The sequence below is a fragment of the Megalobrama amblycephala genome, linkage group LG11, assembly GCF_018812025.1.
Source record: "Megalobrama amblycephala isolate DHTTF-2021 linkage group LG11, ASM1881202v1, whole genome shotgun sequence".
Taxonomy (NCBI): domain Eukaryota; kingdom Metazoa; phylum Chordata; class Actinopteri; order Cypriniformes; family Xenocyprididae; genus Megalobrama; species Megalobrama amblycephala.
In genome coordinates, this window is record NC_063054.1 from 40179422 (window position 1) to 40467779 (window position 288358).

A 288358-nucleotide genomic window follows, 5' to 3' on the forward strand; every position below is an offset into this window, starting at 1 on the left:
ATAAATTACATTTTACAAATATATTAAAACAGTTATATTAAATTAATTATATTTCACAATATTAATGTTTTTCCGTATGACTGTTTTTTGCATCTTGGTGAGCATAAAATACTTTTTTTACACACAAAAAAGGGGTGGAAAAAGAAAAAACGTTCTAACCCCAAACTTTTGAACAAAATTATCATTGTTTATATTCTTGTATTTGTTTTATTTTAATATGGGAAATTTTTATATATATATATATATATATATATATATATATATATATATATATATATATATATATATATATATAAACAACCCAAGTTGGGTTGAAAATGGACAAACCCATGTCACAGAACCCTTGTTTCCCTGGACTTCATTTCCCAAGATCCTCCTGTTCTCCACACCTGCACTCACTTCCCTCGTCAGTTCCTCATCAGCACTCATCACCTGCACCTGGACTCTATTGTCTGCTCTCCTATATATTGCACTCACTCCCTGCACTCCTTGTCCGTTCTCTGTTTATGTTAAGGTTATGTTTGGTGTTTCCTTGCCTTTGTTTGATTAAAGCTCTATGTTATTGTGGAAATCCGTATCTGCCTCATCTCTACACCACCATACCGTAACAACCCAGTGATTGGGTTGTTTTTACCCAGCAGTTGGGTTAAATGTTTGCCCAACCTGCTGGGTCGTTTTTATTGAACTCAACTATTGTTTAAAAATTACTGTATTGCTTGCTTAAAATGAACCCAAAGTATGTTGGAAATTAACATTTATTAATGTTTAATAATTAAACAATAAACATTTATTAAATTGCTCATTAATAAATGTTCACCTTTTGATTATTATTATTATTGCCTCTAGTAATTTTTTTAATCAGATTTTTAATTTTCAACATATTTGGCTTCATTTTAAGCCAGACATAGTCATGGGTTAAATAAAACTACCCAGTATGTTGGTCAAACATTTAACCCAACCACTGGGTTTGTCCATATTCAACCAAACTTGGGTTGTTTTTAACCCAGCATTTTTTTTAGAGAGAGAGAGAGAGAGAGAGAGAGAGTGTGTGTGTGTGTGTGTGTGTGTGTATATATCTATATATATATATATATATATATATATATATACAGTCATAACTTTGTTTTATATTTTTCAAAACCCTAAAACTGTTTATTTCCAGATTATTATTATTATTTTTAATCTAGATTTCCAATGAAGTTTCAGACCTTTTTGTACCACTTTATGTGAATCATATGAATGACATTGACTGACTGATGTAAATCTTCATTGCATCACTTTGACTGCTGGGACACAGACAGGAACATACTGGAACTCAATGCAATTTATTTTGCATTTTAGCTTATTGATCATAAAACACTGGTTCACTGATCTGAGCCATTATTGAGCTTCTTATTGGCTCAAGTCATCTCGGAGTAGAGAGCTTCAACACCCTCATTCTGACCGAGATGTTTGCAACTGGACTGTTACATCTCACATTACCAGACATGCCTGAGCTAACAAGAGTTAAGCTCTGAATAAGTGAGAAAGAAGAAGCTCAAGACGGGACAGATAAGGTTCGCTCCGATCAAAGCATTCTGCTAACAGGAGCTGGATGATAAAAAGTTTACCCACGGTTATAATGACCATCTTTTTCCAGGATATAGTTGTTTTCAGGGTGTGCCTTGTTTTATTTGATATCTCTGTGTAAATATAGCATTGCAAGTGATGCATATGCTTATATCTACATGCATGGTGTTGAAATCTGCAATTAAACGTTTGGATATTCTTGTACACATATTTGAGTCTGTGTTTATTTTATTTAACAGTGCATATTAACTCGAATAATGTGATCTACACCTCACCCTTTAACAAATGTTCAAATGACTTAATTTAGCTTTAATTATGAATCCAAGCAGTTGCCTTGTCCTAAAAGTAAACCAGATGTTCAACACATTTCAGTGTAACTTCATCTGACAGACACGAGTATCAAACAGTTTCACTAATAATAATAATTAAAAGACATCGCGGGATTTTGAAGTGCTGGATTCAGTTTAGCAAAAACGCTAAAAAATCGCTAAAACGTCAAAAGCAAATCCTCAATTTTTGGTTTTCATATTATAGCCTAATTATAATTATCATTAATGTTATTTAAAAAGAAAGAAAAGAAAATCGAACAACTACACTTAAAAAAAAAATGCTGGGTTGAAAACAAACCAAGTTGGGTTGAAAATGGACAAACCCAGTGATTGGGTTGTTTTAACCCAGCGGTTGGGTTAAATGTTTTCCTAACCTGCTGGGTAATTTTATTTAACTCAGCTATTGTTTAAAAATGACTGTATTCCTTGCTTAAAATGAACCTAAAATATGTTAGAAATATAACATTTATTAAAAGTATAATAATTATAAGATAAACACTTACTAATTTGCTTATTAATAAATTTACACCTAATTATGTGTCTGATTTTTAATTTCAACCTATTTTGGGTTCATTTTAAGCCAGACATGTAGTCATTTTTAATCGATAGTTGGGTTAAATAAAACTGGCCAGCAGGTCAAACATTTAACCCAACCGCTGGGTTAAAACCAACCCAATCGCTGGGTTTATCCATTTTCAACCCAACTTGGGTTGTATTTAACCCAGCATTTTTTAGAGAGTAACAAGTAGAAAGCTGAAATTACATGCTGAATGAATAAAATTATAAATTAACACCAATAAAACAATGTAGTATAGCAAATCGAAGTAAATTTGAGTTTTTTAGGTTTTTATTTTCAATAAAATTCAAGACCATTAACAATAAGGTTAAAATTGTACAAAACAAATACAACAATTTCACAAATATTCCGTATACCTGTCAGGAAAAATGGATGCATTTTCGTTTATTCTCCTTCGTTCTTTCAAATTTTGATCTATTATTTAATAGTTGTTAACCCTACTATATTTTCATTTGTTTTGTGTATTTATTTAGCATAGATATGCATTCGTTTGCATTCGTTACTCGCTAAAAACTGCTATTTTTATAAAGTAATTTAGTAGTGACATTATTCATATATGCATCTTTAACATTTAATGTCACCTAAATGGACCTGTGACGACAGTTTGAGCATCGTCTATCTGTTTATTCGGTTTTTAGTCACGTGAACAAACATTGACAGCGAAATCCCACATAATCTCTCTGTAAACATGTTATCTGTGACTGTTGAGTAGAAATCATCCATAGAATAGAAAGACAGTTCACTTTTGACATGCCTTTATTAAGCAGAAATGAATTTATAAAAATAGATATATGTACCAACTCAATAGGTCATTCAATATCATACAGACACGAAAATGCAATGACACGGACAGTTTCATTTCAGTTCCATATGGCGAATGACTCTAACAATATTGCTTTATAACTAGAAAAATCGCAGTCCATTTATAACAACAGCCTGACGCTAAATTTATTTGCACCAACGAACAAGAAAAAAAAATCTACTGCAAATATTGCAGAAATCCTCTGTGGCTTCTCTCCACAGCTTCAGATCCCACTTTTCCATAATGGTGTGAAACATTCAGGAGTGTTTTATCCAGAAGAGTGTTTGATGAAGAGATGAGCTGTTTTCTCTGATTATGACTCTGAGAGTCCATGAACGGCGCTCAGACTCTCGTGCTGGTGTTTGCTCACTGGACTCTTTCTTCCTACAGCTGGAGCCAAAAGACACGAGTGTTTATGAAGCAAACATGTAAATGAGCCTTTCAGCTGAGTAACTTCCTTTACAATGTCACTGTGACCTACACTGTCATTTTTTGGGGGGTAAAATATGGCAGCTGATGTATGCATTCAAACTGGCGACATGAAAACAGAAAGAAACACGCTCAGAGTAACACAGGAATTAATGCATTAAACTATGCATTCAACTGAATTGCATTAAAATGCATTAAACTAAATGGCATAAAATGCAATATAAAACACTTCAGTACACATATAAATAATAAAATTGTTAATAAAATATAAACAAATATAATGGTTTACGTTGAAAATTCATGCCACAACTGATTATGTTTTACACTCTAAAAATATTCAGCTATGACATATATATGACAAAAATATTGCTAGGTTAAAAACAAAGTTGGGTTGGAAATTGGCAGTTGGCTTGTTTTAACCCAGCGATTGGGTTAAATGTTTGCCCAATGTGCTGGGCAGTTTTATTTAACTCAACTATTGTTTAAAAATGACTATATGACTGGCTTAAAATAAACCTAAAATAGGTTGGAAATTAAAAATCAGACACATAATTACTAGAGACAACAATAATAAGGTGAACATTTATTAATAAGCAATTTAATTGTTTAATTATTATTCATTAAACTTATTAATAAATGCTAATTTATTAAACCTATTAATTTCCAACATATTTTGGGTTAAATCAAATAAAACTACCCAGCAGGTTGGGCAAACATTTAACCCAACCGCTGGGTTAAAACAACCCAATCATTTGTTTGTCCATTTTCAATCCAACTTGAGTTGTTTTTAGAGTGTACTAGCTAAAAGCATATCAGCATGATTTCCTAACAATATAGACTTACTCTAATATTTAAAAATTCATTTTTTTTTTATTGTATAGTACATGTATTGTTTTTATATAGTATCTATTATAGGCGCATTAAAATAATATAGTCTCATTTGATGAAGTTTGCATAATTAATTCTCTTATATTGTGAAGCTGCTTAGAAACAATTTCTATTTCTACACTAAAGGACTTCTATTGCACAAGTTATGTTTACAAAAAAAAAAAAAAAAAAATACTGCAGCGTTTTTACATTCTTAATTCTTTTCAGTTTAAGTTGCTGTTTTGTAGGTTATTGCATACTTTCGCAATTCTTCTAAACATTTGTTTTGGTAACACTTCACATCATAACATTAGTTAATGTATTAACCAAACTAACAATGAGCAATACATACAGTGTTTAGTAATCTTTGTTAATACAGTCATTCATTGTTTGTACATGTTAGTTCAGATTAACTAATGTTAACAGATACAACCTGGTTTTAATAATGTATGAGTAATTGTTGACGTAAATATTCACTAAGTATTGCTCATTCTTAATTCGTGTTAACTGATTAAATTTTTCCAGTTATTTCTTGTTTTTGTTTTTGTTTTCATTTCAACAGGTTTTAGTATTCAGGTGTGATCTTACCTTCTCGAGGCGTGTTTTTGAAGGATATGGCGCTGTGCAGGTTCGGGCTCTGTATCATGGACCCGCTGTTGGGATGGGTGAGGCTCGCGCCCTGAGACTGCCAGTGCCCGTAGTTACCCGCGTGCCCACCGTAAACTCCGTACTGATTAGTGGCGGAGTACGCGCACGCAGGAACATACCCCGATAAATTTGATGAAGCCTGAAAATTAAATTAAATGTATAATTCATCATCTTGATAGATCATTTATAACTTTTATTTTATAACTATGCACCAAAAAGAACGTCAAAGAAGAGGTTAATTAAACAAAACAAACAGAAAATTAAATTAAATAACATGCTAGATGAGATCTAAATAATACCGCATTTTTTAATTTGACAAAGCAATTTTAAAAAAAGAGATTATGAAAATTAAAAGCAACAAGATCTCGCCACTTTTATAAATAAAGGTTCTTTATTGGCATCTATGGTTCCATGAAGAACGAAAAGGTTCTTTATAGTGCTTCTTTAAATGGTTCTGAAAGGTTCTTTGTGGAACCCAAAATGGTTCTTTTATGACATCACTGAAAAGAAAACTTTTATTTTTTGTGAGCGCCTGCTTATATTGTGAACAAAAACGGAAATTAAACATGTGATTGTGTAAATGATGCACATAAATAAACCAATAAATTAAAAGTTCACCTGCGTGTACTTGATGTCACTTTCTATAGGAGGTTTCTCGATCCCGTTGACTCCGTGCACGGAAGGAAATGAAGGTCTGTTAACACCCGTCCAGTCCTCCATTTTCGGCTGATAACTCTCTGTTCCAGCAATGGCTGTAAAATAATTCATTCAACACGCATTTAAATATTTTCAGCTGCATCACATTAACAACAACAGCAATAAAAGATTATGATTTCACGATGATGCATTTTGAGATAGAGCTGAATAGAATTGAATTACGATAAACAATTGAACTTTTTGGCTCAGACTGAAAAATGATGGTCTTCTCGTTATAATGCAAACAACATTCGTCAGATTTAGAAACCCAATAAATCCATTGTCAGAGTATTGTAAGAGCGGTTGATTTTTCTTTAGTCTGCGCATCATTTAAACGCCAAATTCAGCTCAGCAGAAGCTCACCGTGATGCCAGGAAAAACTTATGCTTTAAGAAGAACTTAAACACTGATCTAAAGAAGCTATAATATTATATTAGAAGCTGATCTGAGTGCATCCGGTACATAAATTATTTCCAGAAAACACATTATCTCACACCACTTCATCCATCTTCAAAAATGTCATAAAAACACGCTGTCAGTCCCTGACAATATTTCGCCAAATACAAGAACTTTTGTTGGATGACAGTTGGACAAAAATAGCTGATAAATGAACATGAATAGGCCTATTCTAATCAATCGAATCAGAATCATGCATTGCGCGTAAAATTGTACCAAACTTTTACGCGGCGTCGATAAGAAGGTGCGATTACCTGAGGGGTCCATGAAAGCCCGTATTCCTAATATGTTGCTGACGGTGTGCACTGAGGGCCAGGCCCGGGACAGGCTGACAGACACCGCCGGAGGACTGCCCAGTTTGGACCCGGTGGGAGACATGGCGTTCGGGTATGGGTATGAATACACGGGATTATATGAGATCTGCGGTGGAGAGGGTTTGCTGTCGTACTGACTCGGCTGAGACAGGTTCCCGATCTTGTTTCTTAAAATGCGACTGATGGAGCTCACAGACGGAACATTATATTTGTCACACACTCCGTCCGCCAGCAGTCTGTCGCGTATTTCCCAAGCAAATATTCCAGGATCGCCCTGTTTATAATCCCTTATGCTCTTCACCACGTTTGGCGTCGTGACCCGGGGTTTACTCCCACCGATAGCACCGGGTAAAATGGAGCCGGTCTCGTTGTATCTGGCTAGGATTTTGCTCACGCAGCCATGAGAGACACGGAGCTGGCGACTTATGTCACACGGCCTGATTCCGAGCTGCGCCAGTTCGACGATTCGGATCCGGATCGCATTGGGAAGAGGCCGACCGTTGACAAACACACCGCCGAGCTGGTTCACCTCCCCGTACGTCTGATCTGCAACAACAATGAATGCTGTGTATTCATCATATACATCATATACACTCTGAAAAACATGAAGCTTCTTTATTGGCTTCGATGGTTCCATGAAGAACTTTCAACATCCATGGAATCTTTACATTCTTTTTAAGGTTCTTTAGATTTTTAAAAAGTTCTTCACTCTAAGAAAAAAAGAACTGATCGAAGGTTCTTTGGGGAACCGATAATGCTTCTTCTATGGGATCGCTGTGAAAACCCCCTTTTTGAGCCTTTATTTTTAAAACTGTACAGTTTAGTTTTTATAGCCTACCATCATTTTTTCTATATTCTACAATTTTATCTTGCATTGCGGCGTTTGCCTAAATTAAAAGATCAAAATAATAATAATAAATAAAATAAATAAATTCTCCATGATTTAACAAAGAATCTTTTATAATCTATTATTATATTATGAACTATTTTACTGAATGGTTTCTTTAAAATTAAAGGCTGTTCTTCTCTTTAAAAACAACAGGGAATTGGGGAACAAATGAAATATACGGACAAAGACTTGTTGACAAAAAGATTAAGATTTAGGCTATTTTTAAGGCCTAGGCCTACTTATCTAATTTATTTAATATTTAGATGTCTAAGAGGTGAATTCAGGCTGATTGGGACACTTTTTGGCATTGAGATGACTGGGAAAAAGTGTCCCAACCTGAATTCACCCCTCTATGAAAAGTGCACGCATCTACAATCATTTGATCGGTGTGGATGCATCGAATTATTATTATTAATTATATTTTCTATTCCTGACTATGCAGTAACAGATCAAGAGGAACTTACCCATTTGCATAGTGATATTTCCCTACAGTGGTTGTGCTCCTTTAACCTTTAACTGCGCTGCTGTGGTCTCGTGCAGCATTGGAGAGGTTTCCCGTGTCTCCCGTTAGGACTGCCCTCTTCTTCTTCTTCTTTTTTTATGGCTGAAGTGTCTGAGTTTAGGACTGAGCAGGTTTTTACAGTAATCTTTGATCCACTTGAGAAACTATACGTCCGTCCAGCAGACTGGCTCGTGCGCTCAATTCGACGCGTCACAAGCGTCAATCACACGAGACAGCGCGTGACTCCGCCCCGATCCTCATCATCTGCCCCTTCACGGATATGTTCAGCTTAAAAATGCACTTTTTTAGAAGTGACTGTATGCAAGGCTAACTGAAAAGTGTGCTGTTTTAATATAATCAAATTTTAAAATGTAAGTGCGAAGTTATCTCAAGAACAGACTGTAAAGATCTAAAAGTTTAAATTCTATAAACTTAATAAATAAGCTTTGTATTAAAGCATATGTAAACTTTAGGACTTATACAATTATCCTGATGATATCTTCAAATTAACAATAAAACTGTATAATATAATTGTATAAAATAATATATATAATAAACTTTTATATTGTCAAAACAGGCGCACTGTATAAAAGTTTTGTTGATTTTTTTTTTTTTAAACATTTTTAAAGTGGTGAAAGAGGAAGAAGAAAAAAACGTGTGGTGCCAAAGTTACAACCTGCAATTATAAGTTTATTGCACCTTTCCCACTATATAGGCTACTTTGAATTTAATTGCAAAGTTGGAACTCTGAAAACAAATAGCCTAAGCCATATAATCGAATAACAGGCTTCAGATATGCCTATAGTTATTAATGCAATGTCAGTGGAGGGAAACTAAGATGTGATGTTATTTACACGAAAAAATGACTGCATTAATTGTCACAAACGCAGTGGGAATTTAGTCTCGACTTCTTAAGTATGGCAGCACCGCCATCTTATGGTTAATTCAGGAATTACACGCATTAAGAGAAAATTAATCTGCCTTTTGTTTTTGTTTAATATAATTTATTTATTTAAATAAAGGGGGCTCAAAAATTCATTACACGTCGTTTTATTGGGTGTATTTGTCTGCATTTCGCAGAAAATACTAAATTAATTGTACTGTAATTAAACATTATTTTTTGTATATTGTATAAACATATATTGTTTTGTTAAGTAAACACGTGAAATTGTGGTTTAACAAACATCCGATATGGATTTTTTAAAAAATATAAACGTTGAATCGGTACAGGGACAAAACATTGTCTACTTGTACGAGACATGTAAAGGCCAATTGTGACATAGGTCACCGCAAGGAATATATATTATATATTTATATAGTTTCAAAAGAGGTTTAGGCCTATTTATTTTGACTGACTTACTGACGAGAAAATAATAGCCTACAATGAATTAAGGAATAAACGAAAATGCTTAGCTTATTACGTTAAAAAAGAGAGAACGTGTGAGCAGCACTCATGACCGGCAGTGGCGTAATTTATCCAGTAGGTGGAGTGCTGATAAAAGTTGTTTTCTTGACAGCATATCAACTCAACCATTGCTCTTACTATTCTTCTACTTTCATTTACTTTTTTCTTTGCTGAACCTTTATTTCAGACCTTTATATCACACACACACACACACACACACACACACACACACACACACACACACACACACACACACACACACCTTCAGTACTGTCATTCATTGACTCACAGCACAGTTTTATATCTAAATACCAGAGGCGCCAAACTGAAGGTTTTTAAAGGCCTCTGAGTTGAACCGCCCATCTCATTAATTAACCCAACCTATGTCATTTAAAGGTGCCCTAGAGTTAAAAATTGAATTTATCTTGGCATAGTTAAATAACAAGAGTTCAGTACATGGAAATGACATACAGTGAGTGTCAAACTCAATTGTTTCCTCCTTCTTATATAAATCTCATTTGTTTAAAAGACCTCCGGAAAACAGGCGAATCTCAACATAACACCGACTGTTACGTAACAGTCAGGATCATTAATATGTACGCCCCCAATATTTGCATATGCCAGCCCATGTTCAAGGCATTAGACAAGGGCAGCCAGTATTAATGTCTGGATCTGTGCACAGCTGAATCATTAGACTAGGTAAGCAAGCAAGGACAATAGCGAAAAATGGCAGATGGAGCAATAATAACTGACATGATCCATGATATCATGATATTTTTAGTGATATTTGTAAACTGTCTTTCTAAATGTTTCGTTAGCATGTTGCTAATGTACTGTTAAATGTGGTTAAAGTTACCATCGTTTATTACTGTATTCACGGAGACAAGAGCCGTCGCTATTTTCATTATTAAACACTTGCAGTCTGTATAATTCATAAACACAACTTCATTCTTTATAAATCTCTCCAACAGTGTAGCATTAGCCGCTAGCCACGGAGCACTATCAAACTCATTTAGAATCAAATGTAAACATCCAAACAAATACAATACTCACATAATCCGATGTATGCATGCAGCATGCATGACGAACACTTTGTAAAGATCCATTTTGAGGGTAAAATTAGCTGTGTGAACTTTGTTTATGCAATGATAGAGTCGAGAGCTCGGGAGGGGGCGGAGAGCGTGAGCAATTAAAGGGGCCGCAGCCTGAATCGGTGCATTTTTAATTATGCCCCAAAATAGGCAGTTAAAAAAATTTATTAAAAAAATCTATGGGGTATTTTGAACTGAAACTTCACAGACACATTCAGGGGACACCTTAGACTTATATTACATCTTGTGAAAACTGGTTCTAGGGCACCTTTAACCCATTAGTGGATTGTACATACCAGACTGCGCCAGAAGAGGGAGAACATGAGAAAGAAAGAGTTTGCATTCCACAAAAGTATCAAAACAGAAAAATAGCCTACCAGTCAAATTAGGCTGTTGTCGCTGTAAGCAATACAGAAAAGAAACCCTAAATGTGGAAACCGAAACAAAACTAGCCCATATTCTTTTCACTTAAAAGACAATAGGCTAACTAAATTTCATTTTAAAGGATTAGTTCACTACTGAATTAAAATTTCCTGTTAATTTACTCACCCCCATGTCATCCAAGATGTTTATGTCTTTCTTTCTTTCTTCAGTCAAAAAGAAATTAAGGTTTTTGAGGAAAATATTTCTCCATATAGTGGACTTCACTGGGGTTCAACGGGTTGAAGGTCCAAATGTCAGTTTCAGTGCAGCTTCAAAGAGCTCTACACGATCCCAGACGAGGAATAAGGGTCTTAAAAAGTATAAGTAAAAAAAAAGTATACTTTTTAACCACAAATGCTCGTCTTGCACTGCTCTGTGATGTGCCACGCATTTCGTAATCATGTTGGAAAGGTCACGAGTGACGTAGGCGAAAGTACCAAGCAAGTGTTTACAAAGTGAACATGCAAAGACTAATGGCCTTTACAAAAAAAAAAAGATAAAAAAAATGTCGGATGATTTTGAAGTTGGAGGAGAAAATGAGATGGAGTTTTTCGCCCTACCGCGGCACTTCTGCCTACGTCACGCTTGACCTTTCCAACGTGATAACGTCATGCGTGGCACATCGCAGAGCAGTGCAAGATGAGCATTTGTGGTTAAAAAGTATATACATTTTTTTTTTTTTTTTTAGAAAATGACCGATCGTTTCGCTAGATTAGACCCTTATTCCTCATCTGGGATCATGTAGACAGAGAGACATAAGACATGGATGACATGGGGGTGAGTAAATTATCAGGAAATTTTAATTCTGAAGTGAACTAATCCTTTAATTTTCACTTACATCATGGGTCAGGAAGATCTCATATGAAAAATGTGAGAGTAACAAAATATTCAGTCGATGTCTCTGGAAAATTAAAGTCACATAGTTATTCCTTACTGCTTTTATTTGTTACTGATTATCACTGCATTGTTTAACTCAAGTTAAGTAATGTCTTTATGGTGCTAATTAACTACCTAAACAAATTTATAAGAATATTAACAACGGCACAAATAACAAAAGTATATCAAAAGCTAACATGCTGGCTACATGGATAAAGGTTACAAACAGAATTTAAAATGATTTTACATTTACAGTCTGATGCCATAGGACAGGGGTGTCCAGTCCTGCTCCTGGAGGGCTCCAAATTGCCTCAACACACCTGTCTGGAAGTTTCTAGTATGCCTAGTAAGACATTGATTAGCACCTTCATTTGTGTTTAATTGGGACTGGAGCTAAACTCTGCAGGACGGTGGCCCTTCAGGAGCACGATTGGACACCCCTGCCATAGGTGAACATTTTTTCCCTTTTCTTTCAGAGTAGTTCTAAGCATCATATTAAGCCACTAGATGGCGCTCTCACACAATACAACCAATCATCGACAGTCTTTGATACAACTCTACATGAAGGACGAGCACAAATCTACTTTTAATTTTTCGATTTTATATTTAGCAATGGTACTTTGTCATAATACCACTACGAAAAATATGCAAATCCGTAGCACGTTTTGACATCTAACTATCAGTTCAGGAACGTTTTGTAGCTCTAAACCCGCATCAGAAACGAACACCACTTCTGTCCAGCTGCACACAAATGTAAACATGTATATTGTGGTATAGGACTGTATTTTTAAAATGATTTTTCCTATTTCGCCCGTTCTTGCATTTCAGAGGACACTTATTTGTTCAACTTTAAAGCTTGTATAAAAACATCCTTGACATTTGTTTCATGAAGTTTTCATAAGAGCTTGATCTGTATGCATTAAGCTCTCAGAGCTTCATTCTCACTGTATTATTCATTACAGCAGAGATCTGACACCAGACAATTCACTGTCAGCTCGTTAGTGATGTAAAACCCCATGCATGAACGCAGAAAATTATATTTAAAGCTAAAAAACTCTCAAATATTTCGCTATGAATGTCTAATTTGGTTTTTATAAGACAGCTCTAAACATGAATGAAGGAATCGTTCTTTGAGGCCAGTTGAATACCATGACAACAAGGAGCGCGCTCACTTTTATTTTACCAGTTTGGGTGTATTGTGCGAGGGCGTCAATCAACCATTATTTCTGCGCCCCAAATAAATGCAAAACCTGATCTAGCACAAAAACTTCCAGAGGGAGCCTTTCATTGGCCTATTGTCCAGAGCTTAGCTGTTGGTTTGTAGATGTGTTTGCACAGTCCGACCACCCATGACGCGCGCAGAGCGCACTGAACATTCACATCACATATACTGTCAAAAAGAGGAGCCAGAGACACCCAAATCATTTCAGATGATAGAACTGGAGAAAAATAAGTCAATGAGGCGTTCAGAGTCACAAAAAGACAGTTATCTGGACAAAATGATAATCAGAAAATCGTTCATATCGATTGAAGCTTGCAATTTTTTTCTTTGCACATAAAAAATACAACACGATCTCCTAGTAGGCTACTGCGTATATAGCACGAGTTTAGCGTGCTATTTATACGCTGAAATTATTTTATGATGCGCAATTGGCAGCCTACTTAGCCTAACCTAAGGTAGGATTAGTGGTGTGGGGTAGGGGCGTATTATATGCACGCCAACAATTTGCGTATCATATGCACGCAAAATGTGCGTATCATTTGCACGCCGTAAATTGCGTATCATATGCACGCGAAAAGTGCGTATTATATGCATGCCAATGGTAATTATGGCGTATCAATAGCACGCTAAATATAAACAGAAAATCGTGCTATTGACACGCACTTTCATGAGATCGGGCTCAAAAAAGAACGCTTGAATGAAAGTAAAAAGAGCTTGTGCAAAGCAGTTTTTCTCGAAAGACACACAAATAAAAATAAAAATAATAGAAAAAAAGCAAGAAAACAAAAAATAAACCACTAATAAAGAGCAAATCAAACACTAACTTTTATACTAAAAACTATAATACTTTATTGAACTAAAAACCTGCAACACCTGCAACAGATTCAGAACTCTTTTGTAAAATATTGCGTAAATATAATTACGTATTTCGGTCTAAAAATAAACGCTTTGTGATCATTCTAAAGCAAGTATGCAGTGAAGTATGTCGATTTAGCGTGCAGTGCTTCAAACATCTGAACGCATCATCAACCAAAAGCTTTTAAGCACCAGAGTAAGAATGAATGACCTACAGCATACAGCATGAATTCTGAAGGAGGTCAGTAACAGGATTCTGCTCTTGTCGTCAAATATGGGTCGGTGGCTTGATGAATTTGGTACTTGACTTAAGCTCTAAGCAAAATATTGACCCAGAAGGTTTCCATAATTTGGCCATTTGCCATTTTAAACAATCCCATTTCAACACGCACAGCTCATCATCCACAACATACAATGTTTTCCGACCAATCACACCCTACAATGTAGTTAAAATGCGTGCGTTTTTAAAGATAATTAGCCTATAACGGAGGGTTTCCATTTGTGCCACGGACGCTTCTGATATGTAAATGAGTTTGGGGGGGAAGGATCTCTCCCATTTTAGTCGTGTCACCTCATCCCACTCATGCATTTCTGCTGTTCCGCTGATAGAAGCTCGACTCACTATTTCACACCCGCACTTGACTCCAGAGATCCGCCCTCGATCGTCAAGGCCTTTTTGGGACGCTTTTCTGCAGGTCCAACACTCACCTGCGACCTTAAATGGACCAGACTAATGGATTGGTTGGGTCAAGCACTGTAGCATCCGAAGAGCATCTGTGATCTGGGTCCGTGCGCGCGCTGCCCAATCCGACGGATCTTCTCTTCGTTTATAACTTAGCAGAACGCTTTTGGAGAGACTTGTCACGGTATATTGGTTTGGAAAATGTCCCAAAAGAATTCCAAGGCAGGATTCTCTGTCCGTGATATTTTAGAGCTCTCGGACACGAACGATGAAGGATCAGTGACTGAAGACACTGAAGATGAGGCGGATGAAGGACTCTCTGGAAATCAGCAGCGCGCGTCCTCCAGAGATGCACTCTGGCTCGGATCTCCATGTGGCCACAAATATCCAAGTACGTTTATGCATTTTAGAGAAATGCTTCAAGCTGCTGTTGTCCTATTTCAGTATCTTAAAACTTATTTTATAGACTCAAATCAAATAAAATAAAAAATAAAAATGCACGGAATTCAAAGAAATGCATTCATAGTGGTCATGGTTTTACGCATTTACGCAATTATATTCTTAAAAAAAAAAAAAATCGGTAGCACTTTATTTTACAGTCCTTTTCCCCATACTTTGTACTTATTTTAATTACAATAACTGAGTAATATGCTACCCCTAAACCTAACTTTAACCCAGGTACTTACCACACACAACATTGATGTCAAATCAACTTAAATATTTAATGTAGTTCAGATAACATAATATTTTGAGTTTATGTTTATTAAACCAATCGCCTTCTTTTTAATTTCAATAAACTCAAAATTTTAAGGCAAGCAGGTAACTTACTTTTTTTTTTAAGTTAAACTAACAATTCTTTTGTACAGTGTACTTCCTTAAGTAAGTAAATAAAGTGCAACCAAAAAAACCTTATGGTTCCATATAGAACCTTTAACATTTAAATATTCTTCACACTAAGACAAAAGGGTTCTTTTAAGAATTGTTTACTGAAAAGTTCTTCTGTATCGCTACGAACCCCGCGTTTGGATCTTTATTTTTTATGGACTATCAATATTGATTATTTATTTTATCTAATTCGATGACGCATAAAGTTTGTTAATTTACATTAATGATGGTATTTAATTATTTTCAGCAGTGCCATCAGCATCTCCAGAGGACTTGAATCCAGAACTGTCCGCGGATGAGTCTGTTGATCGGGACAGGGAGAGTTCGGAGGACTCGGGGAAAAAGCGCAAACGGAGAATCCTGTTTTCAAAGACGCAAACGTTTGAATTGGAGAGACGCTTCAGGCAACAGAGATACCTATCCGCCCCTGAGAGAGAACATCTAGCTAAGGTCTTACATTTGACCCCAACGCAAGTGAAGATTTGGTTCCAGAACCATCGGTACAAAGTGAAAAGAGCCCGGGCTGAGAAAGGAATGGACCCATATCTGCTCTCTCCACGGCGGGTTTCTTTCCCGGTTCTGGTGAGAGACGGCAGACCGTGTCATGTTCTCAGTCCTCAGGACGTCACTGCAGCGGCACCATTTTCTGCTTTTAACATCAAGCAATTCCCGCAAATTCATCACAGTCAAAACATCTGCCCCAGCTTCATGATGACACATCTGACACCTGTCAGTCACCTGCAGCCGTGGTCCTGGTGAAGAGACGGAACTTTGAAAATATAAAGTTGTTTTCGTCACATGTCGCCTCATTAATTTTATTTCTGCAATGTGGAAATGTCTTTTTTTATGAGTTTTGATGTTCTAATGTTTTCCTCCCGTTGGTTTGTTTAATTTTCGTTGAAACTGAAATACTTACACAATGGGACATCATCATCATCATCATCATCATCATCATCAGTCGTGCTGTTTGTAGATATATTTATGTTGGCAATTTTACATTGATGAGTACATTTCATTTATATTCAACAGTCAAATGTTACTTTTCGTTACATTTAGAAAGAGTACGATAAGTATAGGTTGGTTACTGACAATTTGATAACGTTTAAGAAATTAATTGGAAATGTTTCTGTGGTTCTCTATTTTATTTTGTATTATGACTAACCTGTAATAAACTTTTTGTCTTCTGAACACCGCGCTAAAGCGATATTATTGATTTTGTTGTGTTGTGACAAGATTGAACGCTGATATATAATGCAGTAGTTATAAAAAATATACAAATATATATGTATGTAAATAACCACGCCTGTCCTCACTATTCTTTTGTGACTAAATGTGCATTTTGTTTGCAAAAAAAATCATTTAAAAACTTTTTGAATGTTGTGAAAGTTCAGGGGGGAAAAAAATAGAACAACGTACGTATAATCATTCATACAGTCAGTGTCAGAAAGTAACTTTTCACTAATGTACTTGACACCCAGACACCCATTTTCAGTGTATTTTTCTAACCGCTTCAAAAATGTTAATTAACAAAAATGTAAATTCGAATGTTTTCAGAGCTGATTTGCTGCTTCACAAACAGATATCCGGCACTACAGGGGCGTCTAAACCACTAAACAAACAACGAAATAGACAGAAAAGACACATGATGGAATATTTTGAAGTATATTTAAACGTGAAATCTATATGAGTCCATTTTTGTTTCCACACATTAAATGTGGGGTATTTTATTAAGTTGGTTTTATTGTGCCATGTAGCCAAACATGATATCGAAAGAAAAAGAGGTCAGTAAAAAGTCACTTTTTGACGAATATGATCTGTAGCTGACAAGCTGGTAAATGTGCATATTACGAGGCGCGCACGCGCTGCCTTCTCTTCAATGACCACTTGGTGGCAGCATTGTATTATTATAACGATTTAAATGAGGAACACTGGGTAACACTGTTATTAGTGCATCTAGAGAAAGGGTGTCCTTCTGGAGGGCCACTGTCCTGCAGTGATCACATGATTCCCGATTAAACACACCTGAACAACTAATCAAGGTCCAGACAGGTGTGTCGAGGCTAAACTCTGCAGGACAGCGGCCCTCCAGGACCAAGTTTGAACACTCATGATCTAAAACAAATAATAAAAATCCTGGATCAATATCTGCTTGCATCTCTCAGATTTCAACTCAATTTCTCCCCGAACAGTTTCTCCTGAAAACCACACCTGATTATTCTGCCCATACTAACAGAAAAGTAAACAACTTTTTCTCACACAAACTGAGGCCTATTGCAGTGGTTCCCAAAGCTGTCCTGGAGGACCCCCAGCCCTGCACAGTATGTCTCCCTCATCTGTTACACCTGATTCATTGCATGTGCTCATTAGTACAGACAGCAAGACCTGAAATGGGTGTGACAGATATAGGGAGACATACACAAAATGTGCAGGGCTGGGGGGTTCTCCAGGACAGCTTTGGGAACCACTGGCCTATTGCAACTTTTCAATGTATTTGATCATGCTAATAAGTGCACTGGACTCTCTTGCTGTTGGGAATAGAGACACATCGATTATAGATCAAAGTTCCCCTTCTGGACTAAATTAATAAAAAAGATTATCAATTTGATGGAATTTGAAGCATCTTTAAATGTACAGTGTAATCTTACATATTTGAATTCAAAGATGGCGTTTGCAAAGTTTCTATGGGAAAGTTCTACTTTTAAATTAAAACTTCAAAGACTTCAGGTTCAGATTTTTAAAGTGAGATCCCAGAGAACTGACTGAACTCAGCTGAGCTCTCCATGTGCGCATGTTTGTGATGCATGTTTTTTCATCTCGACCATTTTCATCCTGTCATCACACACAGATATCCTCTGGATTCATAATTCATTATTTGCGTTTGTTTGTATTTTAAAAGAGCTCAAGGTTTTGGAATTATGGGAATATTATGACGTCACGACACTAAGATTCCTTTATGGAGAAACAATTTTTTAAAAATCCATGTATTTAGATGTTTTCCTATAGTGTATCTATGATATTGTATGACTACAATAGTAGTTTCTGTGTCTCTGGTGTTGGTTGTTAAATGTTTTCTTTATTTCTTTCTATTTCTGTTATTCTTAATAATTATTGATATGTTCTAATTTTGTTGTACCATACTGTAAACCGAATGCTCAAATGCAAAAAATGCATTTATTTTCAAAAAGTTTTTTGTATAACTTTTATCCCATTGTAATGCCATCCTTAAGGTTTGCTTTTCCTTTCTCCTTTCTTTTTCTTTAATTTTGTTTAATATTTTTTTAACTATACTACATTTTTTGTAAGATGTGTTAATTATGAGGAATGTGTTAATTATGTTTTGTGTATTTGTATGTAATCCCTTGGCAATATTCTTTATGTAATTGTTATTTATGCATTAATAATAAAAATACAACATTTCCTGTCCAAAATAGATACCTTAGGTTTAAAAAAAAATCGTTTAAATTATAAAGTTTCTTTGAAAGTAATTGGAATGTTGAAGATTATTAAACGTTCTAAACGCTCTTTGGCCTGGAGGTGGCGACATTCCAGAACAGATCCTCAGTTTTGTGTTCACAGTGATCCAAACTGAGAGAGAACATCGTTTGAAACGTTGAATCAACTTTAAGTTCTTTATCGCGTCCAAAAATCCGTTCAGGCGTGTCTCTTTTTATCTTAAAATTGGTTATAGTTGCTCTTTAATCACAGGGTACAATAATATGAATGTATAGATTTTATATTCTACTGAACATCTGACGTTAAACTCAGATCTCACATGAGACGTTTTTGGCTGGTTCCCCTTTCTGAGTCATGTGTTTTGAAGTGATTTCAGTGGGAGAGATGTTGTAATTCTGCTGATCCAGAACGTCTTTCTGTGTGGTTGTGTTCTGAACCTGAACGTCTCCACGTAAAGTCAGATGTCATTTAGTTGTGTGTGGACGCACCTGAGCGCTCTAAGCTTTCTCGAGGGCTCTTCTGTAGACAAACATCTTCACAAAACATCTGCTTACCTCAGCAATATTACGAAAGAAGCGAATTTAACTTCGTCCTGACATCCTTTAAAGGGTTAGTACACCCAAAAATAAAAATTATGTTATTAATTACTCACCCTCGTGCTGTTCCACACCCGTAAGACCTTCAGAACACGAATGAAGATATTTTTCATGAAATCCGATATATGACGCGTCCATAGGCAGCAATATAATCACCACTTTCAAGGTCCAGAAAGGCACTAAAGACATCGTTAAAACAGTCCAGTTGACTGCAGTGGTTCAACCTTAATTTTATGAAGCAAAAACAAAACAAAAATAATGACTTTATTCAACAATATCTTCTCTTCTGTGTAATTCTCATACATTGTTTATGTTCAGCGCTTCCAGGTTCTACATCAGAACACAGACTCATTATTGATTATTTGATTGACAATGACAATTTGACAATTTGATTGATAATGCCGAAACCGCCATTTTGTCGGACAAAAGTTTTGTAGATTAACGTCAACAGACTTGAACTTGAAAAAATGGTTGAAACAACAAAACTTCTGATGTTAATGCATGTTTATTTGATGCTATAAATGAGATGTTCGGTTCATGAGCCGCTTGAGCTGAGGAGCTACAGCAATCTGACACGACACATTAAAGGTGCAATATGTAAGATTTTTGCAGTAAAATATCCAAAAACCACTACATCAGTGTTATATATTTTGTTCACTTGAGTAGCCTACTTACAATATCCCAAATGTTTCCAACTATTTGTAAATCGTGAGAAAATTGCAATTTTAACCAAGGCTTGTATGACGTTTTATTTTGTAAAAAACATGGAAACATCAAAGATGCTTTAATATATTACATTTTTTAATAGACAAGGGAACAACTGTTTGATTACATTTATAGACAGAAAACTAATCATTGTTATATAGCTCAACACGTTTAGTTTTATTGTTTAAATCTAATTTTCTTGAGTACCATGCTTTACCATGCCTCAGAGAAAAAACACTGTTTTGTGAAGTATAACATAGCATAATCAGACGCACTTTTATTTTTAGTAATAGTAATACAGCATTTTCTCCATCATACGTTTTAAAATTAATTGCATGCCATTTATCAACACAAGCCATCCAGCATTTATTAATATGATATTCTAAAATCGATCTATCTTACTGCAGTGTGCAACAGTGTCTCACAGCAGCAACCGAGTGAACACACAATGTTATAACATTATAACATTTTCAACACTCTCAAATGTATCTAATATGATAAACAGAGCTGTGTTACCTCATACTCATGACCGGAAAAGCGGAAGCGGCGCCGGCGACTGTGGCATAATAAGTCCCGCTGCTCGTGAGGCGTGTGTTGATCAATCGCTCCAGCTCCTCGTTCAGCTCCCACAACACTCGGTCCTGCTCTGCTTCATACTACAGTAACGTTAACAATCGCATCCATGAACATGATTTCTTCCCGAGTCCTATCCCAATTGTTTCCACCGGCTGTGATGTGAAGACCACATGTCCCAAGATTCCACGCTCACTGCATTCTTTCGTGTCAGAAAATATTTAATTGCATTTTAAACAGTATGTTTCCTCATAACGCATATGGTGTATCCTGAATGTTTGTGTTTTACTACGTCACTGTGGATATTATTAAAAATAAATAATTAGGCTAATTTGTAAAGATATATTGGTAATGTCGAGATGTCGGTTATATTAAACATGTAAACTTTATTTTTATATAAGTTGTACATATTATAATATGTAATTAACCTAAATATAACATATTTAAGATTTATGTATATTTTATAAGGAAAGAAAAACAGGAACAAACGTAATAAACATGCATTGTGCACATGCACAAGCAAATCTTTGGAGTTTTGTAGCAAAATAAAATCGATCTTCTTTTAAATTTCCTTTAGTTTTTGGAAAGACACGCAGTAAATATAGCCTACATTTAGCGATAAAAGGAAAAAAAGAATAAAATAAAATAAAAAGAATATTTACATGAGAACTTGCCGTCATCAAGCTACGCCTTTGTTTTGAATAGGCCTCTAGCGACCTCTAGCGGACAGAAATGTTACATATTTAAAGAGCCACAAATTAACATTAAAAGTAACCTGCTCTGTCTTGTCTGTTGACGCGTTGTCAGTGTCCACTTTGCTCTGCGATGTATTTTTCAATGATTTTCGCGTGAGATCGGCATGGCTTGTGGCACATAGCAACAGTAACTAAAGGGGGCGGGTCTTTGCGAATGGTCAGTTACGCAGAAGAGAAGATATTGTTGGATAAGGTTGTTATTTATTTTTTATTTTTTTTGCACAAAAATGTATTATAGTTGCTCCAGAAATTTAAGGTTGAACCACGGTAGACAACACATGGACTATTTTAACAATGTCTTTAGGCTAATACCTTTCTGGACATTGAAAGTGGTGGTTAAATTGCTAATTTGTGTTCTGAAGATGAACGAAGGTCTTACGGGTGTGGAACGATATGAGGGTGAGTAATTAATGACATTCTTTTCAATTTTGGATGAACTAACCCTTTAATTGCAGTGGAGTGTTGACATAGATGCATAAATAGGCCTTATCATTAAAAACGGCCAGTTATGCAAAAATTGAAATAAAAATATAACCCAAATGAAGCAAATAACTTATGAAGTGAAATAAATGTTAGCTGCATCTATCTATTTATTTATCTATCTATCTATTGGATTAGGATCTGGGGAATTTGGAGGCCAGGGCAACACCTTGAACTCTTCATCATGTTCCTCAAACCATTCCTGATCAATGTGTGCAGTGTGACAGGGTGCATTATCCTGCTGAAAGAGTCCACTTCCACCAGGAACACCGTTGTCATGAAGGGCTGTACCTGGTCTGCAACAATGTTAGGTGGCACGTGTCAAATATACGTCCACATGGATGGCCGGACCCAGAGTTTCCCAGCAGAACATTGTCCAGAGGCTGGCTTGTTGTCATCCCAACTGATCCTGGCACCATCACTTCCCCAGGTAAACGGCACACACGTACACTGCCGTCCATGTGAAGTAAAAGAAAATGGGACTCATGCTCGTGTGCCCATTGTAGGTGCTTTCGACGGTGGACAAGGGACGGGTCATCATAGGCATTCTGATTGGTCTACAGCACTACAGCCCCATACGCAGCAGATACACTGTGTGTTTGTGACACATTCCTCCCATAAACATCATTAAAATTTGTTGGCTCAGTCCAGACGGGATAGTCTTCACTTCCCTTGTGCATCGATGAGTCTTGGTCGCCGGTTTGTGGTTTGTCCCTCATTGGACACTGTTGGTATATTCTCAACACTGCTGACCGGCAGAAACACACATGCGTTGCCGTTTCAGAGATACTCTGGCACCTTGCCATAACAATTTGGCCCTTGTCATGGTTTATTTACCATCTAATCTATCCAGACCTTAATATGTGGCCTTGTTAGGGGATGATCAGTGATATTCACTTCACCTGCTGGTCATAATGTTTTGGCTCATCAGTGTACATATACACTAATTCATTAGCATACAAAATTTCTAAACATAAACACTGTAGACTATAGCTATCTAAATGAGGACATGCAATAGACATCCACTGTTTTTAATTCAATTTAATATGGATTAAAGTAAACCCAGACAGCAAACTTTAAAAAGGGGACTGGTTTGATGGGGTGATATGGGTCCGCTGTGGGGAAGCCAGGTGGTCTGAACCAAGTCTTTAAAGTGGGCAGAGTGGGTCGCCTCTTCAAACGCTGCAGGAGCTCAGCTGCCTGGCCTACTGCTCTTCTCATTTAAACCCAAGAGAGAGAGAAAGAGAGATTTGCTGCTTTAGGTGAGGGGGAAGAGGCAGGACAAAGAGAGAGAGAGAGAGAGAGAAGGTGGGTAGGTATGTGAGAAAGAACCGATGGAAAGCTCAGCTGAAGAGGGGGAGGAGATTAGAGGTCAGATGTGAATTCAACAGAGAACATGGCCTAAAAACCCCATGTTTTGTCTTGGATATATTTGGACTGGGGGAAAAATGTGTGCTACTGTGAATAATTTATAGTATATATATTCTATATATATTGGCAGACAAGAAAAGATGAACATATATATGTTCATAATACATGCTATATATATTGGACAACAACCTTATAGCTCAATTTACTTTGACAAAATACAATTATTTGACATAAAATACACATTGCTACAATGCAGAGAAATACAATACAATGAAAGCGTTGTAAAAATCACGATTATCACAAATGAATTCATCAGCACAATGATTCTTTTTTTTCTTTTTTATATGAAAACCTGCAAATCGTGTTTTTGGTGTTGTTTATAGTGTTTCGATGTGCAGGTAACTTGATACCTTCTGGCACAGAAAAAGGTTTCATGAAATGTTCATTTCTAATTCACGTGACAAGCTTAAAGGGGCAATGATCACAGCTTTTTTTTTTTTTTTTTTACTGAAAAAGCTAATAATCATCCAAAAATCATGTATTATTTGATTGAAACATAAATACATATAATATATATGTTACAGTGCTTAAAAAACTATATATATATGGCTCAGGTTTTTATGCATTCTTTCGTGTCAGAAAATATTTAATTGCTATGCATTTTAAAAAGTATGTTGCCTCATAACGCATATGGTGTATTTTGAGTGTTTGTGTTTTACTACGTAACTGTGGATATTATTAAAAATAAATAATTAGGCTAATTTGTAAAGATATATTGGTAATGTCGAGATGTCGAGAAAAAAAAAAAACGTTCAGGGGATATATTTGGTTATATTAAACATGTAAACTTTATTTTTATATAAGTTGTACATATTGTAATTTATAATATGTAATTAACCTATATATTACATATTTAAGATTTACATATTTTTTATAAGGAAAGAAAAACACGAATAAACGTAATAAACTGTGCACATGCAAAAGCAAATTAAATTTCCTTTAGTTTTTGGAAAGACACGCAGTAAATATAGCCTACATTTAGCGATAAAGGGAAAAAAGAATAAAATAAAATAAAAAGAATATTTACATGAGAACTTTGGCCTCTTCCCCAAACTGAAGCTGAAATTGATAGGATAAAAGTCCTCTATTGTCTTGACATATTTTTGATTCCCATTCACTTCAGATAAAATAATAGAAAAGAGAAGTTTGATATATTGTTTTTCATTTCTATTTCGTTAGATTTTTGTTTGAAAGCGTTTGAGTCATTTAATTTTTTTACATAAGCATGTTTACGCAAATGATGATGAACAGTTTAGAAATAAAAATAAGTATCTTTAAAGTATATACATTTTTATAATTAATAAGACATGAAAAATAAAATAAGCATAGGCCTATACAATTCAGTTCGAATCTTTATTAAGTCAAATCTGTTCGTGGAGCTCATGAAGAAATATGTAAAGGTATTAAAACAGTTAGGCTAATGATTTTTATCATCATTCATTCAGACCTCACCTCATTTCACATCACTGCAGGGAATTATCTTTTTAACTTACACATTTTCATAAACGCAATTCCATTCAAATGCAACGGCAAACTGATTAGATGCATGTATTTCCACACAGCCAGAGGCTTTCTGTCTAACTATTAGCATCATTTCAGTCCTTCAATAACATTAATTGCGGGAGACTGCAGAAGAAAGGCTGTTTAAGTGCTCTGTCACTTGCGTTGGACCTTTCACCTCATCACAGGCTGGAATGCGTCCTCGAGAGCGCCACGGTGCCACATGTACACCTGGAGATTCACCAGGACAAAATAAAGAAGATTAAACAAAGAAGGTCTCGTGGTTGCGTGCTTTCCGATTGGACCTCTGAGCCACAAACATCCAACAACTGTTTAATGAGTTCATGAAACCTTTAATACAGGTGGTTTGACATATTTGAAATACTAAAACTTATCAACATAAACAAAGTAATAATATAGGCAATAAAATAATGTCTGCATGCTTGTATTTTACGCAATCGATTAAAATCTGTTCTTTGTTGTTTTGGAAGGCCTGCTAAATTCCAGTTCGCTTTTTCACACCAAAGTCATCTAAAATGTAACTCGCTGTATCCCTGTGCTGCACAAGTTTAAATGTAGAAACTCGTATGATTTATTTGCATCATTGCATTGCACTGCGCGCCACGCGCTCCTCTCACCCGTTCCAAATGTTTCATGACATTTTTTTTTGGAAATAATGCAACTGTTTCAAGACTTGTATTTTCAGTGGCGTTATAAACATGAATTGTTTTGCATTTTCCCTCCCTGTGGACGACTAAATAAAAATATCCCCTTCAGTTCTATATCTTGCCTGACGCGGCCAGAGAAAAATCAGGAATATTCGTCCGTTTTCAAAAAAACGTTTTCAGTGTTTAATTGTCTCTTCCATATGGACTCATTTGAATCACAAGAACGCGCCAAAGTTAAGACCTTATCAAACAAAAACAGCCGGAATTTAAATGATCAAGAAGGAACTCGAATAAACGCATTTGTGGATCCAGTAAAACATGCTTTGATTTTATGATTTCACAGACAATTTCTTATTTAATTATAAAACACTAAACTAGCACATATCGATTGATTACCTGGCATATTTTGTGCGCTTTCATTTCCAACTTCTGCCTTTGACTCCTCAGGCAAAAAAAATGCAGGAAATATAGGAATAATTTAGAAACTTTCCTTCACTCGCTCTTTTTTAACACAAAAACACAAATTGCACGTTTCTCTCTGCGGACTGTGGAGCTGGAAACACACGGCTGTGTTTTGTGCTGTTGGCCATGCCCTCTGACTTCATATTCTACAGGGGTAAGGGGTCCTCAATTTGCATACTGAAAAATACCACACTTATAGGCACGAATTTGAAATATACGATGATATCTTCTTGTAAGTAACGCAAATAGGCCTACGCGTAAGCAATAATTTACTAAACCGGTAGTTTCAGATTAGTTTTAAGAGTTTATAAAGTTTTATACTTGTGTATAGATTAAAAAGAAACAATTTAGACTTTTTCCATTTAAACTAAACGCCAATTCGGTTTTGCTTCGGTTTAATTAGAACGCACAGAGTTGCAGTTTATATTGATGGTTTTAATTATTTCAAACCAAATGAATATCACATTCTTCTGATTTTTAGCACAGACCGTGAAAGTGCAAATGTAGAATAAGCTTTGACATCATACATGTCAAACTGAGCTCTCAAGTTTGTATAAAGAGAAATCTCCGATCATGTTTGGAGGAGAATTCAGATTGTGAGCGCCACTTATCATAATGCGAAAGCTCGGATAGATTGATGTAAAAAAGCTGACGCCACTTGGAAGCTCAAAATGATACAAATTTGCTTTATGCTGGCATTCTTTGTGTATCTTTTGCTCCGCGAGTATTTTCTTCAATTACTAGGATGTCAATGGCTCGTTTGGCTCGTTGCTCCGCCCCTCGCGTTTGTCGTAAAGCAGCAGTCTGACGGGAATAAGGCAGAAATAAGAGCGTCCAGGACTCGCCTCTTTCTCCAGGGCGCACACTCGGACCTCAGAGAACGCGGTTACGCACGGAGGACACTTGGCGTCTGGCGGTTGCGCGCACATCCACGGGCTTGTGGCAGCTTCAGCAAACTCGCTCGCGGGCTGAACCATGTCCTTTAGCCCCAAACATTCAACTCCTTTCTCAGTGAGCGATATTTTGAGCCCGATCGAGGAGACCTTCAAGAAGTTTGCAGCTATGGAGAGCAGCGCGAGCCTGGCGTCTCCTCTGTACAGACAGACTCAGGTGTCTCAGGCGAACCTGCAGCAGCACAGCATGAGCCATAACACCTACCACATGCCGCACTCTCAGTTCTCGCACAGCGCCATGGGAGGATACTGCAACGGGACTATCGGCGCCATGGGAGACCTGCCGTCCTACCAGGAGAGCATGAGGAACGGCGCGACGGCGACGGCTTGGTACGGCTCGAACCCGGAGCCGAGATACCCGACAAGTGAGTCAGATGAAAAGGATAATTCATTCTGTACCTTAACTGATGAAATGGACTATTTATTCTGTAAATCTTAACTGGTAAATATCAATGAAAAACAGGCATGTTTTTAAGGTTTTTGCCGTTTACAATTAGCACCTCTTTAATTCTCAAAGAGAAAAAAAAAAAAAAACATTATTTGTTTACATTCTGTCAAGCTGTCAGATTAATGAGGCTTATGGAAATGGCTTGTATTTCATATATATATAATATATAATTATATATAATGCATTGCATGCAGAAACCATGAAATAAACATAGATAGATAGATAGACAGATAGTAAACATGATATTTCGGAGCTGTGACTATTATTAAGAGTAGGAAATAATATTTCACGTTTAATTCTAGCCGTTTCTTTCTAATAATTTGTGGAATTTAGAGCCATTTCTGAGTAAAAAAAAAAAAAAAAAAAAAGAAGTAAATCCTACAGCATTTTTTCCAATGTAAATAGATAGAAATACATATACAATTTCCTTTAATTAATTTCTCTTTTCGGCTTTGCACTTTTAAATCTCTTTGTTTAATTCTAATTTTTATTTCCATTCTGTTGATTTAATTTATAATAGGCCTACATATGTGGACGTATATTTCCCGTAAAACACTCATTGCTAGGCCTATATGCTATAGAATATAATGATTTATTTTTATAGCCTATCAATGAATTAAAATAGCCTGATTTTAGTTTCATAGTAAATAATAGGCGTTTATGAGTTGTCTACGCGTCAATACTAATATTAATCTGCTTCTTCTCTCAAGTCTCCAGGTTTATGGGTCCCTCAGCGGGCATGAACATGGGAACATTATCGGGCATGGATGCAAGTAAATCTATGGTGACTTTACACGCGGCGCCGCGGAGGAAACGGCGCGTGCTCTTCTCTCAAGCGCAGGTGTACGAGCTGGAGCGGCGGTTTAAGCAGCAGAAATATCTCTCGGCACCGGAGAGGGAACATTTGGCCAGCATGATTCACCTGACCCCGACCCAGGTCAAGATCTGGTTCCAGAATCACAGATATAAAATGAAGCGCCAGGCGAAGGATAAAGCGTCCCATCAGCCGGACACCGGAAACCTGTGCGCGCAACAGTCGCCGAGGCGCGTGGCAGTGCCCGTGCTCGTTAAGGACGGTAAACCGTGTCAGAACGGGTCCAGCACGCCGACGCCCGTCCATCAGCAGGTGCAGAACGTGATGGGCAGTGAGACTTTAGCTTCAGCCGAGGATCTGGAGGAAATGTCGCCCAGTCCTCCTCTGATGAACAGCCTCTCTCAGACTGACGCCGCGCTCATCGAGTACACGAGCAGCATGGTGAGCTCCAACCTGCTGTACGGCAGAACATGGTGACATCTCACCTCACCAGAGAAACGGATCAATATGTGAATTTCCACAGACCTTTTTTTTTTTAAAAATAATTTTTAAACAGCACTCGTCTGATGCAGGACCCTCATGTGAATTGTATGGATTGTAACTCTAAATCATTATTGAATGAAAAGCTTCACGCGGATGAGTGCGCGCGCGTGTGTGTGTGTGATGAAGACTAGTTTAGTGTGATGCCATTAATCCGACATCGTTTTTGTTGCTTTGTAAAATACAAGCTGTAGATGAAATGTTTTGTGTAAATATCTAACACTGGACAAAGAATGCTTTCTTGAAGTCTTTTGTAAGTTTAAAAGGAAAACAATAAATATGAGTGCTGCAAATATGAAAGAAATCACTGGAAGTGTAAAACCTTTTATTTTGGTTCCTCAAAAAGCAAATCAAGAGACAATTGTCCGCGTTATTTTTATTTAAAATACTAGTTAAAAAAACCCTGATAACATTTGTTGTAAATTAGACCAATGAAATCTCATTGATTACACTAAATATAACTGCAGAAATAAGATTTAGATTTAAAATACACATTTTTAATACATTAACATGAATTCGCATTTTAGTTTGCTATCAATCTTGCGACATCAAAATAATTTCTCAATCTACAGCAAGATTTTTTTACCGTTCATTTTATTAAACATTTAAGAAACAAAGTACATAAAATTAAAATAGTTTTAAATTGTATATTGACCTTTGTGTTTTGCGTTGCTAAATCAAATCTGATTTTTCTCGATCCAAAAGAAATTATAATCGAACAGGTCAAAAATTAAAACAGAAAGTGCAGCTTTTTATTAAAATAGGAGCAGATTTACTCGTCATTGTCATATAGTCCATTTGACTCGGTTGTATTCATGTTTAATCAATTAATTCAATTTAAACAGACTCTCAAAATGTCGATCTGCATCTATAACTGCCAAGAGATGAGCTATGAATATTAATTTAAAGATTAAAATGCTCTACAAAAACTGACTCTGCTCACCACAGATATGAATTAGGAGTTTATAAATAGAGCTACATTAAAATAAAAATTAAAATTGAGAATCTAATGAATGCCTAATAAAACACACATATACACACACACACACACACACACACACACACACACACACACACAAAACAGATCAAACTCAGCAGTCTTGTCTCTTATGTGTATTTCACAAGTTTTACAGGCATATTCTTAAAAATCAGTACATAAGAACATTTTGTCAGTAAAACAAGAAAAAAAAAACAAAACGAGAAAACCTTTACAAATCAACAGCCCAAAAAAGACAATGTTTGCTTGGAATAGAAAATAAGAATTTTTTTTCCCCCTCATATAAGACAGAGTTCAGTTCCAGGTGTAGCGGTTTGGTGGTAGAGGAAACGCATTACCCCGTCCAGAATTATACCCCTGAAAGACAAGCAGAGGTTTCCATGAGCATGGAGACCAATTTATGAGGTTTTATTTTATCATCAAGTGATCAGGAGTTGTTCAGACCTGCCGTTGTTGTCCACCTCTCCAGCCGCCTCCTCCTCCTCCTCCTCCTCCTCCTCCTCCTCGTCCTCTCTGCTGGTTCTGCTGGTACGCAGTGCCCTGAGACTGCATGGACTGATCCCAACTCCTATCCTGGAACCTGTGGAGGACAAACAATGGGCACATTAAACACTCACAGAAGAAATGAAAATAAAATACACTAGAATAAAAACTACAACCTGAGGAGTAATAATAAAAAAAAACAACAACAACAAAAAAACCAAAAAACAAAACGAAACACCCTGATAAATTAATACAGGTATTAAGTTATTAATAAAGGTAAAGGTAAATAAAAGGTACATTACTGTTCAAAAGTTTGTTTTTTTTGTAAAAGAAATTAACACTTATTCAGCAAGGATGCATGAAACTGATTAAAGTGACAGTAATTATAATTACTCAACATTATAATGTTACTAGTGCTGTCAAATGATTAATCATCCAAAATAAAAGTTTGTTTAAATAATGCGTGTACTGTGTATATTTACTATGTATATATTTAACAAAACACAAAATAATTATATATTTATGAGTAAACAATATATATATATATATATATATATATATATATATATATATATATATATATATATATATACAGTACACACACATTTAAATTAGGGATGCACAATATATCGGTATTGGCCGATATATGTTCATTTTTTAATATCTTTATCGGCCCGATAAGAAAATTTGTCCGATATATTAAAGCTGATAAATAATGGATTATTTCCTTCAGCTGAGACGCTTCAGATGCTCACGGTTCACCATGATTGTTTTTGAATTGCTTGAAATATGATTGAAAATTACTGTGCAACATGTGCAGCGCAAGTCTGTCATATAGGCTGCATAAACTTGTAATGAGAACATTATAATTGTGTGCTTGGGACATGGCTTTTAATGGTGAAACTTTTTTTGTAAATCAGGCTCTCAAAAATTATATAAAAATTTGGATCGAGTTTTATCTGCAAATATCGGTTATCGGCTTTCAAATGTAAAGAATTATCGGTATCACATGAAAATTTCATTTTGGTGCATTCCTCATTTAAAACTTATTTTGGATGCGATTAATCGTTTGACAGCACTAAAAAAAAACCTTCAAATAAATGCTGTTCTTTTTAACTTTCTATTAAAATCAAAGAATCCTGAAAAATAAAATGCATAATTTCCACAAAATATGAAGCAGCACAACTGTTTAACATTGATAATAATCAGAAATGTTTCTTGAACAGCAAAATCAGCATATTAGAATGATTTCTGAAGGATCATGTGACACTGAAGAAACTGATGCTGAATGATGATGAAATTTCAGCTTTGATCACAGGAATAAATTACATTTTACAATATATTCAAACAGAAAACAGTTCTTTTAAATCGCTATTTCACAAAATTTTTGATCAAATAAATGCAGGCTTGGTGAGCAGAAGAGACTTAGAAAGTCTCCAAATATTGAAAGATAGTGTACTAGTTTAACTATATTATAGATATTTCTACAGTTTTCTTAAAGGCTCGGATAATCAAATTTTTAACATTCACTTATATTTTCTGTGTTTTTCCCCTCTAGACATGAGAAAAACCTAATCTTTCATTGTATCATTTGAAAATACAAAAAGCTCAAGCAGTACAAATAAAGAGATTTCAGCTCAGGGCGTTCAAGCAGCATTTTGAAATGCAAAGTCCAGTTCATTCTTTGATTTCCACTTCACTCCTCCGCATCAAAACTAAAGTCTCCTGAACGCTACGAATAACACGGCAGTAACCAGCGCTCGACCACAAAACCGGCTCACCTACCCACGCCTCCCAAACATCTATCGGTCTCTAAAGCAGCGATCGGGAAAGACCAGCATCCCTCATTACTGACGCAGGTCACAATCTTCCTGAGGAATCCATAATCCCTCCTCCAGGTTCATTCGGCTCCGTCCCGGACGGTTAAAGAAACTCTGCTCTAATAACTACTGACCTAAGGTGACACAGGGCCACAATGGGCTGCCGGGCCTAAAAAGTTGAACCAAAAGAAGCTGATTAGTCCCTGAAGTGGTCTGGAGCCAGAATCAATGGCGGCTCTGTGCGGCCCCTGCGCACAAGAGACAGAGAACTGCAACCGCATTAGTGCAGCCTCATTAAGCCCTGCAAACCTCTTTACGAGAACATTTGTTTAGTGCGCAGAGAAACTAATTCCAATCCGGCCCCCCCAGGAAGAACATCAATAACTCGTATCCTACACAGGAAGGGAGGAAGAGGTAACCGGAGTCCGTTTGTTGTTTCGGATTCTTGTATTCATGAAGACACGTATAACGCAGACTGTCACAGGTGCATTGTGGGAACACCTTGCAATAACCTTCAGGACTGAATATATGTGGCCATGAGTAAAGAGAAAACATCTTACCTGTTATGCATTGTGGTCATCGCTGGAGGCTGTCTGGAATCTGTGAAGATGAAAACAGGTGATCAGAGTTTTATTTGTGGCAGTCCCAGTACAGAACATGTGCGCATCTGCGATCCAGACATGAAGCATTCCTCAAATCATGCGTCTTGAGGTGTGGTTTTACTTTTTCAAATGGTCAGACAATTTTCACCCCAGATTTTTAGGACACAGCCTACAGAACCCCATAGCAACCACTAGAATACCTTAGCAACTGCACAGCACCTTAGAAACACCCTGGCAACCACATGGAACACCCCAACAACCAATAGAATACCTTAGCAACTGCATAGCAATGCTAAAAAAAACACTGAAAAACACAGTAATACTTTACAACAAGGTTCTATTAGTTAACATTAATGCATTAACTAACAATGAGCAATACATTTAAAAGTATTTATCTCAATTAATATAACAAACAATGAACAGTTTTAGTGTTAATGTTTGCGCAGATCCATTAAACAAAGTTTAAGGAACACCCTGGCAAGCAACCAATAGAACACCTCAGTAAAAGCATAACAAAAAACACCTTAGCAACACCCTAGTAACCACTATAAAACTCTGCTAAATGAAAGAAGCATTCACTAACAACCACTGACACACCTTAGTAACCCCTAAGCAAGCACTAAAATATCATAGCTATTACATAGCAGCACCAACAACCACTGAAACACCTTAGTAACACCCTAGCAACCACTAAAATACCATAGCTATCACATAGCAGCACCAACAACCACTGAAACACCTTAGTAAGGCCCTAACAACCACTAAAACACCATAGCTTCCACAGAGCAGCACCAACAACCACCGAAACACCTTAGTAACACCCTAGCAACCACTAAGCAGCACTAACAACCACTGAAACACCTGAGAAACCACTATAAAGCACTGCTAAATAAGAATTCACCAACAACCACTAAAAAACCTTAGTAATGCCCTAGCAACCACTAATATACCATAGCTACCACAGAGCAGCACTAAAGACCACTGAAACACCTTAGTAAGGCCCTAGCAATCACTAAAATACCATAGCAGCACTAACCACTGAAATACCTTAGTTATGCCCCAGACCCACTATAAAACTCTGCTAAATAAAATAAGCATTCACCAACAACCACTGAAACACCTTAGTAATGCCCTAGCAACCACTAAAATACCATTGCTATCACATAGAAGCACTAACAACCACTGAAACACCTTAGTTACGCCCTAGCAACCACTAAAATACCATAGCTATCACATAGCAGCACCAACAACCACTGAAACACCATAGTAAGGCCCTAGCAACAACTAAAACACCATAGTTACCACAGAGCAGCGCCAACAACCACCGAAACACCTTAGTAACGCCCTAGCAACCACTAAAATACCATAGCTATCACACAGCAGCACCAACAACCACTGAAACACCTGAGAAACCACTATAAAGCACTGCTAAATAAGCATTCACCAACAACCACTAAAACACCTTAGTAATGCCCTAGCAACCACTAAAATACCATAGCTACCACAGAGCAGCACTAAAGACCACTGAAACACCTTAGTAATGCCCTAGCAACCACTAAAATACCATAGCTACCACAGAGCAGCACTAAAGACCACTGAAACACCTTAGTAATGCCCTAGCAACCACTAAAATACCATAGCTACCACAGAGCAGCACTAAAGACCACTGAAACACCTTAGTGAATGCTTATTTTAACACAGCTTTATAGTGGTTTCTATGGTGTTTCCGTGGTTGTTAGTGAATGCTTAATTAGCACAGTTTTATTGTGGTTTCTAAGGCTTTACTAACAACCACTGAAACACCTTAGTAACACCCTAGCAACCACTAAAATACCATAGCTATCACATAGCAGCACCAACAACCACTGAAACACCATAGTAAGGCCCTAGCAACAACTAAAACACCATAGTTACCACAGAGCAGCGCCAACAACCACCGAAACACCTTAGTAACGCCCTAGCAACCACTAAAATACCATAGCTATCACACAGCAGCACCAACAACCACTGAAACACCTGAGAAACCACTATAAAGCACTGCTAAATAAGCATTCACCAACAACCACTAAAACACCTTAGTAATGCCCTAGCAACCACTAAAATACCATAGCTACCACAGAGCAGCACTAAAGACCACTGAAACACCTTAGTGAATGCTTATTTTATTTAACAGTTTTATAGTGGTTTCTATGGCGTTTCCGTGGTTGTTAGTGAATGCTTAATTAGCACAGTTTTATTGTGGTTTCTAAGGCTTTACTAACAACCACTGAAACACCTTAGTAATGCCCTAGCAACCACTAAAATACCATAGCTACCACAGAGCAGCACTAAAGACCACTGAAACACCTTAGTGAATGCTTATTTTAACACAGCTTTATAGTGGTTTCTATGGTGTTTCCGTGGTTGTTAGTGAATGCTTAATTAGCACAGTTTTATTGTGGTTTCTAAGGCTTTACTAACAACCACTGAAACACCTTAGTAACACCCTAGCAACCACTAAAACACCATAGCTATCACACTGCAGCACTAACAACCACTGACACAACCTAGCAACCACTAGCATACCATAGAAACCACTTAACAGCACTCAAAACCCCTTAGAAACATCCTGGCAACCAACTGGAACACCTTAGAAACCACAAAGCGGCACTAAAACACATTAGGACACCCTGTTAAGCACCCATAAAACCCTAACATTCTTGTATCAATTTTGGATGGGCAAGCACCACTCACAATATAATAAATGTAGTTTCAATTCAATTTGTGCGCTTTAATGTGGAACCTTGAATCGAAAACTACAATGATTTTCTGAAGGAGGTGCCACAACTGGCTAAACAGGATAATATTTCAAATGCTACATAAAAACACTTTTGAATGGGAAGTTATTAAAATGAAATTGATCAAATTCACTGACATTAAGCAGCATTTTCAGGAAGGAAAACAAACCAAAACAACTACCACTAAAAACCAAGCTACAGTGAACAAATAAATGAACTGAATAGAATTCATTAACCTAATTTGTATCAGCTTCTAACTTCAGGGGAAACAGTTTCAGAGATGAAGTGAATCGTGTTGTTCAGTAATATGAACAAGATTTAGTGTTGGGGGGTGGGGGACGTCAAAAGTGGCACATTTGCATTTCTTCCCGTGCTAAATGAAATAAGCATTCATCAGCCGGCGCTGCGGCGAGCTCAAGTGCTCTAGTTCCAGCGCTGCAGGTCCTTCACAAAGACAGACTTTAAAAAAAGTAGCAAGCAGCTTCTTTCCTGATCCGCCGTTGCCAAGGCGATCACCAGCTGCGGGGCTCCGAGCTGTTTGTTTTATAGGGGCAGGAGCAGAGATGAGTGTGAGTGTGAGTGTGTGTGTGTGTGTGAGTGTGTGTGTGTGTGTGTGTGTGTGTGTGTGTATATATAAGAGAGAGGGACAAAGACAAGAACTTCAGCCCAAAAGAAAAAGCTGTCATTTACAAATGTAGGCTTGAAGGTGGAGCAAAGACGGAAAGAAAAAAAAATGATTCCCCGTTTGGAAGCCAACAGGATTTTACGGCTTTAAAAATAATGACCTAGGTGAATGACCTGGAATATAACAACTGCATTTATAGTAAATGTACTTACAATTACTAGCTATGGATGTGGCAAGCACAGAGAGGGCTTTAAAGGGTCGTGAAACCCTAAAACATTTGAGATGTTAACAGATATGTACAGGTTTGCACATCAATTAAAACAATAGCATTTGTTGTTTATTTTTCAGCGCCATTTCGTTCTTCTGAAAAGTGTGTGTGTGTGTTATTTCGGAGTGGTGACTGCCTGCCGTGGCTGGAGAGCACGCGTCTACGTCATCAGTTTCTGAGCTTTTATTCATGAGGATGAACTCTTATAATCAGGGCTTGGCATTATCTTTTTTGCTTAGTCACTGTGGCTAGTGGTTTTCCAAAGTTACTAGCCACTCAGCACTTTCACTGGCTACAATTTTGACAGATACCATGGAGAAAAACTGCCGTATAGATATTTTTAATCTCTCATAATTTGGCAGCATGTATATTAGGCTGCTGTCACTTTAAGGCCTGATGCACGGATCCATTATACTGTTACACATGTGTTTTCTTTTCTCTAATCTTTACATTCATTTAAAGCGACTGACTGTGTTTACGTGAATACTCGCCAAGTTTTTGACATTATTTTGTGTGTATTTGGCAGTTTAAGTGCAATAAGCACCAAAAAATAACTATTTAGTATTGAGAGGCGGCCTTATGTGTGCGTACTTTGGGTGTGAGAACAAAATCTGTGGGAATGAGTAAAATTATGCACAACATGCGCAATCCCAGGCTGAAATTCAAGCCCTGTAACACCAACAATATTAATCCGAAGCAAATGAAAGGAGTGAGTGAGGGGAGGCGGGTCTGTGTGTCAACTCTGTCGGTGAGATGACAGACAGAAAGAGTAGCTGGTATCATGTATGTATTCTGCGGAAAATGAGTATTGGAAGTGTTTCAGATATTTCAGTATCGATATGTACTGAGAAAAAACAAACAAACAAACAAAAAAAAAAACCCACAATATTTTTGACACTACATTGCACGTTTTTTTAAAATTTATTTCAGATGCCTTTTTAAAAGACAATTGAAAAATGTATATATATTATATATAAAATTCAACCCACCAAAGTGTCTAGTAGGAGTGACTGCGTTACACGCCACTGCTGAAACACACCCGCATTTTGAGGGTTGGCGGGTGTTAATGTCAAGCCCTGCTTATAATCCAATCACTGTGCTGTATTAGGCATGAGATTGCATTGCAGCAGAGAATTCAAATGTCACAAAAGACTGTTTCAGCACTGTTCGTTCAGATACATGCGTCATAAGTGTATGTTTCCTCAGTACAGTAGCATAAAAGTGTTGTTTGCATTTTCTCCATGATGCTGTCAGAGCTGGAGTTTGACTACCAAGAGTTTACTACTAGTAGTTTGACTACTAAGAGTTTAACAACACTTGTAACACGCATCACAGTTCATATCTGGACTTGAGCAAGCGTGTTTCAAGTTGTGGACATATTTCTTATACTCTAGTGCTCCAAACAAGAACTAGCACAGTGTATGTGCACATATTTCATTAAGTCTCCTTCAAATGAAGTGTGCAAATAAAACCACTGATAAAGAGGTACATCTGATCACAAAAGCGACGACACAAATTATTCTGATACTCACAAGACAATGGTGCTCTCCAAGGTTTTTGGGAGTTTGTTGTCATAGGGTTATATTTTTAAAATAAAAGGTGCCCCCAACTAGATTTGTTTTGTTTTTTCCCCTCTGCTCATATTTTAATATTCATTTGTCTGTATAATGAGCGTGTTGTAGATCTGTGTTTTATTGGTTGTTGTCTCCTCTCTTCCCACCATCTACACACCCACAGCTTTCCACAGTCAATTCTGGAGGTCTTTTTCAAATCTGAGGTGTAAACGACCAGTGCTAAAATGGGGGTTTCGTGAAACTTTAAAAGCAGTTATATGTTTAAGTTGTATAAATCATCATTTGAGTAAGTAAACTTTATTAACCCCCTGGAGTCGTATGGATTACTTTAATGATGGATGGATGCACTTTTTTGGATTCCAAAATCAGGATCGCCATTCACTACCATTATAAAGCTGGAAGAGCAAGGATATTTTTTTTTAAAAGGTGCCCTAGAACCAGTTTTTACAAGATGTAATACAAGTCTAAGGTGTCCCCTGAATGTGTCTGTGAAGTTTCAGCTCAAAATACCCCATAGATTTTTTTAAAATAATTTTTTTAACTGCCTATTTTGGGGCATCATTAACTATGCACCGATTCAGGCTGCGGCCCCTTTAAATCACGCGCTCACAGTACAAGTGCTTGAATTGGTCGTAATGGAGATGTAAAGTTGGAAATGACTTCACAGAGAATGTTACCAAACGTTTATAAATGACATAAGTCTTAAATTACCATAATATTGTTTTACTTTTGCATATTTCAGCTGCAATGTCTTGCCCCATTGACACCTACTGTATATGCATTTCTATAAAAAACAGGACGAGACCAAAATTTTCTGTGGTGATCAACAACATGCAACAGATGCTGTCAGATGTCCTAGACATTTAATTTGGCAGGCAATAAACACCTCCAAAAATCCAGTGTGAGATCTAATGACCAAAGAGAGAGAGAGAGAGAGAGAAGCCAGACCACCCACTTACACCTCCATTATCAAGCACTAATTCATCCCAGCTCATCTCACAACCAGTCAAACGAAAGACAAAATTACAGCCAATTCATCCTGCTCTCAATAAACACTGACTGCAGTCCACACACTGAATGTTGGGAAGTTAAAGCCAGTTGACACAAAGCCCAAATAGGATTACGCATTAAAAACACAACAGTAAACGGTGTTCTCATTAACTTAACACAGGGATTACATCGTCCCAGAGCGCAGACGTACACACAGATGGACCCTGATCTCTGTAATGAGCCTGTAATGAACCTCTACAATACAGCTTATCAATATCCATAGAATGAAGACCACAGGACTGTAATACACTAGTTGGTCCTTTAGCACCAGCTGTTTTGATTAGGGTTAACAAAAGGCTTCGGCGCGTCTCGGGAACTCTGCATTGAGCCGACACCGCAGGAGGGAGAGGGAGAAGGACAGCGAGCTGGGAAAAGTTAACGAGGATTTGCGCTCTGGCAGACAGACACACTCCACTAGAGAAACAAATCACCAGCAATGCGACTACCCGACTGACAAAAGTGTTAAATTTCAGAAAACTCATTTTTAGGTGGAACACAAAAGGAGATGTTTGGGGAAATGCTCATGCTGCTCTATTCAATGAAAGTGAATAGAGACTGTGGCTGTTTTAGCTCCAAGGACAAATTAAAGCACCATACATAGGGCCCTATAATTTCCGCGATCACGGAATCGCGGAATCCAGTCACAAAAACGGAATTTACTATATAACGCGGAATGTCACGGAATTTGTCAAATTTTTGATGAATGAATTAAAAGCAGGTCAGTACACGTAAATTAAATCGCAATATAGACTAGTGTTTGAATATTAAACTGCAAAAAAGACTATTTAAACATGAATCCTGCATGCCTGTGTGACTCTGAAATGAATGATGCGGAAGCGCAGTTTCATTTACCTCATACACAATCGTGCGGGCGCACGCACGCTGAAGCACGTGTGACGCTCGCGGTGTTTTCGTCCTCTGTCGCCTCACTATATGAACGCACAAATTCATCTCAGAGCTGCTCTGAAAGTCACTTCATCAGCATTTAACCACTTCGTTTGAGAAAACTACCATCATAAACACAAAGGTCAAAGAAACTCAAAGCTCTAGGCAAACCGTCAAAATAAAAGCTCGATTTAACTTGACAAACATTACTGTTGTACAGTAGAATTTAGATAATTTAATAATAAATTATTAAAATATATTTTTAAACAATCTCAGTGTTTCTTCCATGTTTTAATTTTAACAGTAAAGCTCTGTTGTGCAGCACATTGTTTGACAAAAAAAGTTTAATTTCATGATTAAAAGATAAATTAAATGGTATGCGTTCATTTGATTGCCAGAAAAATTTAAATACACAACAGAACTTCTGAAGAAGAAAAAACAAACAAACAAAAAAACAAAAAAACAAAAAACAAAAATAATTAATTAATATTGTTGTTTTTAAAAATTCAATTAATTAGACATGCTTTTTGATTATTAAAATGGAATTAAACCAATAAAATGGAATCCAGAAAACAGAATTTGGTAAAAATAAAATTTGAGGGGAAAGAATAAAAAGTTTATCATAGGGCCCTAAAAAAAAAAAAAAAAAAAAAAAAAAAAGTAATTTTTTTGTTAAACTTTTATTAAATTGTTGGCAAATTGGACAAGATTCATTATTTCAATAAATTAGACATGCTTTTTGATTACTAAAATTTAATTTAACCATTAAAATGGAGTCAAAAAATAAATAAAACGGAAAAAAAACGGAATCCAGAAAAATTAAAACGGAAAAAACGGAATTTGGGAAAAAATAAAACAGAATTTGGGAAACAATAAAACGGATTTTATAGGGCCCTACATACAAACTATACTTAAACATAAAAGCTAAACTTGACTTGTATACTACATACTGAAGTTGTATGGCTGCTCAACTATAGCAAATATCATAATAGATTATTTTTGGTCAATATTGAAATCACGATTATTTAATACGATTTTTGTTGGGTGATATGATCAAAGTCTGATCGTACATGATACGAGTCATTTTAAGTAGTGAAATGTAACAATTAGGCCGCGTGTTCTCTAAAGCGTTTTTAGCCAGCTGAAAATGCCTAGCTATGGCCGCTTGAGAGCGCTTTGGCAGCACAGCATTTTTTTTTTTCAGTTAAGACGCTTTGCTTGCTATGATACGAAATATCAGTGAAAGTGTTACTAGGATCTAATTTCACAGATAGTTTGTTCCTGTATAAAAAAAGTCGATACAATGTAAAGTATTTGCTCTGGCTCTTGTTTTAAAGGTGCCATCGAATTGAAAATTTAATTTACCTCGGCATAGTTAAATAACAAGAGTTCAGTACATGGAAATGACATACAGTGAGTCTCAAACTCCATTTTTTCCCCCTTCTTATATAAATCTCATTTGTTTAAAAGACCTCCGAAGAACAGGCGAATCTCAACATAACACCGACTGTTACATAACAGTCGGGATCATTAATATGTACGCCCCCAATATTTGCATATGCCAGCCAATGTTCAAGGCATTAGACAAGGGCAGCCAGTGTTAACGTCTGGATCTGTGCACAGCTGAATCATCAGACTAGGTAAGCAAGCAAGAACAATAGCGAAAAATGGCAGATGGAGCAATAATAACTGACATGATCCATGATAACATGATATTTTTAGTGATATTTGTAAATTGTCTTTCTAAATGTTTCATTAGCATGTTGCTAATGTACTGTTAAATGAGGTTAAAGTTACCATCGTTTCTTACTGTATTCACGGAGACAAGAGCCGTCGCTATTTTCATTATTAAACACTTGCAGTCTGTATAATTCATAAACACAACTTCATTCTTTATAAATCTCTCCAACAGTGTAGCATTAGCCGTTAGCCATGGAGCACCATCAAACTCATTCAGAATCAAATGTAAACATCCAAATAAATACCATACTTACGCAATTAGACATGCTGCATGACGAACACTTTGTAAAGATCCATTTTGAGGGTTATATTAGCTGTGTGAACTTTGTTTATGCAATGATAGAGTCGAGAGCTCGGGAGGGGGGGAGAGCACGAGCAATTAAAGGGGCCGCAGCCTGAATCGGCGCATTTCTAATTATGCCTCAAAATAGGCAGTTAAAAAAAATTAATTAAAAAAAATCATCTATGGGGTATTTTGAGCTGCAACTTCACAGATACATTCAGGGGACACCTTAGACTTATATTACATCTTGTAAAAAAACGTTCGATGGCACCTTTAAGTTCATTTGTTCAGTTATTATGCTTGTTGTCATCCGTTGATGTTGTGCAAGCAGAATGTGGCGGTCATTCGGTGTTGCATTTGTCCCGCCCCTACTCCACTGTGATTGGACAGCTGGCTGTGACAGTGATGGGTGCAGCATTTTACCCAAAGTTGAACCTTCTTCAACTCTCAGCAACCGGTAAAAAAAATGCCAAGCGCTTCAGCGTGAAATAGACGCTCAGCACCTCGTTACACTCCTGGCAATTGGAAAAATAAGCTAGCAGCAGGAAAAACGCTTTGGTGGACCTTATCGAACAGAACAAAATTACAAATTAAAGAAAATCGTAGTGTTTTAAGTTTTTCAGGAAGGTGTACTAATGGTGGTTTTCAAAAAAGTAACCTACAACAAAAAATTGAATAATCAAATGTAAGATAACACTGCATAGTCTTACTGTACGTATTAAATATAGATAAATCCTTATTAAAGCCACTTAAGTTATTCTGTCAAGATCAGTGAGTGAGATTTGTTGTTTGATTATCATTAATGACAGACTACAGCAGGTTTATTATTAGGTGCAAGGATCCAATATACTGGTACACACATTTTCTTTCTCAAGTGTGCACATATGGATTTGGAGCAACATAAGAACAGTTCACCCATAAATTCACACTCTCACTACTAAATTCACTAACAAAAAAAAAGAAAAGGAAAAGAAAAGGCCGAATTAAATATCAAAAACAAAAACAGAAGATGCAGGCAAAAATCCTGAATCTTTACTAGTCAGGTGCACACTGTATGATTTATAAAAGTCTAGTTGTCAGACTGTACGAACATGATCCTCATGTCACACTGTGGGATCTCAGTTGCCATTCATGTCAGACTGAACGGCAGTCAAGACGCATTAAACAGATGCAGGAAAGAAGACTCGTCTGGAGTTTTACCTCATAAATCTGTGACATGTTCTGTGACTGAGCTGCATTACATGCGGGATAGAAATGGTGGCTAGCCAGCAAAAACGATGTGTGTCGAGCAAGTGATGGTTTGTTTTTGTCTCACTAATTGCGTCATCAGGTTCGGCACTCCTATTGGTTTCTGATTTGACGGTTGTCATAGGAGAAGCCACACTGCAGGACTGTGTGTTAAATTTTCTGAGACCGGGAGAATTTTGTCTGAGGCAAAATTTGATTGCAATGGTCATTAATCAGCTGTCGGTGAACAAGTCAAACTAACGATGAAAGACTTCAGATTTTGGCCTAGGATCAGAAGAATCATTTAGGATTCTCAACATTCATCTCAGATGGCCAAATTGCACAGCGTGAACCCAGCTTTACCCATAGAAACATGAATGGCATACAGGACGGTTAATGTGCAGTATGTTTAACTGAAGGGTTTTGCATCAGGGCTGGAGTCCACAGGCCACTGAAGAGCAGCAGTGATCAGCAAAAACCCCCGAACCTCTATTTGCATCAAGTGGCGGCAGGGCGGCTTCCATTCGCCCACAGATGCGATTATTCATCAGCTTGCAAATTGGCACATCAAAGTGACGGCGGAGGAGAGCAGCACAGGAGCTGCTCACGAGCACAGGTCACTGTACACATCAAGAGCGACTCCTGTCCCCTGGTGTCAGCAAACTACTGTATTAAATGCTGCTCAGACACAAAGGCCTGTTTCTGGACCATTGAAACAAAAGTGGACTGTATGATAAAGCCTTATATCATAGTATGAGAAATTGCGTATAGTATTAAGTTAAATTTGATCTTGGTTGAAACGTGTGCAAAAAGAGGGAACTACATGCTCATGTTGCCATGATGATCCAAAAAATTAAGCTTAGCGGTACATCAGCAATTATTATATAATTATAGCCATCAGTTTTTGGGAAATATTTTCTAATTTGTGGTAATTTTTCAATTATCTAAAAAGATGATTTTACTCTAGGAAAGTTTAAACTCACACTGGCTTTGAGGGTAATGGTCTCTCTGGGGTGGACGGTAGTTTCCTTGGTGATAGTTTCTGGGGGGCGGGGCACTGCTGTACTGACCGCCCCTATGCTGACCCTCGACAGGAGGGCCGTGGCCAAAATGACCCGCCCCTTGACTTCTGCCCACATGGTGACTGAAAAGAGAAGAAAAAAATATGTTGATATTCAGGGTTTTTAGCCTCTGGAGGGGTACTGTAAGGATTTCAAAATTTTGTATAATTTAATATTATATTTTTCAAAATTTATTTCTAAACGTCCATAGTTGGTTGGCTGTCCCCAAGTTGGCTGAGGGGGGTCTTTTGGTTAGTGTTGCCATCGTTAAGTATAACAAAGTATTAAAAATGGTTTATGTTAAGTGAAATAAAGCAAAAAAAAAGGAAATAACTTTCCATATAAATAGCTATATAAATGTATGAACTAATTATATATATATATATATATATATATATATATATGAGATGAAAAACTAAAAATGAAATGTTGCCTTGGGAAATAACTGAAATTAGTACTAAAATTACTAAAACTGAAATAAAAGCTAAAATGAAATATTTCAAAACAACAAAAACTAATAAAAATGGGGGGAGGAGCACCTAATAAGATTACCAAAACTTAAATATAAATAGCATATAAATACATAATACTGCTTTGGGTGGGAAAAATTGATAAGCCCTGATCTAAAATATGTAACTATCCCTTAAATGCCAAATATTCTGACAAAGAAACAAGGATTGAAAAATAGAGGTTTCAAAGTGTAAACTATTGCAGAACTACTTAAAGTCCAAGAACACCTGTCTGCACCATCCAATCAAACCCAAAAACAGCTTTCATTAAGAAATTAAGTCTTTGGTGGGCTTTCATCTGCATACATCTCCCCTAAACACCATGCATAATTCATCTCTTGTCATTGAAGCCTGAATTGACCAGATGTTTAATTAGCCCATTTTATACAAACTATTGCACTAATTTTTTATTTTTTTTTATACAACGCCACTTAAAAACATTAAAAGGCAAGAATTCAACCAAATAAACTGATGGATTCTGTGGGATTTTCATGACTTACTTGAGCTTTCTGAAACCCGATTGGTCCAGATGGGCTTGTTGGCGGTTTGGGTTAAATCCCAACTGAGGTCTCCATGGGCCGCGGTTACTCTGTTCCCAATCACCTGGTTTCAGAACCTTGTTAGGGATCCTGGAGAGAGAAATTGTAATACATAAATATAAAATATTCAAACATCAATGCATCACTGAAAAGGCCATCCATTTTGTGCGGATATTCAATAGGTCTTTATTTATGCATTTTCATTAAAAAGTGCAGCACTTACTTTGCTCCTGATAGGACAACAGCCTTGAACACAAAACCATCACCAAACTGCGGATCCTTGAATTTGATTCTGCCAACCAGAAACAATCAGTATTAAAGTACAAAATTTAAGTGGATATACCATATTCCAGAGCCATTCAGATGAACGGCATCAGTCCAGAGTTTGGAGGAGCTTCATATAAAGTTTTTGTTTAACGTCTGTGGGTTTTATGCAGTGTCTGACCTCTAGAGGAACCAGTAAATATCGGCAGGACAAGGCCAATGTTTCAATGCCTGACACTACAATTCTACAACCATGCTTCTTTGAGATGGTCACGTCTGTCTCTGGAAGGACACAAATACGAGTCCTTGTGTAGCCAATGGCTTAAAAATATCAGACTGATAACATGAACTAATAAACCAAATCAAAATAGCAAGGGGTTGAAAGATGCAAACGATTAGCAATAAATAAATAAATAAATAAATAAATAAAGTTCAGGCCTATGAATCAGATAATATTTGATGCGCATTAGTAGATAATTGGTTGAGGCATAAAACAAACTCTTACCCAATAGCGCAGCTGCTGCGGATGTCTCTCAGCGTTGGGATGGGCGACTCCACTGGTCTGAGGAAAACAAAAATGATGTTTCACAGGATTTGCAAAGCTTTAGTCTCAAGTGTCTCAACAGACTTTGCCCAGGAAATGACACAACAAAGCATCAAGAAACAAGATAAATGTGTTGTCTCCTTACTTATCTGGTAGAATAGGGTCTTCATCTAGATTTAATGTACCTTGGATTCCATGGCAAAACTCTGCAGGGATCTCAGTGCCCTTGAAGAGAGAGGATTGGAAATTACAGACTGAGACAACAAACTAAGGATCATTCACACTAAAGATTTTGGTTAAGATTGATTGCTTTTAATATAGGGATGTTCTATAATGGCAAAAATCATAATCACAATTATTTAGGTCAACACTGAGATCATGATCATTTAAAAATTACTCATTTCATGCTTTTATTGAACCTATTTAAAAAAAAAAAAAAGTGGATTTCCTTGAACTTTAAATATAATTAAACTGAAAAACAAAAATAATAAAATAAATAAGACCATTATTAAATAAATAAAATAAATACAAAAATCTCTTTATTCCTCTTCTGCAGTCACACATTTGATATATTATGCTTAACATTTAGTTAAGATGTACTAATAAAAATGTGTTAATCTTTAAACTAATACATTATTTAAATCAAAATGTATCCGTCTAATTAATGGACAAATGTGAACTAACAATGAACAGCTTTATTTTCATTAACAATGATTAAAAAGTACTGTACTAAAGGTATTGCTCATTGTTAATGTTAATTAATGTTAACAAATGGAACCGTACTGTAAAGTGTTACCATTATCATTCATATATTATAGTTTGTTTATTTGTTGGTGCTTTTAGGGAGCGGTAAAAGCACACAACTAAAGAAAATCAGCATGCTGGATTAATGATACTACACAAAATGAGAACATTTTCATTTTACCTCATTTTATCACAATCACTGGCAGCCAAAATCATGATTAACTGATCAAAAACTTTAAATTACGGCTGGATGAGTAGTTTGGGTTAAGATTACAGGAAGACCAGTACCTCATGAGATTCTGCACGGTAGAGCTCCAGGATGAAATCACACAGGGGGTGGGACTTCCCAACAAACAAGACATCACTTCCCAGACTGTTCCTTCTCACTGAAAACAACCATCAGATGGTACAGTCAGATTAAAAACACCACTTCAAAGCAAAAAATTATTTTAAGGACAGAACATAATGCAACAGAATTGGCAAGTATTGTTGCTCAACTTCATTTAGACATTCAGTAATATACTGCTTATTGGCTATGAAGGTATATGCCTTACTCTCATCTGGGGTCAAATCAGAGTAGACCTCTGCTAACGCTGCCCGTAACCTCCGCTCGTCCACAAACGGTAACAAAGCAACACCTGTCGTGAGGAAAAGAGCAAAATCACAATGACTGAAAACAACACAGCACTCGTTGTTACTATTCAGAGCTCAAAATGAAGCGCTGACCCTGCCAGGCGTACTTCTTCCCATTCAAATCAATGGCAAAGTCATCGGGGTAGAAATCAATGATTGAGGATTCCTGTTAGAGACAGATGAAGACAATTACAAAGAGAAAGAAAATCTCAAAATGAATACCATTTACACTCTCAAATGTCCCTGGTGTTACTTTGCATGACTATGGATTGCTAGGCATCAAAACAAATAAAATAATTTTATTAATTTTTAAGAGATACTTATTAAAGCTACTAAAATTATTCAAATCAAGAGCAGCGAGTGATTGTTTTTCTTTTGTTTTTTGATTCATATTAACAGCATGCATGCAGCAGTAGGTACAGTATATTATGTTTTTTAACACAGATCTAATAGACAAATGCAATTTCTTTTCCTGCCGTTTGCGTTCACAGACAAAACCCGATTGTGTTTGTGAACTTATGTTTTTGACATAATATTGTGCGTCTTTGACAGTTTAAGCACAATAAGATGTGATTGAGAACTTCGTTTGATACTCACAGGACGTGCCGTCTGACAGCCAGCTTTCTGTGCGTATGCTTTAGATGTGTGCGCACAGAAAACCATATATCAGAAATTTAGACTGATGTCACTTTAAAACGCATGCAGATTATAAACTTTCATGGTGACGAAGAACTGTAATGTCACGTGAGCGTGGTCGCGATAGAGATGATTGCCAAAAACTAACAAAATATCTGTTTGGTTTTCGATGAGTATCCGAGGCATGAGCTGTACAGGCACAGCCCTCTTCTGGAAAACAGGGCGGGGAGCAGCAGCTCATTTGCATTTAAAAGACACATACACGAAAACAGCATGTTTTTCCTTTCATTCAAAAGTGGGCATTTACAAAACGGTATAATAAATAATCTGTGAGGTATTTTGAGCTGAAACTTCACAGACCTATACTGGGGACACCAGAGACTTGTATTACATCTTGTAAAAAAAAAAAAGGGCATATTTTATTAAATAAATAAATAAATGAATACGTTTGGGTACATTTGAATAAATCTGCTTATCAATGCCTCTTTCAAATCAAATTCCCAACAGACAAAATCAAATATAGTTTGACTTGAAAATTCACTGCAAAAAATGATTGGAGTACGTTTTACAAGAAAATACCGTTTCAGTCTTTCTACTTCAAAATTTCCTGTTTATTATAATGCGTTACCTGCTATTTCTTTGTAATTATTTGTGAAATTTAATAGCAATTTGAGTGAAACTTTTTCCTAAGCATTGTGAATGCAGTTTCATGTATAAAGGCCAGAACACACCAAGCCGACGCCGACGAACTAGTGGCAACGAAAGGAGACTGCAGGGTTGGCTAATGTTGGCAGCGTCTGTGTCCAAAGTTGCCCTGACACACCAAACCGACGCTAAACAGCCGACGGCCAGGTGGCACGTCAGTTCTGCGCCTGCGTGAGATGAAATGCCTTTCCGTACCAGCAGGTGGCAGTATCTGAACAGCCAATCAGAATGATCAGATGGCCCGACGAGCTCCGACGGCGATTCAACATTTCGAATCGGCCGAAAAAAAAGCAGACGAGGACCAACTTCACCCGACGGTGCGGAACACACTGAGAAAACTTAGTCGGCCGGCGAAGAAAAACTGCCCGATGGCCAACCGTCAGCTTGGTGTGTTTCTGCCTTAAGTCAGAGGTAAATCTCCCACTCACTGGGTCCGTCATCAGGGCTCTCCATGTCGTCGGCAGGAAGTTTCCACTGGCAGCAGGAAATACACTCATGAGCTGCTCCAGAGGTTTGAACTGCAGATGAAGAATTATTATGACATTGAGTAAATCAATAGTCAACACATCAGGAACAACACCGAGTCAAAACAAATCACGCATAACAGAGTTTGTGTGCCAATGCAATGAGTTTCAAATTACCGGTTTGGTCCCTTTCTCGAAATCACTGAACATGCCCTTGATGTCTTTGAAGTCGGAGGCAAACGGAGCATAATGAAAGGGAAAATACCACTTCCAGGATGCGCAGCCCTGTCACACACACACACAAAAAAAAAAAACACTTGACTGTCATACCACACAAAAACAAGTTAAATACATCTTCAATTACTTCAAACAGAAATCCTCGATTTTGAAAGACCTTCAATCCAAGTCATTTTTAAGACGTCTTCCATTAGCCCGTCACACTTACACTGTCAATGGGAGACCTTGATACACCAAATTTACAGCTCAATTAACACTCAGGAGGGCATTTAGACCAGACAGTTTAAGAGAAAGCCAAAAGGGCTTCAACAAAAGACACACACACTCATGAAAACAGCAAAATTTGTGGATTTAGTCCATGTCTATAACCTTTCATGCTAGCATACTCAAACATTTACAATTATTATTTTTTTAAAAAGATACACTTTTAAAATGTACAAACCCCAAAACGGATCCAAATACAACCAGAAAAATGCATTAAAGAGAGATAATTTTGTCAGTGTCAGACTCCTGCATTTTTTTTTTTACTGAGGTTTACAGTCAATTCATTTCTGAAAATAATTATTTTTTCAAATGGTACATTACAATGAATCTGCTCTAAAGATTCAAGGATTCATTTGAGTCATCACTCAGTGTCCGTGTTTGGCATTTTACATTCTGTAAAACAACATGTAGGTAAATATTATTATTAATTCAATTTTACTTGTATAGAGCTTCTCACAAAACAGTTTCAAAAGCAGCTTTATAGAAAATATGTTTTTAACAGCTTAATATCTTCGTGCCTTTGTCTCATTTAGCAGATTAGAGATGGATGTTAATGTAGTTTACATTTTGTGATGATATAAAATCAAGCAGTTGAGATTTGCTATATAGTATATACTTTATATGTGCAGATAAAACAAAACATTACAGAAGCTTCGGATTTGAGTGAGAACATCTGACAATCTCTTCGGCGCTCCAGTAATGGCAGAGGCAGCTTCCTGCTTTATAGAGTCAACCAATCTATTAATTTCCCCTATTTAAACTGACATTTTGTCAAGTGGCAAAAAGCAAAAAGGTGCAAGAAAATCCGTGCAATAGAAATTATACTTGTGACCCCTCAAATGAAAAAATAGACACCCTAATGTGGGTAAATAAAAGCCATGTTGAGATCTGCCCCTGAACATCTACCATTTGGCAGCGTCTGTGTGTATCCGTGTGTGTGCGCAAATCAGCGAATATGTGGCAGAAGGGAGCAAACGCATCTCACACAGCAGCGAGACTCCATAACGAATCTGTTCAGCGGTTCCCGTGGGATGGCTCTCATCCGCCGAGCACATGGAGTAAGTGCAGGCCGCGCATATATATAGAGCTCCAATTACTGTGGACAAATCCCTGCACACAGAACTCTAATCAACCGGAGATCTACTGGAGAGAACGGAGCTCTAATGACTGAATTTAAAGCTAAAGATCAAGACCCTGCATTAAAACTCAACTAGATAACACTAACTGGCTCAAGGAGCAGCGCAAACACAGCACAAAGCTGTTTGATCCTAGATTTGATGAACAAACAGATGAAGCAGAGGATATTCTGTAACATTTCCTGGATCTGCTTTAAAACAGAATGTGGAAACTGTTCATTTCTGACTTGTAAGTGAAAAGGATAAAAGAATAAAGGGTAGGAAATAAGTAATGCACCAATCATGAATTTTCATTGCTGATTCATTGCCCCCCCCCCCAAGCGAATTGGCCAGTTCCGATAGCGATAGATAAATCCCGTTTTTAAATCCCAGCTAGCGCGCTTCCCATAATGTTTATACGTTAGGTCAGTAGGTGGAGAGTAGGCGGTCTTTTGTGGCTGTTCGAACACATTTGATCACATGGGCTGCAACAACTATTCGATAAAAGCGTTATTAATCGATAATGAAAATCACGAACAATGATTCTCATTATCGATTAGTTGCGCCTGACCACCGTGCACTGAAAACATGACAGTTGCATCAAATTACAGCACTGAATTACGCATCTAAAAATATTGAAGGAAGCAGAGTGAGCTGCTGCAGGAAAGGTACGTGATCCAAACTGCCCAAAACATGAGAATTCTTTACTTTAAGCTTCAAGCTAATGCATTAGTGTAATGGCTTGCCCGTCAGGCGCTTTGATAGATGCATGCATTTCCTCAGCGCAAAACGTTCATTCTACTGCTGTATCCTTATCTATAAAATGTTACAAATTCATGCGAACATTTCCATTTTGCATAAAGGCTCGTCCTGACAGTCTGTGTTAAACTTCAAACTTTACCGAATGAGCGCCTGCGCGCAGACCTGCATCAGACAGCGGTAGAGAGGGAGACAATATTCAGTGCAAAAAATATTAATTTTGCTGAAATATCTGTTGTTTAAAGTTAAATTTAGATTTAAAAATCAACATGTCATTCAAGTATCTTATGAGAGTAGTAACTGTAAAGGGATAACAACATGTAATTTAAATGCAAGACGTTTCTTACATTTACAGGAAAAAGAAGTGACAGTAAGAGGTGATTGTGTCCGGAGTGAATGTGTGTGCTCCTGCAGAACATTTATCTTGCCTGTTTGTTAACACCGAGTGTGTTTTTTTAAAATTATCTTTATTACTATATTAATTTGTTTTATTAATTTTCTTTGAAGTACATTGGGCAGGACGTGCAATGTGTTTTTTGTACCAAAAAAAAAAAAAAAGAAAAAAAAAAAAAAAAAGGGGTTTTTATCCGATTCATTGAAATTTGATAATTAGTTGCAGCTCTAGCGTTTATACTACGAAAGCAATCAGCTTATGGTTCACAATTGCATGAACACTGTGCCTCTTTTTATTTGAATCCATTTTTACACAAAAATTAATTTTACAGTGTTTGAAGGAGAACATGAAGCGGAATATCCAATTAATGGAAGAAATAATGAGATGATGTTATAATAACTGGTCAGTTTTAAAGGCTATAAACCTTCAGGTTCAGGTGTGTACCAGTGACTTACCTGATAGTAGTATCTGAGCACCCAGCAAAGGCCCTCCACGTACGACTTCACCACTTTCTTACGAAACTCATCGTCGGTCGCATCCACATCAAATTTGGTTTTATAGTAACGCTGTTTCCAGCCGTCCTCCCATAACCTGCGAAACACATTTATAACACCATCACAGACACATAAACCTCTCACAGTTTGTCATCTTCTCCAAAGAAAGGCCTGAATTCATTAAACCCAAACCAGCCTCTCCTGTGCCAAATCGAGCGGGTTCACTTTTATGCATATGCACGCCTATGAGAATTTCCCACTTTGACGGGCTCCATTAAGGGGCGATGGGAAACTTGTTTTCCACCTTAGCGCTGGTCAGGATATTTTGACATGCTCTGGAAATGCAGCTCACATAATCAAGGATGAGCTGCATCTGTCTAGTGTAACCTCTACAGCGTCCCACCGGGGACGCAGAAAACCTCCATGAATACCAATTGAACTCAATCGATTTAGAATGCGTTAGAAAGCTAATCACTGAAACAGTCGCTGTATTATTCACTGGCGGTACGGACACGCATCAGCGACAGACTCCTGCATGACTCAGGCAGACATTTGTGTGTGCAACTAGTCGACTAGTTTGTGGAAGTCGTCACCTTTATTTCTCATAGAGCTTTATAAAATGGATTGTTACGAGGCAGCTTCACAGTAATAAACAGGAAAATAACAGAATGGATACAAACTTCATCAAATATGAGAAATTCAAATTTTGCAGTTCTAAAAAGACAATAGTGTCATTAATGATTGGTCAAAAAAAGCAGTCTTAAGGAAGGCTGGTATAATTAAGTTGGCCTTTACATGATACGCTCTTGTATTTTAAAACAGAAAAACAAAGAGCAATGAAACAGCATTAAAAAGGACTTGAGATGCATGCTAGAAAGAAGGACTATTTCTAACTTGATGTCGAATTGAATTCCTAGAGTTGTGTTGTTACCTGACATTATCTTCCGGTTCTGGTTCGCTGTCACTGTCTTCTGCTTTACGTTTCACACCACGAGTCTCCATGTTGTCACTGGCTCCAGCAGCACCCTGAGAGGAAGGACGGTGATGCTGTTATACACTATATCAATGACAGTCATGTTCTGAGGTCATAGACTTTGTCAAAGCTAAGCCTTTTCAAAAATTTGTACAAAGAGCAGGAGTGACAGAAAAAGATACATGCCTTTCCATTTTTGATCATGGCTCTCAAGGACTGAGCTGCTTCCTGAAAAAACAGAAACGGCCGATTCAACCAAGATGACAAAATAAGCATGAGCAATAAGCAAGTTATGTGACCAAAACTTTATGAAATCGTATCTAATAGCCGGAAAACACCCAAAATCCAACACTAATTGAACATCTCAGGAATTCATGGCAAAAGAGCGCAAAAACCTTATATACTTATGCGCAAAAGTCTGGGGTTGTTCAGATTTTTGATGTTTTTAAAAGCTCACCAAGGCTGCATTTATTTGATGCAAAAATGAAAAACCACAGTAAATAGTCATATTATGATATATTATTACAATTTAAAATAACTTTTCTATTAAATTACATTTTAAAATGTAATTTATTCCTGTGATCAAAGCTGAATTTTCAGCATCATTACTCCAGTCATCAGTGTCACATGATCCTTCAGAAATCATTCTAATAAGCTGATTTACTGCTTTTGGTGGAAACCATGATACATTTTGTCCTGGATTATTTGATGAATAGAAACAACAAAAAACAAAACAAAAAACAAAAACAGCATTTATTTGAAATGGCAATCTTTTCGTAACATTATAAATGTTTTTACTGTCACTTTTGATCAATTTGAAGAGTTAGTTCACCCAAAAACTAACTTTGTCATTAATTACTCACCCTCATGTCGTTCCACACCCGTAAGACCTTCGTTCATCTCCGGAACACAAATTAAGATATTTTTGATCAAATTCGTGAAGTATCCAAATCCTCCAGAGACTGCATTTTAACCACCACTTTCAAGGTCCAGAAAGGTACTAAAGACATTGTTAAAATGGTCGACAAAACAAGAAAACTTTGTGCAAAAAAAAAAAGAAAAAGACTTTGAACCAATGTAGTCAACATGGACTATTTTAACAATGACTTTAGTACCTTTCTGGACCTCAGAGGGTGCAATGACATTGCTGCCTATGTGCGTTTCAGAAACCCTTGGATTTCATGAATAATATCTTAAGTTGCACTCAGAAGATGAACGAAGGTCTTCCGGGTTTGGAACGACATGAGGGTGAGTAATTAATGACAGAAGTTTCATTTTTGGGTGAACTAACCCTTTAAGCTACTGAAGCCCTTATTGACAATCTTGCAGACCTGATTGCGCTGGTTGCCCTGCATCCTCATTTCATATGCGGAATGTCTGGCGTTCTGCACTACCATGGGTCCGTCTCTGCCGCCCAGGGCCCGAGGGGCAAACTGACCACCAGGGATAAATGATGGACCTTGCTGCGACTAGGAAGAGAGCAATTCAATTCATTAGGTAGTCGTGGCCTAATGGTTACAGAGTCAGACTGGTAACCCAAAGGTTGCTGGTTGGATTCTCAATACTGGCAGGAAATAAAAAATGACTGCCCACTGTTCTGGGTGTGTGTCCATGGTTTGTAGTGTGTGTGTGTGTGTGTGTGTGTGTGTGTGTGTGTGTGTGTGTGTGTGTGTGTGTGTGTGTGTGTGTGTGTGTGTGTGTGTGTTCACTACTCACTTCTCCTAATGGGTGTACACTAACTTGGATGGGTTAAACGCAGAGAACAAATTCTGAGTGGGTTACCATACTTGGCCTTCACATGTCACTTTCACTTTCAATTACCAAGAAATTGATGATTTAGATACTTCTGCATAGTCTGAATAATAAATATACACAAACATAATTAAGATTTTGCTGGGAAAATGAAATTAAATGAAAGTAAAATCATGATTTTTAAGCAACTTAATGTGAAATATGTTGGTATATATTGCTGGTTATTATAATATTTTATGTTTTGATATATTGGCGCATAAAAATTATTGGTAACACTTTACAATAATTTGTTTACATTAGTTAACATGAAGTAACAGTGAACAATACTTGTACAGCATTTATTAATCTCAATGATGTTAATCTTACTAATACATTTTTTTAAATCAGAAGTTGTATCTGTTAACATTAGTTAATGCATTGCGAACTAACAAGAACATTTTATTAACTAACATTAACAAAGATTAATAAGTGCTATAAGAATATATTATTCTTAGTTTGTTCATGTTAACCAATGCATTAACTAATGTCAACAAACGAGACCTTATTGTAAAGCATTTCCAAATTGTTTTATAAAAAAAAAAAAAAAAAAAAAAAAAAAACAACTATTAAAAACAGTCCTACTGATCACTGCCATAACAATCTGTTATTTGTATGATATAAATGCAAATTGAATGTGAGTGAATGCATGATTTTGCAGGGTCAAGATACAAACTATTCAGGCAGTCAGCTGAATTAAATGACCTTGTGAATGGATTCAACTCACTGGCTTTCAAAGGAACTGTGGGTGTATGCATGTTAACATTGCACAAGGAATTATTGCAAAACCTCTCAACATTTTTTTAATTACAACAAAACTTTAGAATGAAGAGCACATTTTCACTCACTTTCATCCGCTTCTTCTTTTCCTTCATTCTCCGCTTAAAACTCTCCTGCAGGTTATAAAAGCCCATGATGAGCCAATGAAGAGCACATTTCTGTATTATAATCATTAGTGTAATGGGTCAGAGGTCACAAGCCCTCTGTTGCACAGTGTTGACAGCAAACAACATTTATCGAGTGGTCTCACATCGTCGTCTTTGCGCTTTTTGAAGATGTTGTCCTCGGCCACCCCTACGGCTTGCATTATGAGCTCCACACGCTCGAGATTGACAAAGCCGTTTTCTGTTAAGTAGCCCTATAGAGAGAGAAAGAGAGAGAGAAGGGGAAAAAAAAACATTCATATAGTGTATTTATACATGTCTCTCTTCAATCAGTTCCAGATGAATAATAATCAAGGTCACACCATTGTGTATAATATTAAATGAATGCAATTTCATGTTGCCTTCAAGCACGGGATATATGGACATGGAAATACTCACCCCGGTCCTATGAACAACATCTTTGTAGATGCCAACCAGACGATCGATGGCGCCCTCTCTGTTTGAACACAAACTAGAGTCAGAACTCACTGCTGAGCACAACGAAACAAAAAGTGGTTTCTGTGAGCGCACCTGATCTCAAGAGACGGTAAGTGGGGCAAGAAGTCATTTCCCACAAAGAAACACATGAACACCCAGTCATCGACGCTCCGTTCAAAGTCAAACGGGAACGGCAGGCTGGCCATCGTTAACTCCCTCTCCAGATACTGCGGAGCAAAAAACACATTATATACAGATAAACCTGTTTAAATAAACATACATGATCTGTTTTTCTGCCAATTTGGTTTTCCCAAACATCTTAGTATCCATTCACAATTCCCAAGCTACACGGCAACAAATTTTGCATTTGCAAACACATCACATTTTCCTTATAAAGCATGAAACCAATAGCAAACCACAACCATTCAATCAATCCCCAAAGAACAAAATCAAGTCCCACCCTACATTTGTTCTTGTTCCAGAAGCCCTTTGACTCAGATATACGTCACAATAAGGAAGAAGTTTCATGCAGACTTTAAATTAGCAAAATAATTTAATAATCTGACAAATTTAAACAATGTTAAAAGCATAAAACACTTTCAAAAACAGAACAAACCTCTCGTAACACAGCCAGACGGATGAATATAAACTCCTGTTCTGATGCTGGAATAGTGTCTGCAAATTCATCATGCTTAAAGAGAAAACAAAACAAGTTCACACAAAGTTGAGGTAAAGTTCTGGGCAGATGGATGGAGAGGATGAGTCTGTTACCTCGCCCTGTTTTTCTCGGGGCAGTCCCTGGCAGTCTTTGATCTCGTGGCCGATCTGACCACACAGGGCGCAGGGTCTGGGTTTGTTGGGTTTGAACTCTTCTCTTATAATGGTAAAGTTGGGTTCATGTGTCGCCAAACCCAACATTATCAAATCAGCTGGACAGAAAAAAAAAGAAAATGAAACACGTAATTATAAAGTTTACAAAGAGAATTCTTCTAAAATGTTTTATTACAGACAGTTCATAATCCTTTTCAGTCAGAAAACTTTCAGAGAATGACAAACCCAGATAGTACGAAGACAAAATTGTTAAATAACAGAAACATGCAGTCGATGTTCTTCATAAAAATGTTAATAAGGCCAGCTTTCAGCCAGATTGATGTTTTGAAGTATCTTCTCTCCAGACTAATCAGATGCAATATAGGTTTCCTCATTCGTCCGCTTAGTGCATTAATACTACAGACATAATGTTTTGCATCAAGTCCCTTTATACATACTAATAAAAGCAGACGGATTTAATAAACCCTCTCATGATCTCAATCATGTTTTGTAGCTTAAAAGTCAGCATGAAACAGAAGTTACTTACTACCGTATTTTTCTAAACTTAATTTTTTTTCCATGCAGTAATTTTATCCACTGGCTGTTGACTGCATCATGAAAATGAGCACTGTATACTGGAATGAAGGCAGATCTGAACGTGACTCGCTAACTGTAGTACGGAGGTCTATGATGTTAAGTGAGCATATCACAGGAAGAGCAAGTTAGTGCATGGATGAATTTACAATTTCATGCAGATGTTACAATAGACATGTTTCCATCCAAAGTTCCAAATTTAACTTGTGTGCAAATTTGGAATATTGCACAAAACATTTGCGAATAAAGCACTGTTTCCATCCAGTCCAAGAGAACAAATCTTCACTTCCTGATAAACTGGTGCTAAATATCATTAAGAAAATTGGAAGTTGCTGCAGTAGAAGGCACTACATATATAATAATTTTCACATATAATAAATTATTGCACATCAAAGTGTGCAGATAAAACGCAATTTAAGCTGTCATGTTATCTTGCATGCAGATGCCTGGTGTTTGTGAACACAATCATGTGATGCACTTCTGGGAGGGATCAGTACGCTGGTTGGTCCAGTTATACGGTCGCATAGCAAAGTCACGTCTTTAATGCGCATGAAGGAATTTATTCAGTAAAAATGTTTCCATCGTATGCACGTTTGTTTTCGTATTGCATAAATTTATCCGACACAGTTGAGCGCATGTGTTTTTAGAATTTATGTGCATCTTGGCATTTCCATCCAGCATTTTTTTAATGCAATTTCTCAAAATGCGCATATAATTAGGTGGATGGAAACAGCAAGTACTTAAGGACTCACTTTCAGAATTTTGCTCACTAAAGTCTAAACTACATGGCCAAATTCACTTTAACATTGCTGAAAGGAAAAAACAAACAAACAAACAAAAAAAAAAACAGTTTACCATCAGCTCCACAGAGACAGTGATGCGTGTTTGGGTCATGATTTGGCTGAGCTGGAAAAGAAAATGACCCAAATGACATATTAGATAAGTGAAGCTCTTTGCAAACCACATTTTAGACATTTTTAGGCTTATTCTAAAGCATTTGTGGGATAGGAAAATGTTCATTTGTTTATTTAAAACAGAACACCAGATGAAAATGCTTCAACTAACAGAATCATACCACAAATCAATATTTCAAGAAGCTCTACCTCTCTGTCTCCTGATGAAATCCATAATTTTATGTTCTCCTTCACCAGGAACACTGGCATCTGACAAGAAAACCTGCAGGACAAAGTATTTATTTATTGATTATATCCCACAACAACATAAAAACTCAATAAAAGGATTAATTACATTTCATTTTAGGAGTCGTATGACTTACTGTGATATTGCGCCATCCAGGATCATTGGTGAGTCTGTCTGCGACGTAATATCGCAAACATTTGGCCAAATTATCCATGAATTCGGTTCCCTAAACGCAACACAATAAAACTACTAATTACATTTGACAAGAACATAAAATCACGTATTGAGATTCTCAAATCCTTAAATTGTGAACGTAAAGTAATCAGAATGACATGCTGTTTGGCCGGTACATAATCATAGGAAACAACATTAAACCATCCAAAAAGTATGACCACTTACAGGTGTGATACAATTACTGTCAAAACGTTCTTTAATTCCCTCAGGTGGAAGGTAACCACCTAAAAAGAGAAGCATGAATCAAACAGGGAAACAGAAATGCATCATAAACAACAAGTAAGAATTTAGTGCTCATCTACTGCAACTTGAACATATTAGTGCAGGAATTCCCAAACTGTTTGTCAGCCAAAACTCAGACATGGTGTAATGTCTCTCACCTCTCTCAATAACTTCTTCTCTCATCTTCTGTTTCTCCTCTGCAAGCTCCACTCCTTCCTTAGATGCCCTGAAGCGTCTTGATCTCTGCTGGTTCATTTTGGCACGAGGAGCCTACAAATAATACCGAAAAGCAGCACAAGAAATGCTTACTGAAGTTGTTGACCACAGTGTGCATAATTCATGGATGCACTGATATTTTATTTTCAGTGCATTAAAGAAATTATGGACGGTCACTTTGTTTACCCCACTCTTAAACTTTTTTTAGTTTTGGAAAACTCAGTAAGAATGAGTTGACCAACTACATATTAATATTTTTAACTGAACGTCATTTTCTTATTAGTTTGTGCATTTGTTTCGTCATGCCAACTTCTATATTTATTTTCCATCATCTTCCAGCAAAAAGTTTATGAATTTATAGCTGTCATGGAATCACATTATAGCTGTATAATTTCCAGCTAGTTTAAAGAAACTTCACATTTAATGAAAAATATTCATTTCTAACACTTAAAAATGTAATTGATTTCACCACAAAGTTTGTAATAATTCCCAGTGGCTCACTTCTGAATTTATGTGCATTATTAAAGGAAACATTCAATACAATGACTTTATTTTGCAGCAGAAATACTGAAAGCAAAACATGCTGTCATAGCTTTACTGGTGCATGTAGTGTCAAACTGGCCTAATAGAGAAGATATGAAGATGATTATGAAGGATGATACATACCACACCATCAATTGCCATGTACAGAACCCGTCTCGGTCGAACAATGTTAAAGAGACGGTCAATGTATTCGAAAATGGCAACCATCATTTCATCCTCATTCTTAGGTGCTGGCCTGCGAATGGTTAAAATAATGTTTTAATAAATAAGTCACTTAAAGGGTTAGTTCACCCAAAAATGAATATAATGTCATTAATTACTCACCCTCATGCTGTTCCACACCCGTAAGACCTTCGTTCATCTTCGGAACACAAATTAAGATATTTTTGTTGAAATCCGATGGCTCAGTGAGGCCTGCATAGCCATCTTCCTCTCTCAAGATCCATAAAGGTACTAAAAACATATCTAAATCAGTTCATGTGAGTACAGTGGTTCAAAATTAATATTATAAAGCAACGAGAATATTTTTGGTGTGCCAAAAAAACAAAATAACGACTTATTTAGTGATGGCCGATTTCAAAACACTGCTTCAGGAAGCTTCAGAGCATAATGAATCAGCGTATCAAATCATGATTTGGATCGCGTGTCAAACTGCCAAACTTCTGAAGTCAAGTGACTTTGGCGCTCCGAACTGCTGATTCAACACAAAAGATTCAAAAGATTCAAGATTCACTCCGAAGCTTCATGAAGCAGTGTTTTGAAATCGGCCATCACTAAATAAGTTAGTTTTTTGGTGCACAAAAAATATTTTCGTCGCTTTATAATATTAATATTGAACCACTGTACTCACATGAACTGATTTAAATATGTTTTTAGTACATTAATGGATCTTGGAGAGGAAATGTCATTGCTGGCTATGCAGGCCTCACGGAGCCATCGGATTTCAACTAAAATATCTTAATTTGTGTTCTGAAGATTAACGAAGGTCTTACGGGTGTGGAACGATGTGAGGGTGAGTAATAAATGACATTAACTAACCATTTAAATACATCAAAACAACATGAGAGAATCTCACTTGTCCTCAGGATGTGTGCATGGATGAATAATTCCATTCATGTCTAGATACAGGTTGTCAAACTCCACTTCATTTGGGTTTGGTTTGCTGGTATCAACTGGGATTTTAATGCCATTGTACTCCTTGGCCTGAAAATAAAAAATGTAGACATTATATATATATATATATATATATATATATATATATATATATATATATATATATATATATATATATATATACACATATATACATATATACACACACACACACACATACATACATACATATATAAACCTAATATATACCTAGCAGACATCACAGTCTAAAAACCTAGAAAACTGTCAATCTATATTCATTAACATGGCATCAGAGCTGCGTTCTGAAGCGAAAAGTGGGTACTTGAAGCACGATCGGCTGAAAATTTGCATACTTCTCTGTGATTGGTTGGTCGTTCGAGCGGTCTCACGCATCTAAGCACCCTAACATGCGGACTAGATAATAACCATTCTAGGTGTTTGAGACACAACCAGACAGTCGGATCTACAATTCAACTACGGTGAACTTCTATTCAGCCAAAAAAAATTAAAGTCGCATAAACTCAAACAGACACAAAAACAAACTGAAACGAACACAACCACATGTGAGCGTCAGGACTGCAAATCATGTGTCATTATAACAATTTTAAGCATAACTAAATGATTAATTACATAATTAATTAAATAATCATTCAGATGGTATTGTGTCTCACCTTCTCCTCCAGACAATGTACTATTATCGACGGATACTTCCGACTCAGCCAGCGGAAAAAAGCGGGGACTCCCATCTCCCGTAAAATACAGCACTTTAAATCAAAGAGCAACTTTAAAAACGGTTAAAAACAGCTAAACACGCAGAAGGATGAAAACAGTCACCAAACACAGCGCACGCAGTTGATTTACCCCAGCACACTGTGAGTAATTTCCGGGTCATCAGGAAATGATGCAGGAGGCGCCACGCGCTGGCTAAAAGGAGAATTGCACCTCCAAATCAACAATCAAAACCAGCAATAAAGGCGTACAAATAAGAAATTTTAACAAATAAATAATAACAAAACGAAAAAGACTTATTATATATATTAATTTTTTTATAAAGTCCTCAAGCTACAAAGTGTTTTAAAAAAAACTGTTTTAACCACTGATCTATATAAATGATCATTAATTAAAATAATATTATAATACTATGTATGTATGTATATATATACACTCTAAAAAATGCTGGGTTAAAAACAACCCAAGTTGGGTTGAAAATGGACAAACCCAGCAATTGGGTTGTTTTAACCCAGCAGTTGGGTTAAATGTTTGTCCAACCTTCTGGGTAATTTTATTTAACTCAATTATTGTTTAAAAATTACTGTATTGCTTGCTTAAAATGAATCCAAAGTATGTTAGAAATGAACCTTTATTAATATGTTTAATAAATAATAATTAAACAATAAACATTTTTTAAATTGCTTATTAATGCATGTTCATTTTTTATTATTATTATTATTGTTGTCTCTAGTAAATATATGTCTGATTTTTAATTTCCAACCTATTTTAGGTTCATTTTAATCCAAACATATAGTCATTTTTAAACAATAGTTGAGTTAAATAAAACTATACCCAGCAGGTTGGGCGAGACACCCCAGGTGAATAGGTTAAAAAAATTAACTAATAGATATCACCATACTTCCCCAGCTGATTGATTACATTAAAAATGGCAAACATTTTTTGTTTTACAAGTTTTCTTATGTTTAAATATGCAAATGAGGCGTTATCTAATTAAATATGTGCTAATTTGCATAAATTTCTAGAACAAAAATCTGAATATTGGATGACGTCAGGTTCAAAATTCTCGTTAATTTTTTTTAACATGTTAAATTCAAAGGTTTTTACAGACGGAATTTTGGATATCTCCTTTTATTACTCCATAAATCAGAAAATACTATCAACAGCCAGAAAAAAATAATTTTCATCATTTTTTAGGAATAAAATTTATAAAATCAGGCAAATTATCAACAAATCCCTCCGTAAAAAACTTCAGAATATAGATAGGCCTTTAAAGATATTTACTGTAATTGAAATCTATAGATGCAAAAAGATAAAGTGCTATAAAACATACACTTAAAAGTGTATTTTGGATGTTTTTTTTCCACCAGTCTGAAAAAACACTTTATGAAAAGCCAAAAAGTGCAAAATCTCAAAATTGACAGGTGCCTGAAAAAACAGTGTTTTTGCCCTTAACCCAACTGCTGGGTTAAAACAACCCAGTCACTGGGTTTTTCCATTTTCAACCCAACTTGGGTTGTTTTTAACCCAGCATTTTTTTTAGAGATTATCAGGGCTGGGCTGAGGCTAAAATTCGGCCCTGGACAAACCCAGCCCATGCGGCCCACGAGTTCCCCTGTGAATGTTTTTGCTGGGGTTAGGGCCTGAAATTGGAGTAAATAAATGAATAAATAAAACAATGACAGTGACAAATAATGATGAATATTATTGAATTTACTACAAATGCAGTTAACAAATTTAATATTACACTTTTGTCACATAGAAATTCACTTTGGCAGTAAAGCACTGATTTTCATGCCATTAAGTAAATTTAATGCTATTAAATCCTGTCATCATTTACTCACTCTCATGTCGTTCCAAACCTGTATGACTTTCTCTCTTCTGTAAAACACAAAAGAAGATATTCTGAAGAATGTTGTCAACCAAACCATTTTGGTTAAGCTACCCTTGACTTCAATTATTTTCTTTTTTATGTTACACAGAAAGAAAGTAATTCATGTTTGTAATGACATTAGGGTGAGTAAATGATGACATTTTGGGTTAAACTACTCCTTTAAAACAATAACATTTTTAAAGAGTTATAATTTATGTAAGACACTGATATCTATCTTTCATGATGCTCTCATTTACTTCAATTAAAATTCATAAGAACTATTAAAAATGTCATAAAACATATTTAAAGAAATAAAAACTAAAGCTTTGCCCTTATTCCATGGGATACAGGCTTTAAAGCTGTTTTGTTAAATTATCCTTTAATTGCCCTGATGAAATTTACTATGGTTTAACTGTAAGATCATGGTAGACAGAGCACAGGTAAAACCATGCTTCTTATTACCTTGGGTATATGGTTTCTAAAATAAATAATAAACTATAGATTGTGTAATAAAATATTGTAAGCATAGAAAATACGAAAACAGTCTTTATGAAAGAAAGTGATTTATATTCTGCAATAGGCCCTATTAAACATAAGTAGGCCTAATAATAGCAGCATTTTTAATAAATACATTTCTGCCAAAACACCATTTTTCTTCACTGTTAATAGCTGCATGGTAAATTGCTATAAAGGTGGTGGTGTTGGATTGACAAGCTTGTAGTTGTGTGTATTGGCGTTTTCCAATTTACCTCGTCATGTCTTTACACAGTCCAGCCCTGGAGATTATATATATATAATTAAAATTAATCAAATAATCATTAAATCATTTATCATTTATCAGAAAAGTAAACGACAAAGACTTGTTGTAATACTAAAGTGATTTTAAATGTTTGCATTGACAACTCATAATGATATAAACATAACTTTGTATCAGTATCTGTTTATGTCTTTAAATTGCATTTATTTTTACTACACAGTGGCAGATTTCTGTAGCTCCTTTCCAATGCAAATGAGCATCATATGACAATCTATGGAGACTTGAAGTATTCAGCTGATTTCTGTGAAGAGCTGTTTGATCTTTGGTGATGCAAATTCAGTAGTTTGTCCTTGTCTTCATTTGCTCTTGAGTCTTCACATTATGTCCACGAATCCAGCGGCTCGATCATTGATGAAGCCTCTTGTCACACAAACATAGACACACACACACACACACACACACACACATTTATGCAATTGCTCATATAGTACGGCCCTCCATAAACCAGAGTAATAAGCAGACGTTTACTTACACCAAAAAACACATTAAATGTACATGCATTGGATCTCTTGAAAAAAATGGACACATTGCAGTGCAATCTTGAAGTAGCCATGATGATGTCAATCAAATCATGTTTACCGTCTCTGTAACTACATATTTCATGCAGAAAACAGACAATGTTTCCTATAGAAAAATCCATCAGCTCCTCATCAGCTCTTCAGAAAGCAAATAACCATCATATAAGTCATTTTAGTCTGAGCTAGATGTGGCATGTTTACTTTCAATCATATAATTCTCCAGAAACATAAACCAAATCATGTTGTCTTGAAATTGTCTAATCTGTATGGAAAACATCCATTTTGTAGAACGCAATGCTTGAAGCTTAATATCTCAGCAATCCAATAGGCTATACATTTTTTCATAAATCAAATGTAAATTTATGTCCCAGTTACACTTAATGTTGTCACATATTTCTGGTTCAATAAACATTACATCAAAAAACGGGGAAAAGGAAACCAAATACAATTCTATTTTGAGTTTTTCTATTAACATTGTGATTAATGTTTGATTTATTAAAACCAAAATCTCATCAAGTTTTTAAGCAGTTTTACATTTATTCAAAAATAATATCTAATAATTTAAACATTTGTCAACTGATGTTTCAGATCATCAAGCTCCGTAAACACTTGTCACAGACATGAAGACCTTTAAAGTGTTAGTTCACCCAAAAATGAAAATAATGTCATTAATTACTCACCCTCATGTTGTTCCACACCCGTAAGACTTTCGTTCATCTTCAAAACACAAATTAAGATATTTTTGTTGAAATCCGATGGCTCAGTGAGGTCTCTTTGGACAGCAATGCCATTGAAAATTTACTAAAAATACATTTAAAACAGTTCATGTGAGTTCAGTGGTTCTATCTTAATATTATAAAGTGACGAGAATACTTTTTGTGTCACGTGATTTCAGCAGTTTAGCCGTTTGATAGGAGATCCGAATAACAGATTTGATTCGTAAAGCTCCGAAGCAGTGTTTTGAAATAAGCCATCACAATATTGTTGAAAAGTCGGCATTTTGTTTTTTTGGCGCACAAAATGTATTCTTGTTGCTTTATAATATTAAGATAGAACCGCTGAACTCACATGAACTGTTTTAAATGTGTTTTTAGTACATTAAAGGGTTAGTTCACCCCAAAATGAAAATTCTGTTATTTATTACCTTATATATAGACCTTCGTTAATCTTCGGAACACAAATTAAGACATTTTAGTTGAAATCCGATGGCTCCGTGAGGCCTTAATAGGGAGCAATGACACTTCCTCTCTCAAGATCCATAAAGGTACTAAAACATATTTAAATCAGTTCATGTGAGTACAGTGGTTCTATCTTAATATTATAAAGCGACGAGAATATTTTTGGTGCGCCAAAAAAAACAAAATAACGACTTATTTAGTGATGGCCGATTTCAAAACACTGCTTCAGGAAGATTCGGAGCACAAATGAATCAGTGTATCGAATCATGATTCAGAACGCGTGTCAAACTGCCAACGGCTAAAATCACGTGACTTTGGCGCTCAGAACAGCAGATTCGATACACTGATTCATTTATGCTCCGAATCTACCTGAAGCAGTGTTTTGAAATCGGCCATCACTAAATAAGCCGTTATTTTGTTTTTTTGGCGCTCCAAAAATATTCTCGTCGCTTTATAATATTAATATTGAACCACTGTACTCACATGAACCGATTTAAATATGTTTTTAGTAGGCCTACCTTTATGGATCTTGAGAGAGGAAGTGTCATTGCTCCCTATGGAGGCCTCACGGAGCCATCGGATTTCAACTAAAATATCTTAATTTGTGTTTTGAAGATGAACGAAAGTCTTACAGGTGTGGAACGACATGAGGGTGAGTAATTAATGACATTATTTTCATTTTTGGTTGAACTAACCCTTTAAAGCAGGATTCTGATTGGCTGTCAATGTTTTTATCGTTCATCAGCTGAAAAAAGTGATTCCTTTTAACTTTCAGTTCTGAATGTGATTCCAGCCATAGGCTATCTTTTCTCTGTGCTGTTATTGTTATAGCTGTGGTGTGGACTCTGCTATTCTTATATATTTAAAACGATTTGGTGCGAACAGGCATTATAAATCTCGCTGCAATGGCAGTTAAACGTATCAAAAGCAAATTATATAAAGTAGTGTATTCTTATTTTCATCTAATTAAACAGACATTCCTGATATAAACCTCTCCTACACATGTTTTGTGTTGAAGTTCCTGCATTGCCTTTCGTAGTCTTACTGCTCCCTTGTGGTGGATTGTGGTACTTCAGATGCCTTTCGGTTGTTGTTGAGACTCTTTACTCAATATTGGTAACACTTTACAATAAAGCCTCATGTGTTGACATTAGTTAATGCATTAACTAACAGAAACTAACAATGACCAATACATTTTTACAGCATTTATTAACCTATTAATTAATTTTCTAAAAATTATTATTAGGGCCTGTACTGACTGATCATTTGCTACACTTATCATTTGCAGAAATTGTATTGCATGAAAAGTTACTCTTCTAAGAAAAAAAAGGAAGAAAAGAAAAGTAGGACGTGAATTTACTTGCTATGAACACATGAAAAGGGGAAAACCAGTTATGTTAAGCTGTTCTCCAGCTGACAAGTGCACCAAATCCCTGTAAAACCAGCAAACCAAACATGTTTTAGGTTTAATTTAGTTTTTCTGCAAGGTTTTCTTGAGGAGGGACCTGAATATTTTTCTGTATTCACTCTCTATTTCAATAATTTTTATAACAAATAATCAATACAATGGCAACGTAAAGAAATAGTAAAACACATAAAATATATAAAAACATATTAAAATAAATAATATGTTCACTATAATCATATGTTGTCAGTTCTGACTCAAGATGTGTGGTGATTTGAAGAGCTAAATATTACACCTTGAAGAACAGCGTCCTCTGCTGGACAGCACTTTTCTTTACTTGATTTGATGTCCTATGTAAAGTTTGTTGGTATATGTTTGCTCATGTGTTTGTGTGCCTATTTATGTCTAATGTATTTTTATTGCATATATTTGTCCATGTATTGTTTTTTGCCAGTGTCAAAGACAAAATTCCATTCTATGACAATAGACAAACCATATGTAACCCTGTAATAGATCACAACATTTGTTCTATGTTTGATCAAGCCCATGTATAGCAATAAAAAGTAAATAAACCAAACAAAACAAATTTAGAATGTATATAGAGGAAACTGTGAACACAATATTTTCTGAATTCAAATTCAAGTCATTTAACTCTGCAAAATGTCCCACATTTGGATTTACAATAGTTTAAGAGTGCTTTTCCATTTCCGTTGAACATCAAATTACAATTCTTTGTACCAATGAAATACAATAAAATATGTCAATGGCAAATGTGCAAACAGTTGCTCTTTAGTGGAGGACCCAGTAAATTATTCCTCATGTTTTATTGGCATTATTCCCATTATTATCATTCAGGGCATGCAAAGTGTTTTGGCCTTTCAGTGTAGTAGCGGGTTTGACCAATACAATTCACCCGCTCATCTCATTCTGGATTCATAACATGAACCCTGACAACAATACATCTCTCAAAGGCTCCTGAATGGACAGCCTTAACACTCACATAAACAACCACAGACCAATTACTTAATGAACACATAATGAGGTTCCTTACATACGAGCATATAGATGCGTTTAGGCAGGAGCAATTGCACAAATGTGTTTCTCTGGTTTAGAAATAGAAAATCATTACATTATAAAATAACTTTTTGATCAATTCAACATGTATACCTTTAAAGGTGCCCTAGAATTAAATATTGAATTTATATTGGCATAGTTGAATAACAAGAGTTCAGTGCATGGAAAAGACATACACTGAGTTTCAAACTCCATTGTTTCCTCCTTCTTATATAAATCTCATTTGTTTAAAAGACCTCTGAAGAACAGGCGAATCTCAACATAGCACCGACTGTTACGTAAAAGTCGGGATCATTAATATGTACGCCCCCAATATTTGCATATGCCAGCCCATGATCGAGGCATTACACAAGGGCAGCCAGTATTAACGTCTGGATCTGTGCACAGCTGAATCATCAGACTAGGTAAGCAAGCAAGAACAATAGCGAAAAATGGCAGATGGAGCAATAATAACTGACATGATCCATGATAACATGATATTTTTAGTGATATTTGTGAATTGTCTTTCTAAATGTTTCATTAGCATGTTGCTAATGTACTGTTAAATGTGGTTAAAGTTACCTTCGTTTCTTACTGTATTCACGGAGACAAGAGAGTCGTCGCTATTTTCATTTTTAAACACTTGCAGTCTGTATAATGCATAAACACAACTTCATTCTTTATAAATCTCTCCAACAGTGTGTAATGTTAGCTTTAGCCTAATAATTAATTAATGATGCCCCAAAATAGGCAGTTAAAAAATCTATGGGGTATTTTGAGCTGAAACTTCACAGACACATTCAGGGGACACCTTAGACTTATATTACATCTTTTAAAAATAATAATAATTGCAAAAAAATGTCATGCAAAATATTATTTAATATTTCATTATTTGATTTTGGAGTGAAATATCCCTTGTAACTGGTAGAAATTACATAATTGCAATAAACAAACACAGTTTAAGTGAGTGAGAATGACTTCTTATTTCGCAAAATATCCTCTTTTTTTCCACATTTACAAGTTGGAATGCAAACACATGAAAAGCTCAATCTCAATTCACATGCCACAAAGGATCATTTTACACACCCAAGGCTGAGAGCGGGCCTTGAACCGCAGGTCTTGTTCAGAATGCCTCAGAAAAGAAGCCCACTCAAGATGGTTTTGTTTAAAAAAGGAACCGAAACAAAAAGCAATCCTACCCAACACCCAACTGACATTCATATTCCATCACAATTAGCATCCTCTAACAGGATTTTGCTTTAGTACAATACATGTTAAATTAATGAGGAATGATCAGTTAACAGAAAAAAAACTTTGCAATTGTAACTTCTCCAAAAGAGCAAAATGTCCAAAAATCTAATAATCTCATAATTTTCCAACAAATCTGACCTAAATTTCAAGCATCTACTAATGGACTTCTAAGGAAAAACATACAAAAATAGCAGCAACATTTTTGGCTTAATTGCCAGACTAAAGGAAATTTCTTATTTATTTATAAAAGTGGTCAGTTTGACCCACGCCAATTAAAGCATACTTTTCTGTTCATAATTTTCAGCCAAAAAATATTTTTGATATAATCATCATGGAAGTTCAGTGGAGTACAGTTACAGACATAAACGGCAACAGCATATGCAAACTCTTAATCAAGGTATGTACCTCCATTTTTATCTGTACTGAGATTAAAGCCAATCAGGATGTGTTAATTAAAGCCAAGAGGACCTTTGGGCAAATAAAATGATCCAAATTATGTGAATTTGGCAAGACAGTGGATAGTGTTTTGCTGTAAACATTTGCTCTAATATGTATTTGCTAACTTTTTAAACTTTGTTTAAAGGTGCTAAAGAGGATGTTTTGTTTTATACATCTTTGCAATATTACTTGAAACTGTCTTTACTAACTGATAAAAGACTATTTATTAGGTGCACTGAAAGGAATAATTCTGTGCACGAGATAGGGCCTTAAAAACATCAGCCAATCGTTTACGCGATGATCGCGTAAACGATTGGCCCTCTGGCTTGTCAATCACTGCCGTGACGTTCCTTGTGAGAGACATGCGCAGCTGCGCGCTCCAGTAACTTTCCACACTCCACAGGCGCCGCATGCAATGTTTTTGTCCGGAGACAGGAGTAACAACTGCAGATTATGAGTTACCTGCGGTGAGTCCGACATAATGAATCCACTAACACGACACAGCGAATGCCGGTGGTAAACACTCGTGTTCCAATACAAGTTCCAAGTTTTGGGAGGCGTTCCTTCGAAGGAGGGGGGTTGTTCTTACGCATGCGCTCATTTCAAAAACTTAGTAACAGTCTTTGGTTTCTCAGTCGACGAAAAGATCCTCTTTAGCACCTTTAATGTTCAAACTCCTAAAACAAAGAGAAGATGTGACAAGTAAACTTTATCACCAATTATCATTCAAACTAAGAATCTGCATATATTTTATTAAGTAAAAATAACACATATTACATAAGCTAAAAAAAATAAAATTCAGCTAGTCATTGTTGTAAAACAAAATAGGCCTAGGACAGTGCAAAGGGTCACTAAATTATCCTGCTAGTACCATAGACTGTATAAACGCTAGTACATGTCAGATAGATAGATAGATGGATGGATGGATGGATGGATGAAAGTCTTTTAAAAGTCTGTTTTCTTCAGTTGATGAGAACAGGTGTCTTTCCTGCATTGACATATTTCCTATTGAAACAGGATGTTTGGGCCTGTTTCCCTCCCTTTTTCAAATCGCTTGATTTGCTAAATGTTAGCTAGAGAATATTTGATTGGACAAAAATATTTTAGGTACAGGATGAGTCACTAATATTTTTTGATCTGTTGTTCGTAAGAGAAAGTATAAATTTGATCAAGTTTTTAATTTTTTTTTATGAATAGTCAGTTTAGAAGTACACTAGATAACGATTTCATCAATGTGATGCTTTGAAAGTTTCAGCAGTGTTTCAGCAATTGGTTATTCATGTTATGATTGTGTTGATTGTCTTTAGCCAATGGTGCATATAATGTTAATGTTTTTCAAGTATGCAATAGTGTGACTTAAAGCATTGAATGCTGACTCTTTTTTTAGTGCGCCGACCTCGAGGTAGGGTATTGAACATAAAGTAGGCACAGAAACGGCAGTGCATTTCAATGCATCAGTGAAACCTGGATCTTTATCTTTTAGCTTAATTGAAAAGAGTGGGTTTGTAACGGGGCTCTAAAATGCTCTTCGTGCAGGCAGAGCGCTTTAATTGGGCTAAATTGATGAGAATTGAAAGCACTCAGTTGAAAGCAAGACACCGCATTGGCAGGCGGCCTGTTGTGCCCAGTAACACAAAAGCACAAGGGCTCTTACCTGCGCATTAGCATAGAGATGCCAAGGGTGAGGATCCGCCCGTACACGATTTTAATAATAAACACATTTTCCCGTTAGCCTCCAGCACAAGAGGGAGTCAAACATTTTCAGAGGCCGTTTGTCATGCATAGACTACTTCAGCTCATTTTAGCTGTAATCCTGAACTAAAACACAGTTTTAATCATTATGGCTTCAGCATGAACCCGATCAAAACTGAGTGTTGGTCGTGCAAGATTTCATGCTAGATATAAAGACTCAAACCATGAACAGGGTCACCCAGAATTCATTAATATAACACATTGTTAGGTATAGTTGTCACTCTTTAGCTTTCCAGTGACAAATAATAATAGCATTCGTTGTTAAAAAGTTTAGGGGCTGTTAAACAGAAGTCTGCCTTGCTTTGCACGGTTGTGTTCTTAGAGCCTGAAGGCCACTACAAAGATGAGATATTATTCAAGGATTTAGGATGAAGTTCCTACTCATCTGAATGAGATTCTGAGCTGCAGTCGAGTCAAGCTCTGTCATTTAAAGCGGAAACAGATGTGGATCACACGCTTAACGGCTGCCATTGCTATGTAAATATTTTAAAGAACTTTGTCCTCATTGCATTTCTATCCATTATGTCGTTTTGCACTATTGAATGGATTAGATCTCTCTGATCTTGTCCAGCTGAGCTCTGGTGCTGTAATAATGTCTCTGTCCTTCAGTAGTCCCGGTGTCTTGTGTCTCTACCTGCCGACCTTCAGTAACAGTGGTCACATCCGAAACATTCTTACCTCCTCAACCAGAGCAAATGTGTTGACCTTGTGTGGTTAGCATTTCTCATTCATTATTGTTCATCATATTTTTCCCATATTTAGAGCCTGAGTACCAGTGGTGCGAGGACCCTCTTGGAATTGCTCCTTTGGGTCATTCTGTATCAAATCAACCACATTTCGTATACTTCCCGGCTCAAATTTTAGATTTCGTTAATATTTTTTCTGTTGAAAGACAAACATAAATAGTGATGAAAGGCAAGATATTAAATGTCACAGATGTATATTTACAGAGTAATACACTGTTTTGTGGAGGGGGGTCAAAGTGACCGTTTTCATCTTAGATTTGGAGCCAAATTAGAGGGGTGTAAAAATGACATTAGAAATATGGCAGTGTCATAATTTTATTTTTACACAGAGATTGGTAGATCTATTAGTAAAATCTGTTGACTTTAGCAATATTTGTGGCATTATATGCCAACGGTGACCGTTCAAAAATGACAAAAAGCACTTCTTGTGTTTTTTTGCCTCAAGTTTGCATGCCTGTAACTCAAAAAATATTAAAGATATCTTAATATCTTTTTAGATTCTGGTTCATAACTAACTGTCATTTTAAAGGCCCTTGATTGTTCAATCCCAGAGATATGGAGATCTTAATGTGGCTCCATGAGTAAATTGGTAAATTGTACACATTTTCAGTGATAAAAAACAAACAAATGTGGGTCACTTTGCATACAGCTGATACATTTTCTTTTAAAGAGGAATATCTAAAGACCAAATAATGTTGAAACTAGAAATGTATAATTTTTTTCTGTTTTCAAAATTATGACATTAGCTATGTTTCCATCTACCTGTTTTTATGTGCATTTTGGGATATCGCATGAAAAAACGCTGGATGGAAATGCCAAGATGAACATAAATTCTAAAAATACACATTGAAACTAGTGTGATCAATTGAGGCAGATCAATTTTTTATCCGATATAAAGACATGCACATAAACTAAGATGGAAACATTTACAGTATAAATCCCTCGATGCACAACAAAAAAACTCATGTGATTTTGCCTCAACAGTGGATGTGATTCAAGTTCAAGTTCAAGTTTGGTTTATTTCTAGAGCAAATTTTAAAGGTGCCCTTGATTCAAAAATTGAATTTACCTTGGCATAGTTAAATAACAAGAGTTCAGTACATGGAAATGACATACAGTGAGTCTCAAACCCCATTGTTTCCTCCTTCTTATATAAATCTCATTTGTTTAAACGACCTCCGAAGAACAGGCGAATCTCAACATAACACCGACTGTTACGTAACAGTCGGGGTGTACGCCCCAATATTTGCATAATGCCAGCCCATGATGTTCCCAACATTATAAAAGGCATTAGACAAGGGCAGCCAGTTAACGTCTGGAGCTGCACACAGCCGAATCATCAGACTAGGTAAGCAAGAACAACAGCGAAAAATGGCAGATGGAGCAATAATAACTGACATAATCCATGATAGCATGATATTTTTACTGATATTTGTAAATTGTCTTTCTAAAAGTTTCGTTAGCATGTTGCTAATGTACTGTTAAATGAGGTTAAAGTTACCATCGTTTCTTACTGTATTCACGGAGACAGAGCCGTCGCTATTTTCATTTTTTAAACACTTGCAGTCTGTATAATTCATAAACACAACTTCATTCTTTGTAAATCTCTCCAACAGTGTAGCAATAGCCGTTAGCCACGGAGGACAGCCTCAAATTCACTCAGAATAAAACTTTAACGTCCAAATAAATACTTTACTCACATAATTCGAAGCATGCATGCAGCATGCATGACGAACATCTTGTAAAGATCCATTTGAGGGTTATATTAGCTGTGTGAACTTTGTAAATGTAAATAAACTTTGTAATATAGTCGACAGCTGGTGTGGCAGGGAGCACGCGATTTAAGGGGGCGGCGCTGAGTGTAAATCAGTGCATTGTTAATGATGCCCCAAAATAGGCAGTTAAAAAAATTAATTAAAAAAATCAATGGGGGTATTTTGAGCTGAAACTTCACAGACACATTCAGGAGACACCTTAGACTTATATTACATCTTGTGAAAGAACGTTCTTGGGCACCTTTAAAAACGGCCACAGGCCGACCAAAGTGCTGTACAACAATAAAAAAAAAGATATACATAAATTATGCAAGAAACAGTAAAAAACAACAAAAAGCAGAGAAATATACACACTGTATATACATATATATACACATACATATATATACATACATACACACACACACAATTTGGTTGGATAAATGGACTAAACAGGGGTGACCAATCGCATCGCACAGCATCTCAAATGTTGGTTTGATCATTCTGAAATGCTTCAGCCAAAGTCTGTCATCGGTTCAAGGGGGCGGTGTAGAGCCTTGCCCGCCACGCCCGTGTACCAGCTTTGGCCCGGCCCGAATGGCCGACGATTCTGACGTGTATGCAAATTTTCTAGAGTTGTTGAGCATATTAAGGACACCAAAAGCCCCCGAAACCTTGATGAAAAATGAGAAATATAGCTGCAAGCAGCGATGATGGGCCCAAGCCCTGGCGCCATTTTGGTTTAATTCCCTCCCAGAAGCATCTGACACGATTGCATTCCCAAACATCAGGCATGAGTGCAAGATAAAATAACAGCGTTTATTGTGTTTCGTCTGTGCGTTCTGAGACGCAAGTCATTTATGATGTAGGAAAAAAGCCACAGTGGCTTCCCCGATTGCAGCAAATTTTTAATACAGATATTTTCCACCAATTTCCCAGGAAGTGATGATTTTGTTCTCTTGAACACATGAAGTGGAAACAATGCTTTATTCACAAATGTTTTATGAGATATTCCAATTTTGCGCACAAGTTAAATGTGCAACTTTGTTTGGATGAAACATAGCTAATGTTGCATGTTTTTTTTTTTTATTGCAGAATTGAAGGTCAAAAGTTGGGACATGGCAATAACACCATACCTTTGCACTGTATGCTTCCTTCATTCATTTATGTTGAGTAACAATTTATCTGACATATCTGATAATTCTCTTTCCATAGAACATTGGTTTTGTATTGGATTTTGTAGATCGTTACCAGGGTGTTGCTATAGGGTGTTGTGGGTGGATGTTTACTAAATATATTTAGCTGATAATAGTAGGCTGCTTTTTGTCTTGTTGTTGGTTTGATCTCAAGGGCTGTCACATTGTTTTGCTTTGAAAATTAATGCAATCATAATATGTTTGAGAAGTGTTCTTGAGAGGAAGATAAGTACATCTAAATGCTGCAGAGGTGGGCGAATCGCTGTTTCTCTTCATGGTCATAATTCTCTCCTACGCTTCATGATCTGGCCACTGATTACAGTTTTGATAGACAGCTGGTCTATGAAGAAACGGTCCATTACATCAAAAATATTTGGACACTGAAGCCACACTTAGTAATGTCTAATGTCAAGTGTCTGTATCTGCCTGTCTCTAATGCTGCAGGATTTTTTCTTCATCGCTTTTGAAGTCTCAATGTCTTTTAATCAACTGGTGTTTGGTGATGTTTAGTGGATTTATGAAGTCAGTTCTCCTCAAGTTCACACAGGTGTCGTTCATGGATTACTCACCGAAAAATTTAAATCCTGCTACCATTTTCTCACCCTTTCTCACCCTCTTTCCAGACCTGTATGCATTTCATTTTTCTGTCTTTTTTTTCTTCCAAACAATGAAAGTCAATGAAGTGGAAGCATGTTTCAAATTTCTTCTTCTAAATGGTGACAGAGTTTTCATTTTTGGGTGAATTTGCACCATCCCTTTGCCACGTTCAACTAATGTTTGACAAGCACAAAGTGGCACAATACTTTTTGTCTTGATTTGTTAGAAATTGAGCTTGTGCTGTCTTTCTTTAAAATAATGTCATTTGGATGCACTCAGTAATTTAGTTATTAATTATTATAGCCCTATGAGCCCTCTGGAGGCATCTGTAGTTATTTGTTGTCAACTTCTGTCAATTGATTGTATTATTGTTTGTCTATTGGTTGTATTAATTTTGTGAAGCGACCTTGGGTTCTTGAAATGCGATAAAAAATATACATTATTATTATTATTGTCGTGTGCATATATCATCGAAACACCAATGAAAGAAGGTGCCCACCTGATGACCCTAATGAAGCTATGTATCTCCCTCCCTCTTTCCCTATCACCACCATATTGCTCCATATTTGTTCCCCACCATCTCAGGATGGTGCAATAATAGCAAAGGATATTACCATCTAGTCCTAAAATGTAACCATCAAAGCTGATTGTGAGTAATGCATTTCCATGATGGTGTCAGTAACTGAAAACCTTGGCTTTTGTGTGATGCTGCATCCACTCTAGGTGTCAGTACAAACAAAATGTCTTGTTTAACATGCACAATATAATTAAAAAAATTACTGAGTTTGCTACAGTAAGTGACTTAAAGGGATAGTTCAGCCAAAAGTGAAAATTCTGTCATTAATTACTCACCCTCATGTTGTTCCAAACCCGAAAGACATTCGTTAATCTCAGGAACATGGATGAATGATTTTTTAATTAAATCAGAGAGCTTTCTGTCCCTCCACTGACAGCCTATGCAACTAACCACTTTCAAGCCCCAGAAAAGTAGTAAAAACATCATTAAAGTAATCCATGTGACTCCAGTTGTTTTAACTTCAATTTTATGAAGCGACACGAGTGCTTTGTTTGTGCAAAAAAACGCAAACATAATTTAACACTTTATTTACAAAATATTAATCTCTGTCTAAAACTCTGATGCTCTTGTACAGAAGAGGATTAGGGCCAAGCAATAATAAAAAAATAAAACCATCTCGAGATTAAAGTTGTTAAATTTCGAGAAAAAAGTAGAGATAAAATGTTGAGAATAAACATTAAATTACGAGAAAAAACTCGAGATAAAATGTTGAGAATAAAGTCATTAAATTACGAGAAAAAACTTGTTCAAGTCTCGTAATTTAACGACTTTTTTCTCGTAATTTAATGACTTTATTCTCAACATTTTATCTCGACTTTTTTTCTCGAAATGTAACTACTTTTTTTCTCATCATTTAACGAATTTGTTCTCATAATCTAACGATTTTTTTCTTGCAATTTAATGGCTTTATTCTCAACATTTTATCTCAACTTTTTTCTCAAAATTTAACGAGTTTTTTCTCGTAATTTAATGTTTATTCTAAACATTTTATCTCGACTTTTTTCTCGAAATTTAATGTTTATTCTCAACATTTTATCTCGACTTTTTTCTCGAAATTTAACGAGTTTATTCTCAACATTTTATCTAGACTTTTTTCTCGAAATTTAACAATTTTTTTCTCGTAATTTAACGAGTTTATTTTCAACATTTTATCTCGACTTTTTTCTCGAAATTTAACGAGTTTTTTTTCAAAATTTAACAACTCTCGAGATGGTTTTATTTTTTTATTATTGCTTTGCCCTAATCCTCTTCCATACTCTTGTGAGTGCGCATTGGAGATAAAGTAAATAAAGTGGTAAATTGTAATCTAAGCACTCGCGTCACATTATAATATTGAAGTTAAACCACTGGAGTCACATGGATTACTTCTTTAATAATGTCTTTACTAACTTTCTGGGGCTTGAAAGTGGTAGTTGCGTAAACTGTCACTGGAGAGACAGAAAGCTCTCAGATTTCATTAAAAAGATTTTTATTTGTGTCCTGAAGATGAATGAAAGTCTTACGGGTTTGGAACAACATGAGGGTGAGTAAATTTTTTGGGTGAAGTATCTAAATACTTTTATATGTTCGTTCTGTTTGCTTCTGCTCAGAATAACTAGATCATTGCAGGGTAAATCTAACAAAAGTGCTGTCAATGACTCAATTCAGACCATGTTATATACTTTACATATCTCTAAATACCCCTTTCTTCTAAATAAAATGAGGCAACATAACTCAATTACAGCAGAATCTCCATGAACAATAGATCTAATCATTCTCCATCTTTTCTGTTTTTGTCTCACATACATATTCTTAATTCTTGGATTGGCACGTAATGCATTCAGCACACAAATGACGCATTTATGGGACACAATAGCGCAGGTAGACCTCATTAGAGCGGCATGCATGTGAGATGGAGCCCGATCCATCAGACCGGGGCTAATGGAGCTGTTCAGAAATCCTCTAAAGTGTTTAGCGCTCTTGCCTGCGTGCTCTCTATTGTACGGGTCAAGTTCTGTCTGTCTGTTCTCTCGGTAAGGACCAACAGTGGGCTCGTTTTATGTTCTCTCTCCAACCACGAAAAAAAAATATAGTGACATAAAATTGGTGCAGCAGAAATTGGATTGAGCAAAATATTGACTAAACTTTTATCTATTGTAATGCCCAGATATGGACCACATATACTAGTAAAACATTTCTGTATGTGCATTTGTTGTAACAAAAAATGCATGAATGACTTCATTAGATGATAAATCATCAAACCAAGTGGCATTTATTTTAAAGAATAATGACATTTTTGGCATATCTCCCACCTCTACCTTGAATGCAATGTAAATTGCTTTGGGTAAAGCATCAGACAAATGCATAAATGGAAATGTTGATGGTTTTGAAATGATACTAACAATAGATGCAGTGTTGAAAATGAAGACAGTATCGTTTGAGCTGTTTGTTGGTGTTGATAGTGAATCTGTGTGAACTTGAGAAGAATTGGCTTATTACATTCACTAAAAATGACCAGAGACATTGAGACTTCAAAAATGTTTAAGAAAAGTGATGTTAGTGAAGAGATGCAGCAGCATTCGAGAGCAGATGCTATTTTCTTTATTATTTTTTTATCTAATGCAGCAACATTCAATATGTCTTAAGTGTCCAAATACATTTTAAGGCCACCGTTATACATATCATCAAAAATAATGACAGTGAAAATGACAAGCAAGCAAGTAAACAGACAAGCAAGTAAACACAAATCACTCTTCTACTCTATCAAAATGTCTCACTGAGAAAATAGCCACATGTAGAAGTAATCTGTCCGATAACTGCACATATGAGCATCAGCAGATTCATTATGTTGGTTGGAGGATATCACACATAATGATTGTTTTGTCACACGTAGAAGAGACAGAAGTTATTACCAGAATCATTACGTGAGAGAGAGAGAGAGATGGAGAGAGATCACTGGAGTTGCAGTGCTTGAAATAATTATGCATGCAATTTTTCCAACACACACACACTCATGACAATTCATAACTATTTTACATTTTGGTGGATTAGTGGCTATGAATTTGTACACTTTTCCACAATCTGCCTACAACATTTATGTATGTTTTTTCTAAAAATTGTACATTTCCATACAAATCACATGCAAAATGGCAAACCCATGAAATAGTTAGATTTTCTCATGCGATTGGGTTGAATTTATCTCTCTTTATTAATGTAGAAAGTAGTTCATCATCTGTTCATGCAGTTAACATACTCTATGCGAGTGTGAACACAAATGCTTCTTTGCATTTTGTAATGTGTCACAAGGCAGTTCATGCATTCTCAGCATAGCAGACAGTAGTGTAAACTCTTCTACTGCGGTCAATTTTCTCTTCAGGTCAGCAACTGGCATGGCAGAGGAAAAGTTTGAGGAAAATCCGGCTAGTTAAAGTTGGTTAAGTTAAAGGGATAGATCATCCAAAACTGAAATGTACTTCTTTCTGTTGAACACAAAAGTATTTTGAATAATGTCTGTGTTTTTTGTATGTACAATGAAAGTCAACAATGTTCAGTCCCAGTGCTGTTTGGACTCCAATGTTCTTCAAAATATCATCTTTTGTGTTCTTCAAAAGAAAGAAATGCATAGAGATTTGTAACGATGATAGAATTTCCAGTTTTTGGGAGAACTATCACTTTAAGGGTAACTCAATTTACCCTTAAAGGGGAAGATTATCAGTTGATGGCTACAAAAATGTTACATTATTTTATTTTTTAAAGATCATCCTTTGTGTTTTTCAAAAGAATGAAATGCATAGAGATTTATAACAATGACAGAATTTTCATTTTATGGGTGAACTATCACTTTAACCTTCTGGTGCTCATGCGGTGGTCAAAAATGACAGTTATTAATGTACTATATTTTAGTTCAATAATGTTTTCTATTTATTATTTTGTATTTTTAGGGGCTTTTATGGTACCACATTATATTTATGGTGTAGTTATGATCCATTTATTACTGTCACTTTTTGAGCATAGACCTAAAAATGAAATTTCCAACTTAAACTCTCATAAATCTTGAATGCTTTGGAGCACAGACTTAAGTTTGGTATCTTTTTAAGGTGAAACTAAAAAAGTTATAGAAGTTCAAGTTTATTGTATTATTGTATGTTTATTAAGTTTTTTTTTAAATGCATAAACACCATTTTAAAATTTTATAATGAAATATATATTTTCCAACATGTTTTACTCTAAAACTGTGAGAAAATCAAATAAATAAATCTAAACAATTTATGTTCCAAATTTGAGGTTGATATCTCAAAAAAATGAGCTTTCAAGTAAGATTTTGTTTGGTTGCAGTTCCAAACGTGTCCACTAGATGAAATTCGCTTCCCATTCGTTTCCAATGCGCTCATTTATGACCGTGAATAGTACAAGTGTGACTATTTTTTTCAGGACCTTTTAACCTTTTTAAATCATGTTCATGATTTTTTTTTTTTTTATGTTTACATGTGCCAAAACCTTTACCAAGTGTCGTACCATTTTAATGAAGTATAAAATTCCAAAAAACCTAAAAATTTTCGGACAAAAAAATAAGGTATAACAATAAGGGTATAGTAAACAGTAAGGTTAGACTCAAGTTTTGACAGAGGCGAAGATTATCAGTGAATGGCTAAAATTGTACATTACTGCAAACACACACACTCCATCTCTTGTCATGAACACACATCACTCTCCTCTTGAAATGGCATTCAGAACCAAAACCAAATACCTGTGGACGTTTGTGCACAGCGCCTCTCACCCCAGCCGGTGAGTGTGTGCCCTCTCATTTATCACAATAGATCCCTCTGAGCCGTGTGCGAGTGTAAAACCGTCCCCAGGGGGCCATGACAGGGCAGACCACCAACACTCCCGGCCGGCAGACAGGGTAAACAAACCCAAACAAAAGCGCAAAGGCACCCGAAGAGGAGTCTTTGTACCATCCGACTCGAGGGATTTCCATTTAGCCCAGCAGCATTAGTCTGTTTCCTGTTGGCCTTCTTCCACAAACCCAGAGCTGCCCCCTTAACAAGACACTGGGCTCATTAGAGATAGATACCCTCACCCCTGAGCCCCCGTGTGCTGGGGTTATTGTGTGTCGCAGGGCTGCATGTGAAAACATATGTTTGAAGACGGACAGTAATGGAGGGCAGGTGCTGAGGGGGTGCCGATGGTTTCTATAGTGGTGTTGAGCTCATCCGTAAACCCACTGAAAGAAACCAGCTGTGGGAGAGACACACATTAAAGGACACTTTTCTGTTTAATGATGCATTGCTGTACTTTACATCTGGTGTTATTAAAAACCAATTTAATTAGCGGCCAAATTGCTGCTGCTCATACTTGGGTTTAGCAATGTAATCAAACCTCTAACACTAAATATTAAACTTTGAGTCAGGGTTAGGACTGTTCTGCACTGTTTTGCTATAGGATGGACATGAATGAAACTTGAAATCCATAAAAAATGCCACCAAAAATGCCATTAATTGTCTGATCATGGTTATTCTATCTAGTCACAATTATGAGATAACTGCAATAATTGTGTACCTAAAATTTCAGTCACATTTTGCCATCAAATAAGGGAAATTTTATGAAATGTAAGAAATTTCATTAAATGCACAATATTGTGGCTCCTTTCCCTGTGTTGATTGAAAGCTTGTGCAGGTTTAATCAAACTGCATTTATATTATATTATATTACTAAATATTAATTATCAAAGCATTAAAGTAAATCATATGGGCTAATAATATAATATAATATAATATAATATAATATAATATAATATAATATAATATAATATAATATAATATAATATATACTAGGCTTAATTACAGAGATTACAGAACAGAATTCCAACCCGAATTCCGGAAATGTTGGGGCATTTTTTATGAATAAAATGAAAACTAAAAGATAGAATATAGAATATATATAACATGTTTAACAAATGTTTAAACTAAGAAATTTTACGGGGGCAATAAATGGCTGAAAAAAGAAATTTTGAAAATATTCAGCTGGGAGAACATCTAGCAACTAATTAAGATAATTGATATCTGGTCTGTAACATGATTAGCTATAAAAGGGATCGATGTCTTAGAGAGGCAGAGTCTCTCAGAAGTAAAGATGAGCAGAGGCTCTCCAATCTGTGAAAGAGTGCGTAAAAAGATTGTGGAATACTTTAAAAACAAAGTTTCTCAACGTCAAATTGCAAAGGCTTTGCAAATCTCATCATCTACAGTGCATAACATCATCAAAAGATTCAGAGAAACTGGAGAAATCTCTGTGCGTAAGTGACAAGGCTGAAGACCTTTATTGGATGCCTGTGGTCTTTGGGCCCTCAGACGACACAATGCATCGCTCATCAGCATGACTGTGTCAATGACATTACTAAATGGGCCCAGGAATACTTCCAAAAACTACTATCGGTAAACACAATCCGCCGTGCCATCTGCAGATGCCAACTAAAGCTCAATCATCCAAAAAGGAAGCCATGTCTGAACATGGTCCAGAAGCGCCGTTGTGTCCTGTGGGCCAAGGCTCATTTAATATGCACTGTTTCAAAGTGGAAAAGTGTTCTATGGTCAGACGAGTCCAAATTTGACATTCTTGTTGGAAATCACGGACGCAGTGTCCTCCAGGCTAAAGAGGAGGGAGACCTTCCAGCGTGTTATCAGCGTTCAGTTCAAAAGCCAGTATCTCTGATGGTATGGGGGTGCATAAGTGCATACGGTATGGGCAGCTTGCATGTTTTGGAAGGCACTATGAATGCTGAAAGGTATATAAAGGTTTTAGAGCAACATATGCTCCCCTCCAGACGACGTCTATTTCAGGGAAGGCCTTGTGTATTTCAGCAGGACAATGCAAAACCACATAATGCAGCTATTACAATAGTATGGCTTCATCGTAGAAGAGTCCAGGTGCTGATTTGGCCTGCCTGCAGTCCAGATCTTTCACCTATAGAGAAAAATACATCAAAGACGACCATGAACTCTTCATCAGCTGGAAACCTCTATCAGGCAAGAATGTGAATGAATTTCAACACCAAAACTCCAGAAACTCATAACCTTGATGCCCAGACGTCTTCAAACGGTTTTGAAAAGAAGAGGAGATGCTACACCATGGTAAACATGCCCCCGTCCCAACTATTTGAAATTGGCATCAAATTTGAAATGAGCTCATTTTGTGCATAAAATTGTAAAATTTCTCAGTTTAAACATTTATGTTATCTATGTTCTATTGTAAATAAAATATTGATTCATGTCATTTGAAAATCTTTTAGTTTTCATTTTATTCAAATTTAAAAAACGTCCCAACATTTCTGGAATACGGGTTGTAAATCAATCACAATTAATCATCAGCATAAAATTCATGATCACTGCAGCTCTGCATAAGCATCACATGAAAGTCTTGTTGATTAATGATATTTAAGTTGTGAAGTGTTAATGCAAAAAAATAGCTTTTTTTATAGTACAGATAAATTATAAATGACAAAAAAAATATTTTAATGAATTAATTGTTTTGGCTTTATTTTTGCCGTCCTTGTAATGATTTGTAATGCCCTGTCAGCATTTGTATGTGCAGTCACTTTCACAAACCATTCTGTATTAAATTAAGTGAAACAATCTTAAAAAAAAAAAAATTCATCCAGCCTGAAAAAGGCACTATAAGGACTACTTCTGGTTGTCTGTCCAAGTACATGGGTAAATTATGACGAAATGCATTGAATGCATATTGATCATATGTCTTTAGAATTCTCAGTCAATTGCTTGTTTTCTATGGTGCATTATCTTGGGATTGTGTTCATTTCCGGTCACATTGTCAGCAGCGCTCAGCCCAGTATAGTTCCACATGCCCAAAGCTTTTTCTGCCCCTCAAAAGATCATTACTAAAACTATTAATAAGTAAAAACATGTCACCCATTCCTCTTGTAATGGAGTTGTGCATCCTCTCACACGGCCGTGGGCTCCTGCACACCATGAACAGATGGCCAACATTGGAAAAAAAAAATCAATATTAAAAGATGTGTGCAATCTTAATTAGGGAGTTAGTTCAGATACAGTTGGTAAAAGCCTTTTATTTACTAAAAATGTTTGCAATCAAGCAGGTATTTATCAGGATAAATGTAATGCACATAATAAGCCGGGTAATCGAGTCTTTCTGTATCTTCTAGACATCTAGAGTATGTATTATAATATGTGTTTATACTGATCTCAGAGCAGTTTGTGAATTGCCGGACGGTGCCAGAAGTAATGATCGTCTACTCAAAGAATGTTATGCATGTAATATAGTAATAAGGAAATCTTTAGTAGATAATATTTTCTTTAATATCCTTAGACTTAAATGTTTTGGGTTGACGTGATGTTCTTTACCTTGAAATCTTACCATATATTTACCTTAACATTATGAGTTGTAATATGTTCCCCATGTTAGAATTAGTGCTGTCAAATCATAAACGTTTGTAAATATATATATATATACACACACACAGCAGCAAAAACATTTTATTGATTTTTTTATTAGTTGGAAAATGTATATGTTGTCTGCCTGTGTAAAACTCACTGTTGCAATGTTGGTGTGTTCTAGTTGGTTGCAAGTGCGTTGCTATTTCAATCCTAAAATGTTGCATTTGATTGTTGCTGTGCGGTTGCTAGGGTGTTCTGGGTGGTTGCTAGGTGTTTTTTGGTAGTCCCTCCTCAAGTCCCTGTGATATTCTTGTCTCCAGTATCTGTCAGTGAAAAAAGAAACAAACAGGGTAGGCATTTTTACAACATAATTGTGATGACCAGCTAGCAAATATAATGCAGAAAATGCCACAGTTCTCACATAATAAGTAACAACAGCAACTGTAACAGTAGAAAGCCTAAAATAGACTGAAGCATGAAGAGAGATACACACACACAGAGTGAGAGAGAAATGTGTGTATGTGAGATGGATGGATAGATGGACAACGAGTGAGTGTGTGTGTGTGTGTGTGTGTGTGAGAGAGAGAGCTTCACTGTTGTGTCCTGTAAGTGTTCAGGTGTAAGTGATGCTAGAGCTTATTTTAATGGCCACTTATAGGGTTTGCTCTTTTCCACACACCTGTAAATGCATCTCTAGTGCTGTGTGTGTGTGTGTGTGTGTGTGTGTGTTTTGTCCAGCATGCTGCTCACAGAAACAGGCTTTAGAAAGGAATGTGATGTTTAATGCATACTGCAGTATACTGTATCATGTGAAAGTTTAAATAGTCATGAGTTGAAAGATATGGTCAATATCAGTATTACTAATTGGACACATAATGTTTAAGTTTTGTTGTGGCTAAGTGTGAATCATTTTAATATAGATTTTTTTTTTTTTTTTTAAATGTTTACTTCAGTGCTGTACAGATTCTGTTTTTTTTTTTTTTAAACTGAGATAATAGTTCAAGTTAGTCAGTCAGTAGATGTCGCTAAGTTGGCAACACAGACTAATGATATTAAAAAACACTGGTTGTATCTAACTTGAAATATTCCTTTATTAACCTGCATTTCACTTCATTCTTCGACATCTGTTTCAGCCAATCAGAAGACGCTCCTCTGCTGAGGTCATGACTGAATCTTTAAGAGTTTCCTATTGTTGAGAGGGACATTGAAAGGTCAGGACCAGTAAATGAGGGTTTAACTAAACATCTATTATAGTGTAACCCGGGACAGCGTTCCTGCTCAAACAGGGAAATGTAATTGGCATTGTTGCAGCAAGCTGTTTAGTTGTCTGCTGTCAGGTGGAAGTGCTAGTTTGTCTTTATTAGAGTATCACATCTTGCCTGTTTTTAAATAAGAAAGAAAGTGTCAGTTCAGCCAGTGTGGATGTAACAGATGTGAGGGCTGAACCCAAAGAAATAATTCTAACCACTCTTAGGGTAGGATTAATATATAAAACATGTATAAATGAGCTAGATGTCATGAAAACAATTGTGAATATTTGTATAGACTACAATATTGCTCTGAACACTCTCAAAAATAAAGGGGCCAAAAGGTTTTTGCTTTTTACCATTTTTGGATCCTCAAAGAACCTTTCAGGGAACAGTTCTTAAAATAACCTTTTACCTTAGTGTGATTGAAAACTATGAAAAACATTCTCCACTATAAAAAACAACAACTTTTGTGCAATCAAAGGTTTCCATGGATGTTTCTTGAGATGAACTCTGTGGCTTTGTGGAGATTAAAGTTCTTGATGTTTATTGAATTTCTTCATATCAGTGTTTTGGTTTCTGGATTCTTTAAAGCAGCAGTACAAGATGGTTTTCTAAAGATCTACAGATTAGAAGATTCTTTGTGGAACTGAATGGATAACCAGGACACCATAGTAACCACCTTGCAACGTTCCAGAAACTACCCAAAACTCCCTATAGTAGTTTCCACCTAGCAACCTTCTAACAATGTTTTAGTAACCACCAAGAACACCATAGTAACCACCTAGCAACCTAGTATCCACCTAGCAACCTTCTAGCAACATTTTAGCAATCACCCAGATCACCATAAGTAACCACCTAGCAACCTAGTACCCACCTAGCAACCTTCTAGCAACGTTTTAGCAATCACCCAGATCACCAAAAGTAACTACCTAGCAACCTAGTACCCACCTAGCAACCTTCTAGCAACGTTTTAGCAACCACACAGAACACCCTAGTAACCACCTAGCAACCTTCTAGCAACGTTATAGCAACCATCCAGAACACCATTGTAACCACATAGTATCCCCCTAGCAACCAACAATGTTCTAACAGCCATCCAGAACACCCTAGTAACCACCTAGCAAAATAGAATCCACCTAGCAACCTTCTAGCAATGTTTTAGTAACCACCCAGAACACCATAGTAACCATCTAGCAACCTAGTATCCACCTAACAACCTTCTAGTAATGTTTTAGCAACCATCCAGGATACTAATCACCTAGCAACGTTCCAGAAACCACCCAAAACTCCCTATAGTAGTTTCCACCTAGCAACCTTCTAACATTGTTCTAACAGCCACCCAGAACACCTTAGTAACCACCTAGCAACCTAGAATCCACCTAGCAACCTTCTAGCAATGTTTAGCAACCACCCAGGATACCATAGTAACCATAGTAACCAAAACTCCCTATAGTAGTTTCACCTAGCAACCTTCTAACAACGTTCTAACAGCCACCCAGAACACCCTAGCAACCTAGTATCTACCTATCAACCTTCTAGCAGCGTTTTAGTAACCACCCAGAACACCCTAGTAACCACCTTGCAACCTTGTATCCACCTAGCAACCGTCTAGCAACGTTCTAGCAACCACCCAGAACACCCTAGTAACCACCTAGCAACCTAGTATTCACCTAACAACCTTCTAGCAATGTTCTAGAAACCACTCAGAATGCCTTAGTAACCACCTAGCAAAGTTTTAGCTATGTTCTATCCACCCAGAACAACCTAGTAACTACCTAGAAACGTTCTAGGAATCGGAACACCCTAGCAACCTTCTAGCAACTCGAGCAATCACCCGGAACACCATAGTAACCACCTGGCCATGTTCAGAGCACCCTGGTAACCACCTAGACATCTAGCAACGTTCCAGCATTGTGGCAGTGACTCACATTTTCTTCAGATTGTTTAGACAGATAAATTAATACGAGTATTGAACGAGACTCACAGTTGTGCTTTCAAAAGGCGTTCATTCATTAGAAGTGCTCTGTGTTTAAATGTACACAGGAGCCGTGTGTGTGTGTGTGTGTGTGTGTGTGTGAGCGTGTGAATATCTCGTTGAACGTAAATGGCAGACAGGGTCTCGTGTTTTGTTTTGTGTGCAGCGGCTCGTTGCATTGATTCATCACGTCACTCGTCTTTTTCATGTGCCACTCATTCTCTGCCTGTCCTTTATGAGCCCTCCCCCTCAATGAGTGCGTTTCTTATCTCGTCTCCATCTGTAGCGCTGGTTTCACAGAGCACTCTGAGAGCTGAAAGACCCACGGACACCTGGAGGTTACAGCATGGGTGTCTTTTTAGGCCTGAGAATCTCAAATGAGGGACAGCTGCGTCTTTATGAGAGGCTTTAGCTCACCTTAAACCTGGAGGCAGAATCTCTCGCTCTCCTACCAAAAAATGCCATTTCTGTCATTTATTCACCTTCATGTTGTTTCGAACCTGAATGCATTTCTTCTATTTTTGAAAAATATCCTGAACTGTGTTTTCTATGTAATGAATGTGCATTTGGGACTGGGGCTGTCAAGGTCCAGAATGAAAAGAAAAAAAAAAGTGGCATAGAAGTAAGGCATTTATACAGAGTGCCAATAGTAAGTTTTTTTTAGGCTGTTTTCAGTAACTCACAATTTCTTAAGCTTATTTTACCAGATAAATTACTTTTTAAAAGTTGCGGCCATTAAGATTTTTAATGTTTTTGAAAGAAGTGTGTTATGCTCACAAATATATTTATTTTTATTCATTTATTTGATAAAAATAGAGTAAAAAAGGTCATTTCTTTCCACAGCAAGTGTCATTCTCACCCTGTCCAAAGCATCTCAACAATAATATTGTGAAATATAAGTGTTTTGAATATATTGTAAACTGTAATTCATTCCTGTGATCAAAGCTGAATTTTCAGCATCATTACTCCAGTCTTCAGTGTCACATGATCCTTCAGAAATCATTCTAATATGCTGATATGCTGTTCAAGAAACATTAATTATTATCATCAATGTTTTTCGCTGCTTAATAATTTTGTGATGCATTTTTATCATGATTCTTTAATGAATAGAAATTAAAAAGGACAGCATTTATTTTGAAGAAGAAATCTTTGGTAACATTATAAACATACAATCGCTTTTGATGAATTTAATGCATCCTTTCTTTAAAAAAATCCCATACAAACGATAAACGGTGTATACAAATATCATATTACTTCTGTTCACAATTTGGGTGACTCTTTCTATTCAGTGCAAACTCTATAGATATTTATGTTCCCAGGTGAAAAAAGTACATTTCTATAATATACTTAAAGTATTCTATTTTCATGCACTAATTTTGTACTTAATATACTAAAAATTCTTCTTTAGTACTTCTTAAGATAATCTTAAGAACATCTAAGTGTACTCAACTGTGCTATTTTGAGACAGCATGAAATATGAACTAAAATGTGATTTTAATATACTATCTCTGTATTTAAAAAATGTATTTAGATACTACTTATAGTACATTTGAACCCATAGTGTAAATACAGACACTGTTTTTTAAATACAGAGATAGTATATTAAAAGCACATTTTAGTTCATATTTCATGCTGTCTCAAAATAGCACAGTTGAGTACACTTATGCTCATATGATTATCTTAAGAAGTACTAAAGAAGAATTTTTAGTATATTAAGTACAAAATTAGTGCGCGGAAATAGAGCACTTTAAGTACATTATAGAAGTGTACTTTTTTTTCACCTGGGTTGCGTAAATATTTATATGTCTTCTGATGCTGTATGATAAATTTGTGTGGCAGACTTAATTTAAATCATTATGCCCGGGTTTCGCAGACAAGGCTTAAGCTAGTCCTCGACTAAAATGCACATTTGAGTTGTTTTAACTGAAAGCAACTTGTACTAACATATCTTAAAATATATATATATATATATATTTTTTTTTTTTCTTTTCTCAAGATGCACACCAGTAATGTTTTTTTCTAGGGTACATTAATAAAAGCTACTTAAATACCCTAATTGAACTAAGGCCTAATCCTGGCTTAGTCTAAGCCCTGTCTGTGAAACCGGCCCTATATATTTAAGTCATTATGTAAGTTTGAATATGCATATGTGTAAAGTTCAGATTTTCAGTGAATGACATAGTTTACTTAAACATTACAGATATAAGCCATCATGTTATCTGAAACACTGAAATAAGCAAAATAACATCAAAACTATTTTTTGTAGCTATATAACTTAAATAAATGAGTATGGAGGGCAAATGAAAACAAATATCTAAAGTCCAGCAAAATCTGTGTTGGTCCAATGAAAACGTCTTTTATAAGATCCAGTGAAGCCTCCAAAACAGCGTTTCAGTCAGTTAACCTCAACGATTAAAATAAGAACAACAATAATGCTGATACTAATTTGAATAATAAACAGGCTGTATACAGAGTGCTTGAATGGATATGCGTGGTTTCGGTTCAGCATAACACTACTTGAATAAAACACACAGGATTAGACTGAATGATCCTTTATGCGATGGATTTTTTATTTATTTATTTTGCGCTGATAACACAAAAGATCTTAACCCGGCAGTGAGATGTTTCCACAGAGTTCAGCTGCTGACGCGCTGATCTCTGCCTGCTTTAAAAACACAGAATTCATCATCATTTGCTGAAGAGCCTCTCCTTCATTGTTTCCATCTCATCAAACCCGAAATCCCTGTAAAACCCACAAACACTTGTATTCCAGCGAAACCGGCCGAAACGGACAGATTTCCTGTGCTGTGAATTTGAGGAGCGTGTCAAGTGTGCTTCTGGTTAGGCGCAGGGTCATTAGGGGCAAATTAATTTAGCCTCATTAAGGTGTCAATTATTCAAACATTTGGCTGACACATGCTGAGATAACGTGGATTTCCGTTAGATTTGTGAAGATGTGGCCACACTTTTGATTGCATTCGATGCAGACATGATTTGTTGAGACTGAAGATGAGGCTCATGAGAATCAGTCAGAGGGAAGTGTCTGTAAAGTATTTTATGCTCATTAACTCTGATGTCCACCTTCACGTCGAAAGGAAACCCACACGAAAATAAAGCAAAGCTTTCATCCCACATATATAGTCAACTATATATAATTACTTGCTTTGATTTAGGAATGTGTAATTCAATTATAGACAAAACTTTTCATTATTTAGTATTTTACAAATAATTAATGAATGCCTGACGTAATAAAATGTTGCATTATATAAATAAATAAATATATGATTCAATATCTATACCAGTATTTTTTCGGGTGTGAAAGGTATTTCTTTTTATTGTTTACAAATCATAAATTATGCAAAACACTAATCAGAATGTTATTTATAAATAATAATATTAATGATTGCCCTTGTTGTTTTTGTTATTTTGAATTTAAATTTTGTATTATAAATGTATATGCTATAATTCAAATGTATTATTTATATAATTTTATAATATAATTTTATCATTATGATAATTGCTCATTTTTTTATTTTAAATGAATTTTTCTTTTATACTTTATAAAATCTTAAATTATAATTAATGACATAATTATTTAATTATTTGGTTTTAGTTCATATATTCATTATTACTTATACTTTTTTGAGTGGAAGTTTGATGCCTCCTAGTGGTCACTATTAATTTAGCTCTTTTGAAAATATTTCAGAAGTAATGTTTTTCATTTACAGTGAAAGCCAAATGTAAGACTGATGAGTTTAAACAATTCGTTGTGTATTTCACCTGGACATTGATCTTTAAAATCTCTTTAAAGTGCAATAACATGACCAAAATGTATATTTTCTCTTTCTTTATATTTGTTTTTTTTTTTTAGAAAAAGGAATGGCCGTGTAAATAAGGTTCCAGAATTTCAGAATGCTCATAAATACACTGAACTGAGCTGAAATATTTTTTGTTCTTATGTCGTTCTGCCTCCATTTGAGATTCTTTTAGAAAGAGCTTGACCTTCATTGCTCCTGAATCACAAAACTGATGCCCGAGCCGTTTATTCCTGACCTCTGTAACCTTCTGCCATTCACTGTTAATCAAAACCCTCCTCCGCTTTCACACACAGTGAGGGAAAACCTTTTGAAATATATTGTCATCCTTCAGTATGTTATTTTCAGTGACCTTAGAGCGTAACCCTGAGCAGCCAGGGCTGGAAAGATTATTTCTCTTTCGGATGAGATTGAAGCAACTATTGACTTTTGTTGCACAGATGGACCGTCTTTTTGCAAGATATTATTCCTGAAAAAGTTCAGTTCGATATTATTTACAACATCTTAACACAAATTCTTCAAAATTATTTGCTTTATTGTAATAAAGGTGATGAGAATTATGCTATATAATGAAAATATGAAAAATAGAAAAATATTGCATCAAATATTTAAGATGTCACAGAGCTAGTGATGTATTGATAAACAGTTTTATAGCAAGTGATATGATGTCAACTAAAATCAAAACCAAAAGTGACAGAAATCTTTTGTAAAATTATAAATGTATTTAATCCATTTCAAATAAATGCTTTTGAACTTTCCATTAATCAAAGAAACCTGAAAAAAAGGATCACAGTTGGGTTTCCACAAAAATATGAAGCACTGATAAATAATCAGAAATGTTTCTTGAGCAGCAAATCAGCATATTAGAATGATTTCTGAAGGATCATGTGACACTGAAGACTGGAGAAATGATGTTGAAAATTCTAAAAAAGAAATAATATTTTATAATATATTACAATAGAATATTTTAAATTTGAACAGTTAAGTTGTAATAATATTTCAGAATATTGCTGTTTTTACTGTATGTTTTACAACCCGAATTCTGGAAATGTTGGGATGTTTTTTTTAAATTTGAATAAAATGAAAACTAAAAGACTTTCAAATGACATGAGCCAATATTTTATTCACAATAGAACATAGATAACATAAATGTTTAAACTGAGAAACTTTACACTTTTATCCAGTAAATAAACTCATTTTAAAATTGATGTCTGCTACAGGTCTCAAAAATTTGGGACTGGGGCAACAAATGGCTAAAAAAAAGAAATTTTAAAAAGATTCAGCTGGGAGAACATATAGCAAATAATTAAGTTAATTGATATCAGATCTGTAACATGATTAGCTATAAAAGGGATGTCTAAAGCCTGGGATACACTGCACGATTTTTGGCTGTCCCAGACGAAAGATTGCCATCGTGAAACAATCGTGGCGATTTCTGTGATCGTGACTCTTAATCGGTGGTCCTATGTCGTACAGTGAGAGAGGTTCAAAGATGGCCGTTTTCCCGGTCTATGATTATTTTCTGACAGTGTCAGAAATTCAGCCTGATCAACGCACAGTGTGTTTGCTGCTACTACCTACGTCTACTGACCAGCCAATGAAAATGCGACAAATTAACGCGTCATGGCGCTAAGACTTAAAACTGCTTACCTCAAGCTCTTTTCCCTTCTTCTTACTCCACTTCCTTTTTTCCCAGCGCACATAAAAACTACAACTGCCAAAGTGTGATTCAACATAGTGTTTTGTTTACCAATAGCGCATTTTATTCATCTATAGAAACTTTCATCGTAGCGTAGTGTATTTCTGCAGGACAATGCAAAACCACATAATGCAGCTATTACAATAGCATGGCTTCATCGTAGAAGAGTCCAGGTGCTGATTTGGCCTGCCTGCAGTCCAGATCTTTCACCTATAGAGAAAAATACGAGTCAATAAGTGTCATCATCGTACAGTCTACATGCATGTCGTACTCAAGTAAAGATTCAGAGAAACTGGAGAAATCTCTGTGCATAAGGGACAAGGCCGAAGACCTTAATTGGATGCCCGTGATCTTCAGGCCCTCAGACGACACTGCATCACTCATCAGCATGATTGTGTCAGTGACATTACTAAATGGGCCCAGGAATACTTCCAGAAACCACTATCTGTAAACACAATCCGCCGTGCCATCTGCAGATGCCAACTAAAGCTCAATCATCCAAAAAGAAAGCCATGTGTGAACATGGTCCAGAAGCACCGTCGAGTCCTGTGGGCCAAGGCTCATTTAAAATGCACTGTTTCAAAGTGGAAAAGTATTCTATGGTCAGGCAAGTCCAAATTTGACATTCTTGTTGGAAATCATGGACGCAGTGTCCTCTGGGCTAAAGAGGAGGGAGACCTTCCAGCGTGTTATCAGCGTTCAGTTCAAAAGCCAGTATCTCTGATGGTATGGGGGTGCATAAGTGCATACGGTATGGGCAGCTTGCATGCTGAAAGGTATATAAAGGTTTCCAGACGACATCTATATCAGGGAAGGCCATGTGTATTTCAGCAGGACAATGCAAAACCACATAATGCAGCTATTACAACAGCATGGCTTCATCGTAGAAGAGTCCAGGTGCTGATTTGGCCTGCCTGCAGTCCAGCTCTTTCACCTATAGAGAAAAATACGTCAAAGACGACCATGAACTCTTCGTCAGCTGAAAACCTCTATCAGGCAAGAATGGGACCAAATTCCAACACCAAAACCTCAGAAACTCATAGCCTTGATGCCCAGACGTCTTCAAACTGTTTTGAAAAGAAGAGGAGATGCTACACCATGGTAAACATGCCCCCGTCCCAACTATTTTGAGACCTGTAGCAGGCATCAAATTTGAAATAAGCTCATTTTGTGCATAAAATTGTACAATTTCTCAGTTTAAACATTTATGTTATCTATGTTCTATTGTGAATAAAATATTGGTTCATGTGAATTGAAAGTCTTTTAGTTTTCATTTTATTCCAATTTTAAAAAACGTAAAAAAAGATTGACAGATCTGAGCAGATCGCTCTCAATGTTTTGAATGATGGTGGCTGGGGGGTTAAATGTGTACACTTTTGGGGGAGATAAACTCATTAATGACATACTAATAGTAGTCAAATAATAAACTGGATTAAGATAATGTATTTTAACATAAAAAAAAAAATCACCATGCATAAACACCTTATATACTTCACCTTTAATGTGTTAATGTGTCATTTTGTGACTTTTTTATACTTATATAAGTCAGTCTGCCCATGTCAACAACAGGAGACCCGTCACCAGGTGGTGCTGTTGTTCAGGGTTTATTTCCTCTTAGGATCCACATTTCATGTCCAAATCCTCCCATCAGGATAGCGAATGTTTTCAATCACATGATTCCTGTCTGTCTGGATTGTATCCACTTTTAGCCATTCACTTGTGAGCTTTGTCTCTGTAGAGATCCGATCTATAATTTCAGAAGCCGAGTGTGGTTATGATGAGAGTGTTGCTATTGTTTTAACGTGTTAATAGTTGCAATACCACTAGAGACAAACACAGGCCGTCGAGTCTCACTGGTTTCAGCTACATGGCCTTGGTGGTTGTCACAACCTGCTTTCACAGCAAGTGTCATTCTCACCCCGTCTAAAGCATCCCAACATGCACCTGGCTCCTGTTCAAAGTGTCTGGCCATGTGCCATCCCAAATGGCTCCTTTTGTCAAACAGCACTATGATCCCATGTGAAACACGGCTCCTCAGAATAGAAAAGATCTGGATCTGATCTATTACAGATTGGTGTTCTTGTCAGCTAGAACACCAATCTGGGGTTCTATATAGAACTCTGAGGTTCTTGATTCAATTTTAAAGAACCTTTTATGCCAAAAAGATTCTATATAAGGATAAATGTCTCAAATGATTGCATAATACTTTCACGTTTAACAGTTATTTCTATTTTTCTAGTGATAATGTATGTTTACAAGATGTTTAATTCATAAAATGAAAGTAAAATTAAAAATGAATTAAAACAAAGTTAATGAATTAAAACTAAATCCATAAAATGATCCATGATGGGAACATCTTGATGTGTTATATTTTATTCCTCTTAAATATCAGAGTATTAGCACATTAATTAAAAAATGGATACGAAATGAGTATTTTTACATGTAGCCTATTAAAAAATCGTTATGAAAAAGACAAGAAAAGAGGCTACTTTACACATCTTACTAGACTCAACTGACAAATGCATTGACTAGTGCTGTCATGGGAATGTCTTAAATGTTAAAAGGACTAAAGAGCTTTCCTCAGCGGACATTTGCAGATGTCTAAAGGATGTCACATCCTGTCACATGATATTGACAGCATGACTTGATCCAAAATGGTCCCATTTATATTGGTTACTCCGAATGACAATGAAATTAATTTTTCCGGACATTCTTTCTCATAACAAAGCAAAGACTTTTACACATAATTTTAATACTGTTTAGCAAAATATATTTAAACTACCTTACATACTTTGGATGTCATATCTTTGTTTTTTATTATTATTAAGGCCTTTGGACAAAAAATGACCCGTCACGTCATTGACACACACACACATATAGCATTGATAAGTAGTTAAATGACATATTATTGGCCTATAAGAACAAATGCTTATACAATTTAGTGGGACAATGAGGTATTTTTATCATTTTCCAATGCTAGGGGGCGCCATAACTGAAAAAATGAAAAACTGTGTGTTGAACTTTACCACCAAAACAACTTTTATTCACAGCAAAAGCATAATATATTCTTTTACATTTGGTAATTTTGGTCAATTTTGTTCTCTTGAACCCTATAATTGTGGTTATATTTAAAAAAAATTTAATTGCATGTATTGTTTTGCAAGTAACTTTGTTGTTGTTGAATTCTGACCCTTTAAGAGGTGCTTGTTGGGTTCTGGTGTGTCCCGCACCTCATGAAGGTAATTTAATTGTCGTGGCGTCCGCAGGGCCGCGTGTGGATCTCTCTGTGGGTGTGGAGGTGTGGAGGGGCACAGGCGGTCTGATGGTATCGAGCTTTGGCTGAGATCAGCTCGCTGGCATCATCATCCAGCTCCTCCTGCGAACCTGCGGCGCTGCTGCATGAAGGAACCAGGTGCTGCCTATTCATTAGCCATTAACGCTCAAAGCTCCAGCCAGACGGGCTTGCCGTTCCATCTTAAACCTGCAAACAGGTCTTATGTCCAGATTCATTTCCTTTACTTAGTTAGATGAGTTGGTTTAGTAATATTACAGAGTCACAGATAAAAAAAAAAAAAAAAATTAAAGACGGAAGCAAGTTGTATAACCATAAAAACTATTACCCATAATAACTACAAATTATATATAAACCATAATGTTTACCTTTCTGAGATGCAGCATATAGGTGTTCATATCTATGGATTCAGTCATTTGGGATTAGAACATGAAATACATTTTCTTAGGGGTGATGTAATTTCCTTCCAGTGCTGAATTGTAGCTAGTCATTGTTCATTTGTCCATATATTTTTCAGTTATTTCTATTTAAAGATCACTGATCTTGAAAGAGATACTGGTCAGACAAGTTAAGCAAGATTCTTATACCATATCTATAAATGAAACATGCAAACAGCTGGCAAATCATTTCAACAGATTATTAACATGTGACCTCTATTTGATTTTTCGATTGGCCTGAAATGAGTTTTATAGGCCTTATGTAGCCTATTTTATTTTATTTTTTTTAGTTTTTTTTTTTTACTTAATCGGAATGTTATGAAACTTGGTAAGGTTTTTGGCATTTGCTATGTAAACAAAAATCATGGAAATGATTCATGAATTCAAAAAGGTTACTTGGTCCTGAAAAAAATAGTTGGAAATGAGTAGGAAACTAATTTCATCTACTGGAAGCGTTTGGTACTGCGCCCAAAAAATCTTACTGAAAGCTAATTTTTTGAGATATCAACCTTAAACTTAAACTTTTCTGACAGCTTTAGAGTAAAACGTGTTTTGGAAAATATATTTATATTTATAAGTCTGTGCGCCAAACATTCAAGATTTATGACAGTTTAAAGGTGCAGTGTGTAAATTTTAGCGGCATATAGCGGTGAGGTTGCAAATTGCAATATATAGAGTTATAGATAGAGATAATATATATAGAGAAACTACGGTGGCCAACACAGGACAAAGATGTCATTGTCTGAGATAGCAGAGAGTAGCCAGTCAAGCAAACACGCTCTGTAGAGCAGTTTGTCCATTTAGGGCTACTGTAGAAACAAAATGGTGACTTAAAGGTGCCCTAGAATCAAAAATTGAATTTACCTTGGCATAGTTGAATAACAAGAGTTCAGTACATGGAAATGACATACAGTGAGTCTCAAACTCCATTGTTTCCTCCTTTTTATTTAAATCTCATTTGTTTAAAAGACCTCCGAAAAACAGGCGAATCTCAACATAACACTGACTGTTACATAACAGTCGGGATCATTAATATGTACGCCCCCAATATTTGCATATGCCAGCCCATGTTCAAGGCATTAGACAAGGGCAGCCAGTATTAACGTCTGGATCTGTGCACAGCTGAATCATCAGACTAGGTAAGCAAGCAAGAACAACGGTGAAAAATGGCATATGGAGCAATAATAACTGACATGATCCATGATTACATGATATTTTTAGTGATATTTGTAGATTGTCTTTATAAATGTTTCGTTAGCATGTTGCTAATGTACTGTTAAATGTGGTTAAAGTTACCATCGTTTCTTACTGTATTCACGGAGACAAGAGCCGTCGCTATTTTCATTCTTAAACACTTGCAGTCTGTATAATGCATAAACACAACTTCATTCTTTATAAATCTCTCCAACAGTGTGTAATGTTAGCTTTAGCCACGGAGCACTATCAAACTCATTCAGAATCAAATGTAAACATCCAAATAAATACTATACTCACATGATCCGAAGCATGCATGCAGCATGCATGACGAACATCTTGTAAAGATCCATTTTGAGGGTTATATTAGCTGTGTGAACTTTGTTTATGCACTGTTTTATAGTCGCGAGCTCGGGGCGAGGAGCGCGAGATTTAAAGGGGCCGCGCGCTGAATTGGTGCATAGTTAATGATGCCCCAAAATAGGCAGTTAAAAAATAATTTAAAAAAAATCTATGGAGTATTTTGAGCTGAAACTTCATAGACACATTCAGGGGACACCTTAGACTTATATTACATGAAAGAACGTTTTAGGGCACCTTTAACATGTAAGGGGACCCGCGGTGTATGTAGATAAAAATGGCTCATTCTAAGGTAATAAAAACATAACGGTTCATTATGTAAGGTCTTTATACATCACTGAAAACATAGTTATGTATATTATATTGCATTTCTGTTGATAGATCCTCATAAAATGTACAAAAATGTATCTTTAAGTTGGATATTTCATTTTCAGGTCTATGCTCAAAAAGTGGTTAACAGATTAACTGAATGACTGCATATTCATTTAGTACCATAAAATCTCCTAAAAATACAAAATATTAAATATAAATCATTATCGAACTAAAACATAGTACATTTAGTCCATTGAAATAAAAAAGTTTAGTCAGATTTATCCAAGCACCAATTTTCCAGGTGCACAGCAGGTATTTACAGAAGCGGCAGTAAAAGTGCACCATATTTAACTACCCTGATTTGTGCAGACTGCGTGTGTGTGTGTGTGTCTGTGTGTGCAGATACTGAAGGAAGGACAAACAGTCAAGGACCTCAGATAAGACATTTGCTCTCCCCTGTGTCTCACAGTAAGAGGTAACATCAAGACAACCTTAATGTGCAGAACTTTTAAGACTGATACTAAATATTATGAATTGTTTGCTGTAGTGTTTCCAAACAGATAATAAATTATGATGGGAGTTGACGAGTGCACATATTTTACAATTTTATCTCCAAAGAGAAAAATAAATGTCTTTACCATCACATGTGATTACCATCCACACCATCACATGTTACATGATCACATCTTCTACAAACGTGATAAATGTGAATTTTTTTTGAAAGAGTTAAATATTTAATTTTCAGTCGATTGCCCATCTGTATGTAGACACGCGTAGTGCTGTGGTGTATGTGCATTAATGAATGGCCTCTATAATATTTACTGAATTGTATAGAGAGGCTGTGAAAGAGGGCTCTGAATTAAACGCTTGTGTTTTTAATCTGGAGATTATGTTCAGATAGGCCTCTCTCTAAAGCCTGGATTAAATGCAATCCTCCCCTAGGGCAGAAAACATCCAGGAGCTTCATTCTATTTGGCTTTGGCTTTTACATAACCCATAAAAACAATGAGTATTTGACAGTTTTGAAAAAATGAAGCATTTTTACTTCTTCCATCTAGTTCTAACTTGAAATATTGACCATGGACGTGTTATTTGTTAACTGTTCTAATATTTACACTGTGTGTGACAACTTCCATTCACTTACTGTATTCATCTTGTGAATGAAAAGCCATCAGTGCACTAATATGCATTTATGTGCATCTATGAATTATTTATTTAGACTGGCTCCAGGCGTCCTGTTTAAATTGCTTGTTATTTATTCACATTGTCCAAAAATGTAGTGCAAATGCATTGATCTTGAACTGAAATATCCATTCAGTTAATTCCACACATATTGTCTACCTCTTAAAGATGCATACAGTGAGTGAGTGAGTGAGTGAGTGATGTAATTTTGGGTCTGTATTGACAAAACCCAGAGGATCTTAATGTACGAGCACAGCCGTCTGCCCAGCCTCCCTTCTCTCTGTACTTTAATGCATTACTGGTGCGGTCAGAACACAGCTTACGCACTTAATGTTATGAACGTGTGTTTTTGGCATCTGGATAGTTCTGCTGGCAGGCTTCAGGTCCAGTACAAACACATGCAGACACTGAGCAGACATAACATGAATGAGGAAAAACACAGATGATAATTATAAGACACATACACACACACACACACACACACACACACACACACACACACACACACACACACACACACACACACACACACACACACCTTTGATCAGAGATGAGAAGATCCATTAACAGAGCTGAGATCTGATTCATATCTATCTATCTATCTGTCTATCTGTCTGTCTATCTTTTGTTCATTTGTTCTATCGATCTATCGTTTGTTCTATCTATCTATCATTTGTTCTATCTATCGTTTGTTCAATCGTTCTATTTATCGTTCGTTCTATCGTTCTATTGTTGTATCGTTTTATCTGTTGATCTATCTTTCATTCTGTCTTTCTGTCTGCCTCATCCAGTTTTTATTTTCCTCAGTGTTGGCACGCTGCTGCTGTTTTGGCTTTAATCTCGGCTGATTTCAGGTTGATCACACTCTCTCACATCCTCTCTGATCTCTGCGAGCCGTCACATGGGCAGATGGTCACCTGGACCTTTTGCTGACCTCAACACCTGTAGCATCGCCTCACCTGTGCAATTTGTTGTGAGAATTGTTTTCCTTCCTAGAACTCCAGAGAACAAGGTTTGATATACTGCACTCGTCAGACATTTGATTTATATTGCGATGAAAATTTGATTTTTTGTGTTGTTGTACTTTTATATATGTTAATTTTGAAGTATATAAAAATTGCATTGTCTCAAAAAGATATGTATGTATATAAATATATAAATATATATATATATTTATATATATATATATATATATATATATATATATATATATATATATATATATATATATATATATATGTTATATGTGTAATATAGTATATATATATATATATATATATATATATATACTCTTTTACATTTTAAATACTTAAAATGTAATAATTGCATAAAGATTTTGTACATTAGTACATTAATATGATCAGCTAAAACTATTTAAAGGGATAGTTCACCTAAAAAATGAAAATTTGATGTTTATCTGCTTACCCCTAGGGCATCCAAGATGTAGGTGACTTTGTTTCTTCAGTAGAACACAAATGATGATTTTTAACTCCAACCGTTGCCATCGGTCAGTCAAATAATGCGAGTGAATGGTAACACAAACTATAAGAGTCAAAAAATATGCATAGACAAATCCATATTAAACCCTGTGGGTCGTGACGACACATTGATGTCCTAAGACACGAAACGATCGGTTTGTGCGAGAAACTGAACAGTATTTATATCATTTTTTACCTCTAATACACCACTATGTCCAACTGCGTTCAGCACTCGCTTAGTGAGGTCTGATCGCGCTCTGACAATGGCAGTGATGTCTAGCACTCATTGAAGTATACGTGCGAGACATCACTGCCGTTGTCAGAGCACGATCAGACCTCACTAAGCGAGTGCTGAATGCAGTTGGACATGGTGTATTAGAGGTAAAAATGATATAAATATGAGCCGCAGCATTTAATTTGGATTTGTCTATGCATATCTATGCATTTTTGACTCTTATAAATTGTGTTACCATTCATTCGCATTATTTGACTGACAGACGGCAACGGTTGGAGTTAAAAATCATCATTTGTGTTCTATTGAAGAAACGTGAAATGTCCTTTTTCATACAACAAACAGGCCTCAGAGATCCAGGAATCCAGAATGGCCACAAGCAACCAAAGAATTGTAGAATTTTCAAGGATTTGCAATTTTATCACCGTTCCATTTGAGGGTTTAGTTCCGGTGCCACTGCTCTTATTTGAAGGGAGCTACAGAATGGGAACTAGTAAAACGACAGTTAAATTCCCTCCTGGCTGAGCGCTAGTCATCCAGGCATCCCAAATACAACTGTACTGGTGAAGACTTATTTCTGCTGGCCGACTCTGGATAAGCACGTTGCTGATTCTGTGAACAGCTGCCAGGTATATGTGCTCAAAATGTGTTCGACAGCACACTGAGAGCTCGAATCTTCACTCCTGAATCTCTCTTCTGTCAGAATACCATGCACAGAACGGTCAAATGAAATTTTGCATTCTGACTGCAGTTTCACTACGTTTCACAAATTGAATCCGTGCAGCAATGCATCTATAGTGACCCTCTTAAAATCTGACTGGTCTAGAGAGCTTTCTGATGTGGTTGACCACTGGAAAAGAGCTCATAGTTAAGCATTGGCAGACTGCTCATCTTTGCAACCTATTATGACCACAGTTCAAACTTTTCCATATGTTTCAAAGATTTGTCGCATTGACCTGTTCAAATCTAGTGACTAGTTCTTCCTAAGAAGTGCTTTTTGCAGCCTGGTACCTATCAATATGACTTTACCTAGATTTCTGGGAATTGTGTAAAACCAACTAACCACATTGGATCTTGCTGTTTTGCCGTATTATATGTGTAATAATGTGTATAATACACATCAGACTGTCCATGAGCAGCCTGCAAATTGATTCGTTTGGATGTTTAATATGAATGATTCACTAATTCACTTAGTTAAATGCTGCTGCTTGTCCCTATGTTTTTAATTCTGTTATATAGTTTGCTTGTATTTTTTGTAAGTTTAATGCTGCTCCTCCAATTGTTTTTTGTTTAATTGTAAAATTGTAAATAACATCATCTGATGCATTTAAAAAGATATTGCTCCTTTACAAATCTTTAATTTAGTTAACTACTTTTTGAAAGTAACATGTAGCTTAACTTTTAAATAATGAGTAGCTTGTAAAGCTACATATGCATTAATTGTGATTTTGGGTACAGATGGAGTTGTTTTTTTTTTTTTTCATCTCTAGCATCTACAGGTTACGGTTCCCGTCATCATTAGCAGGCCTGTGTCAGCCAGCGGCCCAGAGGGAGTTCAGAGAGGACCTGAGTTGTGAGATGAGGTGAAAGCCGCCCATATTCCCACAGTGACGGTACAGTCTGTTCACATTATCAGGTTACAGAATCCATGGCAACATGGGACATCTCGGCATTCTGGGATTAATCAAGACCAGCCTCGCTCACCCCGTTTTCTTTCTTTCTCCTTTTTTTTACTTACACTACCTTTTAAAATTTTGTGGTCTGTAAGATTTTGCTTACTAAGGCTGCATTTATTTGATCAAAAATACTAAAAACAGTAATATTGTGAAACATTACAATTTAAAATATCTGTTTTGTATTGTAATATATTTTAAAATATAATTTATTCCTGTGATCAAAGCTGAATATTCAGCATCATTACTCCAGTCTTCAGTGTCACATGATCCTTCAGAAATCATTCTAATATGATGATTTGCTGCTCAATAAACATTTCTGATTATCAGTTGGAAACAGTTGTGCTGCTCAATAATTTTGTGGAAACTTTTTTTTTTCTTCAATATTCTAAAATAGAAATATTTTGTATCATTATTAACATCTTTTACTGTCATTTTTGATCAATTAAATGCATCCCTGCTGAATAGAATTGTTAATTTCTTAAATATTTTACTAGTTTTTTGCTACGTCAAGCATCACTATTAATATTACTCATAGGCCTGGTTTCACAGACAGGGCTTAGACTGAGACATGATTAGGCCTTAGTTCATTTAGAACATTTAAAGGGTTAGTTCACCCAAAAATGAAAATTCTGTCATCAATTACTCACCCTCATGTCGTTCTACACCCGTAAGACCTTCGTTCATGTTCAGAGCACAAATTAAGATATGAAGACAAATGGAGGCTCAGTGAGGCCTCCATTGACAGCAAGATAATTAACACTTTGAAATGCCCAGAAAGCTACTAAAGACGTATTTAAAACAGTTCATGTGACTACAGTGGTTCAACCTTAATGTTATGAAGCGACGAGAATTCTTTTTGTGCGCCAAAAAACAAAACACTGCTTCATGAAGCTTCGAAGCTTTGTAAGTCTTTTGTTTCGAATCAGTGGTACGGAGCGTGTATCAAACTGCCAAAGTCACGTGATTTCAGTAAACGAGGCTTCGTTATGTCATAAGTGTTTTGAAACATTTCAAAATTTCAATGACTTTGGCAGTTTGATACACGCTTCAAACCACTGATTCGAAAAACAAAGATTTGTAAAGCTTTGAAGCTTCATGAAGCAGTATTTTAAAATCACTAGATATTGTTGAATAAAGTCGTTATTTTTTTTTTTTTTTGCGCACAAAAAGCATTCTCGTCTCTGTAGTCACATGAACTGATTTAAATATGTCTTTAGTAGCTTTCTGGGCATTGAAAGTGTAAATTATCTTGCTGTCAATGCAGGCCTTATTGAGCCATCGGATTTGACCAAAAATATATTAATTTGTGCTCTGAAGATGAACGAAGGTCTTACGGGTGTGGAACGACATGAGGGCGAATAATTAATGACAGAATTTTCATTTTTGGGTGAACAAACCCTTTAAGTAGCTTTTATAAACATGCCTTAGAAAAAAACATTACTGGTATGCATCTTGAGACAAAACAATGACACTGGCATATTTTAAGATATGGCAGTACAATTTGCTTTCAGTTAAAACGGCTCAAACATGCATTTTGGTCTTAAGCCTCGTCTGTGAAACCGGGGGTTAGAATACTTGCATAGCAACACCCTGGTAACTGATTGGAATGCCTATGGCAGTTACTTTTGCATGAGCATTTTCTTCAGAAAACCTACTCTATTCTTTATCCCGCTTGGATTCTGGATATGTTGTGTCTCTTTATTGGTTGATATTGATTGCTCATTAGAGGCTGGATGGCATTTAATTAAAAAGCAATTTTGTGTGTGTGTGTCTTGAACTAATTAGGAGCGGCAATTACCCCAAACTGTGACTGCGTCCTCCTACCGGCCACAGGAACAATGGACTGTCTGTCAGCGGCGGTGTTGCCCAAGCATAACAGATGTGTGTGGACACACTAGACAATGGCGTGGCTGGATAAGTGGGTTCCTGATCTCAGAGGCGGGGGGGAGGACGGCAGCTTGTGTCCGAGACGCTCGTGTGGGGCGAGGGAGAACTCCACAGGACCAGCACAGAGCCGGATCCGTAATACACTCTCTCTCTCTTACACACACACACACACACACACACACACTCAGACCTGTCACGGCCCCTGTGGAGACAGACCCTGCTGATCGGCTGCTAATGGACATCTGCCATAAATGCCTCGCACCCGTCGCTCTGATGAGACGGAGATTAGTGTCTATCGTAGATGCATGTCCGCTCACCTCACACAAACAAAGCAAACTGACAAGAAATGATGCGAAATCCACTCGGCTGAGTGGAAAATCCCCCGTATGAAGTAACACGCAGTCCATGAGGAAGGACGGATCAGCCGAGATACGTGTCAATCCATCTGAACCGGGGCCAAATTTTCAAATTAGCACTGATTTCTCCCTGGACAACAGCCGGCATTTCTTCCCAGTTTGCTGTTTTCTGTAGCTATTATCCTGGGAAGCTTAGTAGTTCAGTTTGAAAACGTAGTTTGCTACTAGTAAAAGTAGCTAACTATATTGAAGTGTGTAATTTCTGCACCTTCGGCATTAGCAAATGTGCAAAATTATGATTGTTTTCAAACATATTCCCCTGTCGGACCAACAGACCAAAACACATACCATTGTTTGAAATATTGGATGCAGGTTGAAGTTTTGAAGAACGATGTTTTGGTAGCGCCAGTTTTACACTTTTTGGAGGAATTGACCTATAATTCAACCTTTTAAAACTTACAGTTGAATATCTGAGTAGGCAGTGTTATTAGTATTATTTATATACTATTATAGTATTTATTAATATTTTGAATTGGCTTTTATATTTTCAGTTTTCATTTTAGATTTAGTAATTTTTATATATATGCTTTAACATTTATATTAGAATTTTTATGTTTCTGTTTAGCTTTATTTTTGTTTTAGTAATTTTAGTACTAATGTTTCAGTTAAATTTTGTTTTTTAAGTTCAAAGTTTTTCAACTAATATTTATGTTTTATTTTATTTAATATCTGATACATTTCAATTAACAAAAATATTTTTTAACAGGTAGAATAGTATAATTAGGTAAAATAATATAATTATGTTATATATTTACAAACCCGATTCCAAAAAAGTTGGGACACTGTACAAATTGTGAATAAAAAAGGAATGCAATAATTTACAAATCTCATAAACTTATATTTTATTCACAATAGAATATAGATAACATATCAAATGTTGAAAGTGAGACATTTTGAAATGTCATGCCAAATATTGTCTCATTTTGGATTTCATGAGAGCTACACATTCCAAAAAAGTTGGGACAGGTAGCAATAAGAGGCCGGAAAAGTTAAATGTACATATAAGGAACAGCTGGAGGACTAATTTGCAACTTATTAGGTCAATTGGCAACATGATTGGGTATAAAAAGAGCCTCTCAGAGTGGCAGTGTTTCTCAGAAGTCAAGATGGGCAGAGGATCACCAATTCCCCCAATGCTGCGGCGAAAAATAGTGGAGCAATATCAGAAAGGAGTTTCTCAGAGAAAAATTGCAAAGAGTTTGAAGTTATCATCATCTACAGTGCATAATATCATCCAAAGATTCAGAGAATCTGGAACAATCTCTGTGCGTAAGGGTCAAGGCTGGAAAACCATACTGGACACCCGTGATCTTCGGGACCTTAGACGGCACTGCATCACATACAGGAATGCTACTGTAATGGAAATCACAACATGGGCTCAGGAATACTTCTAGAAAACATTGTCGGTGAACACAATCCACCGTGCCATTCGCCGCTGCCGGCTAAAACTCTATAGGTCAAAAAAGAAGCCATATCAAAACATGATCCAGAAGCACAGGCGTTTTCTCTGGGCCAAGGCTCATTTAAAATGGACTGTGGCAAAGTGGAAAACTGTTCTGTGGTCAGACGAATCAAAATTTGAAGTTCTTTTTGGAAAACTGGGTCGCCATGTCATCCGGACTAAAGAGGACAAGGACAACCCAAGTTGTTATCAGCGCTCAGTTCAGAAGCCTGCATCTCTGATGGTATGGGGTTGCATGAGTGCGTGTGGCATGGGCAGCTTACACATCTGGAAAGGCACCATCAATGCTGAAAGGTATATCCAAGTTCTAGAACAACATATGCTCCCATCCAGACGTCGTCTCTTTCAGGGAAGACCTTGCATTTTCCAACATGACAATGCCAGACCACATACTGCATCAATTACAACATCATGGCTGCGTAGAAGAAGGATCCGGGTACTGAAATGGCCAGTCTGCAATTCAGATCTTTCACCCATAGAAAACATTTGGCGCATCATAAAGAGGAAGATGCGACAAAGAAGACCTAAGACAGTTGAGCAACTAGAAGCCTGTATTAGACAAGAATGGGACAACATTCCTATTCCTAAACTTGAGCAACTTGTCTCCTCAGTCCCCAGACGTTTGCAGACTGTTATAAAAAGAAGAGGGGATGCCACACAGTGGTAAACATGGCCTTGTCCCAACTTTTTTGAGATGTGTTGATGCCATGAAATTTAAAATCAACTTATTTTTCCCTTAAAATGATACATTTTCTCAGTTTAAACATTTGATATGTCATCTATGTTGTATTCTGAATAAAATATTGAAATTTGAAAGTTCCACATCATTATATTCTGTTTTTATTCAAAATTTGTACAGTGTCCCAACCTTTTTGGAATCGGGTTTGTATATATTTATATTATATTATATTTAATGTAATAGGTAACAATAAAAACACTGAGTGGGAGAAAGTTAATTGATATAAAAATATGTTACATTTGAGAGATGAAAATGCATTTGACTGTTGCTACAGTTTGCTTTAGGTTTATACAACATTAAAAACTGTTTTCTCAAAATTTATTCCTGGAAATACTCCACTATGTTTAAAACAGCTGAGCCTCTATCACACTACTGAAATAAATCATTGCGTTAAGTAGTGTTGCTAATTTGAGTTAGTTATTCCCTCACACTGGAGTGAACCCAACTCATCTTGAGATTGCGCTGAATTGTCTGGTTTTTGTGTTTGCTGTCAGGAACAGCATGACAGCGTGTCCGTAGAGCATGTTGGAATGGCATGTGAGGACATGTCGGTGCAGAAGGCAGCTGCCACCATCAGGTGCTGGAGGAGGAACCTGCCGTCCGCCTGTGTGGCTCTGACTCACTGGCACCTTCAGCCGCAGGAATCCCCCGATGTGAAGAACTCATTATTCACTTTTGTCCTGTCTTTGTCTCTGTGGCTGAAGCTGTCAAACTTGTCATTGCCAGCGGAGCGCTGTTATTCCTCAGGGATTCTCTCTCACTCTCTCCCCCTCTCTTGGAAATGAAATCACAGCCATGTGAAATGGAATCGCTGTTGCCCGTTCCTGGTTCACTGAAGGAGATGCTCGTACTCCAGTAATTTTTAATCAGCACAAAAGCCTGTGAGAGTTATATTCAGATGGCTGCTTTGCAAATGCTTTGTGTTTCTTCATTTTGTGTGACTCAAACATCAGATTTGTGGTTACTACAACAGCATTTATTCATTTTGGTAAATGTTAATTTCTACATAAAAACATTTAACATTTCAAGTTTTATAAATGAACATTAGTTGATGTTTTATGTGCAAACATTAATTAACAATGAATAATAACATATTCACTAATATTCAATGGTTTTGGATTAGTAGGATTTTAGTTTTTCGAAAAAAAAAAGAAAAATAAAATATTTTATTCAGCAAGGATGCATTAAATTGATCAAAAGTGACATTGTTACAAAAAAAATGCTGTTCTTGTGAACGTTTTATTAATCGAATCACAATCAAAGCAGCACAACTGTTTTCAACATTGATAATAATCATAAATGTTTCTTAAGCAGCAAATCAATATATTAGAATGATTTCTAAAGGATCATGTGACACTGAAGACTGGAGTAATGATGCTGAAAATTCAGCTTTGCATCACAGGAATAAATTATATTTTAAAATATATTCAAATAGAAAACCATAATTTTAAATTGTAATAATGTTTCACAATATTACTGTATTTTTGAGTAAATGAATGCAGACTTGGTGAGCAGAAGAGACTTCAAAAACATTAACAAATCTTACCGACTCCAATCTTTTGAATGGTAGTGTATGTTTAATGATTACACAAGTTTTTTCCTTTGTCAAGTCAACTTCGAAAATGTGGTTCAGAAAAAGTTTCTGTTGATTAAACCAATCTCCTTTGTATTAACTCAAATTTTTAGTTTAAATGAACTAAAAAATTTGCAGCCAGGTTACTTAGTTTTTTAAGTTAAACCAACAATTATTTTTATTTTTAAAGTGAATTAGCTAATATTAACAAATTGAACCCTTTTTTTAAGTGCTCAGATTTTGTCAGTGATCATATTTTAACACGCATAAACTAACGGCTGAAGAATAGAATATGTTCTAAATGTATAATCTTTTAGTCGAGTAATCTCTGGTGAATGCTGCTGATCTGTGGTCAGTTACAGTAGAAATCAGTTACTCAGTGTTTCCAACTTTCTTTTTTTATCTCTCTTCTGTTGTCTCAATAACAACATGTCTCTTCTCCTCACAGGCCGCTGTTCTTTTATGAGACTATCACAGATACCCTGAGTGCTTTTTTCTTCTGGTTTGATGGAATTGTCTTCCTCTAGCGAGACCTTCAGCACAGCTGAGCGCAGAACTTTCCAGACTCTGGGAGAAAGTTGGAGGAGTTTGAGGATGAGGTGGTGGTCATCTGAGGTCACTCTGAAGGTCACTGAAGGCAGGAGGACTCATATTCGAAAGCCTTTTGTCTGTGTATTTTTCCAAAATGGAATTGCAAAAAATAATGACTGTCTTCATACAGGTTTCCCAATGGTCAACAAACAGATAACCCCACCCCAATCTCACATTATTGGTTGAGGTAATGTTGCTATGGTTTGGCTGTTATTTATTTAATTTATTTAATTAGTTATGATTTATTTGACAGTTAATTTAATTAGTTAACATTTATTTAAAACTTATTTAACATTTATTTACTGTAATTTGTAATTATCTGTAATTTTCCATTTTTGATGATTTGTCTATGCATCTAATAACTTTTTTTAACAGTTTTGCAGTTTATTTATTCTTTCTTTTAATTTGATTTATTTAATATTTAATTTTATTTGTTTATTTTACGTTAATTATATTATAATGTTCTGTCATGGTCTGTAATGTTCAACTGGTGCTTTATCTCTGCATCTAATAACTTTTTTTAACAATTAAGCATTTTTATTTATTTAAATATATATTTTTAAACATTTTATTAATTTTTAACATTTTATTTATTATTATTATTATTATTATTATTGTTATTATTTTACTTGGAAATCTTTCTTTCTTTCTTTCTTTCTTTCTTTCTTTCTTTCTTTCTTTCTTATTTTCTTTCTTTCTTTCCTTATTTCCTTTCTTCCTTCCTTCCTCATGCATGGTCTCTCTGTCTTGACAAGCTTAAAGTGAATGTTTATTTTGAACCAGGACTGATTAATCATTAATAGGATGTGCATTATGCCTCTTTACATAGTTCAAAGGCTGTATGTGTGTGTGTGCATGTGTGCGAGAGCGTTCCTCACCTCTTGCACCTTAGCTTGTTTACTCTGAGTGGAATTTGTTTGCCTCTGTCTGTCTCTCTGTCTCTCTCTCCACACGTGGCTGGGTAAAGAGGATTAAAGTGATGCAGCGCTGCATCTGTCTGTCCTCCAGCTCGCAGCTTTCAGTCCCCAAGCTTTGATGTGTTAAATGGCGCATCTTCAGTGTGTGTGTGTGTGTGTGTGTGTGTCAACCTGAAAGGCAGGGGAGAGCAGAGAGGATGTAGAAATGCATGTGAAGAAATGAATCATGGGTCTAATGGAGCGCACAGCCTGTGTAAACCATTAAAGTTCCCTCGGCGCTTGACAAATGCAGAATATCATCAGCCTGGCAGTTAGAAGGATTAGCCGTGTTTTTTTGTTCATTTGTGTTTCCATCTGAATTAATCAGCATTCAGGAGAGGTTCGTTTGCTCAATTAATCTTTCTGTATGTCTGTTTACTCATTCATTGGGTCTGTGGCGTCTTACTGCAACACAAAGCAACAGGCGTACTGATCACCGATAGCATTCAGCTCAAACCGAGGCTGCTTAATTCGCACTTGTAATTTGTGTTCACAAATTGCAGTCGATCACGACCCTAGCATATAAATCTACAGGTATTGTTATTAAAATGAGCACTGTTGGCTTGGCTCTCATTGTAATGACAAGAAACTTAAGAAAACAAAAAAACTAAGGAAAACAAAGTCAAACAAAAGGTTGTAGGATTATTCTTTTCGCATTTCCATGTAATGTTTCCATGTCCAACGGCCATGTCACTAACAAATTACAATGAATTTTTTGGACATGTACCAAAATATACTTTGAAGTACCTTTGAATGCCATGTTAATATTGTGTTACATGAACTTAGTAGTATGATATCTCTCAAAATATGGTCTATTGATAGTACCTCATTATTTAGTACCTCATGACTTTTTCCCAACAGATAACCACATATATGCACATCGAAGGAGAGACCCAAGCCATAGCCCAGAATTATCAGAGAGATTTGGATTAGTAATTACCCACATCAGCCTAGCAACCACCTAGCAATGCCTTAGAAACCATTTAGAACACATTAGCAACTGCCTAGCAACACCCTAGACACCACCCTGAATAACTTAAGGTGATTCTACAGCTTTCTGGATGCTGTTCTGTGTTGTCTCTATCAGAACACATTAACATCTACTTAACATCCAAGCAACGCCCTAGCAACACCTTAGCGACCACATAGCAACGTTCAAAAACAACGCATAACACCCTAGCAACAGCCAGACCACTCAGAACATCTTAGCAATTGCTTAGCAACTGGCCAAAAAACCCAAGCAACCACTCAGAATGCCTTAGAAACTGCCTAACAACCACCCAGAGTGCCATAACAACTGCCTATCAACACCCTAGCAACCTACCTGTAAATCAGAGGAATGCCCTTGAAACCAGTTAGAACACCCTAGTAGCCACTTAGAACCCCTTTGCAACCACCCAGTAAACCTTAGGAATGCCCTAGAAACCACTGAATACCTTTCCCTCTTATATTACACTAGCAACACCAATTATTAAGGGAAATTTGGATCAGTAATTACCCCCATCACCCTAGCAACAACCTAGCAATGGCCTATAAACCATTTGGAACACAATAGCAACTGCCAAGCAACACCCTAAACACCACCAAGAATATTGTAGAGACAACACAGAACAGCATCCAGAAAGCTGTAGAATCACCCTATCCGAACACATTAACATGTACTTAACATCCAAGCAACACCTTAGCAACCACGTAGCAACATCCAAAAACAATCCATAAAAGCCTAGCAACAATCAAACTCCTCAGAACATCTTAGCAACTGCCCAGAAAACCCTAGCAACTACTCAGAATGCCTTAGACTAGCAATCACCAAGAGCACCATAGCAACTGCCTATCAACACTCTTGCAACCTACTAGTAAATCAGAGAAATGCCCTTGAAACCAGTCAGAACACCTTGCCCTCTTGTAGTACACTAGCAACACCAATTATTAAGAGAGATTTGGATCAGTAATAATTACCAACATCACCCTAGCAACAACCTAGCAATGGCCTAGGAACCATTTAGAACACATCAGCAACTGCCAAGTAACATCCTAGACACCACCAGGAATAACGTAGAGAGAACACAGAACAGCATCCAGAAAGCTGTAGAACCATCCTATCAGCAACACCCTAGCAACACCTTAGTGACCAACAATGTCCAAAAATAACCCAGAACAGCCAAACCACTAAAAACATCTTAGCAATTGCTTAGCAACAGCCCAGAAAATCCTAGCAACTACTCAGAATGGCTTAGTAACTGCCTAGCAACCACCCTGAACACCTTAGCGACTGCCTGACAACACCCTAGCAACCTACCAGTAAATCAGAGGAATGCCCTTGAAACCAGTTAGAACACCCTAGCAGCCACTCAGAACCCTTTCACAACCACCCAGTAAACCTTAGTAATGCCCTAGAAACCACTGAGAATACCTTGCCCTCTTGTAGTACACTAGCAACACCAAAGCAATTGCTCAGAATAACTTAGCAATGGATTTTGCGAATGCATGGCAAATTACTAGTCAGATTTCACCAGTGTTGGCATTGGGTTTTTCATCGGCAGGCACCAATGTGAAAATCTAGTGTTTTAGGTTTTGTTGTTTCTGTAAAGGCCTCATTGTTATACAGTACACTTGGCATAAATAGACCTGAAGAAACCACAGAGGCCCCTTAAACATTCGGCCCGGCCCTCCTCACATGGATCCAGCTCTTTAACCGGGTTTAAACAACATTGTTACTGGGCCTGTAAAGAATACATAGTGTCTGCCCTGGGGTGAAAAGGCTGGGCGGCAGGCAGATCAGGGAGGGGGCCGGAGTTTTATTAACCCTAGAGTGGCCAGCTAATGTGATTGAAGAGGTGCCACCTGGCTGTGTGTGTGTGTGTGTGTGTGTGTGTGTGTGTACAGTCAGCTGCCGTAGATTGGGGAGGACCAGGTGCTGAGATTCGGCTCTCCTAATTGTTGCCATGTAACAGCGCGCTTGACTGCACTGTGAGGCTTGGGGCGAGAGGATTAGAGCAAAGAAAGACGCTGTTGCTGACACAGAAGTCCATTTTCTTTCTTTCTTTCAAGATCCCCACCCCACCCCCTATCCTCCACAGTCCCGGCACTCCTCCCAAGAAAGACCGAGGGATGAGGGCGGACAGACAGAGGGAGAGAAACCGGCCGTATTGTTTAATACACTGGAGGTGGAGATCTGGAGTGGATTTTGAGAAAGCGAGATATTGGCTCCATCTGTTTACGAGCTTGATGACTCTGAAACTCATCAGAGACTGAGACACTCCTTCACCTCATTAAAATACAGTTGACTGTAAATCTCTGAACCACGAGAGAAAAATGAGACAAACGCTCAATTGGAGATATTGATGGGATACACTTGCTCCCAAAGTCTGGAATCAAAACTTGACTATTTTAATATGAACTCAAACATTTCTCATTAAGTTCTCTCAAATCCAGATGATTGTATACAAATTGTATAGCTTTGTATCTTGGCTTATTACTGCATGTCAACAATTGTCTTTTCGTTTCTTCTAAATAATTTTTGTAGAAACTTTGAGGCAAATTTGATACTCATGAACAATATAAAATAACATTTAACTCTTTGCTCACCAGAGTTATTTATTTTTTTTAAATTTGCCAGCTACCACCATAATGGCGTCTGTGGCGGGGAAGCGTTGTCTCCATAAATGGCGTAACATTCGGTAAATGGCGGGGAAGTGTTGTCTCATAAATGACGGAAAATTCCATCAACGGCAGTAAAGCATTGTCTCGTAAATGTCGGCAAATTCCGTCAATGGCGGGGAAGCGGCGTCTTGCAAGTGATGGAAAATTCTGTCAATTTGCAGGGAAGCGTCTCGTAAATGACGGAAAATTCCATCAATGGCAGGGAAGCATTGTCTCATAAATGATGGAACATTCTGTCAATGCCGGGGAAATAGTCAATAGCACTTTTATTTACCCCAACCAAAATAAGTTATGATGTGCACAGAAGCGTTTGTAATGTATTTTTGTGTTGTATTGTGAATGCACTTAAAGGCCATCTGCATCCATGTGTGTAAGTGGTGTGAACACCACACTCAGTGCTGTAATGTTCCAGGAGCTCTTCTGGGGTCCTTTGGAGATCTCCGTCTAAAGCTTAATGTGAGAGCGACAACCCCTGTCTCAGCAAACACGCAGCGCTTTTACTGGTTAACCCACCCTTTCCCCCGTGGCCTCAGGAGACCCCGTCAAAGCCCGCGGAGAGACGTGAGTCAACCTCGCCTCTGTCCTTTCAAGCTCGTTACAACTTGTGTTTAATGCAACGCTGCTCTTAGAACCGTTCGTCTAATTGTTCACCATTGTGTTTAACCCATCTGAGCCTCTGACAGCACTCAACAATTGGAAACGCAGTCGCAGGGTAGCAGTTGTCAGCGCGAGCGTGCTAATTTGAATATGCAGCGAACGGGGGGCTTTCAGAGCGAGACAGAGAGGGAGGCCATATTGAGAGCCGCCATCTGTGTCCGTGTCGCTCCGTGCGGCCAAAGCAGGGAGATCCCATATGTCACACGAAGCCCCGCTGGGTATAGCTCTCTTGTTGCTGTTTGTTGTTGTTATTTATTTACGAAAGGTCCTAAGAATGAAAAAATCGAGCTGGGTTTGCGGTGCCAGGGCCGAAGGGCCGATAATCTGGCATCGTTAGGACCATCTAACGAGCAGACTCCATGTCAGTTGGCTTGTGTGTGTGTGTGTGTCTGCAAGATGGTATGCGCACATCTGCTGAATCACTGTGGTCCATTGGGCGTTGGGCCGACGTGGGACCATGTGGTGCGGTGGCAGAGACGGTCCCCAGAGCTTTCAGCGACAGGCCTGGTCTACTGACATCACAGACACACCTCTACATGAACTGACATCATGGCTAGGCACTCAACTAGAAATAAAGGTAACATGTTAGCCTCAGGGCGACTTCACACTAGAGATTTTGAAGTCAGAGTTCAGTTTGTTTGGTTGGTGTGCAAGCTGTTTTACAAACTCAAATGCACATCACCTTTTTAGTCTTGTCTATCACGTTTCCATAGGACTTGACATAAACACCCGCCAACCTAACAAATGCGGGTGGATTTCAGCAGTGGCGTGTAATGCGGTCACTCCTATTAGCCAATTTGGCGGGTTGAATTTTATGTAATATGGGCTATACATTTTTCAATTGGAGTCTTTTAAAAAGGCATCTGAAATAATATAGTGTTGTCAAAAATATTTATTTTTTATACATATAGATGCAGAATAGATACACGATACCAGCTGTGCTTTCTCGCTCTCTCATCTATCCGACAGCGAGTTGACACACAAACCCGCCTCCCCTCACTCACTCGTTTCATTTGTTCCGGATTAATGTTGTTGGTTTTACAGGACTTGAATTTCGGTGTGGGATTGCGCGTATTGTGCATAATTTGACTCATTTCCGCAGATTTTGTGTTTACACCCAAAGTGTGTGCATTGTGCGTTTTTTTCATTGTTTATACTGTATATTTGGCGTAAACAGTGAAATACACAAAAAAAAACGCAAAATGCCAGTTTTGGCAATTATTCACGTAAACAGAGTCAGTTATGACCGTGCGTCAGGTCTTAAAGTGACAGCAGCCTAATATACCTGATGCCAAATTATGAGTTAATATTAAAAATATCTATATGTCAGTTTTTCCCTATGGTATCGATGTCAAAATTGTGGCCAGTGAAAATGATGAGTGACAAAAAATAAGTTCATGTCAAGAACTTGAGGCAACCATAGAGAAACTAGACCTACAAGTAACTTTATTAATAAATGAAATACAATTAAGGGATTGTTCACCCAAAAATAAAAATTCTGACATCATTTATTCACAGCCAAGCTGTTCCAAAACTGCTTTGACTTTGACCAGAAGAAGATGTCTGTCACTATGATCTTTTTAGAGCTGCTTTACAGCAGAATATTTTGCAGTTTGCATCATTCATCATTTCCGTTTATTACTGTGAAGCTCCTTTTGAAACAATCTGTATTATATAAATTGACTTGACTCCTGTCCCGCAGAGTTCAGCTCCAACCCTAATTAAACTCACCTGAACCAACTAATCAAGGTCTTCACTCTTTATGCATACTAGAAACTTCCAGGCAGGTGTATTGGGGCAAGTCAGAGCTAAGATCTGTAGGACATTGGCCCTCCAGGAGCAGGTTTGGATATCCCTGACACCCAAAATCAAAATTCTTTATTTAAGTTGTACTCTTTGTTTTACAGGTTTAAACAATACCAAAATCTTTCCAAGTACCCCCTGGAACCTGCCAAAGTACCTCCTGGTTAGCAATCAGTTGACAAAGGTATGATTAATGTGGACTCTTGAATTGTTATGCAAGCAATTTTTGCTTTTGATGATACTGTTTTTGGGCAGTGCATTTGTTGAATCTATTTCAGTAAAACCACGACAGATGCAAGTTCTGTTCTGTGCATGTTTTGATAGTTAAAGCAAAGAGACAAAACCACGGGATGCCGTTGTCTTCCCCTTCTGAGTTGTTTCCTAGCTACAGTGGTAAACAGCTGCTGCTGGTACTCAACAGTGGCACTCATGCTGATGACATAAGGGTACCTTGATGGCCAAATAATATAGTGAGCAAAACACCTGTGGTGACCAAAAAAGGTGGAATTGGACTCGAGATTCAGACCAAGCATCTCTAGAATAACCACTTCATTCCCCTCGAATTCAGCTCCTAATGCACCTCTGAAAACAAGCTCTACATTGTAGAGTCAGCGTTCTGGTAAATGGACTCAGCCCTTACTGTAAGAGAATGCCCCATAGGCTCAATTAACCAGCCAGCACAGCGCTCTCTTCTCCCTGTGTTAATTAGATGGCTGCAGTGCCTGCCAGCACAGCTCTGAGACGTCGCTGTGCGCTGCGCAAGAACTGCCGTCAGGGCCGCGGGACACTCCCCACCCACAGCTGCCCACTGATGTCATCTCTAAAGCAGTTATGTTAACTAACTCCCAACTCCAGCAGAATTCCGGATGCGCCCCATTTCAAGGTAATGAGACAAAGATAAAGCCTTCATAGCCTGAAGACACCTCACGCTCTCAGTAAAAATAATACAAAAGCTACTAGGGGTATAACGATACATGTATTCGTGCGTACAGAAAGATACAGTCAGTCACAGGCGATCCACACTCCAATCCAGAAGCGGGCGTGTGCGGTAATGCAGCGCTGTTTGCTAAATGCCACACAAGGAAAAAGGGTAGAAGAACAGACAATCTATGCATAGACATGTTTACGATGAGTGTTTCAACTGCGGAAAGAGAATTTTGAGTCTTGAGAATAATATCTCGCGTAGTATCACATTTACCTCAGGCAAGTCATTTAGTGTCCACAGCATGTTAGTTCACTAGAGAAATGAACTCTAGAGGGAAGCATTATATATGTTCATTATATTTACTTTAGTTTTGTAATTATTTAATATGTTTAAATAAATTTGTCATGAAAACAAGTTATGACAGTAACTGTGTAAATAACATGTTTATATTTGAAAAATGAATTGGAGTAGAAAAATAATTGAAAAATAGTTTTATAATTAGATTTAGAAGTTAATGCAAAACATGCCTTACGTGCAATTTATGTTCTTTTTTAATGTTGATTATTATATCTAAAAATAAATAGCAGCTGAATTTTGTAGTTTGGGCTCTGTTTTTAATTGTAACATATTATAGTGATGTGTATATAGTTTACAGCATTAGCTGAGTTTTTTTTTCCCCTTAAGGAAATGTTAATTATGATTGAATTTATCTAAAGAGAAAGACACAATTCGTTCAATAAACCGCTGTTTAATGAAAAAAAGTATGTTTAGTTTACTTCCCATTGTACCGAGCCTGTACCGAACCGTGACTTCAATACCGACTGTCATGTTTGTGTACCGTTACACCCCTAAAAGCTAGCCTTTCAAAAGGTACTAATATGTACACTTTCGATACTGATATGTACCTTTAAGGAACTAATATGCAATCTTAAATGAGGTGCAAAGGTGTACCTTTTGAAAGGGCATTGCTTCAGTGTTTTCTTAGAGTGCACCGGATTTCCCGGGAGTCTTGTGCAACTTTTTGGACAAACACGGTAACGCTCTCTCCTTGTCATTCAAGAGAGAGAAAATGAGTCACAGTTTTGAGGTTTCATGTTTTAAGGTACGTGCACAAAGCATCTTTCCCTGACTAATGCGGTGTCCATGTCAGATTTATTTAGCCCAAATGGAATTACTCACGAGCGTAATTACTTTAACAGCATTCATTTTCCTCGACACGCTCGCCCTCGTACTGACGCAACGTGGACTTCTTCCAGAAAAAAGAAAACCTTTACTGCATAATCAAGCTGCCTGTTGGTGCTAGGGGTAAACTGATCTATACCGGTTCTGAAATGCATATGAAAATGTAATTAGTGTGCTTATTTTGAGTAATGGAGATGAGATTGGATTAGCAGGCTCTGATTCCGTCCTCATCATGACAGCGGACACATTTTCTTGTCTGCTTTTAGCACCTTGTTAAGAAGCGGGAGCTGATGAGGTTAATTGGAGTCTTTCAGCGTGGCTTTAATGACTTGAAGGGGCAAATCTCGCGACTGGCAGAACGCGTGGCACGTCCGCACAGACCGAATTCTCATAGGCCTGGATTTTGTGATTGGCTGAATGTCAACGAGGCAATTATCCGCAGGGATTCAGGTCGGCCCAGTTGAGGAGCGCCAGGGAAGGTCATCTTGATCCGTAGAGGTTAATTAGCTGACCTCGTCCAAAGGAGGATAACTTGTGAAGGTAGCCGCCGTTTTTCCTCGTGCTGGGCTTAACACACTTTTGCAGTTGGGAGTTTGCTTGTATGTTGTAGTCCTTTTTCAAAGCTGATTTTCTCTGAGCCCTGACCTTTGCTAAAATTGTGTTCTTTTTTTCTGTCAATAGCCGTGTCTTTGTATTCTCTTAAACTATCACGCACCTAGAATAGATTTGTAGGGTCTTCTGTCTTGGGCTTGTGCCTTACGTCTGGTCAACACACCCACTCTAGACCACATTGAATGTCAGAGTAGACCGTTGCTGACCCCTCGTGACCCTCACGAACGTTAAGTCATCCATCTCCAAAAGGACAAACAATATGAAGTGAACAATGAATTCAAAGGGCTTTCCTTCACTGAAATGTGTTCAATAGTAATGGTAAATGGATGCATTGATTTGCGCTGTCCATGGTACTTTGAAACTCTACATGCATGCTTAGTATATTACACTCAAAGAACTAATGATGAACAGATGTTTGGATTTAGGTACTGGTCTGTGTACGTTACAGATGCATTGTTGCATTATTTTTTTAAATGTTTAATTTTGTTTAGTCCTTAGCAGTTTTTATTTTATACCAGTTGTACTTTTCTCAAAAGTAGCAATAATGCATTTTGAGACAGATTGTTTGGTTTTTGGTCCAAGCAAATTAAGAGTTGATTGCTTGTAGCTAAAATTGCTGCTTTTTGTGCTTTACTGTGGCAGTAACTGAACTCAAGAGCCAAGCACACAGGATGTGTTGATATTCAGGTTGCTACTTATAAACATGTCAACAAAGGAGAAAACTGACTAATGGCCACTATAGCGCCCCTTGTGGCCATGCTGAGCATTTCAGATGCTTTAATGTTTGGTGATAACAGTACAGTAATGATATCTATAGAAGCTTGTTTCCGCCACTGAATGAGACATGAAAAAGGTAACTGTAACTTTTTACCTCAGTTTTTTTTCTTGCAATTGCGAGTTTAAATCTCACAGTTCTGACTTTTCTTCTCAGAAATGCATGATATAAACTCACAATTGCGTGTTATGAAGTCAAAATTGCGTGACATACTCAGAATTGTGATTTTTGTTCTCAGAATTGTTTATATCTTGCAATTCTGACTTTTTCACGCAGTTACGAGTTTAAATCTTGCAATTCTGACTTTTTTCTCAGAATTGGGATATAAACACAATTGTAAGCTATAAAGTCAGATTTGCATGATATAAACTCACAATTGCAAGTTATAAAGTCAGAATTGCGTGATAAACTCGCAAATGTGATTTTTGTTCTCAGAATTGTTTATATCTCGCAATTCTGACTTTTGCTCAGAATTGCAAGTTAAAGGTTCCCTAGATTATGTTTTTAAAAGATGTAATATAAGTCTAAGGTGTCTCCTGAATGTGTCTGTGAAGTTTCAGCTCAAAATACCCCATAGATTTTTTTTATTAATTTTTTTAACTGCTTATTTTGGGGCATCATTATAAACGCGTCGATTTTATGCTGCGGCCCCTTTAAATCCCGTGCTCTCCGCCCACAGAGCTCGCGCTTGCCTTAAACAGTGCCTTAACAAAGTTTACACAGCTAATATAACCCTCAAAATGGATCTTTACAAAGTGTTCGTCATGCATGCGGCATGCATGCGTCGGATTATGTGAGTGTTATTATGTATATTATGAGTATACTGTTATATTGTTTACTTCTGATTCTGAATGAGTTTGATAGTGCTCCGTGGCTAACGGCTAATGCTACACTGTTGGAGAAATTTATAAAGAATGCAGTTGTGTTTATGCATTATACAGACTGCAAGTGTTTAAAAATGAAAATAGCGACGGCTCTCTTGTCTCTGTGAATACAGTAACCGATGGTAACTTTAACCACATTTAACAGTACATTAGCAACATGCTAACGAAACATTTAGAAAGACTGTTTACAAATATCACTAAAAATATCATGTTATCATGGATCATGTCAGTTATTATTGCTCCATCTGCCATTTTTCGCTATTGTTCTTGCTTGCTTACCTAGTCTGATGATTTGGTTGTGCACATCCAGACGTTAATACTGGCTGCCCTTGTCTAATGCCTTTTATAATGTTGGAAACGTGGGCTGGCATATGCAAATATTGGGGGCGTACACCCCGACTGTTACGTAACAGTCGGTGTTATGTTGAGATTTGCCTGTTCTTCGGAGGTCTTTTAAACAAATGAGATTTATATAAAAAGGAGGAAACAATGGTGTTTGAGACTCACTGTATGTCATTTCCATGTACTAAACTCTTGTTATTTAACTATGCCAAGATAAATTCAATTTTTCATTCGAGGGCACCTTTAATATCTCACAATTCTGACTTTATAACTCGCAATTGTAACTTTATATCACACAATTCTGAGATAAAAGTCAGAATTGCGAGATATTAACTCGAAATTGTGATTTTGTCCTCAGAATTGCGAGTTTCTATCTTGCGAGTATATATTTTGCAATTCTGAGAAAAAGTCAGAATTACGAGATTAAAAAGCTGCAATTTTCTTTTGGCAGAAACAAGCTTCCATAGGTATCAGATACTGAATGATTTCCATATTCATAAACTACTGCATTTGAAAGGTTCTACAACACAAAATATATCTTTTCATTCTTAGACACAATGGAATTTAATCAGATGTCACACAATTCACTAAAACCAGCCACTTTACATCGATGAACTTTCTCCATGCATAGCTTTGATGTTTTCAATATGTTGCACCCCAAGTCAGCCCTTCAGTGACTAAATGCATAAATAAATATATAAAACTCAAAACAAAGACACAATCAGCAAATGAGCATTGCTTTTTTTGTGAGTGTGAGAGCCCTTTCAGCTGTGCTCACATTGTATTCTGTGCTGAATACCACGGTACTCAGGAAATGACCCTTTATGACATGGTCCTTGTTGCTATGGCAGCGTGGATAGTGATACACTTCCCGATCCCGACAGAATGCAACATATTTTTAATGAAATTGCTTTAGGTGGGAGGTCCGTCGTGAACCTTTGGTCTGTTGTCCTCAATGGATCGCAGATATAACGTTCTCCCCCAGTTAATAAAGAAGAAAGATTTGTTTGGAAATGTGTTCAGGACATACCGCTGAGTCTGTCTGTGCATGTCTGCAGGAGAGACCGGTCACAAGTGAGATCTCGTTACAATTTCAGTTATTTATCCTAGTTGGCGAGCAAATGGAAACATTTGACTGTATATAAACTCGTATGGTTTCAGACTTCAGCAATATCTCAGACTGCTCAGGTTTGCCAAAATACCAAAGTCTGCAGTCAAAAGTCATACACATACAGTACGTGTGTTGAAATGTGGGTTTTTTTCTTAGTTCTTTGTTTCACAGTGCAACAACGAACAGATCCGACAAGGAATTATGGTCTTAGTTCTCAATTAAATCTCCTGAGCACTCTAAAAGAGCAACATCTGAGCAATAGAATGAAATGAAAAATGCATTGCAAGTTTTAGGCTGTTTGTGTGTGATTTTGAACAGGATGCATTTCTCCAGCATGTGTTAATGATGCTGGAATTCTGACGTGTGTGTGTGTGTGTCTCTCTGACAGCGTCCTCAGGTGCATGGTGTTGCGCTCTTGAATCGGGCTCTTTCAGCGATTTGTCGCGGTTCTGTTGGGCCCTGCTGCGACGGCACGTGCCAGCTCACCACCGCGGCGCTGCTCCCTGTGTGCCAGACGGCCTCTCGTCGTCCTGACAGCCCACCACTGCTGTCACCCGCCCTGCGCCCGGGCACCGGCTCCCAGCCCTGGCAACGCAACCACAACCCCGACCCAGAATAGATGCAGGCACAGGGGCCAGACAGAAACCCCCACAGGACGCGCACACACACACGCACACACACACTGTACCCTGCAGCTCTGCAGACTGTTCATTTGCTCGAGTCGGGATGAGACAAGGTCAGATTCGGACACAACTTGCATAGTTTCATAATTAAAGGTGAAAATTCTGACTCTAAATTCTGATTGGACGAGACACTCTCAAAGCCACGACAAAATATCGATATACAAACACTAATTCTGTCGGCCTGTTAATGCATGCATGAATTGGGAACAATGCACAGTGGTTCATTGTGATTATTATTAACAGTAAGTGTACTATGCATTTATTTATTTATTTATTTCTTAATCATATTTCTGTTGCCTATAAGTCAATGTTGTTATTGTTGTGTTTAAAACAAAATTGTTTTTGGTAAATGAAATACATCTGAAATAAAAAAAATCTATAAATATTAGATTGAAAAAACTTTAAAGTAAGTTTAAAGGATTAGTTCACTTCAGAATTCACATTTCCTGATAATTTACTCACCCCCATGTCATCCAAGATGTTTATGTCTTTCTTTCTTCAGTTGAAAATAAATGAAGGTTTTTGAGGAAAACATTCCAGGATTTTTCTCCATATAGTGGACTTCACTGGGGTTCAACGGGTCCAAATTACAGTTTCAGTGCAGCTTCAAAGAGCTCTACATGATCCCAGACGAGGAATAAGAGTCTTATCTAGAGAAACAATCGCTCATTTTCGGAAAAAAATATATGCTAATAATTCCTATGCTCACAAATGCTCGTCATGCACTGCTCTGTGATGCACCACGCATTACACAATCACGCTGGAAAGGTCATGCGTGACGTAGTGAACTAATCCTTTTAAATAAAAACTAAAACTGAAATAAAATAAATTAAAGCTAAATAGAAATATAAAAACTAATGATAAAAAGCGGAAAAGAACGTAAAAAATACTAAAAATGTAAACTAAAATTAAAATTAAAAACTGAAAATGTAAAAGCAACTAGTTGCTTATTAGCATTCATATTACTAGGATATTGGCTGTTTATTAGTACTTATAAAGCACATATTAATGCCTTATTCTGCATGACCATATTCTACATCCCTCAATCCTAACCAATACCTAAACTTAACAACTACCTTACTAACTATTAATAAGCAGTAATTTGATAGTATTATAATTTCATAGTTAATTGTTAGTTAATAGTGAAAATTGGACCCTAAACTAAAGTGTGACCATAAATTCTATAATAGAATATAAATAATACTATAATAAACACTCCTTAATTGTGTTCAAAACACCAAAGCGCACAGCCTCTTGCATTTTAAAACAATTTAAGCATTTTAAAGCAGCTTAAATATTTCTTTCTTTCTCTCTCTTTCTTTCTTGTACAGTAAATGAGTACTGAACTCTTTGTTGCTGGTGAAGAGGAGGGGGTGACGGGTGAGTGTTTGTTTCCATGCATTCATTAAACAGCAGCTGAAACTGAATTGGAGAAAAGGACACACACACGTTTACAGAGGAATGTAAATTAGGACATACCAAAGACTTCTCAGCCAACAAACCCAAACCTTAACACTAAAATAAAAGTTTACAAAAGCAAAAAAGCATGATATACTTTTATTTAAGAATAATAAAGACCTCTGAAGACGTCTGCAAAAGCATTTTTTCAATATATTTTTTGTGCGTTTTTTTTCCTCCAAGATGCATTTCAGCCTCTGTTGGATGATCAACAAAACCAAACAAGTGAAACACACGCAAGTTGATGTCATAGATCACGAAGTCTGATGTAATCTCTCCAAGCACTTTGGGGAGAGACATTGTGTGTGTATTTGTTTTGACTATACTTGTGAGGACCAAATGTCCTCACTTATATTGTGAAATGCTTTTACAACCCACTAGTGACACATTGACTGGTCCTCACTAGTTTTATCTCAGCCAAAAGAGGTTCTTATTTAAATCTAATGATGTGTGCATGTTCCTGTGATGGATAGGTTTAGGAGTAGGGGTAGTGCAGGGGGATAGAAAACATCACTGACCTGATATAAAATCAATGGAAGTCTATGCAATGTCCTAATATAGCAAAACAAACCTGTGTGTGTGTGTGTGTGTGTGTGCAGACGTGCAGCTTGTGCTCGTAGCGGTCTGGCCCGATCAGCAGTCTGACAGTGACGGGAGGAGGTGGGAGAGCCAGGTTCATTTGCATAATTATGGTCGTGCTTCCTGAAACACAGTCCCGCCCACCGTCGACCTTTCATCAACCCGAATACTGAACAGCTCAGAAACACACAGCAGTGAGTGTGTGTGTGTGTGTGTGTGTGTTGATGCTTGTAGATTCTTTTGTAGGTTGCTCTCAGTTCTAGGGTTTGTTATGCTCCCTTTTGTGCAAACCAAAGTGAAAAACTTTTATAATGGTTGTTTATAAATGTACATAGAGATGCAAGAAACATAATAAGGTTTCATTTGTTAATATTAGTTAACTACTGGCAAGTTTACACTTTAAAGGTGGCACAGAAATGCTTCTGAAGTGGTAATTAGGTGTCGGTAACACTTTAGGGTCCAATTCTCATTAACTAGTTGCTTATTAGCATTCATATTACTAGGATATTGGCTGTTTATTAGTACTTATAAAGCGCATATTAATGCCTTATTCTGCATGATCATATTCTACATCCCATAATCCTACCCAATACCTAAGCTTAACAACTACCTTACTAACTATTAATAAGCAGTAATTAGGAGTTTAATGAAGCAATAGTCATAGTTAATCATGAGAATTGAACCCTAAACTAAAGTGTGACCAAGATGTGTTTGCACAGACTGTTTAAAGGGTTAGTTCATCCAAAAATGAAAATTATGTCATTAATGACTCACCCTCATGTCGTTCCAAACCCGTAAGACCCCCGTTCATCTTCGGAACACAGTTTAAGATATTTTAGATTTAGTCCGAGAGCTTTCTGTCCCTCCATTGAAAATGTATGTACGGTATACTGTCCATGTCCAGAAAGGTAATAAAAACATCATCAAAGTAGTCCATGTGACATCAGTGGGTTAGTTAGAAGTTTATGAAGCATCGAAAATACATTTTGGTCCAAAAATAACAAAAACTACGACTTTATTCAGCATTGTCTTCTCTTCGGGGTCTGTTGTCAATCCGCGTTCACAACTCCGCTTCTTCTTCTTTCCTGTTTTACAGCGGTTGGCATCCAGCTTATTGGTGCATTACCGCCCCCTTCTGCTCTGGAGTGTGGTTCACGACTCCGCAGTGATGCTGCTGATGTAAGACGCTGCTGACGTGTTATCCAGTGCGCCCGAGCTTCGTTTACAGTCTGAGGGAGACGCACGCTGTATTCAAGCTATTCTACATTGTTTGTATTTTAGTATTGCTATATTTTTTAAAATGGTGCATAGGTGTGCATGTCGCGGATGTCCTAATCGCCAAAAACAACCACGGCGACGTAAAAGTGCATTACCAACGCCGACAGATGAAAGGATTCAATGGAATCAGTTCGATGGAATCAGTTCAATGGAATCAATTCAGTGGAAAGGATTCCGGAAGAGAAGACAATGCTGAATAAAGTCGTAGTTTTTGTTATTTTTGGACCAAAATGTATTTTAGATGCTTCAAAAACTTCTAACTAACCCACTGATGTCACATGGACTACTTTGATGATGTTTTTATTACCTTTCTGGACATGGACAGTCTACCATACATACATTTTCAATGGAGGGACAGAAAGCTCTCGGACTAAATCTAAAATATCTTAAACTGTGTTCTGAAGATGAACGGAGGTCTTACGGGTTTGGAACGTCATTTTCATTTTTGGGTGAACTAACCTTTTAAAGCTGCTCAGAGGTGGCATACATGCATTTAGACAGCAGATTTAATAGTGTACTTTTATACTGTATGGGCTAAGGTGGGTCAGAGCAGGCATGTTTAGTCTGGCTTTTATGCAGGATTATGTCTTCACACAGAATTTTGAGCAGCCTTAAATCAGCTGTGTAAAGATGCCTTACATTAGTTAACATGAAGTAACAATGAACAATACTTCAATTTCAACATTTACTAATACATATTTAAAATCAAAAGTTGTATTTGTGGACATGTTTTAATGCACTGTGAACTAAACAATTGGATTTTTGATAATGTTAATAAATGCTTCAAAAAAAGTTCACGTTAGCTAATGCATTAACTAATGAGACCTTATTGTAAAGTGTTTGTTTGTCACTTTCTGAAACGACATTTCTTTTCACAGTTGAAATTTCTGTGCTGTTAAAACTCTCAGATGTTTCAGGATCTTTTGTCATAGTTTTTCGGCTCTTGCCGTCTCATTTTGTAAATGCGTTGGGACCGGCGTGCTGCCATACGCTCTGATCAGTGAATAGATTTACAAGCATTAGGGTCGGGGTATTGTGTGCTGCTTGTGAACAGGAGGTCCGAGTCTTTTGTGTGGATCAGCTGTGTCCCCCCCACCACAGAGAGCCGTCTGCAAACCTCCTGCTGGATTGTGCCGAGGGTCCGGGGTCCCAAAACACAATAGACATGTGCCGCGTTTAACTGACACTCCAAACCGGCCAACACACACACACACACACACACACACACACACACACACACACACACACACACACACACACACACACACACACACCTATCTATCTATCTATCTATCTATCTATCTATCTATCTATCTATCTATCGTTCTATCGTTCTATCGTTCTATCATTCTATCGTTCTATCTATCTTTCTATCTATCGTTCTATTGTTCTATCTATCTATCGTTCTGTCGTTCTATCTATCTATCGTTCTATCTATCGTTCTTTATCTATCTATCTATCTTTCGTTCTATCTGTCGTTCTATCTATCATTGTATCTATCTATCTATCTATCTATCGTTCTATCTATCGTTCTATCTATCATTCTATCTTTCATTCTATCATTCTATCTATCTATCGTTCTATCGTTCTTTCGTTCTATCATTCTATCGTTCTATCTATCTTTCTATCTATCGTTCTGTCGTTCTATCTATCTATCGTTCTATCTATCTATCTTTCGTTCTATCTGTCGTTCTATCTATCATTCTATCGTTCTATCTATCTATCGTTCTATCGTTCTTTCGTTCTTTCGTTCTATCATTCTATCGTTCTATCTATCTTTCTATCTATCATTCTGTCGTTCTATCTATCGTTCTATCTATCGTTCTATATCTATCTATCTATCTATCTATCATTCTATCTATCATCTATATCTATCCATCCATCCTTCCTTCCTTCCTTCCTTCCTTCCTTCCTTCCATCCATCGTATGTTTGTTTGTTCCATCCTTCCATCCATCCATTGACCATTCCTTCTTTCCATCATCCATCGTTCATTCGTTAATCATATGTTTGTTTGTTCGATCCATCATCCATCCATCGTTTGTTTGTTTGTTTTATTGTTCGCTTGTTTGTTCGTTCATTCAGTCATTCATTCATTCATCGTTCTATCGTTCGTTCTATCCATTGTTCATTCATTCCATCCATCTATCATTCATTCGTTCCTTCCTTCCTTCCTTCCTTCCTTCGTATGTTTGTTCATTCCATCCATCCCTCCATCCATCCATCAACCGTTCTTTCTTTCATCCATCCATTCATCCATCATCCATCCATCCAGCCATCATTTTATCATTTGTTCCATCCATCATTTGTTCATTCATTCCATCCATCCATCGTTCCTTCCTTCGTTCCTTCCTTTCTTCCATCTTGTTTATTTGTTCCATCCATCCCTCCATCCATCCATCCATCCATCCATCCATCCATCCATCCATCCGTCCATCGACCGTTCCTTCTTTCATCCATCCATCCATCCATCCATCCATCCATCCATCCATCCATCGTTCGTTCCATCTATCCATCCATCCATCGACCGTTCCTTCTTTCCATCAATCCATCATCCATCTATCCATCCATCCATCATCCATCCATCCATCCATCATTCATTCATTCATTCATTCATTCATTCATTCCATCCATCCATCCATCCATCCATCATTCATTCGTTCATTCCACCCATCCATCGTTCGTTCGTTCCTTCCGATCTTCTTATGTTTGTTCATTCCATCCATCCATCGTTCGTTCATTCCATCCCTCCATCCATCATTCGTTCATTCATTCCATCCATCCATCCATCATTCATTCGTTCATTCCATCCATCCATCGTTCGTTCGTTCCTTCCTATCTTCGTATGTTTGTTCATTCCATCCATCCATCGTTCGTTCATTCCATCCCTCCATCCATCCCTCATTTGTTCGCTCGTTCATTCCATCCATGCATCCTTCGTTTGTTCCATCCATCCATCCATCCATCTATCATTCATTCGTTCATTCCATCCATCATTCGTTCATTCCATCCCTCCATCCATCCCTCGTTTGTTCGCTCGTTCATTCCATCCATGCATCCATCGTTCGTTCCATCCATCCATCCATCCATCCATCCATCCATCCATCCATCCATCCATCCATCATTCATTCATTCATTCATTCCATCCATCATTCGTTCATTCCATCCATCCATCCATCTATCCATCCATCCATCATTTGTTCATTCCGTAGATGTAGGACATTTTTAGAATCTCTGAACTGCAGCGCTGCAGTAACCTTTATCTGAAATCAGATAAAAATCTGATTGGTAAGGATGGATGTTTTAATACAGTGTGTACCGTGCCTAAAAAGGCCTTTATACTCTTTCACAGCCCCACCAAGCTGTGTTTTCACCCTACTGTAAGTTCTTGTTGCCTTTGTGTGTGTGTGTATGTGTGTGTGTTAGATCACAACAGCAACACCTGCCATACTGGAAAATGCCTTGAGGTTTGTGTGCTTTGCTGTGAGCCTGAAAGTGCAAGTGTTTACTTTCCTCTCCGTCTCTTTGTCTGAGCGCAGGCCAGATAAGAGCTGCCACGCACCAGACCGCACGCCTCCGTCCGCCCGCTCAACGAGTGTTTACTTCTGAGGAAAGACAGCAGGCGGAGAGAGGGAGGACAAACAGACGAGTGTGACCTGCAGCAGGCAGGTGTGACCTCTACAAGACGCGTGTTGTATGAAGAGAGATTTGTTTTCATAATGCCACATTGTCGTGAAACACCAAACAAACGCATGCATTTTAACGCTCTTTCATAGCTGAGGATGCTAATTGGTGATCTTGGTTATGTTTCATTGTCGTATCACTCTTGTCCTTATGAGAATTAAAAATAGACAGAAATGTGATATTTCTTGACACACAATAAGAGTACAGAGCTGTGAAGTGAATGTGGAACGCAGCTCAGATCATTTGTTCTTGTTACCGTTCACAGGTTTGGGGTTCGTAAGACTTTAAAACAGCAATATTGTCTGTTTCAATATATTTTAAAATGTAATTTATTCCTGTGATCAAAGCTGAATTTTCAGCATCATTACTCCAGTCTTCAGTGTCACATGATCCTTCACAAATCATTCTAATATGATGATTTGATACTCAAAAAACATTACTTTAATTGTTATCAATGTTGAAAACAGTTGTGCTGCTTCATATTTTTGTGGAAAAAGTGTACAACGGTACCATATTCATATACCATAGAAGAAAACCAATGGTAATGGTTGGTACTTTATTGTTAGTGAAGGAAGTACAATTAATCAGTCTCATTCTCTCTCCCAGCATGCACCAGCTCCCTGGATCCGGCCTCAGATGATGGATACCAGCTGAAATGTGTCCAGTTAAATCATTAGGACACACACTACAGGCCAGTCATTCAGAGAGGCAAGTAAAGTCAACATCCAGCCCTCTCAATGATGCTGAACTAATGCTGATTGATCACTGCTGGTCTGTGTGTGCGTGATCGGTTTCAGCTGTAAATCATATCAGCTTGTTGTTTGCTGTATCTTCAGATGCCTTTACCTTGTTTTGTTCTGGTTCGTAAATGTCGGCCTCAGTGTGTGTGTGCGCGTGTGTGTGTGTGAAAAGGCTTTATCTGCTGTTATCTTCGCCGGCCCGCTTTGCAGCTGCTCTCCACCTGTCACTCACACAGGGAGTGGTGCTCGTGCTCTGGGCTGAGCGCGTGTACATGCGCGTCTGTGAGTTACGGGGTCATAGAGGGTTGCGTTCTGTAATAAAATACACTGATGGAATGTATGCAAAAATTAATTAATACTGAAGATGTGTATTGCATGTGAAATTTCAAGCAGTGACGTGATATACTTAATCTAAAGCTATTTTACCTGTATTTTTCTCATTCCTGTGCAAGTAATTAGTGTTTTTTTTTTTTTATGAGTTCATGCTGCTTGAGAGACTACATGGAATATTTATATTTAAAACATTTGTATTAAAAAAAAACAAAATATATAAATATATATATATAAATATATATATATATATAAAAAAAAAAATATATATATATATATATGTAGTAATATGTAGTATTATGTAGTAATATACACAATGCAATATAAAATTATGCAAAGATGCAAAGATAATACTTATTTTACTGTATGTTTATGCAATTTCTTTTTTTATTTTTAAATATCCCTATCAGCTTCTTCACAGTTTTCACTAACAGCTTTTATACAAGATGTAAATGTAAAAAAGATGTCTTATTAAAAAGTCAGTTATATAATTAACAACAGACAAGAACATTTATCATAAATATCAGGCTGGGGCAAGATGTCACACGTGTTGTATATGTATTTTTTATACAATTTATTAATCGTATTACTTTTTCCTAGCAATTTTTGTTTTTGTAATTACATTTTTTTTTTTACATTTTACATTTTCTTACATTTTATGACTTTTGCACTTGATTGTTTTAATGTTTACATTAAATAACAAGCAACATTTAAAATAGATGTTTTACACTATATTTCATATTTCAAACAAGCATATTCTTCTCCAATCAGTGTCAATAAAGAGGAGGTTCCTGTTGTGACAACTTGCCCCAGTATAAGGCTCAACATGTGGTAAATAACCATATCCTGCTCTATAACAGTGGAAAGGTCATTTAAAGTTTCAGTTGACCCACGGTCAAAATGTGACAACTAGCCCCGGGCTCTCATATAACATTATTTTTGGATGAATTCCTGTCAGATCTGTAAGGCTCTATTTCTCATTTTTGAGGTGAGGTGGTTTGTGGACATGTGTGCTTGCTTGTGTGTGTGTGTGTGTGTGTGTGTGTGTGTGTGTGTGTGTGAAGAGCTTATGACCTTTGGGAGGCGTCTGCATAACAGCAGTGTGTCTGAGGTGTTGCATTGTGGGATTTGGTGTCTATGGTGAATTCTGTAGAAAGTCCCCTGCATGCTGACACCAAGCAAGACTATTTTCTGTTTTCATTATAGTATTTTAAAAGAATTTCAACCATAATTTCCCTTCTTCCAACCCAGAGACTCCCACTATAAGACTTCATGTGTAACCCTGTATATTATCATTCATAACACAGATCATTCATTCATTCAAATAGTTAGAAATATCTTTTTTTCTCCACAGACCCTGTGGTATTATTTTAATTATTCAATTTTTTTTTTTTTTTTTCTGATGAAAAATGATCTGCTAGTATTGTTTGGATAGTTTACAAATAACATAGAAATGTTTTTTTTCCCTGATTATTAATATATAAATGTAAATTGTGTATTTTGTGTGCTGTACATGCTCAACATTGAGTTTTTCTGAAGTTCTACTCCATTTTTAATCACCTTTTAGCTTTTTAACTGATCATTATTCTATCAGTACAAACATTCCATTTATCCTCTATATGATGTCACAAATTCTATTGGAATTAGAAAAATGTTTCAAATAGTTTTAGATGAAGAATTGCATCAACAACATCTTTACTATAACTATATCCTGGCCTATACTGCTGGAAAAGTCATTTAAAGTTCAATTTAATCATTTAAAAAGTACAAATATTCCATTTAGTTTCCATATGATGTCACAAATTCTACAGGAATTAGAAAAATATATCAAATAGTTGCTCTGCTCTTCATTGTTAATAATCAGATTGAGCTCGTTCACGTCTCAGGATGTAATTAATCACAAGACAAACTGTTTTAGGTTGATGTGTTTTATTAAGTGCAGACGTATCTCGGTACAGAATCCAGTTTTCATTGTATAGATGATGATGGTGATGATGACGATGTACTTCTATGTGTTCACAGTGTCTGGGTTTCCACATGACAACACGCACGTCTCTGGTCTTCAGATTGCTGGAATGTCGCATCAAACGTGGATCCCATTTTGACTTTTTGGACTGTTTATTATTATTATTATTATTTTAAGCATTTTTGGACAAATAGCAACTGCAGAAACACACAAGCACTGAACACGTAAATCATAAAAAAATAAATTAATAAACGATTGTATCTAATGCAAGGTGAATTTCAGACGTTCAGCAGACGAAGAAACTGATCTTTAGATCAATAAACGAAACATTTGGCTGTCGAGACAAATTTCAAATCAATCACAAATGAATTAGGCAAATAATTTAAATAAAACATTTGAAATAAATAAATAATAACAATAATGATAAGATAAATAATCACAAACATATACACACACAATAATAATAATAATAATAACAACAATATAAAAATTATTATCAGCAACTGCAATCACTCCAACATTTACATGATTAAGGCAGTTTTACAGCAGGTCGAGATCTAATTCAAGGCATTTCCGGCTACACTAAAGGGAGAAACCCTTGTCAGTTTTGAAAGCTACAGTCAAAGTCCACAGATTCACAAGCTCTATTAAAGCTAGAAACGATGGAAACGTATGTACAGCCTGTGAATTCAAGGCATGTTCTAGGATTCTTAGGTCTAAAAGCTAAAAGCACTTGTGCGGAGATCCTAGAAAAATAAGCAAACAGTCTAACCTGTTGAACCTCCTCCAGATAAACTACCTTACACTCTCAAAAACAAAGGCTCTGCATTATTGAGACATTGATGCTTCCATGAAGAACTTTAACATTCCACGAAAGGTTCTTTCGAATTTTGAAAGTGTTCTTCAGAGCAAAAAAACAAACAAAAACATGCTGGTTCTAATGCAAACCTCCTTAGGAACCTTTGTTGTTAAGAGTGTTAGACTTCGCAGTCAGTCTCATCCAGGTTGATTCTGTGGTTTAAGGCAGTGCTTCCCGACCCGTCCTCCTGTAATAATAGTCGTGTCAAATCCAAAATGTGCACTGTTAGGGTTGGATTGGGGAGCACTGGTTCAAGGCACAGCGCTGTTCCGTTCAGCAGGCTGGACGCACCGGCATCTGAAGCAGGATGACCTGCCTGTTTTCCGACGGGTGGCATTTGTTGATGTGTCTCGTGAGTCCCGGTGAGCTGTAAAACATGGCGGGACAGTATTTGCACGGGTAAACCTGCGCCGAGTGCTGCAGACGGATGTGCCTCTCCTGGCTCATTCTGCTCGGGAAGTTTTCCCCGCACACCGGGCACAGGTGGCACTCGGAGGCGCTGAGATTCAGAGGCGCTTGGCTTTGGGATTTATCGCACGCTTCGTGATGCGCCGTCACGTGCTTTTTCAGGTACGCTTGACGTTTGAACTTCTTCCCACAGTGCTGGCAATCATACAGGCCGTCTTCCGAGCCAGATTCGGAAAGTCCAGGACTAGGAGTGTCCCTGTCGCTGGAAGTCTCGTCTTTCTCGGGCGCGGGGGTCTTATTGCTTTCCGGGTTCTGCGGTTTGGGTTTGTGCCACCGCCGGTGCGAGGCCAGGTTCGCCGGGCAGCTGAAGAGCTTGTCGCATTCGGGGCACCTGTACTCGATCCGGACGATCCTGGAGCACTTGTGTTGGGCTAGGGAGAAGGGATCGGCGTACGCCTCTCTGCACAGCTGGCACACGAACTCGCCGAGCGGCTTGTCGCCGCCTGTGCACTGAGATCTGGGCTTCTGCTCCACCGGACCTTCTTTGATCTTCAAGCCCAGCACCGGGGAAGTGGTCATCTCGTCCTCAAACTGCAATTTGCGCATGGCTTTGGCTTTCTTGGACGCGGGTTTGCCTTTGCGCTCTGCGTCTGATGCGGGTCTTTTGGTGGCTACCGTGGTGCCGGTTCGGTTGCTGTTGCTGGTGCCGATTTTAAGATCCACGGGCGCGAACGGCGCGTGATCGGAGCCATTGGGCGCAGCCGGGAAGGACTCCGCTGAAATTGGTGAGCCGAGATTGAAGCGCCTCTCCAAACACGCCCTCTCGTGCTCTCTGCTCACGGGTCGGGTCGGGCTGTACATGGATCGGTAGACTGTTTCGGGGTTCCCGAACTGCACTGGTGAAGCCGGGCGGCGCGCGCACAGCGCGTCCTGCTGCGCGGCTGGAAACGCGCCCTGCTCATCCTCCTCCGAGCGGACGCGGTAGGAAACAGGTGTCGCTTTCTTATTTCTTTTGACTAAAAATCCTCTGGGCATCTTCGCCAGCTGAAAGGCACTTCAGACGGGTGGAAATCAGAGGCACACCTGGTTTTACTATATTTGGACGCGTGCGGTGATCTTTCCATCACGGAGGCATAGCAGCAGTCTTTTTAAGCAGGAATGATGACATTGTTCTCGCCCCTCGCTGCCTCGTCCAATCAGATGGAGCTGGAATCCCAATGGATTTGGAGATGGGAGGGTCTGCAGATTGCTCGGGCAGATGTACCTGAGGTTTATTATATTAGGATGCTTTAGGCACACGCTGGTTCCTCCTCTTTTCACGCTTTGATGCTTCCCGTCAATGCGCACGTGCCCTGCCTTTGTCAGCATCCTTTAGGGGCTCCTTCACTCTTAGAGCATCAGAATTTCAAATTAAAAGGGGGGAAATGGCAACAAAGAACTCGCGCAATGTTCAATTTTTAATACTCGGCGCAGTTTTAACACAAATGTTTTGAAATTAGTTGCAAAAGGGCTGCGAGGGCCGTGCGTAATTTGTCTCGAAACTAATTAAATGTATAAATCAGACGCCTGCAGGCTTAGGACATGTGCGACAGTTGAATGCGGGACGTATTAATCACTCATTGCGCGCATACATAATTCATAAAAGAGGCTCCTCTCGTTTGCATCACAAAAGACACGCTTGCGCGAGCTGTGGGGACAGACGCACATCATCCTTCTGTTCAAACGGACTCATTCCTGTCTCAAACTCACCCGTGCCATCATCATCATCATCATCATCATCGTTGTGCTCGTGTGTGATGATGTCATTCCAATGCAACGGTCTCGTCATAGCGGAATTTCGCGTGATCTCCATCAGTGCAATCATTCGGAGAGGAGCATCACATAAATGGCGTTATTGTAGTTCCAGAACAACACTTTTGATGCACTGTATGTCATTTCATAACTCTTTATGAGCATTTTTTTTTAAAAATTTATTTCTACACACAAGACCAGATTGCCTAACTTGGACTAACACATTTGTTGCATCTGACATCTGATGTGCAAACCTTTTATTTTGACTTTATCTCTCTAAAAATCCTGTTATTGGGTTATTTTAAACCAGCATTTGGGTGCTGTGTAGTTTAATTTAACTCAACTATATGGCTGGTTTAAAATGAACCCAAAATAGGTTGGAAATTAAAAAGCAGACACATAATTACTAGAGGCAACAACAATAATCAAAAGGTGAACATTTATTAATAAGGAATTAAATGTTTATTGTTTAATTTTTATTCATTGAACTTATTAATAAATGTTCATTTCCAACATATTTTGGGTTAGTTTTAAGCAAACAATACAGTCATTTTTAAACAATAGTTGAGTTAAATGAAACAAAACGATCACTGGGTTTGTCCATTTTCAACCCAACTTAGCATTTTTACTATTTCACTTGATTTGCATTTTAGAGAAACCTGTGTATTTTTGTTTTTTACTGCATTTTTAATTGTATTTATTTCCACAATCAAGACCCAGCTTTTAGAAAAACACATTTGTTGCATCTGAAATAGTTTAATCTTATTTAATTTCCTTTTATTGTTTTATTTTCATTTGTTGTTATGTTTAACATCTGATCTGGTGGCATTACTACCCATACACGAGCTATGTGACTGTTGGATCATGCGTCTGTGATTTTCTGCCCCACATTCATTATCATACAGCTGCTGCTGCGCTCCGTCTTCACCCTCGTTCTGCTGCTCTTATCTGCCCCGCCGCACTGCCTTCAGATCTCAGCGTAATATACAACCCAATACTGGATAACACATACACAGACTATTCAAAAGAGCAAAGTCAGATATTGTTAATGAATTGTCACTCAGTACACACCAAACATTTGCTTTTGACAAAACAAGAAGCTGTATTTATTTGCTCAAGTTCTTTGGCCCCCAACCCCCACAATGTGACATATGGTGCAGCAAATGTAAAGAAATAGAGAAACAAAAGAAGAAGTAGTGAATAAATGCTCCTCCTAAATGTAAAATGGATATTGATTAGAGCAGTCCCGGTCGGGCGTACATAGTCAGATGGTATCTGTTGTACTTCAGATAATCCAGAACACTCTTTCTCAGAGCAGAATAAGCCTCGCTTTTCTGAAACACCTCGCTGAGACTCGTCGGCCGATCGGACTCTGCTTTATCGTCCACTATCTTCTGAAGAGCCTCTTGAATTGACACCAAACCACTCTCACCCTGTGGAGACAAGACGCTATACAAATTTTTTTGTTTTTGAAATATGCACATCTTGTGTTCCCAAGTGAGATGTTCTTCATAGTAAACAAACATTTTATTAAATCTTATAATCATGTTTAAAGCACCTTTAAAGGAACCTGTCTAGTTTCCCCCCCATGTTTATTTCCATATTCAAGACCCAACTTTTAGCAAGATGGTTTACTTGCCAGACTTGGACAAACGCATTTGTGTTGCATCTGATTTTTATTTTATATTTTATTTTTAACATCTGATCTGGTTGCATTTCTGCCCACCAGAGCTACATTGCATTAAAATGAACCGTGCATGTGGAAGCATGTTACGTAATTGTTTATCTGACAAGTTCTGGAAAGTCTTTTCAGAGGGTAAATGATTCAAACATAGATGTAGATGTACAGGAAACCGACCTCTAGTTTGGCTGAGTCCATGATTTGGCGCACCTCCTGTTCAAAGTCAGCAAAGCGGTCGTGATAAAGAGCCAAGCACCAGTTCTCTCTAAAATAACTGCGGAAAAGAGGAAATTAAAAAGTTATGTTTGGATTTAAAGACATACGCTTCTGTTTAAAGTCTGAGGTCAGTACGATTTTTGTTTTGAAAGAAATTAATACTTTTATTCAACAAAGATGAATTAAATGTGTCTAAAGTGACAGTAAAGACATTTATAATGTTAAAAAAATCTATTTTGAATAAATGCATCAAAGAATAATAAGGAAAAATGTTAACAGTTTCCATAATATGAAGGAGCACAAAAGAATCATGTGACACTGAAGACTGGAGTAATGATGCTGAAAATTCAGCTTCGATCACAGGAATAAATTATATTTTACTATTTCTTCACATAGAAAACAGTTATTTTAAATTGTAATAATATTTCCACAATATTACAGTTGTTACTGTATTTTTGATCTTGGTGAGCAGAAGAGAATTTTCAAAAGCATTAAAAAAATCTTATCAACCCCAAACCTGTTGTTCACTCAGACTTCTATCATTATGTCTATGACTTGCTAGACATGCAATTTTTAATGATGTTTTTATGGTGTTTTGTCTTTTTTTTAGAGCATATGGACACTGTAGAAATGAGATGGTCCTTTTGCATTCCATGAAAAACCACAAACAGGTGTGGAACGACATGAGGGTGAGTAAATAATGATTTTGGGGGAACTGTCACTTTAACTCTGGACACACAGCATGTTCATCTAATATCCTCCGTATAGCAGCACGGTTGATCAATTATGTTCACGGGTCTTGACGATCAGCCGTTCTCTGTAATGACATTGAGTGCCGGCCACATTCAGAGTCATGACAAAAGAGCAGTGAAGAATCCCATTTTAATAAGTGTGATCAGCACTGCTGGGTGGCTTAACTATTGTCTCCTGGTGGTGTGGTAAAGCGGATTGCACACCTGCATAAACAGATTAGTAATGCAGGACAATGGCTCTGGTGGAGAAGGGTCAGTGGTGGTAAAATTTTTGGAGCAGAGGTCACACTGTCGGAAATGGATCTTTATATAAAGTGTGACCACATGAGGACAGATATGATTAAGGTTTGAAGTGTCATAAATAATCCTGTGCATTAATTCAAGAGAATTAGTTGTTAGGTTTGGTATTTAAACAATCAAACCTGGTTCTATAATATATTTCCACCATGAATAAGGTATCAAGGTATTATGTTAAATGAAGACATGTTTTGAATGTCATTTAGATTGAAGTGTAGAACTTTCATTGTAGAATTTTTTTAGATTTGAAATGAAGAATTAGTCTTTAAAAGCTGTAACTTGTAATTTAGGATTAGGCTTGACTTTAGCCCTGATTTAGTCCGTTTAGTGTGTTAATGCATTGTCTGACGGTGACAGAAAAATGAATTTTTGTAACAAGATTTATGTGAGAAGGTTGGACCTGTACAAGTCATGGACCAAACCCTCGTGGTAGCGTGAGCAGAGATGATTCAGCAGCAGCTGGTGTTTCCTGTAGAGACACAGGAGGTTGGAGACGGGAAGTGCATTCTTCGAGAGGCACGTGATGCTCTCCACCACATCATGCTGGCTGAGATGCAGATGAAAGTAGTTCCCCGTCTCAGTGCGGCCCGTCACCATGTCACGACCCTGCAGGACACAAATAATAAAGATGGACCTTTTTGGCTCCTAATGCAACACCTAAAGTAATCTACTACGATTGTTCTGTGATATGATGCAGACTAATATTTGATTTTGACCTGCAGAATTTAAACGTACTTTCTTAGCTGATGGAGGTTCGTGTCCTTTGGATGTTGGTTTTGCGACATGGAGGTAATTGTAGCCGCCTGGTAATCTTCCCCCTGTGAAAGTGAGTATTATTACAAGTTAGTCCAATGGAAGCTTGTTTCCACCATGGATTAAAACAATTTAAAAGATAATTGAGACTTTATCATATTTATATGCAAGATATAAACTCGCAATTGCAAGAAATAAAGTCAGAATTGTGAGATATAAACTTGCATTTGCGAGAAATAGTCAGAACTGTGAGAAATAAACTCACAATTGCAAAAATAAAGTCAGAATTTTTAGATATAAACTCACAATTGCAAAAATAGTCAGAATTGTGAGAAATAAACTCGCAATTACAAGAAATAAAGTCAGAATTGCGAGATATAAACTTGCATTTGTGAGAAATAGTCAGAATTGTGAGAAATAAACTCGCAATTGTAAAAATAGTCAGAATTGTGAGAAATAAACTCGCAATTACAAGAAATAAAGTCAGAATTGCGAGATATAAACTTGCGAGAAATAGTCAGAATTGTGAGAAATAAACTTGCAATTGTGAGAAATAAAGTCAGAATTGTGAGATATAAACTCAAAATTGCAAAAATAAAGTCAGAATTTTTAGATATAAACTAGCAATTGCAAAAATAGTCAGAATTGTGAGAAATAAACTCACAATTACAAGAAATAAAGTCAGAATTGCGAGATATAAACTCGAAATTGCGAGAAATAAAGTCAGAATTGTGAGAAATAAACTCGAAATTGCGAGAAATAAAGTCAGAATTGTGAGAAATAAACTCACAATTGCAAAAATAGTCAGAATTGTGAGAAATAAACTCGCAATTACAAGAAATAAAGTCAGAATTGCGAGATATAAACTTGCGAGAAATAGTCAGAATTGTGAGAAATAAACTTGCAATTGTGAGAAATAAAGTCAGAATTGTGAGATATAAACTCAAAATTGCAAAAATAAAGTCAGAATTTTTAGATATAAACTAGCAATTGCAAAAATAGTCAGAATTGTGAGAAATAAACTCACAATTACAAGAAATAAAGTCAGAATTGCGAGATAAAAACTCACAGTTACAAGAAATAAAGTCAGAATTGCGAGATATAAACTCGAAATTGCGAGAAATAAAGTCAGAATTGTGAGAAATAAACTCGAAATTGCGAGAAATAAAGTCAGAATTGTGAGAAATAAACTCACAATTGCAAAAATAGTCAGAATTGTGAGAAATAAACTCGCAATTACAAGAAATAAAGTCAGAATTGCGAGATATAAACTTGCATTTGTGAGAAATAGTCAGAATTGTGAGAAATAAACTCGCAATTACAAGAAATAAAGTCAGAATTGCGAGATATAAACTTGCAAGAAATAGTCAGAATTGTGAGAAATAAACTTGCAATTGTGAGAAATAAAGTCAGAATTGTGAGATATAAACTCAAAATTGCAAAAATAAAGTCAGAATTTTTAGATATAAACTAGCAATTGCGAAAATAGTCAGAATTGTGAGAAATAAACTCACAATTACAAGAAATAAAGTCAGAATTGCGAGATAAAAACTCACAGTTACAAGAAATAAAGTCAGAATTGCGAGATATAAACTCGAAATTGCGAGAAATAAAGTCAGAATTGTGAGAAATAAACTCGAAATTGCGAGAAATAAAGTCAGAATTGTGAGAAATAAACTCACAATTGCAAAAATAGTCAGAATTGTGAGAAATAAACTTGCAATTACAAGAAATAAAGTCAGAATTGCGAGATATAAACTTGCGAGAAATAGTCAGAATTGTGAGAAATAAACTTGCAATTGTGAGAAATAAAGTCAGAATTGTGAGATATAAACTCAAAATTGCAAAAATAAAGTCAGAATTTTTAGATATAAACTAGCAATTGCAAAAATAGTCAGAATTGTGAGAAATAAACTCACAATTACAAGAAATAAAGTCAGAATTGCGAGATAAAAACTCACAGTTACAAGAAATAAAGTCAGAATTGCGAGATATAAACTCGAAATTGCGAGAAATAAAGTCAGAATTGTGAGGGGGAAAAAGACTGACTTTTTTTTCTCTGAATTGCGAGGTTATATCTCACAATTGTGTCTTTATATCACACGATTCTGACTTCATAACTCACATTTATGAGTTTATATCATGCAATTCTGAGAATTGCGAGATAAAAATTCACAATTACCTCTTTTATTTTTTATTCAGTGGTGGAAACAAGCTTCCATATATTCCTCATAACCCCTTGTTTTTACAAACACAAAATTAATAGCATTTCCCCCTGAACACCACAAATATGATTATAAAGCTGTTTATCTCATATCAGACACTGTGTTTCTGTGTAACAGATGGTCCATTCTGCTATAATCACTTAGCCTGTGATTAGATTATGCAAATGAACTGTCAATAGTTTGGTGTCGGTCAGAATTAGATGAGGGGGGGGGGGAACTGGGTGACGCAACACATGCTAAACATTTTAACCACCTGCACGGATGTACTGGGCTTGTGATTCAGAAATTCGGAAGGAGAATAGTGACCTTGGATCTTGGCCTGACTGTAGAGTGGAATGAGGTGCTCCTGGTCAGACGGTGGGCCGGCGGGACGCTCCAGGGTCGGGTCACATAGGGGCAAGAGAACAGATGCCAAACTCTGCCCCACCTCCTTAGAATTAAAGCAGGAATCGCTCCACTGGTCAGCATGGTAACGCCGGGAGTATTTGGTCAAAGGGCCAGCGGTGTATATGGAGGAGTCGTTGGTATGGAAGGTGGTATCTACCACCAAATGGCCATCGAACACTAAACAGGCATCGTTGATGGCCTTGAAGGCGTCGCGGTCGACGGTTTTACACGAGAAGCTGAGGAACACCTGTGACAAACATGCAGCATTTAAAGTGTTTTCCAAATCATGATGGGCTGAACATCCCACAACCATTAAACGAGTACAGTTAATGAACTGATGTTTAAGAATGTTTTATGTTCCTAACCGCACACTCCAGTCGCAGGGTCGGACCGTCAGTGGTGAAGGACACCGATGTCACGGGATCTGTGGGTTGTCCGTCGTTGAGATGCTTCAACAGGCAATCATGATGGATTTGGACTTCCTCCTTTTCCAGAGCCTGTTTCACTGCATGATCCACTGAGCCATCATGGAAACAGGAAGATGGGTCATCTTTCGGAGGATGGACTACATGAATCCGGCGGCCGCTGACACCGAGGCGCATGAGCGTCTCCACACAGGTGTACACGTCTATGGTGTTTCCGTATACCACAGCGTCGCCTATGACAGACCACAGATTTGTTGGTGGTGAATACTTTACACAGTTCACATTAAAAAAGGCAGCCTGATTTGACAACATAAGACACTAGACTTCCTCCACATCCACACCAACTATAATTCATCAAGTTACATTCCCTCCAATTGAAAGATGGTTTACTTAACGGTAAAATAAACTTAATGCCATTTACCCTCCGCAAGGAGGAAGGGAAGCAATTTATTACGGCCATTTGGAGAGATAATATCAGTGACAATGAAACCGAGAAGGGTCACTTAGCAACCTGGAGAAGGTTCTTTTAGGTTAGAAGATGGGAACGAAAGAAGGAAGAGAAGATGAAGGAAGTGATGTCCTTTCACTGCTGCATCTAAACAGTGTCAGAAACCCTCTTACACCATCAGTGCTGGATTGATTTAATTGAGATCTATTGTGAAGGAAGGTCTTTGATGTTAATATTAGTGTCCTCAAGTATGAAAACTAATCAGTCGGAGCTCGCATAACACAGAGTGAATATATAAGGCGCATATGCATGATCCTGTATAATGACAGATGATCTTATACATGGGTATAAATGCATGAGTTTGGCTGTGTTTAAAGCATGGTTACTTTGATCATATTGCTGTTACCATCAGTGCTCATTAAATAGTTCGTTCATTTATCAGAATATAACATTAAAGCTACAGTCTGGAAGTTTTGCCTCATTGTTGCCATCTCTGTTTGAAACCTGCAATTGCAGTTATATGCGGAATTATTATCGTTATGTGCGTTGTGCATTGGCACGACTCCGTGTGGATGAATCTAATGTTTGGTGTCAGTCACCACATCGGTGTGGATACTGTACTTTGCAAACAAAGATTCTAAGTCTTGGAAGTATGAACAAAATAAGAAAATGTCATCTGAACAAGTAAGTAACTTTTGTTCTGACCAACTGAGAAAAAAGCATATAAATGAGCTACCAATGATGATTAAATCTAACAATAGCTCAGCTAGGATCATGCCAAACCTTGCAAATTATTATTATTGTTATACTTTGTTCTCAAATTGTTAATGCTAACTACATATTTAGTGTGTATTAGCGTTACCTGTAGATTTCAATTTCTGCAGCCACTCCGCAGTCCGACGTCTTTTGCTTTTGACTACGAGTGAATCTCCAGTTGTCAGTGTCACTGATGACTGTCATTTGGACCTTTCTGGATTACAGTCCACCATCAAAATGATTAGTTTAATTATTTCAGCTGCTGTGAGAAAAGGCTATAAATGATCCGCTACAAGCAGCATCCTCACATGATATAGCCACTAGCTGGGACTCCTTCCTTTCTGTTTACAGACGTGATGTAATGATGCAAAGACGAACGGCTGCATGCTCAAATTTCCCTATAATATGCCTATTTTTGAGTGGAAGGAAAAACATGCTGTTTTTGTGCATGTGTCTTTAAATGCAAATGAGCTGCTGCTCCCCGCCCCACTTTCCAGAAGAGGGCGGAGCCTGTATAACTCATGCCTCAGAAACTCTGCCAAAAACTAAAACATCTGTTTGGTTTTGATTACATCTCTATCACGGTCATGCTCATGTGGCATTGCAGTTAATTACTTGCATGTGTTTTAACGCAGAGGTATAAAGTATTTGAGTAAATGTAATTAGTTAATGTACTTAAGTATCTTTTTGGCTACTTTGTAGTTGTACTGAGTATCAAAGATATTAGCAACTTTTACTTTCTACTTAAGTACATTTTTGAACAAGTAAATGCACTTTTTACTCCAATACATTTGAGTTAAGTAATGCAATTACACATTACATATTTCATGGCACCTAACCTTTTCTGCAGCAGTTTGTTCCTGCTATAAAGAAGCAATATTGCCATCTACGGGCATTGGAGATAATATATCTTGTGCGTTTTGCCCTTACTCATCCTAACTTGTCAACAAGGCTACTTTACATGAATGCGAGTGCATTAGCAAGTAGGTGCTGAATCGCAGGTGTCTGATTTATGAAATGAGGTCATGCAGCCGGTGATGAGGCCGAAACCAGCACATCCAGTGCAAGCAGACATTGACAATTTAATTTTACGTAACATTATTTTATTTTTCCGCTATATTGACGAGACCTTTTTGATGGATATTGATTTACTCATGGCCTTTTTGTGCAATATTAAGGTGTTCAGTTTTAATTTGATTTTAGAAAATAAACATGATTTCTTATCTTACAAATCAATTGTTTCTTATTTTCACTGGCATGTCTCTTAGGTATCGAGGACTAGTGCAATTTGAGCCTACATTTAGTATGAGTAAAACACTTAAGTACTGTTAAAATCAGATACTCTATGACTTTTAGTCATTTTGGAACTGGTGAGTCATTTTCACTGTAAGGTATCTGTACTTTTACTCAAGTATGGTTTTCAGGTGCTCTTTACACCTCTGTTTTAAAGCCACAACTGTTTAAACTTCTGATTAAATGTTTTTCTGAGTGCATGTAACTGGTTCTACTGACCCGCTACAGGTGGCCGGCCTATGTCCGTTACACTGATCCCCCCCAAAACCTCATTCCCATCCGGGTCGGGTCCCAAGTCCGGCTCGGGTTCACACATCCAAAGCACTCGCACAAAAAGCTGGCTGTCAGATGGTGCGTCCTGTGAGTATTAAACTGATTTCTCTTACATGTCTTATTACAACTGTCAAATTCACACAAGGTTATGTCAAAAACACACAAAGTTCACAGTCGGTTATGTCTGTGAATGTAAACAGCAGGGAAAGAATGGCATGTATAGTGGATCTGTGTATTAAAGTGACAGCAGCTGCTTAGTAGCTTTAATCAGAATACATTTCTTACTTGAATGCTGCTGTTAAATGCTGTTGTGAGGAGATAAACATGGCGGGCTGTGTACAGCTCTCTGAGGGGCGGAGCTAAGCCAATAGGGCAGATCGTCACCAGTCATGGGCGGGGCTCTTACGTAAGAGTAGGGGGAAATCTGGAACCACTCATTTGGAGAGACAGTTTATGATTTATGGGGATTATATAAAAAAGAAGAGGTTGGATTTTTACTATTATAAGCTTCTTGTTGCACACTGAGGACACACATCAGTGTTCAAACACCTTATAAAAGTGAATTTTGCATAACAGGTCCGCTTTAATATATACAAGATAATATTAAATGTGCATCAATATAAATGTGGTTTTGTCTTCTATTCATCTCACACATGCAGTTCTATAGCTCCAGATTTCTTTATGCCAGTATATGTTAAATAGGATTTTGTAATGGCGGTCATTTACATACATATCATCTGTGTGGTGAATGAATGTGCTTCTTTCCCCATGCAGCGCTGTACAGCTGAACAGTTTGAGGAAGCCTCGCTCAATGCCCTGTCCATGGTGCTGAACCACAGCCAGCACTGCACAACACTCAACCTCTGAGCACAGGGATATTTTCAACCCGAACAGGATTTCTGCCAAAACTATTATCAGGTAATTTGTGTTGACAACTTATTCGGAGCCAGACCCGGCGAAGCCTCTCTGGTTGACCCAAATACAAATTCTCATGCCACTAAATTGATATCTTTCATGTGCAGACGGTATAATTAGCATTCACTGGTAATTGCACTACTTCCTGGATTATTAAAGGAGGCTGTAATTAGTAAATATAATAGGCTTAATCAGACAGATAGCGGTGGCTCATCTCTGCCCGTGCAGATTAATTCTTAGCTCACCCTGCTAATATTAATATTCCCCTGTAAATGGATGGAAGGAGATTAGATTTCACTCACGCTAATTAGCTACTTGTTATGCTCTGACAGTTGGATGCAGCTTTAGAATAACAGTGGCTTGGTAAATGAGATTATGCATGAGAGAGGTCTGGATGTCACACTGATCTAGACTCAGCTCTGAAGAACGGCTAATAAAATCTTTATAAATTTGCAGTAAATGCACCTGTCAGTTCCACGAAGTTGTCCATGAGCCACTGATGGGCGTTTGAGCAGTCGTGCTGGTCGTTGAGGGTGAAGAGGTTGGACGGAGCGGGCCATGTGGATCTGTATCTGGGCTGATGTGGGTTCAGACTGCTGGTGGTCTGGTCAATGATGTCGATACTGGTGAGACTAGGCATCTGAAGTGTCATTAGAAAAAATAAATCTTGATCTCTCTTTCTCTGTATAATATGTATACATATAAATAAATAAATCAAATCTTTTTTCTATACTCTAACAACACTGTTTAATATAATTTATTTAAATAAAAATAAATAAATTTAAATATCAAATTCATATTAATATTATTTATATTAAATAATTTAATATCAATTTGTCAACACAAATTACAGATACTTACTTTTATATATATATATATATAGTACCTATTATTTGTGTTGACAAATTAATATTAAATTATTTAATATAAATAATATTTATTATATGTTATTATAAGTGCTGTCAAATCAATTAATCACATCTAACATGAAAGTTTGAACGTTTGTGTTTACATAATGTGTATATACATTATTTTATTTATATATATTCTATATATATATATATATATGTATATACACATATACAATATATACATATATTTATACATATATGTGTGTGTATGTATGTATATACACACACACACACACACATATTTATATATAAATATAATATATATATATATATATATATATATATATATATACACACACACACACACACATACATATATATATATATATATATATATATATATATACGTACCTGTTATTTGTGTTGACAAATTAATATGAAATTATTTAATATAAATAATATTTATTATGTTATTATAAGTGCTGTCAAATCGATCAATCACATCTAACATGAAAGTTTGTGTTTACATAATATGTGTATATACATTATTTTATTTATATATATTCTATATATATATATATATATATATATATATATATATATGTATATACACACAGACATGCACACACACACACACACATATTTATATATAAATAAATATATATATATATATACACACACACATTTTATGTAAACAAACTTTTATGTTAGATGCAATTAATTGCGATATATATATATATATATATATATATATATATAATGCAAATATTTTAAATTTAAGATTTATTTAAATTAATTTAATATATTAAGAAATTTATTTGATATATTTCTAGCTTCTACATACTCAGTATTTGCAATGTAATACTACTAAATGTATTGTCAGACTTTGCCAAATACAGCAGCATCCACACAAGCTGATTTCTCATGTGCTAATTATTGTGCTCTGCATGGATAACAAATTAGCATTGCATTAATTTGCAAACACTGAGCTAAGTTGGCTCATAATACATGTTTCATAATTCATAGTGACATCTTGGTTCATTGAATTGTGTTAATGTTGTGTTTGTGCGTCTCTGACCTGATACTGCAGGCCGGTGCAGAGGATCAGATAGTCGTAGTTCACTTTACCATTCGCCATCAGTTCCACATGCTTGTGCTCGCGGTCGATGGCCTTCATCTTACCCGTCACCACACTGATCCAGGAGCGCAAAGACAGCTGGGCTTGATCCTGATCGCTGTAGCAGTGACTGTAGAGGAACAGAAACTGTATCCGTCTTAAACAGCAATGAAAAGAGCAGCCTTCAAGTGCGGCCAGAAGGACATCAGGGAATCTTTCAGTGTAACCTTTTTAGATTCTCAATGCTCAAGGTTAACAGACTCATTCACTGTTTTACGCTATAATTGAGATGCTGAGAATCAAGGTTTCGTGTGTAAGCTCTTCTCCAGAGCTCTGATACAGTGTGTCTTATCAGTTGTTTGGATCGGTGGATTGAATTACATGTGCCAGTCATGCAGAACCACTAACAGACGTGATAAACAGACGCTCACTGGAGCTCAGTTCCTGCTTTCCATCATGAGCACCAGGAAGCGATGCCTTCGGTGAAGCCGCAGCTCAGGTAAGACCTCTTAGTCAGAATCTCTTGAGAGACCAAAGCAGTTTTAAAGTAATACCTCACCCAATTTTATCTTCATTTATTCATTCCAGCCAAGTATTATTTGTTCCTCTTTGAAGAAAAACACAAGATGTTCTGCCAAAAATGAAGCTTGTTTTCCAGTACAAATATTATTATAACATTCTTAAAGGCACAATATGTAAGATTTTTGCATTAAAATATCTAAAAACCACTGTATTTTGTTGACTTGTGTACTTGCATTATCCCAGATATAAGCAATTTTAACCAGGACACAAACCGTGTCCGTGTGTCGCCTATCAATACGTCAACCTCGAACCTTGATTTTATTTTGTAGAAACCATGGAAACACCAAAGACGCTTTTATATATTATGTGTTTTTATTTGACAGGTGAGCTGTTTGGCTACATTTTTAGACAGAAAACTAATCATTGTTATATAGCTCAACTCAGTAAGTCTTGTTTAAATCTTGTTTTCTTGATTTACCACGAGTACCATGCTTTACCATGACTAATATCGATCTAGCTTACTACAATGAGCAACAGGTGTCTCATAGCAGCTGCCGAGCGAATGCACAGAGTAGCATTATACCAACTTTCAACACGCAAATGTATCTAATATGATAAACAGCGCTGCGTTACCCCACACTCACATGACCGGAAGAAGCAGAAGTGGAGACTATGGCATAATAAAAGCTCCACTGCTCTCGAGCCGTGTGTGTCGCGCTCGTCTCTCATTAGCAATCGCTCCAGCGGCATCGTTCAGCTCCAACGGCTTTCAGCCACACCCTGCTTCATGCTGGCTGTAGACGTGAAGACAACAACTCCCATGATTCCTCAAAATCAAGGCATCATCAAGCTACGCCTTTGTTTTGAATGAGCGCCCTCTAGCGGCAAAAAATTACATATTGTGCCTTTAAGTCAAGATACACTTACATGTGAAGTAAAATGTGTTGTTTTCTGAAATAAATCTCAAAATTAAGTGAGTTTATACTTAAAATTGTTTTTTTGTGTGTGTGTGTTTTAAGCATAAACTAGTAGAAACTGTAGACATTTTTACTGGAATCTAAGACAAAAATAATGAGTAAAAAAAAATCATGTTTTGCACTGTATAAAAGTATCACTAAATCTCATTTGCAATAATAATTTTCATACTTTTTTCTTGTCTTTTTTGGAGTGATACAATTCTGCTGTCTAAACTGGTCTTCTAAGAAATTATTAATAATGCTTATAATTAATTGACTTTCTGGAATGCAATATTAAAATATAAGTCAATGTTTCAAGTTTGGACTCCAATGAGGGACCAGAACAGCTTTAATGTTTTAGCTCCTCACATCTGTATGATAGAATGGAAATAACCATTTTTTCCCCTCTCTCGTGGAGTGGAAATATGCCGCTCGGAGTCTAAATGCCTCTCGTTTGTAATACACCGCTCACCTTGTAGCCAGAAATCTCATGTTATCATCAGAGCAGCGATCTGGAAGTCCGTGAGTGGAGATGAGAGTGAGATTGTTGAATCGAAGATGAGGACTGGTCAAATACAAGCAGGAGAGAGAAATGTCTTACTGTAGGCAAGCGAGAGTCAAACATCTTTATCAACTTTCTGCATCTCGACACGATACGAACGAATGAGAAACACTGGTTTATACTCTTAATCGATTTCAGGTACAGAAAACGTGTTCTTTTGAAGAACAGATCCTGTGTAGGACAGATCTTGTCCATTTTGGATAATGAGGCTATTTTTGTCCAATTTTTTGTTCTTTTTGCTGTTCAGAAATGAATACCATTGAATGAAGAGAGGACAGTGATGACACCTGAACAAAAGCATGCGGAGTGTGTGAGGTTATTCTGCAAACACTCGACGGACAGATGCTGAAATCCCTTAATTTCCAGCGCAGCGCTGGCCTGCATTAAAGCGCTTTCTTCTCTCTAACCATCACAGTAAAAGCCTTTCCTTTTGTTTTGTCTTTTTTCCCCTCTTGTTTTGTTTCCTGTGTGTAGTGGTCTCCCCCTGTCGCCCTCCTCCCGTCCCCTCAGGAGTGTAAAAAGGTCTCTTGTCATGTAAATGACCTGTTTTGTATGTGCTAGAAAGACATGATCTCTATCTGTGGCAGGAGAGGAAATCAGGCTAGCGTGTGTAGAAAGAGGAGCGCGTGAGGCCTGTGGACCGTCACGTTTGATCAGACGGAGGACGCTGGACACACAGCCTCAGGTCTGCGTTCTAGCGCTCTAAGCGACGCAGACGGACAGAGCCGCTGCTGTCATCTTCAGCTATCTGTCTTTTATTTAATCTGTTTTTTCCCCACTTAACTCCTTCCTGCACAAACATTCACATGCAAATGTTTCAGAAAAATGGCAATTTTTAACAGCACTTTGAGCAGCAGTGTACAAAACAGGGTTTGAAACGTTAAGTCAATTTATTTATTTTTAACAAAATTCATTAATATATTTTATTTTCTATTCATTTATGAGGTTTTGAAACCCGTTAACAAAACTTTGGGACATAAATACACTAAATAATAATAAAAAATTAATAAAGTAAAGAATACATTTATTTGTGTGACTTTTATTTTATCCATAAACATTAATTAATCAATTAAATTAATGTTTAATTATGGTTTATTGCTAAAATAATATTAACATTTAAAAATATGTATCCATCAAAATTGTTTACATTTTTTAAATTTGGGACATGCCTAAATACACTGAATAAATTAAAAATAAATTGGTTTGTGTGATTTTTATTTAAGCCATAAACATTAATTAAATTAATGCATAATTAATGTTTATTGCTAAAATAACATTAAAATAAAGTTTAAAAACTGGTATACATTAAAATATTTATTTGGGAAATGTCTAAATAAACTTCATAAATTTAAAATATTATTTGTGTGAGTTTTATTTTATCTATAAACATTAATTAATTAAATTAATGATATTGCTAAAATAACATTAAAATATTTTGTTTTAAACATTTATACATAAAATAAAAATTTGGTTGCACATTTAGCCTAAATTAGCTAAATTATTGTTGTAGTTATTGATAAACATAATTATCATTTTTCTTACAATAATTGTTTTTATTATTATTTGTTTTACACAATAGGGTTTGTGTGAAATTGAGAAATTTTGATTATTTACTACTTTTTTTTTTTTTTTTTTTACTATTTTTATTGGCATTGTTTCAGTAAAAAATTATAGAATTATTTGAAAAACAGAATTATTTGTCCATCTTTTATATTAGAAAAAAGAAATCCAGAATGTGTGTCAATGTGAAATGTTAATCTTGTGTGTGTGTGTGTTTTCTCTCCACAGGCTGTTCTTGACCACCAGCTCACAGCGTTCTGGCCTTATCAGCAGCTGACAGGCCTCTATTGTGGCCAGTGTCTGACTACTAAGTTTAGGGGCCAAGCAGAGGCCAAGCATCTTTATCGGTCCTCTATGGTCCTGCGTTTCACCCCATCCTCAGGGGTGATAAAGGACAAGAGAGCGAGCGTGAGGGGGGCCAACGGTTTTGGCTTGACAGATAAGCGCTGTCGGCCATGGCCTCCACATTCTCCATTAGTTAGGCGGCCTCTACAGGGGCTGACCGGCCATAAGTTTAGTGGACACTAACTGCCTCATTAGTCAAGTCATTAGCGACAGCAAACACCAATTGCGGCCTAGAGAACAGTGGCAGGGCTAATTAAAGGGCCAGCGCGTGACCTCCGCACACTGCCAGCTCTAGACAGCTGCGTGCCCGCAGTGCCTGCCAAAGCAGCAGGAGTTAACACACACACACACACACAACCGCAGAGCGACCCCTGGTTGCCAGGCAGTTATCAGCTTTCAGGAAACAAGAACGGCCTTAAATCACAGCTTTGTTTGGTCAAACGCTCTGCGAGAAGCTGCATCCCAACTCCTGACATCTCCTGATATCCTTTCGATAAAATGACATTCTGAAAAGTGAAATCCTTCAGAGACTATACTAAACATGTGTTTTGTTTCATGTACAATACTGTTTAAAAATTTGGGGGCTAAATTAATACTTATATTCAGCAAGGGAATGCATGAAATTGATAATGGAAATCAAAAGTGAAAGTAAAGACATTTATAATGTTACAAAATATTTGCATTTCAAATTAATTATGTACTTATCCTATTCAATCCTGAAAAAATTTATTACGGTTTCCACAAAAATATGAAGCAGCACAACTGTTTTCAACATTGATAATAATAAGAAATATTTCCTGAGCAGCAAATCATCATATTAGAATGATTTCTGAAGGATCATGTGACACTGAAGACTGGAGTAATGATGCTGAAAATTCAGCTTTGATCACAGGAATAAATTACAATTTAAAATATATTCACATAGAAAACAGCTATTTTAAATTTAAATAATATTTCTCAATATTACTGTTTTTACTGTATTTTTGATCAAATAAATGCAGCCTTTCTTTAATTAAAAACTTTAACAAATCTTAACAACCCCAAACATTTGAATGGTAGCGTACATCAAATGTTCAAGAAAGACATAATGGAACATTTTACTCTAGATGTGGCAATTTACAGTTTTTCTAAAGTGATTTAAAGCGGAACTCAGTAAGATTTGCGAAGCTCCCCCTACAGGTTCCTTCAGTGAATCACACTGTCGTAAATACTCCAAGCGCAGCTCTGGACTACAATGACTACAACGTTCACCAGCGCAGTAGTTTTGCAAATACAGTACACTCGATGGAGGTGGGTAATTTTCGAAATTGTCTTATAAAGTCATAATACATTGTTTTTGAATTACCGTAAAGCATTTTGAACACGAACATTCGTGAACGTGAACACGAGGCGAGATTGTGTCGGGTCGGCGCAGCTCAACTTGCAAGTGCTGTTTTCTGGCGTAGACGTGCCAGAGGGGGTTAGTGCTCGCCTCAAACACACCACTACAAGTCAATTAACCATCGTAAGGACTTAGAAAACTATTTATGAAGGTAAAAAAGTTACTTAGTTCTGCTTTAAATGTCTGTTTAAATAACTTTTTTTCCCCCTCAATCTAGAATCACATTTTTTTTCTCACCAGAATATGGACCTGATATTTAAGTCAAAATCTTTCCAATCTTTCTCCTTGGAACCAAAGATGGGTTGGGAATCACTGCCTAAAAATACTTTAATAAAGATAATCAAATATTTTATTTGAAAAATGTTTTTGAATTGAAAGAATCTGTTTTTCAAATTCAGCGCATTGGCTTTCTTTAGAACACAAAGAGATCTCTGTCCAGACTCAGAATACAGGTATTAATTGGCGCGTGTTGTGCCGAGTGTTATTATATAAAGCCCTAAGCTCAGATTTTATGCAATCTTTGTTTCGCTTAAATCCCTGAGGGTCACTCTCACTAATTATAATCACACTTGAGATGATGTCCCCCCACCCCCCAGAAAAAAAAACCTGTTTCAGATAGAAATATCTTATAAAGAAATCATAAGTGCTATTTAGGGCTTCATTATCAGTGTTGACCATTTGATTAAAGTAGCATTTCTAAAAATGGCATATGCAGTACTTACCTGAATGTCAGTGCTTCAAGAAAAGCTAAACCCGTGTCGGATGCTCCCACTACCACAATTCTGGCATTGATGGTCACCTTCGGCTCCATGATGAGTTTTCTGTTTGTGTAGTACAGGGCAAAATGAGCCTGGAAGAAAGAAATGAGAAAAGATCTTTAATTGCATCTAACCCATAAAAAAGAAACGCTCACCGGTGTTAATTTCTTTTGAACCTTCTATTCATCAAAGAATCTGAAAAAATGTATCAAGATTTCCACAAAAATATTAATCGGCACAACTGTTTTCAACATTGATAATAATCAGAAATGTTTCTTGAGCAGCAAATCATCATATTAGAATGATTTCTGAAGGATCATGTGACACTGAAGACTGGAGTAATGATGCTGAAAATTCAGCTTTGATCACAGGAATAAATTACACTTTACTATATATTCACATAGAAAACAATCACTTGAAATTGTAATATTTCACAATATTATTGTTTTTACTGTACTTTTGATCAAATAAATGCCTTGGTGAGCAGAAGAGACTTCTTGAACCATCAAAAAAATATTACTGACCTCAAACTTTTGAACAGTATGCAGTAGTGCAAACTTTTGAAAACAGAAAATGTGATCATGTTTATGTTTTTTATATCTTACAAATGAAAGCATAAAGTTTGTGTGATATTGAACATCACTGCCTGATTTAAATATGTCTCCAAGATAAGATAAGGATTTATTGAAACTGTGATGAAAGTCTTGAACGTATCATTTCCACAAAATTATAAACCAAGGATGCAAACAGGTAAGAGGAAAAAAAGGAGAGAACATTGCGTGGTTCGGGGGGCATGCTTCGCACGGAATTATTTTTTAAAGATATTTGCTTTACATGCTCATTTGTAGTTACTTTATGGGATTTTTACATTTATTTTTTATTACCTTGTACAGTGGGTACGGAAAGTATTCAGACCCCCTTACATTTTTCACTCTTTGTTATATTGCAGCCATTTGCTAAAATCATTTAAGTTCATTTTTTTCCTCATTAATGTACACACAGCACCCCATATTGACAGAAAAACACAGAATTGTTGACATTTTTGCAGATTTATTAAAAAAGAAAAACTGAAATATCACATGGTCCTAAGTATTCAGACCCTTTGCTCAGTATTTAGTAGAAGCACCCTTTTGATCTAATACAGCCATGAGTCTTTTTGGGAAAGATGCAACAAGTTTTTCACACCTGGATTTGGGGATCCTCTGCCATTCCTCCTTGCAGATCCTCTCCAGTTCTGTCAGGTTGGATGGTAAACGTTGGTGGACAGCCATTTTTAGGTCTCTCCAGAGATGCTCAATTGGGTTTAAAGGTGCTAAAGAGGATGTTTTGTTTTATACATTTTTGCCATATTACTTGAAACTGTCTTTACTAACTGATAAAAGACTATTTATTAGGTGCACTGAAAGGAATAATATTAATATACATCATCTGTGCACGAGGTAGGGCCTTAAAAACATCAGCCAATCGCGTAAACGATTGGCCCTCTGGCTTGTCAATCACTGCCGTGACGTTCCTTGTGAAAGACGAGCGCGGCTGCGCGCTCCAGTAACTTTCCACACTCCACAGGCGCCGCATGCAATGTTTTTGTCAGGAGACAGGAGTAACAACTGCAGATTATGAGTTACCTGCGGTGAGTCCGACATAATCAATCCACTAACACGACACAGCGAATGCCGGTGGTAAACACTCGTGTTCCAATACGAGTGTTTACAAGTTTTGGGAGGCGTTCCTTCGAAGGAGGGGGGTTGTTCTTACGCATGCGCTCATTTCAAAAACTCAGTAACAGTCTTGGGTTTCTCAGTCGACGAAAACATCCTCTTTAGCACCTTTAAGTCAGGGCTCTGGCTGGGCCATTCAAGAACAGTCACGGAGTTGTTGTGAAGCCACTCCTTCGTTATTTTAGCTGTGTGCTTAGGGTCATTGTCTTGTTGGAAGGTAAACCTTCAGCCCAGTCTGAGGTCCTGAGCACCCTGGAGAAGGTTTTCGTCCAGGATATCCCTGTACTTGGCCGCATTCATCTTTCCCTCGATTGCAACCAGTCGTCCTGTCCCTGCAGCTGAAAAACACCCCCACAGCATGATGCTGCCACCACCATGCTTCACTGCTGGGACTGTATTGGACAGGTGATGAGCAGTGCCTGCTTTTCTCCACACATACCGCTTAGAATCAAGGCCAAAAAGTTCTATCTTGGTCTCATCAGACCAGAGAATCTTATTTCTCACCATCTTGGCAAACTCCATGCGGGCTTTCATGTGTTTTGCACTGAGGAGAGGCTTCCGTCGGGCCACTCTGCCATAAATCCCCGACTGGTGGAGGGCTGCAGTGATGGTTGACTTTCTACAACTTTCTCCCATCTCCCGACTGCATCTCTGGAGCTCAGCCACAGTGATCTTTGGGTTCTTCTTTACCTCTGTCACCCGATAGCTCAGTTTGGCCGGACGGCCAGCTTTAGGAAGGGTTCTGGTCGTCCCAAACGTCTTCCATTTAAGGATTATGGAGGCCACTGTGCTCTTAGGAACCTTAAGTGCGGCAGAATGTTTTTGTAACCTTGGCCAGATCTGTGCCTTGCCACAATTCTGTCTCTGAGCTCTTCATGCAGTTCCTTTGACCTCATGATTCTCATTTGCTCTGACATGCACTGTGAGCTGTAAGGTCTTTTATAGATAGGTGTGTGGCTTTCCTAATCAAGTCCAGTCAGTATAATCAAACACAGCTGGACTCAAATGAAGGTGTAGAACCATCTCAAGGATGATCAGAAGAAATGGACAGCACCTGAGTTAAAATATATAAGTGTGACAGCAAAGGGTCTGAATACTTAGGACCATGTAATATTTTTTCTTTTTCAATAAATCTGCAAAAATGTCAACAATTCTGTTTTTCTGTCAATATGGGGTGCTGTGTGTACATTAATGAGGAAAAGAAAAATGATTTTAGCAAATGGCTGCAATATATCAAAGAGCGAAAAATTTAAGGGGGTCTGAATACTTACCATACCCACTGAATGTCCAAAACTGTAATTTTTCATGAATTTCATGAATACTGAGCTAAACTGCAAAACTGACCTCAAATTCATAAAATATTAATAATATTAAATATTAAAATATTCATAATATTTAAGGAAACACTGTATAGTGCTTATTGAAATAACCAGTTATTTATTTAACCCTGTAAGTTCACAAGTACCTATGCAGATCCCATTGGTGACCTACTTTGATCTCAAAAAGGTGAGCTGTCACTGAAAGGTGAGGAGTTTGCATCTACGATAAACAAATCAGTAATGTTTTGTAACGTATACCATAATTTTACCAGCAATACTGTCGCTTATCAATTTACAAGCATCAAACTTACTGAAAAATATAATGAAAAATACTTTGCTTTAATGAAAAATGCGTGCTTTACTAACACGCATAAAGATATGTTGCTAAAACTGCTGTTTACCATATTTGTGGTGATTTGAACTACCAGCTCAACCGGGCCTTATTGTCGAACCCTGGATAATCTCATAAGCCTTTGCTTGTCAATGCTGCGAAATGGTCCTGTGTTGTGTTTCAGGTGAATGTTTGTCCTTTAACCAGTGAGTTAACAACTAACAGCTAAGCTCACTTAGCAGCTAACAATAATTGCAGTTTTCCTAAAAGCACTGCTGATGTCCTACAGACGGACTATTCCATTTGGAAGGGTTCCCCTGCATGACAATAGTTTAATCAGCGCGAGAGCGACAGTATGTTTCACTGAGCACTTATTGAGCTAAAAAGATACCAGCACAGCGAACAGGAAAATGCATTTGCATTAGCGAACACTATAACTCATCTAAAATATTGAAATGTGCTGCGTTCCATTGAAAGAATAGAAGCCCACTCTATAAAAAACAGTGCAGACCACTTCAATAGGCTCTGCACCTAATATGAAGCATTGAAATGGTCAATTCTTAGAGCAGATTTACAGAGAGGGACATGTTTGGCCGTCTCTGAATCAATTCAAAGCGAACAGCTGCCGTGTTCTCCTAATCATTCTCTCTCTAGTTCTCTAATTGGCCCTTGAGCATGAATAATTTGAGGGATTTGTTCTGTGGTACACCTTATCTGATTTAACTTGGAAGAATAGAGACGCGGTGGACTCTGGGAAGGGAGAGGCCCAAATTGTCATTGTAATTTAAGGAAACGTAGCTGATTACATGGCCATCAGTGATTGGCTCTTCAAAGTCATTCATTAATTGCTGTAATCAATGGCAGGGACTGAAGGAGGTTTAAATTCTGGACATGCGGGGCCACTTGAAGACAGAAATCAGAAAACGCAGGAATCGTGTCCACAAAAATCACACAGACATCATTATATATATATACACACACACTCTCTCTCTCACTGGCCACTTTATTAGGTACACCTTGCTAGTACTGGGTTGGATCCCCTTTTGTCTTTAGAACTGCCTTAAATTCGCCATGAAATCAAAATTGAAGGTTTTTTTGGCTTTTAGCTAGTGTGCTCCAAAACAATAACAAAATTATAATAACAAAATTCGCATTTAGAAGATAAGCATTCAAAACGTCACTTTCACCAATATGGATCAAGGTCATGGTTTTGATGACATCACCCTGCACTTCAGCTTCTCATCAGATTTTCTGACCAATCAACTCTAGAATCTAAAGTGTCCCGCCCCCTACATTATAAACAGATGCTGAAATCGGTCACTTGTTCACACATTTACTATTTTCTAAATGGTGAATAGCACATAGTGCACTATATAGGGGATAGGGAATGATTCAGACTGTGTAAATATGCTTTCCATTGAGACGAATGAAGTCTGGTTTCACGTTAGGGTCACGCGAACCAACGCAGCATGCACACAGTCTGCTCCAGTCCAGAGACACGAGAGCGCAGAGAGGATGATATGCGCGAGTCAGAGCAGACCAGAAAATGTATCGGACCCATTTGAGTTCTGCACAGAATGCTGTATGGTAAAGCGATATGGAGGAGATTATGAAGCAATGGTTAGAGATTAATAGGAAACTAAAGCTTTATATAACCGAGCTTTGATATAAACAAAACTCTATTGGCTATATTTTAAAAAAGGGGAGGAGCTGTTCGATATGTCCCGCTCTGTTTTTCTTGTTTCAGTGGAAATTACGTCAACACATTGAATAATGCTGCGCGTTCCAAGGCACTTCAGTGGGTCTTTAATTCTTTGTGGCATACATTCAACAAGGTGCTGTAAACATTCCTCAGAGATTTTGGTCCAAATCGTCATGATAGCATCACAAAGTTGCGAATCCCCCATTCCACCAGACCCCAAAGATCCTCTGGATTGAGACCTGGTGACTGAGGAGGCCATTTGATTGTGCCATGTTCAAGAAACCAGTTTGAGATGATTTGAGCTTTGTGACATGTGTTATCCTGCTGGAAGAAGCCATCAGAAGATGAGAACACTGTGGTCATAAAGGGATGGACATGGTTGGCAACAATACTCAGGTTGGCTGTGGCATTTAAACAATGCTCAATTGGTACTAAGAGGCCCAAAGTGTGCCAAAAATATACCCATTATGCCACCAAAAGCCTGAACTGTTAAAGACAGGATGGATCCATGCTTTCATGTTGTTTACACCAAATTCTGACCCTACTATCTGAATGTCACAGCAGAAATCTAGACCAGGCAATGTTTTTCCAGTCTTCTATTGTCTAATTTTGGAATTCAACAAGGCATTTTTCGCCCACAGAACTGTGGCTCACTGAATATTTTTTCTTTTTCAGACCATTCTCCGTAAACCCTAGAGATGGTTATGCATGAAAATCCCAGTAGATCAGCAGTTTCCGGCCACTTTATTAGGTACACCTGTTAATGCAAATATCTAATTCACATGGCAGCAACTCAATGCATATAGACATGATCAAGACGATCTGCTGAAGTTCAAATTGAGCATCAGAATGAGGAAGAAAGATGATTTAAGTGACTTTTGCTTGTGCCAGATGAGCTGGTCTGAGTGTTTCAGAACCTGCTGATCTACTGGGGCTTTCACACACAATGGAAGACTGTGAAAGTCTTTAGGAAACCTGTTTGAAAACGGTCAGTATTTTTGTGATTCTTTTCATTTCTTCAAAACTAGAAAACTGTGAAAAAATGTTCTTAGATGATGTTCATCTGCTCCTGATAATGATATGACAGTAACAGGATGTCAAACAGGAGCTGACCCTGTCGTCTTTCCTCAGGTAAAGCCAGCACAGGTGCGCCTGTCTCAAACACTCGTGGACATGCGGGACTTCTAACAGACATAATGCCCTTCGTAACACAACACTCTATTGACGAAGACCGAACAGGTGCTTTAACTCTGATTAATTCATCTGAACCGGACAGAGGATTAACGCAGTCATTGCGCTCTTATCTGCAGTGCTGCCTGGACACCGGCGTTGCTGCGCTACCAAATGGAGCTTTCTAATGTGGTCTGAAGGGTGACAGCTTGTGTTTCTTGCTAATGCACCACACACACACACAAAGCAGCATATGACACAGCAGCTCTGTTCCAAAACCTGAAGAGTGGCCTTGTTGTCTATTGCCTTTTGCTTCAGAGCCCAGAATTTACATTGGATTTTAAGTGGTGACTGAATTGTTTGTAAAGCAAGAGGACATAAAAATTAGCTAATAATGTGATATCCTACATGCTAAAAAAAATTTGGGGTTAAAAACATTCCAAGTTGGGTTGAAAATGGACAAACCCAGCGAATGGGTTGTTTTGACCCAGCGGCTGGGTTAAATGTTTTCCCAACCTGCTGTGCAGATTTATTTAACTCAGCTATTGTTTAAAATTACTGTATTGCTTGCATAAAATGAACCTAAAATATGTTGGAAATTAACATTTATTAATACGTTTAATGAATAAACAATAAACACTTAATAAATCAAACATTTAACCCAACCGCTGGGTTAGTCCATTTTCAACCAAACTTTTGTTGTTTTTAATCCAGAATTTTTTAGAGTGTATTAAACATAAAAACACATAACACACTATCATAATTAAATATAAATCGTTGCCGTATTTTATAATGTTTTTGAAAGAAGTCTTTTATGCTCAAAAGGTCTGTGTAAATCTGATCAAAAATATAGTCATAGAGTAATATAGTGAAATATTATTATAATTACAGTTATAAAAAAAAGTTTTCTATTTGAATTAAATAATAAATATTTAATTAATGTCATTGTCGTCCACCATCTTGGACTGACTTCATAGCAGTGCATGCAGCGATTGGCTTTGTAAAGGATGAATAAGATGCAGCTTTAGCATTTGAGATTTGAGACTTTTGTTCGGTTAATAATTGTTATGTGACCTCTTGGTGACATTAAGTAATAAGTGGGTCGTTTTACCTGTGAAACCACTCCCCTCCCTCCGGCAGTATATGTGTGAATGCTCATTGTGTCACCAGAGGAAATGTCTTTCTCCTTGTGTTACAGGAAAAAACAACGCATGAAATGCAGTTCCTCATGTCTGCCCGGTGATTTGATTGCAGTCGGAGGAAGCGTTACGCAAGCATGTTGTGAACGTACCTATGATGCCTTTAAATGCTGCCTACTTACAAGATTTTTAGCCTTGTGTTTGTAAACTGCCAATGCCAGTGGGATAGACAGCACCTAAAATGCTCTATTTATGCTCTCCTAAGGTGTTTTACTGAAGAAAACTGAAATTATGTGGGCTGAATGTGCTCTTTAATAACACCTCATGATTAATTTAGCTCGTTTAGATTGTATTGATGAAGAAACATTGTGTGAAGTGAAATCCCCCCTCTGGCTAGTGGGTGTGTGGAATCTCACTCAGGAGTAAACACACACACACATAAGCATGTCTACAGCAGATGTTCGTTGTTCTGATGATAGCTGGATAAGAACGCTGCTGCTTTACCTGTTAGAAACCAGCGTAAACATTCACCGCCATCTGCCACCATCCATCCATCTGTTTCTTTACAACTAGACATTCAATAACCTCAGGCAACAACGGCCCTGTGGTCGGCTTCACGTACGGCTAACGATTCTGATACACAAAACGAATAATGAGTGGAATAATGCAGACAGCTACGGCGTTAATTATTGATAAACGTAAGTGTGAGGAACAAGATGTCATCCTGTCCCTTGACAGTTCAGGGATGGAGAGTTACAAGTGTGTCACAAATTGTGTGACAAGTGTGATCGTGGCACATTCATTTACTGCACAGCACCCTCTTGTGGCACATCATTTCCTTCTCAATGTTTGCATTGTTACTATTGCTCATACTGAGGGTTAGCGGTTTAAACAGACCCCTAGCCCTAAGTATTACAGTTCAGCATGTAAATGGGGCCAGCTGCATATACACAACCACTATGTTAAGACTGTGTCTTTCATGTTCAGCTTTCTTTAGTGTGTAATGTTACTGTTTGAGCATAAAAAATGTCTGCAAAGTTCAAAAGCACAAAGTCCCTCCAGCAGGAGTTATTCTCTATAGCTGCGTCTCATTTCGGAGGCTGTGCCCTCCGGAGGTCGCATTTGAAGGCTTCATACATCATCAAGGATGTCTTATTTAAGAAAAGTAACCGTAATAAAATTGACTGTTATTCCTCGTGAGGTGTAAAATACTGTAATTTCTTTCTTATTTTGCAATCTAACGGTTATTTTTCTCAAATGAGACCACCTCGATGACGTAGGCAGCCTTCAAATGCAACCTCTGGAGGATGCAGCCTTCAAAATGAGATGCAGCTTATATCAGTGTCACTGTTTCTGAACTCCCTGAAATGCCTCCATTGTAGTCTTGAGTTATCTTCTGGGAACGAACACGTCACAATATTCCCACCAAAGGCATATGCAAAATAAAGAGGTGGGGCCTGGTAGAGTTAGTAGTGTGTTGAAACTCGGGTAAACTATGGTAAGGCCATTATATTCCCCAAACACACTCAGAGCAGTTGACCAATCACAACACACTGGTCCAGTCGACCAGTCAGAGCACAATGAGAAGCAGAAGATGGGGCTTCATAGAGACAGGAACTAAACAGAATGTTACTGACAGACTGGGAAGAGAGGAGCTGCAACAATGGAGAATATGGGACAAATATGTTTTTTTTTTTTTTTTTTTGAACATTCAAGCATGAAAACCTATTCTAGTAGAACCCAAAAACAAAATCAAGACATTGTAAAAGAGCATAATAGGACCTTTTTAAGAACACAACAGCCAAGCATTATGGCAGTGAGTTGCATGGAAACATGCTACCACATTGTTTCAGTATTTAATTGTCAAATTGCTTTAAATGCACAATTATGTTCATATTTCTGGAAGCTGGTTTCGGTCTGACCTGTTCTTGGGTGATCTGCTGGGACGGTGCGTTGATACCCAGCTCTTCCAGCGGGTAGATTATCTGTCGTCTCGGGCTCACCGGCACCATGAAATTCAGCACTGTCGTTAGAGAGTGACAACTGACATTCTGAGAGCAAAGATGGACAAATGAAGAAGTGTTTATGAGCAGATAACGTGGTATGAAAAGGTTGCTGAATCAGAAATCCAGACTTTTGATTGCAGACTTCCCAAAATTTTTGTCAGCCGAATTCCTTAGACATTTAACATTTACTTGAAGCATGCCCTGAGATTTTAAATTAATATTTCAGTAATAAAACAAAACATTTGTGGTTCTCTGATTTTCTCTGATGAAGTGTTTTATTTTGATTGTTTTTATTTTAAAATTATTTATATATAGGGCTGTCCTTATACAAGGTTTATTATTATTATTATCAGATATAAAAATATTATTGTTGCAAATTACAATTGTCCTGTGAAAAAAAAAAAAAGAAAAAAAAAAGATAATTATAATAATTTTATTTTACACCACAAGTTACTACATTAACATTTATGTCTTAAATTCTTCACTTTCAAACGTTCAAATCCTCAGGCTGTTATTTTGGGCAGAATACTGGTGATTTCTGTACACAAAAATGTTGGAAATGATTAAATTCAATTTTATATTCAAGTTAATTATTTAGTAGCTTCAACTCACAAACCCCCATTTGGGAAACCTCTGCTCTAGAGAACACACATGTGAGATTACTGTGGTCTTTTTACAGGAGAAAATCTGACAGGAAGTCCACTTGTGCCCACCTTATGGCTGTAATGGGGTGGATGGAGAAGGTAATAAAGGCAGGACTTGTGCGCCAAGCGCAGCACCTCTTTGAAGATATATTTGGCGTGATGCTGGAAAACAGGGTTGAGGAGAAAGTGACACAGTCGACCGTGCTCCTCTCGCTGGTGATGGCTGAAGTACATGAACCTCTCGACGTCAAAGTTGGCTCGGATGAACTCAACGTCCTGGGAGAACGAAACACGTGGCAAATGATTAATGGTAAGAAACAGCAAACGCCATGACACATCATTAAATATTTACCTCTTCATCTCTGATGATTATCAAACCAATAACTCGCCCCTCGACCTGCGCCACAAATGCCTGAAGAGCAGTTCCATCCTGAGAATGAGAGACAATGTTCAGGCATCACAAACACAGCTCTGTTGACGGTCTGAGACGGTCTAGTGTGTGGTTGGTGACAGACCGGGTCTTTTCGGGCCTGTAGGAACAGATCCAGATCTTCACTGACGGACTCCCGCTGGCTGAGACTCTCAGTCAAACTCTGGATTGCTGGGATATCTGATGACACTGCCACACGCACCTCCAATGTCCTGATGGACAGAAAAACAGTAGTCTGAAACATGAATTCAAGCACCAGGACTGCATTTTGTAGAATATTTTTTTTGATTAACACTCTACAATAAGGTTCCATTTACACTAGTTAACATTAACCAACTAATTAATTAACAGCATTTATTCATCTTACAGTAGTTAATGTCAATTTCAATATTTACTAATACATTATTAAAATCAAAAATTGTATCTGTTAATATTATTTAATGGATCCGAGTTAACATGAACTAACAATGAACAGTTGTATTTTTATTAACTAACATTAAAAGATAAATAAATATTAAACATTGATATATATTAAAGGTGCCCTAGAATTAAAAATTGAATTTATCTTGGCATAGTCAATTAACAAGAGTTCAGTACATGGAAATGACATACAGTGAGTCTCAAACACCATTGTTTCCTCCTTCTTATATAAATCTCATTTGTTTAAAAGACCTCCGAAGAACAGGCGAATCTCAACATAACACCGACTGTTAAGTAACAGTCGGGATCATTAATATGTATGACCCCAATATTTGCATATGCCAGCCAATGTTCAAGGCATTAGACAAGGGCAGCCAGTATTAACGTCTGGATCTGTGCACTGCTGAATCATCAGACTAGGTAAGCAAGCAAGAACAATAGCGAAAAATGGCAGATGGAGCAATAATAACTGACATGATCCATGATATCATGATATTTTTAGTGATATTTGTAAATTGTCTTTCTAAATGTTTTGTTAGCATGTTGCTAATGTACTGTTAAATGTGGATAAAGTTTCTTTCTGTATCACCGAGACAAGAGCCGTCGCTATTTTCATTTTTAAACACTTGCAGTCTGTATAATGCATAAACACAACTTCATTCTTTATAAATCTCTCCAACAGTGTAGCATTAGCCGTTAGCCACGGAGCACAGCCTCAAATTCATTCAGAATCAAATGTAAACAATATAACAGTATACAATACTCACATAATCCGACGCATGCATGCAGTATGCATGACGAACACTTTGTAAAGATCCATTTTGAGGGTTATATTAGCTGTGTGAACTTTGTTTATGCACTGTTTAAGGCAAGCGCAAGCTCCGGGGGCGGAGAGCGCGTGATTTAAAGGGACCGCAACCTGAATCGGCGCATTTCTAATTATGCCCCAAAATAGGCAGTTAAAAAAATTAATAAAAAAAAATCTATGGGGTATTTTGAGCTGAAACTTCACAGACACATTCAGGGGACACCTTAGACTTATATTACATCTTGTAAAAAAACATTCGATGGCACCTTTAATAAATATTGCTCATTGTTAACTAATGGGACCTTATTGTAAAGTGTTACCTTTATTAGTATTATTTCTTTAAAATGAATGAATTAATTTCCTAATGAATGAAGAAATGTTTCCATGTGATTATAAAAAGACTAGCTTCCTAGAAACCTCTGAGAACAAATATGTTAGAACACACAGAACAATTGATTTATCTTCAGTAGGACATCTTTTGAATCTGCCTTTATTCACAAGCAAGGCCACAATATTGTTCTGTTAGTGCATTGTGGTTTCAACCATGCTTTATTTTACAATTCATCTCCTAAAAAAGGAACTATCGATGCTTCCTTTAGAGATTGATTTAGATGTTGAGAGTGTGTGTGTACCTGAGCAGACCCCACCGGTGACACAGGTAGAGTTCCTGCGGGAAGATGCTGGTGTCACGAGGGGCGACTCTGATGAAGGACTGCAGAAGCGGGAAATCTGGAGTCAGTTTAGGCACTGAGATCACACAGAAGTCCCGATCCTGTGGAACACATGAACACCATTACAATAATATCATATTTATTACATTTATTATGTTACATGTCAGATGTCAAAAATGTAGGGGGACTGTTCACTAAAAAATGAAAATTCTGTCATCATTTACACTACCATTCAAAAGTTTGTTCGCTTTTTAATGTTTTTGAATTAAAGTCCCTGTAACGTCAATTCTGAGAATTCTTTCTAAACACTTTATAAATGTTACAAATGTATTGCTGAAACACATTACAAAGTCTGTGAATTGTGTAATGCTTAATTGTGAAGTTAGAGCGTTAAACAGTTTTTCACCAAGTCTCTGCTCAGGATTTTTTGGGCGGAGCTATAACGGGGTCTGATGACGCACATCGTCCCCCGAGCATAGCCCCTCCCCTAACACTATATAACTGTCGATGACGCACCGAGCGTGGCGCAGCCTCTACAGCGGTTCACTCGCTCAATCTCGAGTGTCGTTACAGTTATACAGCCCTTTGCACATTTAGCTAGTAATGCCTTCGTCACGCAAATGCATATTACATGGTTGTTATAATATACAATATGCTCGGTCTCCTTATTTAAATTTCCTAAAATTATGATATGAAGGATTCTAAAGTGATCGTTCTACAAACGTTTTACAAACTTTCATTCACAGATAATCCGCTGTTTTTGGTGAATGTGACTGAACAGACCTCGGCCCCCCTCCCGCCTCGGCCTTCTTACCGTCCCACCGATAACCGATGATATATGGGGCCGGACAGAGTTTCTCCCGTCCCGGCCTTATCCTCCCGTCTCGCGGCACCGTCATTTGTCGACTCGACAACAGTCCGGCAGTACGTGCCCAATGATTGCAAGTTGTCGTGTGTGCTTATGTTATAATTAGTAGGTAGTCCACAGTACTCTACTAAAAAGTGCAACCCTCTAACATGATTCTTTTGTTTATATGCATCAGTATGTTTGACTCATTAGACAAGTCAGTTGAGACGGCAGCTCTCGCGAGTGGGTGTGGTTTCAGCGCCGACAGCGGACACGCCCCCAGCGTTTGAGAGCAGAGAGCGCTGCCTATTTTTTCGAGATTTTGATAACTTATTTCATTTACTTGCAGATTTTTTTAATCATTCAAATTTGGCTGTGTGGTTAATAACACATTTTTCTGTGGTGTGACAAACTCAGAACACATACTTTAAAATGACTTTACAGGGACTTTAAGGTTACAAAATCAAAATCGCTTGATTCAAATGGATTCGTTTTCCAATCTCTTTATGAAGTTTTTGAAGCATCAAAGTACTAGTTGCAAAGGCAGTCTATGGAAGGAATTCAACAGCATTGTGTAATCAAAAAGATCTTAATTTGTGTTCTGAAGATAAATGAAAGTCTTATGGGTTTTGAACGACACGAGGGTGAGTAATTAATAACAGAATTTTCATTTTGGGCTGAACTAACCCTTTAATATTCATAATAATGTCATAATGTCTTCAGAAGATTCGGAGTACAACACAGAAATCATATTGACTACCTTTGGTACTTTTTGTAGGAAAAGAAAGTCAGAGCAGCTGGGTGAGTAAGGATGCAAATTTTAATACTTCATTGTATTCCTTATTTGGGTGATTGCTTTAATAATCTGATTTATGTACTCACCGGAAACAGTTTAAACAGGTACGGCAAGAAATCTGCTGATCTTTGAGGAAAGAAGACGACAACAGAAATGAATGCTTATGAGCATCATCTGTCCTGTAGGAGCAATGAGAAAGGCTGCCATGTTGGGCACTAGAAAGAGAGTGTGGTCTAGTTGGTCTCGCTGTCACTTTAAGCATTCTACTCATTAATTACATGTTCATGCTCTGTGGGTGGGACAGGCCTCCATATTCCACAACAGCTGGCCAATAAGGTGGCACACAGACCAGCTCAGCAGGAGCCAAATAACACTCAGAATGATTTTTACAACAGCTCCTCACTGAAAGCCACTGGAGCTCGGCCAGACAGTTTTCATTTAACCAGTACAAATCCTGCTGACTTCTGATAGCTTACATACTAGCCATATTTTACACTTTTACAGCTTTTTTCCCCACTAGTCATGATTTCTTGCACCAAAAGGAAAAAAAAAAAAACCTGTCCACTTTCTCTCTGACCCCCTGAATTAATCTGGCTGTTCTGGTTATTGCTAGAATGTTGCTTTGCAATTTTGGCAAGTTGCTAGGTGGTTTCAGAGTTGTAAATAAAGGTGATTAGAGTATGTTTTACAAGAAAATACTATTTCTACTTCAAAATTTCATGTTTAATTCAATGTGTTACCATTTTCTTTGTCATTATTTGTGAAATTACTAGCTATTTGTGAATGAAAATTCTACACCAAATTATTTTCACATGTGACATCCTCACCTCATTTCAAACTTCTTTTCCACGGTGAAGAGCTGGATGCAGAATGCATTAGGAGGTCCGTCTGGTTCAGAGTCCATTGTGTCTTTGATGCTTGACTCAACATACTCTGGCTAGTTAGAAAAATCAACAGAGAGACAAAAATAAGCATTTGACATGAACCACATTTAGAGGGATTCCCAAATATAGAAACCATTATTAAAAAGCAAAATAAGTAAGAAATAGCTCTGACCTGAGATATGTCAGTATGCTCGTCTCCTCTCTCTTCCTCTGCCGTCACTTCACCCTGTGAATTTCATTTGGGTTAGTAAAGCTGGAATTCATGCATAAATGATCCCTAATGAGCACCATTAAACATGCTGAACGTGTCTTTTGAAACTCACTTCCACAGGTTCTTTGGTTTCAGAAGATTCCTGGGCATCAGTGACATGGTTGTCCTCCTCCAGCGGTTGCGGTTCCTCTGGTGGTTCCTGTTGATGTGCTGAATTTGTCTTTCTCAGTCCTTCAAATGCTCCAAGATCAAAGCACTGATTGAGAAGCTTCAAATCCAGTTGACCACTCACAGAGACAAAGCCAACGACAGCTCCTTCACTCTGTGTAAGTAAACACACACACACACATTAACACTTTAATTTGAATAATATTGCATTTTCTTGTATTACAATAAAAGTAATGAGTTTTTAATCATATGATAATCATTATTTGGGGTACAATAATGGTACTAAATAGGCTTATTTTTCTTAAAAAATATACAATTCCTTTCTATTTCTTTTTGATTTTGGGGTGAAATATGACCTGGACATGCTCCTGACAGATTTCATGAAATTCGCCCATTTATAATTTAAAACTCTCATAAAAGGCCTAGAAAAACAACACCTCTGTAATAATTTATGAATTTTCTCTGGAAATTTTTTTTTTGTAATCCTCCTGGGCAATGTAGTACAGTTGTCCCGCTGAATGGACGGGACATTCAGACAAAAGGCAAAACCGCTACAGATGTCTGGACACAATATGTTCAGTGTGAGTATGTCTTGGCAGGGCATGAGCTCTCATCTGCCATATGTCGCATGAACACATGTCAGCATGCGCCGCAGGGGAGAGAGTGGGGCGATCTGCCGTCCTGTCATTCCTGAGAAAACACAAACTAACACAATTTCTGCCCCACTTTGCATAAAGAGTCTATGAACTTACTGATTACTGGGCTATTTTTCTCAATATACAGAAGCAAGAGGCATGCAAAATTCTCCAGTTGTTCTCCATTTTGTTGTCTAAGAGAAAACCCTGATAGATAAGTAAAAATTAGAATTTTTTCCCTATGTGCACTTAGGAAAAATTACCTTCTTCTTAAACCAAATGATCTGAGCTTTATTATCCCCCATTATAATTTTTTTTAGCTCTATACTACAGGATGCTTTAAGCTCCTAAGTGTTAAAAGAAAGACTAACTTCACAGACGGCTGCATGGTTCTCCTCGTCTTGGACCTCGATGAGCTCAGACAGGAAGTATGGCCCGTGGGACTCCACCAGTGGCGTGATCTGCTCCGCAAATATGTGCATGATGTCATCGTGATCCTCTACTCTGGGGAATTTGAAGTTATTGCATCGAGATTTTAATTCATCGCTGTGCTGCAGATGTCCTGTATAAACTGAATATTGATATTAACTGTGTACAGCAGGACAAAAACAGTCTAGACGTGGATTACGATCGGCTTTACACTAGATGAAATTACACATATGTCTGAGTGAATTTCACAGAAACATGGCTATGTCATATTTCAGCCCAAATAGAAGTGAAAAAAATTAGAAATTATATTTTGCACAAAGAAACTGAATATAACAAGATTTCTTTCAATTGTGACTTTTTTTATGACAATTAAGCACATTTCCTCTATTGCACTGTCAGAAAAAAAGGTACGGCGCTGTCACTGGGGCAGTACCCTAAGGTACAAAGGTAAAAAGGTACTAATATGTACTTTTACAGTACTAATATGTACCTTTAAGGTACTAATATGCACCATTTAGGGGTAAGTAAGGTACAAAGATGTACCTTTTCACTTTTGTACCTTAGGGTACTGCCCCAGTGACAGCACCGTACCTTTTTTTCTGACACTGTAATGTTTATGGATGTTTTACTTTGTAGTTCTTTGTCATTTTCATTGTTCTTATTGATGACTGACATTAGTTTCTCGTTAATGCAAGACTATTGAAGTGTTTTTTATTAAATACAATTTTAAATTAAAATCAGCATAATAGAACCATGATATTAAAATGCTTTACACACACACACAAATAAATATATATTTCTGTGTTGGCAAAGCTGAATTTTCAGCATCATTATAACTTTTTTTTTTTAAAAGAAATTAACTAAATTAATACTTTTATTCTGCAAGGATGCATTAAATTGATCAAAAGTGACAGTATTGACATTTATAATGTTGCAAAACCTTTATATTTCAGATAAATGCAGTTCTTTTGAATAGCAAATCATCATATTAGAATGATTTCTGAAGGATCATGTGACACTGAAGACTGGAGTAATGATGCTGAAAATTCAGCTTTGATCACAGGAATAAATTACATTTTAAAATACATTCAAATAGAAAACAGTTATTTTAAATTGTAACAATATTTCACAATATTATTGTTTTTACTGTATTTTGGATCAAATAAATGAAGCCTTGGTGAACAGAAGAGACTAAAAAAACTTTTGACTGGTAGTGTATATATATTGTAATGAAATATTTTAACATTTATAATACATATTAATTAAAAACATAGTAAATATCATATATATAAAAATATTAAATTAAAATGTATTCAAATGTATTTGCTTAGTTATGAACAAAATGTCACAATGCAGTTAAATATGACCCAGCCATGTTCTCCTCTATTTTCCATGAGATTCACCAGTCCATGAGAGAGTGAGAGGTGTTTGTAAACCTGGCTTTGCGGATGTAAAGTCGAGAGCAGTGACTGTGTCGATGACAAACGTAGGCCGAATACTGAACTTCCTCCATAACAGGCGTCAGTGGTTCAAAGATCTTCTCCAGCCCTGCCTCTGATATGAAGAGCATGACAGAAAAATGTGTTGAACAATGTTACTGTCAATGGCAGCATACAAAAAGTAATATTAATTCTTACCAAGTGAGTCTCTGTAGGAAGTCAGAAGGCAGATGTGTTCCAGCTCCACAACGGCATTGAAAACTGTTCTAGAAGTTGCATCGGAAGGAAACAAAAATATTTGATCATGAAATGTTATATAACATGATTGAGTGGATACAGGAAGGCATTGCTATACAGTCAATACAATTTGTGCTGCCTAAGGTCATATTCACTCTAACCAAATAACAATAGAAAAATCTGTCTTGTTTTATTAAGTTAAATATAAATCAATGAGCAGACTGTGTGTATTCATGTAATAGGACCGAACTGTAATGCTTATAGTTGGACTTCACAAAATCTGTTCACCTTTACAAAGGAGCTTCATTTTACCTCACTATCTCTTTAGCGCCCCCTATGGAGAAGCCGGGCTGAGCCACAAATAGACGCAGGAAAAGAGTGTTCATGGGCTGGAAAAAAGAAAAACAAGACTATCAGAGGGCTGTAAAAAATATATGTTAAAAATTAATGGACACCTTGGTTGATTTGCTTTGCTTACAGTGAATTTCTCGCCATTTATGTGACTCTGAAGTAAATTCTCCCAGCATGCCTGATCCACTAGCTCTTCAGTGGGGTGATCTGAGAAAGATGCATGGGCGAGCACTTCATTCTTACTGGTGCTCAGGGTCACGGCTAAATTGGCTTTCTCACTGCAATGAGAAATGAAAACAAAAATCTCCTTTATAATTGTCAAATGACAAATTGACACTATAAAGGTTGCACAGAAGTGCTTCTGAAGTGGCAATTGAGTGTCTTTACACAGACTGTGGCATAAATGCATTTACACAGCAGTTTTAATAGTGTACTTTTATACTATTGAGGCTAAGGTGGATCAGAGCAGGCATGATTTAGTCTGGCCTTTATGCAGCATTACACTACCGGTCAAAAGTTTGGAAACATTACTATTTTTAATGTTTTTGAACAAAGTCTCTTATGCTCATTAAGGCTTTCATAATAAATACAGGAAAAAAAACTATAATATTGTGAAATATTATTACAATTTAAAATTATGTTTTTCTGTTTTAATATACTTTAAAATATAATTTATTTCTGTGATCAAAGCTGAATTTTCAGCATCATTACTCCAGTCTTCAGTGTCACATGATCCTTCAGAAATCAATGTAATATCATGATTTATCAATGTTGGAAACAGTTGTGCTGCTTAATATTATTTTATAACCTGTGATAATTTTTCAGGATTCTTTGCTGAATAAAAAGTTAAAAAATATCAGCATTTATTTAAAATAGAAATCTTTTGTAACAATATACACTACTGTTCCAAAGTCTGGGATCAGTAATTTTTTTTCTTTTTTTGAAAGAAATTAATACTTTTATTCAGCACGGATGTGTTAAATTGATAAAATGTGATAGTAAAGATTTATATTGTTAGAAAAGATTTATATTTTGAATAAATGCTGTTCTTTTTAACCTTTTATTCATCAATGAATCCTGAAAAAAGTATCACAGGTTCCAAAAAATATGAAGTATCATAACTGTTTTCAACATTGATAATAACTGAGTATCAAATCATCATATTAGAATGATTTCTGAAGGATCATGTGACACTGAAGACTGGAGTAATGATGCTGAAAATTCAGCTTTGATCACAGAAATAAATTATACTTTAAAGTATATTAAAATGGAAAACTATAATTTTAAATTGTAATAATATTTCACAATATATGATTGTTTTTTCTGTATTTATTATGAAATAAATGCAGCCTTAATGAGCATAAGAGACTTTGTTCAAAAACATTAAAAATAGTAATGTTTACAAACTTTTGACCAGTAGTGTAGGTCTTTACACAGAGCTGAGCAGGCACAGAGCAGCCTTAAATCAGCTGTGTAAAGTTTCCTGATATATACACACACACACACACACACACACACACACACATATACATATATATATATATATATATATATATATATATATATATATATATATATATATATATATATATATGTGTGTGTGTGTGTGTGTGTGTGTGTGTATAAAATCACATACATACATAAATACACACTACATATACTAACTACTTTAAACTGACTAGCTCTTAACACTTACAGTAGATGGATGACACTGAGTCTCCCAAACACAGCAACAGCTGCAGGCCTGATCAGATTATCGATCTCTTCAGCATCTGACCATTCTGTCCTCCTCACAGTCACACTTTCAACTTTACCAGCGGATGAAGTGATAGTGCTCATTTTAAATCTAATACAATAAACAAATATGATTAGATACAGACATAAATTGTGTTGTAGCTGTAAAAAAAATCGCAGTTTTATGTTCATGTCTACACTGCCAGTCAAACGTTTAGATACACGATGAATTAGTTTGAGCTTCGTCATTTGTACACAATAAATAAGAAAAATTTTTCATTCACTTACATTGAAGAGAAATATAATGTAAAGGCAATATAGAACAACTAAACACACCTAGAATACTAAAAACAGTGTTTTAAAAGCAGTAATTTGCACGTAATCTTTCATCTGCAGTTAACGCTAACCGTTAGTAAGCGTCCTGTAACCATGGTGATGAGACTCCGTGACGTAGCTGGAGTCAAAGGTTACAGCGCGTCACGACAGACGCGACTCGCGACACACGGCACTGGAACGTCGCTAATACTTTAGCGGCGTATCGAAGTTTAAAAACTTAAATAACTACATAAAGGTTTCTTGTAATAAAGTGACAGGAGCGTAATAATCATGGCGTCCACCGCGGCGGGTAAACAGAGAATCCCGAAAGTGGCGAAGGTACCAAATAATGTTTTGTGAGATAGCAACTTAGCATTAGCATGTAAACAACGTGAAGTTGTTGTGTTCTTCTGTAAACAACTACTATCTACTATTTAGAGTTGTGATTAAACGAGGTTTGTATTTGTATTTATTTTGCGTTATGTGTTCAGGTGAAGAATAAAGCCCCTGCAGAGGTGCAAATCACCGCGGAGCAGCTGCTCAGAGAGGCGAAAGAGAGGGAACTAGAGCTGCTGCCTCCTCCACCCAAACAGAAGATCACCGATAAAGAAGAACTCAACGACTATAAACTGAGGAAGAGGAAGGTATGAGCGCTATATCTGTAGGCCTATGTGATCACGAAGTTGATATCAAAGTAATACCATGGTATTTGATGTATACCAGAAAGCTGTTTGGTTACTATTCGCATGTACCATGATATTAACATATCAGGATATTGGCCAGAACATGGTATTACCATAGTACATGCCCAGAAAACTTGGTGTTATCATGGTATGTACCTCAAAAACAGTGTTAGCAAAGTACATACGATAAACATGTTTTAATGCATTTACCATGACAATACCATGACATTACTATGGTACATGTCCAGAAACCACGATGTTTTCATGGTATGTGCCCAGAAAAGCATAGTATTAGCATGGTACATGGTACATATAACATGATTTTGCCATGGTTCATGGTTTAAAAACATGACATTACCATGGTACATGTCCAAAAAAATATGGTATTACTATAGTACATGTCCAGAAAACATGGTGTTGTCATGATATGTGCCTCAAAAACATAATATAAGCAAGACACATACAATAAAACATGTTTTTAATGCGTGTACCATGACATTACTATGGTACTTGTCCAGAAACCATGATGTTTTCATGGTATGTGCCCAGAAAAGCACAGTACACAGTACATAAAACATGATTTTGCCATTGTTCATGGTTTAAAAACATGACATTACCATGGTACATGTCCAGAAAAATATGGTATTACTATAGTACATGTCCAGAAAACATGGTGTTGTCATGATATGTGCCTCAAAAACATAATATTAGCAAGATACATACAATGAAACATGTTTTTTAAGCATGTACAATGGCAATACCATGGTACATCTTCAGAAAACACAGTATTACCATAGTGCGTGTCCAGAAAATATGGTGTTGGCATGTTATGTGCCTTAAAAACATAATATTAACAAGGTACATGTAACAAAACATGTTTTAATGCATGTACCATGGTAACACCATGACATTACCATGGTACGTGTCCACAAACTGTGATGTTTTCATGGTATGTGCCCAGAAAAGCACAGTATTAGCATGGTACACAGTACATAAAACATGATTTTGCCATGGTTCATGGTTTAAAAACATGACATTACCATGGAACATGTCCAGAAAACATGGTGTTTTCATGGTACGTGCCCCAAAAAGCATAGTATTAGCTAGGTACATGGCATAAAACACAATTTTGCCATGGTTCACGGTTTAAAACCATGACATTACCATGGTACATGTCCAAAAAATATGGTATTACCATAGTACACGTCCAGAAAATATGGTGTTGTCATGATATGTGCCTCAAAAACATAATATTAGCAAGATACATACAATGAAACATGTTTTTTAAGCATGTACAATGACAATACCATGACATTACCAAGGTAAATCTTCAGAAAACACAATATTACCATAGTGTGTGTCCAGAAAATATGGTGTTAGCATGGTATGTGCCTTAAAAACCTAATATTAGCAAGGTATATGCAATAAAACATGTTTTTAATGCATGTACCATGACAATACCATCTTCAGAAAACATGGTATTATACCATAGTACATGTCCAGAAAACATGTTAATATCATATAGAAAAACGTGACTTGCCATGGTCCATGATCTAAAAATTGCATTATTACTAAAATAATGCAAAAATTATACTAAAAATTGCATCATAATGTGTGTGTGTGTGTATATATATATATATATATATATATATATATATATATATAATATTAAAAGCCAAAGAAATTAATAAAGTTCGTTTTTTCTCTCAACACAGGGGTTTGAAGACAACATCAGGAAGAACAGAACTGTCATCAGCAACTGGATCAAGTACGCACAATGGGAGGAGAGCCTGCAAGAGGTCCAGAGGTGAGTTTCTGTTCAGCACCTACTGAATGAATTGCGGACTGGAGGCAATTCCTTAACTCTTTTTTTTTTTCATTGTCTTCAGAGCTCGCTCCATTTACGAGCGTGCGCTCGACGTAGATCACCGCAATATCACGCTGTGGCTGAAGTATGCGGAGATGGAGATGAAGAACCGGCAGGTGAATCACTCTCGCAACATCTGGGACCGAGCCATCACCATCCTGCCCCGTGTGAATCAGTTCTGGTACGCTTTCTCATCATGATTATATTAGAGTTGTCACTATACCAAAATGCCAGGTTCTCTGTATCAATTTTGGTAGCACAGCAAAAACTTTTGGAACTATTTTCTTAAACTATTTGAAAATAAAAATATTATATTAAATGACTATATTATTTATAAGTAAATAATAATAATATTTAAACCACATGTAGCCTTCAAATGTTTATAAGTAAACATTGCTTATAAAAAAAAAATCAAGTGAAAAATTAGTAATAAAATGGATGAAGAAAGACATACACATTACATAAAACAAGTGTCAGGTCTGTTAGTTTGCATTTACACTCTAAGACTTAATGCACAGATGCATTTTTGACATACAGTATCAGATTGTTTTGTCCTGTCTGTTGCTATGGTTATATCAATGTCAATCATTGCAGTTTCAGATTCAATCATGCATTTAAATACAGTTGTAAATCCAGAAACTTTGCAGTGCACTGAGCAGCATGAAAAACTAAACTTTTATTCAAATTGTAAATGGGGGCTGTTAATCACTTAGACTATGTTCAGCACCTCCTCACTGAGATCTACACTCCTGCGAATCTCTTTTTTACATCGTTTACACTTTGTTGGTAATAATGAAAGGATACGCAAACATGCAGAACTCTAAAGCACGGTGAATGAAAACTCCTCTGTGTTGAGCAGATTTTGACTAACTTAAGCGCCTCTGATTGGTCATTGTGTTCACACACTCAACATATATGTCTGTGATTGGCTACAATGATCAACGCTTCAGAAACACGTTGTTAATAGAAACCTTTGATGCTCTTCACAGAGTGCTTACACAGATACACACAGAAGCGTTTGAAAGCAGCCACCTTTAGTGGGTGACGAATATACTCTGTACTACCGGTACTGCAAAAAATCCTGGTATCACACACTTTTAATATCTCCGTACCGACTTGGTAACGCAGTACCGGTACTTTTGACAACCCTAGATCATACAGACAATAATGTATTTAAACAACAATACTCTTAGTTTTTTCTTCTTGTGACTCATGTGTTTATACACCAGGTACAAGTACACCTATATGGAGGAGATGCTGGGGAACGTTGCCGGCTGTAGGCAGGTGTTTGAGCGCTGGATGGAGTGGGAGCCGGAGGAACAGGCCTGGCATTCTTACATCAACTTTGAGCTGCGCTATAAGGAGGTGGACAAGGCCCGGAGCATCTATGAGAAATATATCCTTTCATGAATCATCTGTTCACTCTGAAATATTATATACAACTTTTTTCGGATACATAAAGTACATTAACGTAAAGCAATATATACTATATAGCATATACTAATTGATTTTTGTTGCAAAATGTAATTATATTATCATCCAGTTCTTTATATATGTATGTCCAGCTTAACCCGCACACATACAGTAAACTCATGTAGTGCAATATACACTATATTCTATATAACATATCTCAACTGTTTGATTGCTTGTATTGTTGCAAAATGTAAACAAAATAATCGCCCAGCTCTAATCTGCTGTATGCGACTATTAAGATATTATAGACAATAACATCATGAATTTCTGTAAAGTTGCTTTGAAACAGTGTGTATTATGAAAAGTGCTTTACAAATACATTTTACTTGCCTTGAAATATGTGCAAATAAATAAATGCATTTAAATCATGTTTATTATATAATTTCTCATTTGAGATTGAATGGCTGTTACATAAAAAATGTAGTTACGTTCCTTAACAGCAGAGCACTCGTGATGGTCCATCCTGAAGTGAAGAACTGGATCAAGTACGCTAACTTTGAAGAGAAGCACGGCTACATCGCTCTCGGGAGGAAAGTGTTTGAGAGGGCCGTAGAGTTTTTTGGTGAGGATCACATCAGCGAGAGCCTCTACGTGGCTTTTGCCAGATTTGAGGAGAAGCAGAAAGAGGTATGCCATCCTGCATTCATGTCATCCAATAAACAAGATGTTTCCTGTTCACACGTGACCATTCCCTTTGTGTCTTTCAGTTTGAGAGAGTTCGCGTCATCTATAAATACGCTTTGGACCGAATCCCCAAGCAACAGGCCCAGGAGCTGTTTAAGAACTACACCGTGTTTGAGAAGAGGTTTGGAGACAGGAGAGGAATCGAAGATGTGATCGTCAGCAAAAGGAGGTTTCAGTACGAAGAGGAAGTCAAGGTGTGTAAAGTTTGCTTATTTATTGTTATTATGTAATTTCCTGGTCAAAACTCACATTTTAAGTTATTTATATGTGCCTTTGTATTGTTTTAAGTGAACTCTTCACACAACTTCAGATATATATATACAGTAGTCAACATTTGAAGTGGATCAGATCCTTTCATCAAAGTTGTCCTAAAACCTTCATAAGACAACTTTGATGAACTTTGATTAAATGATTATATATATATATATATATATATATATATATATATATATATATATATATATATATATATATATATATATAAAAAATGATTTTACATTTATTAAAAATTAATTTGGCATGGTACAATGTGTATCCATGGGTTTCAAAGACGTCACTTCCGCTATGCCCGCCGCCATATTTGTGACCGGTCACAGCTGCGCGCTCTGTTTAAGTCTATTCTGACAGCAGCTACAACTACCAGAGGAAGGCCAACGAAACACTCTCAGAAGGTTCACAACAAATTTACAATATGTCTGGGATATGTGGTGCTGTTAGCCGTTTCAACAGTCGTCAGAACTGCAAATTTATTTGATCCCAAAGGAGTTAGATCGGCAGAATTATTGGCTTCATTCAGAAAGGACGACACCACTGGCAGCCAAACAGCAATGCACAACATTAATAACTGCTGGGACTTTCATTTACATAAGATTATAATTGTATACAATTTTGTATTAAAATATTGTGAATTCTAGTTGCTGTGTTTCGGCGTGTTATTACAGGATGAACAAATTCACGACACGAGCTGCCTACATTACTTAGTTCAAGTACATGCGTGCATGATTTTGTGCAAATATAAGTTGTAATTTTATGTCTATCTTGTATAAATATATATGAATTACCTTATATAGGATGTGTTCCATTGAGTTAATTAACTTTGTTTACGGGTTTTTATTCTCTTCAGCTTCAGCGTGTGCAGCTCAAACAGCAATGATTAAGTCATTAAAATGTTTACAGTAATATTAAAACTTTCATATTTTTTTTTTTAAAATGATACATTATTTTTAATAACTAGCTCTTATATTGTTCTTGTATTATATTCAGCAACACATGGTTTGATTAATAAGGATCACGAACAATAACAGATTTTTTTCTCAAATCATCTCATTTTGATAGTATTATTTGAGCTGCGCGCGCTGAATGAACATCCGTAAAATGAAGCGCTTTAAGTTAATTAACTCAATGGAACACATCCTATATAGGGTAATTCATATATATTTATACAAGACAGACATAAAATTACAACTTATATTTGCACAAAATCATGCGCGCATGTACTTGAACTAAGTAATGTAGGCAGCTCGTGTCGTGAATTTGTTCATCCTGTAATAACACGCCGAAACACAGCAACTAGAATTCACAATATTTTAATACAAAATTGTATACAATTATAATCTTATGTAAATGACAGTCCCAGCAGTTATTAATGTTGTGCATTGCTGTTTGGCTGCCAGTGGTATGGTCCTTTCTGAATGAAGCCAATAATTCTGCCGATCGAACTCCTTTGGGATCAAATAAATGTGTAGTTCTGACGACTGTTGAAACAGCTAACAGCACCACATATTGTAAATTTGCTGTGAACCTTCTGAGAGTGTTTCGTTGGCCTTCCTCTGCTAGTTGTAGCCGCTGTCACCATAGACTTAAACAGAGCGCTCAGCTGTGACCGGTCACAAATATGGCGGCGATAGAATACAGTGACGTCACATGAAACCCATGGATACATGCTTTGCAAACATTTTTTGTTTCCATATGAATAAATTACTTCATATGTATGTATATGAATTTTACACTGTAAGTGACAACAGAAACAATTATAAATATTTAGATGACTGTTAATCCTCAGTCAAAATGTCATAAATACGGTTTTTAAAAAACTATTTGGTCTTTACTAAACCTGTTTGTAGTTTTAGCCAAGTTCAAAGCATCAGTTTCTGGCTTAATGACTCTGTTGCTTTTTTTTTTTTTTTTTACATAATTTCCTCCTGTATAGGCCAGCCCACATAATTATGATGCTTGGTTTGATTACCTGCGCCTGGTGGAGAGTGACGCCGATGCAGACACGGTTAGAGAAGTGTATGAGAGAGCGATATCCAACATCCCCCCCATCCAAGAGAAGAGACACTGGAGACGCTACATCTACCTGTGGATTAACTACGCTCTCTATGAGGAGCTGGAGGTCAAGGTATGAGAGATCAGTCAGCTGAAGTATTCAGCATTCAGTAGTACAGTCTTGTAATAACATGTTCATGTTTTTGAGGCAGAGTTTGATGTAGTAAATTTTGTTTAGGACCCTGAGAGAACGAGGCAGGTGTACCAGGCATGTCTGGAGGTTATACCACACAAAAAGGTAAAATTGTCTTAATAGTGGTAAAAATACTATCCATAACTACTTCATGTTATTTGTGGTAAAATAATCCTTAAACTTCATAATTCTGCACCCTTGTGGAGAATTTGCAACCATTTCAACATCTGAAAAAAAGAAAATGTTGTGCTTGACGGTGTATTTTTTTCCTGTGAAAAGGTTTTACATTATGCTGTTGCTACCATTTCTAAGTTTAATTATTTTTAATAGTTTTCTAACTATATATGCTTTTTTTATACTCAGTTTACATTTGCCAAGATTTGGCTCTTATATGGGCAGTTTGAAATCCGACAAAAGAACCTCCAGAATGCTAGACGAGGCTTGGTAAGTTTTTCACTCTAAAACTGATTTATACTTTTATACTTTTTTTTGTTTTTTTTTTTGAAAGAAAGAATTTAATACTTCTATTCAGCAAGTATGCATGAAATTGATCAAAAGTGAAAAGTTTTCTATTTCAAATAAATGCTGTCCTTTTCAAAGAATCCTGAAAAAATATATATCATATTTTCCATAAATATAATAAGCATCACAACTGTTTTTAACATTGATAATAATCAGAAATGTTACTTGAGCAGCAAATCAGCATATTAGAATGATTTCTGAAGGGTCATGTGACACTGAAGACTGGAGTAATGATGCTGAAAATTCAGCTTTATAAAGTTTTAAACTATATTAAAGTATTTTCACATAGAAAACACTCATTTTAAATAATAATATTCCACAATATTACTGTTTTTTACTGTATTTTTGATCAAATAAATGCAGTCTTGGTGAGCAGAAGAGACTACTTTCAAACATCTTACCCAGACGAAATGGTTCAAGTTTATTATAAGGTATTGTATATGACCTCTGACCTTTGTCCTATCAGGGCACAGCCATCGGGAAGTGTCCCAAAAACAAACTGTTTAAAGGCTACATCGAGCTGGAGCTACAGCTGAGGGAGTTTGACCGCTGCAGGAAGCTCTACGAGAAGTACCTGGAGTTCAGTCCAGAGAACTGCACCACCTGGATCAAGTTTGCAGAGCTGGAGACAATCCTGGGAGACACAGAACGGGCCAGAGCTATATTTGAACTGGCCATTGGACAACCACGACTGGACATGCCAGAGGTCAGAACTTCACGTATCTCTCTTTCTACAGTTATTGGTTCCTTCCAGGCCATTTTCACATTTAATTTTGATCAAAGTCTGGTTCAGACCAAGCAGTCGGATCAAGTAAATTCTTATGTTTACTTTATTATCCATACATCATTTTTTAGAAGAAAATAATATTCAAATCAAATACAAATATAAGTATCAAATACAATCCATGAGGCTTTTGAGGAACGTTTATTAGTTCATCTTTGATCATCATTGTATTCATTGCATTATATTTTTTTGAAGCAACAGAGCTTTGATCATAAAACTAAGAATTTAAATATCATCTTACTAAGACATATTGTTGGGCGATATAGAGTGATTACTGACATTTATATTAATAAAGATCTCATTAATTTACAAGCTATCAATTTCATCTTTTTGGTCATGTAAATATCAGCAGCTGCACCAAATTGCATATTTTTGCTCAGATTGGAACTATTCCATTTGACTATTACTTCATATGTCGGGCTGGGATAAAGGTAATTCTTAACCGTTTCTCCACTGTATTGTTTACATCAGGTGCTGTGGAAGTCATACATCGACTTTGAGATCGAGCAAGAAGAATACGAGAACACGAGAGGACTGTACAAGAGACTGTTACAGCGTACTCAACATGTCAAAGTAAGCAATCAAAATGACGGCAACACGGCATGCTCGTTTTAAATAAATATCCTACTCGGCTGATCCCAATCTCTTCCAATTGTAGGTCTGGATCAGCTATGCCCAGTTTGAGATGTCCATTGACAGCGACGACCGCATACAGCGATGCAGACAAATCTACGAGGAGGCCAATAAGAGTATGCATGGCTGTGAGGAGAAGGAGGAACGTCTGATGCTCCTGGAGTCCTGGAGAGACTTTGAGGAGGAGTTTGGATCGTTCGCCAACAAAGACAGAGTCCGGAAACTCCTGCCTGAGAAGGTGAAGAAGAGGAGGAAGATCACAGCGGAGGACGGGGTGAGAGTCTTTTCGTGTCAATTTTGTGGGTGTTTTTTCTTGCATCGACTAGTCATAACTAACATGATGTCATTGGTTTATTAGTCGGATGCAGGTTGGGAAGAATATTACGACTACATCTTCCCAGAGGATGCTGCCAATCAGCCCAACCTCAAACTGCTGGCCATGGCCAAAATGTGGAAGAAACAGCAGCAGCAGCAGGAGGATGAGGAAGAGCAGGAAGAAGAAGAAGAAGAAGAAGAACAGCAGGTTCCTCAAGGGAAGGAAGCACAGGAGAGCTCAGAACCAGAGGAGCAGGAGCCTGCGGCCCACAGGGAACAGACGGAAAATGACTATGACGATCGTGACGATGATGATGAGAGCAGTAGCAGCAGCAGCAGCAGCAGTGACAGCGAGAGTGATGGCGACCACAAAGACGACAAAGATAAGACAGAACAAACGAAGGCGAACGAGGAAAAACAGTGAACTGGTGTGGTTGGAACTTAACATATTATTTGTCTGTTTCTTTGTCTCTTTTCTTTTGTAACAAAATAAAGGTGTGAACCAAACATTCTTGTGCTGATTGTTTTTATTTTTATATATATATATATATATATATATATATATATATATATATATATATATATATATATATATAAAAACGCTTGTTCACTTTAAAGTCGTGCAATGAAAATTCACCCTGTCTATTTTCTAAATGCATATTATCGATCTTATTGTGAACAATTAATCTTTGCATGTTTAATTAATATTAAGTCAAATGTTTAATCAAAATGTCATAAATGTATCTTAAGCTATGCATATTTAAAATATGCATAGCTTACTATATAATGCATACAAAAACACACTAGTGCATAATAAAACCAATTGAATGTCATTTCACACTTGATTAACTGTTAATTAATAAATAGACTAAAATAATAATATAATATTAATAGCCTATTCAGTGAATAATGAACGTCATTAATTTGTTTTATTTATAACTTAAATATTTGGACATTTAACACTTAATTCAACACACAATTACATTAAAGATGATTGTGAATACATGTAGGGTAAGTGCAAATGTACGTATAAACTAAGCTATCAAGCTAATGTATGCTTAACTAGTATATAAGCTAACTAATACAGACATAAATGGTCATTGTAGTTGAAACAATATTTATCATAACATTATTTTGTTGGAATTGTAATCAGGCACTAAAGAGAGTACCTATTAAAAGCAATTTGAATCGCTTGGGGTCCTAAAGGAGACGTGATTTGGTTCATTGTGACTTTGAAAAGGCATCCTCGAGCTGACTTGCAATCACACGTGTTGCTTACATAGTAGTTGAAGAATCAGAGGGAATCATATAACAAATGTTCCTGTTATCCATGATGATGTGCAAATTATTTTGCTGTGGATCTACACTTAAAGGGTTAGTTCACCCAAAAATGAAAATTCTGTCATTTATTACTTACCTTCATAACGTTCAACACCCGTAAAACCTTCGTTAATCTTCAGAACACAAATTAAGATATTTTAGTTGAAATCCGATAGCTCCGTGAGGCCTTCATAGGGAGCAATAACACTTCCTCTCTCAAGATCCATAAAGGTACTAAAAACATATTTAAATCGGTTCATATGAGTACAGTGGTTCAATATTAATATTATAAAGCGACGAGAATATTTTTGGAGCGCCAAAAAACAAACAAAATAACGACTTATTTAGTGATGGCCATTTCAAAACACTGCTTCAGGAAGCATCGGAGCACAGATGAATCAGTATGTCGAATCTGCTGTTCGGAGCGCCAAAGTCACGTGATTTCAGCCGTTGGCAGTTTGACACGCGATCTGAATCCTGATTCGACACACTGATTCATTTATGCTCCGATGCTTCCTGAAGCAGTGTTTTGAAATCGGCCATCACTATATAAGTCGTTATTTTGTTTTTTTGGCGCTCCAAAAATATTCTCGTCGCTTTATAATATTAATATTGAACCACTGTACTCACATGAACCGATTTAAATATGTTTTTAGTACATTAATGGATCTTGAGAGAGGAAGTGTCCATTGCTCCCTATGGAGGCCTCACGGAGCCATCGGATTTCAGCTAAAATATCTTAAATTGTGTTCTGAAGATTAACGAAGATTAACGAAGGTTTTACGGGTGTAGAACGGCATGAGGGTGAGTAATAAATGACAGAATTTTCATTTTTGGGTGAACTAACCCTTTAAATAACTAATACAATAAGAATGCAGAGGCAGAATACTGTTAATTGAATTTATTTACTGTGCATGGACACACATTTACAAGATAAAGTTTTTTTTATATATGTTTTTATGTCCGTACTGTCTTCCCTTGTTTTATTTTGACTGCCCTTAAAGTATTATGGGGAAAATGAGGAAATCAGAGGAAAAATAGTATATGACCCTGACCATTACTGTTTCCAGTATGCTAATTAGGTGTCAACCTGAACAAAAGTTGTATATTTTGTTTAAAAAGACAAATCATCCAAGTTTTCAATTTAACCTTTTTATTTCATGTAACTACAGTTCCAATGTCCTTTAGTTTCAGCTTTATTAACCCAATAGAAAACAACAATTCAAAGAATCCATTCAAAGCAGTGACTCTCTGACATTTCAAATCAATAGTGTGACACAAAAAGCAAATGTCTGTTTTCCCAGTTGGATGTTGATCATTTCAGAGAGCCACATATTAGTGTTATTCAATATCTTCTGGTCGGACAGGATGCGGAAGCGGAATTATGGATTTCTTCTCTGTGTCTCTGGATAAAGCCTTCCTCATATCTGTCAAATGAAAGAACAGTTCAAATCAGTATTGTACATTTTCTGAGGAAAACATGAGTTTAGCTTTACCGTGATGCTAGAGGTCTCAGTGGGGTTTAGTTCACTGATAATGTGAAACAAGTGAAAAGCTCACCATAAGCATCTTCGTCAGGTTCACCGTTACTGGCAGAGTAATATTCTATAACCGTTCTGTACACGCTGTAGCCCAGCTGTTTGTACATATTCACAGCAACTTGGTTGGAAACCCTCACAAAGAGATCCACAAAGAATCCGCCCTTCCTAAACAGAAGAGAAACACAAAATAAGTCATTGTTTAGAATCAGGACACAGATATATTGTTGACAAAACTAATGTCTGATGTCATGTTACAGCTAATAATATGATTTCAGATTTGACTGTTCTGCCTGCTTTCATTTTTACACTTTTGTAAAGTTGGCTCTACCTTTCTGAGATCTCCTCTAGCATCTCCATGAGTTTAGCAGCCAGACCCAGTCGTCTGAACTCTGGGGCCACAGACAGAGCGGTGACGTGCCCGTGCCACTCCTCCCTGGCCACGGATCCTTCTGCCTTTCCCATGACTACAGGATGACAATTGACATACAGGTTATATATATATATATATATATATATATATATATATATATATATATATATATATATATATACACTCTCCAATCTGACTGTTGACATGAAACCGAAATTGACCCTAGTTGCTGGTCTTATAGCGAACAATTCATCAGTGCATCTTTTTCTTAAGAAAAAAAGTTTGTCTTCATAATTTTGGATTAAAAAGTAATCATTTGCTCCACTTCTGAAACAACTTTCCTTTTCAGATGACATCATCAATCCCTTTTACTTTTCAGCGCCTCCCCTTTAACTCATTCTGGTATGTAACATAAATTATTCACAATCTAAGCTTGTTGCATATGTTGTTTCTCTCAGGAACAAGAAAAATGGATTGCTTTCATTAAAAGTAATATGCTGACTTGAGTTAAAGGTGCTATAGAGGATGTTTTCGACGACTGAGATACCAAAGACTGTTAGTGAGTTTTTGAAATGAGCGCATGCGTAAGAACAGCCCCCCTCCTTCACAGCTCATTTCGAGGGAACGCCTCCCAAAACTCGTGCACGAGTGTTTGTTTACCACCGGCACTCACGGTGGTCGGACTCACCGCAGGTAACTCATAATCTACAGTTGTTATTCCTGACAAAAACATTGCATGTGGCGCCTGTGGAAAGTTACTGGAGCGTGCACATCTCTCACAAGGAACGTCATGGCAGTGATTGACAAGCTAGAGGGCCAATCGTTTGTGTGATTGGCTGATGTTTTTAAGGCCCTACCTCGTGCACAGATGATGTATATTGATATTATTCCTTTCAGTGCACCTAATAAATAGTCTTTTATCAGTTAGTAAAGACAGTTTCAAGTAATATTGCAAAAATGTATAAAACAAAACATCCTCTATAACACCTTTAAAGGATTAGTTCACTTCAGAATAGAGGAAATGCATGTGACATTCCCATCGACCGTTATGACTGCAGTTATGCCCACTGAGTGGCAGCATTGGTTTTCAGCATGAATACCACGAAAAAAACACACAAAACACATCCAAAAGAGGAAAGTGCTTTGCGACTGACTGTACAAATAGCTTTCACACAAAATCTGAGGTATAGTTTTACAGACTGCTGAAACCTACAGAAAAAAGAAGCAAATAGGTCACAGAAAGAGCTGGACTCCAGGCAAAGAAACATGTTTTGCAGTTATCACTTTGTGTCAAAATGTTGGATTTTGGGGTAAAATCATACCGTATACATTGTATTGTTATATATTGTACGGAAGAGGATTAGGGCCAAGCAATAATAAAAAAATAAAACCATCTCAAGATTAAAGTTGTTAAATTTCGAGAAAAAACTCGTTAAATTTCGAGAAAAATGTCGAGATAAAATGTTGAGAATAAACTCGTCAAATTACGAGAAAAAAAACTCGTTAAATTTCGAGAAAAAAGTCGAGATAAAATGTTGAGAATAAAGTCATTAAATTACAAGAAAATAGTTGTTAAATTATGAGAAAAATGTCATTAAATTTTGAGAAAAAAGTCGAGATAAAATATTGAGAATAAAGTCATTAAATTAACGAATTTATTCTCATAATTTAATGAATTTTTTCTCGTAATTTAACAAGTTTATTCTCAACATTTTATCTCGACTTTTTTCTCGAAATTTAACAAGTTTTTTCTCGTAATTTAACAACTTTAATCTCGAGATGGTTTTATTTTTTTATTATTGCTTAGCCCTAATCCTCTTCCGTAATATTGTGTTGACAACTCATCAATTAAATATTTACCATCTTATATTCTGCATAATTGGGTGTTTTTAAATAAACACTGACAAATTCTACACAAGTTTTAGGGCTGGACGATATGACGAAATATATAACATCGATATAATGATCGCTCCAATTTAGACCTTGTATTTATATAAAGCGTTCACAGTCGATTTGCTTTATTTATTTCCCCGGTGTCGAAATCAGGCACATATAAATGTCAGGAAACACGATTCCTGGCTGCATGCTAATATCCATGGATTAGGTTTCTTTGACGTGTTATAAGGAACACTTTCGAGCCCAACCTTTAGTGTAACGTTAAACATTTGTTTTACTCACATTTTCGCAGTTTCCCCTATTAAATCCAGTCATGTGGCAGGTTCTTTTGCCACTCAGTCCAGCTGAGGGAGCGTTCCGGTGGGAAAGTGACATCTATGCATACCCACTATTAAAATTTCCTGATAATTTCATCACCTCCATGTCATACCAAGATGTTTGTGTCTTTCTTTCTTCAGTCAAAAAGAAATGAAGGTTTTTGAGGAAAACATTCCAGGATTTTTTTCCATATAGTGGACTTCACTGGAGTTCAATGGGTTGAAGGTCCAAATGTCAGTTTCAGTTCAGCTTCAAAGAGCTCTACATGATCCCAGACGAGGAATAAGAGTCTTATCTAGTAAAATGATCGGTCATTTTCTAAAAAAAATAAAAATTATATATTTTTTTAACCATAAATGCTTGTCTTGCACTGCTCTGTGATGCGCCACGCATTACGTTGGAAAGGTCACACATGACGTAGGTGGAAGTACCGCAGTAAGGCATCTCATTTTCAAAAATCGTCCGAAATCGTTGTATTTTTTTAGAAAATAACTGATCGTTTTTCTAGATAAGACTCTTGTTCCTCATCTGGGATCATGTAGAGCTCTTTCAAGCTGCAATGAAACTGACATTTGGACCTTCAACCCATTGGTAGCTATTGAAGTCCACTATATGGAGAAAAATCCTTAATTTCTGTTCGACTGAAGAAAGAAAGTCACAAACATCTTGGATGACATCGAAGTGAGTAAATTATCAGTAAATTTTAATTCTGAAGTGAACTAATCCTTTAAAAGGTTAGCAAAATTTCTGTCTGTTCCTCAGTGCTTTCAATGTATGGAAAAGAGCAGCATGAGCATTCTTCTAAACATGTCTTTTTTATATTCCACAGAAGAGAAAGTCATACAGGATTGGAAGGACATATGAGTGAGTAAATAATGTCTGAATATTCAATGCACTATCAACTAAAATGTTAAACTGAAAACACATTTCACTCACTGTAGCCCATCAGTTCACCTCCCGGAGCTTCTGCTACTATGAAATACTCCGGCCAGTGAGCCAAATACTGAAGATAGAAGGGAATTCCATACTGTACAATGAATGAAAGTTAAGAATAAAACACAAATATGCGTGCAATAAAGAGTAAAACGATTCATGACAGGCTGATAATCCACATAACAGTTTGTAATTGTTTTAAAGGATACAGTTTCTGTCAGGGGGTCCAGATTACTGTGGGATACAAACACACAAATTCATTTAAATATCACAATCTCATATATGATGAGCAGCATATAAACAAAGCTAAATCAGATATAACATGTAAATATGCGGACAAATACAATATTAAACTTATAATATTAATAAGTAAAACTAGCTTATCACTAAATGTTATACAACAAGTACATAATTATCAATATAAATGATGCAGCACAGTATACAAGCAGAAAGTACCATGTTCCTTGTACATAAATACATGAATGCATCTACTTTCTGTTAGTAAACTGTGCTGCATCATCATGCGCAATATGATCTTAATTAACATTTAACAACTTTAGCGGTACCATAGTACAAAGAAGGTGTTTCAGTAATACCATGGTACTGAAATTAAGGTATTAGTCTAGTAGTGCCTTCACTTTACGATGGTAACGCTAAAGCACATTTCTGAAATGGTAATTACCAGCGCTATTATATAATTTGTAATTCTATAACTCACATATTGTTGAATTTAAACAGATCATCGCACGTGAAAGCTCGTAATGTTGTCATTCTCTCGTGAGTGCAGCAGGACGACGCTCCGACCTCTCACCTCTGCGTCACACGTGTGACGTTCCAATGTCTTTTTAAACAGCGACATCTGTCGGCATGATGGAGAAACACACATGCAACTTTTACTTTTTATTACTACCTACATTATTAATTTATGAGCAAAAAATGTTTGTTTGTTTGTTTGTTTGTTTGTTTATTTCCCATGAATTTAAACTCCACATTTCATTGCAACATTTAAGATTTGATTCATTAAATGATTTATCTTTGCTCTGTTAGTTCTTCTCAAACATGTTATACAAGTCTTTATATAGGTCCCTTCATTGTCCAGTGAATGGGCTGTTATTCCCTCAGGTGTGTAGGTGGAGTGATGAAGGATCAGGTGTTGGATCGCTCTTTAAAAGCATCTGTTAGTCTTAATAGTTCAGTAAGTGCTTTCACTGGAGTGTCACACCTGCAAATGGAGTGGCTTCAGGTCTTTGGAGTCCTGGGATGTGTACTATTCTGCAGTGGAACTCTGACCACACCAAGGTTTGTTACATTTATAGTTCTATTTTAGTAACATGTTTAAAAGGTGATTGATATGTTAAAATTCTATTTTTAATGCTCAGTATTCTAAATCTGTATCTTTTGTCTCTTGACAAGATTTTCTTCGTTCTTCTTTATATTAATACACACAGCCGTTTAAAAATTTGGGGGGTCATTAGATTTTTTAAATGTTTTTGAAGGAAGTCTCTTATTCACACCTAGGCTGCATTTATTTGATCAAAAATACAGTAAAAAATATTAATACTTTGAAACATTATTATAATTTAAAATAGCTGTTTTCATTTCTTATTATTTTCAATGTTAAAAACAGCTGTGCTGCTTCATATTTTTGTGGAAACCGTGATATATTTTTTTAGGATTATTTGATGAATAGAAAGTTCAAAAGAACAGCATTTATTTGAAATATAAATCTTTTTGTCCTTTAAATGTCTTTACTGTCATTTTTGATGCATCCTTGCTCAGTAAAAGTATTAATTTCTTTAAAAAAAAAATCTTACCGAACCCAAACTTTTGAACGGTAGTGCAAGATAGAAAATTATAGCTGTTTACTGTTTCTGATAATATAAGTTCTAAAAAAAAAAAAAAGAAAGAAAAAAAGTTATTTATGTTTATCTGCATCCAATTTAAGCCGATTCAAACAATATTCATAGTAAAAAACAAATTATTGAGAGAAATATATAATATGGAATATAATCACAGAATTATTATATATCTATCATAATCCCATGAAAATAAGACATTTTTTATAGTTTCAGCCCAATACAGAAACCCTCCTACCTCATATCCGTCTCTGAAGTTCTGCGCTGTGACGTTCCCACCACAATATCAGTCACCGTTCTGTCAGATTATCCCATCACAGTCACAGCTGAACTCATCCATGGAAACACCAGTGTGGCCCAAACACAGAGCACCATCCCAGCAGGTAAATCACCATCATTTACTGTCATCTGACATTTATTATCATCAGGATCATCTTATTGTATTCCTCATATACATGTTAACATCTATCTATCTATCTATCTATCTATCTATCTATCTAAGATGCAACGATTGCAATTTTCTTGGCCGATACCGATTTTTGCCAATTCCTATTTTCTTACTAAGAACTATAATTGGCAGCATATACAAACAAAAATCTGCTTTTCTTCAACGCAGTTTTATTTTCATAAGAAAACACAAGTAAAAAGTCAATCATAAAATAAGAACAAATACACAAATGGACCCTTTTCAACAGTCAACAGCATTGTAAATCTTGCAAAGTAAATCTTGCAAAGTTTATATATATATATATATATATATATATATATATATATATATATATATATATATATAAAATATTTGTGTACAATATTTTTTTTCAGGATTCTTTGATGAATAGAAAGTTCAAAAGAACAGTGTTTATCTGAAATCTAATCTTTTGTAACATTATAAATGTCTTTACTGCCACTTTTGATTGATTTAATGCATCCTTGCTGAATAAAAGTATTCATTTCTTTAATTTCTTTTCAAAAAAATAAAAATAAAAATTCTTACTGACCCCAAACTTTTGAACGGTAGTGTATAATGCTACAAAAGCTTTGTATTTCAGATAAATGCTGTTCTTTTGAACTTTCTATTCATCAAGGAATCCTGAAAAAAAAAGTACACAACTGTTTTCAACATTGAAAATAATCATAAATGTTTATTGAGCAGCAAATCAGCATATTAGAATGATTTCTGAAGGATCATGTGACACTGAAGACTGGAGTAATGATGCTGAAAATTCAGCTTTGCCATCACAGGAATAAATTACTTTGTCAAATATATTTAAATAGTACACAGTTATTTTAAATTGTAATAATATTTCACAATATTACTGTTTTTTACTGTATTTTTAATTAAATAAATTTAGCCTTGGTGAGCAGACAAAACCTCTTTTAAAAACATTAAAAATCTTAGTGGTTCCAAACTTTTGGTCTGTACTGTATATATATTTATTTTATTTTTTTTAATGTATGTACATTTACAACACTTAGTATTATATTACCTTTGCATCAAATTACAAAAAACGACTTAACTGCTGCTGTGAGGGTGTTTGTAATACGGTGGCTGTGGGAATGATGGTAAAGTTGACATCTTTCTCTCTTCTGACTCCCATTATCAATCTCTCTCTATTTTCTTCCTCTTTTTGATAGTTGTGAAAACACTGTTGTTGAGATTTTATTTTGCTATTTGAGAACACGGGAACACACAAAACATTTTTTTTTAATGTATTCTCTCCTTCACCGCCATGGAATTTTACCCAACTATGATGACTTTGCTTCTGAGAAACCCGGAAATGTCAAAAGGGTCATTGCAAACAACAGCACAAATAAATGCAATAGAATAAAGAGAGCTTTGAAACTTTAAGTTTTACAGGTTTAGTAGGTTTTTATTCAGGTAAGAAATACTACAGAAATTAAAGTAATCAAATGTAAATTAACACTAGTCTTCATTGTAAAAATTAAATACAGATTCATGCTTACAATTAAATATAAAACGTATTCAGTCAAGAGTAGAAAGTGATTTTCTTTGTCATTGTTCTTTGATTGACAGCCATGCAGCAGCAGGAATATTAGGCTGCTGTCACTTTAAGAGTTTATGAGCGGACCCAATATACTGTTACACGACGTGTTCTCTTTTTCAACTATTTAATGTTCCAAAACTGACTGTGTTTAACTGAATACAGCATTATGACATAATTTTGTATGTATTTGACCGTTTAATCGCAGTAAGCCATGTGAAACCTGCAGGAATTACTAAAATTATGCGCAATACAAGCACTATTTCACCGGAGCGAATGAGACAAATGAGAGAGAGGAGGCAGGTGTGTGTCACTTCAACATCTCCCTCTCTCTCTCTGACTGTCTTAGTAGAACAACTTTGTTTCAGAAAATACAAGAATTATTATTTTTTATCTCCAAAAAGCACCTTGTAATTTTTGAAGGCACAATTATATAATCACATTTATTAATTTAGCCTGAACTGTTTAAATTTACACTGGAAATGACTTTGAAAGGCATCTTTATAGAATGACCTTTACAATGTAAATACTGTATATTATATACAACTCCACCCTGTTCAAACAAGTATTCATGTCTGTTCTACTTTGATTTTAAAGGCTCTACCAGACTACTGTCTCTTCCACCTGTGAGTATCAGGACTGTAATAATTTCTATGATTGAACCTCCAAATTATAAAATGAATTGGTTGCATCAGTGGCTGTTTGTCTGTGACCTACATACTGTGTGTTATTTTCCCTCCGCAGGTCTATTATGACGACTTGACCTACTGGTATCCATATCAGCTGTACGTTAAGGGGTTTGTTAGAGCTGCTCAAGTGTTTTCAAATTCCACCACGATGCTCTTCAGCCCCAAGTGCATGTCCATCTTTATCCAGACTGACAAGAACAATTACCAACCAGGGCAGACGGTGAAATTCCGGGTTGTATCGATTACACCTGATGGAAAGCCGTATGAGGGTCAGATCAACATTTATATCAGGGTGGGTGTCTCAAGCTGTTTGATGATGATTATTTTAGCAGAAATGGCTAGAATATGAACAGATACATCAGCAGAGTCATCATGACAGGTCTGGAGTACTAAGAGATGAATGGATGAAACCTTACTTCATTGTATTTGTGTGTATTTAATGTGAGCAGGATCCTAAGGGGAGTATGATTCGGCAGTGGCTGTCTGTGGACGGTTTTCTAGGTGTTGTTTCAAAAGAGCTGAACATCTCTAAGAACCCTCCGCCAGGCCCATGGAAAATTATAGCCAGAATCAATGTGAGTTGCACCGCATAACAAAACACTAGAATTCACAAAGAACACATTAGAAACTGCATGCAATTCATCCATAATAAAAACCACAGACACCTCACAAACTGCATATGTCTTGTCAACCACCAACAACAGCCTAGGATTGTGCTCAGCAAGTTTTGCACAGGCATTCATCTCTCGCACAAATAGAATTTTTTTTTTATAATGATTTCATTTCAGCTTTATTGCTCTTCTAACACTGTTATTTTTGACACAGGATGTTGTACAGGAGAGATCGTTCATTGTGGACTACTATGGTAAGATTTCACATGATGATACTTATCTTTTATGATCAATGTTTTGTCAAGACATGAATATTGAAGGGGTCCTATAATGCCCCTTTTTACAAGATGTATGTTAAGTTTTTGCTTTAAATACCCCACAGATCATTTTTATAGCATGTTAAAATTGTCACTTTTTGAGGATGAGCAAAAACGCGCCAAGTTTGTGTGTGTCCCTTTAAATGCAAATGAGCTGCTGCTCCCGGCCCATTTTCAAGAAGAGGGCGGAGCTTTAACAGCCCATGTTAACAGCTCCGATTACCTCAAGCAGACACTTACTGAAAATGTCAGAAACTGTTCAACCTTTTATGTTCAAAATGAAGTCGGACAATGATGGAGAGACTCAAGAAGAACTGACAACATGCAACTGGACGTTTCTGAATGGTTAGTTGTTGAATTTATGTAGCTGATGTGGAGTTAACTACTGTCATGGTAATCTATAAATCGCTCATGTGGGAACTGTTGTAAAATGCCTACAGAGCCAGGGAATATATGCTGTATTAATATGGAACAAGTGTAATTTAGTTTAATTACGGTTATAACATCTTGACACTACTGTATTGCAATAAATGCGACTCCCAAATGTGCTCTACTAGAACAACTCTTCCTCTTCTCTAAAGCAGCCCAACATGGCCTCACCCACTTTGTTGTGTGTTCTCGGGGACGGGGTTTATGTAAATGTTGGGGTTTGTGATGTCACTAACCCAGGAAGAAGCTTGTTGTAGTCCCTACCAGCCGTTTGTTGTAGTCCTTAAAAAGCAATTTCTGTAAAAGAAAATATCTCTCTTTGCATTGAACTTTGAGCACTGTAACTTTGCAGATGTTGTTTATGATCTAACAGCAACATTACACACTAACTAAAGTTAAAGGGGTGGTTGATTATGGTTTCACTTTTTTAATTTAGTTAGTTTACTCTTTATAGAAAAGGAAGAGTTGTTGTAGTAGAGCAGGGGTCACCATTCCTGCTCCTGAAGGGCCGGTGTCTCTGCAGAGTTTAGCTCCAACCCTAATCATACACACCTGAAGCAGCTAATTAAGGTCCTACTAAGCATACTAGAAACTTCCAGGAAGGCGTGCTGATGCAAGTTGGAGCTAAACTCTGCAGGACACCGGCCCTCCAGGAACAAGTTTGGGGACCCCTGTAGTAGAGTGTTGTTGTCATGCCGTCATTTCACGCCGGACTGCTTCACAAACGAGGGTCAATTCAACACTGGATTTGCACAAAACATTAACATGACGGCACATGCTAGTCGATGAGTTGAATCAACTCCACAGCAACTACATAAATTTATCCACTAACGCTGAGAAACGTCCAGTTTCATTCTAAAGGTTGTAACTTCTTCCTGAGTCTCTCCATCAGTGCCGACTCCGGTTTGAACAATGTAAGGCTGAACACCGTTACTGACAATCCTCATTTTGACTGCATGAGATTCTCCAGCTTTGTTGTTGTTGAGCTGTTAAAGCCCCGCCTTCTTTTGGAAAGCCGGCTGGGAGCAGCAGCTCATTTGCATTTAAAAGGACACACACACAAAAATGGCGTGTTTTTGCTCACACCCAAATAGGGGCAAATTTGACAAGATATAATAAATGATCTGTGGGGTATTTTGAGCTGAAACTTCACAGACACATTCTGGAGACACCAGAGACTTATATTACATTTTGTGAAAAGGGGCATAATAGAAAATCAAATTTAAATGTGAATTTAAATGTATTTGTTTACAGTACTTCCTAGATTTGAGGTGAAGGTGAACGTCCCCTCCGTCCTGCATTATGAAGACACACTGACAGGGACGGTCACAGCAAAGTGAGCACTTGTCCTAAACATAGTTTTATTATTCATTACGTACTAAGTTAGAATTCATTCTCTCGTTTTATTAATTCTTTCCCTCATTTTGGTTAAATCATAGCGTATTACTACAAAGCGGCCACCCTACTCACAGACTGTGATGACGCCTTTTAACGGTCAAATATAACATAAATAACTTTTATCTTTTTTCTCAGATATTTTTATGGGAAGCCTGTTAGTGGGCTAATGTCTGTGACATTTGTCCATGGTTTTGATGGCCTTGAAAGGCGTTACGAACAAAATAAAACTGTAAGTACCATTTGACAAGAAACATATAACGTTACACTGAAAACCTCATATATTGAATTTAAAGTTAGCATTTAATGAACTGTTAATCAGACTGGTATATCTGGTGTAGATTGACGGCTCTGCTGACATCACAATTGATGTGTCGTACTTGAACAAACTCTCTGCTGATTACGGAAGTACATATTATGGTGGATACGGGCCCAGAGAATATATCGACATTACCGTGAACGTCACAGAGGGTGTTACAGGTGCGTCCCGTCCTGCTTATGTGCATCCTGCTATTATTTTTTGCATATTAATAACCTACATAAATTGTGAAGACCCTTCAGATTTAATTTGAGCTGTTTTTCCATTTCTCTGCCTGTAGGTTTAACATATAACAGCAGTGTGAGGGTTTCTGTTGTGAATAATAAATATAATCTAGAGTTCCGGCAACATCCACAGATCATTAAACCCTCCATGACCTTCACTGCTCAGGTAAAGACAGAAGAAAAATCATTAGCATTACATTTTGACCCATATTGTGGGTGAGTGAGTCGTGTGATGTATCTAGGTTATATATTTAACCCGAAAATCATAAACCCTATTTTGAGGGAAATTAAGATTTATTACATTATTATGACGTTATTTTCATGGCAATTAACCAAAATTGTGTGATGCATCCTTGTTTTATTACTGTAATGCAGGAATGTTTTACTCATAGCTTTTCATTATTACACAAAAAATTACTGTAATGAATTTTTAAAATGAAAATAATAATATATTTATTTTTCATATTAATGAAAGTATTTAATTAATATATATAATTATTTTTCACATTAATGGCAGTATTTAAATAATATATAATTATTTTTTATATTAATGACAGTATTTAAATAATATATCATTATTTTTTTGTATTAATGACAGTATTTAAATGTCATTATTTTTTCATTTTAATTACATTTTTTAAACAATATTTCATTATTTTTCATATTAATATCTCTTTATTTTTTGTATTAATGACAGATTTAAATAATATGTCATTATTTTTATAATGACATTTAAACAATATATCATTATTTTCATATTAATGACAGTATTTAAATAATATCTCGTTATTTTTTGTATTAATGACAGATTTAAATAATATGTAATTATTTTTCATAATGACATTTTTAAACAATATATCATTATTTTCATATTAATGACAGTATTTAAATAATATATCAATATTTTCACATTAATGGCAATGTTTAAATAATATATAATTATTTTTCTTATTAATGACAATAATTAAATATATAATTATTTTTAAATTAATGAGAGTTGGGAGGTAAATATTTTTAGTTGTCATGAAAATAATCACAATGCACAAACCTTACTTGTTCTAAAGAATATGCTTCATTTTCTTTAAACAAAAGAACTGACATTATAATAGTCATTATGCAAAAAATCTTAGAAAAAACAATTATTTGTTTGTCTGTTTGAATGTGAAATATGAACCAGACATGACCAACAGGTTTTGTGAGATTTATGCTTTCAAACTGTTTTTTTTTTTTCTGTATTTCTATTTGACAAGGTGAAGTTAAGCACTTATGACAAGCGGCCACTAACTGCTGAAGATCAGAGCAGAAGTGTGCGGCTGGCGGTGACCCAGCACGAATTCAGCCCCTGGTCGTGGATGTGGAACGAAAAAGAATCCCTGGGGCCTCGCACGATGAACAGCACAATGGAGTCCAGCTTCGCTCCCATTTTCGATATTCCAGTCCAAGACATCGAGCTTCCTGTTGCTGCCGATGGGGTGATGTCATTTCAGGTTCAGCTCTCTGACAGCGTTGCCACACTTGATATAGAGGTGCGCACACTTCATCCACACTTTCCATGGCCTTGATGTCATATGCATAGTAGAAGTATGTAAATTGTGATGTTGGTTTCAGGCCCGGTTTGAAGACACAGTCCAGCGTCTTCAGGTCTACAGCAGTTATTCTTCACCCAGTAGATCCTACATACAGCTTCACAGAGACAGCGAGCCTCAGGTACTTCAGCTGTTCGTGTATATATTTTGCTGCGATTTTTGTTTTCACTGAGTGTTTTTACTGACAGGGTGACTTTTGCAGGTCGGACAGCCACTCTACTTGACTTTGGAGAGCAATTTTAACCTGACCAAATTCCACTACCTTGTAAGTATTTTCCAGAGATAACATGTCCATTTTAAGCTACTGATAAAGACTGTATGAGAAACCTCTGTTTGTCAAAACATGATGTCAGTATGTTAAATATGATGTCAGAAAGATCAAATAATCATTTTTGACATGTCATGATGGGGTTAATCAGAAAAAGCAGGGAAAAATTCTGAAATTTCAGTACAATTTATTTTACTGAAAATATATTTTATTAATTGATTTAATTGCATATAATGCAAATAAAGTATTTTGCACATTATTTACTATATTTATTATATTATTTAGTATTTTCTGATTTTTTTTTAATGCAAATCAGACCTTTAAAAAAAAAGCTTTTCCACGACAAAGTGGATTTTATTCTGTAAAATAATGTAGGTTCAGTACCTTTTTGCATACTTTTGAAAAGAGTACTTATTACAGAAATAATAAATTTTAAATTAATATACTTATGTGTGAACTGAATGTAATGTTTTCAGACACTTTATTGCACTTTGTTGCAATTATATGAAAAGGTGTTAGTTTAAATTTATATTAAATGCAATAAATTGAACTTTTAAATAAATTGAAGATTTTTTAAAGTAGGTCTTAAGTACATCGTTACATGTAATTTCATAATTACTTCTATTGTCTTTGAAATATGGTTAAAGTGTATTGCCTAATGTACTGTATGTATTTTAACATCAACTTGTTTGTCATGTATTTCAATATATTATTAATTACATATTTGTAATGATAAAGTTGCAATTAAGTACATTTAAAATATATTAACTTTAAATGTAACATTAAATAACACTCTACAGTTAAATTATATTCAAGTACTATATTAAAGCACTTTTTGTGCTTTAGTATGTTAGTCAGCACATTGAAATATGTGTACTTCTTTAAAGCACAACAAAAGATTATTAAAACATTACATTTACAATTTACTTTGTAATAATGTCAAATTAGAAGTTTTATTTAAAGTGCAACTTAAGTGTGTACTTAAGTGTGATAAGAAAGTGTACTTTAAGTACACTTCAGTAGCATTTTATTTCATTAATATCTGCAAGTACAGTTTTTTTAAAAATATACTTTTAAGATTTGAAGTACACTATTCTATTTCTAATTCACAAGGGTATCCTGTTAATGATATCAGTAATTTGGACATTTCTGAGGATGAGCCTGTAGTTATGATGTGTTCTGTAGGTGATGTCCCGCAGTCGGCTGGTGGATGCTGGGACGGTGAATTCCTCCTCCTTCAGTCTGAACACAGATCACTCTTGGACTCCACTGGCTTGTGTGATGGTGTACTACACGCTTCCAGACGGAGAGATCGTGAACGATGCTCTAAAAGTTACTTTCACACAAGTCCTGAGAAACACAGTAAGAATTCAGAACAACAGAATCATCAGGGATAACAAAGATGTACTAAACGGAAATGTTTTTCCTTTGCTTTATGTAAAGTTTTGCGCACAGACGACAGCGTTGTCAAAACGGTCACACGGATCAGAGCAAAATGCCTAAAAACGCTGTATTGCTCATGCCAGACCAGTAGTTGGCGATGTCACTTTGTAAAGAAACACTACACACCTGCGCATTCTCCAGTCCTGTTGTCCACCATTGTTGTTTTAGTTGTAAAGTACTCGATCACGCCTATAGAATGGAAACGTAACAGGCATGCACATGATGTCATTATTTTCACAAATTTGCGTTTTTGTAGATACATGGAACCGATAACGATATAGTTTTAAAAACTTGCACTTTCAAACCAATTTTCAAAAGTTTGTGTTTTCAGGCCCCCATAACATCGTTGTCTTGTAAACGAACGACCAAAACGCGTAAAAAGCTTTCCATTTTTTAGATGAAAACAGTGTAATTTAAACGCCCTTTCATTAATATGATTTATTTTACTCTTCAATAAATTAGCTATTTAGGGTACGTTCACACGACATTGATGTACTAAAAACTGAAGTTTTTCATTTGTGTATTTCGCATTCAGACAAAGTTGTCAAAAGATCTCGTTCACACGAATCCACAAGAATGACTAAAGGTGCTGTATTACGCTGTCAGGCCAGTAGTTGGCGATGTCACTTTGTAAAGAAACACTACACGTCTATAGACTGAACATATGATACGCACACACATGACGTCACCGTTTTCACAAATTTGCGTTTTTGTAGTTTACATAGAGATGATAACGGTACTGGCTTTTTCAAAAACTTGCAATTTGAATGCCATGTTTGAAAGTTTGCATTTTCAGGCCAATGAACTGCCAAAATGCATAAAAAGTTTTCCATTTTTAGTTGAAAACTGTGTTGTGTAAATTCCCCCTTAGTCATTGTGTTAGGCTACTGTTGTAGGTAATCTTACCAATAGTTAGCACAGTAATTTAATGTTAATATAATAAAAGTTACAGTAAGAAAATCAAATAACGATAGACTTCTTAAAAGTGCTTCATACTCAATTGCTGATGGATTTTCTCATTGAATATAAAAGATATAAAAAAATTAAAAAACACAAATTAAGATATTTTAGTTTAAATCCGATGGCTCCGTGAGGCCTGTAATAAATGTATTATAGCATAAATTTATATTAAATGCAATTATTTGAACTTTGAATATCCTGTTTCACATTACAGAAGTAAAATGGGTTGTGGTGTAATAATGAATTATAATCATATATTACGTCATTTGCAGGTATCTCTGAGCTGGAATCAGGATCGTGCCGAGCCAGCAGATTCTGTGTCTCTCTCCGTTTCTGTGTCCGAGCCTGGATCTCTGGTGGGAGTTCTGGTGGTGGACAAAGCAACAATGGACTCCAACAAAGACAATGGCATTACAGAGAAGAAGGTAATATGGTCTTCTAGAGATTATAGATCATTTACACTCATAGAATAATTTGCGACATCAACACTGGGCAATATGGAGATCCATTGTTTTCCAACTTTCTCACCCGATGACTTATCTTGTTCAGTTTATTGAGGTTTAAAGTGTGGGAAATCATCTTTGGGATTTCAGACGATTGTTTCTTCCCACAAAAAGATCACGATAAGTAAAGCTGGTCGTCCTATGTAACCAAACGCCAACACCACGCCCGGGTTTCACTTGCTGACAAAAGGAAGAAACTGAGAGCAACTGTGTTTATCAGAACTAGGTGAACAGGTTTGATAGTGCAGACACTATTGTGTTGTTCAGTTTGTTGTTCTGGATGTGATTTACAACAATAGCTGGTTTGTGATATCCAAAAACTGACCCCAGAGCAGCTTGTCCTATTAATATGATGCTAGTCATCACAAAAACTTATCTAAGATCAGCAACATGATCTTTTGTGTGTGTGTGTGTGTTTTGCAGGTGCTCGAAGAATTTATGTCGTATAGCGGAGAGATGACCCATACAGATTACAGCAGCATGAAAATGGGAGATCCGTATTCCACATTCATGGTAGATCAGACACATCAATGTTATCTCAGGAACAGAAACGTATCACTTTTTCGCACAGGGTTTATGGATATTGTTTCATTTTGCAGACATGCGGTGTCAAGGTTCTGACAGATGCCAGTCTGAATCCGGAGAAGAATCAATTGTTCCCTCTGTTTCGTAAGTCTTAAGGCTGAACCTGCCCTAGCAACCCATCAGAGCACCTTAGCAACCACATAATACACAGTAACCTGGCAACCACCCCAAACACAGTAACATCACATTGATGAGTTGTGCACTACTCAAATTTTCTAAAGGCAAGAGAAATTGATCTCAATATGATCTCAAACATTTTTCAAGTTTTTCCAAAACCAAATTATGCTATCCAAATTAAAATTTCAGCTCATTTGTTGTACAAATGTAAGGGCACGAGCAGCAGAATATTGTACCAGTTGCAGGTGATTAAGGAATTTAGCTGGTAGGCCACTAAACAAGGAGTTACAATAGTCCACTCCAATCTAGAGGTTATGAAAGCTTGGATAACATTTTCAGCATCTTTATGGTTAAGTGAAGGACGTACTGTATGCAAACTATTACAGATGTGGAGAAAACAAGATTTAAAGGAACACTCCACTTTTTTTGAAAATAGGCTCATTTTCCTACTCCCCTAGAGTTAAACAGTTGAGTTTTAACGTTTTCGAATCCATTCAGCCGATCTCCGGGTCTCCGGTACCACTTTTAGCATAGCTTAGCATAGTTCATTAAAACTCAGCTGTTTAACTCTAGGGAAGTTGGAAAATGAGCCTATTTTCAAAAAAAAGTGGAGTGTTCCTTTAACAAGCTGGCAGATATGGTTCAAAACATAATTTAGAATGAAACAGTACTCCCAGATTCTGAATAGTTAGTGAATGGAGATCTGTCATGCTGGGAAGAGCCAATTGATTTTGGGCCAACTAGTAGAATATCATTTTTGTCAGTATTCAGTTTCAGGAAGTTTTCCACTATCCATGCTTTAAGATCTTAAAGGCAAGAAATGATAAGCCGCATTTCCACTGAAATTACCCATTGCAGGAACTTTTTTCCCAGGAACTTTTTTCCACCAGACCTGCTGCTGTCTGCATTTCCATCGCAAGTCTAAAGTACCATGAAGACTAGGCAAATTAGTTTGGTGACGTAGGCGTGGAACTTTCCAGTTCCCGCTGAAATTTGTTCTCAGCATATAAGCTTAATAAAGCCTGAACCTAATTGTCAGTCCATCGGTCAGATTTTTTAAACTCCATTGTTGATTCAAATAGCAAACAACTCTTACTGCATGCACCGACTTTTAAAAATGGTCGTTGAAATAAAATGCTGTGTGGAGTCAACCAATCAAAATGCTGCATGATCTCAACCAATCAGCATGTTCACCAAAGTCTCACCACCCAAAGTTCCTGAAATTTGAAAAAGTACTACTTCATGAGCAGGGACTTTCTGAGGGGGGATTTTTTACCTGGAACTTCCTTTAGACCAGTGGTTCCCAAACTGGGAGGTGACAAAAGGGGGTACTCGAACAAAATGCAGAGTAGTTCATTTAATTCTACCTTAAAATCGAACATGTATTTCTAACTGCCAAAATGTCGTAAATCCAGCACATTTAATCAAATTACCTCATCATTTGCAGTCAAAAATGACTGTATCCACACAAGCAGCATGCATATGATAGATTGCGTGCAGTCTGCTGCCTTAACTTGCGCTAAATTACTGTCGTTCTCGACAATGCACCTTTGTAACAGTAGGGATTTAGCGCTTACTCGCATGAAGAACAAATATAGACACAGATAATGGAATAATTTTGATTTAAGACTCAAACTTTCTCCGATACAAAAACATACCTTGTGTGAGTTCTTGTATTTAATGATGATAACGAGCAAGAACGCACTTGTTCCCAAATATCCACATGACTGCAAACGTGACATTATTATACAACAGGTCAAAAAACAAAACATACATTTTAAACACAGTACTGTCAGTATTTACTCTATTTTGCAATGAAATAATAGTTCTAACGAAAACCACAGCAGAACTACAACACACGTCTGTATTTCGCGAACAATTCTGCGGTTTTGAACGTCAGTGATTCAGTGATTCATTCACAGCCACTTGCTTCGTTACTGAATGAATGACTCGATGACTCACTCATAAAAACAGTGACTTGCTGCCACCTACTGGCGGTTTTAGTTTAATATTTAAAAGTTTTACCATCATTGCATATTTCTCTATTGAACATTTTTTATTTAAAACAGTATTTATTTTATAAAGTTATTCAGAAAGGTAAACTGGAAATTCAATTTAGGGGGCAAATATTGTCCCTTAATGGTAAAGGTGTGACTGCAGTCTAAGTGGAAGAGAGGGGGTGCGCAGAAGGATGGTAATCCCTTCAGGGGGTACTCCAAGCTAAAATATTTGGGAACCACTGCTTTAGACCCTAGTTGCTGAGGTTGAAACACACAGTGTACCACCCCAAAGTCCCTAGTTCCTGGGGAAAGTTCCTGCGGTGGAAACGTGGGAGTGGAAAGACGGAATTGGGTTGGATAAGAAAAAATGTGTGTATCTTCGGCATAACTATGAAAATTAAGACAATGACGTTTAATGATCTGGCCTAGAAGAAGCATATCAATTAGAAATAGTAGTGGACCAAGGACCGATCCTTGAGGCACACCTCTTAAATGTGTATTTGGATGTTTTCTTTCCATTAGTCTGAAGACATGTTATTGAAGCAGAATAGCTCAAAATGGACAAGTTCCTAAAAAAACAATGGTTTTGCCTGTAGTCTTGTCTTAAGAAAATGCAAAATTCTGGCTCATAATCATTTTCTCACTAATGCTAATGTGTTCCACAGCAGGGGAGGGACTCTATCTGAATCAGATGGCTGATGCGGAGCCTAGAGAGCGAAAAGATTTTCCTGAAACCTGGATCTGGCTGGATGCTAATATGAGGTACGACGAGGAATATGTCTGTCCTTGAGCTGATTTTCGCTAGGATAATACCTAAGTATATTAAAAATACTTTCTGAGCTATGAACAAGCAACTACTGTTCAATAACTTTTGTTTAAAGTATGAAAACACTTAGGAATGAAAAACCACAAGTCTCTGAGATCTCTTTAATATCTTAATCATTGACTCATTTTTTGTCTGTTTTTATTTCTTATGTTGCAGTAATTCTGCCTCGGCTTCCTTCCCAGTGACCGTGCCGGACAGCTTGACCTCTTGGGTGGCCTTTGCCATTGTGATGTCAGAGAATCTGGGTTTGGGCATCAGCGCTCCTGCAGAGGTGATGCATCATGTACAGTTTACCTGTCACTGAATATTAATATATATAACTGATTATTAAAAAGGTGTTTGTGGTGTTTCCCAGCTGACCGTGTTCAAAGATTTCTTCCTGTCACTCAATCTCCCGGCGTTCCTGATCCGTGGGGAACTGCTACTGCTGGAAGTCAATTTGTTTAACTACATGGATGAAGATTTGGAGGTGAGATTTGTGTCAGTAGAAATGGCTTGCAAATGCTGTTTCATGTTGACTTCAACCCATGTTACTCTAGGGTCGTTCTGTTGTAAATGAGTTATAGTCTGCTGAATGCAGCTCTCTTTATCTCTTTGCCCATCACAGGTGCTGGTTGTTGTTGCAAAGAGTTCGGCATTTGAATTTGTGTCACCAGATAATAGAGAATTTTCTATGAACAACGTGAGGAAAGTCTCAGTGTTGAGTCAGAACATTACAACGCTCCTGTTCCCCATCAGAGCCACAGCATTGGGAGACATTCCCATCTCCGTCAAAGCCATGTCCATCTACTCTTCAGACTGGGTCTACAAGACTGTTCTTGTCAAGGTGATTCAAGTCAGCATGATGTTACACCCCAAAATAAAAAATAAATTAAAAAAAGTCCTATTTTAAAGAAAAGTATGTTTGTTTTTAGGACCGTTATTTATTTATTTGTTTAGACACATTCATGACAGTTAAGCCCATTTTGCTGCATAGATTCATGACTCGAGTGCATCTGGAGGTTGTTAGCTTTTTTTTCTCATTATTTTTGATGATATGTATTTCTTTGAACAAAGCAATATTTGTAATACAATATGTTTTTGTTTAAACTGAGGGCACTGCAGAAAAAATTGTATTTTGACATTATTTTCTTGACAATTAAGCAGATTTTCTCCTCATATGTCCATGACTGTAATGCATCTGGACATTTTTTGATTTTTTTTCTCTTAATATTTTTGATTTTATATTTATTAAAGCAAAGCAAAATCTGTCAGACAATTATGTTTTTATTTAAATAAAGACCGTACGGCAATTTATTTTTGCAGTTTGACTTTTTTTCAATGCAGTGAAATTAAAAAAAATTTAATTAAAATGCAAACAACAATTTATTTTTTGCATTTTTATATTTTTTTAATGACAATAAAATCTAAGAAATGAAATTAAGAAATGTATCTAAGAAATGAAAATGCAAATGCAAATTTTCGATTCATGTTCATGAGTATAATGCATCTGGACATTTTTATCTGTTTTTCTCAATATTTTTATTGGTTCTATATTTATTACAGCAAAGCAAAAAACTTTATAAGTTTTTACTTAAATTACAGACAGTACAATGATTAATGATTAATTTATTTTTGCATTTTTTCATGAAAAAAATGCAAAGTTTCGCCTCATGTTAATGACTGTGATGCATCTGGACATTTTTAGCTGTTTTTTCTCCTTATTTTTGATGATTCTATATTTAAAGTACAACAAATACTCTTATAGCAGCCTGGGAAGAGGAAAATCCTTCTAAACTCTTTTTGTGTTGAATGATTTCTCTTTAGCCAGAGGGAATGGAGCAGTCGTCAACTCAAACATTGTTTCTGGAGTTTCACCTGAACCAGAACACGCTGTCTAGGGCGATGACGTTTAGTTTTCCTGCAGATGTGGTTCCTGACAGTCAGAGGGCCACTGTATCTGCTGTGGGTATGTGTCCTCACTCTGAGTTTCTACTGTAAGAGAATTTATGGTTGCTATCAGCCTTCTTTTGAGTGCAAACACCTCATCTAAACACCTCTTCTATATGTGTCAATGTTGAAGGTGACATTCTGGGCCCATCCATTGGAAATCTGGACTCTCTCATTGAGATGCCGTATGGTTGTGGTGAGCAGAACATGATCCATTTTGCTCCAAATGTTTATGTTCTCCAGTATCTAAGAAATACCAAGCAAGCCGAGCAACAGACAAGGAACAAGGCTATGAGCTACATGATGGAAGGTGAGTGTTGTGAAGTCTTATAGTCCTGAGACACACAGCAGATGTCCTTGAGTTAACACATGTGTTCTGTTTGATTGCAGCGTATGAACGTGAGCTTTCCTACCAAAGGATTGATGGCTCTTTCAGTGCTTTTGGAGACAGTGATTATTCTGGCAGCACATGGTATACATAAATAAATACATCACAGCTTAAGATCCACCCTAAAAACATAGTAAATTCTGAGTTGGGAGTAAAATTATAAAATTATGTAAAATCATTAATTAATATCAGTTTTCTTTCCAGTTCAGTACTGACTTCAGAACCGATGGGTGAAAAATGAAATGAAACACAAATCAAGTGTATGAGTGATTGGTGGTGTGCTTTGTGATTTTCAGGTTGTCAGCGTTCGTGCTCAGGTGTTTCCTCCAGGCTCAGGACTTCATTTCCATTGACCCGATGGTGATACAGAGGACAGCATATTGGCTGTCAGTCCAACAGGACCCTGACGGTTCGTTCAGAGAGCCAGGTCGGGTCATCCACACAGAGCTCCAGGGCGGTCTTGATGGACCTGTGTCTCTCACAGCGTATGTCCTCATTGCTCTTCTGGAGAATGCCGAATACAAGGTGAGTTCAGACAGACGGACGGATGGACGGACAGTTAGATAGATGGATGGATGGATAGATAGAGAGATAGACATTTAGATTGATGGGTGGATGGATGGATGGATAGATAGAGAGATAGATAGATAGACAGACTGTTAGATAGTTGGATGCATGGATAGATAGATAGATGGTTAGATAGATGGATAAATGGATGATAGAGAGATAGACAGATGTTAGATGGATAGATAGAGAGATAGATAGACAGATGTTAGATGGATGGATGGATGGATGGATGGAGAGATAGAGAGATAGACAGACAGATGGTTAGATGGATGGATGGATAGATGGATGGATGGATGGATGGATGGATGGATGGATAGATAGATAGATAGATAGATAGATAGATAGATAGATAGATAGATAGATAGATAGATAGATAGATAGATAGATAGATAGATAGATAGATAGATAGATAGATAGATAGATAGAAACCCGATTCCAAAAAAGTTGGGACACTGTACAAATTGTGAATAAAAAAGGAATGCAATAATTTACAAATCTCATAAACTTATATTTTATTCACAATAGAATATAGATAACATATCAAATGTTGAAAGTGAGACATTTTGAAATGTCATGCCAAATATTGGCTCATTTTGGATTTCATGAGAGCTACACATTCCAAAAAAGTTGGGACAGGTAGCAATAAGAGGCCGGAAAAGTTAAATGTACATATAAGGAACAGCTGGAGGACCAATTTGCAACTTATTAGGTCAATTGGCAACATGATTGGGTATAAAAAGAGCCTCTCAGAGTGGCAGTGTCTCTCAGAAGTCAAGATGGGCAGAGGATCACCAATTCCCCCAATGCTGTGGCGAAAAATAGTGGAGCAATATCAGAAAGGAGTTTCTCAGAGAAAAATTGCAAAGAGTTTGAAGTTATCATCATCTACAGTGCATAATATCATCCAAAGATTCAGAGAATCTGGAACAATCTCTGTGCGTAAGGGCATGGGCGTCGGAACCATTGTATGTGGGTGGGACAAGACCCACCCACTTTTTAAGACCAATGATATTGGACCCACTCACTTTTATGAGCATTTGTCTAATCCCCCCCAGGTGATGCTACTCCACACACCACCAACAGAGCATAAAAAATACCAAAAATAAAAATATTTTTTAAAACATCGCCAAGTAAAAAGCTGCGTTTATAAAGAAATGTCTCTTTACGACCACAACAAACGGGACACTTTTCAGACGCACATTCCACCTTCGCCTCAGCGCCAGGCGTGTATGCATGCATGCATGTATGTATGTATTTGTTGACATGGTTTGAATGCTATTGTTATCCAATTTGTTGGCCTTAAAACGTCTTAAAATGCATATATGTACACCAAGGATATTTATATATATATATATATAAAATTTGGAGGGAGGTCCCACCCACATTTTTTTTTGCTTCCGACGCCCGTGCGTAAGGGTCAAGGCCGGAAAACCATACTGGATGCCTGTGATCTTCGGGCCCTTAGACGGCACTGCATCACATACAGGAATGCTACTGTAATGGAAATCACAACATGGGCTCAGGAATACTTCCAGAAAAAGTCGGTGAACACAATCCATCGTGCCATCCGGCTAAAACTCTATAGGTCAAAACAGAAGCCATATCTAAACATGATCCAGAAGCGCAGGCGTTTTCTCTGGGCCAAGGCTCATTTAAAATGGACTGTGGCAAAGTGGAAAACTGTTCTGTGGTCAGACGAATCAAAATTTGAAGTTCTTTTTGGAAAACTGGGACGCCATGTCATCCGGACTAAAGAGGACAAGGACAACCCAAGTTGTTATCAGCGCTCAGTTCAGAAGCCTGCATCTCTGATGGTATGGGGTTGCATGAGTGCGTGTGGCATGGACAGCTTACACATCTGGAAAGGCACCATCAATGCTGAAAGGTATATCCAAGTTCTAGAACAACATATGCTCCCATCCAGACGTCGTCTCTTTCAGGGAAGACCTTGCATTTTCCAACATAACAATGCCAGACCACATACTCCATCAATTACAACATCATGGCTCGTAGAAGAAGGATCCAGGTACTGAAATGGCCAGCCTGCAGTCCAGATCTTTCACCCATAGAAAACATTTGGTGCATCATAAAGAGGAAGATGCGACAAAGAAGACCTAAGACAGTTGAGCAACTAGAAGCCTGTATTAGACAAGAATGGGACAACATTCCTATTCCTAAACTTGAGCAACTTGTCTCCTCAGTCCCCAGACGTTTGCAGACTGTTATAAAAAAGAAGAGGGGATGCCACACAGTGGTAAACATGGCCTTGTCCCAACTTTTTTGAGATGTGTTGATGCCATGAAATTTAAAATCAACTTATTTTTACATTTTCTCAGTTTAAACATTTGATATGTCATCTATGTTGTATTCTGAATAAAATATTGAAATTTGAAACTTCCATATCATTGCATTCTGTTTTTATTCACAATTTGTACAGTGTCCCAACTTTTTTGGAATCGGGTTTGTAGATGGATGGATGGATGGATGGATGGATAGATGGATAGATGGATAGATGGATAGATAGATAGGGTTTGTAGATTGATTGATTGATTGATTGATTGTTTGATTGATTGATTGATTGATTGACTGACTGACTGACTGACTGACGGACGGACGGACGGATGGATGTAGAGATAGATAGATAGACGATAGATTGATTGATTGATTGATTGATTGTTTCGTGTCTCCTGGTAGAGTGCATATGATGGCAGTGTGTCTTCAGCCTTGAGTTTCCTGAAGTCTCGACTGTCTCAGGGCATCTCCAGTAACTACAGCCTGTCTTTAGTCACCTATGCGCTGTCACTGGCCAACAGCACCACCGCTCCATCGGCCCTCACCCAGCTGTTGAACAGAGCACTAATTGTTGGTAAATATACCCTGCAAATGTGAAGTGAAGTGAAAGTGACATGTGAAGGCCAAGTATGGTGACCCATACTCTGAATTTGTCCTCTGCATTTAACCCATCCAAGTTAGTACACACACATTAGGAGCAGTGAGTAGTGAACACACACACACACACACACCTGGAGCAGCCCGGGGAGCGATTGGGGGTTAGGTGCCTTGCTCAAGGACACCTCAGTCATTTCCTGTCGGTATTGAGAATTGAACTCGCAACTTTCAGATTACCAGTCTGACTCTCTAACTATTGTCTGTGATAATCAACAGCATGCCACAGATGTGAAACATACATAAAGCTGAAAATAACTCATTTTTTTTACTTCCACACAGTGTGGCGACCAGCTGTACTGTTATGGATGAGCGTTCTACCTGGCACAGTAAAATGTGTTAATGTGTTTATAATAGTTGGATGGTGACGCTGCATTCTGGGTCTTTCAGATGGAGTGCCAACTTGGAGATCTCCAGGCGACATCTTGTACAATTCCTGGCAGCCACGTTCATCTGAAATTGAGATATCTGCATATGTACTGCTCTCCATGTACAGACTGAAAGTAATGGATGAAGGATTCATTCTGATGAAGTGGCTCAGTCAGCAAAGAAACCATCTTGGGGGATACGGATCCACTCAGGTACATGTCAAACAGACGTTCAACTCACGAAAGACAATAGAAACTGTTTATATGGGACAGAATGAACGTAGACTGCACTTTTAGGCATTCAGGCTCCTGAAATGAATGTCGACATTTTAGAAAGACTCTGTTACAGACTCTGTTGGAAGTGAATGAGGACAATTTTTTGAGGATTTAAAAGCAGAATGTTATCTTACAATTTTTTTTCTCTAAAACTAATTGTTCCTACTAAAATCATGTTAACATGCTTATTGTTTACATCTGCTGCACTATTGAAACGGTCAGTATCTGAATGTTTGCGGATTCACTTCCATTGTATGTGCCTCAGGTTTTTGCTTGTTTTTTTTAAAGAACAAGTTGAAATTAATTTGAAATCATGCCACAAATGAAATTGAGGTACTAATTAGTGACCATGTGTTTATGATCACACGCATCTTTGATCTAATTGATTCAGAGAGATTTGTTGACAGGCCAATGTTTCAATTGGAAATCAAGATGTGCAAGAGGCCATTAAGATGAGATTATAAAATGTATTTTTAATTTTAAAAAGACCCTCACGATATTAACCCGGACGTCTGGCTCGAGACCGAAGGCCTGCGTTCTGTCAGGAACACTAACCTCAATGAAGACTAGCAGTTTCTGGGCCGTGAGCTTTGATAATGCGCTGCACTCATGTTGAAGCCCCTCGCTTTGACACAACAACTTAAATCCAACAGGAGAACATCTGACTGTGATTGCCAAGAGAGTCCTGGTGGTATTTGTTTGAGCATGTAAAGATTAAAGGAAGTGTGGCTGTTTTTGTGCTCTGTTCTGCACATGTGCAGTTTTATTTTCCAGGCGGCAGGGATGATCAGATCTGCCTTTTACATATGAAATCAAAACATGAAACAATACATGCTTATCCCATTTTTCCCCTCGGCCTTTTGTTGTTTTGATCAGTTCTGAGGCTTTATTATAATATCTGTGCTCTGTGTTTTTCTTTATCGTCAGGATACGGTGATGGCATTGCAGGCACTGTCCGTCTACGCCACCATCAACAACGGCGAGTCCATTGATCTCACCATCACAGTTAACGGTGCCATATTCAACATAGACAGATCCAATTACCTGCTGCAACAGAGCCAAGACCTCCCCGTATGTATATAATACACAGATCTAGATCTGTGCTGACACAAACTACTGCTCAAAAGATTTTTTTACAAAGAAATCAATACTTTTATTCAGCAAGGATGCATTAAATTGATCAAAAGTGACATTAAAAACATGAATTATGAGGCAAAAGATTTCTATTTCAAATAAATAGAACTTTCTATTCATCAGATATTCCTTAAAAATGATGATTTGACAAGATTGTTATATAACAAATGTTTCTTGAGCATCAAATCATCATATTAGAATGATTTCTAAAGGATCATGTGACACTGAAGACTGGAGTAATGATGCTGAAAATTCAGCTTTGATCACAGCAACAAATTACATTTTAAAATATATTCAAATAGAACACAGTTATTTTAAATGGTATTAATATTTCACAATATTACTGTTTTTACTGTATTTTTGATCAAATAAATGCAACCTTGGTGAGCAGAAGAGACTTCTTTTTAAAACTGAACAGTATTTTGAACAATTGTACAATTTTGAACAGTAGTGTGTGATAACTTTGGCATGTGTGCTGTTTCTTTTCAAAGTGATCATTACAGTTAACTAGCTGACTGCTTGTGACCTTAGTAATTTGTCAAGATCTGCTAAGTGAAGCATGCTAATGTTTGCTTTGCCTCTGCAGATTGATGGAAATGAGGGGATTGACATTGAAGTGGTGGCAGAGGGTAAAGGCATTGCTCTGTTTCAGGTATGTCTAAACTCGTAGTTGACATCTGCTAGTATGTTGTGATCAAAACAGATGTCATGCACAGCATATGCAGTATGTGAAACAGGCATTAATGACATATACGACAGGCCTTTTAATATAGAAACTGCTATTTGCACACTAAAACCCTGGTTGAGAATTTGTCCTTAAATTCATTGTTAAAGGGTTAGTTCACCCAAAAATGAAAATTCTGTCATTAATTACTCACCCTCATGTCGTTCCAAACCTGTAAGACCTTCGTTAATCTTCAGAACACAAATTAAGATATTTTTGATGAAATCTGATGGCTCAGTGCATTGGCAGCAAGATATTTAACACTTTCAAATGCCCAGAAAGCTACTGAAGACATATTTAAAACAGTTCATGTGACTACAGTGGTTCAACCTTAATATTATGAAGTGACGAGAATACTTTTTGTGTGGCAAAAAGACAAAATAACGACTTTATTCAACAATATCTAGTGATGGGTGATTTCAAAACACTGCTTCATGAAGCTTCAAAGCTTTACAAATCTTTTGTTTTGAATCAGTGATTCGAATCGTTATCAAACTGCCAAAGTCACGCCCCCCAGTGGTGAACAATTGAAATTTCGAAACACTTATGATGTAACGAAGCCTCGTTTACTGATATCACATGACTTTGCTAGTTTGATACACGCTCCGAACCACTGATTTGAAAAAAAAGATTTGTAAAGCTTTGAAGCTTCATGAAGCAGTGTTTTGAAATCGCCCATCACTAGATATTGTTGAATAAAGTCGTTATTTTGTTTTTTCGGCACAGAAAAAGTATTCTTGTCGCTTCATAACATAAAGGTTTAACCACTGTAATCACATGAACTGTTTTAAATATATTTTTAGTAGCTTTCTGGGCCTCTGGAAGTGTTAATTATCTTGCTGTCAATGCAGGCCTCACTGAGCCATCGGATTTCATCAAAAATATCTTAATTTGTGTTCCGAAGATGAACGAAGGTCTTACAGGTGTGGAACGACATGAGGGTGAGTAATTAATGACAGAATTTTCATTTTTGGGTGAACTAACCCTTAAAGCACTGGTCTGGTACAAAAAAATAGTATAGCTACAAAACAGTAAAAAGTAAAACAAGTTGCTTGTTGAACAACAAGTGGACCGTCTTGACCATTTAGCAGGATCAAGCTATCACCTGTCAAACAGCAAGATATTGCAAATGAAAACAAGTTATGAAGGTTCAGCAGCTGTGAATAATAACTGAAACCCCCATAAAAATAAAAAGAGATGTAATGGCAAAAATATGTCATCGGCGGTCGGATCCTCATCTTTCTCAGTCCAGTGTGTAATTATAGCTTTGATTGCTCGCCATGGAGCACGTAAACAGGCCCAGACGCGGTTTTCCTCATCAGTGAGACACCAACAACATCTTGAGCCGCTTTGAGAAGCAGTAAAACAGTAAAATAGTGTCCAGAAGATTCACAAAAGCAAAAATGACCTATTTTTAAGTGATATTTGTTCATTTGTGCTTCAGACATGAATGATTCCTAATCATCTGACTTCTTGAGGAGAGATGAGCAGGTTCTTTACGAAGCTATAAAATGGGAAAACGAATCCCAAAGGCTTCTATAATTCATTTTCTCTTACTGTTTCAGCTTACTGTGTTCTACAACGTGATGAACCTGAGAAGGTCTCTCAGACGGCGTGATATACACACAGATGAAGCCTTTTATTTGTATATAGACGTAATGGACAATGAGAAGTTTCGTGTAAAGCTTCACATATGTTTCAGGTGAGTGGTTGGACTGAAGACACTTGCACGGCTCACTTTTTGCCAAGATTATTTCATCAGCACCAAAAAATGTGATTAAAAAGTCAACAAAACTATAGGACTGCTCGATTATGGGAAAAAAATCATGATCACGATTATTTTGGTCAGTATTGAGATCATGATTATTTAACAAGATTAGGCATTTAACTTTTAACAGTGCATTTCCTTCAACTTTAACTCAACTGAAAAATAAAATATACAATAAAATATAATGTGTGTATGTTTCTGTTTATACATTCACATTTAAATAAATAAATAAAAAATTAGATCAACAATTGTTTAATCTCGATTTTTTTCACAATCCCAAAATCAAAAATGAAAATAAAATAAAATTAATCACCCAGCCCTACAAAACAAGTTTATATAATTTATTATTAAATAAATAAACAATAAAGTTTATTTATGTACAAAGGGGTGCTGTACATTAATAAACATTGAAATAAATGTACGATTTTGCCTGATGTTAATGGGAAGAAAAAAACATATGCAGCTCAATTAAATACAAATAAGTATCATGTATACCAATAAGATAAAAGTATAATATTAATAAACAGTAGTCGACATCAAAGCATCATACTTATAATATAATATGTATATTCTCTATCATCAATATTTACATTTATAAATTTAGCAGATGCTTTTATCCAAAGCAAATAGAGAACAAAAGCAATTTGTCAAAGAGTCATCAATAATCAATATACAATGCCAGGCTTATTAGACAACAAGCAATATTACATTAGATATTTTATATCTAACGCAAATCATAAAATCTGTGTCCAAATACTTTTTGGGGCCACTGTAGATATTTATAGAATCACATTTGAGTAGAAATCTGTCTGAAAGCATCATTTTTGCCATTTCTTTAAGGCTGAGGGAAGGCCAGGGTCAGACGGGTATGGCCATACTGGACGTGGGCTTGCTCACGGGCTTCAGTTTGGCCCAAGATGGTGTCCAGATAGATGATGTAGTCAGAAGAGTAGAGACGCCTTCAGGACGAGTTATACTTTACTTGGACACGGTGAGTTCCTCATTGTAACCCATTTACTTAAGGCTGTCCAAAAACATGATGATAAAAGTGTCTGGAGTCATATATTTTTTACTTGATATCACCAGTCATTTTGCTACTCAAGTAAATGTATCTTGATTCAAGAATGTTTAGATATTTATACTGGAAAACCAGACACAAATACTAATCAAGAATATCAGGTTTTGCAGTGTATTTTTGTTCTTATGTTTTTTATGCATCAGATGGTTCGTGGCTGTATCTCCAATTTTAACATCTTTTCTCTCATCGCAGGTGACCACAATTGAAAAGTGCATTGAAATATCCACCATAATGGACTTTAAAGTGGCCAATGTCCAAGATGCTGTGATGATGATCTACGACTACTATGAGCCCCGTGAGACTCTTTAAATAATTGCTCCATACAATCTAATTCATGGTTCTTCATATGCTGTTCTGTTCCAGTACGTGTTTCAAGTTCTTTGTTTCATTCACTTATCCTCTGCAGAACGGAGGACGGTGCGGTCCTACACGTCTGAGATAAGACAGCACATGTCTGTGTGTTTGCTGTGTGGGTCGGATTGCTCCCAGTGTGGGGCTCAAGACATCAGGGTGACTAATGGGACGCCCTCTGTCAGCCAACATCCACTTCTGGCGCTAAGCTTGACCACAGCACTTATCATCCTTCTGTCAATCTTCAACTAATCAGTGTGTTCCATAAATCTCTACTATTGTAATCAATAACACTAATACATGCAAAGTTTATGTGTAAATTGTTCCAAAAAGTTCTGTAAATGTGATTTTTTTTGTATGAAAATTGACATTCAATTTAGTGCAACAGTGAATGATTTTACAAACCGTTTAGAGAGTACTTTATTTAAATGACATTTCATTACTGACAACTTCATGAAAAATAAGTGATTAAAGTGATTGATTAATTAATTAATTAATTAATTATAAGTGAATAAGGGATGCTTTTGTCTTAGATTTTTCCAATGCAGCATTTTTTATTTTTATTTTTTCATTTTGAGAATAACTGAAATAGTAATTCAGGGTCAGGTGCAAAACTGATAAATTAACTTTTAAAATGTGAACACTGTGATTCTTACATTCTTTGTCACCATTATAATAATCCACTGCATAAAATGCGTCATGTTGTCAATTATCGCAATTACAAATTGCCCAGTAGCACACGTGTTCATGTCTTTTTTGATCTTGTAAGTTGAAACTTCAACTCATAATTTGGAAATCTTTTTAAAAGCTTTGACTTCTACCAGATTACTGTTGTGAGATCACTTAAAAAACTAAATATCAGAAGATAATTGGTTATTTCAGTCACAAGTTTTAGATAATTCTACCTAAATTTCTGATTTAATTTTGGCTGATCTATGGAAGTAAATTAATGCCAAATGTTTTTGAAATAAAAAGCTTGTTGAATTGCTCTAACTGAAAAAAAATATGCATTACATTAGCTGTGCTTGCATTTAGATGCACTGTATTTTTAAGGCTTGCATTTTTATGGGATGAAATTCAACACAGTCGTATATTTAAGCTGTGAATATTTCAATTAAAAATATTTCACACACATTTTCATTATTAAAAATTAAATAATTCATATTCAGATTTCAAATTTCACTTCCAAGATATTTATTCTGTTTAAAAATACAACCTATAAAATTCGACTAGCAATTTTCAGTCCATTTTATTTCACTTTACAAATTCGCTTCCACAAATTCAGTGGCTCAAATTCGGCAGAAAATTCAACATTTCACATCCGGGAACTGCAGGAAGAGCAGTAGAGTGCCGATGCATCATCTCTATCTGCTGTTAGTCTTCTTCACCAGCAGGTGCCGCTAGCGGCTGTTTAGGAAGACCAAAGCAACGCTAGTAAGTCATTCATTCATAAAAACGGATTTACAGAATTAGAGCAAGCGGTAAGTGAATGTGTGATGATTATCAGGGCCAGTATAAATGCAGAAAAGCTGATAAAGACACAAAAGCTGCATTTATGTTTAATTCAGTGTCTTTACGCTTACTTTCCCTGTGTAGCTACAGCTTTCTCTACAGTGAACAAGATAACGTTATTGCCCGATGCTGGTGTATAGATCAAACGTTAAATCTGAGATAGACATATATTTCTCTCTGTTGTTTAGTTTCCTTATCTTTGTATCGCAGCGCTGTGTTGTAATACTAGGGCTTCCCTCATCCGTCATAGCTGCCATCAGGACATATAAACTCTTAACACAGCTTAATGGACTCGTACAGTGATATAAAAGACCAAACTCGCACCTCATTTGTGATGTAGGTTAGACTATATAGGCTCCAAGAAAGCAGATACTGGCATAAAGTTGATTTGACGCTGAACGTTTGATTATGATATTCGCAAATTTAGGGACCGTCTCTAAAGTTACAACATTCTGTATTCACGTTTCTACCTTCTACCAAACTCTTGTAGACACACATGCACATATACATATTCAAACACACCTCACTCAAAGTACATGCATATATACTATTTCTTTTTTTTCTTTTTTTACACGTTCATCACACAATTTTTTTTACTTTGTTCATTTTTTATTTTACCTGATCATAGATTATCCTGCTTATACAAATTTTAAATAAAATTTAGAAATAAAATTAACTAAGTAGAACTAATTGTGTGATGAATGTGTAAAAAAAAGAAAAAGTATATGTGCATGTACTTTGAGTTGAGTGTGTTTGAATATGTGTGTGTGTGTGTGTGTGAGAGAGAGAGAGAGAGAGAGAGAGAGAGAGTAAGAGAGAGAAGGGTGCATCACTCTTCGACCTGGCACCTATAGATGAACACTTCACAGGTAGTTTTGGTGATTGTAAATCATTCTCATCAAATGCTATTGAGCTTTAAATTATGGCATTTTTTTGTATGATCCAATACAGTAGTGAAATACATAGCAATCTTTACATATTACTTGACAGTTTATTTGGAAACACTTTACAGTAAGGTTCATAATGTATTAACTAATGTGAACTATCCATGAGCAACACATTTGTTGTTGTATTTGTTAATCTTTGTTAACGTTAATAAAAATACAGCAGTTCATTGTTCATGTTACTTTACTGTGCATTAACTAAAGTTGACAAATACAACTCTTGATTTTAATAATGTATTAGTAAATGCTGGAATTAACATTAACAAAGATTAGTAAGTGCTGTAGAAGTGCAGTTCATTGTTCGTTCATATCAACTATTTAATATAAAGTGTTACCTTTTATTTTAATAAACATCAAAAATCTAAAAGGTTTGCATTATACCTGACACCTAGATGAACAATTTACAGTTGGTTTTGTGACTAAGTCATTCTCTTTAAATGCTATAGAAGGTAGAAACGTGAATACAGAATGTTGTAACTTTAGAGACGGTCCCTAAATTTGCGAATATCATAATCAAACGTTCAGCGTCAAATCAACTTAATGCCAGTATCTGCTTTCTTGGAGCCTATATAGTCTAACCTACATCACAAATGAGGTGCGAGTTTGGTCTTTTATATCACTGTACGAGTCCATTAAGCTGTGTTAAGAGTTTATATGTCCTGATGGCAGCTATGACGGATGAGGGAAGCCCTAGTATTACAACACAGCGCTGCGATATAAAGTTAAGGAAACTAAACAACAGAGAGAAATATATGTCTATCTCAGATTTAACGTTTGATCTATACACCAGCATCGGGCAATAACGTTATCTTGTTCACTGGAGAGAAAGCTGTAGCTACACTGGGAAAGTAAGCGTAAATACACTGAATTAAACATAAATGCAGCTTTTGTGTCTTTATCAGCTTTTCTGCATTTATACTGGCCCTGATAATCATCACATATTCACTTACCGCTTGCTCTAATTCTGTAAATCCGTTTTTATGAATGAATGATGACTTACTAGCGTTGCTTTGGTCTTCCTAAACAGCCGCTAGCGGCACCTGCTGGTGAAGAAGACTAACAGCAGATAGAGATGATGCATCGGCACCGATCGGCACTCTACTGCTCTTCCTGCAGTTCCCGGATGTGAAATGTTGAATTTTCTGCCGAATTTGAGCCACTGAATTTGTGGAAGCGAATTTGTAAAGCGAAATAAAATGGACTGAAAATTGCTAGTCGAATTTTATAGGTTGTATTTTTAAACAGAATGAATATTTTGGAAGTGAAATCTAAAAGGTGAATATGAATTATTGAATTTTTAATAATGAAAATGTGTGTGAAATATTTTTAATTGAAATATTCACAGCCTAAATATACGACCATGTTGAATTTCAGCCCATAAAAATGCAAGCCTTAAAAATACAGTGCATCTAAATGCAAGTACAGCTAATGTAATGCATATTTTTTTCAAATAGTGCAATTCAACAAGCTTTTTATTTCAAAAACATTTGTCATTATTTTACTTCCATACTGATTTCTTTGTTTTGTGTTTTCAGTTATGTGTTTAGCATGCTAAGCTAGCCTTTTTATTGTGCGGCCTAACAAAATCATCAATACAACATTGTGGACATACTGTATAGACACAACAAAATCATTTAGCACATTGTGACAACATATCAGACAAGACTCTTTTAAAACCACCATAACAGACCAGTTAATAAAGTTGGGAGAGTAGCTAACCACCTTGGATTTGTGTAAGCTGCTTTCCCCCAGCATTACCATAATAGTTATGCATAGGAATTACAATTGATCTAACTTATTCTGGCTCTTGTGAATAAATAGCAGACACAATGAGCAGAGGATTTAACCAGCAGGAAACATTTAGCGCAAACGTTGACTCTACATCCCACTTGTTTTCGTTCAGTACGTCTTTGGCCCGAGAGTTGAAAACGAGACAAATGTGCTCCATAGTCAGAGCCAATCAAACACAGCACCGCAATTCAAGATGGTAAAACCACAGACTTAGTTGATCTTATGACGAGAGCAGAAGCGCTTGTAGTCACCCTGTATGAGTGTTTACGACAAAGTATCGTAATGAGCCCAAGATGTGTTTGGATTCATTAGCAGAGATCCATGAGTCTGTTTTACTGAGCATGGGAGGTTTAATCGCTTCCTTTCTCCATGTTCACATGATCGAGCTGTACAGGACGTTTTTCCTGCCACCTCATTAGTGCGGCCCACATGGAGAGCTTTATCTAACAGGAAACGCATCATAACACGGCTCCATCCTGACCCGTAGGCCTGGGTTTCCTTTTGAAGTCCAAATCCTCCACCTTCAAGTTGACTGTTTATGCATCTTTGTAAACAACGGATTTCTGATTCAATGTAAACACATGAATACTGAGGTGTAAGAGGAACTTGTCTGTGTGTCTTGTTTTTCTTTATTTAAGCCTTATCTGTCCAGCTAGAGATTTATTTTAAAAGGATGTGCCAAAATTAATATAATTCAGTTTGATTTACTTCACATTATGTGCGAGTCGTTATCTACTGACAAATAGGTGCTGTAATACAGTAATGAAAATCTTTTTTTGTAGTTAAATAGATAAATGCACAAATTATAAATCATAATCATAAATATATTTATTTTCATTAATATATTGCATTGCACTAAGGAAATACTCTAGCGACTAATGCTAGAGACTGTGGCCTTTAGCCTCCTTGTTAGTCCGCCTCCCATGCAGATAGGCCCGGGTTCAAGTCCCGCTTAGAACGGGTGGTTCGAACTGGAGGGGCTACAATGGCATGAAATGGAGCCCCGCAAATTCTCCTGCCATAGAGGTTGTGTTGTGCCCAGTCCCATTAGAATGGTATGATAAAATGGATTATGTCATATCTCAAGGTCTCCAGTGTCCTCTGGTCCCACCCAGCCTCAATTCTCCTCTATTGCAGCTGGTCCCGCCCAGCCTCTCACTCCCTCCTCCCCTGACTACACCCTTCAGTTTCTTGGCCCCACCTTCACTGGCTCCATTTAGCTCCTTGGTTCCTACTTCGGTGGGTTGGCCCAGCTGCCTGGATCCACCTTGGTCTTTTCCGGTCTCTAGCTCCAGTTGTGTTGATCCCCTGGCTCTGCCTTGGTCCTCCGAGCCCGTTACTCCACCTCAGCCCATTGACCAGTTGGCTCCTTGCTCCCTATGCTTCACCTGGGACCATCATCCTTCTGGCTCCACCAAGCTCCCTCATCCTTCAGGCTCCGTCTTGGTCAGTTGTCGCTCCACCTTCACCACGGACTTCCGGGCCTCAGGCTATGCCTCATCTCTCTACCCCATTAGCTCCGTCAGGCTCCTCCTTCCCTCCAGCTCCTCAGTTCACACTCCCACCAGCTCTACCTCAGTCTTCCAGCACCTTGGCTCCACCTCAGCCGCTCATCATCGGGGCTCTGCCTTGGCTCCTCTCTCCATCAGTTCCGCCATGGGCCTTTGCTCTTCTCGGGGTCGCTCTCTGGCTCCTCCCTCTGTTGGTTCCACCTTGGTGTCTCCTCCTTGGTGTCACCTCGGCCGCTCATCACCGGGGCTCTGCCTTGGCCTCCTGGTCCTCCGATGTTGCCCAGTTTCTGGCTTCACCCTGGCTCCTCCCTCCATCAGTTCCACCATGGGCCTTTGCCCTTCTCTGGGTCGCTCTCTGGCTCCTCCCTCTGTTGGTTCCACCTTGGTGTCTCCTCCTTGGTGTCACCTCGGCCGCTCATCACCGGGGCTCTGCCTTGGCCTCCTGGTCCTCCGATGTTGCCCAGTTTCTGGCTTCACCCTGGCTCCTCCCTCCATCAGTTCCACCATGGGCCTTTGCCCTTCTCTGGGTCACTCTCTGGCTCCTCCCTCTGTCAGCTCCTCCCTCCGTTGGCTCCACCTTGGTGTCCCCCTCTTGGATTCACATTTACTGTATGCTTACACATAGTTATCTCTGCCATTAAATCTTAATCTCTGCATACTTTACCTTTAAATTAAGTGATATTACTGCATGTGTTCACACCAAAAGTTTTGTTTGGTTATCTAGCAGACTTGTGGAAAAAAACTTCTAAATATTTTAAACAACATATATGGCTAATATTTCATTGTACATGATCCAGTGCCTACTATAGACTAAAAATTTAAAATTGACTTATTCTTCCTTTTCTGCTTGACGTCACCTTGACCTCAGCCAGTTAGTGTTGTCATTATGCCAATTATGGAGCTTCAAAGTGATTAGTCACATGACATTTACAGTTTAGGTGATTGGCTCAAATAAACTTCTGTGTTAAATGAGTAAAGATGTCCAATCACATACTCCCAGAGCTGTACGGGATAGCCAAGTAAGTGCCTTTGAGATGAATGGGAATGTTAACACATTGCTCTCTAGGTATCATAGACCTCATTGGTTCATATTGATTCACAAATTGTTAAACCATCAGTATCAATTCATCAAATTTAACTAAGATGAATGTGACCTGCGTTTCTCCTTAGATGATAAATGTCATGAATAAATGATCTTACTTAGTAAACACTTTGCTAAAGCAAATAGCAACAACCCACACTATGACAATCTCATTCTGCTGACCCGTTATCTGTTTTTATCTCAGAATACCAAGAATCAAGAATATCATTTTGTTTAATATGAATCATTCAGGAAGTACTGTTAAGGATTTCCACTCATTTCCCATAAGCTGAATCCAGCATTGCTACTCCCCTTTCCAACAGTGTATTCCAAAGGAATAATATGTCAAATGATTTCACATTACATCAAGTTTTACTTCAGCTCACTGTAACTCTAAACGGAAGTGCTCCGTTCTGTATTAATCCACAGAGGCAGCGCGTGGGGCTGATGAAAGAGGAGAGTACCACACTTCCTCCCCAGCGGCACAGAGGAAATGATTCAACGGCCTGCATATCCACTTAATTCAGACATTATGGATACTAACACAGTCAGATTGTCCCTAGACGCAAGGTGAATGGATTTATGTTCCCACTAGGTGGCAGACATGGCTAAGAAATGCTAGATATGGTTACCTTGGTGCTTCTGGACTTGAAGAAGCCTCATAAAGCATGTGTATATAAGATATTTGTGAGTGTTTTCAATCTTCTCACTGTTCTCGGGGCAATCACCCCCAATGTGTGTATAAAGCTCTTAGCATCACAATGTCTAAACATCACAAACATAAAGAGACAGTTGTAGAAGGAGACACTCAAGAGATTCAGTCGCAGCAAAATAAGCTTATAGGAATAGTTCACTGTGTCGCTATCGTTATAGTTGTGGTGTGGACGTCGCTATCCTCGTTTAATCAGAGCAATTGTTAAATCTTTATAATTATCATTATTTGTTATGATTATAGATAATAAGCTGACGTCACACCGTGTTGAGTTCTGGGTAACTGTCTTGTTTATACGCCATATTAGGAGGACCACGCTGCCTTACTAGTGAGTTTAAGGCAATGTTTTGAATTTCTGTTGTGATTGTGAAAAATGTAGCCACTGTAGGTCATTACTGCTGCATCGAGAATAGTGACAGTAACTAATCATAATTCAGGGAGAAATCTGAACAATGTATTTTGCATTTTCTACTTGTAAAAACACTAGGTGCGTGCTAGTTCAGTAGTCAGGGCACTAGAGTCAGCCATTTTAAGGGCTGTCTCAATCGTATCCCTGGGCCTTGCGTAGATATTTGTCGAGTTAACATTCATCTTGTTGCTTAAAGGTGCAATATGTAATATTTTTGCAGTAAAATATCCAAAAACCACTAGGCCAGTGTTATATATTGTGTTCACTTGAGTACTTTTTCACTATTTGTAAATCGTGAGAAAATTGCAATTTAAACAAGGCCGTGTGAGGAGTCGCCTGTCAATTGTGTCATACCCGTGCTATCCTCGGTTTCCGGTTTTATTTTGTAAAAACTATGGAAACACCAAAGACACTTTAATATCCCTGCTAGAAATTTTACATTCCCAGAACATTTTCAGAACGTCCCCACAGGTGTTAAGGACGTTGTAACATTCCCAGTACGTTCACAGACTGTCACAATGTGGAGTTCTTTTAAAGGGTTAGTTCACCCAAAAATGAAAATAATGTAATTTATTACTCACCCTCATGCCGTTCCACACCCGTAAGACCTTCAATAATACAGTAATACATTAAGATATTTTTGTTGAAATCCGATGGCTCCGTAAGGCCTGCATAGTAAGCAATGACATTTCCTCTCTCAAGATCCATAAAGGTACTAAAAACACATCTAAATCAGTTCATGTGAGTACAGTGGTTCAATATTAATATTATAAAGCGACGAGAATATTTTTGGTGTGCCAAAAAAACCAAAATAATGACTTATATAGTGATGGCTGATTTCAAAACAATGCTTCAGGAAGGTTCGGAGCACAATGAATCAGTGTGTCGAATCATGATTCGGATAGCATGTCAAAACGCCTCTGCTCAAATCACGTGACTTTGGTGCTCCGAACAGCTGATTCAACACGCTGATTCATAACGCTCTGATGCTTCCTGAAGCAGTGTTTTGAAATCAGCCATCACTTTATAAGTCATTATTTCATTTTTTGGCGCTCCAAAAATGTCATTTTGGTGATCAAAGATGAGTTTTAAAGGGATAAAATAATTGACTACATGGGGATTTTAAGTTTTTATATTTGAGTCTTTTTTGCTGCCATTGTTTTCCTTGGATTTGCTTCTGAGTTCCATGCAATTTTAAGCTTTTCTTGGTTCATTCCATGTTTTACAGGCAACCTCTCGCATGCTAATTCAGATTAACACAGTTGGTTTTAAATTAATCTGGTTTATTTTAAATCAGGACTCCATAGTCCAGGTTATAGCAATCTGTACTTAATCTGTGTTTCAGAAAGCCATTTTTTAAACCACGATTAACTATTCTGGATTAAGACCTATCCTACCAAATGACCTACCAAATGGAGTTGGTTGCTCATTGTTGATGAATTTATCATCATACAGTGGTCTTATTCACTGATCTCTGAATATTGTGTTTCTTTCATGTTGTTGTAGTCCTATGATAATGCATAAAATCCTGTCCTGCTTTGATATTTTGAAAGTTTTTATCATTATGCAGAAATGATTCAGACAGGATCACGAAGATTTACACAGACATCAAGATTCTGCGTATGATCCTCAACAATGGTGACAAAATTTTCAGATAACAGATTAACTCTGAACATTACAAAATAAGATACTAAAGACACACAAAAAAAGTGTTTATTGTTACCATTGTTGAGGATCATATGCTGATTCATGATGTCTTTGTGAGTCTAAAAGACAGTGCTCAAAACTCTGTCTGTATAATGAATTAAAAATAAAAACTCATAAAAAAGGACTAACCATTAATTAATGCAAAACTAACATTTAATACACTCATACTTTAGATTCTGGTGATGATCAGTGAATCAGGACCCTCCACGATGATTGAATCACCAGCACTAAACAACCAAAATCATCTGATCAGATTTTCTCTAGCATTTTTTTGCTATAACAAGCTTGTTTTGAAAAAACAGTTAAAGCAGCCAGAGAAAATCTAATGTTTAAATGTCAAGAATCAAGAGCCCATCTAAAGCAAACGCTCACCTCCATAATGGAGACTTTATTATTTTCTATAAAACACACGCAGAAGGCGACGTTCTCGTGACCTTGCGCAACTTTGCCTAAAAGTTCTCTAAAAGTGACGAAAATTCTGAAATTTTACAGAACATTTGGGACATAAAATGTTACTAGACAACGTCCTTAATACCAGTTGTTGGAAACTTTTTCCTCATCGAAGCAGAGACCAGGAGACATGGATGTATCTTCAGCAGGATTCTTTATTGAGAACATGTGCTGTCGGTAGCTGCAGTCATCAAGTCTCACTAAGGCAGTGTACACTGAAGTTTATATACATTTTAGGGGGCAGTACTTAGAGATAGAGACAAAGCACCAAGGAGACGACCTTAAACAAAGCATGCAAATTAAGTATTCAGGTATGGGAACCCGACCCAACTCTAGAGTGTCGCAAGTCCTAATCCAATCAGCATACCTATTCAAAGAAAGGGACAGGGGTTCCAAGAGCCATTAATGACTCTTGGTGAGAATTAAAGGTGAGAATCTCAGTAACAGGAACTACCAGAAAACTCTTGCTGGAAACTTTGCTAAACAGAATCATTCATCTGATGTCGTCATCTTTACCTTAAAATGCTAAATACAATGTACTTCACCTTAGTATTTCATGTGAGGATATGTCAGGATGTAGGATTAGCAGATTTTAAACAGATTCTTAAATTTGTAATCCCACAGTCCCCCCTTTGAGAGTTCTAATAACTCTCACATAATACAAATTTAAAATTCCTTCTTAAATCCCTTCTGTAACCTATGTTTGTTAATATAAGTCCCATCCTCCAGCCATGCAACTTGTAACAGCTACAGGCATATACATCTTATTCTGTGTAGTGTCCAACATTTACATAAGTGTTGTTCTTTAACTTGAGTATACTGTTGACACACATATACAACGCAAGGTGGTAACATGTTGTATAAACTACATGATGACACAGAAAACCATGTAGCATAAGCGTGGAAGTCCTAAAAGTCCATGGCGCCTGAATATCTGTGGAGTTTGTTCCCTGTAGCGTCCATTTCCAACGCATTTCCATGTCTGTTCCAAGTTGCTCAGATGTCGTCATGAAGGTTGTATGTAACCCCTCTACCCAGGTCCTACTCGACCCTGCTCTGCACGTGTCTCGAACCTGGGTCTCTGTCGCGGGAGTCGGATGCTCTAACAAGGAGGCTAAAGGCTGCAACCCCTAGCGTCAGTCGCTAGAGCATCTCTTGAAATCAGAGGAGTGAAATTTACTTGCACAGCAACTACTAGCTGGCCTCGGTTACACTCACCCCCTAAACCTCACTCCCATCTGGGTCACGGCACCAATGTAACCCCTCTACCCAGGTCCTACTCGACCCCGCTCTGCACGTGTCTCTTGAGCATCTCTTGAGATCAGAGGAGTGAGGTTTACTTGCACAGCAACTACAAGCTGGCCTCCGTTACATGTACATGAGGTGATGCTTTACCCCAGGTGCTGCTTATGAGACATCATGGCATATACACATACCTGCAACACAAGAAAACAAAGAAACAGCAGACCAGCAGTATTCATGCATAGACTTTAGTACGTTAGACCTCTGATGATCGTATTGTATGTCTAACTCTTATCAAAATAAATTTCTAGTAATCGTTTAGTGGTTTTGTTCTTCTTTTTCTTAACCTAGTCTTAATCAATTTGACTCCTATAGACCAGTAAGGTTGGGATAAACTACTGAGAGGGGGAAACCTATGAGGAAGTCTTCACCACAGGGTTGGCCCCCGAGGCCTTTTGCACTTCGGGTCTTCCCTGGGCTCCTCACTGGTCTGTGTGTCCTATTCTCTCCCTGTAGTTAATTTGCAAACTTTACTGTGCTTTAATTTGAAACTTTACTATCTCCATCATCCAATGAAACATCAGTTATAGCAGACATCATAACCCATTGAGGATGGATAAGTGTATGGTGTGTGCTGTAGAATAACATTTAAGGCTGTGAGTGTACTTAACCAGTGTTCCCCAAAGGGTGGAAGTGATAGTTAACTTTCTTTTGTTCAGAATGAGTCTTTCAGCTTTCTTGTCATTTACTGGGGAAATTAAGCACTCACAGCTCAAATGGTTAGCATGTCAGCAAGCTGTTGCTCCAAGAGTTTGGAGAAGAGGGGAGTGGCAGTTTCAATGTAGCAAGTAGACTGAATAGGAGCTGAGTAAAGCTGTTCATTTCTTTAAATGTATTTTTGTTTTTCCTACACTCGTTCATCCAATGTCCAGGTTTACCACAGTAATGACAACTGCCTTCTCTCTTAGGACATTTACGTTTCTGACGATTCTCTGTGTTGACCTTAAAAGATGATGCTGCAATCTTCACTCTTGTCTTGACATCGGAGTCTTTTTCCCAAATAGCTAACCTATCCAAATTGTTTTGCAGGGTTCCATTGGACCATGTGAGGTCTAAGAAAGGCAATGCATATCTGTATTCTGATGAAAGCCTTTCAAACCACATGAGGACCAGTGGTCCATTATCCTCTAACACCTTCTCTGGAGTGTCAGCTATTCCACTGTATGCTGCAGCTGACTGACAAAATCTTTCAGTGCACTCACTTACAGTTTCATCCTTCTTCTGTATACAACTAGTGATCTTTGACCAGTCCACTTTTGGTCCAACAAGGTTCTGTAACACTCTCAGAACCCTTTCTCTCAATTCACCTTTGCTGGAATGCTGAAACTCAGAATTATTTACAGCACTTTCAAAATCACTGAATTCTGACTCTTTCAGCATTTGTGACATTAGCTGGATGACTTCAGCTAGGGACATATCACAGAGCTTCATTTTTCTGGACAACTGTCCTAAACTCAGAAAAAATTATCTGCACTGATGGCAAACTCTCAGCAAGTCTTTCTATGTCTTCAGGACCTAGAGCGGTACTGACTGCTTGTAATTGCAGTATGGGGGTTACAGATGGAACTGTGTCAACCCCTTTTACCCTACTCTGAGCCTCCAGACACTTCAACTGCATTTACATCTTTATCCATGAATCCAGTATTGCTATTGCCCTCTAGTCTACAGAAAGACTGTAAGTCAGGATAGCTTTCATCTGACTGTTGGTCTTTTGAGTCACATTTGGTTGAGGCTTTGTTAAGGCCCAACTTCTGAGTGAGACGAGACACTTGAGTGTGCAGCTGTTTCTTCTGCTCTTCTAACTTAGCAATACATTGGATTTGTTCTTGTGCAATGGATAGAGAAAATTGTCTGTGGCAGCAGATAATGCCCTTCATATTTTTCTTTCGAATACAAGCACCAAGTACCTTTTTGCATTATTCAATTGACCAAACTTTTTCTGGATGAATCCCAAATTTCTTTGTCAAATCCATTCTGACTGACTCAGTCACTATTGAGTCCATGTGCTTTCCTAACAATGATTTGAACTTACTATCTGTCCATAAAGGGGTAGCTAGTCCACCTTTCTCAGTTGTTGGAATTAGTCTAGCATTCTTTCTCAACATTTTGTAATGTCTTTCTGGCACAACAATACACTTTCAACACTTCTCTGACAGAGCAGAGGATAACCTAGTTAATACTCATTGTAATGTATTCAGCCTTCTCTGGCGAGCAGAGTAGAACCAACTTGCTAACACACTGTAACAGTTGTAACCTTCCCTGAATTAACAGAGGATAAACCTTCTTCTCTAGCAAAGTAGAGGATGGCTATTCTGTTAACACACCACATTCCCTGATTAAACAGAGGATACCATTATTAGCATGTAATGCTAAAACTTCCCTGCCTGAACAGAAGATACCAATATTAGCACTTAATGATAATCTTCCCTGCCTGAACAGAGGATACCAATATTAGCATGTAATGTTAAAACTTCCCTGCCTGAACAGAGGATACCAATATTAGCATGTAATGCTAATTTTCCCTGCCTGAACAGAGGATACCAATATTAGCATGTAATGCTAATCTTCCCTGCCTGAACAGAGGATACCAATATTAGCATGTAATGCTAATCTTCCCTGCCTGAACAGAGGCTAACCTTCATCTCTAAAAGAACATTTTTAGAGGATAACTTAGTTAACCAAACCCTACAGCTGTCTGTTAACTCTTCTCTGACGGCACAGAGTATAACAACTTTATACTGGTCTTAAAGGTTCTTTTGGATAGAGTATCACTCACCAACCCTTGGGTGTACAGGAAAATTCAGCCTGGATCTTCTTTTGGATCAGATCTTTGTTGTGCTAGAAGCTGTTGAGCTTCAATCTGGATTGAGGTGAGAAGCTCTATCCGGGTCACAGCACCAAAACTTTTTCCTTGCAGCAGAGACCAGGAGACATTGGGATATCTTTCAAGCAGAAGTTACTGTTTATTGAGAAACGTGCTGTGTGTCGCTGTAGTCATCCAAGTCTAACGAAGGCAGTGTACTTATGGTAGTTCATATACATTCAAGGGGAGGGATGTTACGGGTGCTGGTGTGTTGGAGAGACGAGAGTAGCACGGATATCCACAATAATGGGTTTTAATCCAGAACGCAGGAGAAAGCATACAATATCACACATAACACATCAACATAACATTAGGTAACGATAAGAACGGACAGGGAGTGAAAGGAGTGAGTCCATAATATAGGGAGTGCTGATGAAGGAGTCCAGGTGCCGGTGATGAGTGATGATGGGGAGATGACAAGGGAAGTGAGTGCAGGTGAGGAGACAAGAGGATCATGGGAAATGGAGTCCGGAGAACAAGGGATCTGTGACATTGGATACATAGAGTAGAAGTGGAGACAATATAAACAAAACATGCAAATGCAGTGCAGGAATCAGCCCATTCCCTACATTTCCCAGCCATTATCTTATCAGCATAGCTGTGTCATTCAAATGCATAGGTGCTAATCCAATTAGTCTTACAGTATCGCCCATACCTTTACATTATCATAGAGACAAAGGCACCGCTGTATCTTGCACTTGTCATGACAAATGGTCAGGATTTGCATGAAGACAAAAGGTTAATTTTACAGACACCTGGGCTGCCTGCCTTGATCTCCTTAGAATGTCATTATCTTTACCTCAAGTGTAAAACACAATGTACATCACCTTAGTATTTCATGTGAGGTTATGTCCGGATGTAGGATCAGCAGATCTTAAACAGATTCTTACATTTGTAATCCCACACAGTGGACGTTCTGAGAATGTTCTGGGAACGTAAAATTTCTAGCAGGGTAACCTGTCACCTAGTAACATTCCCAGAACGTTCAGAGATGGTCACGATGTGGAGTTCTTAAGGTTTGGGGAACGTTATTTGGTGGACCTTCAGGGAACATTAACGTTCTGGGAATGTTTAGGGGACTATTCCTATAGGACGTTCTGTTAACTTCCCAAATGTCCTCTTTGTAACGCGACCTAAACTCATATCGGGAACGTTATTAAATGACCAATAGAGGACCATGTGGGAATGTTCTGTTAATGTCCCTAATGTCCTCTTTGTAACATTCTTTTTTTTTACCATAAAATAACCAAAATGGACTGTCCCCCTGAAGTCATATAAGGAACCATAAACTGCAGCACTTTCATTACCAAAAGAGGACGTTTTACGAACGTCCCTAATGTTCTGTAAAGGTTCAGAATTTTCATCACCCTTTGAGAACTTTTAGGGAATGTTGCGCAAGGTCCTGAGAACGTCGCCTTCTATGTGGGATATTACATGTTTTAATTTAATAGACAAGGGAACAACTGTTTGCTTACATTCATAATTGTTGTTATATAGCTCAACACGTTTAGTCTTATTGTTTAAATCTAATTTTCTTGATTTTTTTTTTTGTGAGTACCATGCTTTACCATGCCTCAGAGAAAAACACTATTTTGTGAAGTAGCTAACACAGCGTAATCAGATGCAGCTTTATTTTTACTAACTATAATACAGAATTTTCTCCATCATACAATACGTTTTAAAATTAATTGCATACCATTTATCAACACAAGCCATCCAGCATTTAATATGATATTCTAAAATCGATCGATCTTACTGCAGTGTGTAACAGTGTCTCACAGCAGCCGCCGAGCGAACGCTCTGAGTAACGTTATAACATCATTTACAAAACACTCAAATGTATCTAATATGATAAACAGAGCTGCGTTACCTCATACTCATGACCGGAAAAGCGGAAGTGGCACCAAGTCATAATAACACGAGCGACTGTGTCATAATAAAAGACCCGCTGCTCGTGAGGTGTGTGTTGCGCAATCGCTCAAGCTCCTTGTTCAGCTCCCACAACACTCGGTCCTGCTCTGCTTCATACAATAATAATGTTAATAATTGCATCCAGGAACATGATTTCTTCCTGAGTTCTATCCCGATTATTTCCACCGGCTGTGATGTGAAGACCACATAACCCAAGATTCCGCGCTCAAACTTGTCGTCATCAAGCTATGCCTCTAGCGTATCGAAATCTCTATCTCTAGCGGACAGAAATCTTACATGTTTCACCTTTATCCTACCATTTAGTTAGCTTTCCTAATAAGTAAAAGAATAAAATTAAACTAGATTTAATTGCTAACCTTACTGCAACAGGGAGCCTTCTGGGTGGTTGCCAGTATGTTGCTATGCGGTTGCTAAGGTGTTGTCAGTGCTTTAGATTTACAAGTTTGACACGTTGCTACAATAGGTAGTCAAACAAAATGGCCTCCTCTGTGAGGCCGCGGCATTAACTAGTTCATCGTCTTCATTTAGTCATTCTCACGCTATCCCCACAATTCAATTAAAACCATTCAAATATCAGTTTATTTCAAAGTTCATTTCCACCTGTTAACTGACACTTTACACAATAAGTTGTTTAAGAAAAAAGGACACAAGTTTATGCCTGACTTTCTTTATTTATAGTTTTTCAGTTTAAGTACTCAAACATTTTGTGTATTCAGAGTTTTGTTTACAGCATACTTTCCAAGCAAATCAATTTTAAATGAAGATACATGCAATATAATCACTGCGTACTGTATTTTAATATGACAGATCACACTGTTCTACTGTCTGCTCTGCGGATCAGATTCAGGGTTAAAGCGACCCCAGAAGATGATGCTCTTGGTGGGGTTGTGCCGGATGAAGAATAAGAAGGGGTGGTCTGCCACGAAACTCTCTGTGCTTTTATAACTTTGAGCAAATGACTTCTTCTTCACCTCTCCACCACTACCTCCCCATATCTCTGTGCCTGTTTTATCCACCTCCACATTAGAAATGTGCATACCAATGAAATTCTTAAACGGTCCAGGCCCCATGCCAGATAAGTCACACTTATCACTAAAGAGATCCTTTATGCCCAGAGCCTCCAGGGGATCCTTCAGGTCATAGGTCACCTGCAGCTTAAAGATGGGTATTTCAACATCCATGTTTTTGAAAAGAGTCATGTTGTCCGGCTCAGTCCACTCCAGAAGCTTCTCATAAGTGATCGATTCTACCAACTTAGAGGAAGGGGAGAAAAATAAGAGAGGCAGGGAGAGACTTTTAATTGTTTCCTATTTCATGTAATACCAAACCTACACAACAATCCAAAATTTCATGTAGACTTTATCCTAATTATGCAGTTACAAGTGAAGTAAAAGCGGTAAGGGATTTTCAGTTCCTGTTCATGTGAGTGACTGTTTTACCTCTTGTATCCCATCTTTCTTGTTTGGGAGTATAATGAGCATACTCAGATCATTTTTCGCATAAGGGATCTCCAGAATCCGAGCTTCAGTGGGAAGAAGGTGTTGTCTGTGTGGGATGTTACCCATATAGAAGTCATCGTTCCGATTCATCATTGGCCATTTTACTCCGTTATCCTGACATTTAAAACACAGACAGATTGGACATTAGTGATGCTGATGTGTTAGCACTTGAATCTGCAGTGTTAGCTGTGCTGCGGTCTCACTTTCCTTTACAAAAAATAAGTGTACTTTAAGTTCATTTTTATTAAGTATACTTAAGTAAAGTTCAAGTATATTTTAAGTATACTATGTAGTAAGTATACTAATAGCAATGTAATAGTAGTAAACTTGTAAGTGTATTATTTTAATACATTTTTAGTGTATACAAGTATACTTTTAACTTTTTTATACTTTTTTACTTTTTTATACTTTTTTAGTGTATAAAAGTATACTTTTTTTGTTTATACTTTGGGCCCCATTTTAACTATCTAAGTGCATAGTCTGAAGCGCATGGCGCACTTATGGCATGTCCAAATCCTCTTTTGCGCATGGTCCCAAAGGGTTCTACTGAATCATAGGTGTGCTTTGGGCGTAATGTGCAATAAACAAATCAGAGTCTCATCTCCCATTCCCCTTTTAAAATCTAGTTGCGCTTGTACAATGGTGGATTCGCTATTTACATGGAGGAATTTGCAAGTGGAAAGACTGAACACTTCTCCAGAGAGGAATCCTTTTATTTTTAATATTTGGCATGTTTGTGTACTGCTGCGCATCCCTGTGTGTGTAACAAGCAGAGTATATTCATGCTTTGCACCTGACTATAGGCACATATTACTAACGCGCTCTTTAAATAACAAGAAAATACTGTGACATTGACTTTGGGTCTTTGTTGGTCAATGGCGCAGTAGTTTTCATTTGCCTCAAAATAGCAACACACCAACAATGCGCCTGAACGCACCTTGTTTTCAGACCAGCACACCCATGGGTGAACAAATGGGTGTGAGTGCATTTGCTGTTTAAATAAAGTTCTGCAGGATGTGAAAATGATGACTGCATCAGGCTGAAACTAGCAAAAAACACTTGCGTTGTGCCTGGTGTCGCATTGTGCCGGGTGTATGACAGGGCCCTTTAAGTGTAAAACTAGTAACTTTGAGTAAACAACTAGTTTACATCTACCTTTTTTGTTTGTACTTCATCATATACTACTAGTGAACTTAAAGGATTAGTCTTTTAAATAAACTTAAAGGATTAGTCACTTTTAAATAAACTTTCCCTTATAATTTACTCACCCCCATGTCATCCAAGATGTCCATGTCTTTCTTTTGTCAGTCAAAAGAAAGGTTTTTGATTAAAAACATTCTGAGATTATTCTCCTTATAGTGGACTTCAATGGCCACTAAATGGTTGAAGGTCAAAATTACAGTTTCATTGCAGCTTCAAAGGGCTTTAAACAATACCAGACGAGGAATAAGAGTCTTATCTAGAGAAACGATCGGCCATTTTCGAAAAAAATACAACTGTATATGCTTTATAAACACAAAATATCACCTTGAACTGCCGCCGCGTTTGTTCCATAAGTAGAATAGGAAAGGCGTAGGACATACAGCATAAGCGTTTTGAAGAATGCAGAAAGCGGAAGTGCTCTTTGAAGCTGCACTGAAACTGTAATTTTGACCTTCAACCGTCTGGAGGCCATTGAAGTCCACTATAAGGAGAATAATCCTGGAATGTTTTCATCAAAAACCTTCATTTCTTTTCAACTGAAGAAAGAAAAACATGAACATCTTGGATGACATTGGGGTGAGTAAATTATCAGGAAAAGTTTATTTAAAAGTGGGCTAATCCTTTAAAGGTATACTTATAGCTTAGTTAAATACTTTTAGCACATTTTTTAGTTTATGAATGTACAATTTCAAGTATACTCTCAGGAAACTACTAGTTTCATAGATTTATACTGTAAATATACATGTACGTTTTCTTTAAACGAACTTAACTTCATACTTAGTTTGCTATTTATATATTAGTTTTGAACTTGTAGTATACTACTATGTTCCTGTTTAGGTATAAATTATACTTGAAATATAAAAATGCAAAAAAGATCTGCACTCTTTTAATAAATTTAAGCAGGAGATAAAAACAGTGCAAACATTTTGGGTGTTTGCCTTTGTCTTGAAATATACCTTTAACTGTACTTTAACTCTTTCACCACCAGCGTTTTTTTTTTTAAATTTTGCCATTCAGCACCAGCATTTTTGATCATTTTCACAAAACTTTCATGGCCCCCAGAATATTTTGTTGTATAAATATGTGAACATGCGATATCAAAAGTTTCCGTCAGTGTTGGGGAACGAGTTGAGTAGATTTGAAATAAATTACAAGCCAAGTATTCTTAGAATATTTAATTATACTTTTAAGTATATTTTGATCAAAAGTTTGAGTATAAGTATTGGCCAGATATACTTAGACTTTTCTGTATATGTCAAGTATCCTTAAATGTAATTTTAAGTATATTTCGGAGAAGTACATAATGTAGACAAAGTATTCTTTTATTTTACCAATAGCACACTTGAATAAACTTAAACTGAGAGAAGCCAGATGAGACGATTAAAAACACTAGCACTAAAGCAATAAGGCACAAGAGATCATGCTTCACAGTGATTCGCCACTGGTAAGGGGTGTTGTTTGACACGATGATAAACTGAGCATTGCACAATGGTTTATATGTGGATCATCCAGTTTTAGCATTTTAGAGATATCAGTTTCATAAGTATCATTTGGCAGACAAAGCTGAATTGTCTTGACAAAGTTACCTTGTTGGTGTCAACAGGTGTGAAAGACTTGCCCCAGTCTTCCTTGAAGTGCACCAAGCTGATTAGAGAAAGACTTGTGTCCGCAGACACACCTCCTTGATCCAACAAATTCTCAATTTGATCTAAAATAAAAGGATATAAACATCAATCAGAAGACTTAGAAATGATGAGAAAGTGGTCTAAAAGTCTATAGTCTAATAGTTGAATACTAGTTAACAAAATTGGGCCTTTAATTGAATTACCCCCAGTGTTCTTCTTCACCCAGATGTTGATTTTTTCTCTCGCAGCATCAGGTTTAGTCTTGAAGTCAATATTCCTCATGCTGGCAAAACACCACTCCTCACATTTATCAAGGAAATCCTAACATCATCAATAGAAAGAGAGGGAACATGTCAGCATGGGATTAAAATAACATCAGTGTTCAGAACCAAACATTTCACTGAATGACACATTACATTACTGTCATTTTCAGGAAGTAAATTAACCATTTGATGTGCTTTCTCAAACAACTCACATCATAAAAATTTAATGTGCTTTCTCCAAACATGCGATTAACCAGCTTCAGGCTTCTGTTCCTCCCTCCTTTGTAGAGCGCCTCATACAGATCGTGGTATATAATGTTCATTTTGCCAAAGTGGAGGGCCTTAAGAGAAACATAAGAGGAGATTGTTTAATATTGAGTGAAATATATTGAGAGAATTTGAGACTGTGAAGTGAGGAATGTTTTGAAGAAAACATTGTAAAAATGAACATGTATTTCACAATGTAGAACTGCACCAATCAATGCATTAAAGGGGACCACAACAAATGGTAAAAATCCACCCAATCCTTTTTTAAATTTCCTATAAATCATAAAGTGTCTGAAAATTAGTTGTTCATGAATTCTATAGATTGTGGCATAATGTAACAGGCCCCGTCCACGACTGCCGGAGTATCTGTATCAAGTATCTTGTAAAAAGAGGCATAATAGGTCCCGTTTAAAGCATTCATAAACATGAGATGACAGTTTATAGAGCTATTTGGAGGCTTGAGCACACCTTATACATCTGGTCGGCAGTTTCGCCCTCGGCACCCAGGAGGACCAGGCCCAATGCAGAGGAGATGCTCAGGGGTGAGAATAACACATTGTCTGTGTTGCGCTTACAGAACACTTTTAACAAGTCAATGGAGAATTTGGAGTTTGCCAAAATCACAGGTTCAATTGCTGGTTCCATTTTGTTTACAGCCTATAATGAAGGAAATTCACTTTAAACATCATGTTTGACCAACACAGAAAACAGTATAGAAGAACAAGAATGAAAAGATCAGAAAACAAAGTGTACATCCTGTTCAAGCCACGGACAAGCAACATTAATTTCACCTGATGTGCTCTCCTAATATGTGAAAAGTCAAATGCAGAATTTTATATACAATCAAAACAACAAAACAGCCCAAATACAGAGCTTTAGCTAAAAAAAAGCAATGAAAGAACCCCTCTTTTCCTCTCAATGAAAAAGGTTTTCATCTTGGTCTACCACACATGTAATATGCATATTTGGTTTTACATCCATACTATGCAGAAGTTATAGCCATCTGGTGAAATGCTGTAAAGTTACAAAGTTCTTGAATGGTTTTTATTTATCAGTTAACCTCAAACGAAATGCAGTAACCAAAAATGAAATCAATGTTTGTTTGGCCCACCCTTTGCCTTCAGAACACCCAGTGCTTGATCTGGAAAGTGTCTGTGTACTATCTCTTTTTAACAGTGTACAAAAATCTCACTGGATGTGGTTTTCTACTGACATAGTAAAGCAGAAGATATAAAATTACTTTCTTAAGTCATGTTTTTGTGAAGCATTTTGCACCGTACATGTATATCATATGTTATTACAACCACTGTTGTAGTTAAAATTCAGAATGAGCTTCACAAATACTTACTGACGTATACTTAATACTTAATGACGGAAGTGATGATTTGATCGATGATCTTGAAGCGATGATCTCTCTTTGGTGAGGTGCGTCTTCACAACTGGCCAACTGACACAAGCCTCTCTCGTTTATATACACACTTAAAAAAAAAAAAAAAAAATCACCCCCATTGTGTAATATAAATTCAAGTGAAAAACATCATTATGAATTCTTGTGAACTGGTAAATATAGTTGAGTAATATGAATAGAGGAAGTGGCTTGTGACTAACTAGGTTAGTGGTGATAGGGGTTAAAGATTGGAAAATGAGCGAGTCAGGAAAGGTTGTCGTACCGGAAGCATTAAAAGAAGAATTGGTTATTAGAATACATGAAGAGATAGGACATGCATCAAGGGATGGAACTTATAATAAAATTAAAGAACTGGGCTATGATTTAACTTTGCGTGAAGTAAGAAATGTATTACAGAAATGTGAGGTATGTTCAAAGCATAATGCAGGAAGAAGGGCCAAAAGGAAGGAAATATTGAGTATTAAATCGAGAAATGTATGGGGTAGTGTAGGAATGGATGCGGCAGGACCGTTATCAGTAAGAGGAAAAAGAAGAGAAAAGTACTTTATAGTGTTGGTAGATAGTAAAAGTGGTTATGCGATGATACACTGTTGTAGGGTAGTCAATGCAAATAGTGTGAAGGTATTATTAGACAGAGAAGTGGGAATGTTTGGTCCACCTGGAGAGCTGAGAACCAACAACGGGACGCCGTTTAGGAATAAGCTAATAGATGGGCTATGTGCAGATCATGGTATTGAGAGAGTTTATTCCCCCTGTTACACTCCACAAGCCAATGGGATAGCAGAGAGAACGATTGGAATAATAAAAAAATATATAGCAAATAATTGTAATGTGAAGGAATGGTCTGAAATAATAAATCAGGAAATCTACAAAATTAATGGTAGATTAAAGGTAAGATAAAATATTGTCTTAAGTAGGCCTAAATAAAAGTCTTATGATCCAAGTTATAATTTGTGGCCCTTCGCGTTTCATTTGGTTAAAATCAAGCGGCAACCTCCCCCTTTCTCTCGTGAAGCCAATACGGAAGTAACTTAAACTGCGATTCATCGACTGGCCGCTAGGGACAGGCTCCAAAAGAGAGCAGAATCTCAGAGTCCCATGTTAAATTGGCCAAGTTTATAGCAGAAAAAAACATGTTTACAAGTTGGTTCAAATTGTGGTTTTGGTCTATACTTCTATTTTTGCCCTTCATGACAACTCTGAGGGGGGTGAATTTTTTTATAACTTATCCGTTTAAATTATATTAAGCCTTAAAGTTCTGCATAATTAAGGGCGTGGTCACTTGAGTGACAGGTATATTGCGCTGCTGTCTGTGAGCCGTCATGTTACCTCAGCTGCCGCTGAATTTGGCATCTCAGCCGTATTTGTGCTCGATTATTTTATACAATTATAAAATATGGCTTGCTGCATAATATTCGAGACTGATGTGTGTCTGTGTAGATGTGCATGGGGAAGAGACACAGAACACACGTTGTTGGATCGTGGCATTGGCTGAAAGTTTTGGTTGTGAGATTTACTGCAATGACAATGGCGGGAGGATATCAAAATCCGACAGCACTGCTTGGATATTATAACTAAAACTGCTGCACTATTTTGAAAAAAATATACTTTGGACACGGGCTCATTTGTTTGTTAGATGCGATCGCTGCTCAGATTGCATCCTTTCTTGAAGAACGATGACAGAGAGCAGATCATTCAGAAGAAATGTGACATGTTTTTTTGTGTTGCAATGGACATTCATATTTTACCCAAGTGCCACAGATCGGATTCATCTCGCGATCTCTATTTCATTATAAAGGTATGAAGTCCCATTTGATTTTCCATGTTGTTATTTGCACAACCAACACTACTGGTGTTGGAGCATCTATATCTTAAACACCGTAGATTGACAGTAAACCTTTAGAACGTTCTGATGATAAAACTTATCTTCATTAATATTTTAGATCGTATCTTAGATAGATATATAGCTCCTTTGCTGCTAACATGGTCACGTCGAGCTAGGCGGGCGTGGTTTCAGCAACCAGTCATATCAGCTCAAACCACCTCCCCGCCTCTTTGCCCATTTTCAGTTATCCGGGAGTGACGTGCGGTGACGCGCAGCTAAGATGGCCGCGGCCTCATTTAGGCGTCAAAACTGCTGTTCAGAACTCTATGGGTGACGTCACGGACGCTACGTCCATATTTTTTTACAGTCTATGGTTAAAATGCGGCCCTCTTGGCCTCTGAACTTGAGTACCCCAGGGCTACTCTGTGCGCCTTATGTTGCGAGTCGCACAATGATCTGTGACTTCGCTTTAGAAATTTAGCTGGCAGAAAAAATAAAACATTGTTTTGAGGGACATACTCTCAGTGTTCATGAAATAAATGTGGTGTATTGCTCAAAACAACAGTCAGGACTGCTGATCTGCACTTCACTACAATGTCATATTCCCTCTGCGCTGTCAAGTCCCTTTTAAAGGCCAATTCACACCGCACCGACAAACGCCAACAAACACCAACAAACGCCAACGAACAAGTTGGCCGTTGGATTTAGAATTCTATGAGAAAAAACTGTCATGTTCACACCGCCCCAACAAACACCGACCAACGAGTGACGTCTGACTGGGAAAATTCCACAACTACACAAGTAACCATGTTAACAATATGTCAGGTTAGTTTACTATATTAATAATATAGTATCATATATATTTTCATTGTATTAAAGTATTGAGGCAAAACAAAAATACTAACCTGAAATCCGAAGCGCTAGCCATCGATCTGATCGTAACCTATTGCGCTGCGGTTGGTATACCGGTTTTTAAACTTTTTTTAGCGCGACCCTTTTTATTAACGAGACCCATAAGCATATACAACCATGTAGCTAAACAAGTCAAAACGAATTATTAAAAAACGAAACTGAAGGTAAACCTGCGTTGCTCTCATGGTGGTTATAACGTTACCTCTCTCTTTCGGTGAAGTGGAGCAGCTGCTCTTGCTGATTGCACTATGGACTATTGTACCTTTTGTGTATATATATATATATATTATTTTTATTTTTTTTTAACTGTATTTTATTTTTTATAACGAACAAGCTGCGATGTCACGTTTCCAGTGCTTTGTTGTGTGTGCGTGAGGCGCGGGCGCGATCAAATAGCTGTCTTTGCAGGGGACTTCCCTCATCGTCATGGCAACGGTTCGTTAACAGGTCAGATTACGTCAGAGTTGGTTGCCGTCTGTTGGAAAACTGTTCACACCGCGCAGACATTCCACGACCCGACAAACACCGATTAAACATGTTCAGTCGGGTGAAAACCAACTCTGACCAACGCCAACAACGGCCAACAAACGCCAACAGGGGTATCACACCAAACCAACAAACTCCAACAGACGAGTTTGTTGGCGTTTGTTGGCCGTCGTCGGGGCGGTGTGAATTGGCCTTTTAAGACAAGTCATTTCACTCGGCGGCCATCTTTGAAACGCCTCTCGGGCAGCCTGGGCATCATGCAATCTCTTTGAATGGGGAAACATCAAATTCTCCAAAACTGTTTGCCAACCTTACGATTAAATTTCATATTTGAAATCACCAATGAAATCTAACAACAACTGGCTCATAAATTTGGGCTTTATGAAAAGCTTTTTTTGGCTTTTAGCCAAGCATCATTAACAAAAGCCAAGTTCACTTCACGAGTTCACGATTTTCCCCCTATTTGTGCGTGAATCGGAAAATTACTGCTTCCCGGCTAACTCAGAAGTCCTGTGAGAAATGTAAGCTCTAGCGTAAGTTCTGCCGGGAAGACTCTAAGATTACGTCATTCATTAGATCAGATCTAACCAATCATTACTTAACACTCAGGTATAAAGCATTGGTACTTACACTTATCTGAGTTCGCAGATGCTGACGCCAATCTCCACCTCCATCCTCCCCACCACCACCAGGATGGTCCCTGTCCATATCCCTGTGGGGGGTCGGCTACGCCCCTGCCTTTATTCCGGGCAGGACATGCTGAGCCTACAACAAGAACTTTATCTTTTTGTATAGCTTTCTGGTTGTTAATAAATTTCATCATTATGTTATTTTGCCTCCCGAGTCTTTCTGGTAGAAATGTAATTCCATCCGAATATGTCTGAGATTCATTTTCGTAATTTTTTTGGCGAGCTGATTCTCCGCACGCTCCACTTTCATCATGGACAAAGATCTTTTTGTTATGCGACGAAACAATAACATGAAATCAATAAGAAGAACCCGATCACAGAAAATAATAGCAGAGTTTAGGCAAGAATCTAAATGTATTTTAGCTTCTCTCGATTACTAACACATTATAAGTGATTCAGTTGGCCCAGTTTCCCAAACCATTCGTTCAGTTCTGAAAACAAAGACACATTTCTCAAAACGTTTAACAATGACAACATTTGGTAGCAAAACTGATGACACACCAGTCAAAATCTGAGAGCTGAATGAATAAATAACAGGGGATTTAAACTTACACAGTACTTTAGATGAGGAAAATGTCACTATTCTGTGTACAGTAAACTGGAGAAGGTTGTACAACCTCAATGTTGTGATTGTCAACTTTCTTTGTAGCCATTTGTTATGTGTATACTACTGTATTTTTGCAGAACTGAGAAATGATTGCCTAGGGATATAGTCTTGTGTCAGAAGACCAATATACTGCTAGTAGTACTGTATATACTGTAATGAAATTTATATGCAAAATAATTCCTGAATCCCAGTAAGAGGTATTTTTGTTACAGTGTTATATGAATTGATCTCACTATAGTGTTCACTGGGCAGTGCATTGGTATTTGTTACATTTTGTGTGTCGTCTGATGCCAAAGTTTGAGGTTTGTACAAGTTAGTGTATTTTGAGATTGTGTTTATAGTGAGAAAATGTTGAATTGTTTCATGAATTGTGTGTTAGCAATCAAATAAAACAATAACTAGACGGAAAGGTTTGCTGGGGTGTTGCTAGAGGATAGGGTGTTCTGGGTGAACACACACGGACATTCCCACCTCTGTTAAGAACAGAAACTCAAACATTGTTTTTGTAAATGCAGCCGTTTTTTGAATTTATTTTGAAAATACGTACTTTTATTTTGACATGGTTAAAAACCGGAAGTAGCGTCTGTAAGCGCCGTAAGCCACTCACGGTGATCAAAGCGCACATGTAGCGGTGATGTTTCCTGCTAGTTTGTTTCTTTATCACTCCATGTTACGTGGTGTTTGCTACAACTGTGTGTGAGTTGAAGAATATTTTGTTTGACTGTGAAGATTGCTTCTGGGAAATGACTCTGCCGTTGGTTGAGAAGCAGGCTAAAGTGGTCAGTATTTATCTGTATTCTTTATTAGCATTCGCTACAGTGCTAAGCCATGCTATTTATGTAATGATTGCAATGTTTAATGTTGTCTTTTATTTTTCTATCTAAAATTTGTAGTTCTACGGTGTTAATAAATATCTGTAAATGGAACCGGAGTCTCGCATTCAATCAAAGGGCGGCATAGTAGAACACTACTGCATCGGTGAAGACTCCGAGCGGACGAAGACGGACCAGTTGCAGGCCACGTGCGGTAAAGGAGAGGCCTTCATGTGAACTGTTCGTGTGAATCTAAAGGGCGACGGACAAGGCTACACAAGCAAGCATGTGAGAGTGTCTTTAAAGTAGCGCAAGTACTGCCATTATAACACACGGACATTTCATTTGTGTTTTTTCCTTAAAGCAGCAGTGGACATTCTCTTTTCCTGCAATTGATTATCTAGCAAGAAACTAAGTAAATAAGTAAATTAAGCATTCTCCCAGTTGAATATAAGATGTTGTAAGTTCATATAAAAATATTGTTCATACAAGTGAGTTTTTATATTTAGACTGCTCCAAGAGTTTTCACACTTTGTTAATTGCCCTTTTTATTGCTTATACATTGAAGTGTGTTATTATGACACTGTAGTGTTTGGTGTACAGTATTCAAAGGTTAAGCTAAGGTATTCAAAGAGATTTATATTTATATTTCATTTCATTTTCAAAATTTCATGTTATTTCATATTTGCACACATTAGAGAACAGAATACATTTTATTCAAATTTCAATACATTTAAACCTCTGTACATTTAATGTCACACTCAAAGGAAAGCACTTTTCCAACTGAAGAGGTCACTCTTGGAGACCATCAAAAGGATAGTGACGCAGAGCAGACTACCCTATCACAGCAAGGTGATGCTGACAAGCAAGTTGAAGACACAGCGCAGGAAACACAATCTCAGGTTGGTGCGAATGACACACAAATGCCTCCTGGAATTAGGAAATCTGGACGCACACGAAAGCTCACTGAAAAAGGAAAAGCTTTGTTAGATGACAAATGGAAGGATCTAAATGTGAGTTTTGTAAGGATGTGCAGAAGATGGAAGTATCACATCAATGGCTTAAAACGGTCCATTAAGAATAATGATGCTGATGATCTGATTGATGAGATTGTAAATGCAATCAACACCATTCAAGTTGAAATGGACAATACTTACCTCAAAATAAGAGCCATTTCAAGTCCTGAACCTGACATTCGGAGAATGAATGATACATGCCAGGCATTCACTAGGATTGCAAATACAAATGTTCAACGTTTCCGCAATGGTGATGATTCAGAAATCATATCTTGGCCTGATGCTAAGTCAGTGTTTGACAGCACAGTTTCTAGTGTTTCCTCAGCTCAAACCGCTAAGTCAAAAGCTTCTTCTAAAGTATCCAGACATTCTTCTATCCTGTCCCTTAATGCAAAACAAGCGGCAGCTGAAGTTGCGGCTACGCAGGAGGTGATGAAGATAATAAATGCACAACATCAGCAGAAGGAAGAAATTCAAAGACTTGAGGTGGAAGATCAAATCTTGAAGGCTGAAAGAGAAGCTAAAGAAAGGGAAATTGAAGCAGAGAGTGCTAAAAAAAAGAGTTCAGTTCATAGCAGAAAGTGCTGATAGAAAAATGGAGGAAATGAAGTTGGAAGGGAAAAGAAGAGAAGTAGAACGGCTAGAAGAACTTAAAGGGCATGTTGCAGCTCAAGCAAGACTGCAGGTTTATTCAGAATCTGTCGATTCACCACTTACACTTAACCCTTTTAAAGGATCCATTTTTTCCCTCCTATCAAGCATCAGTCTCCCAAGCTCGTCCTGCACAACAAGCCAAGCCCAGTCAAGTCCATCACTTACATGAGGTCGCAGCTACTAAAAACCCTCTCCCATATCCCTACATGTACACCTCATGTTCTGGTCCACAGCCAGCCACATTTTCTCAAGTCCCTGTAAGTCAAGTCATCACCCCAACTGCACTTCCACTCATGCAACAAGTCCCAACCACTCAAGAACCAGCCACTCAAGCCCTTTTAAACTCTCATGAAGCTTCCAATGACCTTGTGAGAACTCTTGCTGAAGCAATCACAGCTAATCGAGTTCCAATCCCAGAACCTGAAGTTTTTAAAGGAGATCCTCTCAAGTATAATGATTGGAAGCTTTCCTTCTTTACTCTGATTGATCGCAAGAACCTGCTGACTCAAGAAAAGCTTTTCTTTCTCCGTAAGTATGTTGGTGGCTCAGCCAAGAGAGCTATTGAAGGCCATTTCCTTGTAGGAACAGAAACAGCTTATCGTGCTGCCTGGGACATACTTGAAGACAGATTTGGTAATCCATTCATAGTTGCCAAATCATACCGTGACAAGATACATACATGGCATAAAATTGGCCCCAAGGACAGCGAAAATCTTCGTGAGTTTGTTGATTTCCTGAGCAGTGTGGAATCAGCTATGCCATATGTTCAAGGTCTACAAACTCTCAACGACTGTGTGGAAAACCAAAAGATTGCTGTTCAAGCTTCCGGATTGGTTGAGCTCATGCTGGAACAGAGAAGCCACGATTTATCAAGATGAACACAAAATGTTCCCTGACTTCAGATACTTTGTCAGATTTCTCAGCGTGGAAGCTCGAATTGCATGCAACCCCATTACATCATTATATGCAGTGAAACAAATTGACCAAGAAAGAATAAAGCCAGCAGAACGAGAACAGTCTAAGTATCAACGAAATCAAAACATCAGTGCTAAGACTTTCACTACTAATACAAGTGAGAAGATAAGCATCACATGCATGTTTTGCAAGAAGAAAGGCCATACTCTCCATAGGTGTCTCAAGATCATGGAAAGACCAGTTGAAGAGAGAGTTAAGTTTGTGCAACTGGAGAAATTATGTTTTGGTTGTCTTAGGTTTGGCCATAACTCTAGAGCTTGTACATCCAGGAGTGTGTGTAACTTATGTGGAAAACGCCACCCCACTTGCCTACATCAAGATCGTGGGAAGAAAGACCAGGAACAAGGAGTAAGAATAAAACAAGAAAGATCAAAAGAAAACAAAGGAGACAAGAACCAACAGTCTGAATCAGTTGAAATACAGCAAGCTACCTCTAACAGAGTTGTTCAAGAGAAGAGCAGTACGCATACTTCATCTATTGTTCCAGTCTATGTCTCCACGACAACGGAACCAGACAAGGAAGTTTTAGTGTATGCTTTACTTGATAGTCAGAGCGACACAACCTTCATCCTGAAGGATGCAGCTGTAACATTGGGTGCCAAGAAAGTGCCAGTAAAACTTAAAGTGTCCACGATAACATCAAAAACAAAAATGGTGAATAGCCAAAAGGTGCAAGGACTACAGGTAAGAGGCATTAGCTCTGACACAAAAATCAAACTCCCAACAACCTATACCAGAGATTTCATACCAGCAAACAGATCCCATATACCCACAAGCATAACCGCAAAGTCATGGCCTCACTTGGAACATTTGGCAGATGAAATGTCTCCAGAGCTCGACTGTGAAGTGGGATTGTTGATTGGGTATAACTGTCCACAAGCTTTACTTCCCAGAGATGTCATCACGGGCAATGAAAACCAGCCTTATGCACAAAAGTCTGTGTTGGGTTGGAGCATTATCGGCTACAGCAGCACTGAAGTTGATTATGGTCATGAGGATGAAATCGGTGTGAGCCACCGTATCATCATAAAGAAAGTTCAGCCAGCTACCAAGCCCTCTACAGAGCTCAAGTCTGAGGTCCATTTTGTTTATAGAACTCAAGTCAAGGAAATGATCACTCCGTCAGATATACTTAAGGTCTTCGAGTCAGATTTTACTGAGAAGTTTAGTGAAGAAGTTCTAATGTCGCAAGAAGATATTAAGTTCTTGGTGAAACTGAAAGAAGGAATCAAGCAAAAGCCAAATGGGCATTACGAAATGCCATTGCCTTTCAAGGAAGAGAGGCCAAGTCTGCCAAACAACAAAGTGTGTGCAGAACATAGACTCAGATGTCTGGAAAAACGTCTTAAGAAAGATAATCAATATCACAAGGATTATGTGGCTTTTATGGAGGACATGATTGCAAGAGGTGATGCTGAAAAGGTTCCAGAGCCTGAGGTAACCAATCAGACCACGTGGTATATCCCTCACCATGGAGTTTACCACCCTCAAAAGCCAGGAAAGATTCGTGTGGTATTTGATTGCTCAGCTAAGTTTCAGAATACATCATTGAATGAACATCTACTCACCGGGCCAGACCTTACAAATACCCTTGTAGGGGTCTTGTGCCGTTTCCGCAAAGGACAAGTAGCCATCATGTGTGATGTAAAGCAGATGTTCCATCAATTTCATGTTGCACCAAGGGACCAAGACTACCTCAGATTTCTGTGGTGGGAAAGAGGCAATATGGAAGCTCCACCGTCAGTGTTCCGTATGAAGGTTCACTTGTTTGGTGCCGCATCGTCACCTGGATGCGCAAACTTTGGGCTCAAACACCTGGCTGCAGAAGGAGAAGGCAAGTTTAGTGAAGCTACAGTGAGATTTATACAGCGCAACTTTTATGTTGATGATGGATTAACAAGTTTGGACAGTGAAGAGGAAGCTATCAAGCTTGTTAGAGAGGCAAGAGACCTCTGCAACACCGGTAAACTCCGCTTACACAAATTCATTACCAACAACAAGAAGGTTCTTTCCACAATCCCAAAGCAAGATATTGCTGAAGTTTCAGCTGACCTGGACATGGCCTTGGGCGAGCAAAGGATGGAACGGGCTCTTGGGGTCCAGTGGTGCATTAGCTCAGATAAATTCCAGTTCAGAGTGAGGGTAAAGGAGCATCCTTTTACCAGAAGAGGAGTACTGTCAACAGTGGCCTCAATTTTTGATCCTCTTGGATTTGTGGCACCTATCATTTTGAAAGGTAAACAGATTCTACAAAGGATGTGCCAAGACAAGGTAGGATGGGATGAGCCACTTCCTGACGACCTCAGGCCGCGTTGGGAAGCATGGCTCCAAGACCTTCATAATCTATCTGCGGTAGAGATACCACGGCACTACATACCATTGGCAGCCAAGGAAGTTCTACAGTGTGAACTTCACCATTTTTCTGATGCTAGCTAGTGTTTCTGGCTATGGAATGTGTTCTTACCTTAGGGTTGTTTCGAAGTCTGGAGAAGTCCATTGTGCTCTTGTTATGGGGAAGGCAAGGGTTGCTCCGACGAAGGTAACAACAATCCCAAGGCTGGAACTCTCAGCTGCTGTCGTGGCCACAAGGACAGGTGCTCTGCTAAAGAGAGAAATGGAGATCGAAGATCTGCAAGAATACTTTTGGACCGACTCCAAGGTCGTGCTTGGTTACATTAACAATGATGAAAAGCGATTTCATGTATTCGTAGCCAATCGGATCCAGCAGATCAAATCGAGCACAGAACCAAGTCAGTGGCAATATGTTGCCTCAGAAAATAACCCTGGCTGACCATGCCTCTCGCGGACTCATGGCAAAGGAGATTGCAGAGTCTAACTGGTTCACGGGACCTAGTTTCTTGTGGCAAAAGGAGCTCCCTAACAAAGAAAAGATTAAGGCGCAAGACCTCAATGAGGACGACCCAGAAATTAAAAGAGCACAAGTTCACACAACGAAAGCAAATGAGGTAAGGTCCCTATCAGATCGACTTCAGAAGTTTTCTGATTGGAAAAGAGTCGTAAGAGCCATAGCAAGACTTAAGCGTTTTGCAAAAGAGGTGAAAGGTCTTAAAACAAGATCCAATGAAGCTACGACACTTGACGAAAGAATGGATACTGAACAATTCATAATCCATGCAGTTCAAGAAGAGGCGTTCAGTGATGAAATCAAGGCTCTTAAACAAAAGAAAGAGGTACAAAAGAGCAAGTCAAACGAGCTGCACAAGTTGAACCCTTTCGTGGATAGTCAAGATATCCTGAGGGTGGGAGGTAGATTGACACAAGCAACACTCCACCCTCATGTCAAGCACCCAGCTATCCTCCCCAAAGGACATCATGTATCTCGATTGTTAATAAAGCACTATCATGAGAAGGTGAAGCATCAGGGTTGTGGAATGACCATCAATGAACTATGTTCCAGTGGGATTTGGATCATAGGGTGTAGTAGTGAAGTGTCATCACTCATTTTCAAGTGCATTAAATGCAGAAAGCTCAGAAGGTGTAATCAAGAACAAAAAATGGCCAATCTTCCACCAGAGAGGATAGAAGCTACCCCTCCATTTACCTATAGTGGTATGGACTGCTTCGGACCATTTTATGTTAAAGATGGAAGGAAAGAGCTGAAGAGATATGGGCTTCTATTCACCTGCATGTGTTCACGTGCCATCCACATTGAGGTATTGGATGACCTTTCCACTGATGCCTTCTTAAATGCGTTGCGCTGTTTTATTGCCATAAGAGGCAATGTAAGTCATCTACAAAGTGATCAAGGCACAAACTTTGTGGGAGCACGCAATGAATTTCAAGTATTGATGAAAGGAATGGAGCAAGAACGTGTGAAAGAGCTAGGATGCAACTTTGTCATGAACCCACCTGCTTCCAGTCACATGGGCGGCGTCTGGGAGAGGCAGATACGGACCATGAGAAGTGTCCTCACATCCATCCTAGACCAGTCTGCTGGAAGATTAGACAGTTCTTCATTAAGAATATTCCTGTACGAAGTGATGGCTATAGTGAATAGTCGACCATTGACCACGGAACATCTCAATGATCCATTAGGACCTGAACCCCTAACTCCAAACCACATATTGACAATGAAATCGTCAATAATCGCACCACCACCTGGTGAATTTGTAAGGGAAGATCTCTACCTTCAGAAGAGATGGAAGAGAGTACAGTTCTTGTCCAATGAATTCTGGACCAGGTGGAGAAAGGAGTATTTGCTGAATCTACAGCAGAGGAGCAAATGGAACAAGGACAGGAGAAATGCTAAAGTGAATGACATTGTCCTGTTGCAAGATGATGGCACACCAAGAAATCAATGGAAGCTGGCGAAAGTAGTTGAAGTCTTCCAAGGAGCTGACGGAAGAGTCAGAAAACTCAAACTGTTACTTAGTGACACAACACTAGACCGTAAAGGCACATGCTCAAATAAGCCACTTTACTTAGAAAGGTCAATACACAAAACAGTACTTTTGCTTGAGGCTGAATAAGTAGGTTAGCTATTCAATGCCATTGTTTTGTTTATATTTGAAGGTTTATTTGTGTATTTACATCAATGTTTTATAAGGTTCTGTTAACAATGTAATTTATTTATTGTAAATCACACAGTGTGTGATGGTGGGAGTGTAAATGCAGCCGTTTTTTGAATTTATTTTGAAAATACGTACTTTTATTTTGACATGGTTAAAAACCGGAAGTAGCGCCTGTAAGCGCCGTAAGCCACTCACGGTGATCAAAGCGCACATGTAGCGGTGATGTTTCCTGCTAGTTTGTTTCTTTATCACTCCATGTTACGTGGTGTTTGCTACAACTGTGTGTGAGTTGAAGAATATTTTGTTTGACTGTGAAGATTGCTTCTGGGAAATGACTCTGCCGTTGGTTGAGAAGCAGGCTAAAGTGGTCAGTATTTATCTGTATTCTTTATTAGCATTCACTACAGTGCTAAGCCATGCTATTTATGTAATGATTGCAATGTTTTGCAACCCTATAAATAATTTTCTAGATCCGCCCCTGATTGGCTCTTATTTAGAAGGCGGGACTTGTTCCCCAATATTGCGCGTTACACTTTCTCCCATTCAAAGCAATACGAGTGACACGTCTTGTGTTATTCTATAGTCTTCGGTGCTGTTCCTCGCGCTTTTTTGGCACACAGATTTCAAGAGATGATCAGCTAAATAAAACAGGCGGTGTGCCAATTAGAGGTAGTTGTGACAGCAGATGCACTGTAAATTAATTAATATTTAATATGATAAACTAATTCCACCGCACGCAAATGCGTAGGCTGAAGAAAGCTATGGCCTGTAGGGTTTGTGTCGAGCCGTTTATTAATCTGGTTGTTTGATGAGAAATAGACCTAGATGAAATGTCCGATACATTCTCTCCGCGCTGTCAGTGCATCACGGCACTGACAGCTCCAGCAGAGATTTTTAGAGTTGCTCAGCTAAATAAATCAGTGGTGTGCCAAATACATAGGTTAGGAGTAGTTGTGAGAGCAGATGCCACGTAAATTAATATTTAATACGATAAAATAGTATTTCACGGCACGCGAAAATATACAGAAGAAAGTTCTGTCTAGGCTCTGCCCTGGCACGGGTTGTGTTGAGCCATTTATTAGTCTGGCTGTTTGATGAGAACGAGATTAAATGTAGTTGCAATAAACTCTGTAATAATCCCGCGCATGTAGAGATCGAATATTCAAGCTGTTTATCCATTTTGGTTTTATTGTTTTTCCATTTGGCGGATTAGAACAAAGTGTGATTTAAAACAAAAATAAAAATATGAAAAAACGATTCGATCTATCTTTGATATGAGGTGCGTCTTCACAACTGGCCAAGTCTCTCTTGTTTTCTCATTGCCTCCAGTTATATATATATATATATATATATACAGTACAGTCCAAAAGTTTGGAACCACTAAGATTTTTAATGTTTTTAAAAGAAGTTTTGTCTGCTCACCAAGGCTACATTTATTTAATTAAAAATACAGTAAAAAACAGTAATATTGTGACATATTATTACAATTTAAAATAACTGTGTACTATTTAAATATATTTGACAAAGTAATTTATTCCTGTGATGCAAAGCTGAATTTTCAGCATCGTTACTCCAGTCTTCAGTGTCACATGATCCTTCAGAAATTATAAGAGCCATTATTTGAATAATTCAATTTGATATTAAAGTTAGAAATGCATGAATAGGATACATTTTTATGTGTTTGGACATATATGTATGTTCGTTAAACACCCCCATGTTTATTATGTAATGGTTTGCTCCGTTTTATTATTGGACTGCCTTGGCGCCCTTTGTTTTTGGCGCCCCTTTGTGAGAAAGAAAGAAAGACGGAGCTACACAGTTTTTTGACCGGAGTTTATTTTATTTCTGTTTATTGTACAAGAACATTCAGTAAACCATTGAAATCTGAACGAAGACCCGAGTCAATTCTTTGCCCGAGAACAACGAAGATTATTGCTACTACATAAGTCAAAAAACTGCTCATGAAGGAAGCTATCAGAGTCAAGGTGTTATTATAGCCTCAGACAGTTTATCAGCATTATTAAGCATTCAATCTGGGAGAGCGTCATGTAGACAAGATCTCATTTATCAAATACTTCACTTGCTTCTCACTCTTCATAATAAGGGAGTGGTTGTCTCCTTCCTTTGGGTTCCTGCCCATGTGGGGGTGGAAGGAAATGAAGTTGTGGATATGCTAGCAACAAATTCTATAAAGCATGAAACAGTAGATGTGCAAGTACCAATAAGTAGAGCAGAGGTCAAAACCATCATAAATCAACATTCACTTAATATATGGCAAGAATATTGGAACACAGCGGATACAGGACGTCATCTATACAGCATACAAAATCAAGTAATCACAAGTATGAGGAAGGGCAGAAGCTCTAGGGAAGAGATGTTAGTCTCACATCTTACAATGGGTCACACTGGTTTAAATACAACACTGCACAGAATAGGAAAACATCCCACTGGATTATGCACTGAGTGTAATGTGCAAGAGACAGTGAAGCATATACTGTTAGACTGCAAAAAATATGAAGAAGATCGGGCAGAATTAAAGGCACAGATGGATGAACAAAGCATGACACTTGAGCATTTATTAGGGAAATCATCTGGGAGTATACACAATTTATTAATTTTGTTTTTGAAAACCACTGGATTAAGTGAAAATTTAATAGGAAGGAATTTTCTTTTGTAAAGGTTTTATATAAGATTTTATTTCTATTTATTTACTTATTTAATTTTTCTTCACCTCTCCTTTGATGTCATTCTAATGCCCACACTCCAGCCTAGTAGGTGGCGGTAATGCACCTTTGAGATTAGTTGCCAACCACCATTAAACCCGAAAGAAGAAGAAGAAGAAGAAGAAGATGAAGGAAGCTGAGGGCGGCTCGCGACAAACGCTGCTTGGAATCATTGAAGGACGTTCCGTGAACCTCAGCGAATATCAGAAGGACGGTACAAAAAGACTTAAGGTACTGTGATTGCAGTCTTTTCACAAGTGAAGATTGTGAATATTAAGAAGACTACAAATGATTGCAGCAGCTTTATTTTTAACGCGATGGTTTGCGTGGAGACCGGCTTTCTAATTTAGCAGAATGGCGGATGATTCTGTGCATGCGAATGTGCCTGGTAATGGCCACAAGAGAAAATGAATCGACTTAAGAATGAGAGACAAGGGAAATTGGCACAATTAACACGCAAAACGAATGAAATTGACAGATTAATGCAAGATAAAGAAGATGTGAAGACTGTTGAAAAGGAACTGAATGTCTTCTGCCAGATCTTATGTCAGTTTGAGGAGCTGAATGCTGAAATGTTACTCCTGTTGTCCGATGAAGATGGGAAAGAAGATCAGATTAACTGGTTTCAACCCAAGATTGAACATTTCCAGCAGTTTACAATTAATGTAAAAAAATGGATTTCAACCACAAATAAAGGAAATGAGTCTGATGAGCATGAACCTCAAGATGAAGATGACGATGGTGTTAAACCAAGTGATAGCGTGTCAGAAGTGATGGCTCCTCATCATAGAAGGAAAAGTGGATCCTTTAAAAAAGAGGCAAGAATTACAAGCTGAAGAGTTGAGATTGAAGGCAAAAAGGGAACAGCTTGAACTGGACACAGAAATTGCTGCATCAAATGCTGAACTCAAAGTGTTAAAAGAGTATGAAGATGGTCAAGATGGCATGAATGATTATTACAAGTCACAAACTGGGTCACAAGCTGGTGATTCATTCAAAGGCCGAAAGGAACGACAAGTTCAGTCAGTATCTAAACTGTATATAAAGTCTGAGCCTATGTCAAGCACCCAGAATTGCAGATCTATCCAGAGACCATCTCATCAAACCACTGATCATGGTAACACTCAACAGTCAACTGATGATGGCAGATATTTGTTCAAAGTGATGCAACGCCAAAATGAAATAACTGAATTGTTGGTAAAGCAGCAGAGCTTATCACAGTTACCTCAACGAGATGTACCAATATTTTCTGGAGATCCTCTTGCCTATATTTCTTTCATAAGGGCATTTGAGCACACGATTGAGAACAAGACTAATAATCCACAAGACAGGTTATATTATCTTGAACAGTTCACAAGTGGTGAATCACAAGCTCTTGTTCGCAGCTGTGAACATATGAGTCCTGCTAAGGGATATAAAGAAGCTAAGCGTCTACTTCTGCAGCATTATGGCAATGAGCTGAAGATAGCTACAGCTTACCTTGAGAAGGCTCTACAATGGCCACAAATCAAAGCAGAAGACAGCAAGGGAATGAAGACATACGCCTTATTCCTTATTGGATGTAGAAATACCATGGCTGATGTCGAATTTATGGATGAGATGAACAATCCAACAAACATGAAAACTGTGATTTCAAAACTTCCCTTCAGATTCAGAGAACGTTGGAGAAACACAGCCTTTGATATCCAGCAACGAAATGGAAGAAGAGCCACATTTGAAGATTTGGTCAACTTTATTGACTTAAATGCTCAAGTTTTGAATGACCCACTCTTTGGAGATATCCAAGATGTCAAGGTGGATAGAAAAGGAAAGTCCAGTTTGCCAGAGGGGAAGAACTCAAAGAAGACTGGACTCAAAGGTAGTATCTTTGCCACAAATGTCTCATCGGCTGGCAAGGACAAAGCAGAATACTCACTACAAAAGAAAGAGAACACAGAGAAATCTGATTCTGCAGTCCAAAGGGCTTGCTTGTTCTGTAGCAAGGAACACAAACTGGATTCCTGTGTTAAGCTCAAGGAGCAGGAATACAAGGACAGAATTCAGTTTCTTAAAAGTAAAGGTCTGTGCTTTGGCTGTCTAACACAAGGACACATGAGTAAAGATTGTAAGAAGAGAATATCATGTCCAGATTGCTCACTAAAACATCCAGGTGTCCTACATATTGTCAAGAAAGAAGATAACCAAGATCAAAAGTCTGAAAACCACGACTTAGCAGTTTCGAATGCTCTTCTTTCACTGGGTCAGGAAACTTGTGGATATACTGGGGCTGGCGATGGTGAGTGCATCCTCTCCATTATACCTGTAAGAGTGAAATCAAAGAAGAGTGAAAAATCAGTAGAGACTTATGCTTTCCTAGACCCAGGAAGCACAACCACCTTTTGCACAGAAGATCTCATGCATCAACTGAACATACAGGGCAAGAAGACTGATTTTCTACTTTGTACTATGGGTCAACAAAGAAAGGTGCATGGATACTTGTTGTCTGACTTAGAAGTGTGTGGTGTAGAAGAGAATAATTATATCGACCTACCCAATGTCTTGACTCAGCGACACTTGCCTGTGAAAGAAGAAAACATTCCTAAACATGAGGATATTGAGAAATGGCCTTACCTGCGTGAAGTTCGTCTTCCACATATTGAGGCTGCAGTAGGGCTACTTATTGGAGTGAACGCTCATAAGGCCATGGAACCATGGAAAGTGATAAACAGCAGAAATAACGGGCCTTATGCGGTGAAGACAGTTCTTGGCTGGATAGTCAATGGACCTAGAGAAGAGAGCATCAAGACAAGAAAACCTGGTATACAGAGCTATACAGTGAATCGTATATCTGTGGAGAAGATTGAAGATTTGCTGGTGAAGCAGTTTAATCTTGATTTTCCTGAACGTCGTTATGATGATAATCCTGAAATGTCTCAAGAAGACCGACAGTTCATGACGTCTGTGACCAAGTCTACAAAGCTTCTGGATGGTCACTACTGCATGAGATTGCCTTTGAAAGATGACAAAATCAAGATGCCGAACAACCAGGATGTAGCGGAACAGCGTCTCAAGAGTCTTCAGAAAAGACTCAAAAGGAATCTTGAGTTTCATGAGGACTACACCAGATTTATGAACAACATCATTGATAAAGGGTATGCTGAGAAAGTACCTGATGAGAATTTGCACCGTGGTGATGGAAAGGTGTGGTACATTCCTCACCACAGGGTTTATCATCAGAAGAAGAAGAAAATCTGTGTCGTCTTCGACTGTAATGCATCTTACCAAGGATTTTATTTGAATGGTCAGTTACTTCAAGGGCCTAACCTCACCAACACGCTTATCGGGGTGTTGTCCAGATTCCGTGAAGAGCCGATCGCAATGATGGCTGACATTGAATCAATGTTTTATCAGGTTCGTGTACCTATTGAGGATGCAGACTTCCTGAGGTTCCTCTGGTGGCCGGACGGCAACCTAGATCAAGAAGAAGAAGAAGAGTACAGGATGCGTGTACACCTGTTTGGTGCTACCTCTTCACCAAGTTGTTCTTGTTACGCTCTTCAAAGAACAGCAGAAGATGGAATCAATGACACTACTCCAGAAGCAGCTCAGACACTCTTGAAGAATTTTTACGTTGATGATTGCCTTAAATCAGTGGCAACTGAAGAAAAAGCAGTCATTCTTGCAAGAGACATCAGAGTGCTTTGTAATCGAGGTGGGTTCCATTTGACAAAATGGACTAGTAATAGCAGAACTGTACTTTCCTCCATTCCTGAAGAGGAACGAGCCACTGACGTGAAAGATTTAGATCTGGACAGCGGGTTGCTTCCCATGGAAAGAGCACTGGGAATTCTGTGGTGCACAGAGAATGACACGTTTAATTTCAAGATTAAAGTGCAAAACAAACCACTTACCAGAAGAGGTATATTGTCTGTTGTTGGCTCTGTTTACGATCCTCTTGGGTTCCTAGCACCATTTGTGCTACCAGCAAAGCTCATTCTAAGGGACCTGTGTAAAGAGAAAATGGCATGGGATGAGGAAATTGTGGAGAAAAAGGCTGAGAGGTGGCTGTCCTGGCTGGAAGATTTGCATAAGCTCGCAAACTTCAGTGTGAGTAGATGTATCAAACCTGCAGGGTTCGGGCATGTCAAGACCTTTCAATTGCATCACTTTGCAGATGCCAGCGAGAACGGATATGGGACTGTCACATACCTCTTGTTGACAAATGATCATGATCAGAGGAGCTGCATGTTTATGATGGGAAAGTCCAGAGTGGCACCACTCAAACAGGTTACTATTCCAAGAATGGAATTGACAGCAGCCACCATTGCAGTCAAAATGGATAGGATGCTGAGACAGGAGCTTCAAATTGATCTTGAGGAGTCTAACTTTTGGACTGATAGCACCACAGTGCTGAGATATATCGAGAACGACTCTACAAGATTCAAGACCTTTGTTGCAAACCGAGTCTCATTAATTAGAGAAGCTTCAGAACCGTCTCAATGGAGATATGTGAGCTCTGCAGATAATCCTGCGGACCAAGCTTCGAGAGGCTTAAATGCAGACAACTTGATCGGAAGCAAAAACTGGATCAAAGGACCTAGTTTCCTGCTAAAGCCACAATGTGAGTGGCCAGTTCGACCTGAACATTCAACGCCATTTGCAGATGATGACAGCGAGTTCAAAAGGTCTTCCACTGTTAATGCAATATCCATTCAGAACAGTAAGGAGGGTCTAGAACGTCTTGTTTGTTATTATTCAAGCTGGCATCGCCTAAAGAGGGCCGTAGTACGGCTAACACATCTCAAAGAAATCCTACTGGATTTAAGTTGCAAGAGGAAGGAGATACAGATGAGGATCAGTCACACAGAAAGAGATCCCAAAATACAAAACATTGTAGTACAGAAAGAAATGGATACCTACAAAAGAGGTTTTAAGGAAAGAATGCCTACCATAAAGGATATGGTGAACACTGAGCTGGATATAATTCGTTACAGCCAGAAACAGAAGTTTCAGGAAGAAATAAAAATGCTGCAACAAGGAAAGATGCATGTCAATAAAGACAGCTGCATATACCGATTGGATCCTTACCTTGAGGATGGCGCGTTAAGAGTGGGAGGTAGATTGAGCAGATCGGCGATGCCTGAAGAATCAAAGCATCCCATTATCTTGCATAAAGATCTCCGTATATGCTCCTTAATTCTTGAACATATCCACCAAAACATTGGTCACTCTGGACGAAACCATGTCCTGGCAAAGCTAAGACAGAAATACTGGCTTCCTAGAGCAAGTTCTGCAGTTAGAAGAACAATTCGTGCATGTTTTGTCTGCAGACGATTGCATGCAAAGACTGGTGTGCAAAAGATGGCAAATTTGCCAGAAGATAGGCTGCTACCAGACAAACCACCATTCACTAACACTGTGGTCGATTACTTCGGACCGTTTGAGGTGAGGAGAGGACGCTCTATGGTCAAGAGATATGGTGTGCTCTTTACCTGCCTCACCATTAGAGCCATTCATTTAGAAGTCGCACCCTCTCTGGACACGGATGCGTATGTCAATGCTATACGCCGATTCATTTGTAGAAGAGGTCATGTCTCAGTAATCCGTTCCGATAATGGAACAAACTTCACAGGGGCTAATAGGGAGTTGCGTGAAGCATTGCAGAATTTGAATCGGGCAACGATTCAAGAAGAAATACTAAAGAGGGAAATTCAGTGGATATTCAACATTCCTAGAGCGTCTCACCATGGCGGAGTCTGGGAACGTCAGATTCGCACAGTGAGAAAGGTCTTGAATTCCACACTGAGACAGCAGGTATTGGACGATGATGGCCTACATATACTATTGTGTGAGGTGGAATCAATCATCAATGACAGACCAATTACCAAAATGTCTGACGACCCTAATGACCTCGAAGCCTTGACCCCTAACCATCTGTTGCTGATGAGGAAACAAGTAAGCCTACCTCCAGGTGTGTTCAAGAAAGATGATGTCTATTCAAGGCGTAGATGGAAACAAATCCAATACCTGGCAGATCTTTTCTGGCATCGGTGGACGCTGGAATACTTACCTCTCCTGCAGGAACATAAGCGATGGTCCAGGCTGAAAAGAAATTTTGAGATTGGAGACATTGTCCTGATTGTGGATTCCAACGCACCTCGGAATTCCTGGATGATAGGCCGCATCATCAAGACAACGCCTGACTCTAAGGGATGTGTTCGCAGTGTGTGTGTTCAGACAAAGAGCAGCACATTGAATCGACCCATCTCCAAAATATGTCTTCTACAGGAAGCTGTCTGACTTAAGTTTGATTGGAAGTTCCAGTTGTGACCTCAAAGATTCTTACTCTAAAGGTTTATGTTTCTAGATAATTTTAAGTGGTAATTGATATAGTTTGCCTGCCTATACAATTAGGGGCTGGGCATATAAGAGCCATTATTTGAATAATTCAATTTGATATTAAAGTTAGAAATGCATGAATAGGATACATTTTTATGTGTTTGGACATATATGTATATTCGTTAAACACCCCCATGTTTATTATGTAATGGTTTGCTCCGTTTTATTATTGGACTGCCTTGGCGCCCTTTGTTTTTGGCGCCCCTTTGTGAGAAAGAAAGAAAGACGGAGCTACACAGTTTTTTGACCGGAGTTTATTTTATTTCTGTTTATTGTACAAGAACATTCAGTAAACCATTGAAATCTGAACGAAGACCCGAGTCAATTCTTTGCCCGAGAACAACGAAGATTATTGCTACTACAGAAATCATTCTAATATGCTGATTTGCTGCTCAATAAACATTTATGATTATTTTCAATGTTGAAAACAGTTGTGTACTTTTTTTTTTCAGGATTCCTTGATGAATGGAAAGTTCAAAAGAACAGCATTTATCTGAAATACAAAGCTTCTCTAGCATTATACACTACCGTTCAAAAGTTTGGGGTCAGTATTTTAATTTTTTGAAAAGAAATGAAAGAAATGAATACTTTTATTCAGCAAGGATGCATTAAATCAATCAAAAGTGGCAGTAAAGACATTTATAATGTTACAAAAGATTAGATTTCAGATAAACACTGTTCTTTTGAACTTTCTATTCATCAAATAATCCTGAAAACAAATATTGTACACAAATATTTTGTACAATTGTACACATTAAATGTTTCTTGAGCAGCAGATCAGCATATTAGAATGATTTCTGAAGGATCATGTGACACTGAAGACTGGAGTAATGATGCTGAAAATTCAGCTTTGCATCACAGGAATAAATTACTTTGTGAAATATATTGAAATAGAAAACTATTATTTTAAATTGTAATAATATTTCACAATATTACTGTTTTTACTGTATTTTTAATTAAATAAATGTAGCCTTGGTGAGCAGACGAAACTTCTTTTAAAAACATTAAAAATCTTAGTGGTTCCAAACTTTTGGACTGTACTGTCTATATATATATATATATATATACAGACTCAAATTGAAATGTGAGAAATACCCCATTGTTAATTAGCAACTTCTTGTGAAATCAAAAGTCTGAATAAATTCCTGTAAAACTGATTATGTAATTTCTTGTAAATACATGTAATAGCAATTCAGCAAGATTCCAATTACATCATACATAAAAAAACATTTATTGAGACAAAAAGAAAGCAACAAAAATTATCTGCAAATTGTCTTTTTACAGATTTTCACATCATGCAACACTATCTTGTTGCTTCTTTACAAATCCAATTTCACATCAATGCTGAATAATATCAGTGCACCAACTGAGACAAGATAAGACAGATTTTTGTATGCTGTTAAAAACAGATATAACCAGACACTTTCCAGATCAAGCAAGAATATCTCAGAGAACTGGTGCTGTTCTGAAGGCAAAGGGTGGGCCCAACAAAAATTTAATTGATCAAATTGTTTTGGTTACTGCACTTCGTTCGAGGCAATATTATTGAAAACTTTGTCAATTTGCAGCATTTTTTTTTTTTCACCAGGTGGCTATAACTTCTGCAGAGTATGGATGTGAGATTTAGCAAATTACAGGTGTGGTAGAACTGGATTTCCTTTATTCTAGGCTGTATGATGGAACCTCTGATTGTGGCAAACACAAAATTCTCCATTGACCTGTTCAAAGTATAAAGTCAACACAGTCAGTGCAACCCTGATGAAGGCCCACTTGAGTTGATAGGCTTACGCGGTGGTCTTTTTTAATATGTAGCCCTGCTCTGCAAATAAAAGATTTTTAAAAGATAAAAATCTGCTGCCTTGATGTGGAATTTTTTCTTTTAATAGGATCCACCTAAAATTGTTTGCGTTTTGTTCATCTTCTGGAGCACCCTTTTTTTTTTTTTTGAGTACCAGATGTTAATATATATTTTTTTATATTACAGGCAATTCTCACTCCTAAACATCTCCTTTGCATTGGGCCTGGTATTTTTGGGTTCCAAGGTCAAAACATCCGAACAGATGTATAAGGTGCGCTCAAACCTCCAAACAGCTCTACTCTCCATAAGTCATCTCATGCTTATGAATGCTTTAATGCATTGATTGCTGTGATTTTACATTGCAAAATGCACTTTTATTTTCACAATGATTTCTTCAAAACACTTCCCACTTCCCCCAAGTCTCAAAGAGAGAACAGAAACCTGAAGCTGTGTAAGGAACCCCCCCATCGGCCCAAAAACGGAATCCGACGGCGTTGGGCGAAGGTTAACGCGTGTATGCCTTTTCAGCGTCTCTATGAAGCTCACTTAATTTCACTCGTTTAATCTGACTCCAATTTCAGATGATTCTTATTCTAAGGGTTGTGTCTCCAATTAGAAATTAATCATTTGTTATGTATTAATTTAGATATTTGATTATTCTGGGTATCTCTTATTTTCAATTATTCTTTCATTACGGACCCATTATCGCTTAGAGAATTTCGCATCGGCCGGCTGCGTTCTCACGGACATAAATTCGCCAGTTTATGATTCTTAGTCAGAGGGTGCAGAGTTTACTAATGCATTTGAGTCGAACCGCCACATGCTTGTTCATACAAAAATACAGTTTTCTTAGTCACGATACTGCAACTTGCCAAGTCAATAACAGACAAACTCAAAAAGTCAAGTCAGTCAAGTCAAATTTATTTATATAGCGCTTTTACAATTGGTAATTGTTTCAAAGCAGCTTTACATATTAGAAGCACAGAAAAAAGGGAAGTGGTTAAAAATAAGCTGTACAAACAAGCGTGGTAATATGTAACATATACAAGATGGTGCTACATTAAGCCAATGTCGGCTGACTCCCAGGGGTGGAAAAAACCCCCTAGGAGAAAAACCCAGCGTGCTAACACTGGGAAAAAAGTCCTAGGAGGGAAAAAACCCCTTGGAAGATATATATAATATATGTAAATGGATATGGAGATCAAAATCTGAATTATACATTTTTATTATAGAGATTAAAAATAGATTATATATAAATATATGTAAGCGGATACGGGGATTAAAAATCTGAATTATAGATGCAGCCAGAACTGGATCTGTAGGCCCATTGTCTCCTGGGCTACGTTGTAGTCAGGTCCAGACACAGGTTCTCCATCTGATCTGGATACGGCCTGGATCCAGCACCCGGCAAACCTCAGGATAAGCAGAGAGACAGATATTAGCGTAGATGCCATTCTTATTCTGATGTACAGGTATATCTAGTGTTATAGGAAATGTTCTCGGTTCCGGCCGACCTAATTATTGCAGCGTAACAATCCTTTAACGGATTTGAAAAATGTTAATGTATTGATAATGTGTTATGTGTATGCAAGAGCAAAGAGATGTGTTTTTAGTCTAGATTTAAACTGACAGAGTGTGTCTGCTTCCCGAACAATGCTAGGAAGATTGTTCCAGAGTTTAGGTGCTAAATAGGAAAAGGATCTGCCGCCTTCAGTTGATTTTGATATTCTGGGTATTATCAACTGGCCTGAATTCTGAGATCGCAATAAACGTGAAGGACTATAATTCTATAATTCATATATAATGCTAAACTATAATAGCATTAAGAGCTCACTTAGGTACTGGGGAGCTAAACCATTTAGAGCTTTATAAGTAAGTAGCAAGATTTTAAAATCTATACGATGTTTAATAGGGAGCCAATGTAATGTTGACAGAACTGGGCTAATATGGTCATACTTTCTGGTTCTAGTAAGAACTCTAGCTGCCGCATTTTGGACCAACTGTAGTCTGTTTAAAAGCCGAGCAGAACAACCACCCAGTAGAGCGTTACAATAATCTAGTCTTGAGGTCATGAATGCATGAACCAACTGTTCCGCATTTGTCATTGAGAGCATATGTCGTAATTTAGATATATTTTTTAGATGGAAGAAGGCGGTTTTACAGATACTAGAAACATGACTTTCAAATGAAGAATTCAAAAAAGTCCCATGATGTGCCCACATGCTCCTTTCATGGGGCTCTACAGTTTGACCTGCCCTGACGCAGATTTACGGAAATAACGGACTCCAATAATCTACCGGTCATAATGATTTCAGAAGAATCCAGTGTAAATCATTACATTATATAACATTTATTATATAACATTATATAACATTACATTATATAACATTTTATTTGTCAAGTAAAAATGGATCATGCCAATTACATTACAATTAGACACTTAGAAGCCAATTCAGAAATAATAAATGCATAACATCGATTACTCAAAGAAATGCATATATACACAGGGATGGGTGAATGTCCTCAGATCCCCCCTGACTGCTTTGCACTTCACCTTATATACAGACCAGAACAGAAAGGATCATAAATATTTACTACACCAACACCTGTTTTGGGGGAGAGGAGTGGGTTTTCACAAAAGGCACCACCCAAAAGAGGACAGAATTTTCCTTAGTTTTCAATCTTCTTCATGATACTAGTGACTGCTGTGAAATTGAGACCATTTTACCAATCGCACTGAGACAAATTAAATGATACCAAACATGAAAAGGGAAAAACAATAGATACACAAGTTACATTATATGTTTTGAATAACTTTCAGTGACTTGAGCCAGAGGAAGGGGAGGTGTGTGTGTGTGTGTGTGTGTGTGTGTGTGTGTGTGTGTGTGTGTGTGTGTGTGTGGTGGGGGAGGCGTTGTCCTTTTGGGGTTAGGGCAAGGCGTTGTCCATTGCTACTTCTTTGAGATCTTCTTTCCAGATTAAAGTTTTATTACTTTATTGCAGGACGCTTTATCTCAGTTTTTGTTTAGCAGGAAAATCAAGCCTTACAGCTGGTTAATCATATGTTTGGAGAAAGTTCACTGAATTTTTATGACATGAGTTGTTTGAGAATGCAGAGCAAACGGTCAATTTACTTCCTGAAAAGAACAGTATAGTGAAGTGTCATTCATGAGGAGCACAATGAGATGCCTGGGACAGAACACTGATGTCATTTTAATCCCATGCTGCCATGTTCCCTCTCGTTCTATTTCGTTTGCATGGTATTTTTTTGGTAAAGTATTAACAGATGATAGTGAGCTACAATGATTCACGTTTAGTTGTATAGAAAAGTTCTTTGGCGTAGGCCTCGCCCGTAGTCCGAATCCTGGGGGATGCATATTCGGCAGATCCTGCCTGAAGATTAAGGCAGGGGTGGAGCCTACCACCGATGGATGGACAGGGGCCAACCTGGTGGTGGTGGGGAGGATGGAGGGGAACATCAGCATCATCAATTGCGAACGTGAAACAGAGTTCAGTGCTTATATAGTCTAGTTGTCAAGCAGTGATTGGCCAGACCTATTAATGTGAATGAAGGTTGTGGCATTAGAGTCTTCCTGGTAAAACTTAATGCTAGATTAATGCTTAATGCTCATTGGTGATGTTAGGATTTCCTTTTGTGGCAGGGTGTGTAAGTTCCCTGACCATTTGCCAACCCCATGATCTCAGATGCAGCACTGCCTCGGCAGCAGCGGGGCCGGAACCATGGGGAACCCGAACCTGATCACCCTCCTCATAGAATGACAGGCGGGAGCGGAGCGTACGAAGCAATGCACACAGTCAGCCCCCTCAAGAGCTGATGCATGCTCCGCTCCCAAACAAACCATGCATAAATTGTTTGTATTCCCATCCATGATGTAGTGAGGGCAGGAAGGAACACATTATTTAAATGCCTGTTTCCTTGTCTTGTGCTTTTGTATTTTTAGGACAAACAACACTAGATAAGACACACTAATTCACAGTATTTCCGGATGCACTTTTAAGTTTCCTGGTCCTGACGTCACCCCGCCTGTGATGTTCCGTCATGCCATGAGTGGATTGATTTCACACGTGTTTCAGATGCAATTACACAAAGGTATTCCCAAAGCATCAAGGACGATGGCGCAGTGTGAGTGTCACAAACACGTCAGGCTCCACCGTGCACCAACCACAACGCTCCCAATCACCGGAATACTAATCACCGTCACCTGCACATCATTATCCCCTTCATCACCATCAGTATTTATGAGCACTCACACCCTGCACTCACTGTCCGGTCTCGTTGAGCTATACTTGCCTGTATGCTTACCTCAAGGACTCCCATGATCGCTACTTACCTGTCTCCTGTGCTACCTGATCTCCTAGTGTGTTCCTCGTCTGCATGTGAGTTTATTTGTCCCATTCAATGCATATTGTACACATTCGATTTCTTGTCAAATAAAATCACTGGTAAAAAAAACCCCACACACCTTAGTATCAATATTTTTCATTTGAATATCGATACTTTCGAATATTTCTCACATCAGTATCAATATATCAATACTTCAGTATCAGTCCGTCCATCCCTAGTGCAAGTTCCCTCTGAAGGGAACATACATACATGTATGTTTTATCCTAGTCAATTTTACTGAAGGCTACCAGGAAAGCTAGCCAACTAAGTAACGTAGTAAATTCGTTCACAATATGTGCACTTATCTTATGCCTATTATGAAGAAAACTGCTTTGTTAATGTCTTGTCACATTGACAGTTACGAATTACATTACAAGAATCACGTAAATTTTGTAGCCTATTAAATAGCCTATATTTGACCTTTGAGGCAGGTCAGGTGAGAATGTTGGTTATCGGCATTATACAATATCCTTGCAGCACCAAAGTCGAGTTAGGCAGTTATTTCACAGCCTTTACTGTATTATACTTCTCTAAAAAAGATTGCAGAGAGTGGGGGCAGTTGCAACATGGCTTAGTTCTCCAATCAGGAATGAGCCAGAGAGATGCTTTTCATATTACACAAGCTCAGTTAGCTCCTCATCCTTTCTGGACGAAAGCAGCCACATTTGACCATTACTTCTGCAAAAAATAAATAAATGAAAGTTAAAAAAGTAATTTTTTATGATCAGATCTTTTGGTCATACTGTCTATACTGTTTGTGTGAAGCATTTTAAAGTCTTGTAAATCCAGCATAGAACTGGGCCTTTTTTATGAAACCATAAGCACCGATCCTGAGGGCTCGAGCAGCCACAGAAAAACACGAGATATTCTCCATTCATTTTAACCAATAAAAAAGTGATTGCAACTATCAGTTTCTATGATTATTTTAAAAACAAATATCGAGAGCGCATCAATTTAATGCATGAGCACAAAACTCTCAGCTCCACTTAACGCTAGGTTCTTTGGGAAGCAAGTTTATCTTTCCCTCACAACCAAAAACACACTTTTTGGTGACATTGTTGATTTTGTGAAGTCCTGTGACAAGTGAATTTCCCCTTTGGGGATTAATAAAGTTATTAATTAAGTTAATAAATTACAAAAATTTCAGCATTTAATTTGATTACGAGTGTATTACTTGTTGTATAAATGATAAACGGATGGTTATAACGACCAAAGTCACTTCTGTCACTACAATGAAAGGAAATAGCATTGTTTTCTGAAGTAATTTAACCTTTAAAACTCGTAAACATGTATACAAATTAATTAATAAAAAATAAATACATCCACTTTGCTGTAAATTATATTTATTGTTGTTTTTCCGTCACTGTTGTTCATGCAGTGAGCTACTGGCCGGGCTAGACGAGCACATGAAGTCTGCGTCCTAAAGCTTACAAATGCTGCCTTCGGAGGATGCATTCCAAGGTAGGAACTAGGAAGTCATCAACGCATGTCCGAATCCAATGTTAGTTTCACTTCCTGTCTCCTGAGATACTTTCATCTGATTGATTTTTGAAGGGAGCATAGATGAATCCTTCACTGCCTTTGATATCCCACAATACTGTTGTGGGATATCAAATACTCACAATACTCATTTTCTCTAGATAGGACGTATATAACGTTATAAGAATGTTCCAAAAACATTTTGTTCTAACATGTACATAACCTTTACAAAATGTTAGTGAAAGTTGTGGTACAATTCCCTGTTAGCTGGGAGAGCTGAGAGAGAGAGGCGAGAGGTGAATATGCAAAAATCTCTTCACTGCTGAGAATCAGTTATTAATGAAGAGAGAAAAGAGGGAGCGACGTGAGAATTAAAAGATGGAGAGATAGAACAGTCCTAAAATCAACATGCATATAAACACACCCCATCTTTCTGAAAGAGTGCGTGTTAATGTTGCAGGCTTTATGACTGAAACAGACAGAGTAAGAGGATCTGTAATGATGTCAGCAGGACACAGCGTGTTTAACTCATTATTGTTCTAGGGTTCTCTGTGAATGTCACGGAACATTCCCACTGCCAACTTAGTGAGTAAAACCTGATGATTCCCTAATGTAATAGAAATGATGTCTAACACTTTCAGACTTTTGAATGAATCTATCGCCCCCTGGAGTACTAATGTTGTTACTGGCACAGTAGCAAAAAACAACAAGCACTTTTTCTTTTCTTAATGCATGCTTTGGTCTTATTGTGCAAGATTTTTTTTAGTGCATGTTAAAATCTTTTTTATTTAAAGTGCAACTTGCTCTGCCTCTTAAACAACTCTCTTTTTTTCCACTGACATCACCAATCCCTCTTAAATGTCTTCATTTTACTATGAAACAGCCTCTTAAAATGATCCAATCAAGCAAATCAAATGTTTCTTTTTTCTTGACAATGTCATTGGAAATACGTCACATTACGCAAGTAAAAAGATTTGCAAATTGCGGTTCATGTTGATGCACATACAACGGGATCACGCGCATGCAATCGTGTTGGCCAAACATTCGCATCTGTGTTTGCATTTTTTCTGACCTCAACCATTGACAGGATGTGATTTGTATAGTTTTCTGTAGTTGCTCAGAGCTGCTGGCATTTGTTTCCCTACTTTTTTTCTGCAATCATAGAAGACAATAGTGGATTTATCGACGTGGACTTCCAGACTGGATGGAACGTTATTGATGGGAATTATTAACTGCTTCAATGGGCCATAACTATTGCTACTAATGCTTTGTTGTTTTCCCATTTCAGTAATTTGCTATGAAATCTTAAATAAAGCCAGTGGGACCATGACCCTACGAAGGGTCGCAGGTTCCGTGTTATATTTCAGCTGGAATATATTAACAAGTTATCACATCAACACGGCATTTTCATAGCTTACGTTCATTATCGTGTACAAATTAGATTAGTCATCATGGCTTGGGCGATTTGGAGATTTGGCGGCGTCACAGAGATGATGTCATAGATCGGTGTAGCCAGTAGGAAAGTTCTCATTTGTTTCAGACAAACAAGCAAACATAACCTTGCACTGGCCCGCGGTGATGATGATGTGTTCTTCTGGCAAAGACAGCTCACCCTCTCATGGGGAGTCATGGAAAAACCGTCTGGTGTTGTCATCCCACCCAGAGATTTTATTTAAACAAGAACGCCCGCACATACCTCCGTCTGGGGGTCCAAAAACCGAGAGTATCATGAATGACCCACATTGCTACTCTCTCTCACAGCTGCTGCTGCTGCACTGGAAATTGTGAACAAAGCTTGGCAATACGTCATTCTTTGTAAAGCTACTGCTATGATAATGTTTATTTTAATATGATGATAAAATATGTTTATATCTCAGTCGGGGCCCACTATGTCCCATAAATACCACTGATGTCAAAATAACTTAGCATGCATGTCACTCCTAAACTTTTAAATGCCCCATCGCTATGATGCTCTCGCTCTAGCAATCCACCGTGAAATCCTTGCAACCAGCCAGAACACTCCAATGCATAGCAACATGTTAAAAAACAGCTAGAACATCCTAGCAACACCATAGCAACATTTTAAACCTGGTCTGAACACACTAAATGCTCTAGTAATGTGCCATGACACCCTCTTACAATTATCTAGAACACCCCAGTGCAGCTGTGAGTTTCAAACAGCCCTCCCATTGTCTCCAGAACATGTTGAAATCTAATTGAGCATTGTTTCTTTGTCTATAAGGGCTTCATTCAGGAGGAGGTCCAAGACCATCTCTGACTATCATTTAGCTCAGAAATGATGTAACCATGACAGTCAGGTTTGATTTATAGTAAGACCCAAAACCAGGGGAAAGAAGGAGAATATTTAAGAGGTCTCAGACGTGTCTCTGCTGGAAAAAAAATGCAGCTCTCCTCGGAGAGGGCAAGAGAGGGCAAAACCCTCAGGGGTCTGTTTCCTGCTCCTAAAGAGAGCGTGCTTTGGGAATCCATGGCGAGAAGTCCACTAACTGATCCTGAACAGGCTAAACATGGCTAGTTTTTAGAGTACTCAGACAGACAGTCAGATGGTCTATCTGTATAGACGGCCCCTGTTAGTCTGGAAATACGCTGCGTCATACGTGAATGGCCGAGATGGGAATGAAAGAATCTCTGTGATGAATGAGCACTGATCCCACTAGTGAATTTCTCTTGATCGGTGCAGTGTACAACCTTTTTGAAAAAGTTGCATTTCGTAAGACTTCTGTTAGAGGTTTGTTTTTGGCTACTTTCAGATGTTCGTCTGACATCAGTGAGTAATGGTGTGCAACAGACGTGTTGCTGAGGAAACATTAAAGATCCTCATGTTGATCCAAGCTTTTATTTTTCCAGGAAAAACAAAAGGAGGATTATCTATCTATCTATCTATCTATCTATCTATCTATCTATCTATCTATCTATCTATCTATCTATCTATCTATCTATCTATCTATCTATCTATCTATCTATCTATCTATCTATCTATCTATCTATCTATCTATCTATCTATCTATCTATCTATCTATCTATCTATCTATCTATCTATCTATCTATCTATCTATCTATCTATCTATCTATCTATCTATCTATCTATCTATCTATCTATCTATCTATCTATCTATCTATCTATCTATCTATCTATCTATCTATCTATCTATCTATCTATCTATCTATCTATCTATCTATCTATCTATCTATCTATCTATCTATCTATCTATCTATCTATCTATCTATCTATCTATCTATCTATCTATCTATCTATCTATCTATCTATCTATCTATCTATCTATCTATCTATCTATCTATCTATCTATCTATCTATCTATCTATCTATCTATCTATCTATCTATCTATCTATCTATCTATCTATCTATCTATCTATCTATCTATCTATCTATCTATCTATCTATCTATCTATCTATCTATCTATCTATCTATCTATCTATCTATCTATCTATCTATCTATCTATCTATCTATCTATCTATCTATCTATCTATCTATCTATCTATCTATCTATCTATCTATCTATCTATCTATCTATCTATCTATCTATCTATCTATCTATCTATCTATCTATCTATCTATCTATCTATCTATCTATCTATCTATCTATCTAATGTTTCATGGAAAATATAACATCATACCAGTTTTGAATGACATGAGAATGACAAAATAATTACAGAATTGTCATTTTTGGGTGCATTATTCATTTAATCCTACATTTTAATGCAAGTCAGCTCAAATTTTTTGTGTGCTTTCTCAGCTTAGGATTTGTGGCGAATCTGGCGATGTTCAAAAATGATTGTGATGAGTCTCAAGCATGTCCAAAAAAAGCACATATCATGCTTACCATGATATTGCAAAGTATTGAAATATCTTTTCCAGTGTGCTTATCGATTTGCCATGTCTGGCGTGTAGAGATATTAATGGATGTAGTTCAACATGTGATTCTTCACTGGCTCATGTAGAGTTCAAACCCGACTCAGCAGGAGCTTTCACTTGTAGATTTAGACAGCTGAAAGAAGGACATAATCAAAAACAGACAACAATGTTTTTTTTTGGAAGCGCCACTATGTCTCACCAAGAGTCATTTGAAAATGACAACAAATGCTGAAGATGCTTCATGAGATGCTTCAAAGTTGTAAGCTGTATTCTGCTTTATTGTATTCCATTTCTCACTAGTATTTGATTCAAGTATTTATGTCTATTATGCTTCTGACGATTTCAATGACCAGTACAGTAAAACAAATACATGTGCATTTGGTTGTATGTTGTCCAGCCACATAAAAACAAACTGAAGAGTTTGAATTGAAAACTTTGCTCAAGCTTTTCAGATAATATCTCACACTGCCCTCAGAAAGTCAGTACTTTAAGTTGACTGAAGACTCTCAAGCTGTGCAAGTTGCAAAAGCAACCTCTGAGCAATAAACTTCCCTCTGCACTGGTTCATTAGACTTTCTCTTACCGTTGGTCTTTCATTAAACATTCCCAGGGGTGATGGGCGAAGAACTGAACACAGACCAAAGATTCTTTGAAAATTTCGGAAAAATGTCCTAGCATTTGTTTGTGATCATCTCTCTTTCTGAGAACTGCCTTGGTATCTTGTCTTCTGCTCAGATGACTGAAATGTTTGGCATGGAATGACTTAAATCTGGGTTTCACAGATCTTAAGAAAAGCAAATATACAACTATCTTATTATTTTAAGGGGACTGAACAATAAACCTTGAATGTCTCGGCTTGCATGCTTATACTAGAAATAACTGAAAGAAAAACAGCCTTTAAGCTAGTGCGTTTAATCCTCAACACATTTGAATGATGGTTTATTCTGAGAGCACTAAAAGAGATTTACTCCACCAGTTAGTGGCCCTTTCATTTGATTTCACCTGATGGTTCAAATTGAAACAGTCTGAGCTCCAAGCACTCAATGTTGTCAGTGATTGATTAGGTGAGCGCTCAACCAATCTGACCTCTTGCTTATTTGAACAAGAAGCTGTAACCCAATACAGTATGTCAAGAGCTGAGATCACCGGGGAGCTTGTGGGTGGTGGTAGCTTGGTGGTTAAAGATCAGGGCTGGAAGCCCAAAGGTCGTAGGTTCAAAGCCCAGAAGGGGTTTGAGTTCAGAACAGGAGGGTTGCTAATTTCAACTTACATCATCTAGCCTTTGAGCAAGACATCTGAGGCATGAACCATATTATTGCATAAAAGTGAATGCAAATGCTTCTAGCAATGCAAGTTCAAATTCATGAGGTAACAACAGCTAAATAGCTGAAAACCACATGGAGGCTTGCTTTTCTTTTTCTTACAAAAATACACACACACAGGCTTGTGGCTATGAACAAGAAATCTGACTCAACGTGGAATCAATTTCTGTATTGTAAATTTTCCAGTGACTGGCACAAACGTTTGGCATGACATTGCTGGATGAGGAAAGTAAAGACGAAAGGATGAAAATGTATTTCATCATGGGTCAATGGTAGTCCTCTATTTGCAGTTCACCAGTTAACTCCCAAAAACTCATTTTTTATTACAATGATGAGAGGTTTTAATTCAAATGATCAAAAGTACAATACTGATTCAAAGTATGATTCACCAGTGTATGAATTAGTCATAATACAATAGTTGCTCTACCAAGTAGGAAAGTTTAAGTCGAATTCTTTGTCAGCTTCTTCATATCAAGATTTAGGGGGCAAAGTAATGGCCCTTACGGAGCAAAAATATATGGAAATATACTGCAAAATATAATGCGATGTATTACATAATACATTTCCATATATAGGAAACTAGTGCTTATATTTTTCAATATACTGCAATATATGCATTGACCATGTATGGCTATATATTGATACATATAAAATATGTATAAATACAGACAAAAACAGCATTACATTCATCAAGTTTTATCCTTTATTGTGTATATATATTGCACACACATGTTCCCATATAAATGTGAATGTATTGTACACACATATATATCCACACATTCATGGAATGAGTAACAATCAGTGGTTACAACAGACTTCTAGTTCCCAGCATGCTTTGCTTCTGACTGTTAAAGGAAAGTAAATGTTAAAATTAAGTGCTATTTCATGTGTTTTGCTGAATATTGATATAGGAGGAGATCTGTTAATGTTATATTATTTTGGAATTTAAAAGGTTTTCTGGTATGTGTGAGTTTTTGGGGTTACCATTGTGCTGAAGAGTAGAGTCTGTGGTTAGGTTTATGATTGGCTGAACACCATTAAGACTATAATAATTTTATTTAAAAAGTAACGGCTGTGCATGCTATAGCACAGTGATAGTCTCTTTGGTAGAAATGTTAGTACTTGCAGGTGTGCTTTTGTTAACTAACTTGAAAATATAAAACATTTAAAATGTAAATTATTATAAAATATAATAAATGTTAGTGATGGGAAGTTCGGATCATTTTACCGACTCAGACTTTTGAGTCTCGTTCAGCAAAATGAACGAATCTTTTTTCGAGTCATTTCGTTCATTTTGTTCATTTTAGCAAAATGTAATTAAAATGTTACGTGTTACTTCCCCAACACATATACTACTTATGCAAACGTTGATCCCACTACAAACAATACAAAACTACAATGCTATAAGATTCAGAAATGATTAATTCATTCTTTAACTGGGTCTTCAGTTTATGACAAGCTGATTAAGCTCACCTCACCTCTTGTCTGACAAGTCTTCGGGTTTAAGTCATTCCTTAATGACGTGACAGGCAGCCCCATATGCTAAACCAATGCAGTCTGAGCTGCAAAGAGAATTGATTAGCTCATTTCATGAGTCTTTCGGGTTTTTGAGTCGTTCCTTTATCACGTGACAGACCCATACACTAAACCAATGCATTCTGAGCAGGAAAGAGAATTGATTAGTTCTCTTCATGAGTCTTTCGGGTTTTGAATCGTTCCTTAATCACGTGACAGACCCATACGCTATTTCTGACATTCCTGTCACTATGTTTTTGTTACTGTTTCTTGAGGATCTGTGGTGTGTTATTATTTTATAAATAAATAAAGCCCTGTTATGAATAAAATATTGATTAATCAGAATGCATTGGTTTAGCGTATGGGTCTGTCACATGATTAAGGAACGACTCAAAACCCGAAAGACTCATAAAAAGAACTAATCAATTCTCTTTCCGGCTCAGAATGCATTGGTTTAGTGTATGGGTCTGTCACGTGATTAAGGAACGACTCAAAACCCGAAAGACTCATGAAATGAACTAATCAATTCTCTTTCTGGCTCAGAATGCATTGGTTTAGCGTATGGGTCTGTCACGTGATTAAGGAACGACTCAAAACCCGAAAGACTCATGAAATGAACTAATCAATTCTCTTTCTGGCTCAGAATGCATTGGTTTAGCGTATGGGTCTGTCACGTGATTAAGGAACGACTCAAAACCCGAAAGACTCATGAAATGAACTAATCAATTCTCTTTCCGGCTCAGAATGCATTGGTTTAGCGTATGGGTCTGTCACGTGATTAAGGAACGACTCAAAACCCGAAAGACTCATGAAATGAACTAATCATTTGAATCAACAGGTGAACTACTACTAGCAGTACAGAACCTATAGAATATTGCGCATGCGCGACTGAACGAATCACCCCCCGAGACGACTCGTTCTTCCCGAGTCACATTAAAGATTCGTTCAAAATGAACGAATCGTTCAAGAACGACACATCACTAATAAATGTTTTACATAATATATTTTAACATGTATGTGTTTATACTGCATGAGTAAATCTATCTGCAATATATTATGCATGCAGTACTATATCTGATCACATATAAATCTATATATTATGAAGTATGTTACTGAATATAAAATTACATACATTATGATATATTAGTAAATATATTATCACATATTTTTCATGATATGAAAAGCAATTCCTTATGTATTATTCAATATATTGCAATATATGCATAGACCATATATGTATATATAATGATACATATATATATATATATAAAAAAATTGCAATCAAAACCAAAAAAGGCACTAAATTTTTACATATATTACCAAAACACTTTCCCATATAAATCTAAATACATTATGGTGGCTATTTATAAATATAATATTGCATATATTTTGGGATATATAAACACATATATTATATATTCATGTTCAGTGTATTGTAATATATTGAAAGCGGCAATCATTTGTATATTTTGCATTTGCAATATATTACATGAATATATAATATAGTGTATAATATATGTATCATCAGTATATTATTCAATGTATTCAAATATATAATATATTGGAAAATAAAAAGGGAAAATAATATATTACAATATATCACAATATATTTTAAGAAATATATTGGTAAATATATTTTCCTTTTGTAAGGGGGGGACAGCAATGTTAATGTCTACAGGAGACTTTGCAAGCCTTTGTGTAGCTGTTACACATGGTGTATGTGATGTAGAATGATTCAGATTAGATGATTATTGTAGTGCTATCTTATTCAGATGTTTGTCAACGGTTCCTGTTTGCATGAACATGAGTTCTGTGGTGTAAAAATGTCAAAATATTAGTGACAATTCATGCTAATTATTTTGTTGCCCAGCATGCTTTGTGTTTGTGTATTGAGTTTGATCTGAATACTCGCTAGAGCTGTGTCCGAAACAGCTCCCTTTCCATTATATAGTGCACTAAATCGGGTGTTCGAATTCTGAGTAAGCAACTACATTCGTTCACTCATTTATAACAATGATGCACTCTGATTTCAAGCGTACATCTGATGTACATTGGCTGAAGCACTATTTCCCGAAATCCAACGCGGATAGGACTGGGAGAGAGCGAGTTTGAACGAGAGATGCAGTTTCCAGCTTTCCTATTGCTGGTTCTAGTTTTTACCTTTTTTCTATTAATCATTCCTTAATTAAAACATTAAAATAAATAGAGGCAAATGGCCTATTATATAGGTGAAATTTAAAAATAAATGAAATTATATAAATAGGGTAAAAAAATTTTATTATTAAAATATATTATTTAGGCATAAACTCAATGTGTTTTACTAACAGCTAAGTATTTTACTAATTTGTGGCATTTATTGTTGTTTTCTACATAAAGACGTTAATTTACTTCCATTAATTTTACTTTATTAAATACTAGTACAGGGCTTTTTACTTCAAAAACAAGTACAAAAAAACAATTTGCATGTTCAAGAAGCTTTAGAAATGAGAAACAAACATGCAAAACAGCATGTGCGTGGGGTTTGGTTCATGTCTGTTGAGGTACATCCTCCCCGAAGGAAGGTTCTCCGAATCATTTGAAGCTCCACCCCAAGTTTTAAAGATTTACATCTGATTCCCAACTATGGGATGCCACATTTGCAGTCCGCCAGATTTTACAGAATTATGTGCTCGGTGGAATTTCCGTTCGATGGCTCACTTCAAACATCTGAGCTGCACATGAGGCCGACAGCATGGGAAGGCCGACCTTTCAGAACCTTCACACAAAATGAAAGGGCCGTGGAGAATTTACAATCACCTCATTAGAAGTCAGGGACCAAGTGCAATTTCTATAACAATTGTTAATGTTGGATGAAGGTTTAAGTGCTAACCTCGTAATATACCCCAAGTGAGACTCACACCCTGAACCTGAAGTCCACAAGCCTGTTTTTGGAGGTCCATGAGTGGTCTGTGATGAATGCTTCAAAAAATTATTTTCTTACTCAGTATTTTTGCCTTTTTTTTCCAGTATGCTGCAAAAAATATCTGCGAATGGAGGAAAATCTTAAAAACTTAATAAATATGGAAAACAAGGTTTATTTTCTGACCCCATTGGCAGATATTTTTTCTTTTTTTAAGCAAAAACTGTTACATTTATCAGAAGAGAATTCTTAAAGTCATTTTGCTTCTCAAGTAAATGTAATGTTTAACTCAAGAATATTTTGATATTTGTACTGGAAAAAGTACTGTTGCACTTCTGGCTGGTTCTGTGATTTTGCATAAACTTGCTGACTTTCTGACCTGCCTAATGGGGCTTTGAGCCGAACTAGCGATGTCAACTCACAAATTACACAACAGTAAATCAGCAGAGGTTGTGGTGAGCAGCAGGACATGAAACAAGGCTCAAATCAATACTGCATCCAAGGAATGAAAATCAAAGGTCGGCGTGCACTTAATTTGAGTGCCCTTGAGATGTTTTTCGTATCTGCTGTCTGCAGACACATGACATGACGGACTGTAATAGCATCTAATTGGTGTGTGCGGACAGGAGCACAAGGTGAATGATAGCGGCGGATGAGAAGAGCTGCGCTCGAGAGGTTCGGCCAGGTTTTGAAAAGCCTGCTCTGAGGTTTGGCAAGCTGATTAGGGGTTATGACATCCAGACGCAGTCTAAGCCTGCAGGTTTGGATGAGTGATAGCAGACCAAACAGGCCTGATTCATGCTAATCTGGGATCTTAAGAAACATTCAGTCTTCTGTTACAGTAGAACACGTTTAGCGTCACATTTACAGCCAATGCACAGACACACGCCATTCAGAATTAAATTCTGCAGAATTACTTTTACAAAATGGAGTTCCTTATGTGGTTGAAAATTACTTATATCATGGTAAAGATTTTGTTTGAAAATTACTTATATTCTGGAAAAGGTTTTGGTCATATCACCCACCTCTAATTTAAACAAGGAGCAGCTAGAAAGTCAACTCATGATTTAATTAAGTTCTAAAGATGAATTATTTGACTCTTCTTGCAATGCAAATTCTGTCGTCCTGAACCTTATGCAGACACAAAAACATCAAACAGACACGTTCTTGAGCATGGCAGCGTGCACGTGATCTCGTGCTGTTGCATGCTTGAAGACAAGTCAATTTTGGTGCACATCTGCCTGTGGGTGTGACTTTTGTATGTGCATGTGTGTGCATGCATGTGAACATGAGTTGACTTAATGGTTAAGTAAGCTAAGCTAAACATGTCATGTTACGCCCACTAAAAGAAAGACTTTCCAGTGGCTTTTATTGGAGGTTAAATGATGATATAGTGGAGGTGAACTCACGGCTCTGGCATGTTTCTGTGGTAGTCAGTTTTTACGCATACTTGAGTGTGCTCTCTAAAAGCCACCCTACTAGTAACCAAATACGATAATGTAAGCCTAGAATGCACTTGTTTAGACACCATTGCCTGTATGGATCAAAAGCGTTTCATGTTCTGACGCTATGCGATGGCTTGCAAACCATTAGAACTCTGACCTATTACAGAAGCTTTGGAAAACAGATCCATGAGCTCATAGCTTTAAAACAGAAAGTTGAACGCAGGTTCAGTAATATTCTTTGTTCTGGATGGGTTTCACTTGGATGGCAACAGCCTGACACAATTATGAATTTAATGACCAGCAAAGGAGCACACATTGCAGAATGAGTGTCCTTGTACTGTTGTCAGTGATTTGTCAATCTTACCTCATTCCTTATACGAGGGCACTTCTCCAGTCAGCTGGAAAGTGTGAACACTGCGCAACAATAAATGTTTTAGCCCTCCAAGATACTGCATATTGTGCTTGGGTTTGTAGCAGGGGCTTTTGAAAGTGGTCAGTTATCTCCATTACCTTATTGAAATTAATAAATAAATACAATAATATATACATACACCAATCAGGCATGACAAGTGAATAACACTGATTATCTCTTCATCATGGCACCTTTTAGTGGGTGGGATATATTAGGCAGCAAGTGAACATTTTGTCCTCAAAGTTGATGTTAGAAGCAGGAAAAATGGGCAAGCGTAAGGATTTGAACGAGTTTGACAAGGGCCAAAATATGATGGCTAGGTGAATGGGTCAGAGCATCTCCAAAACTGCAGCTCTTGTGGGGTGTTCCCGGTCTGCAGTGGTCAGTATCTATCAAAAGTGGACCAAGGAAGGAACAGTGGTGAACCGGCGACAGGGTCATGGGCGGCCAAGGCTCAATGATGCACGTGGGGAGCGAAGGCTGGCCCGTGTGGTCTGATCCAACAGACGAGCTACTGTTGCTCAAATTGCTCAAGAGGTTAATGCTGGTTCTGATAGAAAGGTGTCAGAATACACAGTGCATCGCAGTTTGTTGCGTATGGAGCTGCATAGCTGCAGACCAGTCAGGGTGCCCATGCTGACCCCTGTCCACCACCGAAAGAGCCAACAGTGGGCATGTGAGCATCAGAACTGACCAAAGAGCAATGGAAGAAGGTGGCCTGGTCTGATGAATCATGTTTTCTTTTACATCACGTGGATGGCCGGGTGCGTGTGCGTCTCTTACCTGGGGAACACATGGCACCAGGATGCACTATGGAAAGAAGCCAAGCCGGCGGAGGGAATGTGATGCTTTGGGCAATGTTCTGCTGGGAAACCTTGGGTCCTGCCATCCATGTGGATGTTGTTGACACGTACCACCTACCTAAGCATTGTTGCAGACCATGTACACTCTTTCATGGAAACGGTATTCCCTGGTGGCTGTGGCCTCTTTCAGCAGGATAATGCGCCCTGCCACAAAGCCAAAATGGTTCAGGAATGGTTTGAGGAGCTCAACAACGAGTTTGAGGTGTTGACTTGGCCTCCAAATTCATCTCAATCCAATCAAGCATCTGTGGGATGTGCTGAAGAAACAAATCCGATCCGTGGAGGCTTCACCTCGCAACTTACAGGACTTAAAGAATCTGCTGCTAACATCTTGGTGTCAGATACCACAGCACACCTTCAGGGGTCTAGTGGAGTCCATGCCTCGACGGGTCAGGGCTGTTTTGGCAGCCAAAGGGGGACCAACGCAATATTATAAGGTGGTCATGATGTTATGCCTGAACGGTGTATATACTCTGCCTAACGAAGGTAATCTTACTCTGTGAAAATCTTTACCTTTTGTGACATTACACCCTGGAATACAAAAAAATTGAATCTAACTTTGTTAAGCTGTATGTACACATTATAACCCTTATCATCAAAGTGAAAAAATACATTTTAAAACATTCTGAAGAATTGGATTCTGGAGAATTCTGGAAAAATTTGTGAAATACCTGGTTTGGTTAAGCGATCAGAGTATACCATTATAAACTTGCTCAGGTGCAGCCAATCAACTTTCAGATCAAACACCTGGCCAAATGCCCCACCTGACATCAGTTGAAGTTGTTTTGATTACTTCAGAATAAAAGCAGCTGTTTCTTGAAGATTCAACTGTTCGTAGTGCATGGTACTGCAAAGAATTCACCATGGTTGGGAAAATGCTTTCAAAGGGCCTCCGGGATACAGCTGTAGAAAGGCACAAGTTAAGAGAAGGCTACAAAAACATTTAGCTATCCTGTTCAGAGCATCATTAAGAAGTGGAAAGCGTATGGCACCACCACCACATTGCCTAGATCAGGCTGTCCATCCAAACTGGATGACCAAGCCAGGAGGACATTGATCAGAGAAGCTACCTTCTTAGGACTTACAAGGCTTTATGGCTGGGACAGGTCGGTCTGTGCATGTGACAACTATCTCACAAGCTTTACACAAAGCTGGCCTGTACGACAGGTGGCAAGAAAGAAGCCTTTTCTAAAAAAAATTTTTTGTTTGTGTTATGCAAAAACACACCTGGAAGACTCTGATGCCAAAGGTGCTATGGTCTAATGCAGTGGTTCCCAACCACATTCCTGGAGTACCCCCAACACTGCACATTTTGCATGTCTCCTTGATCAAGCACACCTGAATCAAGTCATCAATTCATTAGCAGAGACTCCAAGATCAGAAATGGGTGTGTCAGACAAAGGAGACATGGAAAATGTGCAGTGTTGGGGGTACTCCAGGAATGTGGTTGGGAACCACTGGTCTAATGCAGGGGTGGGGAACATTGATCCTGGAGGGCCATTGTCCTGCAGAGTTTCGCTCCAACCCTGAAAAAAACACTCACCTGCCTGTAACTTTAGTAATCCTGAAGACTTGATTAGCTTCAGGTGTGTTTAATTGGAGCTAAACTCCACAGGCCCTCCAGGATCAACATTCCCCACCCCTGGTCTAATGAGACCAAAATTGACCTTTTTGGATTGAACTCCAAGCACTATGTTTGGCGAAAAGCAAACATGGCACACCACCCAAAACACACCATACCTACTTTGAAGCTTGGTGGTGGCAGCATTATGTTGAGGGGGTGTTCCTCTTCAACGGGGACTGGGTGATTGGTGAGGATTGAAGGGAAAATGGATGCTGCCAAGTACATCCAAATTCTTGAGGAAAACCTGCATTCCTCTGCTAGACAGCTGAAGATGGCATGACATCCTAAACATACTGCCAAAAGAACAACTCGATGGCTTAAGGATAGGAACGTGAATATCCTTGAGTGGCCAAGTCAGAGCCCTCACTTTATCCAGTAGAAAATGTGTGGATTGACTTGAAGAGAGCAGTCCAATGCCGCTCACCACGTAATTTGACAGGACTTGAGCAATTCCGCCAGGAAGAATAGATAAATATTCCCGAATATAGATGTGCAAAGCTAGTACAGACATATCCAAAAAGATGAATGGCTGTAATTAAAACAAAAGGTGGCTCTACAAAGTATTAAATCGGGGACTGATGACTTTTACAACCCTGTTATTCTTGTTTTTCAGTTTTTTTTATTAATTCTCAGAACTTTTTCTTTTCTTTTTTTTTTTTGTAAATAAAGCTGGAAAAGGTTTTTTTTTTTTTTTTTGGAATGGCTTTTGATTTCAGGCTGTACGACAAATAAAGTAACTATTTCAAAGGGGTATGATGATTTTCTATAGGCACTGTAGATGATAAAATGATATATATGGTACTATACATTTTTTTTTTTCCATGTAAATACCAAGCTTCATATAACTAGTGCATGCTTCACTTGGGACCAAAAAAAGATAGCAGTTACCGTATCCAAATAAATAAATGATATTATTTAAATTATTATTTATTTTTATGTTAAAATGTATCATGCTTAAGTAGCACATGCACTGTATTGTATGTCAAATTATAACACGGTATTATCATTATTATTATTACTATAATTAAAAATGGCAATACTGTGCTTTTCTTTTCTTTTTTTCTTCTTTTTTTACATTTACTACCATTCACATTCATAGAGTACCATGTCAATAACGATAGTATCAGGTACTTATATTTTTTTAGTATTTGATGGTATTTTTCCATAATCTGTAATATGTGTAACAGCACTTTTAAATGCTGTGGCCTTTTGTCACTCTTTTGTGTCTTTTTCTTTCTCACATGCAGACTATTACGCACGCTCTTGCACACCGCATTGCTATTTACGTTTTTCATACCATCTTTATTGCTTGTCGAATGGGATGTGTCCAACAGCTGGAAGGGCTCTGGAATACTTTCCGAGCCAGATATGTGAACATGGCCCATGGTTCTATTTTCCACTTATTAAAAAACAAGAGCTCACTCGTCATAAATCCAGTGTCATCTCTGTGTTGCTCACTTCTGGAGGTCCAGGAACCACTTGGCCGTCAACATAGTGTATTTAAAGCAGCAGGTTAATCGGGTCTATGTTCACGTAATACCCTAGGGACCACGCCGTCACTTGATAAGAATTTTTTTTTTTTTTTTTTTTTTTTTGGTCTTTCTCATAAATCAACATCTCTTCATGAGGAGCAGCTGAGTATTGGACATCAGGGGGTTCGTTTACAAAGACATGCATATAATGATCCCAAATGAGAACGATTTATAAAACATTTGTAAGCAGTTAAAATATGCATATAATTACATTAATGCATATTGTGATTGCCTATATCTTTACATAAACAATGTTAATTGAATTGAATTACTGGTAGCGATAAGAGTGCCAGAAATTTTGTAAGCTATGCATACAAACATTTTCACATCACTTTATAGTATAAATCCAGATTTGTTCCTCACGTTTGACGTATGTTTGAGATCTAATCTAATTGTTCGCACGTTTTATAAACGAGGCCCCAGGTCTTGAGAGTCCCGATGAGGCCATTTTTATAATTCAGCTAATAGCAGATGACAAAACAAGCATCAATATTATTGCTCCTACTTAGGATAGGGATTTGAACACACCCATAACCGGTTATAATCCACTGATACATTAACCCTTGGTGTTAATGTGGGTGGTCCAGGTTCAAGACATGTCCTGATCCCA

The 288358-nt window shown here is 37.3% G+C and overlaps 10 protein-coding genes and 3 long non-coding RNA genes across 24 annotated transcripts; 6 read left to right on the forward strand and 7 right to left on the reverse strand.

The window, feature by feature from the left end:
- Window positions 1–3213: 3213 nt before the first annotated feature.
- On the reverse strand, window positions 3214–8295 carry pax1b (paired box 1b). Its single transcript, XM_048208016.1, has 5 exons — window positions 8041–8295; window positions 6628–7233; window positions 5840–5973; window positions 5162–5360; window positions 3214–3667 (listed from the first exon to the last, which is right to left on the reverse strand). Exons 1-5 carry the CDS (start codon window positions 8048–8050, stop codon window positions 3591–3593), a joined length of 1026 nt encoding a protein of 341 aa, XP_048063973.1. The 5' UTR covers window positions 8051–8295; the 3' UTR covers window positions 3214–3590.
- A 5685-nt stretch (window positions 8296–13980) lies between these two features.
- nkx2.2b (NK2 homeobox 2b) lies at window positions 13981–16847 on the forward strand. The gene is made up of 2 exons (XM_048208135.1): window positions 13981–15023; window positions 15765–16847. Exons 1-2 carry the CDS (start codon window positions 14834–14836, stop codon window positions 16274–16276), a joined length of 702 nt encoding a protein of 233 aa, XP_048064092.1. The 5' UTR covers window positions 13981–14833; the 3' UTR covers window positions 16277–16847.
- Window positions 16848–26643: 9796 nt separating this feature from the next.
- Window positions 26644–29202, forward strand: nkx2.4b (NK2 homeobox 4b). The gene is made up of 2 exons (XM_048208019.1): window positions 26644–27458; window positions 28252–29202. Exons 1-2 carry the CDS (start codon window positions 27116–27118, stop codon window positions 28830–28832), a joined length of 924 nt encoding a protein of 307 aa, XP_048063976.1. The 5' UTR covers window positions 26644–27115; the 3' UTR covers window positions 28833–29202.
- A 423-nt stretch (window positions 29203–29625) lies between these two features.
- xrn2 (5'-3' exoribonuclease 2) lies at window positions 29626–62505 on the reverse strand. The gene is made up of 31 exons (XM_048208017.1): window positions 62275–62505; window positions 61545–61672; window positions 60593–60704; window positions 59869–59980; window positions 59654–59712; window positions 59391–59480; window positions 59218–59290; window positions 58970–59020; window positions 57482–57639; window positions 57327–57401; window positions 56804–56937; window positions 56672–56729; window positions 56380–56487; window positions 56198–56242; window positions 54893–55030; window positions 53748–53789; window positions 53520–53614; window positions 52550–52685; window positions 49503–49610; window positions 49290–49379; window positions 47614–47686; window positions 47442–47525; window positions 47176–47273; window positions 46289–46368; window positions 46105–46161; window positions 45559–45627; window positions 45297–45425; window positions 44210–44370; window positions 32756–32795; window positions 30337–30472; window positions 29626–30249 (listed from the first exon to the last, which is right to left on the reverse strand). The coding sequence occupies exons 1-31, from the start codon at window positions 62347–62349 to the stop codon at window positions 30187–30189; spliced, it is 2877 nt and encodes a 958-aa protein (XP_048063974.1). The 5' UTR covers window positions 62350–62505; the 3' UTR covers window positions 29626–30186.
- Window positions 62506–97631: 35126 nt separating this feature from the next.
- LOC125278695 lies at window positions 97632–133209 on the forward strand. 8 transcript variants are annotated; one of them, XR_007187246.1, is made up of 14 exons: window positions 97632–98028; window positions 100614–100686; window positions 102201–102405; window positions 104594–104716; window positions 106565–106801; window positions 111305–111634; window positions 115455–117300; window positions 118631–118710; window positions 119236–119409; window positions 124746–125282; window positions 126372–126420; window positions 127098–127271; window positions 131893–132022; window positions 132644–133209. It is a non-coding gene; the product is annotated as an uncharacterized LOC125278695 (long non-coding RNA). The 8 variants fall into 8 exon arrangements; XR_007187244.1 differs by having other exon boundaries at window positions 115455–118710; XR_007187243.1 differs by having other exon boundaries at window positions 118631–119409.
- A 1810-nt stretch (window positions 133210–135019) lies between these two features.
- Window positions 135020–138078, reverse strand: insm1a (insulinoma-associated 1a). The gene has a single exon (XM_048208020.1). It carries the CDS (start codon window positions 137373–137375, stop codon window positions 136206–136208), a length of 1170 nt encoding a protein of 389 aa, XP_048063977.1. The 5' UTR covers window positions 137376–138078; the 3' UTR covers window positions 135020–136205.
- Window positions 138079–139208: 1130 nt separating this feature from the next.
- Window positions 139209–177229, reverse strand: cfap61 (cilia and flagella associated protein 61). Of its 3 annotated transcripts, none has more exons than XM_048208022.1 (26): window positions 177101–177229; window positions 176656–176805; window positions 175087–175237; window positions 174921–174997; window positions 174570–174637; window positions 174369–174486; window positions 172875–173007; window positions 171813–172022; window positions 171662–171715; window positions 171433–171542; window positions 170692–170731; window positions 168924–169063; window positions 167149–167275; window positions 166986–167063; window positions 166703–166909; window positions 165906–166034; window positions 156569–156696; window positions 152471–152563; window positions 150482–150650; window positions 149018–149192; window positions 144808–145100; window positions 144362–144689; window positions 141813–141895; window positions 141478–141683; window positions 139990–140086; window positions 139209–139564 (listed from the first exon to the last, which is right to left on the reverse strand). In XM_048208022.1, the coding sequence occupies exons 2-26, from the start codon at window positions 176796–176798 to the stop codon at window positions 139367–139369; spliced, it is 3555 nt and encodes a 1184-aa protein (XP_048063979.1). In that variant the 5' UTR covers window positions 176799–176805; window positions 177101–177229; the 3' UTR covers window positions 139209–139366. The 3 variants fall into 3 exon arrangements, with proteins under 3 accessions (XP_048063979.1, XP_048063978.1, XP_048063980.1); XM_048208021.1 differs by having other exon boundaries at window positions 176982–177118; XM_048208023.1 differs by lacking the exons at window positions 144362–144689; window positions 144808–145100 and having other exon boundaries at window positions 176982–177119.
- On the forward strand, window positions 140093–149139 carry LOC125278699. Of its 2 annotated transcripts, XR_007187251.1 has the most exons (4): window positions 140093–140717; window positions 147593–147724; window positions 148412–148555; window positions 149009–149139. It is a non-coding gene; the product is annotated as an uncharacterized LOC125278699 (long non-coding RNA). The 2 variants fall into 2 exon arrangements; XR_007187250.1 differs by lacking the exon at window positions 140093–140717 and having other exon boundaries at window positions 146485–147724.
- On the forward strand, window positions 177206–186937 carry crnkl1 (crooked neck pre-mRNA splicing factor 1). Its single transcript, XM_048208025.1, has 14 exons — window positions 177206–177347; window positions 177500–177652; window positions 179407–179498; window positions 179581–179739; window positions 180788–180954; window positions 181480–181658; window positions 181739–181909; window positions 183925–184116; window positions 184222–184281; window positions 184540–184620; window positions 185165–185404; window positions 185954–186055; window positions 186141–186389; window positions 186474–186937. The coding sequence occupies exons 1-14, from the start codon at window positions 177300–177302 to the stop codon at window positions 186852–186854; spliced, it is 2274 nt and encodes a 757-aa protein (XP_048063982.1). The 5' UTR covers window positions 177206–177299; the 3' UTR covers window positions 186855–186937.
- Window positions 186938–188886: 1949 nt separating this feature from the next.
- Window positions 188887–193663, reverse strand: naa20 (N-alpha-acetyltransferase 20, NatB catalytic subunit). Its single transcript, XM_048208028.1, has 6 exons — window positions 193527–193663; window positions 193018–193042; window positions 192812–192902; window positions 189620–189755; window positions 189311–189456; window positions 188887–189177 (listed from the first exon to the last, which is right to left on the reverse strand). The coding sequence occupies exons 1-6, from the start codon at window positions 193577–193579 to the stop codon at window positions 189092–189094; spliced, it is 537 nt and encodes a 178-aa protein (XP_048063985.1). The 5' UTR covers window positions 193580–193663; the 3' UTR covers window positions 188887–189091.
- On the forward strand, window positions 189658–221288 carry cd109 (CD109 molecule). Of its 2 annotated transcripts, none has more exons than XM_048208026.1 (36): window positions 189658–189780; window positions 190011–190063; window positions 192705–192739; window positions 193931–194107; window positions 194875–195047; window positions 197265–197293; window positions 197412–197648; window positions 197806–197931; window positions 198182–198221; window positions 199968–200049; window positions 200247–200340; window positions 200450–200588; window positions 200708–200817; window positions 201902–202177; window positions 202260–202358; window positions 202440–202502; window positions 203691–203867; window positions 205181–205333; window positions 205835–205924; window positions 206011–206080; window positions 208779–208875; window positions 209096–209210; window positions 209295–209408; window positions 209547–209765; window positions 210746–210887; window positions 211002–211178; window positions 211259–211340; window positions 211553–211781; window positions 214518–214689; window positions 215160–215350; window positions 216341–216484; window positions 217134–217199; window positions 218837–218973; window positions 219880–220030; window positions 220310–220412; window positions 220524–221288. In XM_048208026.1, exons 4-36 carry the CDS (start codon window positions 193947–193949, stop codon window positions 220718–220720), a joined length of 4455 nt encoding a protein of 1484 aa, XP_048063983.1. In that variant the 5' UTR covers window positions 189658–189780; window positions 190011–190063; window positions 192705–192739; window positions 193931–193946; the 3' UTR covers window positions 220721–221288. The 2 variants fall into 2 exon arrangements, with proteins under 2 accessions (XP_048063983.1, XP_048063984.1); XM_048208027.1 differs by having other exon boundaries at window positions 208782–208875.
- LOC125278702 lies at window positions 203720–205633 on the reverse strand. Its single transcript, XR_007187252.1, has 4 exons — window positions 205369–205633; window positions 205170–205273; window positions 204075–204137; window positions 203720–203855 (listed from the first exon to the last, which is right to left on the reverse strand). It is a non-coding gene; the product is annotated as an uncharacterized LOC125278702 (long non-coding RNA).
- A 16045-nt stretch (window positions 221289–237333) lies between the features above and the next one.
- LOC125278703 (leukocyte elastase inhibitor-like) lies at window positions 237334–243037 on the reverse strand. The gene is made up of 7 exons (XM_048208029.1): window positions 242888–243037; window positions 242008–242196; window positions 241485–241613; window positions 241213–241330; window positions 240971–241092; window positions 238122–238295; window positions 237334–237935 (listed from the first exon to the last, which is right to left on the reverse strand). The coding sequence occupies exons 2-7, from the start codon at window positions 242182–242184 to the stop codon at window positions 237501–237503; spliced, it is 1155 nt and encodes a 384-aa protein (XP_048063986.1). The 5' UTR covers window positions 242185–242196; window positions 242888–243037; the 3' UTR covers window positions 237334–237500.
- Between the last annotated feature and the right edge of the window lie 45321 nt (window positions 243038–288358).

Excerpts from the sequence above, each read along its gene's own strand:
- pax1b (XM_048208016.1), bottom strand. Across the intron at positions 5,974-6,627 it reads GGCTTTCATGGACCCCTCAG|CCATTGCTGGAACAGAGAGT; the intron begins GTAATCGCACCT and ends ATTATTTTACAG. Across the intron at positions 5,361-5,839 it reads GTGACATCAAGTACACGCAG|GCTTCATCAAATTTATCGGG; the intron begins GTGAACTTTTAA and ends TTTAATTTTCAG.
- nkx2.2b (XM_048208135.1), top strand. The coding sequence starts at position 14,834 with ATGTCCCAAAAGAATTCCAAGGCAGGATTCTCTGTCCGTGATATTTTA. Across the intron at positions 15,024-15,764 it reads ATGTGGCCACAAATATCCAA|CAGTGCCATCAGCATCTCCA; the intron begins GTACGTTTATGC and ends AATTATTTTCAG.
- nkx2.4b (XM_048208019.1), top strand. The coding sequence starts at position 27,116 with ATGTCCTTTAGCCCCAAACATTCAACTCCTTTCTCAGTGAGCGATATT. Across the intron at positions 27,459-28,251 it reads GGAGCCGAGATACCCGACAA|TCTCCAGGTTTATGGGTCCC; the intron begins GTGAGTCAGATG and ends TCTTCTCTCAAG.
- xrn2 (XM_048208017.1), bottom strand. The coding sequence starts at position 62,349 with ATGGGAGTCCCCGCTTTTTTCCGCTGGCTGAGTCGGAAGTATCCGTCG. Across the intron at positions 55,031-56,197 it reads AAAAGAAGAAGCGGATGAAA|TCGCAGCAAGGTCCATCATT; the intron begins GTGAGTGAAAAT and ends CTCTCTTCCTAG. Across the intron at positions 53,790-54,892 it reads AGGGCAACCAGCGCAATCAG|GAAGCAGCTCAGTCCTTGAG; the intron begins GTCTGCAAGATT and ends CTGTTTTTTCAG.
- insm1a (XM_048208020.1), bottom strand. The coding sequence starts at position 137,375 with ATGCCCAGAGGATTTTTAGTCAAAAGAAATAAGAAAGCGACACCTGTT.
- cfap61 (XM_048208022.1), bottom strand. The coding sequence starts at position 176,798 with ATGAGCACTATCACTTCATCCGCTGGTAAAGTTGAAAGTGTGACTGTG. Across the intron at positions 167,276-168,923 it reads CACCGGTGGGGTCTGCTCAG|GACATTGGAGGTGCGTGTGG; the intron begins GTACACACACAC and ends TCTGTCCATCAG. Across the intron at positions 156,697-165,905 it reads AGCAGATCACCCAAGAACAG|GCTCATTTTGCCCTGTACTA; the intron begins GTCAGACCGAAA and ends TCTTTCTTCCAG.
- crnkl1 (XM_048208025.1), top strand. The coding sequence starts at position 177,300 with ATGGCGTCCACCGCGGCGGGTAAACAGAGAATCCCGAAAGTGGCGAAG. Across the intron at positions 181,910-183,924 it reads AGTACGAAGAGGAAGTCAAG|GCCAGCCCACATAATTATGA; the intron begins GTGTGTAAAGTT and ends CCTCCTGTATAG. Across the intron at positions 184,282-184,539 it reads AGGTTATACCACACAAAAAG|TTTACATTTGCCAAGATTTG; the intron begins GTAAAATTGTCT and ends TTTTATACTCAG.
- naa20 (XM_048208028.1), bottom strand. The coding sequence starts at position 193,579 with ATGACAACATTACGAGCTTTCACGTGCGATGATCTGTTTAAATTCAAC. Across the intron at positions 193,043-193,526 it reads CTGTTTAAATTCAACAATAT|TAATCTGGACCCCCTGACAG; the intron begins GTGAGTTATAGA and ends TGTATCCCACAG. Across the intron at positions 189,457-189,619 it reads CTAGAGGAGATCTCAGAAAG|GAAGGGCGGATTCTTTGTGG; the intron begins GTAGAGCCAACT and ends TCTTCTGTTTAG.
- cd109 (XM_048208026.1), top strand. The coding sequence starts at position 193,947 with ATGAAGGATCAGGTGTTGGATCGCTCTTTAAAAGCATCTGTTAGTCTT. Across the intron at positions 200,818-201,901 it reads CCATGACCTTCACTGCTCAG|GTGAAGTTAAGCACTTATGA; the intron begins GTAAAGACAGAA and ends CTATTTGACAAG. Across the intron at positions 202,503-203,690 it reads TGACCAAATTCCACTACCTT|GTGATGTCCCGCAGTCGGCT; the intron begins GTAAGTATTTTC and ends TGTGTTCTGTAG.
- LOC125278703 (XM_048208029.1), bottom strand. The coding sequence starts at position 242,184 with ATGGAACCAGCAATTGAACCTGTGATTTTGGCAAACTCCAAATTCTCC. Across the intron at positions 241,614-242,007 it reads CTGCCGACCAGATGTATAAG|GCCCTCCACTTTGGCAAAAT; the intron begins GTGTGCTCAAGC and ends GTTTCTCTTAAG. Across the intron at positions 241,093-241,212 it reads GGTGAAGAAGAACACTGGGG|ATCAAATTGAGAATTTGTTG; the intron begins GTAATTCAATTA and ends CTTTTATTTTAG.